The sequence below is a fragment of the Rhinichthys klamathensis genome, unplaced genomic scaffold, assembly GCF_029890125.1.
Source record: "Rhinichthys klamathensis goyatoka isolate OS25496 unplaced genomic scaffold, OSU_Roscu_1.1 h1tg000176l_1, whole genome shotgun sequence".
In the NCBI taxonomy this organism is placed as follows: Eukaryota; Metazoa; Chordata; class Actinopteri; order Cypriniformes; family Leuciscidae; genus Rhinichthys; species Rhinichthys klamathensis.
In genome coordinates this window covers 9,819,951-10,031,011 of record NW_026606705.1, presented here as the reverse complement: position 1 = coordinate 10,031,011, position 211,061 = coordinate 9,819,951, and the positions used below count along the sequence as shown (strand labels likewise).

Below are 211,061 nucleotides of genomic sequence, written 5' to 3'. Positions count from 1 at the left end.
ACCATGTGGTTTTTCTCTTATTCACACTTTTTTAGGGATCCTGTTACTATTGTGTCTATTTTCAGAAAAGAAAATTAAACTATTAAAGGTCGTTAATAGGTAAATAACACGTCGACATTTCGGTGAAAATGACTGTAAAAAATATAAAAACATCATTCTTTAATTATTGCACATGCCATAATTTGAATGCATTAATAAATAAATTGAATAAAAAAATTATTAAAACAATTATTAAAAATTTTAATATCACGAGGTAAATACAGATTGTCATCTCCAGCTTGACATCTCGTATGAAGACTTCAGATGACCCGACACCTTCAAATAGATGGCACCTACAGGACTGCAAGGACTCCAGAACATCACACATGGATGATTATACAAAAGATCATGTTATCATTGCTTTAAAAAGCACACTAATTTAGCTTAAATGCATATATAATATTTGTAAATACTATAATTTGTACTATCTTAAAAATTGAATTTCTGATATCATCTCATAAAATGATATTGTGGTTTTGTAAACATGCATTTTCTGTAAAGCTGCTTTGAAATGATATGTAGTATGAAAAGCATAATACAAATGAATGTATGAATTACATTTAATTGACTTGAAAGAGCCATTGCATGCATTGTAGGTTACTGTAGCATTTTGAAATTATGGACCCAATCTGACAATACAGTTAGAAGAGCCATCATATTGTTGGCCCATTTGGGGGCGTTTCACTGATGCTTTATACCCAGTGTGCTTGACTATCATCATGCACAATTTCAGACATTTTTACTGTAGCATTTTGAAGTTATGGACCGATGAATTTGTCAGATATGACAATACAGTTAGAATAGCCATTGCATTGTTGGTTCATTTAGAGGTGCTATATCTCAGCTGCCTTTGAGGGTGCGTTAGAAGTTGCACTGGGGCCTCATACCCGCTTGACAGTGCGCCCACCGTCTCCTGAAGAGCTGCTCCCTTCATCTCACAGGCTGCGTCGCCTTGTGGGAAACTCAACGTTGCGACCTGGGTGAAGGCTGCTGCTGTGGCCGCACCGGAGCAGATGTAGACAGCGCAGGGGGATGCCCTTGGAGACTAGTAGGCAGGGGAACAGCCCCAGGCAGGCCGGTGGTGGCAATAACAGCATCCCGCCAGGGCAGGATGTGTTTGATCGCCTCCATCTGCTTCTGTATTGCGGAGAACTGCTGAGCAAATTTCTCGATAGTGTCGCCAAAGAGGCCGGCCTGGGAGATGGGGGAGTCAAGAAAGGAGACTTTGTCAACTTCCTTCATCTCGGCCAGAGATGCCGTTCCTGGACCACTAGTGTGGACATCGTCTCACCGTGCAGTCACCTGGAGGGGGAGGTCCGTCACTGTCCGCAGTTCCTGAATCAACCTTGGGTCAGAACTTCCCTCATGCAGCTCTTTGAGCGCTTTGGCCTGGTATACTTGCAGGAGGGCCATAGCATGCAGGGCGGAGGTAGCCTCTCCAGCAGCACTGTAAGCTGGTGGCATCACTTTTCGGGCATTATGAATGCACTGCAACTGCACTCTCCATCTGGGGGCTCTCCAAGTTACGGATCTCCAAGTACCCCTTGGCTGCCGCACTGTCGAGTGCAGTGAGAACAGTGAAGGCAGTGAAGTGGCTTCGGGCAGAAAAAGGTGCCTTCCACGACTTTTTGACCTCCTCATGCACCTCCAGGAAGAAAGGAACTGGGGCGAGACGCTACTGTTCAGCATGCCCTGTGCCAAAAAAACAATCATCCAACAGTGAGTGTTCGGGACAAGATAGAGGGTTCCACTCGAGCCTGATGCTAGCAGTGGTCCGGAAAAGCATTGCAGTCAACTCTGTGTCAAACATTGCAGCCGAGTCTTCATTCCCAGAGGACTCAAGCCTGCCCTCCAATGCAGCGATCGACATCCGGTCCTCCACGGGAGCTAGGTGAGATGCTAGGTCGCTCATGGGAAGGACCAGCAGCCTCGCCCAGAAGCTCCACAGCCTGTGATGCGACAGAGGATTGGGAGGGTGGCGGGGACTGGCCCGGCAGCAGAGCTCCGGCTATAACCCTCAGATCACCCTGTGTATTAACCGAAGTGGAGGGAATAGAGAAACCAGATCGGGGAATAGCAGAGTGGACTCCACCTTTTTCAAGGTATTGGGAGTCTCGATCTCAACATCGCCAAGTATCATCTTTCCGCAATGTGTAAATGACTCATCAACTAATGCTACCTCAAGATGCTTAGGGCCCGGACATGCGAGGCAGTAATCGTGGCTGTCAGACGGGACCAGGAAACAACCACATACAGAAACACAGGGGTGGAATGACATCTTAAAAGAGACGCAATTTCACACCCGTGTTTACTCTTTTAGGGGGGAAAAAGCTATTTTAATGCTAAAGCGCCAAGGGGAATTGACAATTTGTGAATGCACCATTGAATGTACCATCATGCCAACACACCAGAACTGCTTCCCTCTTGATCTTCACACACAAAAACAACGATTTCTACCAGAAAGACTCGGCAGAATAATACTGTAACAATTAACCATTTATTAACAGCCCAGCAACCAATATTATGATATAAAGTTCTTTGGCGTAGGCCCCGTCCGTAGCTCGCAATCCGAGGGTCTGAACTCGACCCATGAACTGAAGACGAAGGCAGGGGCACAGCCGACCCCCTATGAGGTATGGGAAGGGACCGTCCTGGTGGTGGTGGGGGAGGATGGAGGGGAAAGAACCATCATGGTGGTGGTGGGGAGGATGGAGGTGAATGGAAGCGTCAGCATCTGCGAACTCAGACATGTGTAAGTACCTCTTTTATACCACAAGTATTAGAACACGATTGGATAGATGAGAAGGTAATAAGTGACGTAACAATTGAGTCTTCCCGGCAGAACATATGCTAAAGGTTTCATTATCAGAGCAGAGTGAATGATGGCCGCTCAACTCCAAAGCGAAAGTAAATGCGTGAATGTTGCACGCTGCCTTTTCTACCCGTATGTATGGGGAGTGGCTTGCGATGCAAATCTCATTTGCCTATGTGCATTGGCTTGTTTTGTTACCACTCAAAGGTGATTGGAGTCTCAGACGAGATCTCATTAGTCAGTCAGTTCTGACGTAATATCGAACATGACTGACTGGGAACTGGGGATATGATGATGTAGCTGCCCTTTTATGGTGTTGGTGACGCAACACATAAAGTCATCTGACCTCATAAACATGTGTAATAGAAAACTGTAACAATATCGGATTGCTGATATTTCATTTTAATTATATATCATATAAAGGGATATGGTTGTAATGTAAATGGAAAATGTCCATATCACTTGTTATTGCATGTTATTTCCTTTGCTGAAGTTGCCAACCATAGAGACCTCGTGGTTATGCTGTCAATTAGTAAGTCATGAAATGACCAAAGAGTACCAACAAATTACGTAACTGGTACATTGTATATTGGATCCCAAAATGGTCTGACAGGGCATTGGGTTTGCCAGTAGCTGAAAAACCGGTAAAGCGTTGCAAACCTAAGCAATTATTTAAGAAAGTGATTTATTTGCCATTTTTATACATATTAACTGCAAGTTTACTATTTTGTAAGGCAGTGAAGGCACATGTGAACTGCTAACAGAACATACATATTTATTACATACACTTGAATACAGATAAACCTTCTCCCTGAGCAACATTGCATCCTAACAGTAACTCAAGTATACAGCATAAATGTATCAAGGTGCATTTAATACATTGTTATTACTCTGTAGTATTAATGTAAAGTGTCTCAGAAGTACAATTCGATGGATCTTAAAACCTATTTTTACAACACAAATATAGTCATTTAGTTAATTTCAGCTTGTTGAAAAATGTTTTTGCTCTTTCAAAAAGGCATCAACATGTAAACAACTTGTGTAAAACCTACTGCATGTAAATGTAATGGTTTTGATTGATCTACAATAGGGTTAAAGTAACACTCAGTGGAAGTTAAAGGTTAATAAAACTGTCTAATGACTTGTATGTGAATATAAAAGACATTTTCAGAGATCCCGCTTTGGGCATATTTCAACTGCATATTTCAACTGCATATTCATTTGCATTTGATTACAATGTATTTTGCCTTGAATCATTTCTGACATGATAGAAGTGGATGGATACACTTTTTTATTTAAAAGAAACTGTAACATTAAGGATCGAACAAAATAAGTCTCTTACTGCTTAAGTCTGTTAAATAGTGGTTCTTAACTTTATTTACTTTTTGTCCGTTTTTAAGACATCGAGGCAGTTCAACATAGTATCAAAATGGTTGATTGTACAAAGGAAATGAAAATGTCCTTAAATAAATTGTTGCCAATTTTTTTATATTATCATGAACTGCATAAACCCAGAATATGCTAAATTATTAACAGGGAATGGACTGAAAGGGAAAATTGTTTAGTGTGTCATCAGTTTATTATTAGCATTTTATTTTATTTGTTTTATTGTTTTTTTGTTTTGTTTTTTTTAATAATTACATTTTTTACAGTATCCATTTTTCCACATAAGCACACAACTTCAACTTTGCAGAGTTTGTCTTCTTTCATTTTTCATCAGTTTGAGCTTTGTTTTGCATAGTGGAGGGCAGCCCGGAGGGGTTCTTTGAGTCCAGACCAATGGAGTATTCAGACAGTAATAAGAAAACATCTCAGGCCAAATGCTGCTCCCCAAGTCTAAAGGCAAGAGACATTGTCTTTGACCATATGCATGTTTAACCGAGCAACAATTGTAGAGCCACTATTAGCTGATTATTTGTTGTATAATGGTGTATAACAGCTTCTGCCACAAAAAAAGGTTAAATCTTCTAACTTAATCTCTTTTCTACCCTTGTGACTGGAAAGATCTTTATTGGTGTACTTGCCTTCTGTTATTTCTCCAAATCCCTGATGGGGGCCAGGGACGGACTGGGACTAAAAAACGGCCCTGGACTTTGACTAGGCCCGGCCCAAAGCAATCGGCGCGCGGAAACTCGACAACAACAACAATAACGCCTGCTGCCTGCATGAGTGTCACAAGACTTTAATTGTGGCTCATAATACTATACCTAGCTAACAGCAAATTATACAATCTATTCCATGCTGTCTTAAAATGAATTTATTACTTAATAATCTTAATTAATTTATGCAGTAATTAATCTTAGCTACTGCACAAATAATAATACCACATCTAAATGAAAATAGGCTACACCATTACAAATGTAACTTCTGTATTCAAAATCTTCAAAGTTTGTAAGCATTAACTGTAACGTTACCAACATTTTTAAAAGTAAAAGCACAACATATTTCTTAATATAAGCTACTGCATGTGGCATTTTACAGCTAAAATGTTGAAGTTTAGCTGTTTTAACTACTGTAATCATTAAAAATGTAGCAAGCTGAATATCACTTCCTAACATCATCCCTAGCAAGTAACTTGCAAAGTAATTTCTGATTAATTCGGTTCGTCAGTAGTAGAGATAAAAGCCCGCCCGCACTTGATTGGTTGGGTCCTTACATGCGCCTCGTGAGGCACACGCGCATACTAGCACACACACGCAAGGTCTCTAGCTCGCTCCCTCTCTCTGCCGTGCGCGCGCTACGCATGCGCACTCTTATTCGCTCTAGATTCCGAGAGATTTTAACTAATTTGCGGGCATCAGTGAGCCGCTATAAATATGCGGGGAACTTCCGGGAGACTTGGGATGTCTTTGACTGCGTGTGTGGTGGGTGGCGGGTGGTGGGGTGGTGGGCCGGTGGGCCGGTGGGCCGTCCTGGAGTACCGGCCGTTCTGTGATTCTCCAGATCACACAGATGGCCAGTCCGCCCCTGATGGGGGCTTACACCAAAAGCACCATCACTCAGATTGAGAGGTGGTTTGAGATCCCAAGTTCTACTGTTGGTATCATCGATGGCAGTTTTGAAATGGGTGAGTTGAGATGTGTCGAGCTGCACTGAGAAATGAGGGCCGAGGTTCACCCGTTAGATGAGTACTTATAGCAGTGAGTCACACCACTGAGGCTGTAATGTGACTGAATCTGGGACAGTCGATTGATGGTATGCTCACATTTGCTTCCAGGTAATCTGTTGGTCACCACTGTGGTAAGCTACTTTGGTGCTAAGTTTCACAGGCCCAAGATCATTGGAGCAGGGGTTCTGCTGATGGGTATTGGGACACTGATAATGGCTTTACCTCACTTCATTATGGACCGGTGAGTAACGTTCTTGGATCAATGACAAATGAGGGTGTCTGCGATGAAGAACAGAAACAAATATTTTGTAAGTCCTTAGATAGAATATTACTCTTCGTATTCATGTTCAGTTTCATGTGATTTAAAAAAAAAACTCATAACATTTTCATAAAAAGTTCAAATGACTCATTTTCCTTATCTGATATTTTATGAGATTTGTCGTTTATAAAAGATGTCTTTTTAAGTCATTGTATCTATTAATTACTTTTAATGTTATGTTGAATAAATTAATGGATGGCCATCACATAATAACCTAATTAGCAAATTCATACTAAAATATTAAATAAAGATCCACCTCATAAAGATCAGTATTCTTGAAGATCTGTATTGTTAATGCTTTTACTATTTATGTGTCTGTTTGTTTCTGACAGGTACAAGTACGATACAGCTGCCGCCCACACTAATGATGCTGATAATTTCACAGTGAGATCCACATGCTCATCTGACACCCAGAATACTGTTCAACAGCTTGTGTCCGGTAATGCATGGTTATATGTGGAAAAGCATGTGGGATATTTTTATCGTAAAAAGCAGTAAAATACCCAACAGAGCACTCTATATGGGTTGTATTGGATGCCAAAAAGGGGAAGAGGAAAGCTCGCCCACATGGGTGATTGTGCTGTTGGGAAACATTATTCGTGGCATCGGGGAAGCCAGCATCGGCCCTTTGGGAATGTCTTTCATAGATGATAATGCACACCCAGAAAACTCTGCTTTTTACATTGGTGAGAAAATTATTGTGTGTGTGTGTGTGTGTTTTAATCTCAAACCAAAGTACCCTTGTCCCTCATGTGATGTTTATTTTCTGTAGGTTGCCTGCACACACTTGGAGTCATCGGGCCAATTTTCGGTTACTTGCTTGGATCTCTGTGTGCTAGTATTTACGTGGATATTGGCTTGGTTAATAGAGGTGAGTTAAAATTGTTATACCTTAGAGGTCACAAACAAGAAAGTACCAAAAAGAGGGGCAGTATTACTTTGTTTGTTTTGACATATGTACCATGGTAGTACTTCCTCTTTTAAGGACCAATGCAAATACAAAATACCAGACATATTCATATTCATGGTATATGAATATGGTAATGGACAAGGTGGAGTTAGAAGGTCGGTAGGGTCTCAATCTGGAAAACAGGGGACTACCACAGAAGCATTGTCAGAGCAGAAGACCACCATGGTAGAGCTGGAAAAATCGTGGCAGAACAGTTGAACACGATGGTGGAGCAGAAGACCATGAGGGTACAGGTGGAGCAGGAGGCCTTAGGGGATCCGGCAGAATAGGGAGCTTTGGGGAAGCCAGAGGAGCAAATGACCCAGGATGGGGAGTCAGACTATGAGGCCTCAGGAAAGCCGGCTGAGTGGAAGACCACAGAAGAGCCAACAGATTAGAAGATTAGAAACCCACCATAGGGAACCAATAGTGTGGGTTGTGCCACAGGGATCTCCGATGCTTCAGCGGATCAGGGGAAGTATGCTTCAGGGAAGCAGCAGATGCAGCTGGGAGCACTGAGTTGGTCTTCAGGCTGTAGATGGACTGAGCCATTACCACCATCCATTACTGTCACCAGGAGAACAGACCCATTTGGTACCTTGGGGAAAACAGGACTCCCTGAAAAGTTAGGAGAAACAGAATTAGGGGGGCCCAACACATGAAGGCTGAATACAAAAGGAGTCTGGCAGAATCCATGGACAGATGTAACAAGGTAAAAATGCAGGGAGGAGTGACACAGAGGGAGCCAGTGAAATGAGGGACCCCTGAGGAGTTGATGGGTGGAAATACCATGGAGGAGTTGGTGGAGTAGTAAAGGAGGATTAAGGTTGGTCTTTGTGGCAAAAACAAAAGGTTCAATGGAGACTCCTGATACCTAAGAGAATTATAGCCCATGAGTGGCCTCTATGGTCAGGAAAAGGGAACGGAAGAAAGGATGGTTGATCTCAACAACAGAGATGGCAGGGATGAAGATATGGTTGCTCACTGTGGTTAAGATAAAGGAGGGAGTGTTATCAGCTTGTCCTCTGCGAGAAGTTAAAATCCCGCTGAGTTCATAATAAAGGGCTGGTCTACTTTCAGGTAGACAACACACACAGTTTCATGGGGAACCCAAGTGCATGGTCTTTTTTTTAAAGTTATGGATAGTGAACAGGTAAGTATGACAACAGAAAAAGAACAGTTGGGATTGCAGGACAGGCAAGATGGGAACCACACAGATGGAGAACATGATGAAGATAAAGAGTCTTTCGATGAAGGAAAGCTGAGATGGACATGAGGTAAGTAACTCTACTAACTAAAAACAGAGAAGTCCATTTGTTCTTACCAGAGATCAGACACTGAGTGACTGTGGAGTATAAATGCTGTTTTTGATAGCAGGTGTGATAGAATGGAGTGGGCGAATAGTGAAATAAGATGGTGAGCCCGGTGGAGGTTTTAATATATATTCACATATATTGTTTATTTTCTTCTCATTATCAGAGAGTGTGACCATCACCCCTCAGGACTCTCGCTGGGTTGGGGCCTGGTGGTTGGGTTATGTGGTGTCTGGGCTGTTGACTCTGCTTGCGGCTTTGCCTCTCTGGTTCCTGCCAAGAGCTTTACCTGAAAACCCCCAAACCTATGAGTTAGACCACCCCTCCAGACAACATAAACACACACCCAGCATTACAGAGATAGCTAAAGGTATGGCAACCTTACACAGACCACAAGGGTTAGATGCATGCAAATTAGGTCTATTTAAATAAAATTAGTCTCTGAGACTAATTAGTCATACAGTATGTAGTACTTTATGATGTTTGTGTGTGTGTGTGTGTGTGTGTCACTATGGAGCTTTACAGTTTCAGTCTCTTTTAATTATACATATTGAAAAGGTGGTCAGGAGATCCTCCAGAAAATGTATGTAACACAGATCAACGTAATAAAGGTTTGGAAGAATATGAGTTTTCAGCAAAATTAACGGAGGTTATTATTATAAATTATAGAGTATTATTATGGTCTACTATGACAATGTAAAAAAATTAAATAAAAGAGATTGTTCTCAACATTTGCTTATTTGCCTGTTATCTAGATTTTGGTCCGTCTCTGAAGCGTCTGCTCACCAACAAGATATATCTCCTCTACCTGGTTTCCAATGTAGTGGCATTCAATGCCTTTGCCATACTCATAACATATACGCCAAAGTATTTGGAACAGCAGTTTGGACAAAGTGCATCCAAGACAAACTTTCTCATAGGTGACAACTGCCATGATTACTGCAATGTCTATTTTATTATTTTTATTTGTCTGCTGGCTGTTTAAACTGAGTGTGCTTATATATTTCTGTAGGAGTGACATCTATTCCGCCAGTGTCTCTGGGTATGTTCCTGAGTGGATGGATAATGAAGAGGTTTAAACTGGATCTGCTGAGATCTGCAAGAATGTCGTTTTTCACTGCAATAGGCTATGTGCACAAGCGTAATTTCGAACTTCCGCTATTGTCAGAAGTCGGCATGTCAGTTTCCGGTTTACGGCTGTTCATCCGCATCCGCTATAAACGAACAAGATGAGTGCTGCTGTTGTACGAAAAAAAGAGTTGTTAAACACATCTAAGTTTCTAAGAACTGTAGGTGGATCTATCATCTAACGCCCGTTTCACACATACCCCGTTTGCAGTGTGTGTTGCGGTGCAGGAGCAACGCGTGCTATAGTGCTTTAACATATGATGCGTTTGCAGTGAATAACTGATCCGCGGCTGTACCACAAACACATACTTACTATTTTTATTTAAAATCCAGAAGTTGTGCTGCAACTTTTGTTTCAAAAAAAGTTGTCAGCATTGCGATTCTCTTTGTACACACTCTTTAATGGATGTATGCACGTTTAAACACAATTTAAACAACGCAAGTTAGGGCTATTATTCCATGCATTACTTATATTAAGTTGCTCAAGCAAGTGGTCAAATTTACTATATTAAAATGGCAAATATTTTAAATTAAAACTTAAAATTGGCAAAAACAGCCGACTCACATGCCTTTTCTTTTGCATTTAAATTGTAATAGCCTACAATAGATCTTGCATGTCACAAAGAACTTGTTTTTCCACCTCCACGAATGAGACGAGTGTTGTTCATTATGTCGCCTTAATTGTAGTTTTCCTTGATTTACCCCGGTCTTCACAGTCTTCAGATGACTGTGAAAAATAGTAGTACCGGTATATTAAATGCATTTATGGTGAGATTACTACATTTTATTTAATGAAACGCATTTATGGTGAAATTACTACATTTTCAGGTCAATCTTTGTGCATTTTGACCACGAAACATGCGGTGTCACTTTAATGCAACACAGCAGAAATAAATTCGGTGCAGAAACGATCGCTGCACTGCTGTTATACGTGCCGCATCTGAAACGATGTGAAAAGTGAAAGCCCTAACCTGTTAACATGGTGCGTTAGGACGGAGCACTGCTGTGTGCCACTTTGCTCTGCTTCAAGTCGCTAACAGCCATTTGAGCTTCCAACGCTTCCCGAAAAACACCAACCTTCGTGCGCAGTGGCTGCACAAAATAGACATTTTGGGCGACGCGCAAAAAAAAAAAAAAAGTAAGTATGTGTTTGTGGTACAGCCGCGGATCAGTTATTCACTGCAAACGCATCATATGTGAAAGCACTATAGCACGCGTTGCTCCTGCACCGCAACACACACTGCAAACGGGGTATGTGTGAAACGGGCGCTAGATGATAGATCCACCTACAGTTCTTAGAAACTTATGTGTTTAACAACTCTTTTTTTCGTACAACAGCAGCACTCATCTTGTTCGTTTATAGCGGATGCGGATGAACAGCCGTAAACCGGAAACTGACATGCCGACTTCTGACAATAGCGGAAGTTCGAAATTACGCTTGTGCACATAGCCTATTGCCGCATTGTTTCTCACCATACCTTACTTTGCTCTTAGCTGTGAAAATACAGATGTCGCTGGGGTCACAGTCCCCTATAAAGGGTACTTTCATCTCCAGTCACACTCTTATTGCATCATGGAAACTATACATTATCCATCAATTCAATCTTTCTATTTAACGAACTGCTGGCCCTATGTAGGGTCATAGAAATATGTAATATAATATAATATATTGTTTATGTGGCAGATCTGTAGAAGTTCAGAATATAAGCAGTGATGTACTCACTTCTTGCAATGCCGACTGTGGGTGTCCTGACTTCCAATGGGACCCAGTGTGTGGACAGAATGGAGTGACCTACATCTCTCCTTGTCACGCAGGCTGCAGTTCCACTCGTGGCACAGGGCAGAATATGGTGAACAACTACCTTTAACTGTTGACCTCAAATTCATTATTACATGTGTTTGAGTGTCTTTATTACATGTGTTTGAGTGTCTTTTTTTTTCATTTGCATGTTTTTGTCAGACATTCCTCCACTGTGCATGTGTCCAGAGCTGGGGAATGAGTGCTGGGAACTCCTCTGCAGTGCTGGGACAGTGTTCATGAGAGAGCAGATGTACTGTAATGTTCTACATCTATTTGGCACTGCAGTCTCTCGCCTTCTTTGTGTTCTGTCTGGGAACTGTTCCCTTCTTCATCACCTCATTGAGGTTCTGTTTAATTACTTTACAACATATCTTGCAGTGATTAATCACAACTTTGTTTTATTCCACAATGGTATATATACCATATTTATATGGATGAAATGTGTATTAAATGTTTAATATGTCCTTGCAGGATTGTGGATCCTGAGCTAAAGTCTCTCTCAGTGGGCGTGCTACTATTAGTTTTTAAGAGTTTGGGGTAAGTTCACATTTGTATTGTTTGGGTTTATTTAGAAGAAGTGCCCCGCAAGAATGGACATTAATTCACTGATGTTATTCACATTAAGGTCTGGCACAGCATTGTTTTTAATGTAATTTCACTCTTTTAAAGGTGGTATTCCTGCTCCCATTTACTTTGGCGCTCTTGTTGACTCTACCTGTCTGAAATAAGGGTCACAAGAAATGTGGTGGAAGAGGTGCTTGCAGAATGTATGACACTGAGACTTTTAGGTGAGCAAATCTGGCAGGAGTATCATGTAGCCCCAACTGATGCATGCTAAAATGTAATGTGACCCTCATCAGGTTCCTGTTTCTGGGACTGGTCAACTGTCTGCGGGTGTTAGGATATATCCTGTTATGGGTGGCCATCACACAGATTAACAGGAAAGTACAGAATGATGAACGAATGTCCAAGGACATAGAACTGCAGGAGCCTGTGCTGTATGATCCAGAAAAGCAGAAGACTCTAAAATAATGTTCTGCATTGTTTTATTTAGTAAAAATCTGTATTGTAAAAAAGCGCTATATAAATGGAGGTGACTTGAATTCACTTGACTACAGTAATGTTTTAAGTTCATTCTATGTTTCATAGACATTCTAGTCTAAAGTTCTAACTCTAGTCAAACATTCACCGAAGGTTTTTTTGCTAGTAGCAGCAAAACGTTTGTTGTTGCCAAAGGTTTGCTGCTGGTTCAGTACAGGCGGAGAGCTGGAAATCTCTGGGAATTATTAATAGGAAATTGATTTGTTTGCCATTCATTTTCAACATATTAACAGCAAGTTTACTGTTTTGCATTGGGAATGAATTGTGCATGTGAACTCACACACAAACCACTGCAGCCATCTACATATTCCACCAAGTAAGCAGATTTGTCTTGGCATACATTGCTAGTTGAAGTTTAAGTGCTGTTAGTGTGCCATCTCGTTTTATTTAATTATTGCTGTTATCATATCTGTCTAAAGTTAATTTTTCACTCTGTGCAAATAATAAGGGTTGTTATAAATCGCAAAGGTTAGGTTAGAAAAGACGTATCATATTGTCTATTTGCAATATACTATGTGTTTATTAATTAAAGAATGTAATAATCAATTAAAAATGAATTTATACCTGTAAGATATCATGCTGTAGCACCACTGGACCAGCGGTTTGGAAAATGGATGGATGGATGATTCAGCCGTGGCGCCATCTTCTAGCGAGACGTTGGAATTCGTTCGGTACGACCCTTACAGTGCATTATGGGTATTATTCCATTGAGTGTACATCAGAAGTACACTCATTATTGTGGTGCATTATGGGTGTGTAATATTTGGTGTTTGACTGGTTAAGGATGAGTGCTACCAGAATGGTGTGTCGATTAGAACACAGGAATGAATCCAGAAGTTACTTCTCAATTGATTTATTGCCATTTGCTTTCTTTCTTGGTTCTCCGATTTCCTTAATATGGCTTTACAATTGCTGCATATTGCTGGTGTCTACAATCAAACAAAGTTAACTTTACTGATACAAATTATAATAATAAGTATACATTCACATAACCATAAAGAAAATCTTTAAACAAATCAACAGTTATCAAATTAATATCAACACAGAAAGTTTGAATAAACTTACAAAGTCATAGACGCAGCAAACACATGCAGCAAGCTGAGGAGCAAACAGTCAGCACAAAGAGAGACACACTAGTGAGGTTGATTAGTAAGGTAATTATCCTCAGGTGAAGGAAGTTCCAGGAAGTGGGCGTGTCTCCCAATAGAGTGACTAATTGGGATTTTTAACAGCCGCCCCCAAATATGACAACATATTTGTCCAAAGAAATCCCACTCATACAGTAGAATCAGTAGGAAAGGCAGGAAGAACGATTAATCGGCTAACTGGACGGATAAATTGTTTGCCATTTATGACGATCTCAGCCACTCGAATGCGGCCATCAGAACTGGGCAGGACCTTAGAGACTGTCCCTATGGGCCAGGAACTACGAGGGAGCTGAGGATCCATCACCATGACCACAGCAGAAGTTGAGATAGAGGGACCATCCGTTTTCCACTTCTGACGGGACTGAAGGCTTGGGAGATAATCCTTGATAAAGCTAACCCAGAACCTGTCAGCCAGAATCTGACTGTGTCTCCACTTCCTATGGGTCAAGAGCTCAGAGTCAGCATACATTACTTGTGGAAGGGACGCGTCTCGCCGCCCCATCAGAAGAATATTTGGCATTATCGGATCCGTGTCCGAGAGGTTCGATGACACGTAGCCAAGGGGTTTTGAATTCATTATCTCTTCCACTTCTATAATTACAGTGTGAAGGACTTCCTCGGTCACAACTTGAGTTCCCAAAGTAACACGCGGGGCATTTTTAATAGACCTCACCTCACGTTCCCATGTTCCTCCAAAGTGAGGAGCATGTGGCGGATTGAATGAGAACTTGATCTGCTGCTGTGCCAGTTTCTCTTGAAGTGTAGGGGCAAGTAGAGCATAGGCTTCTCTGAGCTCCCTTTCGCCACCTCGGAAATTTGTGCCCTGGTCGGATATAAGTTCATGAGGACGTCCTCGCCGGGCTACAAATCGCCGAAGGGCCAGGAGGAAACGGTCAGTGTCAAGACTAGACAGGAGCTCAAGATGGACACATCGGGTGGTCTGACATTTAAAAAGAATGCCCCATCTCTTCTCATGCCTTCGGCCTATCTTGATGGTGAAAGGGCCAAAACAGTCCATACAAGTTGACCAGAAGGGGGGTGTATGGAGACGGAGTTTAGAGGCAGGCAAGTCCGCCATGCGAGGAACAGAGGGAGAGCCTTTCCATTTCTTACAATCTACACATGTTTGCTGAACCCTCTTCACAGCTTGACGGCCACGTAAAACCCAATATTTCCGCCGAAGATGGGCAAACACTCTTTGTGGCCCAGGGTGACGCAAAGAAGAATCAATTCCCAAGATGATCAGTGAGGTAATATGATTCTTAGGATCCAAAACAATTGGATGGATAATATCAGGCTCAAGATCCTCACTCTGACGGAGTCGGCTGCCCACTCTAATCAATCCTGTAGCCGGGTCATATTCTGGGGCTAATTCAGCCAGGCGACTTTGAGGAGGGACATCTCGGCCACTTTGGAGTAACCTATATTCTTCAGGAAAATCCTCCTTTTGAGCTTGACAGAGTAGATGGAGCTCTGCTTGAACATGTTGGGGCTTGGTGGAGTCCAGCTGTATACTCTCAGCAGTAGCATCAAGTAAAGCTGTCCAGGTGCTAAACTGGGAATAGTCAGATTTTAATAAGCTGTCAGACTGCTGGACATGTCCACAGAACATGGATTTTCTCAGTTCTGGCACTGCTTCATTGGAAGGAAAAACTGGAGACTTTGGCCACTGATCTGTGGGTAAGTACAGGAAAGATGGCCCTGAGAACCAGCGACTGGTATTGATGAGTTCTATCAACTTCTTGCCCCTTGTGATGTCATCGGCAGCATTATTGTTGGTATCCACATACCTCCACTGTTCAGGCTGAGTGTGCTCAAGGATTTCTGTGATGCGGTTTGCCACAAAGACGGTATATCTACAGTTGTCAGAGCAAATCCAGGTCAGAACGGTGGTGGAATCGGACCAAAGCATGACATCATTAATGGACAGGGTAAGTTCTCTTTGCAGAAAGTAAGCCAACTGGGACCCGGCTAAAGCCGCACACAATTCAAGACGTGGAATGGATATGGTCTTCTTTGGGGCTATCCTAGAACGGGCCATAACAAAGGAAACGGACACATTTCCATGTCTATCTATGACACGAAGATAGGCAACTGACCCATATGCCTGTTCAGAGGCGTCACAAAACAGGTGAAGCTCTCGAGTGCCAGCCATCTCATCGGTTGCTATTGAGTTATACCACCGGGGAACTTGGATGTTAACTATTCCCGGTAACTCCTCCTCCCATGTGGTCCAAGCCAATCTGATGCCCTCTGGGATATCTGGATCATCCCATTCCCTAGCTGGCTTCATCCACAGTTGTTGGAGCATGACTTTTGCACGAGTGGTGAATGGAATGATAAACCCGAGAGGGTCATACTGCCGGGCAAGAATACGATATAGGATCCGCATGGTGAGGACTGTGTACTCCACTGGGCGGTGTTTGAAGCTCAAGGTGTCATGCAAACAATGCCAGGTAAGTCCAAGAGTCCCCTCACACGGGTCAGAGCAGTCATAACTCAACCATAGCTCAGAATGGACAGACCGTGCTTCAACAGGTAAATGATTGATTACAGAGGCATGGTTCCTGGCCCATTGACGAACTTCGAAACCACCCTCAATCAAAGTGGAGCGCAGTTTGTTGACCATGGCTTTAGCTTCAAGAGCAGAAGGTAGACTTTGTAAGCAGTTGTCCACGTAAAAGGCACTCAGGACTGAAGTCTGAAGATCAGAATGTTCTGCCGCAAGACTCTGAGCATGCCTTTGGAGCACGTGTATGGCACAACATGGACTGCACGTAGTGCCAAAAGGCAAGACCTGCCATTCATGAACTTTAGGGGGGGTATCTCTCTTCATGCTACGCCAAAGAAAGCGTAACAGGGGCCTATCAGTGGGTAGCAAGCGGATTTGATGGAACATTCCTTTAATATCCCCACTGATGGCAACCTGATGCTCTCGGAAACAACGTAAACGTAATCAATGCAACGTAAAGTTGGCAGGGCTGCTTCAGGAGGCGCATGTAATAAGGGGGCATTTTTGACTCTGAGCAAATGAGTGGCATATCTCTGTATTCCATTAATCTCATGGCGCTCTGTTTGTTGCTCTAGGCACTCAAAGGCTTGCTGATCCTGCTTGGACCGGATAACAGCTTTAGGATTCTTAGAATATGGAAATATATCGATCTGCCACAATCGTTCCACATCCCTCTGTAACTGGTCTTTGTCAAGCGAAGTAAGAAGACACCGGGTATCAGAGCTGGATTCCTGCACCAGAGAGGTCGGACCATGCAACGTCCATCCTAAGCAAGTGTGCAGGGCAGCTGGACTTCCAGGGGGGCCAAATCTCACACATTCCGTAGAGCACAAGAGATGAGAATGATCTGCACCCACCAACAGCAATGGTCTGATCTTACGGAACTCCTGCAACGGCAAGCCTTGGAGGTGCTGATAACGTCTCTGCAGAGTGGTGATAGGGTAAGTCTGCTCAGGTAGATCTAGTTGCTTAGCAGTGAAAGCATCTTTGATTTCATATTTCTTCTGCTGTTGGGAAGCTGATTAAATTGAAAATGACACTGTAGCACCCACAATTTTCTCTGTGCCTTGTCTGATTGTGCGCAAGATTAAGGTCTCCGCCGCCCCATAGAGGCCTAAACTCTCCGCAGCAGATGACAGGAGCATGGTTCTTTCTGAACCGTCATCCAGAATGGCATAGGTCTCCAGAGATTTCCCGTTATGAGTCAAGACAACTCTTACCACTTTAAGGAGTACAGAATTGAATCCACTGGGCCTACTCTTTCTGACTAATTGGGATTTGTAACAATGGGATTGAATGAGTGCACTTCAATAGCATCTACTATGGTTTCCATATACAAACACCACTACAAATGACTGTCCCCTCAAACAGTGCCCGATTTAAGTGTATGGGGCGATTTCAGACACAGCAACCATTCCCTTTCGAGGAAACTCAGCACTGCATCATGACGCTGATGTCTGTCCCTTGTGGTTTAGGTCACACGTCTGCTGAGGTGGCATGGCGGCTCAGATCATGGGGGTCACAGATGGAGCTGGCCGTTGAGCTTGAGACGGAAAGAGCAAGCGGGAGCAGTGCTTCTTCTCAAGCGGGCGGAGCCGTTCTTCCCAGACCTCCAGACCTATTAAACAGTTTTATGACTGCTTTAAGCTTATGAGATTTAGGTAGTTATAAAATTACATGTCTTCTCACTGGAACATGCTCTCTCCTTGATTTTGAGAGAAGCACCCAACACATGTTAAAACATAGGCCTATATTTAATCTTCAACAAACTGTAGCATAGAAACTCAGATTGGTGACCTCGGTGGGTCACTTTGTGCCTAATCCAGGATCCTGGTTGTCATTTGTAAAATCAATGGACATATCACAATGTCCATGTGTGAAGAAGTTTATATATGGCTTAACCAATCAAAATTATTCAACCTGAAGTAGCCTAATGAGGAGTTTAGTGACATGTGTTGGAGTATAATTGATGATGTATTGATGATGTACACAAAGTGGCATATAGGAACTCCTTGCTGTTATGATCTTGAAGATGAACTTGGACAGGGTAAGAAGTGACTGAACTAGACTATGACCTGACAAATAACTACGATAAACAAACAGCAAAATAAAGATCAGTACTCGCTCTAAACAAATAGTCCTGACAGGATACTCACACGGCTTCACAAGGTAGGAATCACAATGAACCGACACAGGACAGCAAACACAAGGGGATAAAATAGGGCGAAACTTGATGAGAACAGGTGATGCTGACTAGATAATAATGACAAGACGAGGATAACAAGGGGGCGGGGTTAAGCAACGAGACAACACAAGCACATGGCCCAAACAAAAGGTCATGTGCTTGCACACAAAACATGGGTCTGTTGAAATCCAGCCTCAAGACTGGCGAAAATCAAGGACAAGGAGGCAGAATCATGACACTTGCTGAGTGTTGAAGCTGACTTCTGCTGATGAAACAGCAAACTATTCGTCAGTCAAATTTTCTTCAATTGATTGCATCTCTGACTTCTGCTCTTCATTCATCATATCTGGTACTCGGGTCTTGACTGTAAATTCCCGTACAATATAACAACGGATTAAACAAAGAAAGATTCTTCAGAGAACCTTCCAGAGGCTAAGCTCGTCCATATATAAAAAAAAAACAAAAAAAAACGGAGAAATAAACAAATCCAAAAATACAACATTAATGGAGTTTTTTTAAAAGAAACAAATGATGTCAAATATCCCACTTGTTTATTTTGGAATAACCAAACCATAAAACCTCCCTTTCAGCTGAATTGCATTTAGTTGCACAGTACTTAGACTGCTGTGAAAATGTTGTTTCTCGATTATAGTATTACCGTTTGATAGTGCAATCAAAAAAATATAATGCTCTATTTTATGAGGATACTTTTCCAAATTAGGAAATTTCATTCAGGGTTCCCACGACCAAGCAACGGTGTCGATCATTATGAGATAATCATTGGGTGGCGCATTACCAGTCATTGCCATTAATTCCTGCAGGGGGAGCTCGATGGCTCAGAAAATCAAATCACTTAAATAATATATTTTTTAAAGTATATTCGTTCAAACACATACATATAGTCTATAAGTCAGTACGTGTAATCTCAGTAAATTTCTTAGATAAACGGGTTTATCCAACAAAGAGTTTTGGGTACCACGTGAGTATGGCGACAAATGAATAATACCTACTACTTACTTAGCCTATAATATATTAATTTTCATATTTTCATGTTATCACTGTGAAGCTGCTTTGATACAATCTGTATTGTAAAAAAAAGTGCTATATAAATAAAGGTGACTTAATATTATTTATTAAATAACATGCTTTAAAATTGGTTGATTTTTACACTGCACAGATCATGTATAAAGTATATAATAATATACTTCCAAATTGTATTCAGAGGCTGTTCGAAATGAGAGAAAGTCAGGAAAGGGGAATTTATGTATTAAGAAAAGGGCAAGGGCAAGGGCAATAACTAATTAAAAAAATAGATGTTATAATTGTGATACGGAATTAAAATGTGTATTTTACTTAGTAAATTCAAGAAAATGTGTAAAAACAAGGTGATAAGTAATTGTATAACTCAATATGAATAATTTTTGTTTACACTTAACCTATAATATCTGGAATGTGTACCTTTTTAATTATGTATGTAGGCTAAATTTTGGGAAATATCTTATGTTGGCTAACTGTTTTTGTTTATCTAAATGAATCAAATCCAGTGAGAGAAGTGATCATTGGATAAATAAAGGGTAGGAAATAGGAATTATAAGCAAAGGGTTCAGCCTACCACTTTTTTGTTGTTGAATTGAATAATGATGAGAATTTAAACTGAAATAGAAGAATTTGTGATGAAAACCTTTCGGGCAACAAAGTCAAGCCGATTTTAATTTCTTATCAAATCTGATTGCCATTCTACTTATTATATTTCTGTGGATACGCTACTTGCAGTGTTACGGTTTAAAGTGTTCAACTAGGAACAATGTCCGGAACTATAGTTTTGTGTTGTTCTTTGTTTCCGATCGGTCATGATTTTGAAAAGAACTTTAATTATGGCGACCTTCATGGCACAGGCGTGAAATGTCTCATAATTTCTCTTTACTTGTATAATTACATTTATTTGAGCACATATACACTTTAATAGGTGTTATGGGTGTAATTAGACATGTTGTGTGTGCTATGTCTGGAGGGGTTGACAGTTCTGTCAGTGCATTGTTACTCAAAAGAATGGGTAAGTTTTCAGTGTATTAAAAATAAACCACAATTCTACACATTTTTATTACATTAAATGTACAGTTCACGGAGCACATTATGAACATCATATGAACTCTGTTGTATTTTGTATGTGCTATTATGTTGTGCTTATTTTCAATATTGGATTGTAAGTTAGCAATAATAATAAAGTATTCGGGTTAATAATAAAGTAGACACTTATAAATGTCTGAAAGTAACTATTATTTGTCTGTCATTGAATTAGATAGGAAATATTAAAGCAAGCTGTGTTTATTTTAAAGACATAATAATAAGCTGTTTGTGATTAAAATGATAAAACAATTTATACAGTATTCAAGACGCTTTCTGGTGTCCAAACTAGCATCATATGTTTGCGGATATATGATATCTGTCTGTCTGCCATCAGGCTATCATGTGACTGGTGTGTTCATGAAGAACTGGGACTCTCATGATGAGAAAGGCGTCTGTTCATCTGAGAGAGACTGTGAAGATGCCTATAAAGTGTGTAAGATGCTGGATATGCCTTTCCACCAGGTCTCGTATATTAAAGAATACTGGCATGAAGTATTTAGGTAAATATAGAAGTCGTTTTAAGTTCATTAAATTTAAAATGTTGTGCTCTCAGTTTGTTCATATTCTCTCATTTGTATTCTTTATGTGTGCAGTAATCTTCTCAGGGAATATGAGAAGGGCAGAACACCAAATCCAGACATAATGTGTAACAAACACATCAAGTTTAAGCACTTCTATCAGTATGCAGTTAATACTTTAGGTAAGTTAAGAAGAATTGCTGAAGTCTCAGAATTTTCCTGGAAAAGAGATACAAAATTGGACTGTCATTGTTTAAATAAATATATATATATATGTTACACTATTTATATACTGTATGTATTTATATATATATTGTACTTGTTACATACAAGTACTGTATATTATACAAAATAATTATACATACTACACACACATATATTATGAGTAAACAAACTTTTATTTTGGATGCGATTAATCACGATTAATCGCATCCAAAATAAAAGTTTGTGTTTACATAATATATATGTGTGTGTATTATGAATAATTATTTTTTGTATATATAAATACACACACATGCATGTATACATTTAAGAAAAATGTATTTAAATATAATTATATATAATAATTATATAAAAACTTTTATTTTGGATGCGATTAATCGTTTCTCAGCCATATATATATGTGTGTGTGATGATTTGTGCTTTTTTTTTTTTGCTAACACCAGTCTTTGTTATTCGTGGAACTTTGGTGTCTGTCATATTTAGTCTTATTTGACAACAGGTGCTGATGCCATAGCAACGGGACACTATGCCCGGACATCCCAGGAGGATGAGGAGGTTTTTCAACAGAAGCACGTTCCAGCTCCCAGAACCCTCTTCAGAGACCGCTTCGAAATTAGAAAGCGTAAGTGTAACCATATCTGTCCATATGAGGTAGAGCACAGGCAAAGAAATTAGATTTATTTTCCAGATTCGAATCAAAATGTCTAAATAAGTAATGAAAATAATCCTTTCCAGACACTAGTAAAAAATATATTTTAATTGAATTGCAGTAAAAAAAATGGTAAAATTGTATACTTGTGTATACTTACACTTTCAATTAATATATATAAAACATTTTTTTTTTCATTACAGTAATGGGAAAATAATGTCAAAATGGGAAAATTTTTTTGCTTTTCTTTGTGCAAAATATAAATTGTCATCATTTTCTTTCGATTTTTGGAGTGAGGAATGGACTCACTCCATATTTCTTGACATTTAAAAAAAAAAAGATGTTTTATTTGTGTTTATGTCAGTTGTGTGTGTGATTTGTTTCAGAATTGATCTTTAATCTCCTTCTGAATCTTATTAGCTGTGCGGCTCTATCAGGGAGCTGATCGCGTGAAAGACCAGACGTTCTTTCTCAGTCAGATCTCCCAGGATGCTTTGCGGCACACACTGTTCCCCTTAGCTGGTCTAACCAAAGACTTTGTGAAGAAGATCGCTGCTGAGGCCAGCTTCCAGCATGTTCTTAAGAAAAAAGAGGTACTGTAATAACAGTATTCACTCATACAAGATCCAGGACCTCTGTCACTGGAGACTTGACATTCATTAGTGTTCGGTATAATAACTGTAATATAATCCACTGTATTAATGATTAATTGATACAAAAATGTCTGCTAAATGTACATGTAATTGTAAATGCAATTAATTAAATCCCCCCCCTTTTTTTTTTCCCGGAAGAGCATGGGAATCTGTTTCATTGGAGAAAGAGATTTTGAGACCTTTATTCTTGAGGTACGTTCTTTGATGCAGCTTAAAACTGTATGTTTAAGGAATTTATTGATGGCCTCTTGTTTTTTAAAGCACTTATTTTAAGAAAAATGGTAATCAACAACAATTTTTCTTTAATTTATAGAAAGTATTAGGTCAACAAATAACTAATTTGGTCCTAAATTATCTAGCCTTCACCTATAGCTTAATTTAGGCTAAATTTGCAACCCTGTTACCTATTCTGACCTATTATAACCCTGTTATATATTTTGTTTGTCTTTTCTTAGTAATTTTATTGAGCATTTATGTTTAAAAGATTTTTATCTGACATTTAAACTGTATTAAAAATGTTGTAACAGGGTTGCAAAAAAGGCTAATCTCTCGAAATTAAACCAATCCTGTCCTTCTAAGGTTATGAACAATATTTTCCACAAATTAAAACCCTCTTTTCACTGAAATCTTTTTAATTTTTTTGATTATTGCCATTATTCAATATATATATATATATATATATATATATATATATATATATATTACTACAGTTACCTAATATTGTACTTTTTCCCCATGTCAAATGTATTACAGTACTTGGAGCCCAAACCAGGAAACTTTGTTTCCATTGAAGATGGGAAGATCATGGGGCAGCATAAAGGTGAATATTAATTATGTTGGCTTGACAAACCAAAATACTGATCTACTATTTAAGCTTCTTTTTTTGTCTGAGACAAAGTTTTTAACAGTATATCTTCCTAGAGCTTTATAACTAAAACCAGCAAAAGTTGGTCAGACCTATCAGACTTTTCTGACTCGGGTTTCTATATCTTTTCTAATTGATCCGACTTTGGGAATTCCTGTATTGGACTTCGGACCATTACCAAATTCCCATAGACTTTTATTGTGCTAAATCATGCTAGAAACATGTTATTAGTGTGTTAAATCATGTTAGGAACATGTTACATCATGTTAGCAATGTGATAATCATGCTTGCGACATGCTAAATCATGTTAACAACGTGGTAAATTATGCTAGCAATGTGGTAAATTATGCTAGTAATGTGGTAAATTATGCTGGCAACATGTTAGCAATGTGTTAAATCATGTTAGGAACATGTTACATCATGTTAGGAATATGTTACATCATGCTAGCAATGTGACATCATGTTAGGAACATGTTACATCATGCTAGCAATGTGACAATCATGTTAGCAATGTGGTAAATTATGCTAGCAATATGGTAAACTATGCTAGCAATGTGGTAAATTATGCTGGCAACATGTTAGCAATGTGTTAAATCATGTTAGGAACATGTTACATCATGTTAGGAACATGTTACATCATGCTAGCAATGTGACAATCATGCTTGCGACATGCTAAATCATGTTAGCAACGTGGTAAATGATGCTAGCAATGTGGTAAACTATGCTAGCAATGTGCTAAATTATGCTGGCAACATGTTAGCAATGTGTTAAATCATGTTAGGAACATGTTACATCATGCTAGCAATGTGACAATCATGTTAGCAATGTGGTAAATTATGCTAGCAACGTGCTAAATCATGTTAGGAATACGGTAAAACATGCTAGCAACATTCATTCATGTTAGAAATATGCCTGCAACATCCTAAATAATGCTAAGACATGTTAGCAATTTGCTAAACATGTTAGAAATGTGCTAGAACATGTTAATAACATTTGATTGACTTCTTTGAGTAAAATCTTCAAATTTCAAGCTTTATTCTCCAACTGTAAGACAAGGCTTTGTCAAGCCAACATCAAAGTTTGCCAACATCAAACCTTACTCATCTAGTTTGTTGATGTTCTGCTACATAGTGTCTGTGATACTGCATGACTGATGCACACAATACTATATTTCACAGGCTGGTTCACATTAACACTGGGTCAGAGGGCGAGAATAGGAGGGCAAGTAGACCCTTGGTTTGTAGTTGATAAAGATATCACTACCGGTGATGTATTTGTGGTGAGTTACACAATTTGGATACTTCATAGTACATAGTTCATGAACATTTATTTTGCTAAAAAAGGACCAAATATGACTTTTCAGGTCGATCGCTTTGTAAAATATGGCGACTCTTGCAGGGTCCAACCACTAACCACCCAGCACTGTTACGAGACACATTACAGACAGACCGCTTCCATTGGATCGCCGAAGAGCCGCCCGTTGAACTTGTCCACACTCAGATGATGGAATGTCACTTCCGTTTCCACAACCGGATGCCTTTGAGTGAGTCGCCTTTTTTTGTTTACCCAGAATTATTCGAAAAAGGGTCGGTTGAAATGGTTATGTAAGTGCCGCCACACTACAACAACCAGCAGCCAATCATTTTCTCCGCTTTGTCTACAGAAGTGTTATTTTAGTATTATTTATACTACTTATTTATATTTTTTATTTTATTTTCATTTTAGTTTAAGTTTTAGTAATTTTTTATGTCCTATGTGGTCAATATTATTTGTTTTTGTTTTATTTCTATTTAGCTTTCATTTATTTGTACTTATTTATTATTTTTCAACTTTTTAGTTATCACAGTTTTAGTGATTATAGCATATATTTTAAGTTTAATCATCTATTATTATTATTTTTTTTTTCAATTAACAAAAAAAATTATATATTTTTTTTTTACAATTAGACAAAAACAGTGCTAATATAAACATATTTGTTTCTTTCAGCTCCATGCACCGTAACTTTGAATCTTGATGGGTCGGTGTGGGTAATGGTGAAAGAGCCATTGAGAGCAATGACACCTGGGCAGGTAATCCATAAATATCTACATCGTGGCACAATGAATCTTAACTTTCCAAATCATTTACTTTTGGTTTTGCTTTTACACTAGATAAAAAATAAAAAAAACACTTTAAAGTGCGCCTATTATGCTATTTTTAAGGTTCCTAATTTTGTTTGGAATGTTTCCTACAATCGGTTTACATGCACCTAAGGGTCAAAAAATGCATATTTTCTCTTAAAATACATTACCTAATTTCTCAAAGAGTCTGAAAATGGTTCATTCGAAGATTCAGTCTCTTTAAACCCCTCCTTTCTGAAAACCTTCTCTGCTCTGATTGGCCAACTGGCCCAGTCTGTTGTGATTTGGTCTAACACTGGAAACATAACGTCCATTACCTATCGTCCATTACTATCTGAATTTCAGCACTTGATACGAACAGTAACGATGGCGTCGTTTTTTTCCGTATCAATACCAGCGCGTGTCCTCATCCTTTTGAAATGCTCGCGAAGTGTATTCACATCACAGAAAACAGCGTCTTCTCGACATGTCAACAACATGATCCAAACTCTTCCAGGCCTCAGCTACAACTCAATGTTTGAGGGTCTGAGTAGAATTTGTTCACAAACATCCAATGAAGACCATATTGGCACTGGCATTATGCAAATGTTACATTGTTACAGGTCTGTAACAGGAAATGAGACCGAATTGCTGACGACTCGTTTCGGTAATTCGGAATCGATTCTTTCTTTTAGGAGAAAATCCATTTATTTGTGGTGCACTTTGATCTTTAAAACTTTGCAGAGCTTAGGACACAGTTAAAATAATGAACTGTATTGCTGTGTTCAAATCATGGAAAGGAAATTTGGGAATTTTGGATAGAGTATTATTGTTTATTTGAACTTCCACTCCATTGTCTTTGCTTTGCAGTTTGCTGTGCTGTATAAGGGAGATGAGTGTTTGGGCAGTGGGAAGATCATTCGTCTGGGACCCACAAAATTCACTCTTCAGAAAGGTCAAAACTGCATAAACTGCCAGCCTAAAGACACAAACCACCAACACCCAGAGCCCGTCAGCTGAGACACAGCAGGAAACCAGCACACCTCTCATCTCTTGTGGACAATAACAAGATCTCAACAGGCTTGTGCTGTGGAAAGATGCTCTCAGTATTTACAGACTGGGCGAAAATACAGAAACTTTGATAGAATTTTGAATATGTCATTTTTATTTCAATTGGAAATTGTAATTTATTTGTATAATATAAATACTTAATGCTTATATCGGATTACTTATTTATTTTTATTTTTTTATGTTAATGGTTTTAGTGCCTTTATTGTGCACCACACCCTGATCTATGCAATCTTAATGCAAAATGCAAATATTACGCCATGGTTACGACTGTTACGAGTTGTTTTCTCTGCCAATAGAGGGCGGAAGAGCAACATTTATAGCTGGTGCTGATGGACAAACACAATCTTCCTCGATTTTCATTAATTATGCTACACACAGAATACTAAATTAAACATAAATTAACATATTTAATCTATGTGTATAAAGGCAGACAATTGCAATATATTATAATATCTGTTGAGTCTTTTTGCTGTTTTAAAATAGGATTTAGAATAAATGATTGACCTCGACTAAATTATTGACCTTTTGATAATAATTTAAAGATTTTAAAAAAGAAACTTAGGCCTAATATATATATATATATATATATATATATATATATATATATATATATATATATATATATATATATATATATATATATATGTGTGTGTGTGTGTGTTTATGTATATACTGTATATATATAATACCATATGTTTGGGGTTTGGTCATGATTCCTCTTCGGTGAGTTTTTAAATGTCTGATATAACAATTCAACGAAATTGTGAAAGAGGACATTAAGTGTATTGTTTTAGAATTATAATTAGCATTTGTTGTAAATAAATGTTTGAAGAAATTAGTTTTCAAAGCAGAGTGATATTATTTTAGAAGAAATACATTTTTTTCGATATCCTTTGGAGTCATGTTTTCACGTTTAGGAGACACTAGATTGAATAAGCTGAAAGAAAAGAACCGTATTTGTACATATTACTATAAATGCACAATAAAATAAAATCAGATATAAGGCTATGAAAATACATTGCATACAAACAAATCACCCTCTAATATCTGCCATAGAACATTTGTAAATATATCTATTGCAGTATGTGTGTGAAAACCTAAAGTTTTCAATGACAAAAAAAAGTGGTTTGTCTTTCCTTTTTTTATAACTGGGTCATATGGATATTGTATTTAAAAAAAAAAAAAAAAAAAATGTCAAAAACATAATTTTTGTGATTTTTTTTTGTTTGTTTTTTTGCTCCAAACATTTTAATGTTTAAAAAGAAATTCTAAAACTTTTTTTAATGTCCCATGTGTAAGGATCTATGAGGGTTTTTAAATGTCTGATATTATCACTGCTTAATTATAATAACTGTATTGTGGCATGCTGGTGAAAACAATGGCTGGTTCTGTAATAGTTTGTATAGAGGATAAACAAGAGAATCCAGCATTGATAACTCTTTATTACTTAAGCCGCTTGTCCACTGAGTGATTTAAACACGTGGTGTGAATTCATGTCACTTTAGTAGACAAAAAGCAGAAAACTTTATATTAGTCTAAACTGCAAGCGAGCGAATCAACGGCGCAACCAACTAACATACAAACTATCCATTATAAATTGCATTGTAAACTGCGTTTATTTATAATGAAAGCATTCGCGTCCACAACATGTGGACAGTCGCGCATGAAACTGTTTAATCGCGAAACTTAATTTATTAGGCTATAATAGGATAGTTAGTTTGACGCGCCGCGTCGCTCGCTTAAGAAAAGTCGCAAAAGAACCAAGGAATATGCAGCGGTACATAACAATAGTTGAATTTCCATGAGAGTTATTCTTTAGTCCTGAGAGGAGGTGCAGTGCAGGTTTATGTTAATGACTGTGTGTGTGTGTGTGTGTGTGTGTGCGGGGGGGAGAGACGCGCACGCACGGAGCCATTTTGTTCTCATTTAAAACTTAACGTGGATAATGTCACTTGGCTCCATGGATACCAGCCTGACAAACTGTTTTTTCTGCTGTTAAAAAGCTACAATGAAGGATAAAAGAAGGTCGACGTGCCGGCAGAAGGAGAGCTGACGTGTTTTTTTTCTGCATGTTTTGTGGAGTTTTACACTATGGATTTAGTAATGCGTTGGTTATTATGGGTCCACCTTCTCCTCTGCGCTCCTCTCATGGGATGTTTTGACTTGCACCTCTCGGAGACTTTACATTCTGGAGCTGTTCTTGCCAATTTGTCACTTGGACCAGGTTGGACTTATAAAATAGACAGGACTTTAACTTCCAAGTACATTGGGAACTTTATTAAAGTGGATTGGAGAGATGGAGTAGTGCGTTTAAATGGAGAGGTGGACTGTGCGCGCGCCCATCAGTGCGCGCTGCCTCTTTATTTTAAAATGACATCATTAACAACTGAAGGACTAGTTAACGCACATTTTAATGTATTTGTACACGGACGCAATTGCGTGTTCAAATATAAAAGGAAGAGAGTGAGTAAGCCTGATGTTAACGTGGACTGCATTTATAACTTTGGACTAACTTCCTGCTTTTCTCCAGGTGATTTACTCCTTAATTTTAAGGATTATTTACCTGCCTTCACAAGACACTCTGGCGTTTTTGCTTCTTCTTGCACCTCAGACCACCTGAATGTGTTTTTGCGTAACGGGACTTTACTTGTGAAGGACGCGTACTGTTTGGAGACGGACTTGAGACGCTTTAAAAACACTATTCGCTGTTCGTTTCGCGATTCAAACGGTGAGCCCTTCTCTTTGTGCCTTACATTACGATTCTCCTCAATCCAAACTTCATTATTCAATTCTATGCAAGACGTATCAAATCAATGGAAACCGAGAATAAAGCGAGCAGTGGATTCAGCGCCTCAGTTTCAGTTATCGAGCTACCAGGTTTCAGTGCCCGAGAACCAGCCTGCGGGGACGCGCGTCATTACCGTCAAAGCGACTGACAGCGACCCTGGAGACGCGGGAAAGATCGAGTATGGCATGGAAGCAGTATTCGACACCCGTTCTAAGGACTTCTTTCGGATAGACCCTCAAACCGGCAGCATCGAGACTGTCCAGCCCTTAGATAGAGAAGTTAAAGAGACACACGTTTTTAAAGTCACAGCTACTGATAATGGCACGCCGCGACGCACAGCCACGTCATACCTGACCGTTACAGTAAGTGACACCAACGACCACGGACCCGTTTTTGAGCAGAATGAATATAGGGTTAGGATAAGAGAAAATATGGAAGTTGGTTTTGAGGTGATTACGGTGAGGGCGACAGATGGAGATGCACCATCCAATGCAAACATGATATATAAGATTGTGAATGGCGAAGATGTTAATTCCGGGTTTGAAATCGATTCCCGGAATGGACTGGTTAAGATTCGGTTGCGTCCAGACAGAGAAACCATGGCCCAGTATCAATTGATAGTAGAGGCCAATGACCAAGGAAAGGACCCTGGACCCCGCAGTGCTACTGCGACAGTGTACATCACAGTTGAAGATGAAAATGACAATTACCCTCAGTTTAGTGAGAAGAGATATGTAGTCCAGGTGCCGGAAAATGTGGCAATTAACACTAAAGTGGCCCAGGTTGAAGCCTCTGACCGAGACGAGGGCAATAATGGTAAGGTTCATTACAGTATAATCAGCGGCAACGTAAAAGGTCAGTTCTTCATTCACACCCCAACTGGAGCCATTGATGTCATCAATCCCCTGGACTACGAATTGATCAGAGAGTATAGTTTACGCATAAAGGCACAGGATGGAGGCAGGCCTCCTCTTATTAACGGCACCGGCATTGTTGTCATCCAAGTTGTGGATGTGAACGACAATGCTCCCAGGTTTGTAAGCACTCCTTTCCAAGCCACCGTTTTAGAGAACGTGCCCATTGGATATTCTGTGATTCACATTCAGGCCATTGATTCTGACTCCGGCGAAAACGCCCTTTTGGATTACCGCCTCACAGACACCACTCCAGGTTTCCCCTTCACCATCAATAACAGCACTGGATGGGTAACAGTCAGTACTGAGCTGGACAGGGAAACCACTGAGTATTACACCTTCGGAGTGGAAGCCAGAGACAATGGATTTCCGGTGATGTCGTCCTCAGCAAGCATTAGCATCACCATCCTAGATGTGAACGACAACATCCCTACGTTCACTGAGAAGGAGTACTCACTGAAAATCAATGAAGATGCGGTTGTAGGGTCTAGTGTGTTAACTGTCACAGCTCTGGACCGTGATGTAAACAGTGTGGTCACCTATCAGATCTCCAGTGGTAACACGCGGAACCGGTTTGCCATCACTAGTCAAAGTGGAGCTGGACTAATCACGCTGGCGTATCCGTTAGATTACAAAAAGGAACGGCAGTACGTTCTGACTGTCACCGCCTCTGACGGTACACGCTTTGACACCGTACAGGTGTTCATCAACGTAACTGATGCTAACACTCACAGACCCGTGTTCCAGAGCGCCAGCTACCATCAGACCTTCAGCGAGGACCAACCCATTGGATCAACTGTTGTGGTAATCAGTGCAACGGATGAGGACACAGGTGAGAATGCACGCATTACCTACATCATGGAGGACAACGTACCACAGTTTAAGATTGATCCGGACACAGGTGCCATCACCACACAGATGGAGATCGACTATGAAGATCTAGCCTCCTACACACTCGTCATCATTGCCCGTGACAATGGAATCCCACAGAAGTCTGATACCACGTATGTGGAAATTATCGTTCTGGACGCCAATGATAACACTCCACAGTTTGGGAGGGACAAATACCAGGGTTCCGTGTTGGAAGATGCTTCTCTGATGACCAGCGTGCTCCAGATATCTGCTTCCGACAGGGACTCGGGGTCTAACGGACGTGTGAGCTACACCTTTCAAGGAGGTGACGATGGGGAAGGAGACTTCATGATTGAGACGTACTCTGGAATTATCCGAATCAACCGGAAGCTGGACAGAGAGAACATTCCAGTCTATAACCTGAAGGCCTTTGCTGTAGATAAAGGTGTTCCTCCTCTCAAAGCAGCAGTGGAGATCCAGATTTCTGTGTTGGACACCAATGACAATGCTCCTGTTTTTGAGAAGAATGAACTGTTCATCGACGTCAAAGAAAACAGCCCTGTTGATTCAGTGGTGGCCCAGATCTTAGCCATGGACCCCGACGAAGGCACCAATGCTCAGATATTGTACCAAATTCTAGCAGGAAATAACCCTGAAGTCTTTGACTTGGATATGTTAACTGGAGACTTAAAACTGCTTATGGATTTGGACTACGAGACCAAACGGGAGTATGTCATACAAGTGCAGGCCACGTCTGCCCCTCTGGTCAGCAGTGCAGTCGTCCACATCCGTGTGGTTGATGTCAATGACAACGATCCGGTCCTGCAGAATTTTGAGATTATCTTCAATAACTACGTCACCAACAAATCCAATAGCTTTCCGTCTGGGATTATAGGAAAGGTACCAGCTCACGACCCAGATGTGTCAGATAAACTCAAGTATAGCTTCATTGAAGGGAATGAGCTGAGTTTGCTGATTCTAAACTCGGATACTGGAGAGCTGAAACTCAGCAAAGATCTGGATAACAACAGACCTCTGGAGGCCACCATGAAAGTTTCTGTCACAGGTCAGTTAACTTCTCTTTGTATCTTTTGCATTAACTGGTTTTGCCTGGAATGACTCTTTAAATTTGAGATTTTCCAGCATAGAAAGGTTGGAAAAAACTAATTTGATACAGACAAACTAATATGTATTATGTCATTGGGTTAATGTTAATGATGGAGCTGCTGCTCCGATTAGCTGCATGTTTTCAGTGTGCGTTTGCTGCAGGCTGAATTACAAATCCTGTTCTTCTGCTTATGAGGTGTTTGTTAGAAATGTCGAAGAAGGCAAAAAAAAGTTTGTGTGAGAATGAGGTCTCGGTTCACTCTGCTCACTGTTATATCGAGATCCCGGTTAGTGTTCTGTTATGAAATGCTTGAGATAAGCAACACATTATTATTGTTGAATTAGGTGCCTCTAAGTATGTGATGGCTGTGCACTTTTGGAGAAATGGAACTAAATATCATGAATTACTACTCACTGACAGATCAGGGATATCTTTTCATTATAATTTATTACAGTTTTGGTCAATGCCAATAATATAAAAAGACCAAATATAAGCTGTTTAATCGACCTGGCCATTTGTAAATGACTGGTACTGAGTGGATTTAAAATGATTATAATTGATTTAACCCTCTGGTGCTCTTTGGTCATTTTTGATAATTTTTTTTTACAAAATTTGGTAAAGGTTTTGGCACTTGTCATGTAAACACACACACACACAAAAATATAATATCGTATAAAATATAGTCACACGTGTGCTCCTTGCGGTCAATAATGACCGCATTGGAAATGAATGCTAATTGTGTGAAAACTTTTGGTACTGCAGCCAAACAAAATCTTACTGAAAGCTAATTTTTTGAGATATCAAGCTCAAATTTGGAACACAACTTGGTTTGATTTTCTTGCAAGTTTAGAGTAAAACGTGATTTTGAACATATATTTCATATAAAAATTGAAAATAGTATTTTTCTGCACAAAAAGTTCTCTTTTTTTAAAAACTTTTTTCACTTGAGCAAAAAATCTGCCAAGGGTCCTCTTTTAAAAGAGATCAAAGCACTTAAGTCTGTGCTCTAAAGCATTCAAGAGTTACGAAAGTTTAAGTTGAAAATTTAATTTTCAGGTCTATGCTCAAAAAGTGAATAAATGGATTATAAATACAGCGTTAATATAATTTAGTATAAAAAAATCAAAAATAAATAAATAAATAAATTCTGTCATTTTTGACCGACACACGAAGAGCATGGCTTGTTAGTGTGTTACTACAATGCTTTATTATGATCATATCTGTGGCAGTGTTAGATTACACCATGCTCATATGTCCAGCCAGCCTCTTCAAATGGCATCAGCTTCTCAAATCTCACACTCTTCCTTCTCGGTTTCTGTCCTCCTTTTCTACCTCTCTCTCTTCCTCCCACACACCGGCCTTCCTGTTAATTTGCAACTTGCAATTCAAATACATCCCACAGAATACGGCTCTCTTGTCTGTGTTCTGTGGCTTTACGACCGTGTCTTTGTTGGTCTGATTGCCGGCCCTCATCTGAATCTGCATGCTCATGGTCATTGTTGGGGTCGTAATGAGCCGCATTCATGCTATGCTCTCTCATTCATGACAAAGACACATCGGTTTCCATCGCCATTGCAGTTCCCGCCCTCTTTGACCCCCTCAAATTCCACACAGATCTCTTTCTCTCTTGTCTAATAAACTAATGCATTTTATTCCTTGGACATACCCACATGTCAGATGTTAGGTAACCATTAACACTGGTTGTGTGACCTCTTCACCTCCAGCCCAGGGGAAAGGAAACGGCCCTAAAGGGAAAACATGTGACAGAGCTCTTAGCTAGATTTTAACGGCTATACTCTGGTCTATGAGTGAATTGAATCAGGTGTCTTAATTTCCAATTCAACCATCCTCAGAAAGCAAATGTTTTTTGACCATGCGATATTTGAGTCTTAGAAGAAGCCAGCTTAGACAGAAATAATTTAGTTAAATGATTGATTTTCCTTCTAGTATTTGCTATGTTAAGATATATCAGTTTAAATGTGTTTCTGTTTGCTTTTGGTCAAACTTAAAGGGATAGTTCACCCAAAAATGAAAATTCTGTCATCATTTACTCACCCTCATGCCATTCCAAACCCATAAAACAAAACTTTGGTTACTCTTCGAAACACAAATGAAGATGTTTTTAATGAAACCTAAGAGGTTTTTGTCCCTTCATTGAAAGTTCAGGTAATCAAAATTTAGAAGATCCAAAAAGGTCATACATTGTTTGTAAAATGAACCCATATGAATCGAGTGGTTTAATACAAGTCTTGTGTAGAGATATGATTGCTTTAGCCTATATGATGAACAGATTTACTTTAGAAGGGACACTTTGGAATGTGTATTGTGGGTTTGAAACGACATCAGTTTTTTTTTTTTTTTTGGTTGGTTGAACTAAAGTTAAGTGTTAAAGGCTTTAACCACCAAGCCTAAGTAGTAAACATTGATTTTACTTTTAACTAATCAGACTCATCATTTTGTCCTGGCATACAATGAAACTGGGGCACATACATAAACAACCCAAGGAACATTAGGCATATCTACGGACCAAAATATCATAGAGACTTGGGGATGGTCTCTTTTGACTCCCAGAACACTCTAGTAACCGCATAGCAACATGTTAAAACCCAGTCAAAATAAATGCATAGAAGTGCCCTAGCAACCACCCACTGAGAATCATGCTGGTGAGTTTTGCATGGGCAAGCACCACTCACACTGTCCTCACAATATATATATATATACACTCACTGGCCACTTTATTAGGTACCCCATGCTAGTAATGGGTTGGACCCCCTTTTGCCTTTAGAACTGCCTCAATTCTTCGTGGCATAGATTCAACAAGGTGCTGGAAGCATTCCTCAGGGAGTTTGGTCCATATTGACATGATGGCATCACACAGTTGCCGCAGATTTGTCGGCTGCACATCCATGATGCGAATCTCCCGTTCCACCACATCCCAAAGATGCTCTATTGGGTTGAGATCTGGTGACTGTGGAGGCCATTTTAGTACAGTGAACTCATTGTCATGTTCAAGAAACCAATTTGAAATGATTAGAGCTTTGTGACATGGTGGAAGTAGCCATCAGAGGATGGGTACATGGTGGCCATAAAGGGATGGACATGGTCAGAAACAATGCTCAGGTAGGCCGTGGTATTTAAACGATGCCCAATTGGCACTAAGGGGCCTAAAGTGTGCCAGGAAAACATCCCCCACACCATTACACCACCAGCCTGCACAGTGGTAACAAGGCATGATGGATCCATGTTCTCATTCTGTTTACGCCAAATTCTGACTCTAACATCTGAATGTCTCAACAGAAATCGAGACTCATCAGACCAGGCAACATTTTTCCAGTCTTCAACTGTTCAATTTTGGTGAGCTCTTGCAAATTGTAGCCTCTTTTTCCTATTTGTAGTGGAGATGAGTGGTACCCGGTGGAGTCTTCTGCTGTTGTAGCCCATCCGCCTCAAGGTTGTGCGTGTTGTGGCTTCACAAATGCTTTGCTGCATACCTCGGTTGTAACGAGTGGTTATTTCAGTCACTGTTGCCCTTCTATCAGCTCGAACCAGTCTGGCCATTCTCCTCTGACCTCTGGCATCAACAAGGCATTTCCGCCCACAGAACTGCCGCTCACTGGATGTTTTTTCTTTTTCGGACCATTCTCTGTAAACCCTAGAGATGGTTGTGCGTGAAAATCCCAGTAGATTAGCAGTTTCTGAAATACTCAGACCAGCCCTTCTGGCACCAACAATCATGCCACGTTCAAAGTCACTCAAATCACCTTTCTTCCCCATACTGATGCTCGGTTTGAACTGCAGGAGATTGTCTTGACCATGTCTACATGCCTAAATGCACTGAGTTGCCGCCATGTGATTGGCTGCTTAGAAATTAAGTGTTAACGAGCAGTTGGACAGGTGTACCTAATAAAGTGGCCGGTGAGTGTATATATATATATATATATTACCAAATTTTCATGTTTTTTGTTACTTGATTTCTAAAGGGATACTCCTAGCAGCACTTTTTTCATACTTGACACTGTGAAAAGTAATAAAAAAAAAATATATATATATATATATATATATATATATAAATTGTATCATTTTCTACCTGATCTGACCCTCAAAAACTGAGGTTTAACCTAAAGTAATATTATGGACTAAAATAAAACCCGTTACTTTTACTGTTACCGCACAACTCACATTTTTTTAGTTTACCTCACAAATGGAACACTATTCCGACACTGTTATCTTTCACTCCTGAACAGGTGTTTTCCTTATCGACTTTTTAATTATTTATCCTAGTACTTGGGGACACACACAAGTCCCAGATATGCCCCTGATAAAAGCAAGTTAACATTCTAGTCAAAACAAGAGCCATTCTAGCCTAAAACAACACCAGTTTGCACAGCAAACATGACGGAGTGAGGGCTGCGTGTTTGAAAAGTAACCTAATCTCTCTTATCTGTGTCTGTTAACATTCAACAAGGCCTTTCCCGATTTTAGGGGTGTCCTCTGCAAAATGATGCCGTTTTTTTTTAACCCTGCACCTTTGTGCTTTGTTTCACTGGATCAATACGGGTGATAAGCCATCTGTCGCAGCCTCAAGATAGATGGAGCCAGCCGTCATTTGTACCGGGGAAACTGAATTTCCCCATTTTTTTGATGTCTTTATCTTTCGATTAAGATCCATGTCACATCCAAAGAGAGGAGGGGAGGTGATTTATCACTTCTAGCCAGTTTCTTCCTCTTTTCCCCCTGAAGTCAGCGAGCTGATCCTGCCGATACACGCAGACTCCTTCAACGGGGTGAGCTTCTGCCCGTGGGCCACTGCGTTTGCGTCTCATGTAGTTGACGGTATAGCCCACTCAACGCTGCAGGACTCGCATATTCAACATTGCATTGCCAAACTCTCTGAACTTGTATTTCAGTTGGGACTTGAAGCTTCATATCCTACAAAAATGATTTCTTGTAATTGGGTTGGTTGAGGTTTGTAGATTAAATGTTTAGGCCCACATGGATCTTGCACACTTTTTACATCTTCTGCACTGACTGCACTGAAAAAAAACAATGGTCTAGGATTTTTACTCAGAAATTGTTAGTAGATTTGTTTTTGTTTTTGTTAATTTTACAAAAAATTACAAAGAAATGGCAAGAGACACATTGAAATAAACATGGAATTGTGAATAGAAAGACTGAAATAGTAGTTTCTTGTTAAACGTTCTCCAAATAATCTGTTTTAGGGTACGTTTACAAGAAAAAAGGAAACTTTTTTCTTTGCGTTTTTCGTGTACAGGCGACAACGTTGTCAAAACGATCCCCGTTCACACGGATACGCGAAACCGACTAAAAACGCTGTATTATTCATGCCAGGCCAGTAGTTGGCGATGTCACTTTGAAATGAAACACTACGCACCTATAGACTGAACACGTACACATGCACATGATGTCCCCGTGTTCACAAATTCACGTTTTTGTAGTTTACATGGAGACGATAACGATATCGTTTTTAAAAACTTGCGTTTTGAAACCTGTTTCAAAGTCCCTGCAAGACTTTTGAAACTATTATAAACATAAGCTAAATTATAAATAAAGTGATTTTTGGCTTGTGTATGTGTATATATATATATATATAGTTTAAATGTAACAAACATTATTAAGAATGTTATTAGTAGCTGTGTATGATTTTATCGTTCGGGGCTAATTGTAACAAGTTATGATAATGTAATCTTTTCAAATGCGTAATGAACATAAATTAATCAAAATATGTAGTCGAAGACTTCTTATTTTATTAATTGATCAATATATTTTAGATTTAAATTATTTCACATGAGTAGATTTCACATAGACTTTTGTCTTAATAATACAAATATTCCGGACAACTAAAAGAATTAGTATCATATAAAGGTGAAACTATTCAATGCAATATTACTATAAGTACTATATATTTACTATATTTAAGTACTATAAAATCAGTTATATTATTAGCCACTTTGATGTTTGCTCTTATTTGAGATATAATTGAAAAATATCATAATGTTATACCTCTTCCCCCTGATGGAGGCAACTGTAACATTCTGACTTTTTGAATTGATCAAATTCAATGTGATGATCAAGTCTTTCGCAACGGAAACACGCGAAGCAGTGCGTGTGTTGAACTCTGTGAATGAGGGAAATCGGCGGGGCTTTTCTATGGAATTCGGCAGCTGTCGATTCCCTTCAGGCCTACCTGTGAGTAAATGGGGTAATGAGCTGAGTAATCTGTTTTGCAATGACAGTTATGAATGATATGCCGCGATATGTAGGCTAAACGTACAACTAATTCATAGAGCTGATAGGCTAATTAAAGCGGTAATGAAAAAAGTGCAAGGACCACTTTACTTAAGTTAACGTGAGTTGGCTTAAGTTGTAGAAGCTGTTCCTGTGTGGTTCATGCGTGTGTTGTGTGAGCAGACGGGGTCAGAGTAGGGCTGGCCAGCTGTGTCCTCAGATCTGCTTTGTGACATGCACACAACAGCTGTAAGAGAGACAGACAGAGACTTTAATCACTGTAAAACTGCACTGCCTGTCCCCTGTCATCTACATGTCATTACCAGAGGAGATCTCCACTCCAGGTGTGACTGTCCTTCTGCCTCATCTACACACGACCCTCTGACCTCTGAGGTCACGGACATGCTGTGGGCGTCACTCTGGCAAACATACTTTGTTTAAACTTTAAAGGGACAAATCTCACTTATTCATTAATGAGGCTGAAATAGTAGGAGAAAGTGTTATGAACTAACGTTAGTGTTATTATTTTTTTATAGTATTGTATGAAGAAGGTGTTAAGCGATGCTTCCACATGCAAAACTCACTGCCGTAATGCTAAGCTGTTTGTTTTGCTTTTCGGTTTTTACTGTGGTTGCTATTATTAGCATTTTTCTTTTCATTTAGATTAGTTTTTTGTTAGTTTTCACCTTATCCTTGATTTTCTTTTTGTTTAGAGTTTTCTTTGTTTTTATTTTATATCATATTTTAGGGCTGTCAATGTTGGGCCAACTGGTATCATTTAAAAATGTTTAAAGTGATATATTTATTATGTTTATTATCAGGTTTCAAGTTTTATAAACTTTATTTTAAGTTTTACTTGCACCAAAAAGTAATTAATTTCATTTTGATGACATTTTGGGGTAACGCTTTAGATTACAGCCCGGAAAGTACTGTGTAATTAAGTAACTTTCTGTAATTATTATTAATTATAGTGTACCTATAAAGTACTTACATGCAAGTATAAGGGAACAATATGTAAAGTTTGGGGAATAAAGGGGTAAAAACCAGGAGAAATAAAAAAATATTTATACTGTAAGTATTATAGAACTAAGGGGTACTTATTCTACTATTATTATACACCAATCTTACATTTGGGAGCAATTTAACGAGAACATACACTGCGTACCTTTTTGTAATAATTGTGTACCAAGGCAATACATACTGTATAGGCTTTTTAAAAATGACATCTATGCATTTATAATAATAAAAAAAAATCTTCTTTTTTTTTTGATAGCAAAAGTGCAGATGTTTACGTTTGGGCTAACATGTTTCAATGCAAGAAAAGCTAAGACTATTGCAATTTTTTTTATATACTGGGAAATATATCTGGTTTCATGTGGTTACAGGGTAAGTGGTGCTTGTATAATAAATAAAGGTTTCCGAGTCAGTGATAAAAGATTGTGTATGCATTTTTATTGTACTTACCCTGTAAGTATACATGGAACAAGAGGGTAACAAACACCACTTTAATTTACTGCCCGCAATGTCACACTTACCCTGTAACTACATGGAACAAGAGTATCTTTCCCCAATATTTAAGCAAAAGTTGCAATAGTTTTCGTTTTGTTAAAAAGATTACTTTATAAATGCATAGATATGTACCCTGTAATTTTTAAAAAGCCTATACAAAATGTACTGGCTCACCATTATTTCAAAAAGGTATGTTCTTGCTAAATTGCTCCCAAATGTAAGATTGTTATATCATAAAAGTAGAATAAGTACCCCTTAGTTATATGATACTTACAGTATAAATATTTTTATATGTTACCCCTTTATTCCCCAAACTTAAAATATTGTTCCCTTATACTTATATTGTAAGTACGTTATAGGTACACTATAATTACCGAAGGTTACGCTGTAAAATCGCTTTAATTACGCAGTACTTTCCGGTCTGTAATCTAAAGCGTTGCCCATTTTGGTTGCATCTTAATTTGTTTTGAATTTGAAGTCATGGAAATGTTATATGGAAATTTTAGTTCACCACCCAGCATCTTTAATGTTCCATCCCGGTCTCATGGGAAAACTTGACTATTTTACGTTTTGGCGAAATTAATATGAATATGTATGATTTGAGTCGTACAAAAACGTACACATTTTAGAAAATATCTAAACACGAAGGTCCGTTCCTAAACCTAACCCTCAGTAGGGTGTAAGCAGATAGTATGAAAATGTACAAATGAGATTGTACAAATATGCCACCAATACTTATAACTGCCACGATGTGTGTTTTGTATATTATTTTCTCTAGATGCGAACACTCTGTTTCATTGCTGAAGTTGGGTAGACATAACAAAAACGACTCAAGGTCTGTGTACTTTAAACAAACTGAGTTTTATTGAAGCTTTTCACTTTGCCTGCAATGCTACATCCGTCCCCACAGTGTCTGTCGAAACTGTTATTAGATCACTGAGGCAAACAAAAATGTCAGCACTGTTCTCTTACCCATCTTTTTTCCCCCTCTTGAACATTGCCCTTTATTAACAGACAGGTAAATGGCCTCTATGTATCTGATACTAGCAATTTTGGTTAACCGCAGGTTTCTTTAGAATTTGTTCATGTTTATAAAGGCCTTCAACCTTATTTTTCAAGAGAGATGAAGATCAGAAATCCTCCTCACATTCCTGCTCTCTGATAGCGGAATACAGCCGAGGCCGGGAAACCTGAACATTAATTAAACTAAAATAACAGTGCGAGCTGTCTGCATCTCTGTTAAATGAGCAGGAAAGGAATTTGATTCATGTTTAATCTTGCAAACTCATTTGAAGGTGGAGAGAGAAGACAGAGACAGCGATGAGGTCTCGAACCGGTGCCAAGAGGGGCAAACAATAACCGCTCCAGGTTTGGGTCATTCCAGGGTAGTTTACATGAAAACATGGCTCGGCATTGTTTTGCCTTTGTGCGCTAATTATATGGTTTTGTTTAAGCGGTAATGTTTTCAGGCTTCGTTTGCCCTTGACTGCTTGGAATTTTTGTGATAATGAATATCGGCCTTTCACTGTTGCCATTTGAACTTTTTGCAAATTGTAAAGGAATTGTCTGGTTTAAATACTTCTGCGCTGCATCAGAAAACAATTGCAACTCGCTCTGATTGTCAAAAGAAACAAAAGTCTGTTTACAGTAGCTTGCAATGGAAGTTTACAAAGTCATTCCAATGAGCTTAAATCGGAAATATGTTGCCCATATTTTTGTTGAAGAGCTTAAATCGTCTCTTTCTATAAAGTTGTCTAAATCGTCCTTGTAACAGTGGAACTACTGTTCTGAGTTGAAACTTTGCTGGATATGTACTTGCTTTTGGGTGGAGTTTGCTCAATGTAAACAGTAATTTGTGGGTAGTTATGTCCCATTTGATATCCTTACAAATATTGTGCATGCAAATCATACCTGGCTTTTACCGGTTTCACATGAACATGACAGTAGTGAAAGATTAAATATATAAACTTACCACAGGTCAATAAGTTTCACATTACTTTTTACAAGCAGCTTTACAGAAAATAAATGTTTCGACGTTGCAATCTTTACAGGAGCCATCTTTGGAAAACAGTCTCGACTAGTCAAACCACGAACGACGTGCTAAGTGAGCTGAACTGTATGAAGTTCAGTGAACTTCTAAACTATATGAATGGTGTTCGTGGTTTGACTAGTCGAGACTGTTTTCCAAAGATGGCTCCTGTCTGTATACACGAAGTGGACTGTCTTTATAAAATATCTTCTTATTAAACGGTCTGTACACTTACAAAGTTCTCAATGCTTCGTTTTGCATGTAGGGACCCTCATTATGTTACTGTGTTCGTGTGGGGCTATTTTGAGCCTTGTTAGTGGTATTAACTAGCGATTTCTTTTTACTTATTATATGCCCCCATTACTAGCGTTATACGCTAAGCAGTTTTTAGAGATAAAACTCTTTACATTCAATTATTATGAAAACAAATCTCAGAGAACGGTTGACTAGGTACCAATGTTTTATTAGACCAAAGGTTCATTTTGCGCTGGAGTTCTCCTTTAATGCTTTTTATATGTCTATGTTGTTTTTAATATGCTTTAAGACAAACCATGTGCAAATTTGAGTGTTTATCTCACAATTCTGACTTTATTTCTCAGAATTGCGTGATGTAAAGTCGCAATTGCATGTTATAAAGTCATAATTGTGAGATATAAACTCGCAATTGCGAGAAATAAACTTGAAATTCTGACTTTTTTTTCAGAATTGCATGTTTATATCTCACAATTCTGAGATAAAAAGTCGCAATTATCTTTTAAAATGTTTTATTCTGTGGCGGAAACAAGCTTCCATAGATTGCCATTGTAAGGTCTTTAGTAATTTTCATTACAATTTTTGACAAATCGATGAGAAATTACTGTCTGTTTGACGTACATAACTCGTCTTGAACCCCAAACATTCCTTTAATTGAGTGGATTTTCCCGTAAAACTCATGGAGCTACGCCTCACACATATAGCTTTACCGGTGCAGTGGAGGCAACTTGGAACATAAATCACAGGCCTTTTTTTTTTTTTTCAAGAAACGCCTTTTAGGTGCTTGTCTGAAAATGGCATCTCCCTTAGGCAATACTACTGAGCTCTTAACCATTAACTCCACCTGTGGTCTCCAGAAATGTCACAGATGTTTGATGATGTTCTACAGAATGCCTTCTGTGAGGATGAATTCTGCCCGTCTTCACACAATCTTAAAAGCAACTTCCTCAAACTCAACAGAAATCCGAAGCGCTCTTGAAGTGACAAGGAAACCCAACAACGCATAGAATCACTGAATGGCAGCATTCAACGAAGAATGATATATAAACTTTCCGCCTCTTTGTAGATTTTTCTAAGCCTCTTTAAGAACGCTGCGAACTCTCGCCCAGGATTAAATGGCTGTTTGTTCAGACAGATTGCTGGTTGGGAAGTCCGGACAGGTTGGGTAGTCATCGAGGTGCGTTTTTTAACCGACTAGGCCTGACCTGTGAGCTCAGGTGAAGTGGAGGTCCCATTCTCAGGGGTTTGATTTAGACCGACGGATCAGACGCAATCCAGATCCGTGATTCCCCGGGCTGGGAAGTCGGAAGGGGAACCTGTTCGCGTGTAACACGACACACTTTCCGCTCCGTCCTGACCCTATTCTGCCGCACATAAAAGACGTCTTTGTCCTTGACACTAAGGAGCTAGAAAAGCATCTATTTCAGCCAACGGCCAAAAAGTGTGACATTACATGTGTCCAACACTGACCGACTCTATACGTTTTTAGAAATATACTCCAAAGGCCATCCATGCACCGCATTTAGGGATTATAAGGGAAATTAAAGTTCTTTTTGCTTTCAAAGACTTTCCTGTTTTCACTCAGCATGCATGAACTAGCACACGCTTTTCTACAATGGCCAGCCTGTAATTCAATAGCATTGTTAATACCAGTGTACGACAATGCCACTATATAATGGAAGCATGTATTTGATGGCAAACTTTGCTGTTTGAGCGACATGCTCTTGCTGTTGGGGACTTTTTGGACGTTTTTATGGGGAAAGGCTTGGGAAATGTGATACTTGGGCGGCCATCCAATACATTTTAAGCTGTGCATTTTGGGTAATATAATATTACATCACTCTGATCAGGAAATCGCCAGCATTGATGAAACACAAGCAAAACTAATTGATTTCAATGCGATATTTTATGTAAGAAAGGTTTTACGAACAATTTAGCTTCACAAATTCGTTCTGCTCGTGTCTCACGAATGAGAACCAATCAGGGTTCGAAATAAAAACCATTAAGGTTATATTTTCTAAAAAATAGTAATTGTTTTAATAATTTTAGATTAAAATTTGGATGTTGATCAAATGTTATTGGATATTACATTTATGCAAGACATGTATCCAAGAAATTATATTTTTATTAGTGCTGGGCAACGATTAATCGCGATTAATCGCATTCAAATTTGTGTTTACATAATAGATGTGTGTGTATTGTGTATACTTATTTTGTATATATAAATACACACACATCACATGCATTTATATATTTAAGAAAAATGTGTTATTTATGTATAAATTATTTATATATAATATAAATTATGTGTCAGTATATACATGCAAATATTTCTTAAATATATACATGCATATGTGTGTATTTATATATACAAAATAATTATACACAGTACACACACATAGGCCTATATCATGTAAACACAAACCTTTATTTTGGATGCGATTAAACGTTGCCCAGCACTCATTTTTATACATATCAGTATCCAATGGAGTTATTCCAAATTGGAAATTATCATAAGAATTTCTATTTCATAAGTCAAATTAGTTTAATTCTTTAAAATAACATTTCATTTTTTTAACTTGCTTACACTGTTGAAATAATAATTTTGGACACTGGAACTAATATGGTGTACTGATTTTTTTTTTTTTTTGGAAATGTATACCAAGTTGTACAAAACATTGAACGGACAGTACGGCTATCTTTCACAGCCTTGTTTTCGTCCATGTCAAATGAAATGTCGTCCACCCTTGCACAAGTCTTTAAGGCAACATCTGAGCAAGTCGACATGGACATACTTGAAATGTCATTTTAGCCACTAACGAGTAAAAGTTGTAGTTTAACCAAAATCACGAGAGGCCTTCAGGGTGATTTGCATTTTAGTCTTAGCTTTTTGAGATGCACTTTGTACTTTTTTTGAACCTTCAGGCTAAGCTTAGAAATCCTAGATGTATTGAATTTGTCTTGTCGTTGAGAGGTGTCAAGCCACCATTTTAGAAACGCCGTCACCCATACGGGGGGGTTGGGTTGGTTTCACCTCCCCCTGATTATACAGCCAATATAACCATTTCGTTCACGACCTTTCGCACCTCACAACGACGCTTGAAAACAAAAAGCTCTTCTCTACTTTGAACGTTCACTCTTAAACATGAAGTCGCCCTCTCAAATTACATTTACATTAAAGCAGGTTGTGTTTCACGATAGAGGCAGATATTCTCACACAATGCTATTCTCTGTTCAGTTCTTAATCCGTGTTATTTGGAAAAATGATCTGTGCCCCACTGTAACCTTGGCCAGGCCTGGTATTTTATTTATCTCTCTTTCCTTATGATAAGCTGGTTTAGTAAGCTTGAAGTGCAGGGGTCAGGAGACATGAAAGATGCTTTTTTTCATCATTTTCATTATATTGAAAAGTATTCTTTAAAAAATACAGTTTTGTTTATCGATAAATAAATAAAAAATAATAATCCATCCCATTTTTAGTTATTCATTTAAAAGAAAATTTTTTATTAGTTGACTGTAATAAGCACTTTTTACCGGAACTCATTGAATTTATAATGTGAAACCAGGTGGGCTTGGCTCTATTTATCTATTTCTTGTAGTCAGATGGATGTGTTATAACAGGAAGTCCTGCGTACTAAAGATCTTTGATCCGTACTTGTCTCCTAGTGTTTTAGTGTTTATATATGTGATTTATGCTCGTGATCTGCTCTAGGGTTTTGGGGTAAAATAGATCATGGGTAATAATCTCTGTTTTTCTCAATGACATTTACTTAAAAAGGTCAAGGAGGTCACATCTGGCCTGAGCCGTTCAGTTTAATGACTATAGGGCCAGTGTAGAGTCTTATCAATACTGACACTCAAGTGCTTCAGAGAGGTCATCTGGGTTTTCAGAACACGCACACACACACACACACACACACACACACACACACACACACACACACACACACACACACACACACACACACACACACACACACACACGCACACACACACACGCAGGCACATTACCTGAACCACACACAGAGAGAGAGAGAGAGAGAGAGAGAGAGAGAGAGAGAGAGAGAGACTATTTACTAAAAAAGTGCTGAATTCATCTTTGACGAAAAGAAAAAAGTTTTGTTTTGCCCCTTAAAAATAATATCTATTTGGGTTATTCTCACAACAAACAAAAAACAACGGAAAAACAATCATTTATTTTCATGGCCTTTTATACATTAAATTGATCTCAAGTTGGTTCTGTGGTCGGAATAAAAAAAATTATGCATAAAAACTTTAAAAACAAATAGAATGACTATAAACGTGTTTATTTAAAATTGATTAAATTAAATTAAAAACAAGATAAAATCTAAAAAAACTAATAAAACTGAATATAAATATTATAGTTATATTAATCATAAACGTAGTTAAAAAGATTGTATGTTAAGAATATGTTGAGGTCATATTTATACCTATAATTTTAAAATAAAATATATATATATAAAAAAAAACAAGAAATAATAAGAAATGCTGCATAAAGAAAACAAACCCTATTTTTAAAACATTAAGAAGGTCGTATTCATCACAATTAACCAAATGTAACCCTTGATTCTCAATAATGTGATGTTAAAAATATCATTGTCATGCAGAAGTTTTAATACTTAGTGGTGGTATTTGTTGTGCTGAAGAAAAATTAGGCAAAATGATTTTCATTACCGTATTGGAGTTATGAGAATGTTTTTTAATGACAATTTGGGGGCGTGATAATTTTTTAAAATGTATATATTGATTAATTGTAACTCCTTGATAGTGCCTTTTTGCTATTGCTGACCTCTTTATTTACAATTCTGTTTTCATGTTACGGAAGTGTCCTGTGTTCTCTTCAATGCAAATAACCTTCTTAAAAGGAGAGGGGGAGGTCCAGCGTTTTCCATGTCAACAGGCTCCTCTTGCATGAATGCGGGTCGTCCGAGCTGGTGTAGGGGTCCGACCCATTATCCACACTATTCCTAGGTGTCGCGGACTCGTCGGGGTGTCTCAGTTCACAAAGCTGTTAATGGACTGACAAGACAATGCATGCAACCTGGAAGGGTTTCTATGGTCTTGGTGCATTTAAATTGGCCATGAACTTTGGGGTGTGGGAAGTTTTGTTGACTGTCTAGAGGCTCTCCTTTAGTATGTTAAAAGGAATCACCTCTGTGTTAATCGTTTGTTGTTGAACGTTAGATTTAATGTGTACTCTAGACTGTTATGCCTGTTAAAGTCGACAGGAAATTAAATACACTTTATTTTTGACCAAAACAGTTTGTTGTCTTAATCTTTCACCAAAATGTAATACATTTTCACCACCTTAAACAACTTTTCTTTTCTGCTGATGTAATCAGGGCTATGTGGGCGGGGACACTTAACATTAGCCAATAATATTGTAGCCTTACATACATGTTCCAATCAAATCACAGTGAGTAAAATGAAGCATCACATTAAGCAAGTTGCATTGCAAATTACATTTCATGCCTTTAAATGAGAAGATAGTAACAAATTGCTTTACTAATTTTATTTATTTTCACCAACAACAATTACTGTATACTAGTAGTTGCTCTTTCAAATGTCATGGCTGTGTCCTTTCTTTGTCCTGTCTCGTCAATGGAGGCCGTTTAACGGACACTTAGTCATCTTTGTGATGTTAGGAAAGAGTTTTCTATACAGCGACAGATGCAATTGATGCGTTGGCATATTCTAAATGTGTTTCCTACATGAGCGCTTTCTTTCTCTGGAGTTCTCAGTTGTTTCATTTATCTGTCATCTACTGTATGTCAAATTTTCTATAAAGAAATAAAAAGTCCAGTGTTGAGACACAAGAATAGAATAGAGGGGCAAAATGAATGTGGATAGCAACTTAATTTTGACGAAAAAAGTAAAAACGCAGATTTTTACTTATCTTGGCACATCAATTTAAGACATTCTTGAGTGTGTTACAGTTTAAGACATTATTGACATCAGTTTTGAGACTCTGTAGGAGCCACATGTGAGATTACTGAGCTCTTTGAGACACATCTGAAAAAACATGAGACTTCTTTTGTTCTCCATTTAATCGAATTGATGCGTAGGAGAAAGAATTGAGACATTAAAGAGTTTCCATTTGGGATTTTTTTTTTTTTTTCTGTTCTTATGAGACAATCTCCTATATATCACTGTGGATTGCACATAAACTCATTGTTTTAAACCCACAATGTCACAACATGGAGGAAACTCTGTTTGCACAGAGGGTGTGCTGTTTATCGTGGGCTTATTTTACCACAATGCACCAGTTGACTTCGATTTTTACTAATATTCACGTTATGTTGTTGCGGTTTTATTTGTTTTTTACGGATTTGCAGATGGGTAATTGGCGCATAGCCAATTCTTATGTCATTAAGATTTTACGTTAACATTTATATGAATGTATATTGTAACTGGTCAACATTATTTTTTCACTCATTTATTTTAAATGGTCCTGCGATAAATTCAGTTGTATATAAAATATTTATTTTCTCGCAATTAATATGAGGTCATATAATTTAATAATTTAAAAGAAAAAAAGCAATATGTACAAATACCAAAAAATGTAATAAAAAATGATAAAAGAAACAATAAACGAGAAAAACTGAGATATTTCATCAAGGCACAATCTTTTATTAATGTGCACACTGACTGCAAGAATAAATGCATTATTATTACCATGATGACAGTACCGTGTATCGCATGCCAATCTCTCTCTCTCTGTCTTTGTTGTTCTTCCCTAAACTAAATCTAGCATGTGTCAGCATCCTGTTGTCCTCCTTACAAACCCGCCCACACACACACACACACACACACACACACACACACACACAGACTCTCAGGACAGTGTCATGGTGACTGTTGTGCTCTCTTAGTCATTTGGCTCAGTTGCTCTGTGTTGGCTCTGAATCACACCGAAGTGAAATGTTGCCGTGCAGTTCTCAAATCTTTTTCATTGTGAGAAAATCTTACTTTGACTCATCAGGATTTATGTGGACTTGTCTTCTTGCAATTTAGCTTGGGAACGTTTTATTAATTTTAATTAGTTGATTTATGTGTAATGTTTGTTTTAATAAAGAGACCTCAGTTGCCAAATATATATAATACTGTAGTGTTATATGTTGCGCTTTATTAAATCTACATGTAAATCTCATTCAGTTCTATTGGTTATTGTAGTAGACATAAAAGTGTTAATGGGTTTTTGCTTAGGTCACATGATCATGGTGGGCGGGTCACGGGATTATGTAGGAATGGGAATATTAGTCACCTGTTCACTGATTTAGATACGGATGGGGGATTACCATCAAGAAATATCAGTCTGTGCAATAAAGAAAAGCAATCAAAAGTACTTTTGCCTCAAATGCATTTTATTTTCGCATCACAAATGCATATAGTCCATCTTATTAGTCTTTCAGCTGCTTTTTTGTTGTTGTGGTTGTTGCAAGGACAGAGTAGCCACTATAGTTATATTAAGTGTTAAAGTATTTATTCCAGTTTTATCTACTAAACATCATTTACACGAGTCTAAGTATATTTTTATGTTTAGTGAACTCTGTCATGCAGTAAAGCTGAAGTACAACGAATAAACGTGAGTTATAGTCACGGTTTAATCCGGTCATTCCTGTTGTATGGGATAAAAATAGGAAGAAATCAGATGAGGGTGAGTTGTGAATGAGATATTAGATCCCTAAGGAGGAGAGGACAGCAGGGCAGGAGTTAACCTGCTCATTCAGTCGAGGTTAGCGCCGGCGACCTGTGACAATGCTTAACTCACACGGCCCAAACCTGTAATACACCCATTCTGAACAGTCCTGTGTTTCAAAACCTGAAAACAATGCATTTTTGTGCACGGAATGTCCAAATGTAGCATTGGTACAATTTGGACAATCAAATGGCTAAAAATTAATTGAGAGAGAATTGTTGTTCAAAACATTGGTTACACTTTGTTTTAAGGTGTCATTGTTACAGTGTAATTATATATTTATGTACTGAGTAATAATAATTAACAACATGTACTAACTATAGGGTTAGGGTAGGATTAGGGTTTGGTTGAGGGTTAGTTGCATGTAATTATGCATAATTTACTGTTATTACTATGGTAAGTACATGTAACATACGGTATGTAACAAGGACACTGTAAAATAAAGTGTTACCAAAAAAATGTTAAGAGTTTTGACACACACAAAAGGCCAATGCTTCGCAACTTTCTATTTCTTGTCACGGAGACAATAAAGACATTAGAACCCCTCTCTGTTAAAAAAACAAACAAATGAATTGAATGCGAATGTTCGTGTCGGTCTGAACAGATGTATTAACTGCCGTGCATTTTTAATTAAAATGTTTATTACACCGTTTTTGTGCTGCACATTCGTCTTGGTGTGAACAGAACGAAGACGAAGTGTGTCAGAGGGCTCAATCTCAGAATGACCACAAGTGGTGCTATAGTGCATTAACATAAAATTAACATCTTCTCCTAGTCAGTTTTTTCTCACAGGTCAACTTTTTTTTAAAGAGAATCTTACTGAGAAAGTTAGCTAAAGCTGTTTATGGCTACCTAGCTAGATAATAAGCTATGTAATAAGCTAAGCTACAGATATTTAAAGTTAACTCTATCGCCCCCTTGAGTATTGAAGTTTGTTATACCACTACAGCAACTCCAAAACGCACATACGTGTGTTCTTTGGTATTGATGTATAGTGTACGTGTAGTGCGTTTCCGACTTAGTAGCTTACAGATAGTTAAGTTTTGTCTTCAAAGTCACCAACCCATGTACCTCCTCATGATTCTTAGTGCCAAGTGTATCGGTTGCAATGTCATAAGATCTCTCTCTCTTTCTCTCATTCTCTCATTCTCTCATTCTCGCTCTTGCCACAGCGGTGTTTGGTTACGGACATTGTTAAGCCTGGTTACTGATAAACAGGGTGCTTAGTTACCAGCCCCCGGATGGTTGGCTCTTTTCAAAAGGAGAAAAAAGCGTTGCTGGGGGAAAGCAGGAACTTGTGTACATTTGAAAAAACAGGCGAATAGGAGGCAATGCGGAGACATTTCCATAGCTGTTACGAGCACACAAGTCAGTATTGACCCTCTGTTACTCGGTTACCCTCGGCCTGTTGGGAAAAACCACCGCCCTTCAACCGTTTAATGATGTACCATGTCCACTGCTGAATGCTTTATTATAGAAGCAGGGGTAATGGTGCCATAAGAGCCATTGTTGGGGAATACGCTTGCAGAATCTTGTGATTTGGGCATGTTGTGCTGTGTATAATTTATTCTTTGTGGTTTATTTGCAGGAGTGACTTGATATACGGTAACATCCTTCTCATTCCTTACATAATATCTGTTGTCTGGCTTGGAAACTATGTAAGATATGAGCCAAAGACTGCACAAGTGTGGTCATAATATAAGTTTTCATACCTAATTAATCATAGCGTTACCACTCTCCACACACGCACATTTAAAAATTCTCAATACTCACTACTTTTTTTTTTTTGTTTAGACAGGAATTGAGTTGACAAATCTTAAATAAATTATTAATAAATTAATTTAGAAAAGTTATCGAGCAATCAGGAAATTAAACAAGGTGTCACACCTATCCGCAACAACTTCTTTCAGAGTCTTTCTGAACTGGACGCATCAAAAATGAAAGTTCTGCGTGTAGCACAATTGCGGCAAAAATAGAACAAGGAACAATATATCGGTTTACTGTTAAAGGATTAGTTCACTTCAGAATTAAAATTTCCTGATAATTTACTCACCCCCACGTCATCCAAGATGCTCATGTCTTTCAGTCGAAAAGAAATTTAGGTTTTTGAGGAAAAATTTCCAGGATTTTTCTCCATATATTGGACTTCAATGGGGTACAACGGGTTGGAGGTCCAAATTGCAGACCTTTCAGCGTGATTACGTACCCTTATTCGTTGGCTGGGATCGTGTTGAGCCCTTTGAAGCTGCATTGAAACTGGAATTTGGATCTTCAACCTGTTGGACCCCTTTGAAGTCCAGTATATGGAGAGAAATCCTGGAATGTTTCCTCAAAAACCTAAATTTCTTTTCGACTGAAGAAAGAAAGATATGAACATCTTGGATGACGTGGGGTTGAGTTAATAATCAGGAAATTTTAATTCTGAAGTGAACTAATCCTTTTTCAGGACCGGTATTAGTGTGTTCTGGGTGGTTGCTTACTCTTCCCAGTCAACAACCTCTCAGCTATCAACTCTCTCTGATATGCTTGTCTCTATAGGTATTTAAAGGGATACTTCAGGATTTAACATTAAGCTTTGTATTAGTAGAAAACCTCTAGTATTTTCGAATTACCATACTTTCCACCCTCATATCCCCCTGAGACGAGAGATTTAAGTATTTTTTGTCTGGAAAAAAATCCTCCGATGACACAAAAATCATCATTTTGCGTCATCTGAGGATTTTTTGGCCAGAGGCTAACAGTCAGTAGTAGGGGCTGTCCCGCATGTTCTCAACCCGCCCATAGAGGGGTGGGATCTCACTCACAGAATATACACATAGTGTCAGCCATCTTTTTTTTTGGAAGCTAAGCTAGCAGGCTCTTGTTCTGTGGAGAAAGCTGAGTAGTAGGGGGTTACCATCCTCTTTTTCCTGGACATGTCCGGCCATCGATGTCCGGGATTCAGCTTTTGCTTTCTGCAGTCGCCATTCATTGTTTACATGCACACCTTTGGTTTCAATCTAACTGAATTTATTCCGATTGGTGAATCTGAATGTAGTGTTTACATGAGCGCTAAACAAGTGATCGGTTGATGTGCGTTTTAACATTGCTAAGAAAATTCTCGCTCCTCCGTGAGAGATACGAGACCGGTGCGTCTCACAGGTGTTGCTCATTGGTAATTACGCCACCGGCCTCGCGCCGTTCTCCCGCGGCCCTAGCCTCGTGCTGCTCGCCACAGTAAACATGATGAATGGCGACTGTAGAACGCAAAAGCCGAATTTGGGATGATCTCGAAATCCCGGGCAGACTCATCACGGAGACTCACTAGTAGCTGTAGCCTAGACTTGTTGTTTAACTACTGCGCTCTGTTAACGGTAGGCGTGGGCTCCTAGGGCAGCGAAGCAAGTGCATTCTGGGAGTTGTTGTCTTTCATCCACATACTGTAAGCCAAAAATACATTTTCTGGCTTTTCTCAGTCTAGAAAGCTCCAAATTCAAAAATAATTTCACATTTCTTCTACATAAATGACCCATTTTAAATACACATTCATCTTTCCAGAGGTGAAGTATCCCTTTAATGGGCTTCTTTTCCATGTAAATCTATGTGATTTGCTTGCCTGCTTTATCGGCTGCCATGCAAGTGAAAGTCGTACACGTGATTCGGACTGGATTAAAATACTGATTTTCCAGTCAGTCATTCACACGCATATGACTTATGGGCCACTTTTTTAAGAGAATAATAAAAATATAATATATATATATATATATATAAAACAATTTACGGAAAAAATTACTCTTATGATCTGGTTCTTTTAGTTAATAGTTCCAAACGATGAGTTGCCAGTTTGAATCAACCTAAAACACTGCGGTGAATAATTTACAACAGTAGCAGAAAGAGAATTTCTTTCATATACTGAAATGCAAGCTCTATATATATAATTGCTTAGAAAAGCAACAATCTCCCCTAATCAAGCCACAAATGTTGGGGTATCAGTCAAGTCTGTAGTACAAATGATGTGGGATGAGTTAACAGTCTAAGGCTAATGGGTCCTTAGGCTTATGGGTTTGTTTAAATCGCTAACCCTAAGAATGTTTTTTACAATTAATGAACACTATTAATAGTTCCAAAACAAGTCATATAGACATTATATCTTACTCTGTTTATATACTTTTTTGAATAGTCCATCATATTTATCAGATTGACATATCAGTAAGAATGTCCCTGGTGACGTCTTAAAACTGCCGTAAACCCAATTCACCAATTCGCCCTGAGGCTCACTCTCAGGTTTTTGATGTTTTAATTGAGTTTTGGCTTGGCCTCTTTCTCTCTCTTTTTTTTTTATCTGGTACTTTACTCCTGTGGAGCGCCGTAAACCCAATTCACCATGATAGCAGCGACATCCATCTGAGCCCCTCACACCCCAGTTTTACCACCCCTCTGAGAGGAGAACAAAGATTTCAACACAAGGGTTTTGAGTGGGGGGATCTGGGTGGATTAAGGCCCAGAAGAGGCTCTACAGGGCAAGCCAGGTGCACTTTATTTTTCACTAGACCACAGCGGACCGCTCCAGATTCTTTCCTTGCAGACATATTCTGCTCGTTTGAGACTTTATTAGGCCAGTCGGATGCTTTTACGGGAATACTAGCTTGCTAATTAGGCTCAGTAGTGGCATGTTGGAGGTGCTGAAGGGTGATTTGTGATTTCAGTAATACGTTGAGAAGAAATGCAGATGGAAGGTAGGAAGGGAGAGGAAACCAAAGAGAGAGAGACAAACCAAAATGCCTTCATAATTGTCCTTCATAAATGTTGTGAGAAAACACACGCAAACAAGCGATTCAAACTTCACTGCGTTTGTACCAAACCACACAGATTACAGTCGAATTTGCAACTGCAAATTCATTCGCTTCCGTTCCCAATCGCATGTAAACCACCTAACATGGGTTTGTTCAATCAATACTATTCGTCTATACTATTTTGCACATGGCACTGTCATGAGAGTAATGTAGAGTGTGACAAAATAAGAGAAATCTGAACAGAATTGGTCACAGAAGATGCATTTTAATACCAGGTGTAAATAGGGATTTTAAGGATTTGCGACTTTTCTACTTCAGAAAAGAAAATTTTAACCCAACGGTTGGGTTTGTCCTTATTTGACCCAAACATGGGTTGAAACAACCAAGCATTTTTTAGATTGTTGCTATTGATAGTCGTTTGCAGGTGGTATTAGGAGGATGGGCAAGAATTCGGGTAATCTCACAAAAATCCATCAGGAACTTACGCCATCATTCACTCATTTATGAGCTCTGTCTGGCTCTCATCCTTATTGGGGATTCCACTGTTTTGAGGACCAGGAAGATGAGAGCATTCCTTACACTTCTAATACACTCCTCTCTGCTCTGTTCTTCCTTCTGGTGGATTCCTTGAGTAGGGCTATAAATCACTCAAGTGTTTGGCTCAGTTAAGGTTTGAAGACTTTTGCTCTGTCACTTCATAGAAAAGCACTGAAAGACAAAAAGACGGTTTTCTTTTGAGGTGAATTATTGCTTCTGTTCATTGTAAAGTGCTCTTGAAGTTGGGCCGTGTTGCCACATGTTGTCTTCTACCTGTGTGAGGAGTTTCATCAAACGGGAGAGAATGAATCGTTGAAAACGTGGGGGTGTGAACTAGAACAACAAGAATTCTGCTCGCAGTTATTGCGATCATCACCGCCAGCTCTTTTCTTTACAGGTTAAAGATTTACAGTGCAAAAACTCCCTCGCTTAATAAAGGAGTGTCTTTGGCAGTATATATTTATACGGTAGAATATACTGGAAATGTAAGAAGGGTTCTTTTAAACAACTTCACAGAGATTAAATCAAGTCTGTACTCTATATATGTAAAAACTGACCAGTCATTGGATGTTAAAGCAACTCTTCAACTTTTACTTTCAGCCAAAAAACGGAAAATCCCATTTAGACTTGCTGGCCAACTTTTTTAGTATCCACAAGATGTCTTCAGTACTGGTAATTTTGGCATCCTAAATTCTTGACATAATACGCTGTTTGTCACTTTTTTCATTCAGAGCCTTGCAAGACAGGTCTTCATATCACAATTGCTAATATTTGATCCTCACGTTGTACAGTGGTAACAGAAAATATCTTCAGATTTGAATGACACTGTTCTCCTCTGACAATGTCGTTTCCATTTTTTGCATATTCCTTACTCAAACACTTGTTAGCATCCCGTGATACATGGGTTATTATCGGTTACCTGCCCACAGAGCTCGCAGGAACAAAGGAACGTGTTCATGTCCACTGCAGACAGAGCCAGAGCCCTGTCAGTATCTGAGCACTCGACTGCAGACGGACGCTCTGATAAACACAAGTACCTGGCTGCTAAATCACCTTTAGACATGAGAATCCCACAGTATCACTTGCAGATGTTTGCATTTCCACATGAATAATATCAACATAATTATCTTTGCATTATTATTATTATTAGTCGTAGTAGTAGTTGCATTACTGTAATATAGGTGCATATTGCATATACTGTAATAACTTATCCAGAAAGAATTTACAGTCTGAACTATCAACAAACTGGTCACATACAGCATTAGAGCTTTAGGGCCCTATCATACACCCGGCGCAATGCAGCGCCAAGCGCAACGCAAGTGTTTTTTGCTAGTTTCAGTCCGACGCAGTTATCATTTTCACGTCCTGTGCCACGTTGTTTAAATAGCAAATGCATTTGCGCCCATTTGTTCACACATGGGCGTGCTAGTCTGAAACCGAGGTGTGTTTAGGTGCATTGTTGGCGTGTTGCTATTTTGAGGAAACAGAAATAGACTGTGCCATTGACCAACTGAAACTGAAAGTCAATGGCGCAATATATATATTTTTTGTTATTTAAAGGGCGCGTTAGTAACGCGCGTACACTCTCCTTATTAAACACACAGGGACGCACAGCAGCACACAAAAATGACAGATATTTAAAATAAAAGGATTAAAATGTAAAAGATTATTATTGTGTAAATAAAGATATGGTGGAATCCGGCTTGTCCCGTAGATGGTCTGCTTGCGCACTTTTACCTCGCGCACAAGCAGTTCCGTTTGCGCTCTGGAGACGCGTTCGGTCTTTCCAGTTTCCACTATCAAATTCCGCCATGTAAATAACAAATCCGCCATGGCGCGAGCGCAACTGGCATTTAAAGGGAATGGGAGATGAGACTCTGATTGGTTTAACGCACGTAAATCCCAAAACACACCCATTACTCATTAAGAGAATAGGGACAACCCTTTTAGACCATGCGCCGGGAGCGCCAACCATTTTTCCCGCCGTTAAGCAAAAGTGGATTTGGACACACCCTAAGTGAACTTGCGCCCTGCGCTTTAGACCATGTGCTTAGATCGTTAAAATAGGGCCCTTAGTCTTACTGTGCACCTGGCTTAAATGTTGGTGTCAAACTTTAGAATAGGACAATGTTTTCAGATTTCAATGAAATGTTCTTCTTCTGTCAGCTTTCATCACTTTGATTTAGTTTACACCTTATCGTTTATCTTGCTTCCAGACAGCAAATTTCCCTTGCTGAATTACTGATAGGCCTCTCTGACTCTTTTGTGTTGACGTGCATTTAATTGTTATGATTCAGTCTGGTGCTTTTACCTCAGTGTCATATCGATGAGTTTATTTGCCCGAGGGCACGTTTGTTTCACCGCATGCCACACCACTGTATCACCTGCTGAGCATTTCAACAGGCCAGCTGCGTTATTTAATTTTTCAGTATCTGATTTCAAATCACAGTCAGCATTCCAGTAATCTGTAGTGCTCTTTGCCAGAACAGAGACCTGCAGGAGCATTTCATTCATGGTAGGTGACTGCGTTGGCGTGCGATAATGTTTTATCAGTAAAGTGAGTCAGGTCAGTGTAAGATACTTAAGAGCTGAATAAGATGGCATTTGAATTAAATTCTCTCAGACGCTGTCTTGATTTGGTTCTCATTGGAATGAGAGTGTTCGGCGACAGCTCTCATGTTGCTGGTCGTTGACCTCTTGACACTTTTCTATCCATGTTTGTTTTGGTTGTTATGGTCAGGTGAAACCACCTGGTTTCTAGATACCTTTAACTTGGCAGTGACAAGATGGTAATGGCTAGAACAGAATTACTCTTGCAAAGAAAGCACTGGATTACTGGAATGTGAACGCAGGTCAAATTTGCCAATGGCGGTAGAACTGAGAAACTTTACTGGCTATAATATAGTTTTATTGACCAATACATTTGTATTTTACATTATTATGTTTAGTTAGGGTTTCACTTAACTTTTCATTAATTAATTCATTAATTAATTAATTCATTCATTCATTTGAACCAAGTTTATGGTGACCTGACCCACAAATATTAAACAAATATCAGGAAATAGATAGTCAAAATAAAGTGAATCTGCAGAGGTGTGCATCTATTAGTGCACATGAGTGAATAAATAAAACAAAATAAAATGAACAAATTTCCTCACTTACCAAGAAAGAATCTTAATTTTTTTTCTTCTTATGATTTTAGTTTTTTTTTTAAAAAAAAAGCATATCTGGAGAACATATGTGAAATATATGTGTTATTTGGATTGGGACTGTTGCTCAACCCTCATTAGATGAAGATCGCATATCGCTGGCCATCAAACTTTGACTAATTTAATAGAAAATGAACATGACACTCGCTTTTAACTCAATAAAGATGGCATTTCCCACTCACAGTGCTTCCAAACCTTTCCACTAATGCACAAAGAGCAGCACTGTGTGCCTCTATCTTAATGTGATCTACTGTCCTGAGGAACAGCTCAGTAAGCACAGTAAGTCAACAATGACTCAGGGACAGATGAAGAATCTAGAAGCAATCAAACTATTAGTTCTTTAAACATACCCATTAAACATGGTCTGCCTGTTCAATTGTATCTTTTCTCTTCTCATGGCATGCTAAAAGACAAGAGCAATTGATTGAGTTGACTGTCTCTTCATTTTATTTGTGGTGGGAAAAAAAGAGAAATTGAAAGTGATTGTAAAAATTGAAGTTCGGCTTTGATTGTCTTCTTTGGGAATAAGTAGGTTACTCTGTGAGAAATACTTATCCAAAGGGTTTTGTCATGTTGTCATAACATGCTGAACATGTTGAAAACAAACAGGCAACATAAGAACAGGTTGGTACAGTGTACCAGAAGTATAATGAGCCTGTTTCAAAGATAGACCAGCTACTGAAAACTCATTCCAGTAGTCTATCAGACTACAAATCCATTTCAGTAGCTTGAAAGCTAAATAGACTACTAAAAAAATCAGTTCGGTTGAAAATTCTTTTCAGCAGTCTGGATGATAAAGTAACTATTGAATCAATTTCAGTAGTCTGTAAGTGTAACTATCTCTGGAAGGAATACTGAAAACGTATTTCATTAATCCAAACAGTAGGTCAAATACTGAAGACCCAGTTTAATAGTCTGAACATTAGTGAAAATCAATTCAGTAGTCTGGCAGCAAAACTAAACGTTGCATGTTAGGCTAGCTACTAAAAATCAATTTCAGTAGTCTGAACACTAGACTAACTGAAGAAAAATCTATTACAGTTGTCCAAACACTAGACTAACTGATGATGATCCATTTCAGTAGTCTGAACACTAGGCTAACTGATGATGATCCATTTCAGTAGTCTGAACACTAGGCTAACTGATGATGATCCATTTCAGTAGTCTGAACACTAGGCTAACTGATGATGATCCATTTCAGTAGTCCGAACACTAGGCTAACTGATGATGATCCATTTCAGTAGTCCGAACACAAGGCTAACTGATGATGATCCATTTCAGTAGTCTGAACACTAGGCTAACTGATGATGATCCATTTCAATAGTCTGAACACTAGGCTAACTGATGATGATCCATTTCAGTAGTCTGAACACTAAGCTAACTGATGATGATCCATTTCAGTAGTCTGAACACTAAGCTAACTGATGATGATCCATTTCAGTAGTCTGAACACTAGGCTAACTGATGATGATCCATTTCAGTAGTCTGAACACTAGGCTAACTGATGATGATCCATTTCAATAGTCTGAACACTAGGCTAACTGATGATGATCCATTTCAGTAGTCCGAACACTAGGCTAACTGATGATGATCCATTTCAGTAGTCTGAACACTAGGCTAACTGATGATGATCCATTTCAATAGTCTGAACACTAGGCTAACTGATGATGATCCATTTCAGTAGTCCGAACACTAGGCTAACTGATGATGATCCATTTCAGTAGTCCGAACACAAGGCTAACTGATGATGATCCATTTCAGTAGTCTGAACACTAAGCTAACTGATGATGATCCATTTCAGTAGTCTGAACACAAGGCTAACTGATGATGATCCATTTTAGTAGTCTGAACACTAGGCTAACTGATGATGATCCATTTCAGTAGTCTGAACACTAGGCTAACTGATGTTGATCCATTTCAGTAGTCTGAACACTAGGCTAACTGATGATGATCCATTTCAGTAGTCTGAACACTAGACTAACTGATGATGATCCATTTCAGTAGTCTGAACACTAGACTAACTGATGATGATCCATTTCAGTAGTCTGAACACTAGGCTAACTGATGATGATCCATTTCAGTAGTCCGAACACTAGGCTAACTGATGATGATCCATTTCAGTAGTCTGAACACTAGGCTAACTGATGATGATCCATTTCAGTAGTCCGAACACTAGGCTAACTGATGATGATCCATTTCAGTAGTCCGAACACAAGGTTAACTGATGATGATCCATTTCAGTAGTCTGAACACTAAGCTAACTGATGATGATCCATTTCAGTAGTCTGAACACAAGGCTAACTGATGATGATCCATTTTAGTAGTCTGAACACTAGGCTAACTGATGATGATCCATTTCAGTAGTCTGAACACTAGGCTAACTGATGTTGATCCATTTCAGTAGTCTGAACACTAGGCTAACTGATGATGATCCATTTCAGTAGTCTGAACACTAGACTAACTGATGATGATCCATTTCAGTAGTCTGAACACTAGACTAACTGATGATGATCCATTTCAGTAGTCTGAACACTAGACTAACTGATGATGATCCATTTCAGTAGTCTGAACACTAGGCTAACTGATGATGATCCATTTCAGTAGTCTGAACACTAGGCTAACTGATGATGATCCATTTCAGTAGTCTGAACACTAGGCTAACTGATGATGATCCATTTCAGTAGTCTGAACACTAGGCTAACTGATGATGATCCATTTCAGTAGTCTGAACACTAGGCTAACTGATGATGATCCATTTCAGTAGTCTGAACACTAGGCTAACTGATGATAATCCATTTCAGTAGTCTGAACACTAGGCTAACTGATGATGATCCATTTCAGTAGTCCGAACACAAAGCTAACTGATGATGATCCATTTCAGTAGTCTGAACACAAAGCTAACTGATGATGATCCATTTCAGTAGTCTGAACACTAGGCTAACTGATGATGATCCATTTCAGTAGTCTGAACACTAGGCTAACTGATGATGATCCATTTCAGTAGTCTGAACACTAGGCTAACTGATGATGATCCATTTCAGTAGTCTGAACACTAGACTAACTGATGATGATCCATTTCAGTAGTCTGAACACTAGGCTAACTTATGATGATCCATTTCAGTAGTCTGAACACTAGGCTAACTTATGATGATCCATTTCAGTAGTCTGAACACTATACTAACTGATGAAAATCAATTTCACTAGTCAGTCAGTAAACTAGACTGCCACTGCTGTTTAGTTTAGCTTAAGACTGCAGTACTCTAGGTCTCGAGACTTGTTCTCCGTATACATGGAGTCTTTGATCAGCCCACCCCATGCACTCCAGGACTGATCCCACTGCAGCCAGGTCTGTTTTGTAATCCCACCTGTTACAGGCTAGAGAAATGTACTTCTGCAGTCTGCCCACCTCCTCCCTCTTCCCCTGGCTGAATAAAGTCTTTTGTGTGCATGCAGTCCGTCTCTGAGAACCGACTAATCCCAGCAAGCCTAGCAGAGGCATGCATCACTTTCAATGGAGAGTGGAACAGGAAAAGACACCATGACTCCAGCCGCCCTCACTGTTGTAGAGGATGTTGAGTTGGACAAGTCTAGCTTTGGCAGTAATGTGCCCCTACTGCACCCACTCTTGATATACAAACGAGAGTTTTCAAAGTCAACATGAAGCACTCTCTCAAAACTCAAGTGCGCTCTCTGGGAACAAAGCCTGCTCGTGACTACTGTAGGTGCATACACTACATTCTGGCTCATCATCTCTTTCCTCCATTATCTATCTCTCATCCCTCTGTCCTCAGAGCTGTCATAACAGACATCTACACCCAGGCGCCCTTATCGCTGCTGGACTACCCTGATATGGTAGCTGGCTGTGGTTCTTAAATGTTTAGGGATTGACAGTAACAGACTCTAGTTAGACTATATAGTGTATTTAATTTGATCTAAATGAACTATGAAGTTGCACAGTTGTGTGTATGTTACTCATTTTTGTCCACTGGAATTGTTTCACTTGTTGAATGGTTAGTTAATACCCTGGTAGACAACATTACGACATATTAGGGTTAATTCATTAAACACAAATAGCTACATTTCTGTGCAAATGTTTACAAAAAAAACTGTTTTTAAAACCATTCTAACATAAATTGTTGCTGAGTGTAAAAAAACAAAACAGTTAAAAGGTCACATTTCTTACTTCTCATGTAAATTGTTGCAGAATTTAGAACAAATTTCTGCATAAATCACTTGCGAAAAATGTTCTTAAGGATATAGTTTCAGAAAAAATGCAGAACAAACTTTCTCCAATGTAAATTTCTCCGAAACCCATTCTCATTGAAGCATTTAGAATGATTTGTTCGTAAAACAACGCTTGCGTATTTTTTCAAAATAAATGCAGAATGAATGTTTATGTAAATTGTTTGTAAACCCATTCTCACACATGTATGTAAATTGTTTCAGAATAAATGCAGAATTCCGAACGAATTTCTATTTGAAATACTTATTGCAGAATAAATGCAGAATAAAGATCAACTTTCTGTGTAAACTGTTTTTACGCAAATTGTTTCAGTGAATTTTAGAATGTTGATCACATTTCTGTGTATGTTGTTCATTAAACCATAGATTTACATTTATATTTACAAAGATTTACGAATGTGGCCCAAAAAGCAGACTCTACTTGTCACTCACATCCTCTTTTTCACTTCCATCATATTAAATATGGCATCTTCTCTGACAATTGCCTGTAACGTTTGAGAGATGTACCATTCTGTATTTGTTGAAAAGATCCACCAAAATTCAATAGCCTCATGATTCTCTATGCATTACAAAATAAATGCTCATCCTCCCCTCTGCTCCATCTGTTGGTTTTGAAGCGAGAGTAGGTGGTGATGATGTCAACGAGTTGTAATCTCGTTTTACCCATTCATTAAACGCCTGGTCCCATCTGGCCGATGGAAACACCGAGTACATCTGACAACGTCTCGCCCTCATATTCCCTGCAGTGAGGGCCAATTGGGTTCAGAGACAGGGTAAGGTGTGAAATTGGAGGTTTTGTATGTGTGTGAGAGTGTGAGTTAGAAGGAACCACCCAAACACAACAACCACAAACATGTTTGAACATGGCCCTCAAAACCATGCATAAAATGGCCCTCATTTGTCTAACCCTACGTCAACAAACATTTGGCAATGACAAGTGAAGTCCTTATCACAAAAACTGATTAATTACTCTTGACACAAAAAAAAAATGACAGTCACATTTCTGCATCAAAGTCGTTTCCTGGAAGGCTAAGAAGGTTTTATCCCCTCTCTCAGTGTCATTCTTCAGGTTAATCAATGACTCTGAGGTGTGTTTTTAGTTAAAACACCTTACTGTGCAAAGTATCAGAGTCTCATTCATGCTTTTATACCGCTGAGAACCCGACTACGCCTAGCAACAGTCCCAACTGTGTACGTCTCCCCATGGAACTTAAATTAAAAAGGCCATTTTTCTAAGGATGCACAATGTCAATCTAGTAATATTAGCATTTTCTTAAAGTCCCCCTGTGGTGAAAATCAAGCTTTTAATGTTGTTTATATGTCTATGTGGTGTTTTTAATATGCTTTAAGACAAACCGTGTGTAAATTCATAAGTCAACACCATTGCTGAGGATTTGCAGTGAACCAAAGACAGTCTCAAAAACGCGGTTTGAAATCGCTGGTGTTTCTGACGTCACAAACTATACCTTGTAACCAATCAGGTCAACGTGTGATCGTCAACGAGTGGATCTCTGAGCTGCTGTGAGTGAGTGGAGGCGGGGCTAATGTGCATATAGAACCGCATAAATGAGGCAAGGGTGTAGAGTTACATTCAAGCTATTTTAAAAGAACACTCCGACTTTTTGGGACTTTAGCCTATTCACCTTATCCCCCAAAGTTAGATAAGTCCATACATACCTTTTTCATCTCCGTGCGTGCTATAAGTCTGTTTGACGCACCCACCGCTAGCCTAGCTTAGCACAAAGACTGGATGTAAATGGTTGCAGCTAGCATACTAATCCAAATAAGTGACAAAATAACGCAAACATTTTCCTATTTACATGTTGTGATTTGTATAGTCACAGAGTGTACAAAAAACAAAGTCACATGAGACACAGACATATTTTAACCGTATAAATACTGGGAACTATATTCTCTGAAGGCGAAGCACTACTACTTGGGCGGAGTGATAACCGCAGCACCTGAGACGTGCCGTGGTGAGGAGCAGAGAGCGCGTCTCAGGTGCTGCGGTTATCACTCCGCCCAAGTAGCAGTGCTTCGCCTTCAGAGAATATAGTTCCCAGTATTTATACGGTTAAAATATGTCTGTGTCTCATGTGACTTTGTTTTTTGTACACTCTGTGACTATACAAATCACAACATGTAAATAGGAAAATGTTTGCGTTATTTTGTCACTTATTTGGATTAGTATGCTAGCTGCAACCATTTACATCCAGTCTTTGTGCTAAGCTAGGCTAGCGGTGGGTGCGTCAAACAGACTTATAGCACGCACGGAGATGAAAAAGGTATGTATGGACTTATCTAACTCTGGGGGATAAGGTGAATAGGCTAAAGTCCCAAAAAGTCGGAGTGTTCGTTTAAGGCATGAAGAATGTTTTTTTTTTCAGGGAAAAAACATTTAAATATGTCATTTTGGTGATTAAAGATGAGTTTTAAGGGATCCAATTATTGACTACAGGGGGACTTTAATACTTCATTGAATACAACTTGATCAATATTTAGCAGTTTGTCATTTCCCAGAGCTCATGGTGATTTTTACGGCAGCAGTGCATGTAGAGACAGATGCAGGTGTTTAGATCAGTCAGGGTCCCGTATGGAGATCACCGTCACCAGAGAGCATTTCACCTGTTCACACCTGCGTCCACACTGATCTTACATACCATTCATCAAGTCACCCCACAACAGCTGTGTCCATCCCCACTTTTCTGGAAATCACTGTTTCATTGGCATCTGGACTGTTTCATATTAATGCATTTCACAATACAAGAATTCTTATAACAACTAAAAGGGTAGGTTTTGTTTGTCTGTAACTAGCTCAGCTAGGTAAATTATTCCCTGGGACAACAATCAGTTACACAGTTTAGTGGCTATTGAGCAAAAATATACAGATTGTCTGATCAACCAATCACAGTCATGTATTACAGAGAGAAGTGCCATTATCATGCATTTTAAAATGTTCTTGTATTTCTCTAGTATTTTTTCGGCTCTACTCTCTACTATAATTAGGCTATAATAAATAATTACATTAAAAAAGTCTAGCCTTCTAGCCTGTATTCCATCAATTTTGGAACTTTGTAATTTAGCACTTTCGATAAAATTTCAGTGTACCAAAATCATGGTAAGATTTATTGTCAAATGACTACGCATTAAATCTTGCATTTTAAGCATAGTTATATAAAAATCGTATTAAGTGCAGTCAAATGGCAGTGTTGCAATATTCGGTGTTTTGCAACACATAAAACACATAATAATAAGTATTTCTCGGATTTCATACTCCAGAGTCCTTAGCAATTCATACCCTGTCTATTTATTAGAGGAACACAATAGAAAGACACATGGTTTCGCGTCACCGTACCTAAAGCAAGTCACTGAGCTGTAGGAATGGGAGGGATTCATGGGTGGGTTCCTCAAGTGTTGTTGGTTCAGTGGGCGGCACCTTTGCTTCCTTTGTTGTGATTCAAACATTTGAACTTGAGGGAGGGCCGTAAAATGCTGACTGTCACAAACTGATTTTCATTGGCTCCTGAAGATGTGTACCTCACATACAACAGCCACATTTCCTACATTTAATGACTTGTTTTTAACATAGCTGTCCTGGGCAGCATCTCGTAATGAAAGATGTGATGTATTTCTTTACTTGTATGTCTAATTTAAGACATGAACATCTATAGAAATGTCATTGATTTTAATCTATTTTAACCACAAATAAAGTAGAGCTCTTTAGGATGAGCAATTATGCTTGTCTCATCTTGCATACCAGTTCTTTAGTCATCCTTTGCCAACAAGAGGAAAACTCATTTCGTGCCAATCCACCCTTGACAGACTCTTGAACACACTGGACTGCCCCCTCTGTCCTGTTTGTGTCAGGCCGGCCGTTTTGGATAATGACAGGGAACGCTAATGGCAGAGATAGCTTTTCCATGTTCTCCACGTAATTACATTAGTCAGCTTGAGTTACACGAGACGCTGCTCTGAGAGGAAGAAATCCTTGTCAGTCATTGTGACAGCTGGAATATCTGTGGCTTTTATCCAATACCTGTGATAAGATAGTGCGAGGCGTATCGCACACTTAACAACTTCAAGTTAAACATCAACGTACACCACACTAACACATACCAATTAAATGAATTATGTTAATCTGAATGTTTGAGTATGAGTGTATAATAATAAAGGTTATCATACAGATTGTTGCAGCCTCATAAAGTAATAATAATACTGTTAGGTCATAAACTAATCAGTTTTCAATTTGTGTCTTGATTAATGTTTCTTAACACACTTTTAAAAAAGTGCACTTTGTAATATCAAAAGTACATTTTAAATTATGCTGAACATGTTGACTAACATACTAAAGCACATGTAAAGCACTTGATTATCATTTTAACTGTAGAGTTTTATTCAATGTTACTTTTAAAGTTAATATATATTTAAATGTACTAAATTGCAACTTCATTACAAATGTGTGATTACAAATAAATCTAAATACATAGAAGATTCAAAATATATTTTAGATTAGATGCTACATTTGGCTGTACACTTTATCCATATTTCAAAGACAATAGAAGTAAATATGAAATTGCATTTAAAGATGTACTTGAGTCTTACTTAACTGGGTCAAAAAACACTATTTAAGTTCAATAATTGCATTTAAAATGAATTTAAATCTTTATTAATTAATAATTAATCAATAAACATGCATTTAAGTGTCCAAAAAACATTAAATCACTTTAAATTTGGGTAACACTTCATTTTACAGTGTCATTGTTACATGCAGTTATATAGTAATAACTATAAATTATGCGTAAATATACATGCAACTAACCCTAAACCAAACCAAACCCTAATCCTAATCCTAAAATATGTACATGTAGTTACTTAATAGTACTCAGTACTTCAATGTATAATTACAGTGTAACAAAGACACCTTAAAATAAAGTGTAACCCAAATTTCACATTATATTTCCACTTCAGTGTATTCTTTTAAAGTATTCAATTTATGTAATAAGTACACTTTTTTAAAGTATGTTAAAGTGTACATCTTTATGTACAAGGGTTAACAGAGTTGATTTATCGATGAGAGGGGCATGAGGGCGTTTTGCACGACAACAACCTTTGCCTGGTTTACTGACAGCAACACAACTTTACATTGTAAAGTGAACAGCTGACAGACTAAATATAAACCGCACTGTTATGTCAGGTGGAAAACCCATAAAAAAATCAAGAAAACACATTCTGTCTTACTTTTGTCTCGACCACTTAATAAATACTGATATTTTGATGTAGCGAGTGGGTTACACTAAGAAGACACACTGTTGGTGATGCCATATAATACGGTGTTTAAAAACAAATTTCCCTATCCTGAGAGAAAAGACCTATCTGTTAGAATCAATCCTTCATCCCAGAACAGCACAAAAACTGGATATGATATTCCATGTTTTGTTAGGCTGGGTGCCAGCAAACATTTTCATTAGCATCCTCCCCTGTTGATAAAATGATGTTCTGTGCCTACAGTAAATGTGTTTAGTTCGCATTTAAGGAATATAAATGATAACGAGAGAGAGAGAGAGAGAGAGAGAGAGAGAGAGAGAGAGAGAGAGAGAGAGAGAGAGAGAGAGAGAGAGAGAGAGAGAGAGAGAGAGAGAGAGAGAGAGAGAGAGAGAGAGAGAGAGAGAGAGAGAGAGAGAGAGAGCAGTAAGGAATGTTGTTTCTTTCTAATGTGTGTGCAAATGTACTTTCAAAATGATGTGTCAGTTTATAGATTTAATTCACAAGAAAAGCAGGCACAATTGAAAGTAACTATAAAAGATGCTCTGAAATTGTTTAAGGGGTTAAAAGGTGTTTTCTTGCTCTTTTGAAACAAAAAAAAGAGTTTGATCCACAATAATAATATTCAAATTGTAAAGCTTTCAATTCACCTAGAATGTGTCACAACCAAGCTCGCATTTGTTACTTAATTTAAATGCAAAAGCCACAAGAGAATGACCTCAAATCTAATACACTTTCAAAATATAATAAAGTGGTCCAGGTATGACGTCAGAACCCGGAAGTCTAATTCGCCACTGGTTCCTTCGAGAATCTCCTATGGGGTTTTATAATGAGATAAAATAAACCCTGTGGTAAACACAACTTACTTGACGATACTTTGATGTTTTGTTCTACAGCGTAAACTGCCCACGTACACCCCAAGCTGGCTTATGTAGTTACATATTAAAAGCATACATTTTCAAAAGTTAACATAACTGCTTTCAAATTCACGTTTTCGCTATGGGTGTGTGTAATTTACAATGTAGAACAAAACATCAAAGTATCGTCAAGTTAAATTTACCTCAGGCTTTTATACATAAATCGAAAATCCCATAGGAAAATCTCTAAAGAACCATCGGCGAATTAGTCTTCCGGGTTCTGACGTCATACCTGCTTCACTCTACTGCAATTACTAGACATGAAATGTATATAGAAACAGCATGTTATTGGTGAACAAATTGTATCAGGTTAGGCCTGCAGTTTGAAGTCAAAGCAAATTGATGATGTCATCCTGTGCAACTTTAGTGGACCGAACACACTGCACTACGTACTAGACAGAGCTGGGAATGTAACCCATTTACTGGGAATGGTGACCTACACCCCCTTTTTTGTGATTTATGGCTGTGATATAATTTAGAGACACATAACTTATCTCAAAGACACATGACACCTCCATATTTGAAATGTCTTAGCCACATTGTTTTGCCGGGGGGTATTAATTGGATATACCACCTGTTCTGCAGTTGTTCCCTTAGCAAAACAGAACAGCCAGTGCAGTACTTGTGGGAGCTTCCTGTCAAATCCATTTTATCCACAGGAAAATAGTGGGACTGAGATCAGATACGGCTATGCAACTTAAGATTGCTTTAAACAGACCTGGGCTAAACTACTCCAGGCAGCTCTCTGATGTAATGCGGTGTGGATAGTTCAATATTCTGTGTGTTAAATTTCTACACTTTGTGAAGAAAAAAAGCTGGAACATTCTTTATGACTTACAGAAGAAAGTCATAAAGGTCTTGAGCAACATGAGGTTGAGTAAATGATTTTCATTTTTAAGTTAATCCTTAAAGTCCTTAAGTCCATCCTTTTGGACAAAGGCTTTGGAACTTTACAGTGTAATAAGCAAAATAAGAGAATACATAATTCCTTGCACACTTGTGCTGAAAGTATTGCAAATGTATGGCCAGTGACGGCAAAAAAACTCAACCCAAGGACCTGAGTGAAAAGCATGAAATCAGCAAATGTGGAAGCAACTGTCCTATCCTGAAAATGTGTAGGCTAAATTTTGCCATTCAGTGTGAAGCTCTGTAGTTAAGATCATGTACAATCCCATTATAAGCATTCCAGTTCGTTTTGTACTTTTGTGGAAGAAAGCATTTACTGTGTTTTACGGTTGTCAAGTCGAGGTTCTTCTAGCATTAGTTTCAACAGAGAAGACGAGTTTGTGTCCTGAAGCAAGATACCAAGATGATCTGTCTAATTGTGGTGCAACTTGGTAGTAATCTTGTCTGTTAACATGCTTTCTTCTCCAACCAAAAACAGTATTCAGACTTTCCCAGTGTGAAGTGTACACTGATATCTTCCGGAAGCAGCTGACTTCCAGCCTGAACATTAGAGCCAGACTAGAAGCAGGTTGTGCTTTTATGGAATGTAAAACTGAGTTATTACCGGTTGTTTTTTTCTGTCCTTTTTAGATGGTATTCACCAAGTGACGGCCTTCTGTACTCTCCGTGTGACCATCATCACTGACGAGATGCTAACGAACAGCATCACGGTCCGTCTGGAGAACATGTCCCAGGAACGCTTCCTATCCCCACTGCTCTCTCTATTTGCAGAAGGTGTGGCAGCGGTCCTCTCAACTAGTCGCGAAGGAGTTTTCGTCTTCAACGTCCAGAATGACACGGATGTCAGCGGCAATATCCTCAATGTCACCTTCTCTGCCTTGCTTCCTGGAGGAGCTCCGGACCGATACTTCCCTTCGGAAGAACTTCAGGAGCAAATCTACCTGAACCGAACTCTGTTACGGAAAATCTCCAGCCAAAGTGTCCTTCCGTTTGATGACAACATCTGCCTGCGGGAACCTTGCGAAAACTACATGAAATGTGTCTCTGTGTTAAAGTTCGACAGCTCTCCGCCTTTCATAGCTTCTGACACTGTTCTCTTCAGACCAATCCATCCCATTAACGGACTGCGCTGCCGTTGTCCGGCTGGCTTTACCGGCGACTACTGCGAGACCGAGATTGACCTGTGCTACTCAGGACCATGCCGCAACAATGGCCGCTGCCGCAGTCGAGAAGGAGGGTACAGCTGCGAGTGTCTAGAGGACTTCACAGGTGAGTGCAAAACATGTTATGGCACACAGCATTTGTGTGTTTAGTCTCTAAACTTGCAGGAATATGTGGTAGAGTGGTTTGTGGTTAGGGAGCAGTGTTTTGTCAGGAGCTAAAGGAATGCTGCCCTGGAGAACCTGAGGTTTGAACCACCAGTCATTTGGGGTAAACCACAAATAGGTAATCCACCAGAGCCACTGCCTTCAGAACCAAAAGTCAGGATGTCCATGTCACAGGTGGACAAACACGAGGAATGATGTGTCCACCTTTGAGGGACTTATTGAATCTTGAGCAAAGATCAGGCCATACCATGTGAAATAAAGCTTTGTGTCTTAAAGAACGAATATAACATGAAAGACTGTGATGGCTATATCTGATCAATCTCCAATTGGGAGGCTCCTCTGTCATTCCTACCCACCTCCCCCTTCTTTATCAAGGCTAATTACCCCTCTAATCACCTCCTTCAGTGCTTTGAAGGTCACAGTTCAACTCCAGGTATTCTGCGTCCATTATGATGGCGATGACAGCCTGCCCCTCAACATCTATCCCTTTCTGGCTTTTTCACATTAGAGGGAAACAGATCTGTCTATTTCCCTCCAAGAGAAAGATTATCCCGAGGAAATCAGGGGTCATTACAGGCACAGGGACTGCCATCCTGTTCCCCCGCCACACATAAACACCCTTTGTCCAGATCTTGTCTGGATAATGGTTGATATATAACACTGCATGATCTGTGTGTCCATCTTCGGTAAGGGAATTGGTGGTGCCATAGAGGAACTTTTGGATTGTCAAGTGCTTCCGTATGGAAAGCTGAGACTTAAGTCAGAGCTAAAACTTTGATTTAAGGCCAGTATTGCAGGGCTCTTCAGCTCCAGTGCTGGAGTGCCAGTGTCCTGCAGAGTTGTACCAATTCCAATTGAACAGACCTACCTGTAATTTGAAGTAAGTCTGGACACCTTGATTAGCTTGTTGGGGTGTATTTGGATTAGGTTAAAGCTAAACTCAGCAGGAGTCTAACTGGCCCTCCAGAACAAGAGCTAAAGAGCCCTGCCGTATAGAGTCAGACTAGTGTAGATGTTTTCTCACTGAGACACCGTTTGTAGCTTGGGTTACTTTCCTCTGTAACAATATACCTTGCATTACAGTGATCAAAGATGTCAAAAGGTTGAATCAGTATTCCAATACTTTTAGTACTTTACGTTCACTACAACTTTACAGACTTCTGATAATCCTCTGTAGGTGAGAACTGTGAATTAGATGCCCGCTCTGGCCGCTGTGTCCCCGGGGTATGTAAAAATGGAGGTGAGTGTGTCAACCTGCTAGTGGGTGGCTTCACGTGCAATTGCCCTTCTGGAGAGTACGAGAAACCTTTCTGTGAGATGACAACCCGCAGCTTTCCCGGACAGTCCTTCATTACCTTCCGAGGCCTGAAACAGAGATTCCACTTCACTGTTTCCTTCATGTAAGTACTGGGTTAAATTTGACAAGAAAATTGCTTCTGACCTTAAGTCTCATGCCCCCATTTATCTTCTTGTTACACTGACACATCTGCCCAAAGCTTTGCATGCTGTAAAGGGTAATTTGTTGAAGAGGTTGCATAAGGAGCCCTTGAGCTCTGTCTGGCTAGTTGGCATGCCTGGACTCATCTTCTACTCATTCTGGGTCATACATTGATAATTCTAATGTCAAGCTCAAATCATTTTTGCCATTTATCTAGATTTTAAAGTTAGAAAGACATGTGGATAATTTGTTTAAAATCAACTGTAAAGTTGAAAATTATACGTTATCTGATATATTAAGCAAAAAAATGTTGAGACAGGGGCACCAGAGAAATATTTGGGCTCCTGTGCTGTGTAAAAACAGGAAGGGCTACATTTTGAGAGAGTACTATCAGTGTTTTTCTTTATTTGTATCATTTTCCTGTGGAGCAGCTGGTCTCTGACTCCTCTGCCCTCTGTGCCACGGCTCAGGCATGATAGAGGTGGGATGTGCCGCCCAAGGCAGAGGAACGACTTCCTGTTTCTAGACCACTGGCCTTACGTTTACTTCCTCTCTGATTTTTTTCTTTTCCTCCCTTGATTACTAGATGTTATTTCTTCTGTCTGGCTGGGAGGTTTCTTGTAGCTCAATTGGTTTAGGTCGTAAATTCTAACATTTGAGGAAATAAGTGCAATTTGACCTTTATAGAGTTAAATATTTATGAGGGGGTAGTGTAGACATTCAATTAAACCTGTAGTTCTGGTTGTTCTGATCGATGTTTTTTTCTGTCCAGGTTTGCCACAAGAGAGAGAAACGCCCTTTTACTTTACAACGGTCGTTTTAACGAGAAACACGACTTCATAGCGGTGGAGATCATAGAGGAACAGATTCAACTCACCTTCTCAGCAGGTACGACACTGTAACAAACAGGAACCCCAAGTAACCTTAGCGTCAACATTAGTTGAGATGCACTGATTTAAAAAATCTAGATGATTTGATCAGCCAATGATTGTTTTTACCCTATGGAAGATAAACCGAGAATCTATATGTAAAAATTTGGGAAATGAGCATGCACAAAAAATCACAGATATATACCAATACAATGGAAAAATCTACTAATAACAGATATATAGCACAGATATTTATAGCACAGATATTTAATGCACCCCTAACCAAAATATACTCTACTCATGTATGTGAACACAAACCTTTTTAGGCTTGTGTGATTTCAAGCTTGATTTCACATGTCATTGGCAGTCAGTCCACAATTCATAACCCAATGCAAGTATGCATTCTCAGTACTTTAGCGCTCTTTGAAGAGAATTTTGCAGAGCATGTTAGCTAAAGTTAGCCAAATTGTCAACACGTTTACAGCTAGCTACATAAATTATAACATGCTCAGTGTAATGGCACAGATATTTGAAGGTAGCTCTTACTTCCTTAAATACTGAGATATGTTAAAGCAACAGTAACACACCTTATGCATAGAGGACCATGCACTTGCAATGCTTTAGCCAAGCATTTGCTTATGAGTTTGTATACTTCTATAGAGTACGTCTTTGGACTGTTTGTCAGATTTACTCCTGGGACAGCAGAATGTTTTGTTGACAATATACAGTGACCTGAGGTGACGTCATGCCATGCAAAACAGCTTGTTTGTGCAGTCATGTGTAGGGTTGCCACCTTAAATACAAAAAAATAAGGGACGCCTGCCGGCGGTTGCAGCGGGGGCCAAAGCCCTCAGGGCCACAATGACCACAGGCCCGACGGTATGCCAATGGTATCATAACTCAAAACATATTTTTCAGGAAAGTAATAAGATCATACCAATGGACATTATAATAAGCTATCTGCTATTGAAATCATTGTGAATAAATCACTCTCTATCACAAACAACGTTAACAAAGTGTGACAATGAGATTACAAAAAAAATGGCCTTTCGTCGGAGTTGTATGTGAGATGTTAACTTATTAACTTATTAAATTAACAGATCCATAACTTATTCACTATAAATTAAACAAATGTGTTGATACTCAAACAAATACTAAATTTGATTGGAAAAAACTATGACTTTAGCAAAGGATCTTGAACATCAAAAACATTAGTAGACCAGTAGTACTGTGCAGTATTGGACTATAGGCGTTAAGTGTACTTGTCACTCCATGCAGCACCGAGTAGCTGTTTCTTTCAAACATGTAACACCATCCAAACAGTGATACCACACATAAATAACCTATAATCTACAAACATTTCTAAATTTAATTATAACACTATTTTTATTATTGGTAAGAAAATCTATTTATGTATTTATTTATTTATGTATTCAGACCTATTGACCTATTCTCTAGATTTGTTAAGCATAAGTCATTTTCTTCACACATGCACATTTTTATTATTAAATATGTAGGCCTATTAAATATCTCTCTCTCTTATTTAAAAAATGCATGTGTCTGACTACCTTAACTATAATAAACAAATCATACCATAATGTATGGATATAATTCATTTACATTGAAACATTATTTCTTAGCAAATGGGCATAGGGTATGGAGCATATGAAAACGTAATCAATCAGAACATTATTGAGCTGATTAAAAAACTGTCATTACACTATGACTATCTGCTTCGGGAGATCCTTAACGTATGAAGAACTGTGAGACGGTGCTTTGATTTCTCTAAGCTAGCATTGCTATCAACTCTCTGCCAAAAGACCCGCCCTCCTCTGACTCTGATTGGCCCTGAACCTGATGCTATTAAACAAACCAATCAAACCAACAATGGCAGCGAGTATTACCCAATCAAGGGTAGAATAGGACGAGTCTTCACAGAATGCGGGTGTTATGATTTGCATGTGATGATGCATTTAAGACAACTCGGAAATACGGGACAAACCGCGTCCCGTATTGATTCAAGACGGGACGTGCTGTTTATTTCACAAATACGGGACGATTCCGTATTTTAAGGGACGGGTGGCAACCCTAGTCATGTGTCACTTTGAGAGAAAACTGCTCTAGGTGGATGTGTTTACAACAAAGAATTTCAAAGTCGTAAAGTGTCCAAACCTTAATGAGGCTATGCCGTGACCCCAGCTGGTCTTTCCAACGTCTCCATGCATGTGCAGGGGAAGACACACTTGCGCAAACATGCATTCTCTCTCTCTCGCACACACACTTTAGCTCACAGGCAGTTATAAATAACACAAGATGAGCACAGCCCTATAATGGGACTGTTGATCTTATAGCATACATAAATCTTTCCCAGACAAAGAGAACAATGCGGTGTCATGCTGTGGAGCCTGTTTTACATGCTGTAACCCATGACACTTGTACTAATACTGTTCTGTTGACCAACTGGTCAAGGGGCTGGACCACCATTCATAGTTTTTCAGTCATCAAGAGTGCAAGAATGTACAAAAATTCATCAAAAATAAAAAAGGTTTTAAAAAAATCTAAATTAATAAATTTCTTAGACAATTTTGCTATTGTTTATCAAAGAGGGCACAATATTCTGTTGTTCTTTACTGACTATTTACGAATACCAGTAGGGAGTAGGGACTCCTGCCTTGGGTAAATATTCCTCTAAACCCAATGTACATTTTGCGCCCCTACCCTCTGAATGAACTCTATTGATGAGAGAGAATATCTAAACATGATTGATAGTTATGTTAGAAGCTTTGTGCTGTAGCCACTAAATTACTTTATATTGCACCAGAAGTGACAAAGACACAATTTATACAAAAAGACCTTTATCGCATGCCAAACCACACACTTTGTGCTATGTCTGTTTTTATAGTGTACTCATAAATGCAGCATGTTAAACATTTACAGTAATATACTGTCTTCGCCAACTTTTTCAACTTGCAGTTAATTAATATGCAATACAGTGTTAGACAGAAACTTCATTTAAATGTATTTGTTCAGACAGTTCATGCAAATGATTTGTTTCAAAAAGGATTAATTTGTGCTCCTGTTTTGTCAGAATATTTCTAAAGTATTTTTTTTTAGCAAAATATATAATTAAATTCTGTTTTTGTCACTGTTTTCAACTCATTTATTGTTATTTATTGAGCTATATTATTCTTTTTATTAGTTGTATTTTGTGTAACATTATCTTGGTTAATGTTATCACCCTACATTGAGATAATAATTGCTTTTCTGTCAGATAAATACAGATATAATACATTTATTGCAAAAATAGATTGTATAATCTAATAGATATTGTCCACATAATTAGATTAAGGTCCTATTTTTTGTTAGTAGCTTGTGTAGCTACTTTTTTTAAAAGGCTAAACTGTGTTTAGTGACTTAAAGTAAAGGCTCAGCCACGCCTACCTAAAACGCTTCGTTCAAACACGCCCCCAAAAATCTACGTCAGTGTGTGGGGGCAGTGTTTCAGAACACCGCCCAAACTTATACGCAAAGAAAGAAGGCGTAACTTAACGCGTAAAAAGACAGTAAAGTCATTATAATCAGTAATTATGTCCCCAATAAAATAAAACCTTACCAATCTGATTCGATCTGGTCCAGTCGCGCTGGCGATGTTGATCGATCAGCAATGCAGATCATCTGCATTTTTCCGGTTCAGATTCGGGCTCAAATTTATAAGATAGTTCCGACATTATCCCCTGTCATTATTGCTTTGGGAGCTGATGTTCCAAATATGGTAAGGGTCGTGACATTTCCGTCAACCTTTTTTTAAGGTTTTTGGGCCAATCACAATGTACTGGATTGCTGGCCAATCAGAGCACACCGTGCTTTTCAGAAAAAAGTCGACACGTTTCAGAAAGGTGGGGCATAGAGCAGCAACAATAATGTACAGTATGTGTAAAATAATGACTTTTTTTAACCTAAAACCACGTAAACACATTAAACCAAATACACAAAATAATGTTATTTTTAGAACCATCATATGACCCCTTTAAAATAATGACTTGCTAACATTAAAAAACATAGTACAGTAGTACAACGTCAACGTACATGCCTTTCTCCCGTCTCTTTAATGAACATTTTGTCCATCTTTCTGTCCTAGGTGAGTCTAAAACAACGGTTGCACCTTTCGTACCAGGTGGAGTTAGTGACGGCCAGTGGCATTCGGTTCAGCTTCACTACTACAACAAGGTAAGATACAAAGTCATCTTTGCTTTTAATTGTTGGAATGGTTGTTCCTGAAGATTCCCACTTCTTCTGCAAAAACAGGACAATTCATAGACGGTGTTTGTTCCCACGATGGTTTTCTTACTTTCCACTTGTATCTGACCCGAGGAAGACAGGAGATTATTTAATAGCAGTTATCGGATTCTCTCTGTTTGACTTGCATTGCATTTCACTTAACTGGAATTAGTTTTCAAATGCTTCCACACCCAAAGGCAACAGCGTGTTTGCACGAGTTTGCTTAATTAAGCTCTTCCACAAGAAGATTATGACTAGAGTTTACAGTATCTAGCATTGCCCTCTCTATGTTGCCAGTCACTGAAAGACAGTCTGCTAACTGGAGGCCACATGATTCATATAAAGCTTCCCAAAAAAAAAAAACTCATGCGCTTTGGTAACAAAAGACACAGTCGTCTTTATTTCAGTCCTGTGATTGTCGACTCTTCCAAGCCCTGAACATCAGAAACTGAATATGCCATTTGGGATGTGCCAAGAGTCTTCCTGCTTGTAAGAGACTCCAACTTGAGTTTCATAAACCTGCTTTTAAGATTGTTTTCAATGTAGTCTTCAAGCATATCCTTGTACTCGTATAAGTGAGCAGTAGTTGGAGACGGAAACAATGAGGATGTCTCGAATTTCATGGGAGTTTACGACTGTGTTTTAATTTACTGCAAAAAGACTAATGCGGTTTCTCGTAAAGACATTAGTTGATGACGATATCTCAGACTTGGGGTTTGTTGGTTTTTTTCTCAAGATACGACAACACAGAAACGTCTCGGTTACATATGGTAACCCTCGTTCCCTGAGGGAGGGAACGGAGACGTAGGTCAGACTGACCAATAGGAATCTCGCTAGAGAGGCCAATCTACTTCGAGTGAAACTAAAACAAGCCAATGCACATTGGCATGCAATCATTTGCATCAGCTGCGCGTCCTCGTCAGCGCGGGTATTTAACAGCAGCTGTTATGATTGCACGCTAGTTTTTTGCTGAGGAGCCAAACCTGAAAAAGCTGGCCGCCCCAGCGGGCGGCAGCAGATGTGGCGACGGGACCTACGTCTCCGTTCCCTCCCTCAGGGAACGAGGGTTACCATATGTAACCGAGACGTTCCCTATCGGTCAGTCACTACAACGTAGGTCAGACTGACCAATAGGAATCCCTACCAAAGCGCCACAGCTGCTGCACCCCATCCAGCGCCCCATGCAAGCCTCTACACCTTCTTGCCTAGAAGGACGATAGGAGGAGGCTACACACAGAGTGTATCTGTCACTGTTGTTCCGTAATAACCCATACAGTGAGATTATTGGATAACACTGGGAAAGCGTGCCCTTCAGTTAGGAAGGAGGACGCTGCGGAAGCCACTTACTTCAAGGAGTTATGTGGGGAATACATATGGACTAGCCCGAAGGCTGTACTACATATGAGATAGTGGGTGACTTAGCCCAAGGGAAAGACACGGGCTTCCGTTAGGAGCAGCCGTGGAAAATATACACATATGGGATCCCCGTAGGGTCACACATATGGAACCCAGCCCAGATCCGGTTCTCAAGGATTCAGCGGATAAAGGCCTGGCACCTGGACGCTCCGCCATGTCCGGGCCGAGGGGTTTTTGGAGGACTCAACAGGTTTTTCACTCTGGAGCAATAAGGGTGCACAGTAGGGTGCAGCAAGCCGACAGAGCCGGGCCTCTCGGTGCTTCTACCCGTTTAGGGTGAGAACACGGGAGGAGACCGGCTCTACACGTAGGCTATAATATCTAGCGAACGTGTTAGGTGTCGCCCAGCCCGCAGCTCTACAGATATCTGTTAGCGAGGAGCCACGTGCCAGCGCCCAGGAGGATGCAACGCCTCTCGTGGAGTGTGCATGCAACCTGAGCGGGCAGGGCACGCCTTGAGCTTGGTAAGCCAAGGCGATGGCATCCACTATCCAGTGGGCCATCCTCTGCTTGGAGACAGCCTTTCCCCTCTGCTGGCCTCCATAACAGACAAAGAGCTGGTCTGAGGTCCTGATGCTTTGAGTTCTGTCCACGTACATACGCAGAGCGCGAACGGGACAGAGCAAAGCCAGGGCTGGGTCTGCCTCCTCCAAAGGCAGCGCTTGCAGGTTCACTACCTGGTTTTTGAAGGGAGTGGTAGGAACCTTGGGCACATAGCCAGGCCGGGGTCTTAATACCACATGGTTGTCACCCGGCCCGAACTCTAGGCACGATTCGTCGACCGAAAATGCGTGCAGGTCTCCTACCCTCTTGACAGAGGCCAGTGCAACCAGTAGCAAAGTCTTCATGGAAAGAAGCTTTAAGTCTACTGACTGCAGAGGCTCAAAGGGAACATCCTGAAGTGCTCGAAGCACCAGGGGAAGATCCCAAGAGAGTATGGAGGGGGGTCGAGGAGGATTTAATCGTCTCGCCCCCCTAAGAAACCTGACGACCAGGTCGTGCTTCCCCACTGTTTTGCCATCTACGTGGTCGTGATAAGCTGAAATAGCTGCAGCATGTACTTTGAGGGTGGAGGGAGACAGCCTTCGCTCCAACCCTTGCTGCAAGAAGGAAAGCACAGACCCTATCGAACATCTCCGGGGGTCTTCTCGGCGAGAAGAACACCACTCGACGAACAGGTTCCACTTCAGGGCGTAAACACGTCTCGTGGACGGCGCCCGTGCTGAAGTGATGGTGTTAAGTACCTCAGGGGGTAAGTCACCTAGAACCTCCGCGTCCCGTCCAGGGACCAGACATGGAGTTTCCAGAGGTCTGGACGCGGGTGCCATAGGGTGCCCCGTCTCTGAGTCAGAAGATCCTTCCTCAGAGGAATGGGCCAGGGAGGGACTGTCCCAAGGAGCATGAGTTCTGGGAACCAAGTCCAGGTGGGCCAATAGGGAGCCACCAGAAGGACCTGCTCCTCGTCCTCCCTGACTTTGCACAGTGTCTGTGCAAGTAGGCTCACTGGGGGAAACGCATATTTGCGGAGGCCCCGGGGCCAGCTGTGTGCCAGTGCGTCCGTGCCGAGTGTTCCCTCGGTCAGGGAGTAAAACAGCTGGCAGTGGGAGGTCTCTGAAGAGGCAAACAGGTCTACCTGAGCCTCTCCGAACTCTCTCCAGATCAGCTGAACCACCTGGGGGTGGAGTCGCCATTCTCCCGGAAGCACAGCTCGTGATAGCTCGTCGGCCACACGGTTGAGCACGCCAGGGACATACATGGCTCGAAGCGACCTCAGACGCTTCTGACTCCAGAGGAGGAGATGGCGGGCGAGTTGCGACATGCGACGGGAGCGTAGACCACCTTGTCGGTTGATGTACGCCACGGTCGCAGTGTTGTCCGTACGGACCAGCACGTCCCTGCCCCGTAGCGGCCTTTTCAGGCGGCTCAGAGCGAGATGTACTGCTAGCAACTCGAGGCAATTGATGTGCCAATGCAGTTGGGGAGCCGTCCACACCCCTGACACTGCATGCCCGTTGTACGTGGCACCCCAGCCGGTGGCAGAGGCATCTGTGAAAACCACAGCATGCCTGGAGACCTGTTCCAAGGGGACTCCTGCCCGAAGGAACGAGAGGTCTGACCACGGGCTGAAGGTCTGGCGGCAGGCTGGTGTGATTGCCACCCGGTGAGTGCCATGATGCCACGCCCATCTCGGGACTCGGCCGTGAAGCCAGTGCTGAAGCGGTCTCATATGAAGCAAGCCGAGCGGAGTTACCGCTGCTGCCGCTGCCATATGCCCCAGGAGCCTCTGAAAAAATTTCAGTGGGACCGCTGTCCTGCCTTTGAACGTGTTCAAGCAGTTCAGCACCGACTGAGCGCGCTGCTCTGTGAGGCGCGCTGTCTGTGCGACCGAATCCAACTCCATACCGAGAAAAGAGATCCTCTGCACAGGGGCGAGTTTGCTCTTTTCCCAGTTGACCTGAAGGCCCAACTGGCTGAGGTGCGTGAGCACGAGGTCCCTGTGTTCGCATAACTGATCTCGAGAGTGTGCTAGTATAAGCCAGTCGTCGAGATAGTTGAGGAGGCGAACGCCCTGTTCTCTCATGGGAACAAGGGCCCCCTCCGTGACTTTCGTGAAGACACGGGGAGACAGGGACAGCCCGAAGGGCAGGACCTTGTACTGATATGCTCGACCCTCGAACGCAAAGCGCAGAAACGGCCTGTGTCGAGGAAGAATCGAGACATGAAAGTACGCGTCCTTCAGGTCGATCGCTGCAAACCAATCTTGGGGACGGATGCATCCGAAAATGCGTCTCTGCGTGAGCATTTTGAACGGTAGCTTGTGGAGGCTCCGATTCAAAACTCGCAGATCCAAGATCGGTCGTAACCCACCACCTTTCTTGGGTACAATGAAGTAGGGACTGTAGTGCCCTGACCTCATATCGGCTGGAGGGACCGGCTCTATCGCGTCCTTCGCCAGTAGGACTGCGATCTCCGCACGCAAGACATGGGCATCGGCTGCTCTCACTGTAGTGGAGTGGATGGCCCGAAACTTGGGGGGACGCCGGGCGAACTGAATCGCATAGCCGAGCCTGATGGTCCGAATGAGCCAGCGAGACGGACTGGGGAGCGCTAACCAGGCTCTCAGAGACCGTGCAAGCGGGACCAAAGGGACTGTAGGCGTACCCGGAGTGGGGCAGCGAGGTGGAACACAGGGACGTGGCTCGGGAGGCTCTCTCTGGGAGGCGGCCCGTAGCAGGGTCTGTGTGTGCTGTGCAGCACTTACCTGGTTCCACGGGGCAGGAGGTGCAGGAGGCGGCTCGGTGGCGTTCTCGAACTGCACACTGCTGCTCACTGGCGACAGAGGAGGCGGATGAGAGTGGTGAGGATTCTGTCCTCCCACTGCTCTCCGGGTCCTCTTCGGACCCAGAGATGGTAGAAACTGCTCTTTTATTGAAAATTTGGGTACCGCTGGTTTTGAGGCCAGCGGCGGAACACAAACAAAACGAAACACAGGATTTTCCACCCGGCCCTCTTCCGGGGGAGGGAGCGATGCAGTCATCGTCTCCTGGAGAGCAGTCCCTTCCATCTCCGGGTCGCCCGTCCTAGGGCCGCTTACCCCTGGCTTTGCCGCCCCTCTTGGCGGGGGCCTGGACGGGCGGGGCGCCCTGCCTGCGACTGGCTCCACGGCGCCGCTTAGGTGGAGGCTGCTGCTGTGGCACGGGAGCAGGGGCAGACGCAGGCGGACGCCCTCGGCGACGAGCAGACTGAGGTGCCGCGGGCGGCGGGGTGGAGGCAGCAGCTGGCCGCCGCGGCAGGATGTGTTTGATGGCCTCCGTCTGCTTTTGTACAGCCGAGAACTGCTGGGCGAAGTTCTCGACCGCGTCGCCGAAGAGGCCGGTCTGGGACACAGGGGAGTTGAGAAACCGGAGTTTGTCAGACTCCCTCATGTCAGCCAGACACAGCCAGAGATGGCGTTCCTGGACCACCATGGTGGACATCGCACGACCCACCGACCGCGCGGTCACCTTCGTCGCACGAAGCGCGAGGTCCGTCGCGATGCGAAGTTCCTGAAGAACTTGGGGATCATGACCACCCTCGTGCAGGTCCTTCAGTGCCTTGGCCTGATGGACCTGCAGCAACGCCATGGCGTGCATGGCAGAGGCAGCTTCCCCACAGGCCTTGTAAGCCTTGCCGGTTAAATCCGACGAGTACTTACAGGCCCGGGAAGGGAGACACGGTTCTCCACGCCAAGTGGAGTTAGGGCACAGTTGCATAGCAACGGCCCGTTCCACTGGCGGGATGCGCGTGTATCCCTTAGCTGCCCCGCCATCAAGGGTGGTGAGGGAGGAGGAGCCACCGGAACGGTTTCTGGCAGTAAAAGGTGCCGTCCACGTTCCCGTAAGCTCCTCATGCACTTCCGGGAAGAAAGGCACTGGGGTGGGTTGCTGAGAACCAGCGCGCGCCACCCCGAGATACCAATCATCCAACCTCGAGGGTTCGGGACACGGTGGAGGATTCCACACGAGCCCGACCCCGTTGGCGGCCCGGGAGAGCATGGCCATCATCTCCGGGTCCGTCTCAGGCACCGCTGGCACCCCCGAAGGAGGCAGCGGTGCCGAGTCGTCGTCCGCAGAGAAGTCTGACCCACCCTCCGATGCAGCGATCGACATCTGGTCACTGGGAGCCCCAAAGGAGACAACCGGTACACACCTCGAGGATGGTCCAGCTTTCTCCAATGGAAGCTCAACTGGCTGCGGAGCATGAGAGGGGTGAGGGCTCCTAGGGGGTTGGTTCCCCGAAGGAGACGCGCTCACCGTGATCCTCAGGTCACCCGCGCCCCCGCCCGAAGCAACCCTCTGAGGAGGATTGGAACGAGGCAGAGGCACGGGGACTCCGCCCCTTTGCAGGAACAGGAGTCTCGACCGTAGCTCCGCGATGGTCATCTTCCCACAATGGGTACATGACTCATCCACAAACGCTGCCTCAGCGTGTTCAATGCCCAGACACACGAGGCAGCGTTTGTGACCATCCTGTGAGCCCAGGTAACGACCGCATCCAGAAACACACAAATAGAAAGTCATCTTTTTCTTTTTAAAAGACACTCTCTATTTGTGTAAGCTCTTTTAGGGACTGCTCTCACTGGTGCTGAAACACGCAGGGGAACAGTCACTGCGAACACAGACAGGAATGTGCACCTGTCTGTGCGCGATCTCTCTCTCTCTCTCTCGCTGTCTTACCAGCTGTGAAAACAGCTTTTGAGCGCTCGTACGGCGCACCTTACCAGCTGTTACAACAGCTTTTTGGTTTGCTCAATACCACAGACAGGAGAGAGAAAAAGACGACTGTTCGCGCTGCCGTGCTGTAACGCCCGCACCGGGAAGGAGAGGTCCAAAGAAGAGGCTCGCTTAGTAACACTCTGTAGGTTTAACATGAAGCGTTTGGCTCCGAAGCAAAAAGCTAGCGTGCAATCATAACAGCTGCTGTTAAATACCCGCGCTGACGAGGACGCGCAGCTGATGCAAATGATTGCATGCCAATGTGCATTGGCTTGTTTTAGTTTCACTCGAAGTAGATTGGCCTCTCTAGCGAGATTCCTATTGGTCAGTCTGACCTACGTTGTAGTGACTGACCGATAGGGAAAGTTTGTTATCATTTTATTGTTTTGTCATGTATTAAGTATTTGTAGTACAACAAAATGGATGGTATGGCAAATTGTGATTTGGACAAGAGAGGTGTATTATTCATTTTCAAAGCACTGGTCTTGTGATTTTCAGTTGGTGGACGATAAAATGATAGACTTCCATTGAATGAGAGAATATTATATACATTTGGGATGGGCTGTTTGGGCGTTGACTAGTAAAGCAACCATCCACAACACTTTAGCATTATGTGAGTGAGTTTTGGACCAGCGATGTGTAAAAGTATGCATTATGAATTGTTACCTACAGTATGTAGTATACAATGGGTTATGCAGTGTTTGCTAGTTTTGTTGTGATTGAGCATTATAGTTTAAAGCACTTTTATGTCCAGCCTGAGTTGCTATTGGTGGAATACACACACACACACACACACACACGGATACTAAACTAAATAAACACAACTCATAGTGGGTGCCGAAAAGGTGTTAGACCACCAGCCAAGTGGGAGTCCTCACACACGGCTGTGTCAAAAATACTCCACCTGCCTCCGACACAGACACACACACACACACACACACCATAAAAAGTAACAGGGAGGCCAGATACGCAGCAAGTGTGTGACAGCCTGCAGCTGTTATTGAGTGCGTGTGGTGATTTACCTCGGTGAATTGATCAAACACACACACACACATTGGCACAGGAGAGCCAGTCTCTGTGAGAATAACCAACGGCAGTGTCACGCTCACTAAGTTCTGTCTCGAGCCATGTCTCGCGGAGTGTGAGAACTGTCAAGAGCAGGTATACTGTCCAGATCTAAAGACATTCCTCCACAATCAGTTAATGCTTCCCCTGATTATCACCTCCGCACAGCGCCAGAGAGAAGTCTGTTGGGATTTCAGAGGATTTTAGATGGAATCTGCTCATACGTTCACAACCTTTTAAGGTACCGCTGCACTTTAAAGGAACTTATAGAAAGACATAGTGCCTTAGTCATAGCTAATGCCCAATGCTTAATTTATGGGGTCAGAGGGTGAATATATAAAAGCTCGTGGCTGCGTACACAGTACACACTACACACTAGAGTTCACGCTAGAGAATGCTGCAAATCCATTCATTTCAAGGGGGATGGTGTGCCTCAAGGACATAGAGGAAAAAAGTAAGTGTGCGAAGGCGACTTTATGTAATGTGACGTGAGAGGCTGCATCTGAAATCGCATACTTCCCTTCTATATAGTATGCAAAAAAACAGTACGTGATAAAAGAAGTGTCCGAAATTCACTGTACTCATAAAAGAGTTGGCAACAAAACCCCGGATGACTTACTTCTTCCGGCGAGATTCGTGTGCTTACGATGGACACTTTACTATCGTAGTACGTCCGGTACGTCCGGATTACATTACATTACATTACCGGATTACATTACATTAGTACGTCCGGATTACATTCATACTACACACGCTTATACTACATGGAACATACTTTTTTTAGCAGTCGTGTAGTAATACTTATTCAAAGGACTTACCTACTCAATAGAGTATGTGATTTTGGACACAGCCAAAGAGTGTGCTGACCACAGAAGAAGATAGTTTATGCTGATGCAAGATATAGCGCCTCTTGTGGCAATGTTGAGAATTGTGTTGACACATTTCAGAACACAGCAAAGCATAAAAACAAAGTGTTTGATTTCTCAAACAATATGGCTTTATTGTGTTTCTCTTTTTAGACCTTTTGTTGCTAAAGGTGGATAGAGTTGTGGGTACTATTCACACATCATCAAACTAGATACATAGATGCTCCATTGATGATATAACAATAAAGAAGGCGATTGAGAAACTTCCTAAATTTTCTATTTTCTGAAAAGGTCTAGTTGGCTAGAGTCCATTTCGAGGAGTGATATATGCTTTATTATTAAATTTGCATTGTATTTAAACAGTGTAAAACCAACATTTGATAAATAAAAATGACTACTAGCTCTGTTCCTTCACCTACTGCATTTTTAGGCAAAATAAAATAGTTTCAAGATACCTTTATTTCAGAGAAGGGAATACGAATGCACCGTTATGAGACCAAGATATATTACAAGTCAAGTGGCTTGTTAGTTATAAACATTCTTGGTCACCACTTGAGCATATATTTTATGTTTATTAGAGTATTTTATTGGTGGTGTAGCAACATCAGACTATTTGAATCCACGTCCGAGTCATTGTGTGCTTCTGTATTTACAGTGACTGCATTAACTGTGCAGTTCTCACACTTAATTTCAGTCCTTTCAATTTACCTGCAGCTTAGAACTGGATTCGAGCTTAGTACTCATTACATGCTGGATATATATCACAGACACTAATCTAAATTCCCAGACATCCCAATATAACTTTAACTTTAATTAACTTATGTGTCAGTTTCAGCTGTCAGGACAAATGCAAGACATTTTTGTAAGAAGGGAATATTAATGTATAAATTTTATAAATTTTAATACTCAGAAATGACATAAATAATGTAGTTTGTCCTTGTGACATTGCTTTATTTCTATAAAAAAATGTATGTGTATATATTTAGCCCCCTACAGATATATAACTACTTAGGTGTGTATGTACAAAACCAGAAAAGCACATAATTGTGTATTACATAAAAACGATTTAACACATGCCATGTTGAACTCAATTCAGTTCAACTCGGCTTTATTTCTATATCGGTAATATCAAAGCACAGTGGATCACAAAGAAGCTTAACAGGGTGGCACTTACATCCACATGTGAGCAAACATGAGACCACCGAGAAACAAACAAAAAAACTTGATAGTAAGGAAGAAACCATTCTCTCTTCAGCAATGCTAAAACAACTAACTCAAAAACGGTTTGTCACTGTCTAGTTGATCTAATAAAGATGACTGCACAATATTGGAAGACAAGTAAGTGGATTTAGGGTCTCAAGGCAAGCATGCTGGTCAATGTAAAGGGCGCCAGTTCACATTTAATTTAGCCTACGGATGGGTGTGACGGAAGCGGGCAGGTTTACAGAGAGGCCAAGAGCTATAGATGCTGGAAAATTTTTCCGTTTTTGGAATTTACAGCTGCTTTTATATTAACATACCAACGATTTAATTAGTTATTTGAGTCTTTAAACTGTGGTGCACCCAATGCACTGTGAATAGATTTAGCTAAAAAGTCAGTGATTAACACATTTTCTTCGTGGATTAGTTTACCTAGCAGAGCATGAGTGAAGATAGTTTTACAGTTTACCCTTTTTTTTTTTCTCACGAGAACTTCAAATATACATACAAACTCAACTAAAATCAGGATCAGTTTGTGTTTTTAAATTAATTCCGTAACACATGTACATGTCACTCAAATTGATTTTGGATGCATTCACGCTAAAGCTTTCCTAGCGGAACAAGTTCACTTGACACCAAAGTTTGTTTGGTTTGTTTGGTTGGTGTGAAAGCACTCGAGTCGAGAAAACGGTGGGTTCGGTTCATGTGGACCCCATTGTAGCGAGCGAATGAATCCAATCCTATTTCAGATTCTGAAAGTTCTTTTTATATGTACCGGAAACTTCGAAATCCGATTCACAAGGCATTTTTGAATCTAAATGAGAAAGTCATTGGATTCAATGGCTGAAACTGTCAATCCGATTGAAATCTCATTCAAATCGAGCTCAGTAGATTGAAGTGTTTACATGAAGGCTTTTCAGTCCGATTGAACTGTCTGGATCGTTTGATTGCATGTAAATTTAGCTTTTGATGACTAAACCAAAGCCCAAAACGTACGACGTAGAAAGCGGGAAGGGGGTGGAATTGAACTTGGGTCGGACCAAGTAATCAAACCAAGACCTCAGTCCTTGGTTGTTTGATTAATCCCGTTTTGTAGGTCATCAAACAGACATCTCTGTTAAATGTCAATGCTTTGGGGCTGGTTTTACTAGCGTCTGCTGCTACTTTAAAAGGGCTTTCAACATCTGTGGGGTTTAAGGGCTTCATCATACGTTCTAATCGCCGCTTTCTCTCCCGTGGTCTACGCAGGACAGCCTGCACCTGCTGGACTCCAGTGGGGTGCTGAGCGTCCACCTCTATACCGCCTGGCTGGAGCTCACTCATAAGGAGGTACTGTATACAGTAACCTAGCGTAGCTCTGCGGTGGCGGTTCCTGCTATCCCTCCGATCTCAGGGTCCGCATTTACAAAGCGTCTCAGAGTCCCCAGGGCTGTTTCTGGATCAGTTGTGTACTCGGTTATATAGAGACAAAAGGGCAGCTTTGGCAATCAAATCCTAAACCAACTCCTGTAGTTTGAGAAGCTTTGTGAATACAGACCCAGAGCTTCTTTTCTCTCCAACAGCTTGCATCTGTGTCCAAAGAGATTCATTAGTAGGGATGGGAATTACAAGGAACTTTACGAGTGAACTATGTTTCCACTTAGCAATTTAAGTACATTAGTTCTATTAGAAATAACCATTGTTTATAAACCATTTTTATAGACATCAGCTTTAACAGTTGTACTAAACAAAAAAAGTCTTTAGCTATATTATTATTACTTTTGCCGTGTAATTTAATGCAACAAACTGATCTGAATATTCCTCTGTTAGTAAATTAAACTCACAAGTTTTAAGAACACTGTAACAGCTATCGGTTAATTTCAAGTTGGACACGACGAGAGTAATGAATACGATGAATAAGTCAACTGCTTCGACCTATTTGGTAAGGGAGTGATTCAACTGTCTCAAGCCCATGACTTTTGAGTCCAAAAATGATTTTTGAGTCTTTTTGGCTGATGGGAATATAACTAAGTGCTGTGGTGCTGCTGAATGCACTGTTGAGTATTCATAGAGTTTTGTCTGCGTTAAAGAAATGACGACTTTCAAGTACCGTTCGTCAGGAAAATCAATTCCAGTATATTCCCAGTATACTCATGGCTACTGCATACAGACAAAATGGCCACCGATATCGACATACCCACGTTCAGTTAATCCAATTTCATCATTTGTTGGTAGTTTGTTAGGGAAAACAAGATCCACTTTCTGCTGGTGACTAGGGTTTGAAGGGGTCCAATGGAATTAATCATATTGGTTTAACAAGTTGTTGCAGAAAGAATGGTCTCCGATGGGAATTTAAGCTGGTATATCTTGATCAAAGTGTATTGGCTATTTGATAAATCCTCAAAAAGTTAACCAGCTTCCAGTTGTTTTTTGTGTCAACATGGGGAAATGTTCTTTTCTGTATTCTATGAATTTGTAATGTAAGAGAAATACAGGACTTTGAATGTAGTGATAAAATGGAGGCTTGTTCAGAGCACCAGTTCAACCCAAACGTGCTTGACGTATTATGCAGATATCTTCTATTTTTGTCACTGTACGTCAGTTAAGGTTGATTTCTGTAGGAATATTGGAAACCCAGTGTGTCTCCAACACATGGAAAAGGTGTTGGGATCACCCAAATGCTTTAAAGAGGGAAATGGGACAGGGGAGAGGATGAGACACATGCGAGTGCGTCACGCCCTGTAGGGAAAGGAAGAATGACATCATATACAGCTGCTTTTTAAAATCCCTGCGTAAGGAGGGTATATATTTGGAAGACATGATGCAGTTGACTGAATAGTGTGTGGTTTTGAAGTTGAGGTTGAGAATGAATTTGAGAATTTGTGATAACCGAACCAACCAAAAGGTCTCAACTTTTCCAAATCTTTGTTGTGTAGCATAGGCCTATCCTATATGTGAGGTTCCACCTCAACAGTGAATTTTTCAACATAGGCTCATTGCACATAGGCATCCGATTTCAAAGCATACCTATACATACAATTCATTGTTAATCTGAAATGAACACTCGTGGCAGTAAAACACCCAACTTTTATTTCTTTTCACTCAAATTATGTTTAATGCGGCAGATTATCCATTAATAAAAACTTGTTTTTGGATGATTCCTTGCACAATACTATGTTATGACCTCAAAACATTTGCATATAGTGCATGATTTGTAAACGAATGCATTTTGATGATGCATAGTAAACTTGCTCGGTAGCTCACCTAGTACAGCATTGCACTTGCGATGCGGAGCATCCTGAATCATAGTAAAAGAGCTCAAAGACTTGTATGAACAAACTAAATTTGCATGGTTGCTTCAGGAAATGCATTTTTATCTTACGTTTAACACTGACGGTTAGGTTTAGGGTAGGGTTTAGTGTAGGTAAACACAATGGAGCATTAAAGGTGCAGTGTGTGATTTTTAGCGGCATCTAGCGATTCGGTTGCGAGTTGCACTAAGGGCTCAGCCCACTGCTCACCCCTCTCTTTCGAAGAAGCTACGGTGGCTAAAACGGGACAAACATATCGTCGTCTGAGACAGCAGAGAATAGCCAGAGTAAGCCAAGAGTGTGTAACATTGTCACTGTTTCTGTACCAATGTCCATTATAAACCACATCATGGATAAAGTTTACAAAGCCATAGTCAGGTGAGGACCAAGGGTTATTAATAATAGTAATCAGCTGATTGTCTCACAAACGTAACCAGCACATTTCTACCCACATAGCAAACCCATAATACAGCGAGGGAGAAGAACCACATGAAACTATATATTTTTTCTAACAAGGTAGTAAAAGTTTAGCTTGCTAATATGAGCTGTTACTGTGGCTGAGCTGGTTAAAGCGTAAAGCCTTGTTTAAACTCAACGTGTCCGCATGAGCCCAAAGGTGCGCGCGGCAAAAATTACATGATTGTAACAGCGCGCGCGCCTCCGCGTCCCCTAGACACCATTTACTACACACACAATAGGCTTTTTTTCTCTGATTTTAAAAAAACTCTTCGCGATCGACTTAAAATGCTTCCAAGATTGACTTGTCGAGCGCGATCGACGGGTTGGTGATTCCTGTAACATACTGTTTTACGGTCAATGACAAGAGTACTAATCAGCTGTCTCACGAACGTAACCAGCACATTTATCCCCACATAGCAAAGCCATAACACAGCGAGGGAGAAGAACTAAGTTACATGAAACAATCCAACTACATATTTTACACCACTGACAAGGGAAAAGTCACTACTCACGGTGTTTATGACTAGCTTCTTCTAGCTTTCTGCTGCTTCTCTTTCAATGTAGTGACGAAACGCGCTCTGTAGCGCTGTGTGTTCGCTGTCGGCTACGGTAGAAACATGACGTCACAATATGGCGACCTTCATAGAAGGGGGTGCCCGCGGTTATGTAGATATAAACGTCTCATTCTAAGGTAATAAAAACATTACGGTTTATTAAGTAAGTTCGTTATACACCACTGAAAACATAGTTATGGATGTCATATTGCATTTCTGTTGATAAATACTCAAAATTATTACACATTGCACCTTTAAACATTTTAATGTTACATACTGGACATTTTAATTTCTGAACTGCCGTGATATGTACATTGTGATATACGCAATTGGTTGCCAGATTTCCATTCATCTTTTTTTTTGTATAAAACTGAATGCTCTTTCAGACCTTTCATTTTGAATGTGTCGTTTAGTGTGCAAGAAGCAGCCATATCACCCTGTAGCCCAAGACTGGTTGCCCAATGAAGCTAAGCAGGGCTGAGCCTGGTTAGTACCTGGATGGGAGACCTCCTGATACCCCTTTTCCACCAAGGCAGAGCTGGTGCTGGTTCGGAGCCAGAGCCTAGTTTCAATTCGGTTCTTTGTTTTTCCACACGCAAAGCACCAGCTCCGAACCAGGAAAAGTGGTTCTTAAGTAGCACCAAATCATTGCTGGTCTAGAACAGAGCCAAGTAAGAACCGCTTGCGTCAGGGGCTGGGGGCGGGGTTACCGTGACCAACAAGACGAATAGAAACTTGTGACCGCCATTTTTAAATAGCAGCTAGTCGAGCTAATATTAGCTTGATTATAATATCCGTCTATGTAAGTTACGGCGAGCTGCACAAACGCGTTGGATTCCGATGTATTTTTGCAAACCCATGAGCATTCATAGTAATGCAACGTCCGTTATTGTTGATGGCTTGTTCGAGATGCATCGGAGCGCAGCGGACCGATCGGAGCTGCGGGAGTGTTTGGAGATCATACGACTCCTTGTGCTTTTGGATCGCTTTCGTAGTGCTTTGATGTCATGCGGCGATCGATCTGCGAGAAGCCGATGCATCTCGAACAAGCCTGGCGTATTTGTGTTTGGCGCTACCGCACTAGCGTTGCTGGGCAACATGAGACATATGCAGTGACGTAAGATCTGGCTCTGTTGTGGCTCTCTAGCCGGTGGAAAGGCAAACCGGTTCTTAGTAAGCTTGTCAGTCGAACCAACTCCGAACCAGCTCTGGCTCTGGCTCTGAACCAGCACCCGGTTCTTGTTGGTGGAAAAGGGGTATGAGAAAACCAGGTTGCTGCTGGAAGAGGTGTTAGTGAGGCCAGCAGGGGGCGCTCACCCTGTGGTCTGTGTGGGTCCTAATGCCCCAGTATAGTAATAGGGACACTATACTGTCAAAGAGCACCGTCCTTCGGATGAGACGTTAAACCGAGGCCCTGACTCTCTGTGGTCACAAAAAATCCCAGGATGTCTTTCGAAAGAGTAGGGGTGTAACCCCGGCACCCTGGCCAAATTTGCCCAGTGGCCTCTGTCCATCATGGCCTCCTAATCATCCCCATATATATATACCAATTGGCTTCATCACTCTGTCTCCTCTTCACCAGTAAGCTGGTGTGTGGTGGGCGTTCTGGCGCAATATGGCTGCCGTCGCATCATCCAAGTGGATGCTGCACATTGGTGGTGGTTGAGGAGATTCCCCCTTCTATGTAAAGCGCTTTGAGTGCCGAGAAAAGCGCTATATGAATTATTATTATTTTTTATTATAAGAAACAAGGTAGTGTCATTTTCAGAAATGGTAGGTTTTTCCTAATACGCCTGGGTTTAAAGTTTATGTGCTATCTCCAAGGGTGCAAGACTGGATTGGTTAGCCCCTTTGGCAAAAGAAAAATAAACTTTCTTTATTGACGGCATTCAAATTATCTTTGTATTCTGCCAAAATAAAATGTCTAGCAAGCAAAATACAAGGGCAATCAGCCAATCAGCTGTCAGGATGTAATTATCCTATGGCTCCAGGCAACTATCTTTTCTACTACTTCTACTTCTACTCCTACTACTACTTTATTAGTCACCATGATTTTGCCATGTAAGACCTGTTCCTGGGTCACCATATTGATCAATATTTAACACACACACACACACACACACACACACACACACACACACACACACACACACACATATATATATATTACACATATAATATTTGTGTCTGAAAATGTACTTCTAACCCTATCCCTACTATCAGAGGGAGGCGAATAACACTGGTGTTGTAGAGTGTAAGGCTAAACTTGACATAAACTGTAAACTTCTTCCTCAATTCTGATTGGTTGATTTGAATTTTGTTCCAGGATCAACAAAAATGCTGAATCAGGAACATGTTGTACTTGGTGAAATCAAGTTCACCTACTTCATGTGCCAACCAAGCAACTGCCATTAAGAATAATGGTAATGCTTAATGATTTACCCAAGGTATTTTTTGATCTTGCAAAATGATGTGTAGAACATCCAAAAAACATCCAAAAACAAGTTTCTCTCATCTCTTGAGCTTGTATTTCCTTAAGTTCCAGACTAAATAGCAATAGACCTGTATAATGTATTCTCTACAGAGCAACTGATTGAAGAAACATAGTAAGTAACATTTACAGAACATACTATTCATCCAATCACTCAGGATAAGTTGTAGTACAAAAACGGTCTCAATTGTCCACGTAAAGCTGTTTTTTGTTGTTTTACTTTCAGTTACTAGTGAGATAATTGTCCTAGTGTAGGAGGAGATTAGTGGTGATTTAGTGTCAAGATGATAAAAATTCATGTCAAGGGATTTGATCAAGAATGACTGCTGATGCCTTCGGTTCATAGATCTTCTTCCGCCTGCTATTCAGCTGTCATTCACTTTCGAAAGCTCTCGCCAGAAGAATGCACTCGAGCTGAATGTACGATCAGGCCTGTTTTACTAAAGAACAAACCATTATGACCCACTCATTCATTATACTGTGGCGTAGTTCAGATTCTGTGAAGTCTTTGGCGCTTTTTGAGTACCAATGAATGACTGTACCCATGAGAGTCCATGGGCAAAGTTTCAGGAGGTTTTTTTCACCAGTTTAAAAATAATACTCTTTTTCTGTGTCAGCTTTCAAAAGTACTGGACACCTATCCATCTTTTTTTGCATGCTGCTAATGTCCCATTTCATTTGAAACCTGTAAGATTTAAATTTTAACTCAAGTCCTAACACTGTTTTTGTGCTTCATATTGATTAACAGCCATGACATTAAAGCCAAAACGTATAATTTCTGATCTTCTAACATCACCAAAATGAAGGGTTATTATAAAAAAAATATATATTTTTTTTACATCTGCCCATTCCTTTGTGCCTTAACTTTCTTTAAGATTTTTATCTTGGCATTCAGAACACATCACTGCTTTGTTGAGTTTCATATCACGGGTTTTGTCTACTCAGACTGCCATAAAGAGTTTTATTATGTGACATGAATGTCTTCAGTAACCTGTACGGCGAGGAGAAGTGGACAGCACCTGAAATAAGAGACTGCTTTGTACCTGCACGCTTTTTCCCTCTTAAAAAGGCGAGTTTGGTGGATTACGCACATAGCAGGGGGACAAAAGCGCACGTCATCTCACAGCCAGCATTGATAAATGAGATGTGTTATTGAGACACATGGGTTTAAAAGTGGTCCCCATGTCCCGTAGGCCAGCCGACAACACCGTGCTATGTGTATGTCCTGAGGGTGTGTGTGTGTGTGTGTGTGAACCTGGGCCAGTTCCCTTGAATTATTCACAGCTCTAGGTTTACACAGCCGGAGGTCGGGTGAGGTAGTGCTGTTTGATAGCGAAGGAGATCAGTGTGACAAAGACACGACACTCACACACAGATGGGTTTTGCCATGACACCTGCGCCGGACACAAGAAAGAGAGTTTGGATGTGTGTGTGTGTGTGTGTGTGAGGTGATAATAATGAGTGCATTTCCTTGGTATAGCAAAAACGAAAGCATCTCTCCCGCTAGACTTCCTGTATTGTAAAAATGTCCCTTGTGGTCTTCATTGTCTCAGCATTACATATAGATTTTAAAGCACGTAAAATTCATATCATTTTATATATTTTATCAACTAAATTCACTCTTTAAATCTTAAGATTCATAAAGCTCCCTGTGACGCAAAGAATGGGTTCGAAAGTGTGACGGTATTTAGGAGAGTTTAAAAAAACTATAACATTGCAATAGTCACAATGTTGGTTAATTTTACATACATTGGAAATATTAAATATATAGTCCAGTCTTTCGAACCTCAACAGCTTAACGTACTTACATTCACAGCTCTGAGAAAGTTGTCATACATGAATATATTTCATGAGTAATGTGAAGGTGTAAGATGACTCTATCATCAGTTTTTTCATGTTGTTTTTGTATTTTGTGTGTAACCCAATTCGTTGATTGACATTTCGCTCTAATCCCTCATAAAGCAGTTGTGTTCCCGTTTAACTGACAGGACAGTGGCAGCAGAGGCGGATTTATCTGAAAGCCAAGCAGTTTTACCTGAACCGCACAACCGTTACTGTCAAACCCAAGCTCAGTTTGGCCCTCTGGGGAAAACACAAGCCATTTAGAGCCGTTTCCAGCCGTGTTGTCCTGTACTGACTTGTGTTAGCAGTCGAAACACTGAGATGTTCTGAAGGTAGACTCAGGGCACGTTCCCATATCAGTGATTAATTCTTACACTTGTGCTTGTAGTACACTGGATGGGCTGAACGCTACATGTCCAGAAACAGATCATTTGAGAATGTGAAACTCTAGAATCCTGCTCAGAGCGGAAAACATTGATGTACCCTAAAGACTGCGATTTTGATCCCTGTAAATGAGCTATCAAATGTACAATGTGCCCCAAACTGTGCAAAACATCTCTTGAGCAAAGTTTCTCTTCAAGTTGCGCCAGGCTCACATACTACACTTAATTATGGTCTTTATTAATATTGCTGATTGTTAGGGATCGGAACGAACGTTCATTAACCTCATTCTGAAACGTTTTATTGTTGAGAAGTGTTCTGTTACTTTTTAGGCAATCAATTATTTAAAAAAATATATATATATTTGATCAATAAAGCAGGTGATAAGTCTCAAAGTCTTATATGTAAGGAGGAGGGACCTGACTGAGCCTATATCTATATACAAGAATATCATAGAGACTTGGGCGTGGACTTTTTTTTTTAGTTGGGCCAATAAACAGCAACCTAGCAACCACCCAAAACAACCTAGCAACCACCTAACATTAGGCTATGTCGACCTAGGAGATCAAACTCACTCATTTCCAACGAGCGTGGAAATCCTGTTTTCCATGATATGACTCTTTTATAAGCAACTCTTCCTCATACTCCCCCCTATAGTCTGTTAGGGTGAAATAAAGGTTTGAGCATGCCTCTCTCTCTGACCTCACCCTCTGTCAGGAGCTGTTGGGATCAAGTGTGTTGCCATGGCTCCCGCAAACCCTCCGTCCCTAGAGATCCGTGTGTAGAGGTGACGGGAGTTTTCAACACTCCTGAGAGAAAACCTAAGCTGGAGGCCTCTTTTAAAGGAATAGTTCATGCAAAAATTCGAAATATATACATTCACTTACCCTTGTTGTGTTCTTTCTCCATGGATTTACGATGGGAACTGAAGCTTTTGCAAAAGCATCTATAGTACAACTTTATGACTGCATTCCAAATCTTTTAAGGCTAAACCAAGTAAAAGGTTTAAAGTAAAGTTTTAAAAGGTCAAGCTGATTTCAGAGAAGCATCATCCAGATTTGCTTCAACAAATGCACACTGAATTCGTTAAAACCAAATTGTGCCTGTGAAAGCTATAAACGTTGTTTTATCAACGAGTTCACAAAAGGTATTATGCAAATTAGGTTAGCACATTTTATTTTGCATTAACGTGGCTAATTTCTATAGAAAAGAGTTAAGAACAATGACAATGACGAATTTAAATCTGCATAGCACTACTTTAGACAGGGTAGACATTATTGGAATTGAATCAATTAAGTTTTTGCCCACTGTAAATGGGGGGGGGGGGGGAATAGGGCTGTCAATAGATAATCATTTTTTATTGTGATTAATCGCAACATGTTGTACGATTAATCGTGATTAATCGCACACTTAACGTGAAATTAAACATATGCCATTTATCTTGTTCAACACGTTCATTTTGTCATCATTTGTTGCGATACCGAACAGGACCACATGTTTGCGCATCAATATAATGTAATCCCATATAGTATAATAAGATCATCTAACTGAGTGACGTAAATTACATTAATGATCAATTTCACGTGCTTCAGTAATTTATTTGCGTTCAATTATTTTTACGCGTTAAAGGGGTCATATAATGCCATTTTTGTACAAGCTAATATGATTATTTAGGGTCTAAATTAAAAGTTTGTAATATACTTTAATTAAAAATTCTCATTAGTATTGTAAGAAAACACTTATTTTACCTGGTCAAAAACAGCTCTGTTTTCAGCACGCCGTTTCAGTGCATATGACTTTAAATGATCATGAGCTTTGCTGACTCCGCCCCTCTGTTCTGTGTACACCGTTTGTAACTCAATAACTATAACGCGTTGTTCAGTATAAACGTGGGATTATGAATTATATTGAGAACATCATACATAGAAAACATGCCGTAATGTACCCTGAGTGTAAACCTTAGACGCATTCATTGTGAAGCGTGCAGCTAGCGATTTGCAAAGATTAATATATTAATATAAAGTTTAATAAGACGTTACACTCACTTCCGTTCTTCTGGAGGTTCAGCAGGAACACGAATATCTGGTACCGATGCTTTTTCATGAGCAGCTTCTTAGCAAATCCAGCTTTATACTGACCCTCGTTTATAAAGCAGTCTGGTGAGAAATGATTCGCGCAAACATGAAAGCATTGACGTTGCTCGTGGGGAATATTCCCTTCGAAAACAAACTCAGCCACTGCGTCATCAGCGGTTCGGATTTAGGAACATTAAAATGACTGCTGTGTTCGTTATTACACCCAAGAACAGAACACCACAATCGCTTAGACGCCATTTTGCTCATAGACAGTGCTCCAGCATATCAACAATGACCGCGCCTGTCCGCGCAGACTATGATTGACAGCTGGTTCACAAGCGAGGGCGGGTCTGTGTTGACTCGCTCCTGTCAATCAACAATCGTGGGAGGGGCTTCCGAGCGTGTGACGTTACACGGTCGAACGGCTCAATTTGAGGCAGGGAAAACATATAAGGAGATTAAATCAAAAACACTGGATGGATTTTTATCATTTTATGATGGTTGTGTACAGGCACTGCCAACACACATTTCAGTACAATCAACTTGTAAAAGTGCAGGTACCATTATATAACCCCTTTAAGGATTTTGAATGAATCGCGTGCATTGACGCGTTAACGTTGATAGACGTAGAACAAAACAAACAATATTCAATGTTTCAAACAATGCACTGTACATCGCTGCCTCGTTTTCATTCACATCAAATAAAAAATGGCGCCTAATAAAATTGATTAAATACTTAAATATTGTATAAATATATGTGGGTACGTAAGGAATATTTGTGGTTTGATGACTGTTCAAATACAGTATTTGAACTCTCGAGAGGAGCTTGTTCCGATTAGAATTGTTGTGGCACCAATTCAGACCTGTGAGAAACCCTCATTGCTCCAACATCTGGGCTGATGTACCAACTTTGTCATGAAACCAGATCCCACATCTGCTGTGCTGAATAGAATCACCTGCATTAATCCGTCTCACTGCCATATCACATAGGGGAGAGGTTTGGGTGAACAGCAATGAAGAAAATCACCACAAAAAAAATCACAAACAGTGTTTTAATGTGCAGATGGATGTTGAGGAAGCAGCCTGAGGTGTAAACCTCACACAAGTAGACACCTGCCTGTGTCAGAAGCCAGGGGACACATGGTATGCAGCCAGACGCTGAGATCCAGTACTGAGAGTTAGCGAAACACTGGTAGCTAATATTTTTGTTAAACAGTTAAAGGAGAACTCCGGCACAAAATGAACCTTTGGTCTAATAAAACATTGGTACCTAGTCAACCGTTCTCTGAGATTTGTTTTCATGATAATCGAATGTAAAGAGTTTTATCTCTAAAAACTGTTTAGCGTATAACGCTAGTAATGGGGGCATTTAATAAGTAAAAAGAAATCGCTAGTTTATACCACTAACAAGGCTCAAAATAGCCCCACACGAACACAGTAACATAATGAGGGTCTCTACATGCAAAACGAAGCATTGAGAACTTTGTAAGTGTACAGACCGTTTAATAAGAAGATATTTTATGAAGACAGTCCAATTCGTGTATACAGACAGGAGCCATCTTTGGAAAACAGTCTCGACTAGTCAAACCACGAACGACGTGCTAAGTGAGCTGAACTGTATGAAGTTCAGTGAACTTCTGAACTGTATGAATGGCGTTCGTGGTTTGACTAGTCGAGACTGTTTTCCAAAGATGGCTCCTGTCTGTATACACGAAGTGGACTGTCTTTATAAAATATCTTCTTATTAAACGGTCTGTACACTTACAAAGTTCTCAATGCCTCGGTTTGCATGTAGGGACCCTCATTATGTTACTGTGTTCGTGTGGGGCTATTTTGAGCCTTGTATTAACTAGCGATTTCTTTTTACTTATTAAATGCCCCCATTACTAGCGTTATACGCTAAACAGTTTTTAGAGTTAAAACTCTTTACATTAGATTAACATGAAAACAAATCTCAGAGAACAGTTGACTAGGTACCAATGTTTTATTAGACCAAAGGTTCATTTTGCGCCGGAGTTCTCCTTTAATTTGTGTCGTACAGGACCTCCAGTCTTAAAAACAGTGTGGCGGTACCTGCCCAAACAGCAATCTCATCTGCGCCTGAGGTGCATGTTCTGAACCCCGCTTGTGTTCTGTTCTGCCAGTACCGTGCGGCACGTAGCCAAAACCACCAGAGATCTGGAACTGCCCCCAACAATCCCTCTGCTGGTGCGGTGACTGCCTCACCAGAGCGATTTATAGAGCTCTGCTGTTTTCACAGAGAAAGAACAGAGAAGAAGTCGATTAGAAAGTTCAAAGCGGGATTAGCGATATTTAGGCTAATAGGTTTTAGTCATCAAAAGTTGTACGTCAGCCGTTTGAATTCCACGGTTTTGTTGGAAAGTTTTAAAGTGTCTTTTTTTTTTATTTTAAATTGGAAATTTTCATGTACTTTTCATGCATTTCAGAAAGTCTGTGTTTGATAATTATCATTCACAGGTGTGGTAAATAGCAAAACTTAGGGGGATTCTGGGTAATGGTGACTTGTCTCAACACAGAAGTCTTTGTTTAGGTAAGAGCAAACGAGGCTAATCTGACTCGAATTGCACCCGGACGCACAAGGGTTTAACGCTCATGCAAACCCTTAGGAAAGAAACAGATGTAAGATCTATCTCAACTCTTTATCTGAGATTGCAATTAGTTTTAAGGAGAGCAAATGGAGATTTTGCTGAAGTCTCTTGCTTCTCAGACTTTTCTCTTCAGAAAGAAAAGGGTCGGTTTACAGTACATCGTTTTCAATTAAAAACGGAAAACTCTTATGCGTTTTGGACATTCATTTACACAACAACAGCGTTTTGAGGGCCTGAAAACGCAAACTTTTATAAACGTGTTTTAAAGTGCAAGTTTTTGATGTAACTCCTCCAAAACGGTGACGTAGTGTTTTATTGCAAAGTGACATTGCCAACTACTGGCTTGGAATGAATAATACAGCGTTTTTAGTCTTTTTTGCGGATCTTTGTGAACATTGTCGTCTGTATGCGAAAAGCCCAAAGGAAAAACGTTTATGTTTTTAGTGTATCGTTTTCGTGTAAACGTACCCTTAAACTGTGCTCAGATGTGTCAAGATGCAAAAGTCTACAATCAAAAGTCTTCAAATTACATTAAATGACACAAACTGAGAGCTCCATAAAGTCTCCTGAGCTTTAAGCATATGAGCAACATATATATTTTTTCTGGGAATATACCTTTAAACTACCACAAAAACATTGCATTGGAAAGCTAGTCAGCGTAAATCACAATTTGTCACCTATTTTACCTCCGTAATATGTCACATTTCAACGCATTCTCATCCCAAGGCGTCATAAACTGACGCTTTTGACATTTCGTCTAAATCCAACGCACATGGCACCCTTTAGCGTCAATATAGTTATGGGTAGGTTTAGGTCTGGGGTAGGGTTAGGGTTAGACCACAAGGAGGCGCCTTCTGGCCCATATATATCTGCGTCTCATATTGGCGCTAAAGGGTGCCATGTGCGTTGGATTTAGACGAAATGTCAAAAGCGTCAGTTTATGACGCCTTGGGATGAGAACGGGCTCCACATTTATGAGATAAAGATGAAAATGGGTTGGAATCATTTGGATTGGACTGAATTATAAAAAATGCGTGTAACTGTCCAGAATAGAGCCAGACTGAAAGACAGAGTTTGCTAAAACAAGTATTTGGCTATTGGTTAACATTATCCAATAGCCTGCATGACCTCGATGATGTCAGCAGAAAAGGAAAGTCGTTTCACTGTAAGTTGAAGATTATTACATTTTGATGAAACATTGCAAACACTTGTTTTTGGAATAAGATGCCCCAATTAATCATTCACAAACCCAGGATTGTGTATTTAGAAAGAAAATAGTTTTGAAGTCATGTTCATGGTCACTCTGCTAATGTAACAATACATTCAGTCTCATTCAACAAATCATGAACCGTGTCTTATCACTGCTGCCTGTGATTTTTCGGATGGCAGCTTTCTAAAAAACAGTGGTTTCCTGCAGCGTTTGGAAAGGTGGAGTGTTGTTATTCTACTCCACTGATTAAGAGGTCAGATAAATGAGTTGGTGAAATCAAATAGCATGAAGCTCAACTCCTAAATCAAAGGCAACAGGGAGAACATACTTGAACTGGTCTGTTGTTGACCGTGTTGTGCTGTACGGTACAAGGCACACAGTTATTGTGCTCCATGTCAGGTGGTATACTTTTTTTTTTATATATACAAGCCTCCTCACTCAATGAGTCTCATTTGTTAAAGCCATTCTTTCAGTTCAATCCAACGCCACAGTTTATATAAGAATGGCTGCATGAAAATATACATATAAATTTACATATATTAATTCCTAATGGAATTCTTAATTATGTTGTAAATTTTAATTTGTTAAATGCAAACCTTAAATATTTAGAAGCCATATAAGTATACAAAGTGAGTGTATTCAAGTGGTTCCAGATTATGAGCCAGATATGTGTTGAAAGCACCCAGCATGACCAGAGATATCCATCTGAATAATACCTCACACCCTCATATCCTGCTGGAAACAGGCCAGATGAATGCACCAAAATACACCTAAAACAGTGTGTTTCCTTTGGTTTGGGCTTGGAGTTGAAAGACAGACTCCTTTTTTTAAAGATCTTTGAAGCTGCTTTTGTCTACTGGTCCCCTCATGGGGTTTGTGTCCTTTCAGAATTCCCATTCTGTTCACACTTCATTTCCATGAGAAACTGATTAAATATGCCCACGGCTAGACGGACAGACAGACAGACAGACAGACAGACAGACAGACAGACAGACAGACAGACAGACAGAGAAAACTAGGAAAAAAACTTAAATGTATCATTTTGGGTGTTTTCAACTGTGTGGCCTTATTGTTTTTAGAATATCCATAAAAAAAATCCATTAAAACATACTTTTCACACTCTTTTTGTTGGCAGTTTATTTAATTATTCTGCTAATAATTCCAACATTGTATGTAAGTGCATATGATATAACAAGGGAAATTATGAGGGCATATGAATAAAATAAAATAAATAATGTGCATGGATAAATCATTTATAATAAACACTGCAACATTCTGTAAAAATTGTATTGTCATTGATGACTGAACATTCTTTGTTAGAAAAAAATAAACAATGAAATTTCTAATTTCCTAGCTATAATTATATGGATCCTAAATACAAACAATATTTAATATAATAACCAATATAATAATATTAAACAAGATAACATGTTCCTACTTTTTACATAATTTGACAACATTGATTTGGAAATCTAATTCTGTAAAAAAAAATTCTGTTTTTATTTTATTTCCACAAATCACATTTCTCATATTTCATCCATTCAATGCAACTTTGAAAAGAAACTTTATAAGCATATGACGTATGACATGTAAATGGATTTGATCTTCATCTAGTGAAATAAAAAGTTGTAATTAACCCCTGAGATTTTACAGTGTCAGTAGTTATTCATACAAAGTTCTGTAATGAAACTCTAGATGTGTGTCAAAATTGACAATTCTTATTTTTTACAGAATGTTGCAGTGTTTATTATAAATGATTCATCCATGCAAATTATTATTATTTTTTTGTATTCATATGCCATCGTAATTACACTGATAGGTCATTAACTCCATTACATCATCTCTATAGGGCACAGCTGATTGGTTCCTGCTGTATCATGAGCCAATGAGCTCGCTCCTTAACCTTCAAATACTTGGTCAGAATTTGCTGTAGCAGTTTCAGAAACTCTCCTCCTTCCCCAGCTCCACCTGTATAGATGTGCTAAGGGTAATTAATGTACGCTATATTGCTCAAAGCAGTGTGTCATGTATGTATTGGCAGTAGCAAGTCCCGTACTTGCTCTTCAGCAGCAATAACAGCAGCGTAGCAGATCTCTTCCAACATATCAACATTGTCATATACATTACCATGCCAAACACTCTGAGAGTTGTCATGACAGATATAGCAACAGGAAGGCAATAGACTCAAATTGTGCCATGTTTAGACGGCACCTAATGGAAAGTGTGAGTGTTTTTGTAGTAGGAAAGAGACATTTCTCTAGGAGTGGCAGTGATAGTTTAGATAAAACTGCTGTGCAGTGGAAAGTGTGCCATGCTGGGAGTGACCGCTTACACACAACACAACCTTTTCTTTCCGACTGTCACTTTCTTGCTGTGCTTTACACAATCAGACAGGTGGCCCACATGCAGTATGATCTAGGTGCTTTGAGCCAACACATGCCATGTAGATATATCTCCTGTAAACAGCTTTGATCCGTGAGTTCATGCATTCATGCATGTGCGCACAGGATTCTGTGAACATCCAGAATCATATCAACATACTCATGAAACAGACTTCTGAAATTAGATTTGGCACACATTTCAGGCCATAAAACATAAAACTATATCTTGAATGGGTCCAAGATTTTATTCAACTGCTATGTACCCTTGTGAAAAAGAAGTACACTTTAGCAAGAGTACTTATTTTTGAAATAATATACTTTAAATATACTTAAGTGTGACCTGAATGCAATGTTCTTGGACACTTAACTGCAAAATGAAACTGTTTCAATAATTTTAGAGTGCTTTTTTGACTCACAAAAGCAAGACTTAGATACATTTTCATATGCAATTTCATAATTGCATTTATTGACTTAGAAATTATGGCTAAAGTGTACTGCTAAAAAATATGGACAAATATTTATGGTAAACTTTGAAACTATTGAAACCGTGTATTCAAATATATTTGTAACTGCACATTTGTAATGATGAAATTACAATTTTGTACATTTAAAATATATTTACTTAATATCGTAATATTGAATAACACTGTTTAAATTCAAATCAAGTGCTTAGCCTTTAAATGTTCTTTAGTATGTTAGTCAACACATAAATATAAGTGTTGTTCTATAAAGCATGACAAAAGATGATTAAAAAGTAATTATTTTAAATGTACCTTAAAGTAAAACTTATTTGCAAATTACACTTTTTAAACATGTAGCCTACTTAAGTGTGTTAACAACTTAAGTATTCATTACTTCAATGAGCTCATTGTTTCTGCATTAAATTATTACACAGTTTAAATGAATTTTTCACTAACTGTGATTTTGTATATGTACATATCTGAAATACATAACTTAGACAGTTAGCACTGATAACAGATCACTCTAAATTGTAATGTGGACTCTGCATTTTCTGTAAAGCTGAAATATTTGTTAAAGTGTACTCTTAAGTACATAAATACATTTTAGTGGCCTTTTATTTCATTATTATATTACCTGCTTTTAAAGTTTTTAAAAAACAAATATGTCATTTTGTAAATTTGAAGAACACATTAAATGAAATTAAGCACACTTTTCCCACAAGGGTAGTAAAACGTTTATAACAAAACGTTGCTAGTTTTGCATGTACAAACAACACTCGCATTGTCTTTAAAAACTGTAGAAATCTAGTTTCAAAATGTGCTTATGAATCTGTGCTCATCATGTTTATGATTATTCCTTTAAATTTTTTTTCAATTCTGTCTCTTTTCAGCCGAAGATAAGTCATTTGGGGTTGCCTCAAGGGCCGTCGGGTGAGAAGGTGGCAGTAGTCGCTGTGGACGACTGTGACATCGCCATGGCCGTGCGGTTCGGCAGTCTGATTGCCAACTACTCCTGCGCTGCTCAGGGCACTCAGACCGGACAGAAGAAGTGAGTTTATCCATCTCTCTGTAAACCCAACAAGAAAGTTGTTCTCATCATTCTCTTGAAAATTAGTCGTAATTGTCGATAATTACACTTTCGTGTTCCCTCTCACACCCCTGCACAGTCCTCCAGGACACATGTCCACATGTCTTTCTTTTGTTAAAAGATATTCTCATGCTTTTAGGTGCCAATTGCAGCGTCAGATATTATTTCATGCTGGAACAAGGCTGTGCATTAAAACACATCAAAGAAAGAACAACAACAGATAAATGCAAAGGTTTAACCTGTCGCTCCAGTCTTATATGCACTGACCTGTTTTATAGCATGGCAATATTCCACATGCGATTGACAAGTTGGTTGGGGAAGGTCACGCCCCCTGTCACCTGTCTGGCTTCTCTCTTGTAAAGCTTTGCATGTGCTACGCTGATCATGAAATACACGCGCACTGTATGCATACAGAAGCCTTTCAAAGTATATTCCATTTGATAGCGTGTACAAACACAAGCAACCAACACATTTGCAAAAATGCCTTTGGGCCCTATTTTCTGCACCGCAAGTGCAGTTAGGGCGTGTCCGAATCCACTTTTGCTAGTTTAACGGCGGGAAAAATGGTCGGCGCTCCTTGCGCATGGTCTAAAAGGGTTGTTCCTGTTCTCTTAATGAGTAATGGTTATGTTTTGGGCGTAACGTGCATTAAACCAATCAGAGTCTCATCCCCCATTCCCTTTAAAAGCCAGTTGCGCTCGTGCCATGGCGGATTCGCTATTTACATGGCGGAATTTGCAAGCGGAAAAACTGAACGCTTCTCTAGCGAGGAAACGGATCTGCTCGTGCGCGAGGCAAGCAGACCATCTACGGGACAAGCCGGATTCCACCATATCTTTATGTACACAATAATTATCTTTTACATTGTAAATGTTTGTTTGCTTTGTTTCTCTAGTAGTTTGCATAGACAGTAAAAGAAATGGACAGAGCGACCCCATTGATTTCAACGGAGAAGACTGAAGCCCGATTATTGCACTTCCTGTCTGATGTCTGAGCGACTGCGCAGCCTCAAACTGAGCGTGACGACAGTCTGGCAGTTGAAAATCTTCTAGTAGCTGTGCCAAGCCAAATCTGAATCACCTAATTCCTCAAAACCGTTGTTGAAATATTTTGTCCCGTTGCTTTTATAGACTCTCTATTTATGGGCTTCTACCTTGACTTTGTGCCTCCATGTCCCCCCGATTGCCTCATAGACAGTTAAAGATTGCCAGCGAGCTTCTCCTCCTGTCTATACGGTAATGTCTCTATTGTGCGACAGAAAGTCCCGTGGTTATGACGCAATCTTTAGCCTATTTTTAAAAAAACGGCTTCTACGGGGCCGTAACGTAAGATACAAAGTAATGGAACATTTTATACATTGTCGTGTTTCTTTAGAAATTAATAATGGACAAATGAAGTCTTTGGACGCCTCAGATGTAAAGTTATTTGCTGTCAAAGTGACGCCAAAATGAATGGGAGTCAATGAGATGCTAACAGCGGGTGATGGTCTGCTACAATGGCGGCTCCCGCAAGGCTTCAACTTCCGGCTAATGGATTACCCCCTTGGTAGTTTGTTGTTTTGTCTCTTCCGATTCATTATCGTCTGTGAAACAACCATCTGGGCTAGTGTTGCCACCTTGTGGACCAACTAATTGGTGCAAAGTTACGCGGTTAGAAAAACTCTGCATACTATTCTGATGACGAAATTTATGGTATAAAAGAAGACAGTATAAAGCAGGGTAGCTTACTAGATTGTGAAACAGAGCTATTGATGCCATTGACTTGTTGGAGAGTTTGGTGGGACATTTCAAAGTTTTGTCTTCTCTCTTCAGGTCTTTGGATCTCACTGGGCCTCTTCTGCTTGGCGGGGTGCCCAACCTTCCAGAAGATTTCCCCATACGGAACCGGGACTTTGTGGGGTGCATGAGGAACCTAACGATTGACAGTAAACCCATAGACATGGCCAGTTACATCGCCAACAACGGCACCAATGAAGGTCTGACATGAATCACAGCATATTTCGAAATGATAGTTTAGCAAACTTGTTCTTGTTTTATTGTTGTACCTCGTTCAAAATAATAGCGATATATTTATTGTTCTGTCAGGCTGTCCAGCGAAGAAGGACTTCTGCTCCGAGGGTTTGTGTCAGCACGGCAGTCAGTGTGAAAATAGGTGGAACACGTACTTTTGTGACTGTCCTGAAGGCTGGGGCGGCAAGAACTGCGATCAAGGTAGGTGGGCCTATTTGGTAGCGTGCCAGTGCACGTGAATGCGCATGCATACATGCGTCGAGGACGTGTTTGTTATTCTGTACAAGGCGTTGATTGCTCGTGAACTTTAAGGAAGCAGGCAGTGGCGTCAATGCGGCAGTGCTTCCTGAAAGGAAAATGTCTCCGCCGATAAGCATCAGTCAGGATCTGCTCCACTCTCCTTTTCTGCCTCACATCAACCTTACGGATACACACTCCACATACTCTGAGCAATATGCGAGTTGAGTTGCCAATGCATTTCCCATAATGCCTCTACTCTGCACAATAAGTGCCAACAATATCAAAGCTTTGGTTCTACAACCTGTTGTTGTGGCCTTGTGGGTCAAACCAAACAAAAAAACCTGATGTAATTTCAGTTCAGAGTTTTACGAAAGATAAACCCTCAGATGATTCATTGTTTTGTTCCAAAACCTAGTGGGCCACCTTGCTGCCTACTATCAGCTACCTTTTAAGGCAGCCAAACCAAAACACTCACTCTACTCCACACCCCTCAAAAATAGCCCTCATATAAAAAGTTTGATGTTAGCATGTTGCTAAGCTAATGCCTTGAAACTCTAATAAGATTAGAAAAGACAAAACACACATATGTTGGGAAAAAGTCGATTTTTTAATTATATTTAATTATTTTTTATTGATACTTCTCGCTAATTGATGAAAAATAAGTACATTTATAATCAGTTGATTTGTGCTAACATGATGCTTAGGTAACAATATAGTATTCTTATAAGCATACACAGCACACACAAATGCTGGCTGAAATAATCCAAATTTAAAAGCTTTTCGGGGTGTCACAATATACCAGTATTGATGATAACGTAATATTTAAACATGAATTATTGCTATATGCAAATACTACACATACTGCACAATAATATCGTAAATAATCTAGTGCTAAGCTGTCTGTTCACCCCCCTACAGTTATTTTAAGTGTGACTAGCCAAAAAAAAAGAGAAAACAAAATAATAAGTCATTAGCTTTTGCAACGTAGTTTATGGATTGAAATTACTGTTCCCAGGTTCGCTCACAATTACAGGAATCACAGAACCTTCTGTTCTTACCTCATTCTTTGGTGGATTTAAAAAGTCAGCACTCTTGCGCAATGAAAAACATGTTTGTCAGTTTACAGGCTAATAAATTCGCCACATTTGCCATCTTTGGCAGTCAATACTCAATGCATGATACTCAACAGGACTTTACACTCTACTATTACAACTCTACTGTGATTAATTGACTGGTGTGTATGAAAGTGGGTGTGTTTGCATGTGTTTGAACAACCAAAATGATAGTGTACCTGACATCCCCAGTGGTTGTTTTTTTGTTGCGGTTGGACGTTCTGTAAGGCTAGAGGCGCCCGACCGAGAGAGGATAGTGTGAATCACGCTGGTCTCTTTCAGGTCCCTCCACAGGCCTGTTGGGGCAGCGCTCCAGTATATAACCTGTATCCTCAAGTCATGTCATCATCTAACAACAACCTTGTTGACTGAAACTGCCTTCTTCAATTTAATATTCTGGCAGAGAAGCGTGTCTGCCAGGAAAGGGTGTTATTTTTGATGCTGATTGGATGGATGCCTGAAGTAGCCTTGATTTTGCGGTTTGTTTTCGTTATTAGATAGCTCTGTTTTGGAGCGAATGGCTCATTTCCAAGGCGAGCAAAGTGTAATTTAGATATTATCACCTCTACACTTCTGCCATAGCACAGATAGAGTGTCCAGCTCTAGTAAAACACGTAATTCTGCCCACGATGGCTGGCAGTTCCTTGGTGACTTCTCAAAATTCAGTCATGTCAGGCAATATGATACTTTAGTTCATTATGCCTCTTCAAATTTCAGAAATTTTTAACATTTTTCTGAGATTTATGGATCAAGCTTAAAGTATGTAGGTGTTGTTATTTTTTTTCAAGAAATTGTGGGTGGCGCTTGCCTGAGCAAAACTTGCCAGCATAATGCATTGTGGGTGGTTGTCAGAGAATTATTGACCCAAGTCTAAAGACACCAAACAAGCACATATACTATGGATATAGAAATCATTTACTCACTTATTCATTCGTTTATTCATTTAATCATTCACCATCTTTCTCTGGTCATTCCAGTGTCTGAAGAAATGACACATTTATACATGTAACTCAAACACAAAGCATAGTACTAGCAACGCCAAGGTCATGTGTTTGATTCCCAGTGTATGTGTGATGAAAATTATACCTTGACTTCATTGTTAATCACATTGGATAAAGCGGCCAAAGGATAAACGTAAATGTAATATTACTGAGGGTAGAGTTTATCAAGTCTCTTGTGTCATTTCTTTAATAACTCTCTGCTGTGATGTGTGGTAATATTGATTCATCATAGGAGTTGTAGAGTTTGCTAGAGTAGGGATTCTTCACGCAATTTCTGCCAGTGATCAGGGCTCATTGAGTTCTCAAGTCCTCACTTGACTGTGTGACTCTACAGTAGCGTTTCCATATGATCACACTTCTGCTATGCGATTTGCCCGCACGCAAATCAAACGGTAGAAGGGAGTGCAGCACTGATAAGTCTTGGTTTGTTCAAGGCTTCTCCACTCCTTTAAACTGCAGGAGTTTTTAATAGATGTTATGACTTCATTGTCAAGATACTGTTGATTGAACTTCCAATATGTGGCCCAGAGCCACAAGACTCTGAAAACGGCATAATTAAACAATTTTGTGACCGATTTTTCATTTCCATTTTTATTTTTGACTTTTTTGGTCCATTTTTTTAAGAACTTCATAGTGAGGACAAGGAAAAGGTAGAATATGATCAGAAAAGTTGAGACCCAAATTCAAAGTCCCATCACCCACAAGGTCTCATTGTGCCAGTGAATGTGCAAATAAAGGCAAAATTGTGTGTGCAATTTTCCAATATCAATAGCGTAGAGATGTATGAAGCACTGCTCACACAGGCGTTCATTTCAAACCCAGCAGATTTCTGTTGGCCAGCATGGAGAATTCGCATGACCAACTTGAACGTGAGCCAAATCGGCGTGAAACCAATTGCACCAATTCCTATTGGAACGACTGGATTTCGTCCGTGAAATGCATATACTATATATATATATATGCCATTGGTCTAGCAGTCTTATATACTGTAGTCCGGAATAAATCCAGTTTTGCCAGTACTTATATATATATACATGCTAAAATATGTATTTTTATGCAGTCAGTCACAATCCATTTCTTTCTTTCTTGCAGTCATGCCTTCACCGCAGCACTTTGATGGTCGTGCCATGGTGTCATGGAATGACCCTGATATCACCATCGCTGTGCCCTGGTACATCGGCCTAATGTTCCGCACCAGACAGACCAGTGGAACCACAACCCTAATGCAGGTCAACGCTGGGGACACGTCTCAAATCAACCTTCTGGTAAGTGTACAAATGTTACACAGCACACTGTACCATTATATAGAGTAAATATTTCATTTGAAACCATTTCCTCTAAGATAAGGGACAAGTATGTGCGGTTTGAAGTGCTTCTGGGAGAGGAGAAAGTGGCCACGCTGGATTTCCCGGAGGTCCGAGTGAATGACGGGGAATGGCATCACCTCCTCGTGGAGCTGAGGAGCAGCAAAGATGGGAAGGACATTAAGTACATGGCACAGGTGTTCCTGGACTACGACATGTTCAAGGTCAGTTCTGTGGTACGACCGTCTTAACAAGTCCTTAAGATGAAACCTGTTTACTGACATCCTTGCATGTTTTACAGAAGTCAGCAGAGATTGGAAATGTACTGCCTGGACTCAAGCTGAGGAGTCTGTTCATCGGTGGGCTTCAGGGAGCGAGTAGCAGCGTCCAGCAGGGCTTTCAGGGATGCATGCAGGTGAGGCCAAGGGAAAGCCTTTGAATCTTTCACCTAGAATGAGACAGTAGCAGTTTCTTGGCAAAACAGCTGTACGGGATTGAAAAAAAAAATTATGTAAGTGATTGTTTTGTATATAAAATGGGACCGAGTCATTTATCTGTTTATTTTTTCAATTATTATTTTAGCTTGATAATTATTAATTATTAACACTTAAGTTTACAAATCAATTAACATATTTACTGACATATCGCTTATTGACTAGACTTACTGATATAAATATTATAATTAAACTATAGGATAGTATGAGCTCTGTAAAATATCAGTCTTTAAATGCAAGATATTTAAAGTGTACTTAAAGTATACTTGCAATAGTTCCACTTTAGCACAGTCAAGTATACTTAAGTATATCTTTAGTTGGACCTCTGCACTATTTCCGAATATCTAAAGTGCATTAAAGGATTAGTTCACTTTTAAAAAAACTTTTGCTGATAATTTACTCACCCCCATGTCATCCAAGATGTCCATGTCTTTCTTTCTTCAGTCGAAAAGAAATTAATGTTTTTGATGAAAACATTCCAGGATTTTTCTCCATATAATGCACTTTGCTGGGCACCAAACGGTTCAAGGTCTAAATGACCGTTTCAGTGCAGCTTCAAATGGCTTTAAACGATACCAGACGATGAATAAGGGTCTTATCTAGCGAAACGATCGGTCATTTAAAAAATAAATAAAAAAGTTAAAGTTGTATAGGCACAAATGCTCGCCTTGCGAACTCTCCTGTTCGAACTCGTTCATCAAAATGAACGAGTCAATGACTCGAAAAAAGATTTGTTCGTTTTGATGAACGAGTCAATGACTCGAAAAAAAGATTCGTTCATTTTGATGAACGAGTTCGAACAGGAGAGTTCGCAAGGCGAGCATTTGTGCCTATAAAACTTTAACTTTTATTTTTATTTTTGAAATGACAGATCGTTTCTCTAGATAAGACCATTATTCATCGTCAGGTATCGTTTAAAGCCCTTTGAAGCTGCACTGAAACGGTCATTTAGACCTTGAACCGTTTGGCTACCATTGAAGTCCATTATATGGAGAAAAATCCTGGAATGTTTTCATCAAAAACATTAATTTCTTTTCGACTGAAGAAAGAAAGACATGGACATCTTGGATGACATGGGGGTGAGTAAATTATCAGCAAAAGTTTTTTAAAAAGTGAACTACTCCTTTAAGTACAAAATTAGTTTAGCAGACTATACATGCACCAATGTAGTATACCAAAAGTAAAAATGCAGGGTATTTATATACATACATATATATTTATAAGTACATACACGTGTAAATGTATTTGTAGTATTTAGCATAAAATAAATGTATTTCGAATCAATTTGAGTATATTTATTTTTCACAAGGGTACATATAAATCTCCAACCAGAATAAAATAAAAACAGAGTCTGAGTAATTATGATATACCTTGATCTGTGACCCTGAAGAAAACTGTCTGAAGGTTAAGTTCGCTACAAGTTTGCGCTTGTCAATTTACTAGTATTTGCGCCATTATTTAACACCCCAAAAAAGCTTGTCTTAAACCGGACGCTAATTTGCGCTGGTCTTGATAGATTGCGTGGGTCAAATCACCCACTTGGGTTTTCGCTCTCACGCTAATTTGCCCTGTTTAGTAAATCTGGCCGTAAGTGTAAGGTGACTGACTTTATGTAAACGTGTCCCAGGGGGTCAGGATGGGGGAGACCGCCACCAACACAGTTAACATCAACATGCAGCAGGCGCTAAAGATCCACGTGGAGGAAGGCTGTGATGTGGCCAACCCCTGCGACTCCAACATCTGCCCTGAGAACAGCGACTGCACAGACGACTGGAACGCACACACCTGCGCCTGTGACCCCGGTACAGACACCTGCATCACATTCCCTGCCATTGGACAGATGCATCTCATTTGAGTTCACACAGGTTAATCAAATTCTCTTTCTCTCTTTCTGTCACTCACAGGTTTCTTTGGCAAAGATTGTGTTGATGCGTGTCACCTGAACCCGTGTGAGCATTTGTCCACGTGTGTTCGTAAGCCGAGCTCCTCTCACGGCTACACTTGCGAGTGCAGTCAGGACTACTACGGACAGTACTGTGAAAACAAGTAAGTCGCTTCCCAGCTAACAGGTAACGTTCTGGCAAGGTTCATTTGTTTATCGTTCGTTCATAGTTATCTGGTCTTTAATAGCGCTCTCAAAACGTTAGCACAAGATCTTTATTCATACATCGTTCATTTTAAACATTACTACTCATTACTTGTTTCAAAACGTTCAACAATCAAAAAGTAGTGTTCCAATAATGTTTGTAAAATGAGCAAATGGAATGTTACCTTAACCCTATTAGTGTCACCCCACTTTTTTTGAATATACATGAAAATGCACATTTCAAACTTAAATGGTTGTAATTCAAGAATGCTTTGGAATATTGATTGGTCTCGTTTTAAAGAAGACATTTGGCAGATTTTTGTAGAAGTAAAATAAATTAAGAAAGTGAAAGAGAAAAAAAGTTATAGACGTTTGAGTTTATGAAAATGTACAATGTAAAAAATGTAATTATTCATATTTTTATATAAAATTTATATTTTCAAAACCTGGGCGACTCTAAAACTGCAAAAAAAAATCAAAGTCAAAAATCTGAACATGTTGTGTTTCAAATTTTAGGTTGATATCTCAAAAAATGAGCTTTCAGTAAGATTTTGTTTGGGCGCAGTACCGAACTTTTTCACTAGATGACAACCAGACTCCATTACTGCCCATATAAGGGCGCCTCCATTTCCATATGTGTTTTGAGTGATATGAACCATTATTTCCACAATTTTCATACAATTTATGAAGTAGACATCCTATTCAGAAGTAATATGAGAAGTTTGGCAGATTTTGATATGAATTCAACCTCTAAGAAACACAAAAAGAACACGCATGTGCGTTATAGCTTCCTGCCACATCACAAATGGTGTATCTATCATTTTTTTCTTTATATTTAAAAAGATTTCAGACCTTTTTTTCTAAAATAATTGAATGGATGCTATCTTTTGAACTCTTGGCATGAAAACAAACTGAGGTTTCTACCCTTCTTTCATGATTTTTCATGTTCATCACTATTTCAAAATAAAGGTCTAAACACGCCTTAGGAGAATGAAAATATTCTTGTTGCAAATTGATAAATTATGGCTCCTCTGTAATTCATTTTGAAAATCAATCACCAAATACGGAAACTAGAGATTATAAGCTTTCAAATGATATATAGTTTGTCAAGATTAGTTTAGGTTTAGTATAGGATATTAATGTTTTAAAAATGTAATGGATTTGGGCCCACCGGTGGGCCGGTAATGTTTTTGCTAAAATTCTCATAAACATGAAAAAAAAAAACGTCTTCAAAATGTTTTAAAAACAAGAGTTTTTGAACGTTCTGAGAACATTAAGAAATAATTTAATGGGAACATTTTGAAAAAATATAAAAAATGTTGTTAGCTGGCTTGCTAGTCAAGTCTTTTGTTCCTGGTTCAACTGGTCAGTAATATTAGGCAGTCATGTCTAATAATAGATCTTGCAAGGAACACATTTCTGCAGCGTCAGGTCTTGACAAACTAATTATATTGTGATAATGACTGGCTGACTGTACACATTATAGCTTACTTAATTTCAGGATGGATATGTCCTGTTGCACTCTTAATGGAATTGAAACACTGCAATGAGTTTTTACACTAAAACTGGTTTTTCCCCACTCAAACACATTGAAATTTCTGAAGTACTACATGTTGACTTGGAGTTGAGATGTCTTGGAGTTGAGAGGTCTTGGAGTTGAGCAAAATTGCTTTGTGCGAGATGTTCACATTCATGACAATCGTGCAGTGTAAATGATTTGCATTATGAATGTCATCTTCATTCCAATGGTTTGTGTGGGTGTATCTGTCATTGTGTTGGCTCTTCTCCACAAAGCGGCGGGAAAACAACACAATACACCCTGTCACAAGTCTGCACAAGATCCGCAGAATTGTCCTTTTTATTATAATCCCTTTTACTTTCATATTTAATCTGCTAAACACCTCTGATCAGCAATGAATTCCTGTCTCAGCAGTCACACGTGGGACGTCTTTTCCTTTTGCTTCCTCTCTCACTCTGTTGACATGACTGTCCCCTATTAGATTAAGACCCAAACACGCAGCTAGCACCTGATGTTGAGTTAATAAGCACCATGCGGCCCTGCAGTCTGCACTTTTTAAGGAGTTACAGAGAAGGAATGTTTCCTCGCCTTCAGTGTCCTGAAATAAGTCAACAATGGAAATATACTGACCTCCAACTGACCTTCTGCCGCACACTCTTGAATTGCTTTTCAGCACCAAATTTTGCAACAAAACATTTGCAATATCTTGGAACTGTAATAGCACATTAGCACACATAATAGCATAATAACACACACTTGACAAATTGCAAACGTGTGGTGCACAATACCAAACATTAATGTTACCATGAAAGCACTCAAATATGATCAATTATTAACATGGGCTTAGGCTTTTTCAATTTAGCTTAATTAGCCTAGCTTCTACCAAGTAAATGATGAATTTGCATTAAAATACACTGAGTTTGATTGGACGCTCGGCCTTTGACGTCAACAACAGTGAATATGGCAAGCATTTCTCCTCTTATGTATAAGCTGATAAGCCTATTTATTTTGCTATTCCAATTATGCTGATTTCTGTGTAAAGCATATGATAAACTAAACATACACCTGAAGAAAAGTCCTCGGCCACCCAAGAAAATGAGGTTCAAATTCGTTTACTTGGGCAGTTAGGCTATATTTGCTTGTACAAACAGGCACAAGCCTGTTTCTCATCAGTTTCCTGCCTTCACTGTTGTGTTATTGCTCATCGTCAAAAGTCTGCCTACCCGCACATCTAATCTCTTGATCCCTACATAATGACAAATCCTGCCAGTGATTGATGAATGGTTGATCTTCTTGATTTATTGGTAGTGTAAAAGTGTTGAGATGTTGCCGGTTAAAGTGTGTCACTTTTCATTGTTCAGTAAAATGCAGTAAGCTGAAGCTGTTGCTTCTAGATCTAGGCAGGTGGAGCTGGGGGAGGTGGAGGGGTTCAGAGGTACTGATGCAGGACAAGCTTACAACAAACACTGAACCAGACTGTTTAAATGTTGGGCAAGCAACAATCTCATTGGCTGCAAGATCAACAGAGGCCAATCAGTCTTGCCAATCAGCTCAATTTACTTTTTTTTGTATTATGACATGAAATGAAGGAGAAACATTTCAGTAGAATAGGTTCTGAACCTTCTTTTCACCCAAATTTTTATTCTGTTCATATAATTTGTAATGAAAAACATTTTATTATATTACAAAAGAATTCTAAAAAGATGCAATTTCACTAGTGGTCTCAGACATTTTGAGCCCCACTGTAAATTAATGTCTTTTCTGCACACAGAGTGGAGAAACCATGTCCTCGTGGTTGGTGGGGCAGCCCCATGTGCGGTCCTTGCAACTGTGATGTCATCAAAGGTTTCAACCCCGACTGCAACAAGACTACTGGAGAATGTCGCTGCAAGGTATGAAAATGAATTTTTTTTTTAACAACATTCACCCAAACTGCTCTGAGCCTTTCAGTCTGGACTTGCTGTCCAAGCATTACAAAATGTCATAAAATGTCCCTTGACTATCGTTACAAAGTATCTCTTTCCCACAGGACAACTACTATCGACCGACAGACGGTGATACCTGTTTCCCCTGTGACTGCTTCCATTTGGGTGCCACTTCACGCTCCTGCGACCCAGAGACGGGTCAATGCCCCTGCAAGGCGGGTGTTGTTGGGCGACAGTGCAACCGCTGCGACAACCCCTTCTCTGAAGTGACCAGCACGGGCTGTGAGGGTATGTACTCCTTCTGACCTGCTTTGAGTTTAAATCAAAGATGTGGTAATGTGCATCTTCACTAATGTAGTTCTAAGTGAGCATCGTAATGTTTCATATCTTTATCCTTCAGTTGTGTATGAGGGATGTCCAAGAGCCTTTGATGCTGGAATCTGGTGGCCCAGGACCAATTTTGGGCGTCCAGTTGCCATGAATTGCCCCAAGGGATCTATTGGTGAGTGCTGCAGGCCTTGTTATTGAATTGAATTGACACAATTAAATAATTGATACAAACTAAACAATGAAATCTTGGAAAAAAAGAGTCTGTATTAATGAGGAATATCTTTTGAAAAATGCATGGTGTTACAATTATAAGCAATAAAATGCAATATGTCATGTAGTATAACCAATATGTCATTTTTTTTAAAAATTTCAAGACAACAATGAAACAGGAAATTATATCAAAGAGAGGAGTGTTAAAGTCAGTATGTCTCTAAAAATATCAGATAATCAAATTTTTAATGGAATGACAAGATTATTTCAGGCTGTCAAATGGTAAAACTTCAGGAAACGTCCCAATATTCATGATTAAAAAATGGATATATATATATATTTACATTTACATTTGGCAGACGCATTTTTACAAAGTTACAAAATGCAATTTCCTGGGAACCTAACTCATGACCTTGGCGTTATATATATATATATATATATATATATATATATATATATACACTCACCTAAAGGATTATTAGGAACACCTGTTCAATTTCTCATTAATGCAATTATCTAATCAACCAATCACATGGCAGTTGCTTCAATGCATTTAGGGGTGTGGTCCTGGTCAAGACAATCTCCTGAACTCCAAACTGAATGTCAGAATGGGAAAGAAAAGTGATTTAAGCAATTTTGAGTGTGGCATGGTTGTTGGTGTCAGACGGGGCGGTCTGAGTATTTCACAATCTGCTCAGTTACTGGGATTTTCACGCACAACCATTTCTAGGGTTTACAAAGAATGGTGTGAAAAGGGAAAAACATCCAGTATGTAGCAGTCCTGTGGGCGAAAATGCCTTGTTGATGCTAGAGGTCAGAGGAGAATGGGCCGACTGATTCAAGCTGATAGAAGAGCAACTTTGACTGAAATAACCACTCGTTACAACCAAGGTATGCAGCAAAGCATTTGTGAAGCCACAACACGCACAACCATGATGCGGATGGGCTACAACAGCAGAAGACCCCACCAGGTACCACTCATCTCCACTACAAATAGGAAAAAGAGGCTACAATTTGCAAGAGCTCACCAAAATTGGACAGTTGAAGACTGGAAAAATGTTGCCTGGTCTGATGAGTCTCGATTTCTGTTGAGACATTCAGATGGTAGAGTCAGAATTTGGCGTAAACAGAATGAGAACATGGATCCATCATGCCTTGTTACCACTGTGCAGGCTGGTGGTGGTGGTATAATGGTGTGGGGGATGTTTTCTTGGCACACTTTAGGCCCCTTTGTGCCAATTGCGCATCGTTTAAATGCCACGGCCTACCTGAGCATTGTTTCTCACCATGTCCATCCCTTTATGGCCACCATGTACCCATCCTCTGAACCTCTACTTCCAGCTGGATAATGCACCATGTCACAAAGCTCGAATCATTTCAAATTGGTTTCCTGAACATGACAATGAGTTCACTGTACTAAAATGGCCCCTACAGTCACCAGATCTCAACCCAATAGAGCATCTTTGGGATGTGGTAGAACGGGAGCTTCGTGCCCTGGATGTGCATCCCACAAATCTCCATCAACTGCAAGATGCTATCCTATCAATATGGGCCAACATTTCTAAAGAATGCTTTCAGCACCTTGTTGAATCAATGCCACTATTACAATTAAGGCAGTTCTGAAGGTGAAAGAGGGTCAAACACAGTATTAGTATGGTGTTCCTAATAATCCTTTAGGTGAGTGTATATATATATATATATATATATATAAATAAATGTAATTGTAAAAAAATATATATTTTATTATATGTGACTTTCTTGGAGTTTTACCATTTGACAGCCTGAAATAACCTTGTCATTCCATTAAAAATTATATGATCTGATATTTTTAGAGACATACTGACTTTAACACTCATCCATGATGGTCTACAGGGTCCTCTCTGTGATATCATTTCCTGTGTCATTGTTGTCTTGACAAAAAAAAATTTGACTTGTTGGTTATACTACCTGACATTTGATTTGGTTTAGTTAGCTACAATGGTTTGTCTTTTAGTGTAAGACATTAAAGGGAAAAAAGAGTCTGAATCTTGTGCAAATGCCAGTGTTTTCAATGTTTTTCTGTCGTTTGGCACTGCCCCACCCCACACTGACATTAGCCAGCTCTGTTAACAAAGAACTCTCATTGGCAGAACTATCCAGTTAGATCTTTTCATTGGTCGGGTAACCGAATGTTAATGAAGCCTCGTCTCTAGAGTATTGTGGGACATGGCTTGGCATCGCTTGTATAGACGCATTTACCAAAGTGCTTGTTGGAACAAGGTCTTGGTTTGAGAAACTTCTGAAACTGTACTTTCAGTAAAAGCATTTAATATTTTTGTAAGGTTTTTTTTATTAAAATGTATTTTATTTATTATATTATTCATCATATTGTTTTCTTACTGACTTTAGGTACTGCTGTCAGGCACTGCAGTGATGAGAAAGGCTGGCTTCCCCCTGAACTCTTCAACTGTACCAGCATCACATTCTCCCACCTCAAAAAACTGGTACATCTAGCTGTTTTAATAATAATAAATCGATTTTAACTTACATATTATGGTTGTCATTATTGAAAAAGCTTAATTTACCCCACTCTTATCTCCCCTACTCTTGTTCACACCCCACCTCTTTCCGGTCAGAATGAGGAGTTGCATCGTAATGAATCCACGATGGATGGGCAGAAATCGAAGGACATTGCTCACATGTTACAGAACGCCACCGACCAGACCAGCTCCTTCTACGGCAACGACGTGAAGACGTCCTTCCAGCTCATTTCCTGGATCCTGCACTATGAGAGCCAGCAACAGGGCTTTAACCTGGCCGCCATGCGTGACGCCAAATTTAACGAGGTTGGATTTACTTCTTCATCTCTACTGTTCTCTCAATGGAATCTGCTTCAGTTCTAATTCTTATTTGTGGTGTTTAAGACAAGGATCAGTGTTACTTTTGCTCATACATCCAATTCAGGGTTACATATATGAACAAACCCAACTATTTAACTTCATCACTCTCCCACAACGTTTTTGCTACATGCATAATACCTCAAATTATACAACTTGTTGAGGAGAGAGAGAAAAAAAATCTACACCGGACATATGCGGCATGTCGTGACGTGATAAAACAAGGTCCCATTATAATTAAAAGAGCTGTCTAGACTGGCAGTGCCCATTGCAGACATCGTAATATCCAAAATATCATAAATACTCAGGGTTTGGATTGTAACTGATGCTTGCCAGGCACATCTTCTTCAGTGAATGTAAAAATTGATTTTGCACTTACCTCGCTTCCACCCAGAACACCCTAGCAAGTGTATAAACCACTCAGAGCATCTTAGCAACCACATACTGTAACAACAACCTGAGCAACCGTGTGACGTCAACTTTTGCACATGCAAGCACTTTTTACCACTGTTTATTGCTATACCAATAATGGGATGTTGAGAGCATTTTCTATCGGTGTCTGCTGTGCTTGAAAAGAAAGAAAAACTCTGGCAGCCCAAAATTGTGAGCTTTGAGGTTTAGTGGATTAGTGTAAATAACACAGCATATAATGACTGATGTCATGAGAACGAAAACGCCCATGTTTAAAGCTCATCTGGCAACATGAATGTACTTATCTTGATACATGGTTTTAGGATAAGGATACTTTTAAGACCACATTCATTATGTCTTGTCTTGGCCCAGATTCAGACTTCTAATGGCTCTCACATCTCCAGAATTTTACCATGAAATACTGAGGTATGCGTTTGAATGTTTCAGAACATAGTGAAGGCCGGTAGTGCGATCTTGGACCCCAGTAATAAAGAGCACTGGGATCAGATACAGAGAACAGATGGAGGCACAGCACATCTGCTGAGAAACTTTGAGGAATACGCCAACACTGTGGCTCAGAACATGAGGAAAACCTACCTGAAACCCTTCATCATTGTTACCGAGAACATGGGTGAGTTGCATTGATTAAATCAATTCAAATGCACTGTAGACCTTATTGAGTAAGGTCTAGAATTGTAGACCACTCTAGAATTGTTGAGTAAATCGTTTTGAACACTATACAGTTCTTCTTAACCTCAGTCTTTCTTTGACTCCTCAGTTTTTGCAGTGGATTATCTGGACGCCATTTATCCAGATGAGGTAAAAATCCCTCGTTTCCAAACAACTGACCAGGAGTGTCCCAAAGACCTTAAGTCATCTGTTATTTTCCCGGAATTCAGCTTTAAGCCTTCAGATCATAAAGGTAAAACATACATTATAGTAACAAAAAGACACTGAGTTATGATTTACTTAGTTAAAGTGTCAGTTTGAAAGCAGAAATACAGCAGATTGGTTAGCTCAAAGCTGGTTCAACTGTGAAATATCTTGTTCTGGTAGTTTCTCCTACAGATGATCCAGAATCTCAGGGAAGCTCTGAAGAAGAGCACGATCAGGCTACAAACAAGAGGAAAAGGCATGCTGAGAGTCTTCCTCCATTTCCTGTGGTTGCCGTCATCATCTATAAAACTCTAGGCCAGCTCCTACCAGAGCACTACGACCCCGACCGTCGGAGTCTCAGGTACAGAACGCCACTTTTTAGTGCTTATCCGATTGAATAGTACTTGTCCAAATATTTAGTCCTGGTGGCATTCCACAGTCAAACACAGAACACTGTTGCCATGCTCAGAAAAATCCATTTAGCATGTCATTTTTCCACAGGCTGCCAAACCGTCCAGTCATTAACACTCCCATCGTGAGCACAACTGTGTACAGTGAAGGCGAGCCATTACACATTCCTCTGGAGCAACCAATCACGCTGGAATACAATCTTCTGGAGACGGAGGAGAGAACCAAACCTGTGTGTGTGTTCTGGAACCACTCTATCACGTGAGTCACAACCCCTCCATACACATTCATTTTCAGACATAATAACAGATAATACTAGCATTTCAAAAATCAGTCCGCATGCTTATTTCAGTAAGTTGTTGGTGTGTAGATGATTAATGCCGGTCTGGTATGTCTTTGTGTGTCAGTGTTGGGGGCACAGGTGGCTGGTCGTCCAAAGGATGTGACCTCATTTCTAGGAACCACACGCACATAAGCTGCCATTGCAATCACTTGACCAGCTTTGCCGTCCTTATGGACATCTCCAAGAGAGAGGTACTGTGGCCCAATGACTCATATTTTACCCAAAAATGAAAACACATTCATCATTTATTCATCCTAACTTACGTTCATCATCAGAACGAAAACATTCATCCGTTGAAAGTCTACACAATCACCATTTTCAAACCTCACTGGTTCTCATGCGTGAAGCAAGCATGTTTGAGCTTCCGTTTACCCTATTTGAAGTGTGTATATGTATATGTGAATAGTAAGACTTTTGCTTTCGCTATGATCTTTGGAAAGCTTGCAAATAGTCAATGGTTGGGCAGAAATCATAGAATATTAAAAAATATCATTTGTGTTCCAAAGATTAAGCCAAAATAAGAGTAAATGGGTGAACTATCCCTTTAAAAAAAAAATCTGTTTGGTTTTTTGGCTTTTCTGATTCTTTTATCGACTTTATCTCTCATTCTGTCAGCATGGTGATGTTCTTCCCCTGAAGATTGTCACCTACACCACAGTCTCCGCTTCTCTGCTGGCGCTCCTCCTCACCTTCATCCTGCTGGCCATCCTGCACAAACTACGCTCCAATCTCCACAGCATCCACAAGAACCTGGTGGCCGCTTTGTTCTTCTCCGAGCTGGTCTTCCTCATCGGAATCAACCAGACCGACAACCCGGTGAGGAACTCTTCTTCAGAACATTACTGTGTGAAACCTGCAAAATCCTGTCAAATGAAAGCGAGCAAGAAGTCAAAAGCCCACACATGAAATTATAAGACTGGCTAAATGGGTTTGATCTTTCATCACGTTAAATCACAAGTGAGCATTTTGATAAATGTGGTTTGGTGTCTTCTCATCGAGAAAGTCTCATGTTGTAGTTTTCCCTCTCAGCAATATCCAGAATGTAGATCCCCATTCTCAAATTCCACTAATTACTTTCTTAAGTCTGTAATTAACAGCTGGATATAGTTGAGGTTTCTTTGACAAATGGCTACGATTGCTGTGAGGTGGCTTTAATTTGGGGGTTTTGAAAATCCATCACTGAGTAGAGAAGAGCTTTAATGGTTTAAATCCATTTATATGTGGTTTGACACTCTCTTTCTGGTGGCACTCACTGGATTACAGCAGTTTATACTTCAGATTTGTATATAGATGCTGCAGCATGTGAAACAACAGAAGCTTTATACGTGAAAATATGTTTGCAATACCACTCATGAATGGAAGTTTTAAAATCCTCACTATTTTGCTCCTTCAAATTCCACATTTTCCAGCAGATTTTTCTCATGGAGGCACCACTGGTGTCTGCTAGTACTAGGGGTCGATTTAGAGTTATACCCACACACTCTCACATTAGTTTAATATATGTGAGGTCTGGTTAAACACTGTTTAGGTCTAACTCTGTAGAGAAGGCATGTATATCTACTCCGATCTTTAACATAATGCAGTAGCTATTTAGACTAAGTGAAAAAGAAGGTATATGGTATTTACACTTAATTTCTTTGGACCAAGTGTAAATTGCAACAAATTGCATCTTGTTTACTGCAAATAGTGATACATGCAAATTTTCAAGGCTTGAAAAATGCTAATTTTGCTCCAAGTATAAATGTAAATAAATGTGTACTTAAATCTATACATCATGGTAGTATTTGTTGCTATAGGTTAATTTTTTTGCTATTATTTAAATGTTTATCATAATTTTATTGTATTTTTTTGCTAATATACTGAATTACAGTAATAATAAAAATTCAATGTAAAGCATGTATTGCAATGATAATATGCTCTCTCTCTCTCTCTCTCTCTCTCTCTCTCTCTCTCTCTCTCTCTCTCTCTCTCTCTCTCTCTCTCTCTCTCTCTCTCTCTCTCTTTCTGTAGTTTGTGTGTACGGTGATAGCCATCCTCCTGCACTACTTCTACATGTGCACGTTTGCCTGGACGTTTGTGGAGGGTTTGCACATTTACCGCATGCTCACAGAAGTCAGAAACATCAACCATGGCCACATGCGCTTCTACTACGCCATCGGCTGGGGGATCCCTGCTATTATTACAGGTCAGACACACACACACACCCTCTTCAGTCTATGCCCTAATTACTATTTCATGTACATACAGTACACCCAACCTAACGTCTTTGCAGGTTCATATTTGTACGCTCATGCACTCAGCGAATGTCCATAATGTCAACATAGATACACACCTTCAGCTTATGAATTAGACTATTGGACATGTTTTTAATCCGCCACATTTATGTTGTCGGGCTTGGACTCGCCCCTTCCTTTAGATGGTGTGTGTTTGTGTGATCCCTGTGGGAATGAGACAGGACGCCATTGTCTTCATATTACTACCTCTCGGTCTCTCGCTCTTTCTTTTTTCTGTTTTCTCTCCGATGGCTTCGCTCTCCATAATGGGTGTCACTTTCTCCACTGGCACATGCTCAAAGCAGTGAAAAAGCCCCTATCCTACAGATAATAGAGGCTGAGCCGACTCCTCTCTGCTCCTCCCAGCTCAATGAATGTCTGCCTGCTTTCTTTACTCCTTTCTGGAATGGTGCTGTGGACATGAATGATATGAAGACTTTTCCTGTTAATGGAGGAACCCAAACCATATCTGGAGACTAGAATATCTTAGAATATCAGCGAAACATAGGGGAGGCTTAGTATCCATCCACATAGAAACACTAGCAACCACTCAGAATACATTAGAAACTGCATAGTAAAGCTCTAGCAACCAACTAGGAACACTCTAAAAACCACTCAGAACACATTAGTAATCATAGAATATCCTAGAAATCCCTAGCAATGACTAAGGGCTCAATAGCAACAGGCTAAAAATTTCAGAATACCTTAGCAACCACATAATGTAGCAAGACTCTAGAAACCACCCAGAACACCCTGGTATCCACATTGCTAAATAGCTTAGAACAACTGCTATACATTGCTATCACAATTTAAAAAAAAAATTTAAACCGAAACTACCTAGCAATATGCTATAAACCAATGAGAGCACCTTAGCAAACACCTACACTAGCAACACCCTATTTACATAGAAATATCTTAAAATACAACACTCCCAACAACTTAACTGCATCGCAACACTTGGAACACCTTAGTAACTGCATAGCAAAGCCCTAGCAACTAACTAACAAAAGGATTTAAACCACTTAGATCACCTTAGCAACCACCTACAATAGCAACCACCTTGAACAATGTGGCATTCACATGTTAAAAAACACTCCCATAAATTTAGCAACAATATTGCAAAAAAACTATAAAACCACTCAGAACACATTAGTAACTGCATAGCAAAGCCCTAACAACCACCTAGAATACCCTAGCAACCATGTAACAATTACTCAGGACACCTTAGTAATCACCTACAGTAGCAACACCCTAGCAACCACCCTGAACGCTGTGGCATTCACATGTTAAAAAAACAGCATTGCAAAAAAACAACAACACTCAGAACACATTATTAACTGCATGCATAGCAAAGCCTTAACAACAAGCTAGAAACCCTAGAAACTTTGTAGCAGTCACTCAGGACACCTAGCAACCACCTACAGTAGCAACAACCAAGGAGGTTGTTAAAAAAAACTACAAACAGCATAAACTGCATAGCAACACCTTAGCAACCACTAAGCAATACCCCTATAAATTACTCGGAACAACCAAATAACAACGCCCTGAAAACCACCCACAAAATCCTAGCATTGTGGTTAACCTTGATTTTGCCAAGTAAAACATGTTCCTGGATTAACATATTTTGTTGATCCTGGAACAACATTCCTGTCTGAAAAATTAGTCCTAATCCTAACTCTACCCCTAAATTATTCCTAAAAATTAGAGGGTAATAACACTGATGTAGAAGCTCCTCACCCTGGTTGTAAGCCTAAACTTGACATAAACTGTAAGCTTGTCCCTCAAATCTAATTGTTTGATTGGAATGTTGATCCAGGGTCAACAGAGATGTGGTAAAATCACGTTCACCAGCATGGTGGCATTAAGCAAGTTTTACAGAGAAAAGCATGTTTTCTTAAGATGGTGTAAAAGTCATGTTGGTGTTAATGTCCCATCAGGTTTGGCTGTGGGTTTGGATCCTCAGGGATATGGAAACCCTGACTTCTGTTGGCTGTCTGTCCATGACACCCTCATCTGGAGTTTTGCCGGACCCATTGGTGTAGTGGTGCTGGTAAGTCTATCCGTCAGTCATCTATAGATCATTCTAACTATCAGTCTCATGTAATTCTCTACCTGCATTAACTGCTTGAATGTTAAACGATCTCTTTAACAGGTCAACGTTGTTATCTTTGTGCTGGCAGCCAAGGCGTCGTGTGGCCGTAGACAACGTTCCTATGAGAAGTCTGGGGTCATGTAAGACGTTGTTATCCTGTCCCTTGAGAGCATTACCTGAGGATTGTTTTATAAAGTATGGTGGTACTCATTGTGGTTTGTTTTTGCATGTGCTCCAGTCCTGCTATGCGGATGGCCTTCTTACTCCTGTTGCTCATTAGCGCCACCTGGGTGCTGGGTTTAATGGCTGTTAACAGTGATGTCATGACCTTCCACTATCTGTTTGCCATCTTCAGCTGTCTGCAGGTAACAGTCATACTCTTTCTGAAAAAAGGGAAATAAGGAAAGCATCACTATGGCCCGGTTTCACAGACAATTTCCAAAAATGAAAATTAGCCCATGATTTACTCACCCTCAAGTCATCCTAGGTGCATATGACATTCTTCTTTCAGACGAATACAATCGGAGTTAGATAAAAAAAAAATGGCTCCTGGCTCTTCCAAGCTTTATAATGGCAGTGAATAAAGCGAAAAAGTAATATAAAATATTTTCAAAAATGGCAAAAGCACGTAATGCGTAAAACAAAAATAACTAACACAGACAGGTTTCCTTTTCCTGTTTTTGTTTTTCAGGGCATATTCATTTTCTTCTTCCACATCGTGTTCAATAAAGAGGTGAGGAAACATCTGAAGAACGTTTTCACGGGAAAGAAACAGTTATCTGATGAGTCCAGCACCACGCGCACCACCCTACTGACGGTAAGTTTCTGCAACACATATAAATGATTCAATATTTATACATGAATTATCCTTAATCAGTCCCTCCAGAAAAACACGATTATGCGATCGCTGAATTCAATGCATAATCAGCCAAAGTCCGCATATTTATGCGGGGGTCGCATTTTTTCAAATACTCCGCAATTTCGCCGCATAAATTGCTGATTTCCGCGCAAAATATGCGGGGCTTGCGTGATTTCATAATCCCCGCATTTTCGTCGCAAAAAAGTCACATATATTTTAGCAGAAAGTTGGAAAATGTTGCGTTTGCTTCACACAAGAGCAGCCATTTCCCCCTGTTGCCATGGGAACGTTATGAAGTGACGTAATTACGCGACGTGAACATCATTGAAAAGTTCTAAAAACAGGAGCACACTTTATTTTTAAATATTTTATTTATTCATTTTTACTGAAGTTGTAGCATATTCCTCTAGTATAGCTACAGAACTTGTTTGACTCATCAATGTTTTGTAGTTTTGATGTGTTTATTAAGGTCTTGTGTAACGCGTTGTGTCGGGAAGAAAAATAGGGATAGCTCAAAGCTGAAGTTATTGCAGAGGCCAGACAGACTCACGGAGGCGATTGGCATCTCACAACTCGCACTTTATTGTCAAATCGAACTCGTAACTGTCTGTCACACGTTCTACCGTCCACATCGTTACTTAATAAACAAAATAAGATAAAAGAAGTAGCATCAAACAGAAATGACCCGCACACATGGGGTGTTCGAGGCGCATGGCACTATACAATATAATACGGCAGGCAGTTCAACAGGGAGCGCGCAGCTCTTAAAGGGGCCACACCTTATTTCCACTCGTTACAGTCTGAAATAAAACAAGATGAGAAATTAAATATTTCCAGCACTTTCTGTGATGTAGTATGCTTGCTTATCATAGGAAGTAATAAGAAAGGACTCTTTACATTAAGGTAGTAGCCTAGTGAGAACAGGGTGTTGGGGGAATCACTTTTGCAAGTTCCCGCAATTTTTGCAAGTTCCCGCAATTTTTGCAAGTTCCCGCAATTTCATCGCAAAAAACTGCATAGATATCCCGCATATTCCATCGCATTTTTAAAGAAAACGGGCCGCGTAATCAAGGATTTTTGCCCGCAACAATCACAAAAAAGGAAGGACTGCTTAATGCATCTGAAATCAGCAGTTAGAATCGGATTGAATGTCAGTTCGTCTAGTAGCAAAGGAATAACCAAGTCATTTCAATTATGGAACTTGCAAGCAATAAGAAAGTATTTCATATATTCAAGGAAGAAGTTTACTATGAAGTGGTCTGGCATTGATTTACAGTGCTGTGCTCTTCCTCTGTCTTTAGCGTACCCTGAACTGTAATAACACATACATGGAGGACGGCGCGCTGTTCCGCTCGGGCATCGGCGAGTCGACGGTGTCTCTGGAGAGCACAGTCAGGTCAGCTAAGAGTCACAGCAGCTTCCTTACTTACACGCACAGGTAACACGCTACTGCTTGGGCACGGCGTTACACGCTCAATATGTAACATTTCACTTTCTCTTTCTATCCTACTTGACATTTCTCAATAGCTTTAAATGATTGATTATTTTTTAATTGACTCTTCTCTTTTCACGTGCATGAGCAAAAGCGCATGGCTTCTGCTTTGCTTTGCAGTGCTGCGATAATGTACACAAACTCTAACCTGTCCCTGCATGTATATCCATGAATGTTGTGTGTTAACATTCGTCTCATTGTATACACTGAACGCGACCTTGTGACATCTCAAATGCTCTGTTTATAGATTGAGTTCATTAGTCATTTTCAAAGCACTTATTATGTGTAAATAATATGAATTTGCTGGCAGGATTCGGTATTATGATCTTTTAAGAACTCCTTCCTGCAAACTTGTTGCTAGCATTGCATACTAGCAGAATGACCTCAAAATTAACTACATAGTTCAGTCATGAAACTCTACAAGGCGCAGGCTGATAAGTCCTTTACATGAAATCTGCAAGCAATCAGATTTGTAGTGCAGACAGTAATGCATGGCACAAGCTGATAGGCTTCCGCTTATCTTGCAGCCAATGAGATTGTTGCTTGCTCAACATTGAAATAGTCTGGTTCAGTGTTTGCTGTAAGCTAGTCCTGCATCAGTACCTCTGAACCCCTCCACCTCCCCCAGCTCCACCTGCCTAGATCTGCCACAGGTTTTATTTTGTGTATGTCTGTTTATGCAGCAGCAGCTTATCTTACATGCTCACATCAGTGTATCTGTGTGTCTTTTAGCATTAGCAACTCCATACTAGTATATACAGCATATATATATGCAAGTATATATACATATACGGTAAAGCTAGTCGTATCTTGGGCGTGCAATTAAGTGAAATTTTAGGAGTTTAGACGCAATTTTATGAAGCTGAACCTATAGATAACAAGAATTTGAGCAAGTCAACACAGCCTGGTTGGTCATATGTGGGACATTTTTCATTTTATTTTGTTTTTCACTCGAATCTAATCTCACCGTGTAGAGGTCATGTGAGGGGCATCTGTCTTGTATATCTCTCATTCTCCTTCTTTCACTCCTACACAGGGATGAATTGGGTCAGAAGCCCAGTGTTTCATCTGGAAATGCTAAAGCCGGACACACTGACATTGACGGCTCACTCTTCCATAACGGCACTAAAGCAGATGGTATGAAAAAACTTTACCAAGCCAGCACTGATATATACTATAACGCCTGTTATCCACATGTAGACTAGGGTAGTGTGACATCTATATTCTAACTGCAAAATGTGTTGATAACATTTCTTAGCTTCTGTATGTATCCTTAAACAAACTGTTGAGAGTGATGTAAGGCCATGTGTGTATTCAGACTCAGATTCGGACAGCGAGCTCTCTGTAGACGAACACAGCAGCTCGTACGCCTCCTCTCACTCGTCCGACAGTGAGGATGAAGACATCGACATGAAGCCAAAGTGGAATAATGAGAGACAACCACTACACAGCACTCCAAAGGGTACAAAAGATGGTATTTCTCTTTCATAATTACATTAAATATGGACATTTTAAATTGATGGATGTATTTGCAGGTTATTGAACTGTCAAATAACATTAAACCCCGTCTTTTGTGTTGCAGTGGACACGGTGTCCAATCATGTCAAGCCTTACTGGCCGATTGAAACCATGACAGCCAGTGACAGTGAACATCCCGGAGGGGCAGAGAGACTGAAAGTGGAGACGAAAATTAATGTGGAGCTCCATCAGGAAAATAAACTCAATCACATTGGAGAGACCACTCAGGACAAAGACCACCCAACACCCTCGGTTCAAGCCAACAGCAACCACCAGCCTGAACAGAGGAAAGGTGTGGAAAATGAACACTTTTATTAACTGTAAAACACCAGTTGGGGAGGGTTTTTAGAAAGATAAATCAAAGTAAATATAATGAATAAATCAAAAATAAATAAATAAATAGATAAATTAACCCTCTGGGCAATTTTACTTTTTGAATTTTTAAACTTTTTCGCTTCATCGGAATATGATGACACTTGGTGACTTTTGGCTCATTAGCTTTGTGAACACACAAAAATTATTTTGTTCGATTTTTTAATTATCAAATACTGAGTAACAAAAATTTTCCCATGTGTTCCCTTTCAAACAAAATGTTAATGTTTGATTGTAATCATAATGCAAAACTAATGTTAACAAATACAACCTTTGATTTTAATGTATTAGTAAATGTTGAAATTAATATTAACTAAGATTAATACATGATGTTGAAGTATTGTTCATTCTTAGTTCATGTTAACTAAGGTAGTAACTAATGAACCTTATTGTAAAGTGTTACACAATACAATATCTAAACCTTGACAAAAAGTAGTCTTTTAGAATGTGTAGATATATATCCAAATGCAAAATTAAGAAATAAAATTAAGAAATTATGTTTAAAAATGGCAATCCAAAAGCCACTCTATATATTTATACAGGGAGCTATACAGGCAGTAACACGACATTACACAAGTTTTTATTTTTTTAACGCCTCTGGGTGGCGTTATTCTTATTCTCTGGCGTATTCTCACTTAAAAAAAAAAAGGATTTTAAACGCCTTCACTCTATTTTAATGTGAAATATATTGCACAGTATCACAAAATCCCCTCAAAATTCGAAATAATAATCAAAAAATAGTATTAAACAAAAATATATTACATTGATTTTCCTGAAGAAAAAAAAGTTGCATTTCAAGACTTCGGTCACTTTTGACCGAAAAGGAGCCAAATGTGACTCCTAAACGAAGAGGTCAAGAGGCTTAAAGGGATACTCTACTTTTTTTGGAAATAGGCTCATTTTACAACTCCCCCAGAGTTAAACTGTAGAGTTTTACCGTTTTTGAATCCATTCAGCCGATCTCCGGTTCTGGCGGTACCACTTTTAGCATAGCTTAGCATACATCATTGAAGTGGACAAGACCATTAGCATTTCTCAACAAAAAAAATGACCAAAGCGTTTCGATATTTTTCCTATTTAAAACTTGACTCTTCTGTAGTTACATCGTGCACTAAGACCGACGGAAAAAGTAAAGTTGCGATTTTCTAGGCTGATATGGATAGGAACTATACTCTCATTCCTGCGCAATAATCAAGAAACTTTACTGCCGTACCATGTGTGCAGCAGGCGCAGGCACTTAGTCCCGGTCGCTATATTTTTTTCACAGGATGGTAGGGGAAGACTCATGAATATTCATTAGGGAACTCATCCCTGATTGGTCTGATGACCTAACCCCGCCCCTAAACCTACCAGTCACTGGGGTTAAGACCAATCAGGGATGAGTTCCCTAATGAATATTCATGAGTCTTCCCCTACCATCCTGTGAAAAAAAATATCGCGTCCCGGTCACGTTGGAAGTTACCGAGCTGGGGACTATTTTCAGGTGCTGCGTCATATCATTACGCCTGCTGCACTCATGGTACGGCAATAAAGTTTCTTGATTATTACGCAGGAATGAGAGTATAGTTCCTAGCCATATCAGCCTAGAAAATCGCAACTTTACATTTTCCGTCGGTCTTAGTGCACGATGTAACAACAGAAGAGTCAAGTTTTAAATAGGAAAAATATCGAAACTCTTTGGTCATTTTTTTTGAGAAATGCTAATGGTCTTGTCCACTTCAATGATGTATGCTAAGCTATGCTAAAAGTGGTACCGCCAGAACCGGAGATCGGCTGAATGGATTCAAAAACGGTACAACTCAACAGTTTAACTCTGGGGGAGTTGTAAAATGAGCCTATTTCCAAAAAAAGTGGAGTAACCCTTTAAGAAAATATTTTGTTGCTATACATTCTACATACAGTTTATACTAATATCCTCATGTACTTTCTTCTCATAGGTATTTTGAAGAATAAGATCACATATCCTCCTCCGCTGACAGACAAAAACATGAAAAACAAACTTCGGGAGAAGTTATCAGACTACAATCCCCCCACCATCTCCTCCAAAGCCCCCTCTATAGCCTCTAATGATGGGGGCAATGGCCACAACGTCCTCATCAAGCCCCCTCACCGACCGCCCGTCCCACCACGAGAACAGCAGAACGGCATGGCCATGAATCTGAAATCAGTGACCGTCAACGGCGGCAACCACTCAGACTCGGAGTAAGACGCTCTTTCACACTCCACCTCGCTTCACCCAAACCTATCTTTTGTTATCTGTTTTTTCTTGTTTGTTTGGTTCTAATTACAAAACTTAAGGCGGTTCAGTAATGGGTTATCGATATTGTTGCGTCACTATATATTTATATAACGTATATGTGTAAAATCAAGTGCACGTGAATATTTTTGTTGCAACTTTACCGCGCATGTTTAAACCGTAGTGACATCACCGAACGATACTGAACCGACTTGTTACTGAAGTACCAGATATTTCTAGATTATAGGTGTTCGTTTTTGCATGTTTTTTGAAACCTGAGCCCTCTGATTCTGTTCAGCTCTTTTGTCTGTTGGAGAGCATGTGTCCCGAAAACAAAGAGCGTCTTCTCTACACCTGTTGTCCATGTGGCATGCGCCTACAGAACACCCTCCTAACCCGCATGTATCCTCCTTCCTTTTCTCTCCCTTTTCTGCTCACTACAGCGGCAGTAATGAAACATCAATTTGACCCAGCAGGAAACCTGAGGAACTTCTGCCCTCGTGAGGGACGGATATCAGCCCTCGACAGTGGGAGGAAGGTGGAAAGCAAAGGTGGATCACCCCAAAAACCCTCCTTATAGGCGCACCTTGCTCTCCAGCGTGTCCCTGGGGTCCAGGCTTCATCGGAGAACAGTATTACTGCAGATGTCAGCCTGTTAAAATGAACCATAAGGAAAGAATAAGGGAATGTATCTAAACACGCAAGAAGAAGAAGAAGTGCCAAACCACTCAACGTGGGACTTCAACCATCCCAGCATGCCGAGCGACACGCTCTGACTGACTGACAGGTGGACTTGAAGAGACATAAGTTGTTTTGTAGGTAATTTTGTATGATCGCACAAGGCTGAAACTGTGTAGAGACATTTTCTGCTCACAGAATGCTGAAATGTTCTTGGCCCGTCCTCATAGAGGAGATCCTTCCTCTCGACTAATACCTTCCTCGTGTAATTACTGTGTAGATATCTATTTGCTGTCGCTGTTTTGAAATTGTAATATTTTTTAAGGCACATTTGTATATTGAAAAGCATTTTTAATAACATTTAATGCAAGACTATTTTTATCCAATGTGGTTCAATCAAAGATGTTTTTGTACTTGATTTGCAGCGTTAATCATTTGGGTTTCTCTGGTGCTCTAGTTCCCAAAACACGACTTAAAAACACTGTTCAACTTTGAATATTTTCACTGGTGATGTTTAATAATGTTGGAACTGTGAAGACGTTGCCCTTAGACTCAAGGAAATGAAAATGAATGTGTTTTCTTTTTTTTTATTAATCGAAAAGTTCATAATTCACGTTCCAAAGACACAGCAGTGAAAGAGACTCGGAGGTGTTTTTAAACCATTTTTCACAACTAAAGACACTGGATTTCTTATGAAATAGCTGTATTTATTTTTATGTTTTGAGACACTGGACAAAAATTGAAGCTGTAAAAATAAAAGCTCTCTGAATTTGTATCTTTTTTGTATTATGTGAGGTCAAGTATAAACACTTTTTTTGTAAATCAGGTTTAGCTCTAAAGTTTATATACATATATAATATATATATATATATATAGAGAGAGTATAGAGAGAGAGAGAGAGAGAGAGAGAGAGAGAGAGAGAGAGAGAGAGAGAGAGAGAGAGAGAGAGAGAGAGAGAGAGAATGAATAGATTACTTCTACTTTAAAATCAATGCTGGAAATAGTTTCTAAAATAAATACGTTTAAATATGTATTTTTTTTATATATGTGCACATGTAGTAAATTTATAAATATTACATGAATAAATATTTTATAATTTTAAAGTTTCTAACAAATGTTAGAGTTGGCATTTTGTCATATAGGATTAATTTATGCTCACAGCCTGAAATTGTTAGTTAAAGTTGAAATGATATAATAATTCAATATTAAATACAATAAAATAAATTACATTATAAATTGAACATTTCACATTTTCAAGAAAACTGTTCTCCTGGTATAGCATTATGAAGTTAGGATTTTATTTTTTCTGGTCACAAAATATGACAAAAATAATAATAATTAAAAAAATATATATATATATTATTGAATTGAACAAATTCATTAAAATCATTAAAACATAATTATAATCTTAAAAGTAATTTGTTTTAAAAACGTACATTTAAGGCAGCTAGAGACCCAAGTGGACAATATATTAGTTATACAGAATTGTTGTTGTTTCTTTTTACACGTTTGCCATTTCATAACCTCTTAATCGAGTATTTTATTCAAATGTATGAATCCTTGTGTTTTACTGCTCTACTGCTTTACATCTTTAGGCTACATTGCTACGGGCATATTCAACAAAAGAACCTTCTTTGTGAGTGAAGCAATCATTATGACCCTTGTTTTATTGTTAGTCAATATTGCTTAATTCCATAATACTAGTATCCGTATAGTATCTAGAAAGACAGCACTGGAACATGCTTCCATGTCACGGAAATGTGTCTTGATGCCACACATATTCTTTGTGTTAGCATCTAGCTAGCATCTAGCTTATTACAAAACAAGCTTATTTCAACTATATATAGCCCTATATATATACACACACACCAGATATGTTAGGCTGGATATGCAAGCTTCATCACTAGGTTAGTTCGAGTGTCTTGTTTGAGATTTACTTAAATCTCAAGGCCTGCTTTCTGCCCTTTACCCTGAATTCCAGTGTGACACATTTACTGTCGCATGTGGCAGAGCAAGAATCCCTCTTCAGCTGAGCTTGATTATCCTGAGTGACCTTAACTGCCTCACTTCAAAGAAAACATGAAATATTACCAACTGAAGTGAATGATCTCTAAGCTCATGCTCAAAATCAGAAAGTGTAGAGTGGTAGAATATCTTCATTTCCAGTGTTGAGGAAAGATACTTTTAAAAGTAATGCGTTACAATGTTGCATTACTCCCTAAAAAGTTACTTTTTTAATGGAAAACTAACGTTAACAAACGAGACGTTATTATAAAGTGTTAACGACTAATGTTAACAACATTTGTTATTTTCAACATTTTACTAATACATTAGTCAAATCAAAAGATGTATCTGTTAATATTTTTTTATGGACCTGAGCTAACATGAACTAACAATGGACAGATGTATTTTGTTAACAAATATTATACTGTAACAAATGTATTGTCCGATGCATTAACAAAAGTTAATTAATAGGACTTCATTTTAAAGTGTTACCGGAATATGGAACATTAGAGAAATAAGTTGGGTATGGTTATGTAAAATGGGTTGCAAATAGCAAGTGATATGTATGAAAGAGCATTCCTCTGATGTCAGGACTGACAGGGTTTGGGCAGAAATCTAGCGGGACGGATAGAGTTACAGCTACTTAAGAGTTGTCAGTCAGCTTGGTGCTGATAAACTTTGGCCCTTCCTGAAGTCTCACATAGCCTTAGTGCCATCAGAAAAAGAGAGAAAGTATGGGAAAAAGAGGGTGAAACAGGTTGGAAATGGCCTTTGGGAAATAGTCTCTCTCTGCACTTGGTATTCCTTCAGTATATGAGATACGTGAAAAGAAATGTGAGGTAGTGTGTCTGGATGCTTCGGGGTAAGCTGTGCCACTGGCCAAAATAATAGTATTATATACTAAAGCTTTCATTTACATGATAGCAGACACATTTTTGTGCATGCTACTTTTACTTTTGTTTTGCTAGGAGTCCTATGATTGTATGAAGAAAAAACAGATTTTTAGGTAAGAATATAATTTTTTTGACAACTTAATTTTGTTTAGTACTTAAACTTTTGCAGACACAATCATATAGGTAACTTATATTTAGATTAAATTGTAGTTTCTCAGGCAGAATGTGATGAATTTTTAACCTGCTAATTCCATTATGCTAATACAGCTAGCTAAACACTGGCGGACAGGGGTGGGGTAGATTGTAGCACATCTTTAAAAAGTGTTACAACCACCCCCTTTCAAGAGTTTCTTTTTAAGTGTGAAAAAGCTTCAGGTTCTAAAGGGTTAATAATCTGACAGTGGAAAAGAAAGACAGATAGATGTGTGCAGCCAGTGATAAAACAAAAAGGAACTGATGAGGTTTCAAAGAAGATAAAAGGTCAGTAGGATCAATTGCGAAGACAATGTTGAAAGCCAGTGGTGAGGATTCTGAGACGTCAGACAATGAAAACTTTTATGTTGTCTGTAAGGAGCCATTTGGAAACTCAAAAAGCCAAAGGAAGTGTGGGTAAAAGGTGCTCTATGCAGTCGAGTGTTCATTAAGCATAAATACTGCTCAGGAAGTTTGTTCTAGTAGACTAATTTACAGACAAATGCACAAACAGAAAGTGGATTTGAGCTGTGGTCAATCACAGGAAGAGAGACATTGTTTTGTATTATTCTTTTGCTATAACCCTAGTTTTGAAGCATATTGCATGGTGTGGCCACGGTTTATGCTTCTTTTGTCTAATTGTTACAACTTACCCCATCAAACAAAATATGTTTAAAATGACAAACGTTCACCACTAAACATCTCCGGTAATATCTGGCGCCATCTAGCGGTACAGCCACTGACAGGACCTTGAGCGTTTTCTTGTTGTAACTCTTCAAGGAATGAATGACTAACCAAAATCAGTGATTTACCTTTGCTTTGCAAAGTGTAGCTACTGTAATCTTATCAGTAAAGAATAAGTGATTCTTGTTTTAAAGGAGATTATGGATTAAGTCTAGCAGTCAAAGGTCTCCATGGGTCTGATTCAGGACAAGAGTTTGAGAGTCGTGCTCGTCATGTTTGAAAAATGTAAGTAAAACTTGTGGCATATAACATTTCTATGTACTTATATATATATATATATGTTTTTTATTTTTTATTATTCAAGAAGTAGTTACTATAGCTATTGTTGCATTAAATAGGCAACAATAAAATGCAGTAAATAAACAAAATGACAGAGAGTCTAAAAGCCTCTCACACTTTTTCTATGTATTTAATTTATTGTGATTTTACAGTAGTAACAAAGGTGTTTTGGCCTAAAATCTGGTTATTTTTTTTAGAAACAGAATAAGTCTGCCCCTTTAGTTTAGCATGTTTCAATAGTTAACTACACTGTAAACATGAACTAATATGGACTGCACTTACATTATATATATATATATATATTACTTTGATGAAAGGTTTTGATCCACTTCAAATGTTGACTATTATATAATATATATACATATATTTCACTGTTATTTTATTATCAATGTATATGTAATGTATATATATATATTACTGATAAAATAATGAAATATAATTGACTTGACTTCAGTAGGTGTGTACTCAATTTTCAATATATATATTTTTAAATAATATTCATGTAATTGTGTTATGAGGGATAACGTCTCGGTTACATATGGTAACCCTCGTTCCCTGAGGGAGGGAACGGAGACGTAGGTCAGACTGACCAATAGGAATCTCGCTAGAGAGGCCAATCTACTTCGAGTGAAACTAAAAACAAGCCAATGCACATTGGCGTGCAATCATTTGCATCAGCTGTGCAGCCCCGCAGCACGGGTATTTAAAGAGCAGCTGTTGTGATTGCACACTAGTTTTTTGCTGAGGAGCCAAACCTGAAAAAGCTGGCCGGCCGGCCGGCGGGCGGCAGCAGATGTGGCGACGGGACCTACGTCTCCGTTCCCTCCCTCAGGGAACGAGGGTTAGCATATGTAACCGAGACTTTCCCTATCGGTCAGTCACTACAACGTAGGTCAGACTGACCAATAGGAATCCCTACCAAAGCACCACAGCTGCTGCACCCCATCCAGCGCCCCGTGCAAGCCTCTACACCTTCTTGCCTGGAAGGACGATAGGAGGAGGCTTACACAGAGTGTATCTGTCACTGTTGTTCCGTAATAACCCATACAGTGAGATTATTGGATAACACTGGGAAAGCGTGCCCTTTCTAATTAGGAAGGAGAACGCTGCGGAAGCCACTTCTTCAAAGAGTTATGTGGAAAATACATATGGACTAACCCGAAGGTTGTACTGCATATGAATAATAGCAGACTTAGGCCAAGGGAAAGACACGGGCTTCCGTCTTAGGAGCAGCCGTGGAGAATATACACATATGGGATCCCCGTAGGGTCACACATATGGAACCCAGCCCAGATCCGGCTCTCAAGGATTCAGCGGATAAAGGCCTGGCACCGGACGCTCCGCCATGTCCGGGCCGAGGGGTTTTGGAGGACTCGACAGGTTTTTCACTCTGGAGCAATAAGGGTGCAGCAAGCCGACAGAGCTGGGCCTCTCGGTGCTTCTACCCGTTTAGGGTGAGAACACGGGAGGAGACCGGCTCTACACGTAGGCTATAATATCTAGCGAACGTGTTAGGTGTCGCCCAACCTGCAGCTCTACAGATATCTGTTAGCGAGGAGCCACGTGCCAGCGCCCAGGAGGATGCAACACCTCTCGTGGAGTGTGCATGGAACCTGAGCGGGCAGGGCACGCCTTGTGCTTGGTAAGCCAAGGCGATGGCATCCACTATCCAGTGGGCCATCCTCTGCTTGGAGACAGCCTTTCCCCTCTGCTGGCCTCCGTAACAGACAAAGAGCTGGTCTGAGGTCCTGACGCTTTGAGTTCTGTCCACGTAAATACGCAGAGCGCGAACAGGACAGAGCAAAGCCAGGGCTGGGTCTGCCTCCTCCAAAGGCAACGCTTGCAGGTTCACTACCTGGTTTTTGAAGGGAGTGGTAGGAACCTTGGGCACATAGCCAGGCCGGGGTCTTAGTATCACATGGTTGTCACCCGCCCCGAACTCTAGGCACGATTCGTCGACCGAAAATGCGTGCAGGTCTCCTACCCTCTTGACAGAGGCCAGTGCAAACAGTAGCAAAGTCTTCATGGAAAGACGCTTTAAGTCTACTGACTGCAGAGGCTCAAACGGAACATCCTGAAGTGCTCGAAGCACGAGGGAAAGGTCCCAAGTGGGTATGGAGGGGGATCGAGGAGGATTTAATCGTCTCGCCCCCCTAAGAAACCTGACGACCAGGTCGTGCTTCCCCACTGTTTTGCCATCTATGTGGTCGTGATAAGCTGAAATAGCGGCAGCATGTACTTTGAGGGTGGAGGGAGACAGCCTTCGCTCCAACCCTTGCTGCAAGAAGGAAAGCACAGACCCTATCGAACATCTTCGGGGGTCTTCTCGGCGAGAAGAACACCACTCGACAAACAGGTTCCACTTCAGGGCGTAAACACGTCTCGTGGACGGCGCCCTTGCCGAAGTGATGGTGTTAAGTACCTCAGGGGGTAAGTCACCTAGAACCTCCGCGTCCCATCCAGGGACCAGACATGGAGTTTCCAGAGGTCTGGACAAGGGTGCCATAGGGTGCCCCGTCTCTGAGTCAGAAGATCCTACCTCAGAGGAATGGGCCAGGGAGGGACTGTCACAAGGAGCATGAGTCCTGGGAACCAAGTCTGGGTGGGCCAATAGGGAGCCACCAGAAGGACCTGCTCCTCGTCCTCCCTGACTTTGCACAGTGTCTGTGCAAGTAGGCTCACTGGGGGAAATGCATATTTGCGGAGGCCCCGGGGCCAGCTGTGTGCCAGTGCGTCCGTGCCGAGTGTTCCCTCGGTCAGGGAGTAAAACAGCTGGCAGTGGGAGGTCTCTGAGGAGGCAAACAGGTATAGCAACGGCCCGTTCCACTGGCGGGATGCGCATGTATCCCTTAGCCGCCCCGCCATCAAGGGTGGTGAGGGAGGAGGAGCCACCGGAACGGTTTCTGGCAGTAAAAGGTGCCGTCCACATCCCTGTAAGCTCCTCATGCACTTTCGGGAAGAAAGGCACTGGGGTGGGTTGCTGAGAACCAGCGCGTGCCACCCCGAGATACCAATCGTCCATCCTCGAGGGTTCGGGACACGGTGGAGGATTCCACACGAGCCCGACACCCCGTTGACGGCCCGGGAAAGCATGGCCATCATCTCCGGGTCCGTCTCAGGCACCGCTGGCACCCTCGAAGGAGGCAGCGGTGCCGAGTCGTCGTCCGCAGAGAGGTCTGACCCACCCTCCGATGCAGCGATCGACATCTGGTCTTCACTGGGAGCCCCAAAGGAGACAACCGGTACACACCTCGAGGATGGTGCAGCTCTCTCCAATGGAGGCTCAACTGGCTGTGGAGCATGAGAGGGGTGAGGGCTCCTAGGGGGTTGGTTCCCCGAAGGAGACGCACTCACCGTAATCCTCAGGTCACCCGCGCCCCCGCCCGAAGCAACCCTCTGAGGAGGATTGGATCGAGGCAGAGGCACGGGGACTCCGCCCCTTTGCAGGAACAAGAGTCTCGACCGTAGCTCCGTGATGGTCATCTTCCCACAATGGGTACATGACTCATCCACAAACGCTGCCTCAGCGTGTTTAATGCCCAGACACACGAGGCAGCGTTTGTGACCATCCTGTGAGCCCAGGTAACGACCGCATCCAGAAACACACTGATAGAAAGTCATCTTTAAAAAGACGCTCTCTATCTGTGTTTGCTCTTTTAGGGACTACTCTCACTAGTGCTGAAGCACGCAGGGGAACAGTCACCGCGAACACAGACGGGAATGTGCACCTGTCTGTGCGCCGTCTCTCTCTCTCGCTGGCAGGTCTTACCGGCTGTGAGAACAGCCTTTGAGCACTGAACTGCGCACCTTACCAGCTGTTAAAACAGCTTTTTGAATTTGCTAAAAAAACACAAAACAAAAAGACAAAGACAGAAGAGAGAGGACAAGACTGCTCGCGCTGCCGTGCTGTAACGCCCGCACCCGAGAGATCCAACGAAGAGGCTCGTAGAGTCACACTCTGTAGATTAAACATGAAGCGTTTGGCTCCGAAGCAAAAAGCTAGTGTGCAATCACAACAGCGAGGTTAATAATCTAATGTGTCATGTCTTTGTTTAATGTGGCATTTAATGCGTTCCAGGAACGCGGCCGTTATTCTGTCATTCAGACACGCCGATCAAGGTACAAAATGTTACAATATTATTAAGTAATATTAATAATAACAATAATAATAATAGTAAGTAAAACTCTAACAAGATTTTTTTTTTTTTAAATGCATTGTCGTCACGTATTCGTCAGCTACCCAAAAAATCATGCATGTTTATCTGACTGTATTGCATTAACAAGTAGGCAGTGCTGCGGCCCCTTTAAGAGATCAGTGGACTCGTTTAAGAGATCTGCCAGTCTGCTGTGTGTGTGAGTTCAGTGACATCAACAACACACGCAGATCCCTGTTCTCTGGCGGGGGGGGACTGACATTACCTCGCACACAATACAGGCTCCAGGGACATCGTGCGGCTCTTTTTCAGACAGCAGAAGGGAAGCGGGGATATATTTACAGCAGGTGTTCCTGAAGGATCTATCACAGACTATCAGCAGGGTTCATGAAACTTTGCTACGATTTGCGAGCTAGGTAAGCGGACCTTTAAACAGATTCAAGACGGCAACAGGCGATGTACAGTTATGTCTTCTTCACCATTGTCATAATTCATAGAGAAAACCCATTTCTATTCAGAATTTCTGTTCTTGAAAACGAAGCTATCACGGACAGTGTCGCACTAAGAGCTCGCTGATTTAAATAGCTAAGCTTGTATACGTCATAATCTAATGTGTCATGTCTTTGTTTAATGTGGCATTTAATGCGTTCCAGGAACGCGGCCGTTATTCTGTCATTCAGACACGCCGATCAAGGTACAAAATGTATCATTCTGTGGAGAACGGATAGATTGTGTCCACACACGACATAGACGGCCTATAGAATATGCGTATGATATTGATGATGATGGAGTGAAAGTTGTTACATGTGTCAGTGATGTTGCAATGATTGTGGCGTGATGCTGAAGTGAAGTCATTCACTCATTCATTTACTGATCCATTGATCAACTGATCAACCTATTCATTGTTCCGTTTAGGCATGATCACTCGCATAGGCGGAGTTTCATTTTTGTGCTGGTTATAATAATACATAGTAATAATAACGATAATAATACGAATATTAAAGGAATTGAACAATTAGGGAATTAATAAATAAGAATGGTAAAATAAGTTTTACTGTACTGTACTGTACTGGTCAAATTTTAGTTCACCCAGAAATAAAAATTCTGTCTTCATTTACTCACCCTCAAGTTGTTCCAAACCTGTATGAGTTTCTTTTTTCTGCTGGACACAAAAGAAGATATTTTGAAGAATGTCGGTAATCAAACAGTTGATGGTAGCCTTTGACTTCCATAGTATTTTTCTCCTACTATGTATGAAAGTCAATGGGGTCCACCAACTGTTTGATTACCAACGTTTTTCTTCAGAAGAAAGAAGCTCATATTTGGAACAACTTGAGGGTGAGTAAATTATTTTTTGGTGAACTATCCCTTAAACTATTTGAAAAGAATATTTTATTAAAAAAATTTGCACACATTCACTCTTATTCGTATGTCCAATATTGTCAAAAACACAAACGTTTCTTGTGTCATCACATTTATTTTTGGCGAAAACGGCGAAATTTCTTAAAAAGTTGAGTAGTTTGCATCACTAGATAGTCTATTACTGTCGGTCGCTGAACATTTCTATCGTAAAACAGTTATATATCTTTCCACTAACTCATTGCAGCAACAGTATAAGACCGTAAAAAACTTATTTGATTTGATTGGCCATCTCGATCATTTTGTTAGAGGCAAAGCAGCCTAAAAATGTAATCAGCTTAAAAATGTAACTTTTAAAACTTTTGTCATCCAAACAACAAACAGATTTACTCATTCTACACAAAAATTATAAGATAAGACAAATTAAATGGGAAGAACTGAATTGTATTATTATTTAATTATTTTATTCATAGCCCAGACAAAATCATTGATCCATCGATACGTAGATTCATTCATTGATTGAGCCACTGATTCATTTATCCATTGGGAAATCAACTGATTCATGAAAATAAACCGATTCATTGATCTGTTTTTTATTTTCATTGATATATAATCGTTTAACCAACTGATCCATGGATTCCATAATTCAGCAAACTATTGAATCAATGGTTAATTCAATAAAATAATCTGAATCGTTAAAGTCAATCGATCCATTGAGTACTTGATTTGTTGATTCATCTTTGGATTAATTGATCCATAGATTCAATGACCTATCGAGTCACTGATTTAAATCAACTGAATCATTAAAATCAGCTGAATCATTGATCTTTTCAATCATTGATGAATTCAACTTTTGATTAACTGATCCATGGATTTAGTAATTATTTGAACTATTAGTCACTGATTCATGTATCCATTGAATCACCGATTGATTTAGTCATTTTTAGATTCAGCTGTTTTCTCAAGCAATGATTCCTGCACTGAGAGAGTTTATGTAGGCAAGCACCTGTGGCTTTGAACTCTGAGAATGACTAATACACAAATAAAGAAGATATATATATATATTTGTGTGTGTTATGCAGCATATATTTGATCTTGAATGAACTGAATTTAATCTCTGTCTCAGAAATATGGATCCTTTGATATTGAAAGTCATGGTGTTTGCCCAGTGCTCTCAATGGTGTTCAGATAGAAGTAATTCAGAGAACCTCTGTGGTGGATATTCATGTAGAGAATAGAGATGCGGCCACTATAGAGATCTGTGGGTGGACACATTTACTTCCGCCTTGTGTACTTGATCAGAGACTTCTGCTGCTCTCACAGCATGCAGAATCACAATAACAGCCAAATATGACTTCATAACAATAAGCACCAAGAGCTCTCAAACCAATCCCTGTTCAATAATGTAATTCCAGAGAGGGACGGTTACAATTGAATCTCCTGTCCCCATTGTTTTGTTTGTCTCTCATGGCTGGATATAATCTATGACATTTTTTTCTCTACATAATACCTTTTTATTCTTACCTTGTCATTTTAAAGTGTTAAAAAAAGCACAAAAAAGTGTTCAAATGCTGTTATAATTGACTCGCCCTCAAGTTCACTTTCAAGTTTGACTTTCTTGCTTCCATGGAAAAAACGTTTTTCAGGCTTGAGCAGAGGTGAAATGGAGAAAAGAAGAAAAAGGTGTTTTTTCCCCCATGGTTTTTAAGGTTGTGGAGTGAAGCCATTTGTTCTTTATATAATGGTTGAAACTATTACATTATGACGGGTTTTTTGAAACCGTTTCAAAAAGGGTAGTGACATTGCCAAATAAATTCTGTGGGAAATCCACATATGGCACTTTCTCCACTGTATTTTAAACAAAACAACTTTGGTCAGTGATTCTTGCTCAAGGCAGGAAAAGCCCCTGCAATCTATTTCCAACCGGTTGGGATCATTAGAGATTTCCTCTTGCCGTTGGTCTTCAGAACAAAACAGCTGATGGATTCTCTTTCGTGTTAAAAGGTCACCCTTAGAGACTACTGAGAATATTCATTCACGTGTTTTTGTGAAAGACCTGAGGACATAAGCACGTGTCAGAGAGGTGACTTCTGGGTAAACTATGATGTATATTTCAGAGAGGAGACTCACATTTAATCAAGGGTTGTGTTATTAATGAAATCAAAACAGTGTATTGGCGTGCATCATTTAGTGTGTACATATTCATTATAAAAGCTTCAGGTTGTTAATTATTTAATCGGCTCATTAATGTCAAGTGAATAAAACATTGCTGTTGAATAAATACATGGTTATGTTATGATGGCGTATGCTTTTTAATTGTTTTTTGTCTTGTTTTTTAGTTGCTTCAGAATGTTTTAACTTATGATAGAGGATGGTCCTGATTTAAGGCATGAGATATATGCACAATTTCTGAAATCAAATAAACACTACACAGTACTTAAACTTTTGTCAGTCGACCAAGTTGACATGAGCATCAGCCAATGCCTGTAATCTTAAATGAGCCACGAATTGGCTAATTAATGGGATTGGATGATATATATTGGCCTGTCAGTACTATTGACTTACTGTGATAAAGCCACTTTCCTTCTTCATTATGTGGAAGTGAGCTTTCCAGTGGGTTGGCAGTGTAACACCTGTGTTCTGTTTTAAGGCCAATTCACACTGCACAGACAAACACCAACAAACAAGTTGGCAATTGGATTTAGTATTTTATGAAAAATAACTGTCATGTTCACACTGCCCCCACAGACACCAACAAACACTGATTGAACATGGTCAGTCAGGTGAAAACAAACTCTGACCAAGGCCAACAGACTCCGACAGGGGTAACACACCGACCAGACAAAACCCAACAAACGTGTTTGTTGGTGTTTGTCTAAGCGCCGTGAATTGGGCTTAAAATGTAACTATTTAATCTCCTGTGTGAGTTCTTACTTTGAAAGTTCCCTGTTAAGTTTGTACCTTTTGTCCTTAATACTTTGTCATACTTTGTTGATTCTGCAGGGCTGCCATACACAATGTTAAGGTAAAGCCTAAAGCAGCTGTGTTGAACATGCTAAAGCGGCTGGACAAAATAAGATTCCGCGGTCCAAAGCGAGATGACTTCCTGGATCTACCCGAGTCCCCTACGGGGTCGGACACTGAATGTAGTGATGACATGCTACTGAGACCTCGACCTTCAATACGAGACAATGATGAGCAAAGAGACCCTGTAAGTACTTTAATTACAGATGTTCTCATTTCATTTGGCAACTTTGTTAAGAATAGGGGCTTTCGCACCGAAGGAACCTTTTCATAGTTCCTAGAACTATTGGCGGAAGAACCCGGATTTTGGCGTGTTTGCACCGAAGGAACTATTTTAGTTCTAGAAACTCCTTTTGGAGGAACTAATTTAGCTCCTAATTTAGAGTCGGGTCTAAACCAGCACTATAGGAACCAGTGACGTTAGTGTACGCTGATTGGCCGAACGCACGCGAAACACCAGCATCCGCCATTTTTAAAAAAGTTGTGTGAACACACAGATTATAGCCTATATATTTACTCCAGAAACTAACTCTACGAACATGGAAAACAGTGATAGATGAGCCTCTTAACCTTTACGCTGAGGAGAAAATCCAACGCAACTTTGAGGGGACCAATCCAAACATGATTATGTATTTCTGTTCAGCTAGCAACACTGTACATCAACCACACGGCATACGCTAATACCTTTTCATATACTGTCTACTTTCTAACAGTTCTATCTAATCGCGTATTAGACAGGATTGTTAGACAGACCGAAAACTAATTAACTCGGAGGCTGTGTGCTCAGGCTCTGGCGTTCTCAGCACTTTCATAATAAAGCTCTGCCACGCCGTCAAAATAAAAGTCACAACAAAAAGCGCGGCTTACGTCACTTCAGAGTTCCTACTGGCGGTGCGAACGCAACCAGGAAAATGTTCCTAAGGGAATCATTAATTCTCAGGGAACCACCCTGATGGCCAGTTCCTAGAACTAAGTTCCTAGAACTACCCGGTGCAAAATTCCTACTCATTTGGGAATTTCTGTATGTTAGTTATGTAATACATGTATTATAGAAGGTCTGTTGCAAAACCTAGTGAGCCTACCTAGCCATCATATGTTTGCTTCCAACACAAAAGGTAGGTAGCAACATTGTGCTGCCTTCTAAGGTAATGTTTGGCCGAATTACTTGGACTTGGGTTCTCATTTTGGGCCCTCAGTTTAGCTCTTTGCTGAGCCAACACTGGTTAAATGTCAGTTACCAAATATTCTATACCACAAAAGGTCAGAGGAAAACTGTGAAGGCTTATTTTTCCAATTGTATCCTTTTGAGAGAAGGCATTCCCTAAGCACATTGCGCTGATGATTAACATAATTCATTCAGCATTGAAAAGTATCAATAAAAATGCACTGTTTTACCTGGTAAAAGTTTGATAATGTCAGCATATTGACATGCTGATGGTAAATTGAAATCAATTGTGAGTTAAGTCTGTCCACAGGGCTCTTTATATGGCATGTGGTGTTGTTGCCTATGTAGAGCTTTTTAAATCATTTGAAGATTGATGGCTGCTAGAATGTTGTGTTAAAGGACTTGCACAAATTTCGAACACATTGTGTATGAGAAGGTAGATGCAGTTCCTTTAAATCAGTTTTCTCTATTAAAATTGTGCTTGTGATGAATCTCTTTTAGAGTCTGACCTTTTCACATTAACTTATTCTTTATCTTCCATAATGTTGTAAATATCTCTGTTGTCTCATTCGCCTGGTTAAACTGAGTTGATATGCAGGAAGCAAGAAATGCAGTCCTCGGTCCTGTCATCCTGGAGCCAAATGATGCTTTAATGCACTTCACTATCCTGTTAAAACCAGACACTGCTGCTTCAGTCTGGTACCTTTTCATTTCACAGATGGTTCATGGAAGAATTCCTTGCCGTAATCGTGTTAGAGATGTTTTCTGAGAGGTTTATGCTTTATGGTCATAGCTGTGTAATTTGGTGTTCTGATTATTTTGAGGCTTTCCCCTCAATGATGGAGCCTCAGATTAGTCATGGTGTTGCATAAGTGTCTCACAATAGAGCCAACCTCCTCTGCTTCCTTCTGCAACATTAGAGTGCGTTTTTTAAATGTAAACTGAAATGCTGTCGGATGACAGTCATGTGGGTTTTTTTTTTCTCTAGGATGCTGTAGAGCATCTTTCTCTGTGGGAAGGTGTCTAATTCTCACCCCTTATCCATGGCTCTGTTGGAAAAACTAGTGAATTGCCCACCCAGGCAGTAGTTTCAAGGCTCTTTGAGTGTTCAAAATAGTATACGGCTAAACTATCCATCCATTCTTCCTACAGCTTGTCCTAAATAGGGTCACATGAGTCCTGGCGCTTATCCTAGCATCTCGGGACACCTTGAATAGATGGCCAGTCCATCGCAGGGCTGCACACATACTGGCAATTTAATCTCTTCAGCTCACCTATCCTGCCTGTCTTTAGATTGTGGGAGAAACCGAAGCACCCAGAATAAACCCAAACCAACAAAGGGAGAACATGCACTCCACATAGAAAGGCCTTTTGGCTCAAGTGGGAGCAGCAAAACTAGATACTACATTTTCACGAAAAGCGATGCCGATCCATGCAAAACTTGTAGCTATGTTGCTAGGGTGTTGTGTGTGGTCATCAGGTTGTTGATATGTAGTTGGTAAGGTTTTCAGAGTGGTTTTTGACATATTGCCAGGTGTTTAGTAATTGGACCAAATCAAAAGACTTGACCCAATTCAGGACCCAATTAGAATGTTTATTTCTGCATCACTATAAGGGCGTGACATTAACACCAGCCAACCCTTCAAATGCAGGTGGATTTCAGCAGTGGTGTGTAACGCAGTCTACAAGCCACTTTGGCGGGTTGAATTTTTCAGTTGTAGTCCTTTAAAAAGGCTCCTGAAATAGTAACTTAAATGTAGTGTTATGTAGAATTTTCGATACCAATACTGAAATATCTGAAACGCTTCCAATACTAATTTTGCGCTGAATTCTCGAATAGACACAAGATACCAGCTGCGCTTTCTCGTTCTGTCATCTCTCCGACAGCTAGTTGACACACAAACCCGCCTCCTCTCACTCACTCATTTAATCTGCTCTGAATGATTATTGTTGGTGTTACAGGGCTTGAATTTCGCCGTGGGATTTGGAACTTTGGAAAACCACTTGCCACAGTGGCTGGTGAGCAAAAAAAGTTCATTTCAAGCCCTGATCACTTTCATATATTCTAGTCACTATGATGTTTATATTTACCTTTGGACACACAAATGTGTCTCTGAAAAATGGAAATCTACTCTTAGGAATGAGTCCTAAAACTCGGAAATAAGATAGCATGTTTGCAAATTTGGTGGGTTAATGAGTTTTTGGTTAAATGACTGAAATAACACAGCTCAGGATATATTTTTATATTTTTTAAGTGGTCAAATGGTTCTCTGGGACATTGAACTTCATCACACCAAACATGTAAACACATCTACTTACTAGTCTGCTTTTACATTCTTGCTGTGTTTATAAGCACAATCTTAATATTTAATGACAGTCAAAATATTCTAACTCCAACTTGTAGAATTGAAATACAGACTGAAAGGTTAATAGGAAGTTTAGTGGTGGTGACATTAAAGGCATGCGTCCGTGGTGTAGTTTGTTTATAGCCTAATAATAGCTTTTTACTTCAGGCAATTGCATTTAGGCTTCATAAAAATCGTGTTCGTTTGTGATTATTATCTTGATGAACAAAATGTGTATGAATCATAAACTTTTGTTGGTTACAGAGTGCATTTTCTGCTTTAATCCAAAAGACAATTGAAAAATCCCATTGGTTTTTTGTTGAGGGTAATGCCAGGATAATGTTAACTTTGGCCTGCAAAAAGAGTTCACTTCTGTGATGATTCAGTGAATTTTTCTGTTGAATGATGCAAACAAACAACTATTATGTATTTCTGTGCATATTAGAGTATTGAGTCATTAGCTTAGCAACATGTTAAGCATCAGACTCCTCAAACAAGCTCAAGAGTGTTTTAAAAACAGTCAGGTATAAGACACCAAGTAGACGCTGAGACATGTCACTAGGGTGTGGAATGAAATAATCACTTTGTTTTCTCATCGCCCTCTCATTATGGATCTAGGCCATGAGCACCCTGATGAAAAATCTAGCATTACTGGTCAACAGCATAAGCTATGTTTTGTTTTTCAGTATGAAATAAGTACTATGAGGATAAGACCTAAGACCTTGAGTAGAAACTGATAAAAATGACTTGAGTTCTTGAGGGAAAGACTAAATACAACCTAAAAAAAAAAAACGTTTTAGCCAACACAGCGAAAACAACATTGGATTTTCGAGTCTTTTATATCTTACTACTGTTACAAATATTGACTATTGATGTACTTAGTGAAACAATAGCATCAAGCTACTAGACACAACAAAAAAAAACTGTGCTGGTAAAAAACAACAATAGCGTATCAGCTTTATTTACAGTTGACAGTGAAGAACCGTCGTGGACATCAGGCGTAATCGGCCACGGACATTATGAGGCAAGAGTCACATCTTGTTATTCTTCTAAAGCTGAAATCCTATCAAACCAGCACATATGTTCACGAGTTTAAATCCCAAGTGTGCTAACTGATTTAAGGTCTGGGTTAAGGGAGTGGCATTTAATTCTGGGAGTGACCCATGCGCTTGATGTGAACTGTAAAATCGCATGAGATTTTAAAAACTCTGTGGGAGTGTTTAACTCTGCTTCGGGACTGGATTCTGTTCCTGATCCATCTTAGTTTCGACTATTTGTTGGCATTAGGACATTTTTCTAAGGCAATAAATGATGCAAGTTTTACAACAGTGGCGTTTTTTTATTGGTTGCCCATGGAATGACTTGCACGCATTGATTTTATTCTTAGAATCTCATATCTCACATACTGTAAAATCCATATTGATGAAAAGGGATGGTGAAAACTTCAGAAAATATTATATAACTGTTGGAATTAACATGATTCAGTGCTTATTTATTAATTTTTAAATATGTGTATTTTAAAGATTTGGTATAAAACGTGTTCGGATTACAGTTTAGCATTTTAGTGTAAAAGGGTGAATTATTATTATTGTCTAATTGTTTACGTCTGACATACTTGTGAAAAAAATCTTATAGGCTTACACTGAGAGACTCTTGTCCGTATCTGGGCACCAAAATATCATAGAGGTAAGAAACAAACAATCAGGACGTCTCACCCACCATGTTGTTACGATCACTTGACCTACCAGCGTCGGCTGCGTCACTTAACTTCCATTAATATATCCACTCCCGGGGACTTTTCGCCTACTGTTTTTATCTGTATTCGGGCATACTACTTTTTTGGCGCACTGTTTTTCCCATAGCCTACTATTAAAGTATGGGAAGTATTTGATTTCAGATGCAGCGTTGGTTTATCCATCCATAACTTGTATGCAATATTCTACATTATTTATAAAAATATGTGGTCCCCCCCCCCCCCCCCCCCCCCCCCCTCCCCCCTTTGGCGACATTTTTTTCAAAAAAGCGACTAGCGTCAAATTTAGTGACTTTTTGGATAAACCTCAGTAACCTCCAAATGTTGCCAGTACTGTCCTGGGAGCGTGAGGTCTTGCTTTCTCCCTGTCGTCGAGCGCTTACACAGATACACACGGGAGCGTTTAAAAGCAGGCGTCTATCAGCGGATCCCTAATATATCCACTGACGGAACCGCTTATAGACGTCGCTTTCAAACGCTCCCGTGTGTATCTGTGTAAGCGCTCGGTGAAGAGTGTCAATGTTTTTGAAGTGTTGATCATTGTAGCCAATCACAGACATATACTGTACAGGTATGTTGAGCGTGTGAACACAATGACCAATCAGAGGTGTTTAGGAATCCGTTCAACAGCGCTCAAAATGCTAGAGGGAAATACTGGTATCGTCACATTTTTTAAATTTCTGTACCGACTTGGTACCGAAGTTGGTACTTTTGACAACTCTACTCTCTAGTTTTTCTGCTGCTATGTTGGGAATGCTTCTATGATACCCTAAAGCATCTTTGGCTTGTCCAAGGCTAAGCTTTTCAAAAGGGTTGTATAATTCAAAATGATAGTGTAATGGTTCCCAGACTTCCCACAGACCTTGAGCTCTCTCCAACATAATTGTGTTTTGGCAATAAAACATTCGGAAGAGCTAAATATCGATATACCCGTGCAATGGCTTTCAGGAAGCATGTAACCTGCTGACCAGTCTTACCACTGTTTTTGCATATGTTTGCATTGGTAATTTCCTGCATCACGGGCAGCTTTAGTGTTGAATGCAACAGCCTGCTAACAGAGATTGTAACCAGTGGTGATGTGACGTTTAGACAGCAGTGAGGAGTGAGTCATCGCTCACATGCGGATCGAAATAGCACGGCCACACACATACAAACACAGACACACATGGAGCCAGCACAACTCTCGTCTGATAGTGTAGTAATCTGTGTAGTTTAGAATGTGTCGTCGCAGCACTTTTTACTATTTGATTCATGCACTAATGACTCCCTGAAGGCTGGGGGTAATGAGATCACTTTTTCACACAAGCAGGGGTTTGATTGACTTTGAATACACCCGTTTATGAGAGCTAGTCTCCTACTGGAAACTGCCTCTGCTGAAGACCCTTCTAACATCACCCTTCTGTCTCAGGACACTTTGATTTGTGTCACAGAGGTGCAAGATTCAGGTTAGCTAGAAGGGATGGGAATAGAGAACCTGTGGTAAATTGGTGTATGCTACATTGTTGTCACATAATGTTTGACTTTACATGCACATGAATAAGAATTTGTCAATGTTTCGATTAGTATCAAGTCATTTAAACACGCAATCTGGTTGCCATATTACTTTTAAGACTTTTTTTGATTCCCCAAATTCTGAATCCCATCCCTGGAATTTGTTGCATGTTATCACTTGATTCAGAATGGATTTCCCAACTCTTTCCATTTTGTGGTAACATTGTCAGGCATTTTTGAAGTCCTTATGAGATGATTGTGAAATATAATGAAACTAAAACTGTGTCTATTGTATAACAACAGACAGCATCAGAATTAATTAAGTGCGATCTAGATATAGGTATCCAAATTTGTCAAATTCTGAATGATTCATATCCTAGATGGTCCAAATATTTTTATGAAAAACCTTTTTTGTAAGCAACTAAATTAAGAATAAATTGTATATTTTACATAGTGAATGTTTTGCTAAAAATGGTAAATGGACTGCATTTATATAGCGCTTTCACAGACCCAATGGCCACCAAAGCGCTTTACAATTTTGCCTCACATTCACCCATTCACTCACTCAATCATACACCGACGGGCGACGGCAGCCATGCAAGGCGCCATCCAGCTCGTCGGGAGCAGCTGGATGCAGCTTGCTCATGGACACCTCGACACTTGGTCAGGTGGAACCGAGGATTGAACCACCAACCTTCCGGTTTGTAGACAACCCACATGAACCACTGAGCCACTGCCGCCCCCTAAGTTGTTTGGAGGCCTTTAACTCTATTCCCGCCATTGGTGAAAATTTCTGTAATTTGTGAGAAAACGCTTACCCACCATTGGCGTAAATCTTCGGCTTTCCGGCACTATGACACATCTTCTGAATCTCCTGATCAAAACACATGTGAAGAAGATGCAGAAACAAGTGATAACATATCATATGCATATGTAAAATAACGCGATTATTAACTGAATGTTACTGAATGAAATGTTGACCCAGGAAGTGGTTAGGACTGTGAAGCATTAGGGGTGTTGTTGATGGACTCGATCTACTCTATCTATGTTTTGATCATCGTTCTGAATCAGATCTGGGCGCAGTCTTTGACAAAAAAGTGATTTTCTCAGCTTTTTGCTCAATGTTGCCTTTTTTATGAAATTTACTCACATTCAAGTGTTGATAAAAAAGAATGCATGAAGCTAGAATTAAAAAAAGCAGATTAAAAGCAGATGGTCTTATCTTTTTTATATATATTGCAAGCTTAGATATTCTTACCAACAAATATTCTGGGGGCCATGACATTTTTGGGAAAATGATCAAAAACATTGGGTGTGGTTGGCAACTTAAAAAAAAAAAACGCTGGCGGGGAAAGAGTTAAAAGTGTAATTTTTTTTCTCTCTCTTTTTAACATCATTGTTAAAGGTAGGGTAGGCAATTTGTTAATGCCACTTTTTGTTATACTGGTTGAAACTCTCTTCACATCCTGATAGGAATCAATAATAGAAGTGGTCTAAATATTAAAACATGTACATGTATCTTGTGTGGAAGTCTCAGGACCATGTTCGTCAAATGTCCTTCAATATCCTACCTGCCTGTCAACACATGTGTTTTTCATTTTTCGAGTAGACATCGTGTTTCATGAGGAACTTATCAAAGCTAGCTTGCTATTGCTAGCCACCTTGTTGCCTATACCCTACCTTTAAGGATAGTCACTAGCGAATAGCATTTGTGTGATGCCATCAGCCAGTCAGCTGTCAGACTCTTCTCGCAGCTCTAGAGGGATTTGCTTGGCTCGAAAAACCTGTAGCCTCGGACTAAGTGCCCATCACAAAATCCATTCTTAGCTATCTTTTTGCTTAAACATTTCTTTGTGCAAACTAATGTGAATGATTTCCCGAGGTCTCTTTCATTCTCTTAATTTCTCTCTCCAAACGCGCGCGCGTGTGTGTGTTAGTGAAGATAGCATGCCTGCTCTGTCAGTCGCATTGGCCTCTTAAAGAGACACCTCTGCTTTTCTGCTGTGTATCTGCAGTGCCGCCCTCTCTCCTAATCTCTCACTCACCTACTTTCTCTGCCTCTCTCTCTCTCTCTCTCTCTCTCTCTCTCTCTCTCTCTCACTCACTGCGGTTCGTCTTTCTGCAGATCTAGCGTTCCTTCAGCCTGTGTGTGTGTGTGTTTGTGTGTGTAGGGCGGAATGGAGTCAGAAGCAGGTTCATGTTGTACTATCAGTCAGAATTGTACAGTCCACATTTGTCATTGAAACCAGCCTTCAGTTTGAGGCTTATCTAACTAAAACAGGAAGAAGAAGACACCATATAGAGGACTAGTATTCTGTAAGTCAGCACTCGGAGAGACTAGCTTTTTTTTGTGTCTGGGATGTATCACATCCATGTCTGTCAATAACCCTGTCCGTTTCTTTCTAGGCTGGTTTGGGGACTTTGTCTGTCATGCAAGACCTGAGGAGCGAATCAGAACGTCTCAATGAGGTGAAGGGTCATTTGGAAATTGCCTTACTGGAGAAACACTTCCTACGTGAGTACTTGAAGAAGAATGTCTCCTTGTATTCTATGTATATGTGGAGTAAAGCTGAACAAAAGTTGGGATTGCCCTATATGTACAGTATATGCACAATGTTTTATTTCATTCATACCTACAGGTTATGCAATATATGAATGGTGTTCGGCATGCATTGTATACTAATTTGGAATTTACCAAATGTTTCAGTATCTGACCCAAATGACAGTGTGATGCTATTCAGATATGAGATACTGAGATGCTAGAAGTAGGGTGACCAAAATGCAGTCCCAAAATTGTTCCTTCCTTGAAATTACAATCACTATAAGAAATACAAAAATAATTAAAGCTGCAAGCAGCATTTAGCGGTGTTCAAGCAGTTAAGGCCTTTAAGGCCGTTAAGCACAAAAGCATCAAAAGACATTAAGTTTTATGTAGCATACATTTAAACACTGACATAATAGATGGAAAAGACCATTTACAGCCAATACAGGCAGTTATAGCGCCACCTATGGTCCGATCTCCATAAAACTTTGCATGCATGTTCATGATGTTATGTCACATATGGATTTTTTCAGAAACATGGAACTACACACACACACATTCTATTGTAGATTAAACTGTCTCATTCAGGGTTCACATTTGTCAATGTGACAATGAATTTTGACTAAATGTGATTGTAAATGTTAAAATATTGATTATATAAACTCTAAATATGAATTATAGAACAATAATAGTCAGCATTATGAAAAAATGACTATTTTAAACAGCAGGGGGCAGTAGAATACCACTTATTGGCTTAATATGCCATTATGGTCATATAATTTCCCCCTTTTTAACTGTAATAGAGGCAAATTTTGTCCGATCTGTCTGAAAATTGTCATGCTTGTTTAGAGTGATAGGTCTCATGTTCTGAGTTGTTTTTAATAAGATCTGAGCATTCATTGAAGAGATATAGGCTTTCGGGCACACTCGGTCAAGGCTACTGTGACGAAGCGGATGCTGAGGCAGACTCCATATGCAGATGTTTATTTGAATCCATAGAAAACAGATCAGAATCGGTAGGCAGATAGCATAAACTTGAAACAGGCTGAGGTAACTTTGTGTGTTTCAGCACTTTGCACACCACTATGGTCCGATCTCCACGAAACTCTGCATGCTTCTTCACCATGTTAGGACACATGTGCTCATCAATTTTTGTGAAGTTCTGAGTTTTTATTTATGATTTATAGGCTTTTGAGTGTATTTTGACACGCCCCCTTTTCTAAATGACCCTGTTACAGTGAACCAAAGGGCAAAGTTCAATTTTTTTTGATAATTATTGATCTAGAGAGTCCATAGAATTGTCCTAGACTGGTCTGGTTCCGATCAGGGAAAAAACCAGGGACTAGTTCGCAAAAATAGGTTTTGGACAAAATTGGCCATAACAATTTTTTTTTTTTGCTCAAATCGAGAATCCGAGATATACATCTTGTCCGTCTTGAGCCAAGGAACACAGCGGTGCAAAAAGCTTGATTCCAAGTCAAACGGTCTAGGAGTTATGAGCAATTTAGTACTTTTGGTTGCTGTAGCGCCACCTATGGGCCAATCGGGGTCATACTCTGATAGGTTCTCCCCAAACTGAGGCCCTAGCACCTGGCCAGGTTTCAAGTCTCTAGGCCTTACGGTTTGGGCTGCACGATGCGTTTTAGTTTTTTTTTTTTTTTTCAAATAGCAATTACAATAGGTTTTCAGCACTTCGTGCTTGAACACCTAATCAGCACAATTACAATAGGTTTTCAGCACTTCGTGCTTGAACACCTAATAAAAAGCTGCAAGCAGCATTTAGCGGTGTTCAAGCAGTTAAGGCCTTAAAGGCCGTTAAGCACAAAAGCATCAAAAGACATTAAGTTTTATGTAGCAAGCATTTAACCATTGACATCATAGATGGAATAGACCATGTTTTAGCATGATTTACCATGATATACCAAATTTAGTGTGATTTTTCATGATCTACCATGTTCCAGTATGATTTACCATGAATCTAGCATGATTTAACATAGTTTACCATGATTTCCCATGTTATAGGATGATTTACCATGATATACCACATTCTAGAATGATTTACCAGGATTGTAGCATGATTTACCATGATTCATCACATTGCTAGCATGATTTGCCATGATACACCATGTAATAGTATTTTTTACTATGATTTACCATGTTTCTATCGTGATTTACCATGATTTACCACATTGCTGCATTGATGTGAAGTGCCAATAAAAATGAAGTGATAAACTCTGACAAAAAATTATTGTGTTATAATAGTTAACATGGAAAAACTGGTTTGCTTTAGTGCTTTGATTTACTGTTGAAAATCAAGTGTGTCAAAATGAGAGTGAGCCAATAAGTGGTCTTCTACTGCCCTCTGCTGGCCATTCTACTTATTAATAAAGTGTTTTCACAGGTGCTTTTGCACTCATATGTAGACATTTGCTCACACACACACACACACACACACACACACACACACACACACACACACACACACACACACACACACACACACACACACACACACACACACACACACACACACACACACACAGTCATTATGAAAATATATTTTAATGGTCTATAAGCATTTAATGTCTTTGCAAGCTATTAATCAGATTATTCAGAATTTATTCAGAAACATGGGACTACACACACACACACACATTCTATTGTAGATTAAACTGTCTCATTCAGGGTTCACATTTGTCAATGTGACAATGAATTTTGACTAAATGTGATTGTAAATGTTAAAATAGTATGTTAATTCTAAAAATGAATTATAGAACAATGATAGTCAGCATTATGACAAAATTACTATTTTAAACAGCAGGGGGCAGTAAAACACCACTTATTGGCTTAATATGCCACTATATTCATATCATTTTCACCTTTTTAACTGTTATAGAGGCAAATTTTGTCCGATCTGTCTAAAATTTGTCAAGCTTGTTTAGAGTGATATGTCCTGACCTTTTTTTAAGAAGATCTGAGCATTCATTGAAGAGATATAGGTTTTTGGGGACATTTGGTCAAGGCTACATATTGAAGTGACCCTATTATAGCCATCCAAATTAAGAAGTTATACCTTTTCTGATCATTATTGATCTAGAGAGTCCAGAGAATTGTACTGCACTGGTTTTAAACATTATGATATGAAAAGTATACGATCATAGATGGAAAAGACAATTTACAGCCAATACAGGCAATTTACCATAGGAAATATATGGTTTTAAAGCTTTTTAACAGTTATAGCGCCACCTATTGTCCGATCTCCATGAAACTTTGCATGCTTCCTCACCATGGTATGACACATATGCTCATCAATTTTTGTCAAGTTCTGAGTTTTCATTTATGATTTATAGGCTTTTGAGTGTATTTTGACACGCCCCTTTTCTAAATGACCCTGTTACAGTGAACCAAAGGGCAAAGTTCAACTTTTTTTTGATAATTATTGATCTAGAGAGTCCAGAGAATTGTCCTAGACTGGTCTGGTTTTGATCGGGCGAAAAACCAGGGACTAGTTCGCAAAAGTAGGTTTTTAACATATTTGTGAATATTTAATGAACGATTTGATTGACAGCAATGGTTCTAGAGGCAAAGTTGTTCATCATGAGGAGATCTATCAAATGATATGCATTTTGGGGGGATGTGTGCAACACCACGTGATTACAGAGCCGTAAAACTCGTTAGCGCCAACTAGTGGCCGATTTCTTTCAAAACTCTTACAGACCTCTTAGGCCATGAGTCGAACATGCCCATCGAGTTTCGTTCCAATTGGCCTCCGTTAACCTCGTCTCAAATTCATTGGTCAATGGCGGCCATGTTTTTTGAGATACGCCAATGTCCTCATAGATATACACGGGGCCTTGGACCAAGACACTGCATACCAATTTTCAAGTCAATCGGACTAACGGTCAGTCCTTTATATGTTTTATTCATGTTATAGCGCCACCTAGTGTTTAATCGTCGCGATTTTTTTACTGTGACCTTAGATTGAAGCTATGCACACGTGTACCAAGTTTGGTGAACCTACCTAATTTACTTCTGGAGTTATAGCCATTTTAGTAAAATAGGCTCCTCCCACAACGTTCTTTTTGCGCCCCCTAGCGACCGGAAATCGAAATTTCGACTTTTTTTCGATTATAATTTATATTCAGACTCCACAGAACATTTGTGCACTGGTTTGGTTCCGATCGGGCGAAAAATCAGGGACTAGTTTGCAAAAGTCGTTTTTTGACAAAATTCAAAATGGCGGAAAATCTATCATGACGGAAATGAAATCGGAGATATACGTTTTTTTCGTCCGGTGACCAGCTTTCCAGTGATATAAGACACTTGAGTCTACGACTTACGGTCTAGGAGTTATGATCAGTTACGCGCAATTGGTTGCTATAGCGCCACCTATGGGCCAATTGGGCTCATAATTTGATAACCTCTCCTCGATTTTTGTACTACCATCTGACAAAGTTTCAAGTCTCTAGCTCTTACGGTTTGGTCTGCACAATGCGTTTTACGGCAGAAGAATAATAATAATAATAATAATAAAAATCCTTACAATTACAATAGGTTTTCAGCACTTCGTGCTTGAACACCTAAATATAATACTAAAAAATGCTATTGTCATTTAAAACCATTTGTATAGCCGTCATGTTAGAGCGGGAAAATAGCCAACCAACGCATTTGTAGACTGGGATTTTTCCGCTGATGACATGAGGGGGTTTCGCACCGGGTAGTTCTAGGAACTAGCCTCCAGGGTGTTTCCCTGAGAACTAATGGTTCCCATAGGAACGTTTTCCTGGTTGCGTTTGCACCGCCAGTAGGAACTCTGAAGTGACGTAAGCCGCGCTTGTTGTTGTGACTTTTATTTTGACGGCGCTGACATAATCAGTGTTCATTAGTTTACGATCTGTCTAACAGTCCTGTCTAATACATTATTAGATAGAACTGTTATACATAGAAAGTAGACAGTATATGACAAGCTATTAGCGTATGCCGTGTGGTTGATGTCCAGAGTTGCTAGCTGAGCAGAAATACATAATCATGTTTGGATTGGCCCCCTCAAAGTTGCGTTGGATTTTCTCCTCAGCGTAAAGGTTAAGAGGCTCATCTATCACTGTTTTCCATGTTTGTAGAGTTAGTTTCTGGAGTAAATATATAGGCTATAATCTGTGTGTTCACACAACTTTTTTAAAAATGGCGGGTGCTGGTGTTTCGTGTGCGTTCAGGCCAATCAGCGTACACTAACGTCACGGATAGTTCCTATAGTGCTGGTTTAGACCCGACTCTGAAGTAGGAGCTAAAATAGTTCCTCCAAAAGGAGTTTCTAGAACTAAAATTGTTCCTAGTTCCAAAATCCAAAATTGGGTGGCAGTCACAGAGCCGGTCACAATTAACAAAGCTTATTGGCGATTTAAAAAGTTGTCATCCAACGTGATAGCAAATAGGCTTTAATTTAAATTAATATTAAACATAGTATAAAAATCACAAAATCACATCTGCAAAATCACTTCTACTGTCCTGCAACCGAGCAATAACATGGTGGTCACCCTAGCCAGAGGCTAGCAATGTCCCAAAGCCAACATTTTGGTTTCGATCCATCATTAACATGCACTAATGTGAGTGAGCACTATAGAATATTTTCACTCAAAGTTTCATTTTAATTTGTATGATTTATAAAGCCTTAACTGTGTGGTCATTAGTTTTATTAAACAATACTTCTGACCAGGGTCTTTTGGCAAAAATGTCACAGAAAGTGACAAAAATACATAAAATTGAACACTGAATTTGTCAATTGGGCTACTTTTACATTGTTGCCAGAGGGTTTTACCCCCCAGAACGATTTTATCGTTTATTGTTGTTTATTGTAGCGACTTGAACAGATAATTTGTTTCCTCTGTATCTTGACAGTGGGATTGTGTTTATGTGTTTGCCTGGTTTAATGAGAAGGACACAGTTTTTGGTCAGTTTACCACATGGCTTAAGTCTTGTTGTTACCTAATTGTGGACTGATTAGCTATTGATCACCCTGAGTGTGTGGATGTGTGTGAGAGAGGAAGCTTTTTGGTACTTTTGTGTGAATGTTGTTGGTCAAAGTTTGCTATCTTTTTATGTAACAGAGTGTCCGCACTTTGATAGTAAAACGAAAACACCTACATAATGTGGACAAAATGTTCCCTCTGCAGTTCCCATGAGAAACACTGCTTTGTTAATGGACTACTGTAAATAGTGTTTTTATTAATGAGATATTTCAGCTAAAAATTAAGATTGTCATGTTGCTCTAAACATGTTTGAATTTCTTCTGTTGAATTCAGGAGAAAAACCTGAAGACTGTTAAAAAGAACTAGAGAGAAAAAAGATGTAAAATCAGCATAAAATATCATAAAAGTCACCCATACAACATGTGCGAAACAAACTGAAATTTGACTTGCTATACTGATAATCCTCTCATCTAACTGCTACAAAATTATCTTTGAACCAAAATCAAATCTAGTCGATTCTGAGAACCAATTCTTTTTTATGTGAACAAATCATTCAGAACAGTTTTGTGAACTGGATCAACCAATTCACTAGCCTGACGTCGTCATACTCAGGTTCTAGTCAGAATGTGAGTCTGATACTGCTCCATTGGGCTGTGATTATAGGGCGTGTTTCAACCGAACCAGGAAAGAAAATGCCTCTGCACTCAATTGCAAAACGCGATGGCTGAATCTACACATCTAAATTCTCCAGCGGCAGCCATTCTTTGTTGTAAACTAATTCAACCCAAGCGTTATTTGGTGACGTGGATGATTATGTTACGGTTGATCATCTGTCCATTATCGTTTAAAGCCCACCCTGACAATTTGATTGGTCCGAACAGCTCTGGTTCGGGCATAGTTGCTTCACAACGGATCAAGTCCAGACTGAACTTCCCATCCTCAAATGTTGTGGGCGAGGCTAAGTTCGACTGGCATCCAGGCTACCAATTCACAGAAAAGATTGCTTGATTCATTCACAAACAGGACATTGCTTCTTTCATGAATGGCCAAAGAGAGCTTGACATTTTCAGTGAATAATAACTGTTGTGCATAACTTGTACGGATTATTTCATGGTACTTGTATTGTGCTTTTATGTCCATTTGAAGCTTGAAAGCATAAGTGGAACACATATACTGATAAAAGGTATACCTTGAATATCCTATAACCTGCTTTGGGTAAACAAACAAAGAAACAAAAAGTTCTATTAGCTTTCATGGAGTGTGTTATAAATCTGTCTGTGATACGGTTTGCAAAGTTGTAAAGTCGCAAGTGCAGGACAAATAAAGTTATTGTCTCCCAAAAGAATTCCTGACGACTCGTCTACTTTGACCCTCCCTCAAACGTTGTAGCTGGTTCATGTTGTGTACTTGTCGAGAAGACTGCTCTGCAAAAGCAAATTCACTTTGTAAACACTTCCAAAGGATGAGGATGTGAAGAGCTTGGTGGTTGCGATGGTGGTTTGGGTTGAATAACTATGTTTCGTCGTCATACTCGCGCTCAGATTGATACAGTGTGTACAATCACTGAGCTTTAGGAAGCCTCCGGAGCTGAAATTCAGTTATGGTAATGGGCGTTTCCTTTCCGACACCCTCTGTAAGCGGAAGACCAATCACAAAAGACTGGCCCATCTTGGCCAATCACAGCAGAGTACCTCGCGGAAAGGAGGGATTTAGAGAGACAGAGGCCACATCCACACAAAGCCAGAGCTTTCCCTATCCGATCTTTTTTTTTTCGTAAACACGGCGTCGTCTCAAGAAATATAGGCGTACACACGAAACCACTGAAACCGATTTAGTATACATGCCAGGCCAGAAGATTGCTCACCGTAGTAGCATAGGAGCAGAAGATTTTGCTTTAGTAAAGCAAATAGGCTCTGTAGCTTCTGCAGCACGACCACAAGCATATAGTCCGCCATTGTTGTTGCAACAAGTCAAGTCATCTTCATTTATATAGCACTTTTAACAATGGAGATTGTTTCAAAGCAGCTTTACAGAGATAAACATACAATTTACGGTAGCAGAGATTGTTTTGGCTTTATAGCGATTTTTGAATAATGTTATTTCCAGCTGAAGTTGGTTTTGATTGATTCACTTCCCGCAAAATTATCATTTGTTATTACATTAGGGGCCACTAAGACGACGGCGTTCTCTCTAAACAGACTTTAAACACGAACCTGTGACCTGATGGTGTTCACATGCGCATTCAAAATTGATTCTATAGTTAAATTCGTTTGAATATGTGCGCGCAGGTTTGTAATTTCCCAACAAACCATGCCTAAACAAACTACTTGTCTTGCCTATAAATTTGATAGAGAATTTTTTTTTATCACTTCGAGGTACGCGAACCGGATTTCAACAACGCTTTATCTGTAGAGTGGGAAAGGGATCCTCCATAGGGAGAGGATAGTTGACACTTTGAAATCTGCATTGTCATCGGGTCCAGACGAATCTCCTTCGTCAGATCTGGATACGGCCTGGATCCGGCAGGCTGCAGGAAAACCTCGGGATAAACAAAGACACTAAAGTTAGCGTAGATGCCATTCTTCTTATGATGTAACGAGTACATCTGGATTTAAGGGAAGTGTTCCCAGTTCCGGCTGACCTAATCTATGCAGCCTAACATTGAATTATCGAAGTCTATAATGTATTATGTGTATGCTAGGTCAAAGAGATGTGTTTTTAGTCTAGCTTTGAACTGACAGAGTGTGTCTGCTTCCCGGACAATGGTAGGAAGACTATTCCAAAGTTTTGGTGCTAAATAGGAAAAGGATCTACTGCCAGCAGTCGATTTTGATATTCTAGGGATTATCAACTGTCCGGAATTTTAAGATCGCAATAGACGTGAAGGACTATAATGTTTTAAAAGCTCACTCAAGTACTGCGGACCTAAGCCATTTAGTGCTTTGTAAGTAATCAACAATATTTTAAAATTTATACGAAGTTTAATTGGCAGCCAATGCAGTGTTGACAGAACCGGGCTAATATGGTCATATTTCCTGGTTCTGGTAAGAACTCGAGCTGCGGCGTTTTGAACTAGCTGTAGTTTATTTATTAAGCGTGCAGGGCAACCACCCAGTAGAGCATTACAATAATCTAGCATTGATGTCATGAACGCATGAACTAATTGTTCTGCATTTGTTAATGAGAGCATATGGCGTAATTTAGATATGTTTTTAAGATGGAAAAATGCGGTTTTACAGATACTAGACACGTGACTTTCAAATGAGAGATTGGTATCAAAGAGCACACCCAGGTTCCTAACCGACGACGCAGACTTAACAGAGCAGCCATCAAGTGTTAGACAGTTTTCTAGGTTATTACGTGTGGAAGTTTTTTGTCCAATAATTAGAATCTCTGTTTTTTCAGAATTTAGTAGTAGGAAATTACTAGTCATCCAATTTTTTTATATCGGCTATGCATTCCGTTAATTTTGTGAATTGGTAAGTTTCGTCGGGGCGTGAAGAAATATACAGCTGAGTATCATCGGCATAACAGTGAAAACTAATTCCATGTTCCCTAATGATATCTCCTAATGGTAGCATGTACAGAGTGAACAGCAGCGGTCCTAGTACTGAGCCTTGCGGTACGCCATACTGAACTTGTGATCGATAAGACATATCTTCATTTACTGCTACAAACTGATAACGGTCAGATAAGTAGGATTTAAACCATGCTAATGCAATTCCACTAATGCCAACATAATTTTCGAGTCTATTTAAAAGAAAGTTGTGGTCAATAGTATCAAATGCAGCACTAAGATCAAGTAACACTAATAGAGAGATACAACCACGATCGGATGATTAGAGCAAATCATTTGTGACTCTGATGAGAGCGGTCTCGGTACTATGGTACGGTCTGAATCCTGACTGAAAATCCTCGCAGATATCATTTCTTTCTAGAAAGGAACACAGTTGTGAGGATACTGCTTTTTCTAATATCTTTGATAGAAAAGGCAGATTCGAGATCGGCCTGTAATTGACTAATTTTGTATGATCAAGTTGCGGTTTTTTAACAAGCGGTTTTATCATAGCCAGCTTAAAGGTTTTTGGTACGTATCCTAGAGACAAAGACGAATTAATGATAGTAAGAAGAGGATCTATGACCTCTGGAAGCATCTCTTTCAGTAGTTTAATCGGTATAGGGTCTAACATACATGTTGTCGATTTAGATGATTTAACGAGTTTAGAAAATTCGTCCTCTCCTATGGCAACAAATGAATCAAATTTTTCCTCAGGGACACTACAATGCACTCCCTGATGCGATACTGTGGTAGACGGTTGCATAGTTATAATTTTGTCCCTGATATTATCAATCTTATAAGTAAAGAAGTTCATAAAGTCATCGCTGCTGTGTTGCTTGGACACTTCTGAGCTTGAAGCTTTCTTTTTCGTTAGTTTAGCTACTGTTTCAAATAAATACCTAGGATTATATTTATTTTCTTCTAATAGGGTTGAAAAATAAGCAGATCTAGCAACTTTTAAAGCCTCTCTGTAAGCAATCGAGCTCTCTTTCCATGAAATCCGAAATACCTCTAGTTTAGTTTTCTTCCAGTTGCGCTCCATTTTTCTGGCTGCTCTCTTAAGGGCCTGGGTGTGCTCGTTGTACCACGGTGTTGGACTATTTTCTTTAATCTTCTTTAAGCGCAATGGAGCAACTGCGTCTAAAGTGCTGGAAAAGAGAGAGTTAAAAGTTTTTGTTGCAATATCGAGTTCTTCTAAGCTATCTGGGATGCTGAGATGATGAAACTGATTAGGAAGATTATTGATAAAGCAATCTTTAGTGGCAGAAGTTATAGGTCTAACGTATTTATAACACGGAGTCGGCTTTGCAGCCTTGGCTAAATGTAATTTACATGAGACTAGATAATGATCTGAGATGTCATCGCTCTGCTGCAGAATTTCTGCAGCAACAACGTGTGACGTAGCGGTGTATGACTAATGCTGACACATGGTGTGATGACATCATCGTTTCACAAAATGTACGGATTGGCCGTACACACGAAAACGCAAGGGTGTCGGTTTCAGATGTATCCACTCTGGGACCCGGTTTAAAAAAAATAGCGGTTTCAGTGTCATTTGTGCGTTTAAGCCCCGTTCACACTACAAGTGACTTTGTCACTGCATGTTGCCAGTGGCTGGCGATGAGGTCGCTAGTGGGAGTTCCCACTACTGGTTGCCCTTTATGAATGACATCCAATGATGTGGAGAAGGATCATACGCGCTCCGCTCCTATTGGTTGTCGCTCCCGAAAGTCGCTCCTCATTTGCATAAAGTTAAACAGATCTCAACTTTGTCGCGTCGCCAGACACGCCCCATCCGGTCGCCAACGGTCGCTGTCGCGCGTGTCGCCGGATATCGCCAGCTCCCCATTGAAATGAATGGTATCGCGTCGCTTGGTCGCGTGTAGTGTGAACGGGGCTTTACAGCTAAACGTGTCTGCGCGTGGACAGGGCCTGAATCTTTTGACGAGTCGTTTGAGAATCATTAAAAAATGTGGTGATGTGCAAGGTATATTATGAGAAAATTAAAGTGTTTTTTGACCTTTGATGCCTGAGACCTCCAAAACAAAATTAGGAACCTTTAAAATAGCACAATGGGGCACTTTAAATGCAAATGTTTCTGTAAGGGTTAGGGGTATCGACAATATAATTAGCTCAGTATAAGAACAAAAGCAGTCAATAGACAGTCCGTACCCTAAAAGAAAAACAATTAAACTGTGTGTGTGTGTGTGTGAACACGTGTGTACATCGTGTCCATCACAGCTACAGTAAACATTGGACTGGCTCAGTGTCTCATTTGAGAATGCCATAGGAAAAAGCAACTGAAGGTCATTAGTGAATGACACAGTCACAATCTACTGTTATATAACCCGAAGCGTGCCACTGTCTGCACACACAGAATCCACTCATGAGAGGGAGTGAGACAGCACACACTAGAGGTAAGCTAGAAGAAAATGAATGGGGAGAGAGATATAAAATATGAAGTAGGAAAGGGATTACGGAGTGAAGCTGCTAGAGCGTCAGAACTGAGGATTTTTGCTCAGGAAACACAGTTATAGCCATATATGTGAGCTCTGATGTGCGAATATGCATATCATGCATACTGTATATGTGAAATTACAGTGCTAGAAATTACAATGCTATAGTCCTGCCTTTTAGTTAAAACAGCCAATCGCTGTTTTGATAGAGGAAGTGTTATGTAGATTTCAAAGAGCAAGTTTGTTTATTGAACACGCATGACATTAGCTGGACCAGATCAGTGTTTTTATTAAAGATTTATATGATATAATCAAAGTGTACATCTTCTATAAGTCTTTTGAAGAAGGTCTAAGACTTGCGGGACATGTCTAAAGCTTACATTTTTTCTTCTAACACGAGTTTGAATTGATTTGAACATGAATGAGATTTGTGAGCTGAATAAGAGCTGCAGAGTTCAAGATTTTCTGTGCATGACAACTTTTTTGACTTATTCCTCACACAAAGCTATCGCTTCTTGAATTATATTTGATTAGTCATATGGGCTGCCTTTGGGATGCTTTTTTTGTGCTTTTCTCTCATTCTGGTAGCTTGACGGTGTAAATCACCTTTTATTTTTTATTTTTTTGTATAAGATGAACTTTTATGTTTCATGGAGAAGAAAATCATGGTTTTCATTTCATCTTGTGCTTCTGTTTATTCAACGAAGCACATATATTTTACATTGATGCACTAGCAAACACCACTAGGAGTTGAACCTATATTCTTTTTGTTGATAGCGCCATGATCTACCAGTTAAACTACAGATTTTGTTGATGGGAGTGTGTGTGGAACAGACGCTGGGTTTTACCCTCTGCTGACATCAATTACCACATATGACCGAGTCTATTTTAAGCGTGTGTGTGTGTGTGTGTGTTTATCCCGTGTGTTCCCTTCTTAAGGCTCTGACCCATTTAACAATGCATTACCAGTCATCACAGAGCAGTTGTGCTGACATCACAGGCACTCCATGTTACATTCTTCTCTCCAGTATTGTTTTTTTCTCAAACTTAGAGATTTGGACTTCAGATTTGGTTCTCCTACACCCCCCGTTATGACAAGTGGGGCATAAATGACATACCAAAAATAAAAAGTCATTCTGAATAGTCACAAAACCAACATGTATTTAGAAAGCCAACACTTGAGAGTTTACAGTTCAAGACTCAGATTCACTCAGACTTTTATTAATATGAGATACGTTATCTTAAAACAAATATTAAATATATATTTTAAATGTATTAAAATATGGTGTGCCTGTAGTGTAGCAACTTAGAAACACAATGAAACTGAAGCCACAAATGTGGTCGTGCTTCACTTTAAATCTGTAAAACTATGATTTTTTTTTTTCTAAGACCATGTCAATGTGAGTTTTTAGAGAGGGCTGATAAGATGCTAATCAAATATTGTATTGCCCTGTAAACACCCACTTGCAGTCTATTGCCAATGTCTGGTGTGGTGAACTGCCCCATTCATGTTTCTATTGTTCTCACTAGACAAACCTTTCACACTTCTGACCTAATCTTCATTATTCTTTTGTTTGTATTCAGCCATTATTAGCCTTTATTCTGGCATTACATGGCTTGCCCATCTACCATCTATCTTGATCCCTATATATAATCCACCTATTATCTAAAGTCTAAAAAACAAAACAAAAAAAGCATATTCTTGGGACCTTATGTGAATTCTTTTAACAAACGTTCCTGGCACGACAGGTGCATTAGAGCTACAATTAGCATCAAGCTACATGACACAATTTTAAAGATTAATTTTACGCTTACTCAAAACTCACTTTGAACAACAATCGAGTGTTTGTTATAACTTACAATTGCGATCTAATGTGGATTTTAGTCATGTAATGTTGTTGAAATATGCTATGTATAGTCTTTTATAAGTAGCTAATCGCTACACTTGCTTAGCATTTATAATGTAAACATTCTTTATTGATATGAAATTACACCAAATCGCATGAAAATCACACACAACTCATATACTATACGTAATCGTGTGTTTATTAGCGTCTTGTTTCATGTGTAGAAATGTTTCTTTAGTTTTAGAAATGTTTTCCACGGAGCTCAGAACAAGCAAGTGTACAGGACACAATTAATTCTAATTAAGATGTTTAGTTTTAGAGCATTTCTCTAAAGACACTTTATCTTTGCAGCCGACACTGACTCAGAAATAGTTAATTTATTAATATATTGTTAAATTAAAATTGTTAAAATGTTCAGACAGCCTCCTTGCTGTTTTTTTTCCCTGACATCATTACTTTGGCCTGTGCATTGCTGCAAGCTTTATGTGTGCGCTTGAGTGCTTAATCTAAATTATAAATGCTGATTTTTATGGTTTATTATTTCTCTGTAGAACAAAGTTACACACAATATTATTTATCTACCATGAAACTAACGATTTTCCAATGCCACTCCCCAAGAATACAAGTAATTAAATTAATATCATAAACATCCGACTTGTCGACTAATGGCTTAAATGAGCGACTACTTGTTGACTAGAAAAATCTTTAGTCTGGGGCAGCCTTATTATTTAATATGTCGTACCATTTTGATTAGATTTTAAATCCTACATTCAATGTGGTGTCAGATTTTTAAACCCCATTGTATATTGAATGGTTTTATCATGTGATTTATAGACATGATTGAGTCATGGCAGCATACGTGTGTTTGTTGCAGTGTCACAGTTCTATGTCTGTTAGGGTTAAGTAATGAGATTAAGAGATGAGAAGTTCATTGCCTTCTCTCTGGCAGCACACACAAAACCCACACATGAAACTGCTGATTCAATCATATAAATCAGACATCTTTCAGTATATTGACTCCATTTAAGCAATGCATAGAAGCTCATTCTCTGGGACACAAAGAAAATTCAATCAAAATGTGTCTGAGATCTTTGAAAAATACCACTCACAATATTCATAGCATATGTGTGGGAGGGAGTGTTACATAACAGTTCCTCGTGAAGACACATCACAGCTGAGGATTCCTTTTCTTGCATTATTTAATCTCAATTGCGCTGCTTAACGCCAGAGTGCTCTGAAATTAGCTATTCTCTTTTACTGTTATTTATAACCCATGTTTTCTGTCTCCTATTTCCTTTTCCTCCCTACAGAAAAGCACAGTAGACATTAAGGTTTCCTGAAATAAATTTGAACAGGCCATAAACCACTTATTAATGTGCAATTTAAGGCCCTTTATTTACGGTATACAGTAGTATAAGATCAACCAAATATGAGTAAAGGTTACATTAAACGGTTAGCCTTATGATCAGTAAAACGAACAAAATGGAAGAAGAGACCAGAGTTTTTTGTAGGTTTTAAAATATAAAGTTTAGAATATGATATCAACCACTCAGAATCCCCTAACATAACAATTCACAAGCAACATTTCAGAACGCCTTTTTTACATTTCAGCGACCACATAGAAACACCTGGCAACAACCTAGCAAGCTTGTTTTATATGGGCAAGCACCTCTCACATTTCATTAATTTTAATGAATTCAGATTAATTTTCTCTTTACAAACTCCAAAGTGATAAAGAATCGTTGTCAGATTTGTCCCCTCACTGTGGCCTTGACTCATAATTAGTATGACAGTGGTGCCGCTGGCAGGAACTGTGACAGCCTGTAAAATATCAGCTGAAGAGCGGGACAGAATTAGGCCAGTGAGTGGGCCAACATTGATCCAGAGCTCTTTTACAGAGGATAAATAGACAAAAGAGAATGAAACAGCAGAAAGAGAAAACAAGGATGTTAAAAGAGAATAATACATGAAAATGACTTTCATTATACCTCTAAAAACTCAGTAGTCTTGGTAGTTTGCCCCCCGCAGATGCGCCCCATACATTGTAGTGATAAATGCCGGCAGAAGCCTGGTGGCTGAAATGGCTATTTATGGAAACAACATGCCAATGTCATTTCCCTTAGTACTCCTCTAAACTCTGAGAGACTGTCTTTTATGTACTACACCCACACCATCTCCTCCACTTTCTATTTCTTTCAGGCAGGTTACCATGCGACCGCGGCATTCACTTAGGGGTTTATTGTTGCTCTGAAAGCCTGGCGCTGACGCAGAGAGAGAAAGCTTATGTTTTCTCTCAGAGGAGCGAGAGGTTCACTGCTGTGAAAGGCAGCTAACATCACAGTACAACAATACGCCAACCATGTCTCAGCCCTGGGCTCTAAAAACCAAGAACAGTGTCTCAGAGATCTCACCATGAATAATTAAAGATTGGTGATGACAGCAGAATAGTCCATTCAGGCATTTGTTTGCTGGAATATTGTAGCTTTGACATGAGAAATTTTACTTTATTCTAATGTTCTCTTCAACCAAAATAATGGATATAGTAATATAGCAAAGTCTTTAATTGCCAGGCCCCCTAAGACCTAGAACAGTCCCAAACTCCCAAAAGACCAAGACTAATACCAGCCACCCAAAGGCCCAAAATAACACCAGACCCCTTAAGGCCCAGAGCCACTCTAATACCAAAGACTAAGACCAATTCCAGACAACCAAAGACTCAAAACCAAACAAAACTTCCTAAAGACTAGACTAATAACAGATTCCTTAAGACCCAAACCAATTCCAGATCCCTTAAGACTTAGACCAGTTACAGACTCCCAAAGACTCAAATCAATACCAGGCCCCAAAACCCCAGAACAATACTAGACCACCACCTAATGCCCTTACCAACACCAGTATACCACACATTCTAATACCCAGACTTAAGATTCAGACCAATAAGAGCCCACACTAATAACAGCCCCTCCCTCTAAGACTCAAATCCAAACACATAACAGACCGCCTAACACCGTGTCTGGACGCGAACGCGGCATTGCTGCGACATGACAAACGACAATAGAATCCATTTTACGTTGTCTACACTGGATGCCTCGCGACGCGATGGGAAACGACAAATCCCCGACAGTAAACGGATGCCTCGTTCTATTTATGATGCGATACTTCTCATAGGAAGGACAAATGGATTTGCAATGTTTGCTTTGTCACGTCCAGTGTAGACAGCTTCTAGCCGTTGCAGCGTGATGCCATGCGTCAACGGTACCCAGACTAATTCAAGACACCCTAAGAGCCAGACCAAGACCTGACCCCTAGAAAAGGAAAAGAAAAAGAAAAAGGAAAATTATTGCAAATTCTCTTTATGACTGAAGATGCCTGCTGACCTGTGGTTGAGGTAATTATCACCTTCTGGACAGCGGAAATAGACTGTGGTCTGAGATAAGTCATGACTCAGATCTGGACTAAAAAAAAAGTGAAAAATTGAGACTCGGACCATGACCAGTAATGAGTGTCAAACCAAGGCTATGTTTATGTGGTCTTCATAGGTCTCAAAACCAAGACCACAAGATTTGAGCCCCATTATAAAATAATGGATTACAAACAAAGCAATGGTCATCCTATGCTATCTGAGCACTTTTAATGATATCAAAGTAGAAAATGATGATTGGCATGGTGACTGATATGGTGTTCTGACTTTGATGTGCAGGAAGTAATCTTTTCCTGTGTACCCACAGACAGATGAGCTTCATCTCAGAAAGTTTCTTAGAAACCAATGGAATAACAGAGAATTTTGCCCTCTGTATTTGTCTTTAAAGATAGTATCTGCTTGCTCTTGCAAATACATATATGACATGCCCCTTGACATTTGAAATCAAAACAAAGGATAATGGTCCCCATTGGGATTATATAAAACAATGTCAAAGTTAAACTGATGGAATAGATCTTTTCAAAAATGTTTAGAGGAACTTTAACCCTCGTTCCTATCCTAATGGTGTAATTCTGTTAGAGTTATGAATAGGTGTCACAAGCAGTAGCTGATTTAAATAAAGATACACCAAATGCTTTGAGCATGCAAATTATGAATGGAAAAAATTCAAATGGAGCCTTTTTAAACTACAGTCTGGTCATTGGGAACACTGAACCACATGAAGTCATGGAATCGTCTGGACCAAACCATGTTGAGATGGGTAACATCACTGTATTGTCTTCGTCTTAGTCCATGGCTCACTGTTGTGGAAAAGACCTTACAGAATGTGACCAGTACGGGCCAATGGTTTTCTCTGATGAATAGAGCTTTTGTTTCACCTCAATCAGTAGGGAACAGTAGTTTTCCTCTAGGTGCTTAATTCACCGGCGGGGTTTATATCCAGTCCGCTAAGCTGCATGTTATGATTGTTGTTTTGAGGGTTGTAGTAAAGGACATACATAATCTATTGGATGCCAGCTTCTAGATTCTACATTTCCTGCCATTTGGACAAGTTCACAACAGGCAAACCTGACCACAGGTATTTGGTGCACCAAGAGGCAAAGATTAATTTTAAGGACATTTATTTTGTTTGTGGAGTGAAAAAATCACTGGGGCCTCGATGACTGAAGGCAACTATGCTTGAATATTAGAGCCACAGCGTGACTTCGATTGTTCATGAGTTCTTGATGCATCGGGCCAAGATGGAGGCCTATCTCTCAGATATGGATTTCTTCTGGGATGGAGTCACAGATGACCTCAAAGGCAACCTTAGCCTAAGTAAGTGGTCAACACTATTTTAGTCAAGCTCTTGATTCGATTATTCTTGTTGAAAGTGTTGATTTAAGGTAATAGTTCTCACAAAAATGAAAATTCTCTCATAATTGACCCTTGTGCCCAAGGAGAAATTCTGGTCGCTCTTTTCTTTGCAATTACAATGCATGGGAATTGAAGCTTTTAAGCTTAAACAAGGACTCAAAAGCATAATATAAGCATCACAAATGTCTTCTGAAGCCACATGTGAGAATAAGACTGAAATGTAATACGTGTTTCACTGGTAATCTTCCTTTCCAGTGAGCAGTTAACCAAGTCAGTCAGCTTATTTCAAGAACAGAATCTGTCAGATTTGTGAATGAATCATTCAGACCAGTTTGACTTTAGACTTGTTTTTCACACAAAAATATAGAAGACTTGGAATTTTGTGCACAAAGATTACTTTTTAGTATACATGTAATTCAATAATTGAAAATCAATTGTACTATATTTTAAAAAGAGCTGCAGTGCACATACTTGTTCCTTTTGTACTCTACAGAAGAAATAAGTCAAAGAAGTTTGGAATGGTGAGTAAGTTATGGCCGGATTCTCATTTTTGGGTGTTCTATTTCTTTAGGGTCTCAGATCTGTATTACTAATTATACATTCTTCAGTTACTTTTTAAAGGTGTGGTATTTACGATAATTGATATACTTGTCTAGTGGCATCCACACATAATGCACCGGCTGAGAGTTTGATGGAGTGTTGTGACAACTGTAAAACAGGTCATGCCCAAAACTATAGTACCATGATGCAATGCAGAGTGGCAGTATTACCAGGACATCAAACCAGGCCACTGGTCAATGCTAATTACACAATCAGAGAACAAACTGACAAGAATGTTTGTTCTCAGCTAACAGGGAGCTGTTTGTTAGCGGTGTTAGTATTTCTCCAGGCTATATGGTCATTCCTCTCAGCTGTGCTCTTAATAGGTTTACATGAATCGCTGCCATGCTTAGTAAGAGCACTTGTAAGCTTCCTAAGATCAGCAACCCACAAGTGACCACTTGCAACCTTTGCTTTAGGTTATGTTTGAGGTTGGTCAGCACACAGTTCTTCAACTTTAAGCCACTGATGTTGTCTATAAAATCGTAAATCTGATTTCAAAGAATCTTCATCTAGTTAGTCAAGTCAAGTCAAGTCTAGTCACCTTTATTTATATAGCGCTTTATACAATACAGATTGTTTCAAAGTAGCTTCACAGTAATAAACAGGAAAAATACAATGAGTGATGCAAACTTTATCAAAGTCAGTGTTAATTTTGAGAGCAAATTTTACTTTAGTTTTATTCAAAGTCTTTTGACTAAAATGCAATTTAGTTTTAGTAATTTTTTAGTCATCTGAATTGTTTTAGTTCTCTTTCTCGTGGTCACGCTTATTCCGGTCTATTTCTTATTCTTCTCTTTCTCCCAGACGTTTACATTTTTTAACGTTTTATGAGACATGCATCAAGCGCGTGCCAACTCTTGTCCCGCTGGGTAGATCAGCACATTACAATTAATCTACCACACACACAGGACATCAGTTCTGACTGGATCTCTTCTCAAATCGTCCCTCCCTAACATTATCGTTTAGGTTTTTTTATTCGTTGATGAAAATCTCAATAGATTTTGTCATTCAAAACTTGTTTTTATTCAGTTCTCGTCTCGTTTTCGTCTGTGAAAAAATGCTGTTAAGGAAAATTACGAAAATTATTCGTCAATGGAATTTACACAGCTCCGATGGCATGCCCTCGGTTGTTTATTACTTGCCTAACTATTATGAAATCATAAATTAGATTAGTTGCTGTCTTTACATGTTGGCATAACAGTCTCTTCCTTTCATAATAGTCATTATGAAGAGTGATTTGTTGGTCATGAAACCAAAGAACCTTGTGTTCTTTAGAAACTAAAATTACTGGGGGCCCTTTATTTGCATTTGTTTTGGGATTTTACAGATTTTATTAACTCAACCTTTGCAGTACAGTGTTGTTAATATAACATCTATTGCCCGCTATGTTTGGTTTGCACAGATAGCAGCAGAACTGCGATGTGGCAGTTGGCTGCTGGGGGGGGGGAAAGAATATCTAATGGAGTTTCCATAAAAGTTATCCATAAAAAAAGACAAGAAATTCAATTAAAGTGGCAAATAGAACTGAGAGTGGGCGCAATCCTGTATCGCCTATGTCAGGATCCGGCACTGCAATATAAATGGGTTGGCCTGAGATTTGTATAATTGGTGTTCTCAAAGTGGAGCTCTCAAATAAATCTGTGGTGTGACTGTGTTGTTCTAGCAACAATCATAATGTTCCAGTATGAAACCATTAGAAGAGATAGTCAACAAGGTTTTATTTAGGGAATTACGGATGAGGATGCATACACCTCTTAAGCCTTACACGGCTAGTCTGGTGTGAGTGTGTTTAACAGCTCTGAGAGCTCCTGAATCTTTTATATGTCCTGATAGGCGGAGATGAAATTAGCTTGTTTGTATGTGTGCTAATTTATCATGGTGTTCTAACTTGGATATTAAGGTATTGGCATAATAAAAATAATCCATGTGACCCAAATTTTATGAAGCGATGTGATTGCTTTGTGTGTGAAAACAAAAATGAAGTCTTTATTTACAAAATTTCTTCACTTCCACATAGCTCAATATGTGTGCCTGATCACATGCAAGCTGACCTTTTGTAGGCTGAAACCAAAAATCCTTTAGGTTTAAAAAAAATATTTATCATTTGTGTTCTGAAGATGAATGAAAATCTTTTGGATTTAGTACAATATGAGGTAAATATGAGTAAGGGCGGACTTTTCGTGTTAACTGACCCTTTAAAGGAGTAGTTCACCTAAGAATGGAAATTCTGTAAGTAATTACTCACCCTCATGTCGTTCCAAACACGTAAGACTTCCGTTCACCTTCAGAACACAAATTAAGTTTTCAATCAAATCTGAGAGCTTTCTGTCCCTCCATAGACCGCTACAAAACTACCACTTTGACGCTTCAAAAAGTACATGAAGTGTTCGTCAGACTAATCCATATAAATTTTTTCTGAAGAGACTTGATTGCTTTATATGATGAACAGATTTAATTTAGGCTTTTTATTAAACCGCTGCTCAATTCATACGGATACGTTTTATGATCTCTTTATGAACTTTTTAAAGTGTCAAAGTGGTAGTTCTGTCTATGGAGGGACAGAAAGCTCTCGGATTTCATAAAGAATATCTTCATTTGTGTTCCGAAGATGAACGGAAGTCCGACGGGTTTGGAACGACATGAGAATGTAATGACAGGATTTTCATTTTTGGGTGAAATAAATTAATTAGGTATTACCTTTATATCATTACATTACCATGGTGCAGCCACAGCCCTTTTTTATATAAGGACTGAATTGAGCACAAAATGATTTATATATTATATTCTTTCAAATTTCAACCTATACATAGTATAAAAATAGCATAGTTCAGTCTCCAGATTCTGTGACTAAAATGCAACGTATACTCATAACATACATCAGACATAATGACTCGTATCTCTATTTATCTGTCTTGTGTGTGTGGTCATTCTGAAATGGCTCTGTTGTGCAGGATGGAGGACTATCACAGTGGATCACTCCACTTCTGTTATTGGTGCCTTATGGCGTCTCCTGTCTGTCTGCGGGGTGCTGTGAATCTACTGGCATTGAGCGAGAGATCGTGAAGCACATTGTGAAGGGCTATTATTACTAAGAGAGAAAGAGAGTGTCGGGAGAGGAAGAAGGAATGAAAAAGAGGCAGAGACAGAGATGCATATATATATATTTCATGACCTTCCCAGCATTCTTACTTTGATAGGTTTCATATTGCTAATCATTTCTTTTACAAGAATCTATTGCTAATTCATACCCGTTTTCCAGGTGGCATCCTTCTACTTCTAGCAGATGGAATTGCTGTAATAGAAATATAGGCTAAATGTTTCATTCAATACTGTCAAGATTTGTTAAAATTAGGGTAATAGGGGGTTTTCAGAGAGGCTTGTAATAGCGAGCTAGCTTTGAAAGCAGTCTCCAAAGCCACGACCCTCCTCCAAAACACATGAACACAGCAGAGAGCAAACAAAAGCGTCACGAGAGACGGCGTTAAACTACCTCATGTCTCAAAAGCACATAACATTACAATAATATGGAACATTAACAACTTAAAGAGCACTGACCTGTACCACCTGACTGCTGCAGTTCATTTCAGCGTTGATAGTGTTGCCATTGAAAATGCATAAATTCGAGTCACGAACCAAGTATAACGTCCATCTCTTCCTCATTACAGTAGTTATGGCGTGAACGCAACATAAGCTCTTGTTTTGGTTCAGGAGGAACTGTAAAATGTGGCTGCTGTTTGTTTGCGGTGCTCTGTGACTGACGTCTGTCTAACTCTGCACAGCATAAAATGTGCTGAAATGCGCTGATGTCGGCATGAGCAGGTACGCGGAGGTATGAAAATACATACGTTGACAGGCAGGTAGGACATCTTTCCGAGGGCAGCGATTGGACGAACATTTTACACCTTCCACAGACGATTTATATACATATAAATATGTTTAGACCACTTAAATTCGTCTGCTCTCACTATTCCTTAAAGGGATAGTACACCCACAAATTTAAAATTGGTCATAATTTACTCACCCTTACGTTGTTCCAAATTCAATTCAATTCACATTTATTTGTATAGCGCTTTTCACAATACACATCATTTCAAAGCAGCTTTATAGAAAATGCATGAGTCCACATTACAATTTAGAGTGATCTGTTATCAGTGGTAACTGTCTAAGTTATGTATTTCAGAAATCACAGTTAGAGAAAAAGGTATTAATTTAAACAATGTAAAGATTGAATACAAAAACAATGAGCTCATTGAAGTAATGAATACTTGTTTGTTAACAAATGATTATGACATTTAGAAAAATGTAGCATTGGTGCATGTTGATTCAGTGTTTACGTCATCTGAAGTCTTGGCGGGAGTTGGCGCCGTCTCTTCACAGGTGTTGGGCATCTGAAATCTTCCAAACCAGTATGAATCTTTTTCTTTTGCTGAACACAAAAGATGATATTTTGAAGAATATGGGTAACCAAACAGTTGATGTACCCCATTGACTTCCATAGTATGAAGAATATTTTCTGCCTGAAGAGACTTCAGAGAGATTCTTCTCATGAAGATCAATGAAAATTAGAGATGAACTGATTGCTGTATAGCATCATAATAATCAGTCTGTTCTCTGTGTGGCCTGTCTCTAATGATGGAGACAGATCTAAAGATGTTGGTTGCAGATGATGAGACACACCACGGCTCAGTACATTGTGTGACTTGTCCATCAGCAATAGATTAAAAACACTTTGAGGAATCCTTTATTTACTTAAAAAAAATTTTTTGGCATGAACAAATTCATTTGTATTAATTAGATTGTCTCGCTATGGGTGTTATAGGAGGTTTTCAGAGTGTTTCGATGCTAGTGTTGCTAAGATGCTATGAATGGTTGTTGACGCACTGCTGTGCGGTTATTATGGTGTTATGAGTGGTTGCCAGGGCATTGCGGTTGCTAAGATGTTCTATGTGGATGTTACCAAGTTACAATGCACTTACTAAGGGTTTTAGAGTAGCTGTTAGCATCTTGCTATGCAGTTTGCTAAAGTGTTCTGAGTAGTTGTTAGTTTTATGCTTTTTAGTTGAAAACGGTGCGAAAACTATGTGTAAAATTGCTTATAAAATGAATAATATACCAGAAGAAACATTACTCACCAAGTTTATTACTAAGTTTGTTTAAACTTCTATTTCTACGCATGGGCAACAGCAACTAATGCATTGTGTGCTTACCTTAGCTAACACCAATAAAAAGGGTTGGATGCTAGGCCTATATTAGAATCGAGGAGGTCTCTGCGGAACAAAATTGGTGTTTCTAAATTTGTGGGTGTTTTCACACTGGTGGGTGTTTATATTAGAATCACTGGGCCTTTTATTTTAGTTAGAATCTATATTTAGGCAGTTCAGCCTTGTGAAAATCTAAATGCTGTGAATAGAAACATCGCTATAGATTAATTGACTGCCTGCTTAGCGATGTTCCTCTACTAGTGATGTTCATCTCTTCTGAAACCATCTGTCACACAGAAGCACTTCCACTAATGGTACTAGTGGTCAGGTACTAGAGTTTTACAGAGCGCTGATGGTCGCGCAGATCTTATTCTCTCCTTTATGGCTCTCTGTATGAGGGGAAGCTCATATTAGCACTTAAATATTTATAATGCTTAGCTGGGAACAAAGAAGACCATGTAGAGTACATAGCTGCAGGCTCACAGCGGTACATTAGACCAATGAGAAGACTGAAGAGTTACTGAGGAAAACACTTTCAAATTGTTCCCGATGTGAAGCTGAAACATCTTCGAGAATACAAAGGGGTTTATTTTCCAATAATGTCTGAATGAGTGCAAATGAACCTGCTTATTACAAAGCTACTTTACTAAGGACCATAGTAAATAAATGTTAATTCATTATGTATTTGAACTCTATCATCACATGAGAAAAAGAGAGGGTGAAGTGATACAAGAGATATCGAAGTATAGCATTTTGGTTTCCATGGTAAATGGGCATATATTGTAAGGGATTGTACAGCTAACAGGTATCGTAATGAAGTAATGAAGATGTTTTAATTATAGCATTTAAAATGACTATTATTAACTTATTTTTTCTTACTATATTAACTCTGTTTTTTTGGGGGGGTTTTTATGAATCCCCATGGAAAAGTATAATATGGTATTATGAATACATCATCACTGTTGCTGTCTGGGTCATTGGGCATTAGGTGGTGATATCCCAGACATCTGGTACATGTGGATTCAACACGTACCAGATGTGGGCCGGATCCTGGCTGACACTATGTTGCTGTCTGATATGATTACACTGAGTGATTACCATATTCATGTGCCAAATAAATAAAAATCACTAAAAATAAATAAATAAATTAGGGCTGTGAGTTAAACGCGTTATTCACGGCGTTAACGCAAACCCATTTTAACGGCGTTAATTTTTTTTATCGCGCGATTAACGGTCTTTTTGGCCTAGCAAACTTTGTAGTTTTTTTTTCACATTCTTTTGCAACAGGACGCGGCATGCAACAACATTCATTTCAATGGCTTGCGCGGCGCGAGGACGTTTTGTTGCTTCATCGACCAAAGCGCAAGCGGATCTAGCTAGACCGGAAACAAAACTACAGGCACGATGCCGCACACACTTGTTTGGGCTTGCGAGCCGGCTAAATAGTTGGTTAACGTTACGTTTTGAGTGGGTGACGAGTGCGAGACGCCGAAATGGATGCCAATAAGATTCTGAATGGAAAGTTTACTTTTAAAAAGTTGCCAAATGGTTCCATTGACAAGACCAAGGTGATCTGTGTGTTTTGTCGTTGTGAACTGAGCTATCATCATCGCAGCACGTCCAGTCTGAAAAACCACTTGATGATGGCCAAGCACACACACACACACACACAGCTGATGCGAATTCTTCGCCCCCTCGTCGATATCAGGACCTCGTCAGTATTTCTTTCACCCTTTTATTGATGGACAGTGTTACATTGTGGGAGAGATTATTTGCTCCAAGTGAGAATGTTAGTGTGAAATTAAACACAGTATTGTCAATGTTGTTTTCAATAAAAAAACATTTGCACAAAGCAAGCCGATCCACTTTTCCATGTTGACAAGAGCATTAAAATTAGAAAAAATAATGGGACAAAAAGAAATCAAGAGACATTTAGAAGAGATAAAAATGTGTGATTACTTGCGATTAATCGCGAGTTAACTATGACATTAATGCGATTAATCGTGAGTTAACTATGACATTAATGCAATTAATCGCGATTAAATATTTTAATCGTTTGACAGCACTAAAATAAATAAATCACTCAACTATCTACATGGTACATCTAGGTACTTATATATGTCAGAAAACATTTATACAGTATATGTGTATAAAACTTTCTGTTAACACTTACATATCCAGGTCTAGATCATAATATTTGTCTTCATACAAGAAGGTACATTGAAGTGTGTGGTAATTTGTATGCTCTTGTTTTTTTTTTGTTTTTTTTCAGAGGAGGAATTGCGGAAGCTCAGAGAAGAAACCAATGTGGAGACCCTTAAGCAGGAGCTGGAGAGAGAACGCAGCAGAAGACTTGACCTGGAACAGAAGATGAGCGATGTGCTGAAGACCAGGTGAAAAAAACCCCCACACAAACACAAATGAACTTGTTACATAAAATGAGTTGACATAAAGTTTCAAACAATGGATGAGGAGCACAGGAGCCTGAGGCCACATATGCTCTATGCAAGTACTAGGGATTGGGAATAGAAAACTGCTTCTTATTTGGAATTAGTTCTATAGTTTGTGTAAACCGTGTTCAATGACCCGGTCCTGTACTCTGTCTGACTTCCTCTCTGTGGGGTTCCCTCGCCACAACCTGAGCTATTAAAATAGCCACTACATCTCACCCCCCATAACCCTAAAGTGGGAAGTCAATGTCTATACGTAGAGAGTCAGGCATAACAATATGTCAGTACAGTGTGTTCTTTCCACTGATGTCATTTCAATATGTAATTGATTCAGATGTGATTGGCGACACGTTAGGAAGAGAGGTTTCTGACCATTGACCTGCAAATATGTGTGGATGAGATTTTGACAAATCAAACGTTTTATATCATTTTAGCTTATACTAAAGTTCTCAAAATTGTGTGAGGCGGGAATGGCTGAACACAAAACAATTGAAACTTAAATAACCCTCTGGGGTCCTTCATTTCAGGGTCACACTCAGGGTCTTCGGGACCAAATGGTCCGGAAGGGTTTGATTCATATTTATTAAAAGAAAATCATATATATTTTTTTTTACTTGTTTTTTATAAAAAAATGTCTTTTATTTTTTGGTGTTTTGAGAAAATTTTATGATTTATAATTAATATTTATGCAATAATTATGACCCATTTTTTCCCATTGAATATAATATAATTTTTTTATAAATATGTTTTTTTTTTTTTTTTTTTTTTTAAAGCTGTATTTAATTTTAGAGTCAAGCCTAGGCCTCATGAAAACAAGTTTTGAAATGAGATGGATGCCATCTGCTGGACACACTGAGCATTTTTATCACGCAATAGCACATTTTTACCACTAGTGGATTTACAGCTCTCTGTAGAAAGGGTTCAGAATTCTTGTGAGTTTTGCACATCTTTGACAATTTTTTTCAGGTTGTTGATTTTAAAATATAATAACAGATTCTCAAAGACTATTTTTTGTCTTTTTTTTGTTTGTTTGTTTGGTTTAAATGGTAATTTGAACTGCCAGTTTTACTTTATAATACAGTCAAACCTGAACATTGCATTAGAAAGAGAACAAATGGAAAGCATTTTGTTACCCAATGTTTAATTCTAACTTATTTGATTCATTGATTTGATTTCACATATTTTCACATTTCTCTGTTACAGTTTCACATTACCCTATGTCTGTTTGTGTGTGTGAGTTTGTCTATTTTACAACCTTGATGGCTTACAGACTCATGCTTTCATTGCTGTGCACTTTATGTCTTACATTGATGAATAATTGCTTTTATTTCAGACATTTCCCAAAATTAGCTTTCATTTGTGTGTGTGTGTGAGTGTGTGTGTGTATGTGTGTGTGTCTGTTTTGCACTCTTGATGTTTTAGAGATTCACACCTTCACTGTTGAGTCCTTTTTTCTGCATCCTGGCTGATTTGTAGATTGTATGCAAAAAAAAAAAAACTCTGACAATTTCCCATTCATTTCCTATGGGGGTCATTTTTGACCAAAGAGCAGAAGTGTGACGACCACTTAGCATGCTTGGATCATGACCTCAATATTTTTTGTTTGTTCACATACCTAATACCATAAAAGTCACCTAGTTTCGTAACATTCCGATGAAGCTGTGATTTTTAAAAATTCAAAACATATTTATGTAATCTGAATTTATTAGTGTCTTTGTGTATAAAAGTGTGTGTGTGTATTAGTGTGTTTGTGTATAAAAGTGTGTGTGTGTGTGTGTGTGTGTGTGTGTGTGTGTGTGTGTGTGTGTGTGTGTGTGTGTGTGGATGTGTCTGTTTTGCACTCTTGATGTTTTATAGATTCCCCCCTTCACTGTTGTGTGCTTTTTTTCTGGATTGTGGCTGATTTGTTGATTGTACGCACAAAACAACTCTGTATTGTCACATTTTTGTCAATTTCCCATTCATTTCCTATGGCGGGTCCATTTGGACCCGAAGACCCTGAGTGTGACCATTTTTTTTACAACCACTTAGACTATTCAAATCCTGTCCCCAATTTTTTTGGGTGTTCATATACCAAGTACCAACAAAGTCACCAAATTTCGGACCATTCCGATGAAGCTATGATTTTACACATTTTTTTATTTAAATTCTTCGGGTCCATTTGGTCCGAAGAACCCCAGAGGGTTAATATATAAATATTAAATGTGTTTGCTTTTCGAAATATTAAAACCCTAATAGATTTCTAACTTCTTATCTGTACAATTCTTAAAATAACCAGAATATACCAAGTTTTATATAAACATTGCATCCTTATTTTTTCTAATTTGATTTAATTTAAATTTTATTTTTACACTGTTTTTTTGTGAATGTTGGCTTGTCATTGACCTTCATCGTATAATAATTTATATACTATTAGAGTGTTTATTCATATTTTGAATTTATTTTTATATTTTGAATTTTAATTTTAGGTTAAGTTTCATTTTATGTGCTTTTTATAAAAACTTTTGTTTAATGTTTCTATTTAGCTTTAATTTGATTTGATTTCAGCCAGTTTTAGTAGCTCAGCTTACACTTATTTTACTCTATTTCAGTTTTTAAGTATTTCATCTAAAATAAAAAATTCGATTTTATTTCAGCTTCATTTCAATAGTCAAAAATGATTTTTTTTTTCAGAGTTTTACTTTTGTTAATAAGGACAATTATTGCAGACTCCTTGACTCAAGTTGGTTAAAAGTCATTGCAAAAATAGCTCAGAAAAGTATGGTTAGGTCTATGAAAACATAATTTGTTTGCAGATGCCACTTGCTTTGACATTCTGACATTTTGACAATTTGACATGTGTCATAGAAGTACATATTTATAGTCATTTTTTTTTTTATGGAAGTTTTGTATGAACTGAAAGTTAATGTAGTTTGTGTTTCCTGGTGCAGGTGTGAAGATTCTCCACCTCAGCTTCCACGGAAACAGCAGCCACCTGCAGCTAATGGCACAGGTAACACAACCCACAATGTTATGACATTAAGCGTACGTTTACACGAGAACAATGTACTTAAAATGTAAACATGTTTTTTTCGTGTACAAACGGCAATAATACCTGTTCGAAAACATCTAAAAATTCATCCAGGCCAGTAGTTGGCGATATTACTTTGTAAAGTTAATAACTAATGATCGTTGCGACGGAAGTGAATCAATTAAAACTAACTTTAGCTGGAAAATAACTTCATTCTAGAGCTGTCATAAAGCCAAAACAATCTCTGTCACTTTAATTTCCTATTATCACTGTTAAGCAGCTTTGGAACAATCTAGATCGTTAAAAGCGCTATATAAATGAAGATGACTTGACTTGACTAAAGAATTTATGCGCCTATAGACTGAACATGTAATGTCACTGTTTTCGCAAATTCATGTTTTTGTAGTTTACATGGAGACTCTACAATTTAACATTGGACTTTGAAACCCGTTTTCAAAAAAAATATATAAAAGTTGTTAAATCTAATAAATCTTGTTTTACGCTTTCTGCGTTTTTTTTTTTTGTCATGTATGACTATTGTACATCTCTTGTCATACATAATATGGTAAATGTAGTATCCTAATTATTAAAGTCCCCTTGTAGTCAATAATTTTTTCCCTTAAAACTCATCTTTGATCACCAAAATGACCTATATAAAAAAAAGTACACCCTTGCCTCATTTAGTATACGCCGTTCTATGAATATTCAAATTAGCCCCGCCTCCACTCACTCACACTCAGCTCAGAGATCCACTCGTTGACGATCACTCGTTGACGTGATTGGTTACAAGGTAGTTTGTGACATCAGAAACTCCAGCGATTTCAAACCGCGTTTTGGTTTCTGAAATCTCTGCTCCAGGAAGCTTTCAGCTGTTATTTTAGGCACTTGTCTAAATTTGTAGACCAACTAGGCCAGATCGACCGCTTTTGTTTGAGGGAGGAAATGAGAATGTAGAGCACAAGCTCCCTGACTCTCAGGATTCAGATTAATAGAGCTTTGTTTGTGGCCTCTGAATGAAGTATATCTCTAAACTCTCACTGTAGACAAACAGCAGAAGGAGACGGTGTGTTCGCGGCTGCAGAGTTGGCTGTATGATCGGTTTGGGGTTTACATCGAGGATTTTCGCTTCCAGCCTGAGGAGAACACAGTTGAGGCTGAGGAGCCACTAAGTGCTAAAAGGTCAGTGAAGAAATATCACCTGTGGAACATTATATTACTCTTTACAGGTTTGGAAGAAGTGTTCATCATACCTGCCAACTTTTGAGTTTTGCTCGGCGTGAGATTTGTTGACGGGGGGGTAGAGACGAGTGAGATTTGTTGACTGGGGGGGGGGGGCTTGGGGGGGGGTGGTAGAGACGAGTGAGATTTGTTGACGGAGGGGGGGGGGCGGTCTCGCTCGCGCAAGGTCTCTCGCTCGCTCTACGCGGTTTGGAGCACAATCTCTGTCTCGCATGCACGTTCGCTCTAGATAACGGGAGATTTTTAACGAATTTGCGGTATAACTAGTCGATCACGAGTGGCTCAACAGGTAGATATATAGATAAACTCATCTTACAGGCATTTGACCGCCCGGGTTGACACTTCAGCGTGAGAAATCGGGAGTGTGGCGTGTGAGCGTGTGAAACCAATCAAATGCGGGTGTCTCACGGCCAATGCGTGAGAGTTGGCAGCTATGTGTTCATTCTTGTGAAACTAAAATATTCTGCTCTGTTATCATTTCCCATAGTTCTTCTTTCTCTGTCCGGTAACGTTTTATTGTAAACATCTGCCCCCCTGTGGTCAGGATGCTTTTAGTCAGAATAGGCCAAGTATAGTGGCAAAGAGGAGATCCATCAACTGACATAAAATTAAACTTTTACTTTCAAAATTTTAAAAATAAAAGTTTTCTAACACATGTTCTCCTCTGATTCTATCAAATTATGTACTTATCAAAGGGTTAGTGTTAGGTTTTACCATGCCAATGCTTGGTCGTCTAATCTTTGGTGGTCCAGTTCTTCAAAATTTGGCCCAATTTTGAAGAGCTGGTCTCCTTTTTCTTATACTGTAATTATAATTAGAGCTTAACTCATTTTTGAACCTGTTTTGTGCTAATAATTTGTTGCAATTAAAAACAATACAGTCTAGTCTGCTTGTAAAGGTTTTTGAGGTTTTTATGTTTGGGGGTTGTTGGTTTACGTCTTTTATTTTTAATAACCAAGACAGTTATGATGAGTTTTCAAAATAAAAGACAAATACATAGCAAAACCTCTTCACAAAACCCTTACAAACATGCTGTGTACAGCCTTGTTACTGGAATTTTCCATGTATATACGCTGAACTGAAACTAGTGAAGCAGGACTCAACAAGTTACAATTATAATAATAAATATAGCTGCGAGCAATTATCGGGGTTCATGACCTTTATGACATGGGTGCTGATGGGGTCTAGGCTGACTCAAAATTTAGGGATTGGTCCTCTGCTGCCATCTAGTGGTTAGAGTGGCAATTACAGGGAATTTCCCATTATAATCATAGGAACATTGTCATTCTTCATCTTTTTAACTGTTATAGAAGCACCTATTGCCAGATCTGCATGCTTGATATGTCACACGTGCTCACCTATTTTCATGAAGTTCTGAGTTTACAATTAGGAGTTATAGGCGTTTGCGTGCACTTGGCCACACCCATTTTCTTAATTACCTTGTTATAGCTAACCAAAGGGTAAAGGTTTTTTTTTTGAACCCTTAATACGAAGAAGAATCCAGTTTGTTCAGAACTTCAAAATTTTTAGAGCTTCCTCACTTTTTAATCCACTTGGTTTATATCATACAGACAGTTATTTCGAAACCACCTGAGAATCTGTGAGGTTTTGTGGTTTGTGGAGTTCTGGATCTGATGTCCAGTCAATGCATGTACCTGCGTCAATTATACATGAGGCTATTGAGTCCATGTCCCCTCAGGGATCAATGGAGTACATCTATCTGTCTCTGAAGAGAGGTATTGAGTGTGTGCTGCCCACATCTGTCTGCTTTCATTGATTTACACAGTTTAAGTGTCACTTTGCTATAAAAATACAAGACAGGCTGTGGTTGGTGGAAGAAATTAGTGATGTTAGCTGAAGGCAAGGTAACTTGTCCCCCGCTGTGTGTGCCATTGATATGAATGATATCTCAAACTGTGTCTGAATTAAACTGCTTTTTTTTTTTCAGATTAACTGAAAATATGCGACGACTTAGTAAGTCTATTTTTGCCGTTGTTTTTGTTGATGTACTTCATAGTTTCACAAAAAGCTCTTTTGCTTAGACTTTTCAGCTTTACTTGTTTATCTTTTTATTTTATTTTTCTAGAACGGGGTGCCAGACCGGTAACAAATTTCTTACGGAATCTTTCCGCCTTATCCAACTGGCACTCAGTATATACGTCAGCAATTGCCTTCATCGTGAGTGGCCTTCATCAGTTTTCTATGTTTACAGTTACACATATATACTGTACATATTACACATATACATTTATTTTAGACACAAATAAGTTACGGTAACGCTTTATTTTACAGTGTCCTTGTTACATAGTAATAACAGTAAATTATGCATAATTACATGCAACTAACCCCTGAACCAAACTCTAATCCTACCCTAACCCTATAGTAAGTACATGTAGTTGCTTAATATTACTCAGTACTTAAATATATAATCACACTGTTACAATGACACCTTAAAATAAAGTGTAACCCTTTATTTTAAGGTGTCCTTGCTACAGTGTAATTATACATTTAAGTACTGAGGAATATTAATTAACATGTACTTACTATAAGGTTATGGTTAAGATTAGTGTTTGTTTTAGGGTTAGTTGCATGTAATTAATTATGCATATTTACTGGTATTACTATGGTAAGTACATGCAACATGTAACAAAGAAACTAAGTTTGCTCTATTTAGTAATAACTGTAAATTATGCATAATTACATGCAACTAATTCTAAACCAACCCCTATTCCTAACCCTATAGTAAGTACATGTAGTCCATTCATATTTCTCAGTACTTAAATATATAATTACAGTGTTACAGGGACACCTTATAATTAAGTATAACTGAAATTAAAATAAAGTGTTACCAAATGTTTTACTTACAAAATCTTTACTTGCTCATTAAATTGCTCATCAAGGGGACAGCCATGTAATGTGTGTTGTGTTTTTGTCACAGATTTATATGAATGCAGCATGGCATGGCTGGGCTATTCCTTTGTTTCTATTCTTAGCCATTCTGAGGTTGTCGTTGAACTACCTCATCGCCAGGTAAAACGTTTGCTTTTTCACTAGAATGGCTTTGAAAGGTTTAGGGTTCAATTAAAAATGTTACCTAGATTTAACTTAAATTTATATGTTGTTGTGTATTGGCTGAAATTGCCAATTGTAAGAATTTCTATACTACCAAAAGATCAGTAGTCAACTTGGGCCTCGTGTCAGCATATTTGTGCACTCAGGCAGTCATTATCACTGTACATGTACTGCACATGCAGTCACTGTATATTAATAAACATACATACAGTATACGTGTATGTATACAGTGCTGGTCAGAATTATTTGCCCCCTTGGTAAATATGATCAAAGATGACTGTAGAAAATAAATCTGCATTGTTAATCCTTTAGATTTTTACTCATTTTTTTTTAAATAAATTAAAAAAAAAAAAGTAAAAATCTAACCTTTTAACAAACGAGGTTGCAAAAAGTATTTAATAAAAGGGGGTAAATAATTGTTCCCAACGTGTTTTGGAGAAAAACATTTTTTTCATAATGTGATTTTCCCCCCACTTTCAATTATTTTACTTCAATAAAAGGTTAGATTTTTGCTCTTTTTTTTAAAATATATATATCAAAAGGATAAACAATGCAGATTTATTTTCTTACAGCCATCTTTGATCATATTTACCAAGGGGGCAAATAATTCTGACCAGCACTGTATATACGTGTTCATGTAACGCAAACAAATCGATTTAATGTTGTTGTTTTTTCTATAGAGGATGGAGAATTCAGTGGAGTATTGTGCCTGAAGTTTCTGAACCTGTGGTAGGAATGTTTTTTTCCAGGGTGTATGTTTGCATGTCAGTGACTTTTATTTTTATATTGGGCATATTAAAATTTTCTTCCTTGTGTTTTTTTTTTCTTCTTTTAGGAACCTCCAAAAGAAGACCTGACTGTGTCTGAAAAGTTTCAGTTAGTTCTCGACGTCGCACAAAAAGCACAGGTATCCACTTTACAGGCTGGTACACATGAACGCTTTTATTTTGTACATTTTCATTTAACAATTAAAGCTGTCCATAGCATTTATATTATTGGTCAAAAGTTTGGACACACTCCTAATCTCGAAATCTTTTTGATCAGAAGGCTTCTTTTATGTATACATTTATTTACAAAACAATAAATAAAATAAAAAAAATTGTATATGAGTGAGTTTGTAATAGTGATTGTGAAGGAAAAGCAGCCAATAGTTGTTAAGCATAGATGGAAATTACTGTAAAATGGTTTATTTCATAGTTTTTGAGGACTTTTATTCTATAATGTGAAATTGTCTTATGAAATTGTGATTTGAAATTTTATGGACATGTCTCTCAAATTTCATGTCGTGTGTATTTTTCTGCAGAATCTTTTTGGTAAGATGTCAGATGTTTTGGAGAAAATCAAAAAGTAAGTAGCTCTTTGACTTTTATTGTAGGACTACGGGCTCCTTAAAGGGACATGGTAATGGAAACATATAAGATGGCTGAAAACATTATCAATGTGCTTTTGCGTTCCCTTGCAAAACTTTTAGCGTTTTCCCTAAAAACTTCACAAACAAATGTGAAATTCTTCCATAATATTTCAAGGGTATTGTGAGTTTCACAGGTGAACGCAAAAACTCTGTACAGGGAAAGTGAAAATGAGCTCATGACCTGAAGGAAATTAATGAATGTTTCTCCATGTTTGTATGTGTTTGTGTACATCAGTTTGTTTATGTGGGTTCAGCCTGAGATCACTCAGAAGTTGTACATCGCTCTGTGGGTGGCCTTCATCTCCTCCTGCGTCCTGCCATACAAGCTGATGGGCTTTATGATCGGTGAGAATCAGTATTCATAACCCCACATATGTACATAAACACCCCATACACACTAATAACACTGCCATTCTGAATGGCTCAGTGTTGCTTTCATGTGAAACACAGACATGTCTCTTGTGCAACAGCATATTTAAAGTCCCCCCGTAGTCATTTTATCCCTTAAAACTCACATTTGATCACAAAAATGACACATTTAAGCGTTTTTTCCTTGAAAACAAAAATAGTCATGCCTTAAAATATCTTGAATGTAACTCTACACCCTTGCCTCATTTAGTCTACACGGTAGACGACTTAAATAATGGCTGCTGAAAATGTAGCTTTTCCATCACAACTGTTTCCTATTTTAATATAGTTTATAATTATTTTAAATTATAACCATTTTTTCCCACAATATTAGTTCTTTTATTGTATTTTTGATCAAATAAAAGGAAGCCTTATAAGAAATACCCTTTAAAAACATTAAATAATCTCACAGACTTTTGAATGGTAGAGTACATTTATACATATATAAATACATTTTAATTTTTCTTTTTGTCCATTATATTTAGTACAGACGAGCATTCTGTGAAATTACGTGTGTTTTCACCTTGTTCCATTCAATTAAAGTTAATTTGATTCAAAAGAATGAACTAAATCTTGCAAAATAGAAGTTTTTGTGCTGAAATGCAGTTGTTTTTTTCTCATTCTCACGGTGTGTGTATGTGTCTCCCCTGGTAGGGCTTTACGCAGGCATCAAGTTCTTTATTATAGACTTCCTTTTTAAGAGCTGCCCGAAACTCCGAGACAAATACGACACTCCGTTCATCATGTGGAACAACCTGCCCACGGACCCTCAGCTGAAAGAGCGCAGCAATGCCACTGTGTCTCGACGGGTGAGACCGAAAGAGACAATGTCATACTCGTACCTGGTTGTTTTTCACATTTAAAATGTCATACCTATTTGAAACATTTTTTTTCAGAGTGTCAGGCACTGTAAATATGTGCGTATGAGAGTGATGGGTGTTGCCTCGTAAGGGAATCATCATCAGTATAGAGTCACTGACATGACGATCACATATAATCTGTTGTCTTTCTCTCTCAGCTGTCTGGGTGTGAGAAGGTAGGGACTGTGGTGTGCTTCTACGAGCACCTGTGTGTGTGTGTGTGTGTGTGTGTGTGTGATCAAACCAGCTGACCTTACTTTCTTTACCTGTGTGTGTTTGGATCTAGATGCACCTTGTGATATGAATTTTTGTCTGTGGCCAAATGGATCAAAATGGCCACTTAGTCTCAGTGGCCCAATTACCTTAATCTCAACTAACTTAACTCTTATTTCACAGAGAAATGTTCAGGTCATATTTCACCACAAAATCAAAAGAAAAAAAAAATATATAGATATATATATTTTTTTAGGACCAGGCTTTTATTTAATTTATTTCATATTTAGTTCACGCTATTGTAAAAAAAAAAAAAAAAACTATTCTTTTTATTGTAATGCCAAAATGCAGAGTCCCTATTGGTGGTGTGAAAAAATGAGATGGGGGGGGGGGGGGGGGGGGAACATAATTATTTTCCCCATTATCATGGCTCTGTACTATGGAAGCTTGTTTCCGCCACAGAATAAAACATTTTAAAAGATAATTGCAACTTTTTATCTCACAATTGCGTGTTTACATCTGGGAATTCAGACTTTATTTCTTACAATTGCGAGATATAAAGTCAGAATTGCGTGTTATATAACGCCATAATTGTGAGATATAAACTTGCCATTCTGACTTTTTTTCTCACAATTGCGAGTTTATATCTCGCAATTCTGACTTTATAACACGCAATTGCGACTTTATATCTCGCAATTCTGACATCTTTTCTCAGAATTGTGAGATATAAAGTCGCAATTACGTGTTATAAAGTCAAACTCTAAGGAAAAAAGGACTGACTTTTCCTTTGCGAGATATAAACATGCAATTTAGAGAGAAAAAAAGAGTCACAATTGTAAGATAAAAAGTCGCAAAAACCTTTTCAATTGTTTTATTCTGTGGCGGAAACAAGCTTCTATACTGTACATTACCCTAATCCTTAAAAACAAATTCTCTAACTACAATAAAAAAAGTAATTCTCATTACTCTAATGTGATAGAATCACATTCTAATCACTATAATGAAAAAATCCTGTTCTCATTACTATAACAAAAGCATTCTCATTAGTGTCATGCAAAAAGATTATATAATCTTTTGTGTTACAGTAATAGGAATGAGATTTTTGTTTGCCTTATGGTAATGAGAATGTGTCATTTATTGTCATGAAAGTTATGTCACAATGCAAATCTTAACGGTCTTAAAAATAGTCTATTTTCTTCATCCAAAATATAATTATGTGGTGTAATATCAGATGGGCATTTCTTGCTCTCTGCAGAATTGGCTCTTTATTTAAAATCTGATATAAAATACCATTGACTGATCTACTGAAAGTATTTAATATTAATGATTTTGCTTGATGTAATCTAATGTAGCTATTGCATATTAATGTAATGTTTACAGCTAATGTGCCATTTTGAATCCATTTTCACAGGCTATTTGATGGGTTTGCTCTGTGTGTGTGTGTGTGTGCATAGATAGAAAAGGATTGCTTTGAGTAGTTTCCACCAGTGTTATTTTAGTATCAGGGAGATACTATTATATTGTTTTTGTTAACAGTTTGAATTATTAATATTATTAGTTATATTAGTCTTAGTAATCTTGTGCGTTTTTGTCATTTTTATTATTTTTTTATGTCTATATCATTTTTTTGCTTCGGTTTTAGTTATTTAAACTAAATGAAAATGAGAAATGTTTCCTTGGAAACTAGCTGAAATACAATTTAATTGTATTCGTTATATACTATTTTATTTGATGTCTGTATATTTTTTTCATGGTTTTAGTCAACTACACTAACACTGGTTTACACATCAATGTGTAGTTTGGGTTCTTAGAAGTAGATCATTAGATCATTAGAGGTAGAAATAGTTGAATGTTTGCCTTTAGGACAATGAAATTAAGTATTTTGACTGTGTTGTTGGGAATCTGTACAGAGAACATACTACGTGTCCTTGAGAATGAGCTCAATGGCGGTTGCTAACATTAAAGGTGCTCTATGTAACTTTTAGCGGCCTCTAGTGGTGATGTTTCAGATTGCAACCAAATTTCGCTCGTGCTCGAACTCATAGACAATACCGTCTATTACGCAAATATCTCGGCGAATACTAGACGGATTCGGCGAGCACCGAGCTCGTTGGGACCATCTAGTCGAGCTGAAAAGAACCATTTACAAGTTCCGTAGTTTTTGGTGGTGTTTTCGCGGAGATATTAGCAGAAAACAATCGGGCGCGCTGCAAAATTGCGGACGCCGGTGACGTCACGATCTCAGAAGAAAATCGCTCGTATCTCTGGAACGCAAAGACCCAGAGAGCTCAAATTCGGGGGAGGAGGTCCCAGGGGAACCCTTGCCCGAACGCTAGAGTGGCGGGCCTCGGGGATGCCCCCTACCGGATCGCCGTTCGCTGGGACCCCCGATTTCGAACGGCTATAACTCGGGGAGCCGGGCGAGTTGGACCTCGGGGGTGGGCTCGTTCGAAAGGCCCCGTCCAGCACTACGAACGATTAGAGTCTTGGGAATATTGATCAAAGATTGACTGAGATATAAGCCGAAAAACGTGCGCCTTTAACCGGACGTAACTCCCTGACCGTCTACTGTATATAAGGAGAGAGGCTCGGGAGCGCACATGCACATCACATCCGTTGGATTTCGCGGTAAATCCGACCCGGAGACTTCACATAGAAATAGGAATACTGGCCTTCAGAGGTAATAGCAAAACTCAACAAGTGGATCATTTTAATGTGTGATTACAACCCCTTCACACACAGGCAATAAAAAAAGGATTCATTTTAGTAGAAAAGTTACATAGAGCACCTTTAATAATAATAATAATAATAATAATAATGCGTTACATTTATATAGTGCTTTTATAGGTACTCAAAGCGCTTTTACATATGGAAGGGGGAATCTCCTCAACCACCACCAATGCCTTTACCTTTACCACAACCATTACCTTTAACCTTCTCTCAAAACTTCATTACACTGACTTCCTTACACCCACATGAACTCATTTCATGTTGACTTTCGCTGCGTTCACGCCATGTCGTAATTACGAGATGACAACACATGACTTCCCACTCGGAGTTGTCCTCGGACTCGGAATTGTGTTTCTATGGCAACACTATCAATCTGCAAATCGGAGCTCTCAGAAAAATCCTAGTTTACAAATTGCAATTATGAGTTCTACGAGGACGTGAACACTTTTTGCAAGTCGTAATCTCATAATTACGGTAATTACGACATGCCGTGAACGCACTTTGTATTGTTTTGAGCTTAAAGTCAACATGAAATCAAAATGAAACCTGTTTTCTTCCCTAATACATATTAAAAGTGAGGCATAATTCACGGCTAGCTGTGTATTAAACCATTTTAATACACGGCATGGAGGCAAAGAACCACCCGACGCGAAGGGAAGCATTCAAATCGTTTAATACACTGCTAGCCGTTAATTATTCCACTTATACCATGGTCATTTGCCAGAATTGACAAGTTAAAGCTGTCATTGATGTTTGCAGCGCTAAATTTGACTGGAAGGGTTAAAATGGTGGTTAATTTCGTCAGCTACGGCTCCTTAGATATAGCATTCTGTCCGCTTTAAATCTGACACAGAGATAAAGTAGTGCGGCAAGGTTCAAATTATTTGATTGAATGATAGTATTTATTTGAATTAATTTGCCTATTAATAAGAGAGAGAGAGAGAGAGAGAGAGAGAGAGAGAGAGAGAGAGAGAGAGAGAGAGAGAGAGAGAGAGAGAGAGAGAGAGAGAGAGAGAGAGAGAGAGAGAGAGAGAGAGAGAAAGAGAGATGCGTGGCTGTGCAGAGTCTCTCTACTAGCAATGAAGCTGTGAGTTGAATTACTTCAAAAACAGCGACGTTTACAACCTCCTTGCTGAGTAATATAATGTAGTGATTCAGTAGCGAAGGTTAATTACTAATAAAAGTTACGGGATAGCGTTGATAATAAGCGCAATAGTACAGCGCAATCTCTGATTTCTGTGTGCGAGTCAGTGACATCCCAGACAGCAACATAGTGTCGGCCCAGATCCGTGCCACATCTTGTACATGTGGATTCAACGCGTACCGGATGTGGGCCGGATCTGGGCCGACACTATGATGCTGTCTGGGATACATGTGTGTACGTGTGCTTCAATAAAAAGCAGCGCATTGATATAGAATGGTGATTAAACTGACACGGCACTATCTGTGCATTAAACGGTTTTACTGCACACCTTCCAGCCAATCAGAATTGAGTATTCAAGCAAACCATGGTATAATTGCTATTGTGAGTGATTGATTAGTGCATGTTTTTCCAGAAGAGAGAAAAAAATTGTTCACCCCCTCAAACACCTATCCTTTATAAATATAAATATCATAAATACCAGAAATATGTCACAATATGTAAGTAAAATGTTTTTTTTTAATTTTTTTTTTTATATATAATAGCTAAAAGTATTAGTTAATGCAAGCTATTTATTTGAGTTGTTACAAAACCCCTCTCTTTTATGTTAAGATTCAGCCAGTGGTCTCACGGAGCAGTTTAGCCACCGTCCCAGCCGGAGTGACCCGAGAGGAAGAGCCTGGCCGTTCACACAACACAAAGAAAGGAGCATTCCATGAGATCTTCAACCTACCCGAGAATGAGAGACCTCTGCCGGGTGAGACCTCTCGTAGACTTGGTTCTTGTCTTATGAGACTCCGCATCCTGAAAAAAAAAAAAGTACTTGAAACCTAAATTGACAAAACCAAAACAGGCTTGAGTTGGACATGCCAAACAGATTTTAATTTGTCCACTTGTGTACAACCAAGTGATTTAGTAGTGGGTTTTTTTGTGTTTTTTTTCAGTGTGTGAGAATGGATGGAGATGCTGTCTGATAAACAGAGACAGGAAGATGCCCACTGACTACATTCGCAACGGGATGCTCTACGTCACTGAGAAGTAAGACACATTTGGTCAGTGGTGTTGGGGAAAGTTATTAGTTGCTTATTTGTAGAGTTGGATTGGATCATCGAAGGTCAGCAGCAAAAGACATTGGTTAATAAAGTGAGATTAAATACATAAAGTATATTTGTATTATTTAACATGTTTAATTATTGCAGGTTTGCCTAATATTCTGAGTTTGCATTTCAATGTTTCTATTCATTTTGAGGAATACTGAATGTTTTTGTGCAAGTGAAATGAGTAAATTCAAGCTCACATTTAGTCTAGAACTACAATAACCATCATGTTCACACACACACACACACAGGCCTCTGCCCTTCTCTCAACATGGGGAGAGGAGAGCTGTCAGTCAATACATGAAAATCAAAGTAACTTGCGTTACTCATTTAAAAAAAAGTAACTGGAATTTTGTTGCAAATTTAAAAGTAATGTGTTACTTGAAAAAAGTAATCTGATTACATTCGTAACTGCATTACTTGTAATGCTTTACCGCCAACAACTGTTGCTTAGTATCTGATTGCTGAGCACAGCAATATTCTTCTAATATAGAAGAATTCAATATTCTTCTATTCTTGAGAGGCACCATAGAATCAACATGTACATTAATGCAGTAACATTATAATTACAAATGGCTGTCCATCCATCAGCTACCTGTGTTTTGAGAGCTCCAGCTCAAGATCGGGGTCTTCAAAGAAGAACAAAGTCATTAAACTGGTGGACATCACAGATATCCAGAAGGTATGTGCACAGTGTTATTTCTAACTATAAAGTCATTGAAATCAAGCTGAAACAAAGTAAAATATAAATATTACATGAAAAAACTTACTATTAGAAATGTTGCCTTGGCAGCTAACTGAAATAAATGAGACTATTTCAGCTTTTGTTAATAAACTTAATGGATCTTTGACTATTTATGCTTCATGCACTTTCTTGAAAGTGATGTGCACTATGAACTTTGCATCACACAGCAGTGGGTGGCAGCAATCCATCACTGGCTGCACATGAAAACTGCATTTTCATTTAAGTATTTGTGGAATTATTTCAAAATTACTAAAAGCAATTTCAGATTTTCTAAATTGTAATGTCACACAACTATCATGCAATTGTAATTATTATAAAAATTGATTTGCAAATATTCCGATTTATTTTGCAATCAGAACAAAAAACGTAAGACTCAAGTTATTTACACACATTTTCTCATACCTTCAATGGATAGTTCGCCAAAAAATTTAAATTATTATAATTAAAAATCGGGGCAAAAGTGGTGTAGTGTATAACACTGAACAATGGCAAACTCAAATTTGAATTCTGCAATTTCCATGATGAAGAAGTTTATACGAATGAACACGTCTGATGCAGAGCTGGTTACTAGATTTGACAAAGTTTGTAAGGTTTACCACATCAGATTTTCAAAACGTATTCAGTTCTTTAAGTGAAATTTTAGTGGAATGAAAAAATGATTGGATTGTAGGAAGTTGGGCATTGCTAACTAAATGGAGACCGTTCTGAATGGTAGTTTGCAGTCAGTTGTGAAGGGATATTTAGTCTAAAATGTATGTAGTCTACGCCGAAACACACAACATGATGAGAACAGACGACGTTTCGAGGGGGAGGGGAGGTTAACTGTTTGTTTTTTCTCAGAGTTTAAAAGAAATTAGTTTGTTGTTGTTGGTCACATGTCATTCAGACAATCGTTTTCTTGAGTAACTTAATGGTTCAAAGCTGCAAAGTGGAACCAAAGTGAGCTATACTCTATTCATTATCCTTTTTTTCCCCCCATAGTAGAACATTTTGAGGAATTCCCAGACAGCAACATAGTGTCGGCCCAAATCCGGCCCACATCTGGTACACGTGGAATCCACATACCAAATTATGTCCTGGATCTGGGCCGGCACTATGTTGCTGTCTGGGTTGTTACCATTATCATGGTTAATGTTGATTGCAAATCGCTTACTGTTACAATAACACTTTCTTTTCTTTTTTTCACAGTATAAAGTTTTATCAGTTCTGCCTGGGTCTGGAATGGGCATTTCTATTGCCACACCGTCAACACAGAAGGTAGTCAAGTCAAATATATGTGTATAGCGCTTCACAATACACATTGTTTCAAAGCAGAAAATCATGATGCTAATATTTATAATATCTTAATACCTTAGAGCCGTATTTAGCAGATTAGAGCTGGGCGATAATAGTTAAAATTTTGCAATGGTACAAGCAATCAAACAGTTGAGATTTGCTTATATATCCTACTTTATTTAAAGAGCTGGATGATAATATAGTTGAATTTTGTGACGATATAAACAATCACGCAGTTGCGAGTTGGATATACCTTAAATACGTCCTGCTTAACTCTTTCCCCGCCAAAAAAAAAAGGTTGCCAGCCACCAGCATTTTTTTTTTTTAGCATTTTCACAAAATGTTCATGGCCCCCAGAATATTTTATTGTATAAATATCTGAACGTGCAAAAGAATAGAGCCTCTGCTTTTAAACAAACAAACACGTTTTATTCTACCTTCCATATGCATCCTTATGCATTCTTTTTTTTTCCTCCGATTTATAAAGTCCAATTCTAAGGAAAAAAAGTCTGACTTTTTTTCTCGCAATTGCGAATTTATATCTCACAATTCTGACTTAACACACAACTGCGACTTTATATCACGCAATTCTGACTTTATAACTCGCAATTACGACTTTATATCACGCAATTCTGACTTTATAACACGCAATTCTGACTTTATAACTCGCAATTACGACTTTATATCACGCAATTCTGACTTTATAACACGCAATTCTGACTTTATAACTCGCAAATACGACTTTATATCACGCAATTGTGAGAAAAAAATTCTGAACTGTGAGATAAAAAGTCGCAATTACCTTTTTATTTTATTTTTATTCTGTGGCGGAAACAAGCTTCCATACATGTGCTATCGCTTGTTTCTGCTTCTTCTTCTTCACATGTCTTTTGATCAGGAGATTCAGTACTCTTTCAGAAGATGCGTAATAGCGCCCCCTACCGCATAACAGTGAAAACACGGAAAGCTAGAAATTTCCGTCAATGGCGGAATAAGAGTTAAAAGCCATTTAATGTCTTTTTTTTACAGCGACATCACCCTCATTGAAATAATAAAAGTGTCTGTCTTGTTGCTTTGATGAATAATTGAGTAAAGTCTGACAGTGAATCGTTTTATCTTGTTCTCGCAGCCACTGGTCTTTGGTGCCATGATACACAGAGACGAGGCCTTTGAGACGATCTTTACCCAGTACATGAAGATCATGACCACAGCCAACCCTGAGACATAACTCAACCTTTTATCCTTTCTGGAGGATATCTCGTTTGGAAAAAAAAACAAGTATGGGACCAGCATTTCCTGTCTGGTTAACTTTAATTGACCGTCATTCGGATGATTGTAGGCTTGAGACGTGACCAGCGGGAGATTTTAGCGAGCTGACATTCCAGCGAGAGAGTTCTGCATCTCAAAGAAAGAGACTTTTCCCCAACCGGAGGGATGCGGGCCGGCTTCTCGTCATGCGACTGTGACCTTTTTTTTTTTCGGCTTTCAAAAGATGAGCACACTGATCCGACTTTTCGTGTTTTGTACTCATCTGTCAAGGATTCAGATTTCATGTCTGGTTTTTAACCTGGAAGATGTTAATTGCGTAAACACTGCAAGAATTCATTTTCTCAATCAGTATTTTTGTTTAAAACTTAATTCAAGATATGTGTCTTGTTTTCTTACACAAATTTGCTTCACAAGTAAATTTGTCTTTTAACTAAATTTAGATATTTTGTACTGGAAAACAAGACAAAAATACTGATAAATATGAAAAAGAAAAAAAAAGTGTATTCACACTTTAGGCGTTTTGCAGCAACAAATCGACAGGAAGTCATTCATTTGTAATGCGAGTTGGCGAATTAAGGCGCCGTACAGGTAGTTGATATGTCTTGTGCACTATATTCATTGCATCTTTCAAATCTCAAAAAGATGACTTTTTATTTTTAAAAGTTATGAGGCTGGTAATAGTTCAACTTTGCTCACTTTGGCAACAGCCGCTGTTGCTCGAGTTGCTAGAAATCGACAGCTTTCATTGAAAATGACTTGTGGTTGCTTTGTCACTGCAAATCACTGTCAGTGCAAATGACCTTTCAGACTGATACAAAAAAAAAAAACGCCTTTATTTTTTACATTTGTTTACATTGTTGCTGTGTGCGCACAACACAGTCGCACTCAAACTCACTTAAATCTCACCTCTCAGCAAAGTGTGCTTCATGTCTTTTTAGCAGAACATTTTCCCAAACTTAACTTTGGGGAAAGTGTAGTTTCGAAATGGTTTCAAATGGCCTTTCTTCAAAATGGTTGTAATGTCGTAGCTAATCGATTGGTTTGCTTACGCTTGAAAACGCTAGTTAGAAATGAAAGGTGTCAAACGTCGCACTTTATTTTTCAGTATGTGTACTAACCGTGTACTCATACAAGAAAGGACTGAGTAATATAAGGCAACTGCTTGGATTTAATATTAAGGTTAAGTTTAGTACTAGAACAGGACTGTCAAATAAAGTGCTATCGGATTTTTTACCAAGTATTTCATGTATTTATGTCTTACAGATGAACACCGGTTACTTGTTAACGTTTTGTCACTTTAAACCGTTACTAAATGAAGTTAAATTCAGATTTACAGCAAAGTAGATGTTCACAGAACCTGTTCATAAAGCGACTATAGTATAAGTCTTTGGGTGAATCTCACAAAAAAAAAATTCCGATCATATTTCACCTCAAAATAAAAAAATATAACGTGTCAATGAAAATAATGTATAAAATAATATATATGTGTGTGTGTATGCATTTGTATATATATATATATATATATATATATATATATATATATATATATATATATATATATATATGTGTGTGTGTGTGTATATATATATATATTAGGGCTGTCAAATGATTAATCGCGATTAATCGCAACCAAAATAAAAGTTTGATTTTACATAATATATGTGGGTGCACTGTGTATAATTATTTTATATATATAAATACACACACATGCTTGTATATATTTAAGAAATATTTTCATGTATATACTGTATATATATATATATATATATATATATATATATATATATATATATATATATATATAATTTTTATTATATATAAATATAAATATTTTATATATAAATAATATTTTTTTCTTAAATATACATGCATGTGTGTGTATTTATATATATATACAAAATAATTATACACAGTGCACCCACATATATTATGTAAACACAAACTTTTATTTTGGATGCGATTAATCACGATTAATCATTTGACAGCCCTAATATATATATATATATATATATATATATACACACACACATGTGTATGTATATATATTATATATATATGTGTGTGTGTGTGTGTGTGTGTGTGTGTGTGTGTGTGTGTGTGTGTGTGTGTGTGTGTGTGTGTGTGTGTGTGTGTGTGTGTGTATGCATATGTATATATATATATGTGTATGTATGTGTATATATATATATATATATATATATATATATATATATATATATATATATATAACTTGAGACAGTTTCCTCCACAAATTCTCAATAACAATGCAAAAATAAATTGCATAAAGTAAATTATACTTAACATTTGTGTTACAAATGCACTTTATTATTCAATTAATCAAGTTTATTTGTTTGTTATGAATGAGATGTCTTTTTCGCATCAAGAAAAAGTCACATTGAGAAAAAAGGTCAAATATGACTTGTGCATTTCAGTTTTTGTGAGATTCACCCCTTCACACACATCTCGAACAGCCACTATAAAGTATAACTTTTAATTAACATTGTTATTTCAGATCAGTTCGCGTATAAAATGTTGAAAAAAGCATCACATCTGCTCGATGCCGTAGTGGTAAATTCAATGCGACGCGAAGAGCCTGTAACGTTGCAATTTACCGTAATAAGTTCCATCCCGCAATATAAGAGAACCCGAAAAGAAGGAGTTTTTATTGTACAATATAAGTGGGCCAAACGTTTTGTCGCTCTACCCTAAACTGAAGAGGTTGTTTGCACAGATATACTACCAACATTTTAATAAGTAGCAGATTTGTATTCGTATCTAATACATTCCAAAGATCGTCATTTTAGGAGAAAATACTGTTCATACTCTGTCTTCCCTTACTTCTGTTAGTTTACTCACATTTTTGAGGGACTGTTGAATGTTTTTCAGCTCCCAAAGATGAATCTGTGTATTTTACCAAAGGCCATCCTGCAAAGTTCAGCTCCAACCCTTATGAAACAAGCCTGGACCAGCTAAACAATGTGTTCAAGGTATAACAGGTAAGTGTGTTGGAGCTGGGTTGGAACTGAAGTCTGCGGGAAGGTTGTCTCCCAGACAGCAACATAGTGGCGGCCCGGATCCGGCCCACATCTGGTACGCGTTGAATCCACATGTGCCAGATGTGGGCTGACACTATGTTGCTGTCTGGGATACCCCCTGCCAACCCTAGAGCTTTTGGAAGTGTCCCGCAATGAATCGGGTAACCAATAGTTTTGCCAAATGTTGTTTCTTTAAACTGCTCATTGTCTGTCTCAAACTGATGTTTACACAAAGCTGGGTTAAAATCCAGTCCAGACCAGTTTGATCCCTGCTAACCAGCCCAGCCCAGGGGCGTGAAAACTGGTATAATATCATTTCTGGTCTTTTTTTTTTTTTTTTTTTCTTATTATGGTATTGACCACAAATGCTTTTAGAAAATGTATCAGCACTAATAAACTTATTATGAATATACTGTATTAATACAGCATATATGAGTGAATTTCACAAAAAAATGGTCAAGAACACCCCCAGGGACTGGATTCAGGAAGTTACGTTCTTAAGATTCTAAGAAGTTCGTAAGAATGTTCCTAAGTGCAATTCTTGAAAAATTCTTAAGTTCTCAAATATTTTTTTAAGAACATCTTTTTTTTTCTTAAAGGGATAGTTCACCCAAAAAAATTTAATTGTATAATCTTTGTATAAACTCACCCTCAAGTTGTTCCAACCCTGTATGGATTTCTTTCTTCTGAAACACAAAAGAAGATATTTTGAAGAATGTCAGAAACCAAACAGTTGAGCTCCGTTGACTTCCATAGTTTTTTTTTTTTCAACCTATGGAAAGTCAATGATTGTCTTAAGAACAATCTTAAGAAGAAAAAAAGATAAGAACATTCTTTAGAAAATATTTTGGTACAATATATTCTTATATATTTTTTTTCTAAAGTTAGAAAATAGCAGAACAATTTTATTCTTAAGAATGTTTCGTGAATCCGGCCCTAGGTTATATTTCGCTCAAAATTCTGAAAGACAACATTTCCCGAAATTCTCGAATTCAAAAATCTCTATATGTCGTGGCCACGAATTACTTTTACTAATTTGTTCCCTCTTTCTAAGTAAATCGTCTGCACATGGTAATAATTCATTCCCTTGTTTAACTAAATTGTGCCCACGTTGTAATCATTTGTTCCCTTGTTTTAGTTAAATCAAAACGAGGGAACGAATGAGTTCAACGTGATTTTTTTAATTCATGGCCATGATTTAACTAAAACAAGTCAGCAAATTCTTGGCCACCATTATATATATATATATATATATATATATAATGTAATTTCGTATATTTTTAAGTATTTATCATGGTTATATTTATTGTACTGCCTTAAATTTATGCTGATTTTAATTTTTAAAACATGTGTCCAGGTCACATGCTCATTTCCATCTGCCAAATTCTAATTACTGTAATGCAGCAAAAAAAAAAAATTGCTTTACGGTAATGAGAATTTGGGGATACTTAATTTCACAAAACAAAAACCCTTTTCTTTATGCAAAATATAAATTTCTTATTTTTTCTTTTGATTTTGTGGTGAAAAATGACATGGACTTGTTTGTGAGATTCACACACACACACACTCATGCTAAAAGAAACACAGTTTACATTAAAACGCTGTGTTGGGCTGTTTAACTAAGCACCAAAAGTCACTGTGTATCTGGAGGTGCTCAAGTTGGAATTTTCACGTGGCACTATTTGATAAAGTGTTTGTTAACTGTGTAAATGTTTGCTATTTTCATAATAATTTCACTGCAAAATAACAGAGTTCATCTGACAGATGTGAATTGTTGTTATTATTTGTTATGCGTGTGTGTGTGTTTTTTCCCTGGCTGTCTGAAGACAAATGATTAAAAATGAATTTATATACAAAAATAGAGTAATATAAGAAATCTTCTGTTCTGATTTGAATACAACAATGTGTATTGTTAAATCATAATGTGTTGTACACGTTTTTTTTTTTTTTTAATTTAAGTAAATTAATGAATTGTAAAGACTTATATGTGTCTGTCTATTTAAAAAAATATATATGTTCGCAATGATTTTGAGCTAAAAGCCTCCCATATGACAACATGAATTTGTTGTCATGTTGTTAAACAAATTAGCCAAATTCGGATTCAAGGATTCAACACCTGCCGGATCCGGATCTGGGATGCCTCTTCTTTGCAGTTAATTGAATCATTCTGTCAGAAACAAAAGAGGGACTACAACAGCTCCTCGACATCATAGAGTCACCATTCAGTCAAACATGGGCTCTTCAAATTAACCTAGCATTAACAAAAAATAATGATTTTTTCCTAAATAGATTCAGGTGTAGGGAAAATAAAGAGTCCTCCAACACTTTGCTTTTATTCAATTACATTTTGAGGTGAACTTATTCAAGACCTCTTGACCAGCTGGCACTACCTGCTATCTGCCACTAGACGGCACTGGGGTGAAGGGATTGAAGACACCAGATGGACATGTAGGAAATATATGCGACCTGTAAATCACGTGATACGGCTGGATCAACCAATAAATGCTTTGTGGTGGTTTTAAAAGGCTCTGTGGAGCGTGTAATAGGCTACACATAATCACAAACGTTATTTCCAGCAGAGGTTCAAGTCCCCAATTATTATCATCAAGTGCCTACAGCAGAGTCCTATTAATGTGCAAGAAAGGTTCTCGATGTCTGGGCTGTGCCTTCATGGAGGAATTTCCATCCATTTCAAGACATTCTGGCTGTCAATCTGTATTTACTTCAATCTTCACAAGACCACGGACATTCACATCTTTTAGGCCGCATTCCAAGTTGAAAAGCAACTTATATTTGTTTTTGTTTACTATTATGTTTAACTACATGATGCGCTAGTTTATTGATTATCTCAGACACAGGGGGAAATACGAATGATTACATTATACTGTAAAGAGTCAGTAGCTGTAACTGAAAACATGAAAACCATACTGAACTTTTGGAGAATCTTTAGAGAATGATAGTGTGTAATGACCATGTCTATTAAATGAAAGAAGTTTTCAAAATGTAAAATAATTATCATTAAAATAGTCCATGTTCCTCATCCTTGCTGCGGAAAAAAAATGCATAAACCAGCCTTTTCTTTGTACTCGGGTATAAATATTTTTGTTGAATTTTTACTTTCACTTCACGACAAAAAATAGATCACGTTACTTTTTCTACGCTACATTTCCCTGGAACCTTTTTGTTACATTTGCGACTGCAAATCATAAACATAACAGAAAGAAAATCTTTGCTGATCGATCATAGCGATCCATGTAGTTCACACATTCATTTTTGATCAAGTTTCGCAAATAAATGAATGAAGAATTTCGCGAATTACGACTCACGAGATCCGTAAAAAAAACTCAATCCGTGCCGGTCAGTCAGTAATAATCGCCAAAAAGCATGGCATGTGCGTCTTTACACGCACTAAAGTAACGCGACGAAAACTGACGCCTTACACGACCAGAATGTGCGTGTCTACGCGTTCAAAAGAAACACGTACAAAATTGCCGCGTTAACGCGGACAAACAGTGCGTGTTGACGCGGTCAAATTTCACGCGTTTCGTTTAAAGACTATTGGCCCCGATCGCGTTTCATATATTTCACGCGTGAAATACGTGTTAAAATTCACGTGGTTCCGGCGCTCATGGCCTTCGATAGACCCCGATCGCGTTCCATCTATCAGAACTGACATTTGGAAGACAAAAATATTATTTATTTATTTTTCATTTGTCCTTTTATTTATTTATTTTACAAGTTTTTAGAAAAGGCCCAGTGAATATACCATGAGAAAGACACCAAAAAAGAGGGACAGTTTTGTAGTATTCCGTGTATTAGTTTGTGCAGTGAATTCTGTGAAGGTCTATCCATGCATGCATGTATAATGTCAGTTAGACATTTGCGTGCAAAATAGCCTATGATACAGAAGGATTTATAGAATTATGCATTTCTTCTAATGAGCTATTTTAAACTTGTCGAGTCAATTTCCATAAAGCTCTCAAATAAATGGCATTGGCTTGAATGAGTGACGTTTGGTGTCAATGACGGGGGACACGGTGCATTTTCAGTGTATAATGACTAGAAACTTTCAAAAGCTGATGATGGAGGCAGAGTATTTTTGGCAAGCGCGGCGTCTGTCGCTTTTGACAGGGCAGTTTGTAAACGGTGAGAGATGTGGCGATTCTGTGACGCTCCAGATCCATCATGATCCATCGGAGAGTAGACTAGATGATCAGAGAGTGGAGAGCAGAGGTCGAGCGATATGAGAGGAAGAGGAAAGGACGTGACAGAGAGTTTGGGCCATCTCTGGAGGCCAATAACGGGTGCACAGATTGATGCAGGGCTGTTGAATGATGTGGCAATCATCATCTATGTGGCAGAGGTGACCCTGCTATTGCATTAGGAGGCCATGCCATAGTCATTTGACAACTTGTGAGTCACCCATATTTTATTGGCAAATGTTAAAAGTGGTACAGCAGCACAGGGACATGACCATAAGCAATCATTCTCTCAAAACTGACTTCTGTCCCTGTGCTGGACAGAATATCCATATGAACTGATGCACAACACTTTATAACATTTGATAAGAGGCTGGAAATATAAGAATCATGCTAGTAAAAGCATGGCCCCACATGGTAACATAAATACCATGTTCATTATAATAATCTCTCTAACTCTCTATTTTTCTTTCTTCCTCTCAGTCAAGTCATGAAGGGTGAATGTTGAGACAGACTGAGTAAATCTCTCCACTGATTGGTTCATTATCTCACTGTCACCTCACGCCTTGTACTGAAGGTTACTTATGAATAAATGAATCGGATTCTGACATTAGCTCATCCTCCCCGTTTCCAGAATTAATTCCACTGTTGATTTCGATCTGGGAATAAATCCATTGCTTTCACGTTCTCGGTGGCGGCTTTAAGCCGATGCTGTCTGCATTGTCAATTGCTAATGAGCTAGCATACTGTTTACCCGTCATGGGCGCTGCACTGCTGCACATGGGGTGACGGCTGCCTGTTTTTAATGATCTTATGTGCCATACGCATCAGAGGCAAGGGACCACTGGGCTCTTATCGACAGATGTTTAAGTCGAAACAGAAACACAAGACACAGCTGTTAGCAGTTGTGGAGAAAGAGCTGCTAAACTTCTATCAGACATTCACCTTTTCCTGGCCTTTTAGTGTCTGTTAGATGGATTGTACTTTTATATTTTCAAACATCCATTTTTCATAGTTTGTTGTCATATTGTTTAAAGATGGTTATTTGGTTTAAAAGATATACGACTTGTTGCATAAGAATAGATAGACAAACAATTGACTATAAATAAATGAAATGTGCCAATCAGACCAAACTATACCATTTTAATGTCATTTTCGGGTCACTATATCTTTTTGCGTTTAAGCCATGGTGGACACTTTGGCTTTTTATATATATATATATACACTCACCGGCCACTTTATTAGGTACCCCATGCTAGTAACGGGTTGGACCCCCTTTTGCCTTCAGAACTGCCTCAATTCTTCGTGGCATAGATTCAACAAGGTGCTGGAAGCATTCCTCAGGGAGTTTGGTCCATATTGACATGATGGCATCACACAGTTGCCGCAGATTTGTCGGCTGCACATCCATGATGCGAATCTCCCATTCCACCACATCCCAAAGATGCTCT

General features: G+C 39.1%; 3 protein-coding genes and 1 pseudogene across 12 annotated transcripts; all 4 read left to right on the top strand.

Annotated features, from left to right (window-relative positions):
• Positions 1-5,838: 5,838 nt before the first annotated feature.
• Positions 5,839-12,519, top strand: LOC130092515 (solute carrier organic anion transporter family member 1C1-like; annotated as a pseudogene).
• Positions 12,520-20,162: 7,643 nt separating this feature from the next.
• trmu (tRNA 5-methylaminomethyl-2-thiouridylate methyltransferase) lies at positions 20,163-26,722 on the top strand. Its single transcript, XM_056260190.1, has 11 exons — positions 20,163-20,469; positions 20,878-21,043; positions 21,137-21,243; positions 21,783-21,905; positions 22,353-22,525; positions 22,724-22,777; positions 23,339-23,405; positions 24,629-24,729; positions 24,849-24,993; positions 25,437-25,519; positions 26,420-26,722. The coding sequence occupies exons 1-11, from the start codon at positions 20,388-20,390 to the stop codon at positions 26,567-26,569; spliced, it is 1,251 nt and encodes a 416-aa protein (XP_056116165.1). The 5' UTR covers positions 20,163-20,387; the 3' UTR covers positions 26,570-26,722.
• Positions 26,723-28,500: 1,778 nt separating this feature from the next.
• celsr1a (cadherin EGF LAG seven-pass G-type receptor 1a) lies at positions 28,501-135,877 on the top strand. 8 transcript variants are annotated; one of them, XM_056260394.1, is made up of 36 exons: positions 28,501-32,240; positions 70,514-71,152; positions 72,389-72,611; positions 73,422-73,537; positions 77,657-77,745; positions 88,847-88,927; positions 106,242-106,399; positions 108,250-108,413; positions 108,523-108,648; positions 111,893-112,065; positions 112,143-112,328; positions 112,406-112,519; positions 114,226-114,400; positions 114,503-114,644; positions 117,975-118,095; positions 118,233-118,416; positions 118,529-118,630; positions 121,057-121,151; positions 121,284-121,493; positions 122,403-122,586; positions 122,734-122,877; positions 123,012-123,192; positions 123,333-123,500; positions 123,647-123,773; positions 124,198-124,398; positions 125,593-125,767; positions 127,793-127,905; positions 128,008-128,087; positions 128,186-128,312; positions 128,639-128,764; positions 130,108-130,244; positions 131,335-131,435; positions 131,617-131,760; positions 131,881-132,108; positions 134,126-134,390; positions 134,898-135,877. In XM_056260394.1, the coding sequence occupies exons 1-36, from the start codon at positions 28,712-28,714 to the stop codon at positions 134,926-134,928; spliced, it is 9,159 nt and encodes a 3,052-aa protein (XP_056116369.1). In that variant the 5' UTR covers positions 28,501-28,711; the 3' UTR covers positions 134,929-135,877. The 8 variants fall into 8 exon arrangements, with proteins under 8 accessions (XP_056116369.1, XP_056116372.1, XP_056116367.1 ...); XM_056260392.1 differs by having other exon boundaries at positions 28,503-32,240; positions 131,617-131,772; positions 134,901-135,877; XM_056260391.1 differs by having other exon boundaries at positions 28,503-32,240; positions 131,617-131,772.
• Positions 135,878-143,563: 7,686 nt separating this feature from the next.
• On the top strand, positions 143,564-203,801 carry gramd4a (GRAM domain containing 4a). 3 transcript variants are annotated; one of them, XM_056260388.1, is made up of 20 exons: positions 143,564-143,784; positions 147,731-147,938; positions 156,912-157,020; positions 183,729-183,849; positions 186,837-186,898; positions 187,960-188,095; positions 190,104-190,129; positions 190,242-190,333; positions 191,094-191,185; positions 191,908-191,956; positions 192,063-192,134; positions 192,531-192,574; positions 192,874-192,983; positions 193,701-193,855; positions 194,065-194,082; positions 198,603-198,747; positions 198,935-199,028; positions 199,679-199,769; positions 201,021-201,089; positions 202,237-203,800. In XM_056260388.1, exons 1-20 carry the CDS (start codon positions 143,756-143,758, stop codon positions 202,333-202,335), a joined length of 1,821 nt encoding a protein of 606 aa, XP_056116363.1. In that variant the 5' UTR covers positions 143,564-143,755; the 3' UTR covers positions 202,336-203,800. The 3 variants fall into 3 exon arrangements, with proteins under 3 accessions (XP_056116363.1, XP_056116364.1, XP_056116365.1); XM_056260389.1 differs by lacking the exon at positions 194,065-194,082 and having other exon boundaries at positions 143,565-143,784; positions 202,237-203,799; XM_056260390.1 differs by lacking the exons at positions 143,564-143,784; positions 147,731-147,938 and adding an exon at positions 156,659-156,821 and having other exon boundaries at positions 202,237-203,801.
• Positions 203,802-211,061: the final 7,260 nt, after the last annotated feature.

Excerpts from the sequence above, each read along its gene's own strand:
- gramd4a (XM_056260388.1), top strand. The coding sequence starts at position 143,756 with ATGAAACTTTGCTACGATTTGCGAGCTAG. Across the intron at positions 191,186-191,907 it reads TTGAACTACCTCATCGCCAG|AGGATGGAGAATTCAGTGGA; the intron begins GTAAAACGTTTG and ends TTTTTTCTATAG. Across the intron at positions 201,090-202,236 it reads CCACACCGTCAACACAGAAG|CCACTGGTCTTTGGTGCCAT; the intron begins GTAGTCAAGTCA and ends TTGTTCTCGCAG.
- celsr1a (XM_056260391.1), top strand. The coding sequence starts at position 28,712 with ATGGATTTAGTAATGCGTTGGTTATTATGGGTCCACCTTCTCCTCTGC. Across the intron at positions 121,152-121,283 it reads TCTCCCACCTCAAAAAACTG|AATGAGGAGTTGCATCGTAA; the intron begins GTACATCTAGCT and ends CTTTCCGGTCAG. Across the intron at positions 127,906-128,007 it reads CCATTGGTGTAGTGGTGCTG|GTCAACGTTGTTATCTTTGT; the intron begins GTAAGTCTATCC and ends TCTCTTTAACAG.
- trmu (XM_056260190.1), top strand. The coding sequence starts at position 20,388 with ATGGGTGTAATTAGACATGTTGTGTGTGCTATGTCTGGAGGGGTTGAC. Across the intron at positions 22,778-23,338 it reads TTGAGACCTTTATTCTTGAG|TACTTGGAGCCCAAACCAGG; the intron begins GTACGTTCTTTG and ends AATGTATTACAG. Across the intron at positions 23,406-24,628 it reads GATCATGGGGCAGCATAAAG|GCTGGTTCACATTAACACTG; the intron begins GTGAATATTAAT and ends TATATTTCACAG.